This window comes from Somniosus microcephalus, chromosome 12 (assembly GCF_052327205.1).
Source record: "Somniosus microcephalus isolate GS21.2 chromosome 12, FLI_Smic_1.0, whole genome shotgun sequence".
Lineage (NCBI taxonomy): Eukaryota > Metazoa > Chordata > Chondrichthyes > Squaliformes > Somniosidae > Somniosus > Somniosus microcephalus.
Genome location: NC_140998.1, coordinates 202,386,716 through 202,675,073, shown reverse-complemented (window position 1 = coordinate 202,675,073; position 288,358 = coordinate 202,386,716). Strand labels below are relative to the sequence as shown.

The 288,358-nt window shown below is 43.9% G+C and overlaps 3 protein-coding genes and 1 pseudogene across 3 annotated transcripts in view; 1 reads left to right on the top strand and 3 right to left on the bottom strand.

The window, feature by feature from the left end:
* Nucleotides 1-22,033, bottom strand: part of LOC147109906 (uncharacterized) — a 26,427-nt gene extending 4,394 nt beyond the window's left edge. Inside the window, exons 1-2 of the mRNA XM_086002421.1 lie at nucleotides 21,957-22,033; nucleotides 21,456-21,773 (exon numbers count right to left, since the gene is read on the bottom strand). Of these exons, the coding sequence (XP_085858547.1) occupies nucleotides 21,456-21,773; nucleotides 21,957-22,008 (370 nt within the window). The 5' untranslated portion in view covers nucleotides 22,009-22,033. The remainder of the gene's footprint in view (nucleotides 1-21,455; nucleotides 21,774-21,956) is intronic.
* A 37,663-nt stretch (nucleotides 22,034-59,696) lies between these two features.
* Nucleotides 59,697-278,305, bottom strand: LOC147109903 (cell adhesion molecule CEACAM3-like; annotated as a pseudogene).
* Nucleotides 92,067-129,869, top strand: LOC147109905 (cell adhesion molecule CEACAM6-like). Its single transcript, XM_086004147.1, has 8 exons — nucleotides 92,067-92,409; nucleotides 98,403-98,678; nucleotides 125,246-125,503; nucleotides 126,664-126,784; nucleotides 127,448-127,503; nucleotides 129,088-129,152; nucleotides 129,643-129,684; nucleotides 129,822-129,869. The coding sequence occupies exons 1-8, from the start codon at nucleotides 92,067-92,069 to the stop codon at nucleotides 129,867-129,869; spliced, it is 1,209 nt and encodes a 402-aa protein (XP_085860273.1).
* Nucleotides 230,098-262,214, bottom strand: LOC147109904 (cell adhesion molecule CEACAM6-like). Its single transcript, XM_086004146.1, has 8 exons — nucleotides 262,151-262,214; nucleotides 251,039-251,314; nucleotides 246,694-246,873; nucleotides 239,091-239,214; nucleotides 238,381-238,436; nucleotides 236,081-236,145; nucleotides 234,027-235,589; nucleotides 230,098-231,845 (listed from the first exon to the last, which is right to left on the bottom strand). The coding sequence occupies exons 1-7, from the start codon at nucleotides 262,212-262,214 to the stop codon at nucleotides 235,536-235,538; spliced, it is 819 nt and encodes a 272-aa protein (XP_085860272.1). The 3' UTR covers nucleotides 230,098-231,845; nucleotides 234,027-235,535.
* Nucleotides 278,306-288,358: the final 10,053 nt, after the last annotated feature.

Below are 288,358 nucleotides of genomic sequence, written 5' to 3'. Positions count from 1 at the left end.
TTACTCACCATTACTGATTATCCGTTCCAATAATTGAATGGAAAATCGGCGATAAATTGTAGATTCTTAATGAGATTCAGGAACTGAGTGATGTTGGGTTGCAGCTGCGCGATTCTTAAAAGCAGGACTACAACTGGCAACTCCGCAACAAGGACAAACATAATTCTGGCTATTGTGTATATCAGTGTATTGAATAAAATAATCATCTAGGTGATGATGAGTCTGCAAAATACATCCGTCAGGCCATAGGTAGAGTATTGGGTGCAGTTTTGGCTTCCACTAGGATGCCAGCAATGAGAGGATATGAATGAGACGAGGGCTCAAAAACTAAATAGTATTCACTGCAACAGTGAAATTTAAGAGAAGATACCATGGAAGTGCCTAACATTGTGAAAGGAGTGCAACTAGGGAAAGACTGTAGTCACTGGTCTGTAAACCAGTAAAAGGTGCACAAACCTTGGCTTCATGCTAGAAACACGAAAGGGGAGTTGATAACTTAATGTTCATGCAGTACTGTTAGATAGGGGTTTCCAGGATTTTGACCCAGCTACGATGAAGGATCGGTGATATAACTCTAAGTCAGGATGGTGTGTGACTTGGAGGGGAACTTGGAGGTGGTGGTGTTCCCATGTGCCTGCTGCCCTTGTCCTTCCAGGTGGAAGAGGTCACGCGTATGGGAGGTGCTGCTAAAGAAGCCTTGGCGAGTTGCTGCAGAGCATCTTGTAGATGGTACACACTGCAGCCGTGGTGTGCCGGTGGTGGAGCGAGTAAATGTTTAAGTTGTTGGATGTGTTGCCAATCAAGTGGGCTGCTTAAAGATTACCTCTCATTCATCTAAACTTCAATGAGTATAGGCCCAACCTGCTCAACCTTTCCTGATATGTCTACCCCTTCATCTCAGGAACCAACTTAGTAAGCCTTCTCTGGTCTCCCTCAAATACAAGTATATCCTTCCTTAAATAAGGAATCCAAAACTCTATGCAGTACTCCAGGTCTGGTCTCACCAACGCCCTGTACATTTGTAGCAAGACTTCCCTACCTTTATACTCCATCCCCCTTGAAATAAGGATCAACATTCCATTTGCCTTCTTAATTACTTGCTGTACCCGCATGGTAACTTTTTGTGTTTCATGAACGAGGACACCCAGATCCCTCTGTACCGCAGCATTTTACAGTCTCCCTCCATTTACATAATACTTTGCTTTTTCATATTTCCTACCAAAGTGGATAACCTTACAATTTCCCATGTTATATTCCATCTGCCAAATTTTTGCCCCTCACTTAACCTATCTATAACTCTTTACAGACACTTTATGTTCTCCTCACAACTTGCTTTGTATCATCAGCAAATTTCGTACAAATTGTTTATGATATTATTAACCTGACAATATATTTCTCACCATGATTGGATCTTATTCAGTCAATGTTTTAATTGGTCCTATGTTTAACAGACTGGTCACATTCTACCATTCAAATAAACCAGCTGGGACTGTTAGGGCAGAACAATAAAATGTAAGAGCTTTCCCAATTTCTACCCAAACAGGGTAATAAAGAACTTTTCTGTTCCATCTATAAGAAATTCAAGAACATGTGGCTTTTGTATAACTAAAATAATCACTAATATATAATACATGCTAATCCTTTTGGCACCCAGCATACTTACAATTAATTTGCAGGATGGTATATCCAGAATCGCTGCTATAAATGTTGCTGGCAGTACATTTATATGTTCCTGAATCGGCTCTGTTAACTCTGAATATAGTCAGTGTAACTTTGTCCGGAGATGTAATTATCCTGTCATTATCCTGGACAGGTCGGTTAGCCTTAAACCAAATCCGTGACTGTACAAAGCCCGAAGCGTGACAGGTCAGTAAAATGGTATCAATGTTTTCTACTGGGTTTGAATTGTTGGCTGACACAGTGACGTTAGAAACTGGTTCTGTAAATACAATTAAAAGGGAAAGGCGGTTACATGATTTTCTACAAAAGCTGCAACAAAACGCTAATTAAGTAATTTCACATGTAATCAACAAGATGATAAAATTCAAATTGGGTGCAAATGCACAACGGACGGTATCACATCACTCGCCACTTGTACGCCCGTCTGAAATTGAAGTCAATAGAACTGATTATTTGAAGGGACAATTAACAGATGCAAGATGCAATACCGCCCATTTTGCATCCCTTTCCAATTACTTTTTAAAATTCCCAGTGAATCTGCCTTCACCACCCTTTAAGGCAGTGCATTCTAGATCATTAAAGCTCTCTGTGTAAGAATAACTCTCATCTCCACCGGTTCATTCGCCAATTATCTTAAATCTGTGTCCTGTAGTTACAGACCCACCTGCCAGTGGAAGCAGTTTCTCCCCATTAACTCAATCTTAAATCTGTGTCCTGGAGTTACAGACCCACCTGCCAGTGGAAGCAGTTTCTCCCCAGCAACTCGATCAAGGCCCCTCATAATTATGAAATCTCTGTTAAGCTTCCCTTTAACCTTCTCCGCCCGAAGGAGAACAATCTCAACTTCTCTAGTCTCTCCCCATCAGTGAAGCCTCTCATCCCTGATATCATTCTGCTTAATCTCCTCTGCAACTTCTCCAAGGTCTTGACACTCTTATTAACGTGGGGTGCCTTAAATTAGAATATAAATGCAAGTTAAAAGTACTGAACATAGGAAGGCAACTAATGGTTGACATATGCACTGCATGAACGCTGCTGCAAATTGATAATGATGTATTTAAAACAGATCTAGGAATCCTAGTAGACCTGAAGCTCTAATCATTGATGATCAGCAATCACAATGCGAAGAGAATGCTGACCCTTATGCACAAAACAATGTAGTACAAATCATAAAAGCATGCCAACATGGTACAGTGCTCTGGTCAGAGCACTCCTCGAGTATTGTGTGCAGTACTGAAAACTTGAGACAAGGGACGCATTGAACTATGAGAGGCAGAGCAGAGATAAGCAATGAATGTCATGGGGCTGAGCCATGGTCAAAACAATGAAGAAATTTATACTTTCCGCCTTAAACGATGAGATGTAAAAGTGAACTTCTTGGCTATAGAGAATAACAAATTGTATGTAAAAGATATATCAAGAAAGTACTTCAAATTAAGCAGAGAATAGGAAAACAGGGCACGGGTTCGAAGTGTTAAAGGTTAATTGAGAACCAATTTCAGGATTTTCTTAATTCCATGAACTGTGTAGGAGTATATCAGTCAATATCTTCTGCTATTTGAAATTATGCAGTTGTCAGATCGTGTTCTTGATGGATAAGGAGAGACAGAAAGAGAGCGAGAGAGAGGATAATCAGACAATATGTAATATCAAAAAGTGGCTGAGCGCACTGGATACAGCAAAGTCTATGAGACCTGATAACATCCCAGCTGCAGTGCTGAAGACTTGTGCTCCAGTACTGGCCGCGCCTCTAGCCAAACTGTTCATGTACAGCTACAAAACTAGCATCAACCTGACAAAATGGAAAATTGATCAGCTAAGTCCTGTCCACAAAAAGCAGGACAAATCCATTCCGGTCAATTACCGCCCCATCAGTCTACTCTCGATCATCAGTAAAGTGATGGAATGGTTCGTCAACAGTGCTATCAAGCAGCACTTACTCGCCAATAACCTGCTCACCCCTGCACAGCTTGTATTCCGCTAGTGCCACTTGGCTCAAGACCTCTGTACTGCCTTGGTCTAAACACGGACAAAGATTTGAATTGCAGAAGTGAGGTGAGAGTGATTTCTGTTGATATCACGACTCTATTTGACCGAATGTGGCATCAAGGATTCCTCGTAAAATTAAAGTCAATGGTAATCGGGGAAAAAAGCTAAGTTGGCTCGAGTCATACCTAGCACGATGGAAGAAGGTTGAAGGAGGCCAATAATCGTAGGCAGAGGAGATTGCTGCAGCAGATATTGAGGGCAGTATCCTAGGCCCAACCATCTTCAGCTGCTGCATCAGTGATCTTCTCTCCATCATAAGGTCAGAAGTGTGAATGTTCGCTGATGATTGTGCACTGTCCAGTTCCATTCACAATTCCTCAGATAATGTTGCAGTTCATGCTCGCATACAAGAAGAACTGGACTACATTTAGGCCTGGCCTGAGAAGTGGCAATAAATATTCACGCTATATAAGTGCCAGGCAATGACTGTCTCCCAAAACAGAGAATCTAAACACCTCCCCTTAACACTCATCAGCATTACCATCGCCCAATCCTTCACCATTAACATGCTGGGGGTCACCATTGACCAGAAACGTAACTGGACCAGCCACATAAATATTGTGACTACAAGAGCAGGTCGGAGATCCTGGGTATTGAGCAGCCAGTGACTCACCTGCTGCCTGCCCAAAGCCATCCCACCATCATCAATGCACAAGTCAGGAGTGTGATGGAATACTCTCCAATTGCCTGGCTGAGTGCAGCTCCAACAACATTCAAGAAGCTCGACACCATCCAGGAGAAAGCAGCAGCTTGATTGGCTCCCCATCCACCACCTGAAATATTCACTCCCTCCACCACCAGCGCGCCGTGGCTGCAGTTTGTACCATCTAAATGATACACTCCAGCAGCTCGCCAAGACTGCTTCAGCAGCACAACCCAAAGCCACGACCTTTACCAACTAGAAGGACAAGGGCAACAGCCGCAAAACAACCCCACCACCCCTAAGCTCCAATCTAAGTCGAAATCCTGACTTGGAAATATATCACCACTCCTTCAACATCGCTGGGACAAAATGCTGGAACGCCCTTCCTAACAGCACTGTGGGAGTACTTTCAACACATGGACTGTTCAAGAAGATGGCTCATCTCCACCTTCTCAGGAGCAATTGGGGATGGACAATAAATGCTGGCCTTGCAAACGAAGCCCACATCTCGTGAATGGAAAAAAATCAGGTAGATAGTTAGACATGTAGGCATGTTGGCAGATTGATAGATAGGCAGACAGAGAGACAGACAACAGACAGACAGACAGACAGAAACATTCTGGACATAATTTATCATCCATAAATAAACGGTTTGAATAAGTCTCAAAGTATACAAAGTGTATATAAAGAGAGAAAGGCAGTTAGTAATTTAATCTTGGTTTCTTGTGAGCTGGACTGGGAGATTCAAAACCACTCACCCATCTGCAAAACTTGCTTCCCTCACCAACAACAATTAATTTTACGTTAATCTCGGGATCGCCAATCAATAGCAACTAACCTTTGTAGGCTTAAAGGCACAGGCCTAGTTCAACATCGATTCACCCTAGTACAGGTGAAATAAACTTGCATAATATGGTGCAATGCATCTGTTGATCAAAAGAAAGATATTGGCCTGGAATTTTTGGTTAATTATGATGGAGAACTGTCATCGTTTGCCAACGTTAACCCTCTCAATCAGACTGTGAATTCTGGATTTAGCACAGGCGCCTCTAAATGCAGAAACCCTGAAGTTGCAGTCAGTCATTCACTGCCCGACACTGGCTGCACTGTGGACCACCCACCGCCTTATCCGGCAATCAGTGTAATCATTGATATCAGGGCAACTGCCGAAAATTTGTATTTTCAGCGCTAATATCGCTTTTAAGTACTCCATTAACTGTTAAGCTTTGTTGAAAAATGCGCAATTGGGGTTTTAACAGCATAGTGATTGCTAAACAACCTTTCTAGCCCTGATAACTAATTTTTTCATTTGTAGACAGTCAAATTTCTCCATTAGGATAAAAATTGTTTTTTTCTCACACTAGATTTTTAAAAAGTTTGTTCATGATATTTCAGTTTCTACATTATCTCCATGTGAAAGTTGCACTCTTTATTTCGCTCTCTGTCACATATTTTAAATGTGTGGATAAAAGTTGCTTTTCAATTTCTGGATTGTGGTCTGTGAGTATTCGTCAATGCTATTGCCTGTTAGACAGCTTGTTGAAGTCACAGCAGCTCTGCAATGGGGATGCTCATTACACAGAGCTACAATGAATTACATAACAAGAACATAACACATAGGGCAGGAGTAGGCCACTTGGCCCTTCGAGCCTACTCCGCCATTCAGTACGATATAGGTAAAGTATGTGGTGTATCTCGGCTTCCACAAGACGTCAGACAAAGTTCCACGAAAAAGACAACTGGCTAAGCTCAAGAGAATTCAGGAGAATATGAGAATTCAGGTTAAACCTTTAGAAAGACTAAGAAAATGGCTGAAACATTGAACAATGGCAGATGGCATTTAATGGGTGTTACGAATCGTATGATCCATGAAGAAAGACTCATGAAATAACACTGGACGGCCAGCTGGTGGCGCCGTCCAAGGAGTATTAAGAGTCGGGCGTGGGCCCAGCTGCCCCAGGACATTTTGTAAACCGGAACTAGTGAAAGATAACTAGACCTCCATGTTTTGAAACAAGTTGATTAAAGCCTTGCTTTACACTCGAACCAAGTGCGTAGTGAGTTTTATTACTTCAATGGGGATATAAAATAAAGTGCAATTCTGAAAGCAGAAAAGAATGAAATGGGTGATACATATACTGCATGAATGCTGGCAAAATTGCTCTGGATCAAGTTAAAACAGATCGAGGAGTCCTAGTAGATTTGATGCCCCAACCATTGAATATCAGCAGTCACAATGCTAATAGAATGCTGAACTGCACAGTGAAAACAATGGAGGACACGTCAAAGAGGCGGATACTGTAGCATGATGATCATGTTACTGGGTTTGTAATACCAGTGGCCTGTGCTAATGCTCTGAGAGACAGTGAGTTCAAATCTTCGCCTCTCTGCTTTAGTCTGCAAATGCACTTTCTGTCGTACCTGGGATGTAGCTGACGCTGGCAAGGCCAGCATTTATTACCCATCCCTAATTGCGCCTGGGAGGGTAGTGGTGAGCCAGTTACTTAAACCGCTGCAGTCCATGCAGTGAAGTTACTCCCACAGTGCTGTTGCAAGGGTGTTCCAGGATTTTTACTCAGTGACGATGAAGGAATGGGGATATATTTCCAAGACAGGATGGTGTGTGACTTGGAGGGAAACTTGGAGGTGATGGTGTTGCCATGTGCCCGCTGCCCTTGTCTTTCGAGGTCGAGGGTTTGCGACATGCTGTCCAAGTAGCCTTGGCGAGTTGCTGCAGTGCATCTTGAAGATGGTACACACTGCAGCCACGGTGCGCCAGTGGTGGAGGGATTGAATGTTGAAGGTGGTGGTTCATATGCCAATCATGTGCGCTGCTTTGATCTGGATGGTGTCAAACAACTTGAGTGTTGTGGGAACTGCGTTCATCCAGGCAAGTGTATAGTATTCCATCGCACTCCTGACTTTTGCCTTGTAGATGGTGGAAAGGCTCTGGGGAGTCAGGAGGTGAGACACTTGCCCCAGGATAACCAACCTCCGATCTGCTTTTGTAACAACAGTTTTTATGTGGCTGGTCCAGTTTTGTTTTGCCCCCTAGGATATTGATGGTGGGGGATTCAGCATGGTAATGCCGTTGAATTTCAAGGGGTGGTTGTTAGTATTTCTCTTGTTGCAGATATTAATTGCCAGGCACTTGTTTGGCGTGCATGTTGCTTACTAATTTTCAGGCCAAGCCTGAATGTTGTCCAGAACTTGCTGACTGCTTCTTTATCTGAGGAGTTGCAAATGGCACTGAGCACTTGCAATCATCAGCGAACATCCCCACTTCTGATCTTATGTTGGAGGGAAGGCCATTGATGAAGCAACTGAAGATGGTTGGGCCTAGAACACTGCCCTGAGGAACTCCTGCAGCGATGTCCTGGGGCTGAGTTGATTGACCTCCAACAATCACAACCACCTTCCTTTGTGCTCGGTATGACTCCAGCAGTCGAGAGTTTCCCCCCGATCCCCATTGACTTCAACTTTACTCGGGCTCCTTGATGTCACACTATGTCAAATGTAACGCCACTCTAAAGCAGCAAATATGATGCAACAATTCCAAAGTTGAATTTTAAATCCATGTGATCTTAGAGGATTTTCCAAGAGTTATAGAAAAAAGCTACATTTTTTGTGAGGAAAAAAGCTAGACCGCGAAGTTAGGGTGAGCAGAAGATGAAAATGCCTTGAGAGCAAAGGGCTCTGGCATCACACCACCCACATTTGTGGAAGAACTTGGGAGTTGGGGAGTTCCTACATTTACCTTCGCCAGTCTTTTCCTTTTCACATACCTACAGAAGCTTTTACAATCCGTTTTCATATTTTTCACTGGTTTCTGCTCATACTCCATTTTCCCTTTCTTTATCAATTTCTTTGTCACCCTTTGCTGATTTCTAAAAGATCCCAATTCTCACACTGACCGCTTTTTCTGGCAACTTTATAAGCTTCCTCCTTTGACTTAATACTAGCTTTAATATCGTTTGTTAGCCATGGTTGGATCACTTTTCCTTATGGGTTTTTATGCCATATGTTTGTTACAAATTATGCATTATTTCCTTGAATGTTAGACATTGTATGTCCACCTTCATACCTTTTAGTGTAGTCTCTCAATCCACCATGGCCAACTTGTCCCTCATACTCTTGTAGTTTCCTCTGTTTAGATTGAAGACCTTAGTTTCAGATTGGACTACATCACTCTTAAACTTAATGTAATATTCAATCATGTTATGGTCACTTGTCCCTAAAGGCCCCTTTACCACAAGATTATTGATAATCTCACTACTGACATTCCTTATTTTGAGTGGTCTGCCCAGAGCGGGACTAAACTGAATGGATTGATCAGAGTGCTTTGGTGGGGAATTTGTAAAGAGTGGGAATTTCTGGTAATTATTGGGTAAGTAGAAGCTGTAAAAAGTGAAATTTAGTTGAAGATATAGGTTTGAACAGAGAAATGTAATTCTTTAACAACTGTAGTTAGCAGAAGCTGACTGCCAGTGGCAATTACCTGTCAGTCAAGTGTAAGGGCACCCTGGTCCACTCCTCTATCACCCCCAACACATCTTCACCTTCACCTGGCACCTTCCCATGCAAGCACAGGAGATGCAACACCTGCCCGTTTACCTCCTCTCTTCCCACTGTCCAGAGCCCCAAATATACCTTCCAGGTGAAACAGCGATTTATTTGTACATCAACAACAACAACAACTTGTATTTATATAGGGCCTTTAACGTCGTAAAACGTCCCAAGGCGCTTCACAGGATTATGTTAAGACAGACAAGTTGACACTGATCCACATAAGGAGAAATTAGGGATGGTGACCAAAAGCTTGGTCAAAGAGTTAGGCTTTAAGGAACGTCTTAAAGGAGGAAAGAGAGGTAGCAAGGCGGAGAGGTTTAGGCAGGGAATTCCAGAGCTCAGGGCCTGGGCAAGAGAAGGCACGGCCACCAAAGGTTGAGCGATTATAATCAGGGATCCTCAAGGTTCTTACAATTTAGTATACTGTATCCGCTGCACACGATGCGGTCTCCTCCACATTGGGGAGACCAAAACGCAGATTGGGTGACCACTTTGCGGAACACATCATTTCAATCCATAAGGATGACCCCGAGCTTCCGGTCGCCTGTCACTTTAATTCGCCGCTCCACTCCAACCCTTATCTCTCTGTCCTCGGCCTATTACACTGTTCCAACGAAGCTCAACGTAAGCTCGAGGAACAGCACCTTATCTTTCGATTGGGCACTTTACAGCCTTCTGGAATGAACATCGAGTTCAACAATTTCAGACTATAACCACGGCCCCTGTAATTTTTAACATATATATTTTTTCCCCTTGTCTCTAACATGGGAGTTGTTGATGAATCTGCCATCGCCATTCAGACCTCATCTAGGGTCACCTATTGCTTCTTAACTTGTCCCATTACCTCTCTTTATGCCTTGCAACATCATCCCTTTTCTCAGTCAGTCTCTCCGGTCTTCCAGCCTGTCACAAACCTTCCCTTTGTTCTTTCCTCCCCTCCTCCCTGCCCTTGCTTTAAAATCTCTCTTCTCTAACCTTTTCCAGTTCTGACGAAGGGTCCGCAACCCAAAACGTTGCCTCTGTTTCTCTCTCCTCGATGCTGCCTGACCTGCTGATAGTTCCCAGAATTTTCTGTTGTTATTTCAGATTCCCAGCATCCGCAGTAATTTGCTATTGTATGTGCGTGACTTGAATAGGCGCTAATCAACAGGAGCTGAATTCTCACTGGTAAATTGGGTAAGGCTGCAAGTGTGGATTTGAACAGAGTGCTTTGGTTGGGAATTTCTAAATAGTGGGAATTCGGAGAAGAGAGGGAACGATTTTTGCCTACAGTACTTGTAGTGCTTTGTGTTACAGGTAGATATTTAATTTCAGTACCCTTAGCTTAATCTGGATCAAGTTTGTAGTCAGGATACGACACTGTAAACTAAGTTAACGAATTACAAATTTAATTACATTTAATTAAATAAATCAAGATCATTTAGGGATGGCAGTGCAGGCAGTGTGCCACAACTGCAGCATGTGGGAGTTTGTGGAGAGCATTGTGATGCCAGACAACTACGTTTGCAGTAAGTGCCTGCATCTTGAGAAACTTCAGCTCAGAGTTTTTGAGCTGGAGTCTGAGGTGCAGACATTGCGTGGCATCAGGGATGGGGGGAGTTACCTGGACACTTTGATCCAGGAGGCAGTCACACCCCTTAGGTTAGGTAGTTGTACAGGTCTGGTTAGTGGGCAGTGACAGTACGGTGAGAATGCAACTCAGGCAGGTAAGCGGACCACAGGTGCAGTGCTGGAGGAGCCTCAGCCTTTGCCCTTGTCCAATAGGTATGAGGTTCTTGCAGCCTGTGTGGATGAGGGAAAAGCCTGTAGGATGGATGAGCAGGCTGACCATGTCACCATGGTGCAGGAGGCCATTCATGTCGAGGGAGTGAAATGTAGCTGTAGTAGGGGATATTATAGCCAGGGGGATAGATATTGTTCTCTGCAGCCATGACCGAGAGCTCCTAAGGTTGTGTTGCCTGCCTGGTGCCTGGGTTAATGACATCTCCTCGCAGCTGCAGAAGAACTTGGAGTGGGAGGGGGAGGATTGATTTGTCATGGTCCACGTAGTAACCAATGACATATGTAGAACTAGGAATGAGGTGCTGCTGAGGGAGTTTGAGGAGTTAAGATCCCAATTAAAAAGCAGAACCTCAAACGTATTAATCTCTGGATTGTTACCTGAGCCACGTGCAAATTGGCATAGGGACAAACAGATTAGAGATTTACATGTGTGGCTCAAAGAATGGTGTGGGAGGAAGCTGTTTTGATTCATGGGGCACTGGCACCAGTAGTGTGGAAAGAGGGAGCTGTTCCATTGGGATGGGCTTCACTTAAACTGGGCTGGAACCAGTGTCCTGGCAAACTGAATAACTAGGGCAGTAGCCAGGTCTTTAAATGAATGAAGGGGGATGGGAGGATTCACGGAAGCATAAATATAAAAGCAGCAAGAGAAATGTCACGCTGTGGAGCAGAGTAGAGTTTTGGGTCAAACTAAACAGAGTTGGTCAGGAAGGGACAGAGAGTAATTTGCAGTAATAAAGCATCAGTGACTAAGGTGACATCAGGGAAAAAGAGAAACAAGTCAATGCTAAAGGCACTATATCTGAATGCGCAAAGCATTCACAACAACATAAATACATTAATAGCACAGTTAGAAATTAACAGGTATGATCTAATAGCCATAATGGAGACGTGGTTGCAAAGTGGCCAAGTTTGGGAACAAAATATTCGAGGATACATAACTTTTAGAAGGGCTTGGCAAAATGGAAAAGGAAGAGAGGTAGCCCTGATAATAAAGGAAGGAATAAAGACAGTAGAGAGAAAGGATCTTCGCTCTGAAAATCAAGAAGTAGAAAACAGTTTGGGTGGAGCCAAGAAACAGCAAGGAGCAGAAAACATTGGTGGGATTTGTTTCTGGCCCCCAAACAGTAGCTGTAATGTAGGGCAGAATATCATTCAGGAAATTAGAGCCGCATGTAAGAAGGGTATCACAGTAATCATGCGGGACTTTAATCTACATATAGACTGGGAAACCAAATTTGCAGTAATAGTGTAGAGGACGAATTCATGGAATGTATACAAGATAGATTTCTAGATCAGTATGTTGAGGACCTATCTAGGGATCAGGTTATATTAGATCTAGTATTATGCAACGAGAAAGGGTATATAGATATAAAAGACCTCTTCTGTCTGTCTGTCTGTCTGTCTGTCCGTTCTCTATATGTCCGAAAGTTATAGAGCGTACCTACACGCGCATCAAATCAAAAGAAAGCTTACGATTGCGGACTGGTCATACGCATATTTACATTTCAGCTGGACAAAAATTGCACCCACGGTATCCAAAAAACATTCAAAATTCCGCTAATTAGCATCTCATTATCCGCTCATTAGCATTGAGTGACTATGATGTCGAAGAGCTGCTATAATTTCAGAGCAGTTTTTGTGCTGTCTTAAAGAAATCAACGCTTTCACTGTGCCCAGCCTACTCAGCTGGGGTGACTCGGGGCGGGCCTGTTCCTCTCTCTCTCTCCATCTCTTTATCTCTCTCTCTGTCTCCCAGTCTCTCTCTCTCACTCTCTCCCCCAGTTTCTCTCTCTCTCCCCCAGTTTCTCTCTCTCTCCCCGTCTCTCTCTCTCCCCCCTCAGTCTCTCTCTCTCCCTCTATCTCCCAGTCTCTCTCTATCCCTCAGTCTCCCAGTCTCTCTCTCTCCTCCAGACTCTGCCTCGTCCAGTCTCTCTCTCCCAGTCTCTCTCTCACTCCGTCTCTCTCTCTCCTCCAGTCTCTCCCTCCTCCAGTCTCTCTCTCACCCAATCTCTCTCTCGCTCCCAGTCTCTCTCTCTCTCTCTGTCTCCCAGTCTCTCTATCTCTCTCCCTTCCCCAGTCCCTCTCTCCCTTCCCCCTTCTCTCTCCCCAGTCTCTCTCCTTTCTCTCCCCGTCTCACTCTCTCTCCCCCCAGTCTCTCTCCTCTCTCTCCCACCAGTCTCTCTACTCTCCCTCTCTCTCTCTCTCTCTCTCCCGTCTCTCTCTCTCTTCTGTCTCTCTCTCTCTCTCCCCCAGTCTTTCTCTCTCCGCCTGAGTCGCTCTCTCTCTCCCCCCTCAGGTCTCTCTCTCTATCTCCCCAGTCTCTCTCTCCCCGTCTCTCTCTCTCTCCCCTCTCTCTCTCTCTCCCCCCGTCTCTCTCTCTCTCTCCCCGTCCCTCTCTCTCCCCTCAGACGCTCTCTCTCTTCCCGCAGTTTCCCTCTCTCTCTGCACCCCAGTCTCTCTCTCTCCCCCGTCTCTCTCTCTCTCCTCCAGTCTCTCTCCCCCCAGTCTCTCTCTCTATCCATCTCTCTCTCCCCCAGTCTCTCTCTCTCTCTCCCCCACTCTCTCCCTCTCTCCCCAGTCTCTCTCTGTCTCTCCCCCACTCTCTCCCTCTCCTTCCACTCTCTCCCTCTCCCCCAAGTCTCTCTCTCTCTCTCTCTCTCCCCTGAGTCTCTCTCTCTCTCCCCCCGTCTCTCTCTCTCCCCCAGTCTCTCTCTCGCTCTCTCTCTCTCTCCCCAGTCTCTTTCTCTCTCCCCAGTCTCTCTCTCCCTTCCCCCATCTAACCCTCTCTCTCCCAGTCTCTCTCTCTCTCCCTGTCTCTCTCCCCCAGTCTCTCTCTCTCTCCCCCTCAGTCTCTCTCTCTCTCTCTCTCTCTCCCTATCTCCCCATTCTTTCTCTCTCTCCCCAGTCTCACTCCTCTCTCTCCCCCAGTCTCTCTACTCTCTCTCTCTCTCTCTCCGTCTCTCTCTCTCCCCCTCAGTCGCTCTCTCTCCCCCCTCAGTCTCTCTCTATCTATCTCCCCAGTCTCTCTCTCTCCCCAATCTCTCTCTCTCACTCTCCCCGTCTCTCTCTCCCTCTCCCCCCTCAGTCGCTCTCTCTCTCCCCCTCAGTCTATCTCTCTCTCTATCTCCCCATTCTCTCTCTCTCTCCCCAGTCTCTCTCCTCTCTCTCCCCCCAGTCTCTCTACTCTCTCTCTCTCCCCATCTCTCTCTCCCCACCAGTCTCTCTCTCCCCTCAGTCGCTCTCTCTCTCCCACTCAGTCTCTCTCACTCTATCTCCCCAGTCTCTCTCTCTCTCTCCCCCAGTCTCTCCCACTCTCTCTCCCCCATCTCTCTATCTCTCTCTCTCTCTCCCCTCAGTGGCTCTCTCTCTCCCCAGTATCTCTCTCCCCAGTCTCTCTCCTCACTCTCCCTCCAGTCTCTCCACTCTCTCTCTCTCCCTCCCCTGTCTCTCTCTCTCTCTACCCCAGTCTCTCTCTCCCCCTCAGTCGCTCTCTCTCTCCCCCCTCAGTCTCTCTCTCTATCTCCCCAGTCTCTCTCTATCTCCCCGTCTCGCTCTCTCTCCCTCTCTCCCCCCAGTCTCGCTACTCTTTCTCTCTCCCCGTCTCTCTCTCTCTCCCCCCAGTATCTCTCTCGCCTTCCCTCTCTGTCTCTGTCTGTCTCTCACTCCTTCCCTCTCTCTCCTTCCCTCTCTCTCTCTCTCTCCCCGTCTCTCTCTCTCTCTCAACCCTCAGTCTCTCTCTCTCTCTCTCTCTCTATCTACCAGTCTCTCTCTCTCCCCCAGTCTCCCAGTCTCTCTCTCTCCTCCAGACTCTCCCTCCTCCAGTCTCACTCTCTCTCCCCCCAATCTCTCTCTCGCTCCCCTCAGTGGCTCTCTCTCTCCCCAGTATCTCTCTCCCCAGTCTCTCTCCTCACTCTCCCTCCAGTCTCTCCACTCTCTCTCTCTCCCTCCCCTGTCTCTCTCTCTCTCTACCCCAGTCTCTCTCTCCCCCTCAGTCGCTCTCTCTCTCCCCCCTCAGTCTCTCTCTCTATCTCTCCAGTCTCTCTCTATCTCCCCGTCTCGCTCTCTCTCCCTCTCTCCCCCCAGTCTCGCTACTCTTTCTCTCTCCCCGTCTCTCTCTCTCTCCCCCCAGTATCTCTCTCGCCTTCCCTCTCTGTCTCTGTCTGTCTCTCTCTCCTTCCCTCTCTCTCCTTCCCTCTCTCTCTCTCTCTCCCCGTCTCTCTCTCTCTCTCAACCCTCAGTCTCTCTCTCTCTCTCTCTCTCTATCTACCAGTCTCTCTCTCTCCCCCAGTCTCCCAGTCTCTCTCTCTCCTCCAGACTCTCCCTCCTCCAGCCTCACTCTCTCTCCCCCCAATCTCTCTCTCGCTCCCCGTCTCTCTATCTCTCTCTCTCTGTCTCCCTGTCTCTCTATCTCGCTCTCTCCCCAGTCTCTCTCTCTCTCCCCCGTCTCTCTCCCCAGTCTCGCTCTCCCTCTCCCCCAGTCTCTCTCCTCTCTCTCCCCAGTCTCTCTCCTCTCTCTACCCCGTCTCTCTCGCTCTCTCCCCATCTCCCTCTCTCTCTCTCTCTCTCCCCAGTCTCTCTCCTCTCTCTCACCCCAGTCTCTCTCCTCTCTCTCACCCCAGTCTCTCTACTCTCTCTCTCCCCACGCAGTCTCTCTCTCTATCTCCCCAGTCTCTCTCTCTCTCTCTCTATCTCCCCGTCTCTCTCTCTCCATCTCCTCCAGCCTCTCTACTCTTTCTCTCTCCCCATCTCTCTCTCTCCACCCCAGTCTTTCTCTCTCCCCCCAGTCTCTCTCTCTCCTTCCCTCTCTGTCTCTGTCTGTCTCTCCTTCATAGATACATAGAGATAGGAACAGGAGTAGGCCATTCGGCCCTTCGAGCCTGCTCCGCCATTCAATGAGATCATGGCTGATCTTAGTCTGAGATCATAGCTGATCTTACCAGTTCAGTACCCCGTCCCCGCCTTTTCTCCGTAACCCTTAATCCCCTTAGCCTTCAGAAATATATCCAATTCTCTCTTGAAAATATTTATTGAATTAGCCTTCACAGCCCTCTGTGGCAGGGAATTCCACAGGCTCACCACTCTTTGAGTGAAGAAATTCTTCCTCATCTCTGTTTTAAATGATTTGCCCGCTATTTTTAGACTGTGGCCCCTGGTTCTGTCCTCCCCGGCCATTGGAAACATTCTCTCTGAATTCAGCCTGTCCAGGCCTGCCATAATTTTATATGTTTCGATGAGATCCCCTCTCAATCTTCTAAACTCCAGTGAGTACAAGCCCAAACTATTTAATCTCTCTTCGTAGGTCATTCCCGCCATTCCAGGTATCAGCCTGGTGAATCGCCGTTGCACTCTTTCCATGGCAAGAACATCCTTCCGCAGATGGGGCGACCAAAACTGTACACAATACTCCAGATGCGGTCTCACCAGCACCTTGTACAGCTGTAGTAAGGTATCCCTATTCCTATACTCGAACCCCCTTGATATGAAGGCCAACATACCATTTGCCTTCTTAATCGCCTGTTGCACCTGCATGCTCTCCTTCAGTGACTGGTGCACAAGAACACCCAGGTCCCTCTGCACTTCCCCATCTCCCAATCTATTGCCATTTAGATAATAATCTACCCTCCTGTTTTTACCCCCAAAGTGGATAACCTCGCATTTATCCACATTATAGTGCATCTGCCACGTATCCGCCCATTCCCCCAACCTGTCCAAATCGCACTGTAGCCTCCTGACATCCTCATCAGAGCCCACCCCTCCTCCTAGTTTAGTGTCGTCAGCGAATTTGGAAATATTGCATCCAATTCCCTGATCCAGATCATTTATATATATTGTGAACAGCTGGGGTCCCAGGACAGATCCTTGCGGCACCCCGCTGGTCACTGCCTGCCACTCCGAAAACGAGCCGTTTATTCCAACTCTCTGTTTTCTATCCGCCAGCCAGTTCTCTATCCACGTTAATACTTTGCCCCCAATCCCATGAGCCTTAATTTTGCATGATAATCTTTTGTGTGGAACCTTATCGAAGGCTTTCTGGAAGTCAAGGTACACCACATCCACTGGCTCTCCCCCATCTATTCTACCAGTTACCTCCTCAAAAAATTCCAGCAGATTAGTCAAACACGATTTACCCTTTGTAAATCCATGTTGACTCTGTCCGATCCTTTCCCCATTTGTCAAGTGCTCCGCTATTTTATCCTTAATAATGGACTCTAGCATTTTGCCCACAACCGATGTAAGGCTTACTGGTCTATAATTCCCTGCTTTCTCTCTACCCCCCTTTTTAAATATTGGGGTAACATTAGCTACCCTCCAATCCACGGGTACTGTTCCCGAGTCAATGGAGTTCCGGAAGATGATCCTTAGAGCATCTGCTATCTCCAGGGCCACCTCCTTAAGTACCCTAGGATGTAGTTTATCAGGCCCCGGGGATTTGTCGGCCTTCAGTCCCCTCAACTTACCCAACACCATATCCCTAGAGATACTAATTTCTGTCAGCTCCTCCCTCTCATTAGTCCCTATGTTTGCTGATATTCCTGGGAGGTTATTTGTGTCCTCCTTTGTGAATACAGAACCAAAGTATGAGTTTAATTGGTCTGCCATTTCCTTATTCTCCATTATATATTCTCCCGAATCGGACTGCAAGGGACCGACTTGGGATTTTACCAGTCTTTTCCTCCTGATATACCGATAAAAGCTTTTGCAGTCTGTCTTTATGTTTGCTGCAAGTTTACTTTCGTATTCTATTTTCCCCTTCCTGATTAATCCCTTTGTCCTCTTTTGCTGTATCCTGTACTGCCCCCAATCTTCCGGTCTGGTGCTTTTTTTTGCCAGTTGATATGCCCTTTTTTTTGATTTTATGCTGTCCCTAATTTCCCTCGTTATCCACGGTTGAGTCACTCTCTCTCTCTGTCTCTCTGTCCTTCCCTCTCTCTGTCTCTCTCTCCTTCCCTCTCTCTCTCTCTCCTTCCCTCTGTCTCTCCTTCCCTCTCTCTCTCTCTCTCTCTCGTCTCCCCCCAGTCTCTCTCTCTCTCTTGCATCATGGGGGGCGTTTCATTCCATGTGTGGGCGTGCCTAATCCTGCAGCCTCCCGAAACGTCGCTGCCATTTTTTAATACCGACAGCGACAGCACCAGCACAACAAACCCCCACAGTGCTGCTCCGGCAAAGTATCCCGCTCCTGGCCCGCCAGAGCGGGAGGTGAGTTGGGGTCACTCGGGCCGGGCCTCACAACTGCTCGGCCCGAGACACAGAGCTGGGGAGCGGCAGTGGCCAGCCGTAAACCGCGTGGCCCTGTAAACTGCCGTTTTACAAAAAAGCCTTGGCAATGCCGGACTTCCCCCCGTTTCCCCTCCCCCTCCCCCCTCCCGCCCCCTTCCTCCCCCTTCCCCATCCTCCCCCTTCCCCCCGTCGCTCTCTCTCTTCCCCCCAGTCTCTCGCTCTCTCTCTTCCCCCCAGTCTCTCACTCTCTCTCTTCCCCCCAGTCTCTCGCTCTCTCTCTTCCCCCCAGTCTCTTGCTCTCTCTCTTCCCCCCAGTCACTCGCTCTCTCTCTTCCCCGTCACTCTCTCTCTCTTCCCCCCAGTCGCTCTCTTTCTCTTCCCCCCAGTCGCTCTCTCAATCTTCCCCCAGTCGCTCTCTCTCAATTCCCTCCAGTCGCTCGCTCTCTTCCCCCCCAGTCGCTCTCTGTCTTACCCCCCCACTCGCTCTCTCTCTTCCCCCCCAGCCGCTCTCTCTCTTCCCCCCCAGTCGCTCTCTCTCTTCCCCCCCAGTCGCTCTCCCTCTTCCCCCCCAGTCACTCTCTCTCTTCCCCCCCAGTCGCTCTCTCTCTTCCCCCCCCAGTCGCTCTCTCTCTTCCAACAACAAAATGCCCTCGAAAAAGCCTCGGCACTGCCGGGCAACCCCAGCTTATATAATAAAGGGGCCTTTAGGGAAGAGTGACCATAATATATTAGAATTTTATATTGAATTTGAAAGTGACTGAGTTAAATCTGAAACTAGGTTCTTAACTCTAAACAAAGCAAACTACGGAGGTATGAGGGGCGAGTTGACTAAAGTAGATTGGGAAACTACATTAAAAGGTGTGACAGTGGACGTGCAATGGTTAATATTTAAAGAACTAATACGTAATTTACAACAAATATACATTCCTTTAAGGCACAAAAAACCCACAGGAAAAGTGGTCGAACCGTGGCTAACGGGAGAAATTAAAGATAACATTATATCAAAAGAAGAGGCTTATAATGCTGCCAAAAAGACTAGTAAGCCTGAGGACTGGGAGGACTTTAGAATTCAGCGAAGGAGGACCAATAAATTGATGAGGAAAGGGAAAATAGAATATGAGAGTAAACTAGCGATGACATAAAAACAGACTGTAAAAGCTTTGAGAGTAATGTAAAAGGGAAACAATTAGCGAAAGGAAATGTGGGTCCCTTACAGGCTGAGACTGGAGAAATTATATTGGGGAATAAGGAAATGACAGAGAAATTATACAAATACTTTGTGACTGTCTTCAGGGAAGAGGCCACAAAAAACTTCCCAGAAATAGTGGAGAACCAAGGGTCTAGCGGGAATGAGGAACTGAAAGTTATTAGTGAAAAAGTAGTACTGGAGAAATTAATGTGACTGAAAGCCGATAAATCCCGTGGACCTACTGGTCTACAACCTAGGGTTTTGAAAGGAATGGCTATAGAGATAGTGGATGTATTGGTTGTCATTTTCCAAAATTCCGTAGATTCTAGAACAGTTCCCACGGATTGGAAGGTAACACATGTAACACCACTATTTCAGAAAGGAGGAAGAGAGAAAATGAGGAACTACAGGCCAGTTAGCCTGACATCAGTAGTAGGGAAAATGCTTGAATCTATTATTAAGGACATGGTAACAGGGCACTTAGAAAATAATAATAGAATTGGGCAGAGCAACATGGATTTATGAAAGGGACATCGTGTTTCACAAATCTATTAGAGTATTTAAGGTTGTAATTAGCAGCATAGGTAAGGGGGAACCAGTAGATGTGGTGTTTTTGGATTTTCAGAAGGCATTCGACAAGTGTTTTGGAGTGTGTGTGTTTTGGAGTGAGTGTTTTGGAGTGTTTTGGTGTGTGTGTTTTGGAGTGAGTGTTTTGGAGTGAGTGTTTTGGAGTGTTTTGGAGTGTGTGTTTTGGAGTGCCACACAAGAGGTTATTAAACAAAATTATGGCTCATGGGATTGGGGATAATATACTAGCAAGGATTGAGAATTGCTTAATGGAGAGAAAACGGACAGTAAACAGAGAGTAGGAATAAACGAGTCATTTTCAGGTTGGCGGGCTGTAACTAGTGGGGTACCGCAAGGATCAGTGCTTGGACCTCAGCTATGTACAATCTACATCAATGATTTGAATGAGGGGACCAAATGTAATATATCCAAGTTGCTGATGATAAAATGTTGGATGGGAATGTAAGTTCTGAGGAGAATGCAAGGAGTCTTCAAGGGGATATAGACAGGCTAAGTGAATGGGCAAGAACATGGCAAATTGAATGTAATGTGGAGGAATGTGAAGTTATCCACTTTCGTAGGAAAAACAGAAAAGAGAGATTGGAAAACGTGGCTGTTCAGAGGGACCTGGGTGTCCTTATACACAAATCACTGAAAGTTAACATGCAGGTACAGCAAGCAATTAGGAAAGCAAATGATATTTTGGCCATCATAACAAGAGAATCTGAGTATAAGAGTAAAGACGTCTTACTGCAATTATATAGGACCCTGGTGAGACTACACTTGGAGTACTGTGTACAGTTTTGGTCTCCTTACCTAAGGACGGATATTCTTGCCATAGTTAGAGTGAAAGGAAGGTTCACCAGACTAGTTCCTGGGATGGGGGGATTGTCCTATGAGGACAGATTGAGTAGACGAGGCCATTAGTTTAAAAGAGTGAGATGTGATCTCATTGAAACATACAACATTTTTACGCGGCTTGGCAGGATAGATTCAGGGAATATGTTTCCCCTGGCTGGGGAGTCTAGACCAATCTCAGAACAAGGGCTCGGCCATTCAGGACTGAGACGAGGAGAAATTTCTTCACTCAGGGGGTGGTGAGTCTTTGGAATTCTCTATCCCAGAGGGCAGTGGATGCTCATTCGTTGAGTATATTCAAGACAGAGATCGATAGATTGTTGAATATTAAGGGAATCAATGGATATGGGGATAGTGCAGGAAAGTGGAGATGAGGTAGAAGATCAGCCATGATCTGATTGAATGGCGGAGCAGGCTCGAGGAGACCAATGGCCTACTCCTGCTGCTATTTCTTATATTCTTATATTCTTATGTTCTTACATTCAAAATATAGCCCCAGCTGTGCCACATGAAATGTTCCCGCCTGGTTTTCTTTAAGGTGCTGATTGATCCATTGTGCATTTACAGCATCTTGCTGTTGCGTGTAAGAATATATTTTGGTGGGCAATACTGATTGGTGACTGCGATCGAATTTCATTCCAATAACTAATATTGCAGGATAAGAATTTTCGCGACTCGTGTATTTTAATCAGCATTTCGATATCAAACAAATCAATCAATAGCAAACAACTTGTTAGCTAAATTGTGGCACGGCGATAGTGATACAGGTTGTAGAGTTTATTGTATCTTAGTTTTGCTCCGAAACTGCTTATATACCTGGTGACGAATGACTTGTGACATGAAAACAATTAAAATAGATTGTGAACAACCCTGCCCCCACAAAAAGCTTTCACTTACAAAGTACATGCAGAGTGATGGGTGCTTTTGTTTGAGGGGCGCTGTCTGGAAACATGGTAACAGTGTACTCTCCACTGTCCGAAGCTGTCACTGACTTCAGCAGGAGCGATCCGTTCGGGAGGAATAACTCAGCCCGTGTTCTGTATTCATTACTTGGATGAAACTCTGTACCGATCCACACAGCGATATTTGTCGGCCCGAAGTCCCACCTCCCTCCCTTCGTCTCAGCTGATGGACGCACTGAAAAAAATGCGTTGCTTCCGACGGTCACATTTATCCGACTGTTTTCTGTATATATAGTAAAATCCTGGGGCTCAACTGAGGAAAGAAAATCACATTGAGGAGGAAGTAAAGAGAAAGACACAAACTCGACAAAATATATACTTTTCTGAAGTGATACTAACGTCATCTTTTGTACTTAAACTTGATTTTCTATGACAATCGTTTGCTGTTTTTTTTCTGTAATCAGTAAAAGAAATGATAGGAGAAAGTGATCCTCACCCGCTGATATAAATAAGCAAACAGCTACCGCGGTAAGTGGCAGTGTCTTCATCCTGAGAGAACAGCGCCAGTCCCTGTTACACTCGGTGACTGACCCGCTCTTCCTGGTCTACAGAACAGATCAGTTGAGACATTTACTGAAGCGGCGACGCTGATTGGACCGAGTGCTGGTCATATGAGTGGAATCTCTTTCCACTGACTCCTATCTAATTGTTACATATTAATAGAAATTGTTGGCAAGATACAGGAAATGGGCGGAAGGGTCTGGCTAACTTCAAGTGCGCAGACCTTTGCTCAGAAACTAAACATTATTCGCTCTTTTATGATCTGGAATGCACTACCGGAATGGATCGTTGAAGCAGATTCAACCCTAACCTTCCAATGGGAATTAAATCAACACTTGAACAGGAAGAAAAAGTCCGGGGCTATGTTGAAAGATCAGGGAAGTGGGACTAATTGGATAGCTCGTTTAAGGAGTCCGGCCGAAATATCTCCTTCTGTGCTGTATGATTATTTTTCAGACACTGACAGGCCTGCTGTGTATTTATAAACATTTGCTGTTTATATTTCAGATATCCAGTGTTCCTGTCCCCTCAGAGGTATCTAGCACAGCGCAATATTATCAAGTTCATCGCCACAGTGAACATTTAGCAGACAGAGATAATTAAAAAATCCCCAACGTTTAGGAGAGTGGGTAACTCCTGGTAGTTTGGAGAATCTGAAGTAAGAGGTTATCGGGAAAATACAATAGAATCTTTGATCTAAATTTTCACCATTTAACGTGTAACGTGTAATGTGGGCCTCCCACATTCCAGCCTAAGTAAACTTGAAGTCATCCAAAACTCGGCTGCCTGTGTCCTAACTCGCACCATGTCCCATTTGCCCATCACCCCTCTGCTCACTGACCTACATTGGCTCTTGGTTAAGCAGCGCCACGGTTACAAAATTGTCAGCCATGTTTTCAAATCACTCCATGGCCTTGCCCCTTCCAATTTCTGTAATCTCCTTCAGCCCCACAACCCCATACCACCCCCCCTGCTAGATATCAGTGCTCCTCTAATTCTGCTCTCTTGAGAATCCCTGATTATAATCGTTCAACATGTAGTGGCCGTGCCTTCTGTTGTCTAGGCCCTAAGCTCTGGAATTCCCTGCCTGAACGTGTCCTCCTCGCTAACTCTCTTTCCTTCTTTAAGACATTCCTAAAAACCTGCCTCTTTGAACAAACTTTTGGTCACCTGCCCTAAGTTATTCTTATGTGGATCGGTGTCAAATTTTTTGTATTAAAATACTCCTGTGAGCACCTTGGGAAGTTTCAGTGAGCCAGAAATTCGGGTCGGAGGCTTCCCGTAGGTGCAAGCCCCCGATCAGCACTTACCTCGCGCGCCGGCCGTTGTGCTGTGGGCCCGCGTGGCCTGCTCCAACTGCCGGCGCGCAGTGCTTGCGTATCCCAGGGGCGCAGTTAGTTCGTACCGTCCCCTGGGATCACGTGGGCCATGGAGAGCCAATGGTAGCAGGGAATCTCTATTCATAGATTTGACAGGAAGAGCTGTCAAATCTATGAAGAGATCAGCCTCAAAACCTAACTAAAATTTCAAATACATTTTAAAAAAATCACATTTTTAAAGTAACTATAAATTACATAAAATAACTATTTAAAACAATAATTTAAATTTTTGAAAAAATTAATTACACATTTTAACGGGGCTAAAAATAAACTTACCTTTCTTTAAAGTATTTAAAAATAATAAAGCTGTGGAAAAAATGTTTAAATTGTGTTAATTCACCACTTACCTTGTAAAAAGCAGGCCTTGCTACTGATTTAAAAGCGCAGCTGCGGGAGACTTACCCTCCCAGAGAAACCTGGAAAAAAACCGGAAGTCCCAGGTGTATGCGCTGCCTCTCCAGCACACGCATTCGACCTGTGAACCCCTTCCTTTAAGGGAACAGAAGTTTCGGTTTCCCACGCATGCGCATAGCATGCATGAAACCGGCACTTTCGTTGGCTCTACGTGTGAGTACCCAGCGCGTACTCAACCGCGAGGACCCGAAATTCTGGCCCAATCTGTTAAAGGCGCTATATAAATACAAGTTGTTGTTGTTGTTGTAACTAGCCGATCTCTCACAGCGTTGCTGATCAAGACTGCAGTGTTCAGGTGAAGTAAGGCTCGAGGGTAGGGTAGAATTGGACAAGGGTGTAAGCACAATTCAGTCTCTGTTTTAACGTTATAGATTTTGTCTTTCATTTTATATAATAATTTGATATCGGTACCTTATTGGAAAAAAACTCTTACTTTCGCATGTGCTCCCTGTCTACAAACCTTACTTCCTATTGGCACTCGTCCTGTCGCACGTTTGTGTCAATGTTTTTACCATTGTAAATTTCCACGCACAGTTTCATAATGAAAATTGCCCATATAGGTTTGGCTACGTATTACTGGACTATCTGATCAGTCAGATATTATTGCCCACAAATCGCTCAAGATGACTTCTGGAGAAAAGTCTTTTGATTGGCTGCTTTACGTCGCAGCAGTTCCATCAAGGGGATTACTATTAAGTTCCATTGAATTAAATTCAAGATCGGTAAAACCGGAAGTTCCCAACACAAGAATTGTGATATAATTGTGTGAAGCATACTTCGGAGCCAGCAGCGAAAAGCTTCACTTTACAGCTGACAGCAAATTCAGGGCCTCTGCTTTAAGCGAGAGGAACCTCTTCCCAATATTTGTGGTCGAGTCACTCCCCTCTCATCTCATTTATTTACCTAGGCTGTCTGCTATCAGGCTTTGTTTCTTAACTACATTTATACTCTGCTATAAAAGCACCTACCATTTGATATTTTATTATCTGTCAGCGCTTTTTACAGTCTCCCATTTCGACCTTCTAATTTCCCGTTGCAATCATTTACTTGCTGTGCCAAAAGAGAGTCTAACCACCGCCCCTTGATATTCAACGGGATAATCTCGCCGAATCCCCCATCATCAACATCATGGGGGAGTCACCATTGACCAGAACCATAACTAAATCAGCCACATACTTATTGTGGCTACTAAGAGCAGGTCAGAGGCTGGGTATTCTGCACGACTGTCTCAACTCCTGACTCCCCAAATCCTTTCCACCATCTACAAGGCACAAGTCATGAGTGTGATGGAATATCTTCACTTCCCTGGATGAGTGCAGCTCCAACAACAGCGGCTCAAGAAGGCGGTTCGCCAACACCTTCCCAAGGGAAATTAGGGATGGGCAAGAAACGCTGGCCTTGCCAGAGTCACCTGCATCTCAGGAACGAATTACAAAGTTACATCTAACCGTCTCATGCTGCCAAAGCTGTTGCAACAGTAAAATATATTTCGTAGATTTTCGCTTGTTGGAGAATTAACTACACTCCAGTACTTCAACCATGAAAGTGATGAACTGAACTGTCCCACGCATTTCACTGCAAATAGTATTGCTTCACAGAATCACAGAAACCCCACAGTGCAGATAGAGGCCATTTCGGCCCATCGAGCCTGCACCGACACATATCCCACCCTATCCCTGTAACCCCACGTATTTAATCCCCCTAACACTAAAGGTCAATTTATCATAGCCAATCAACCTAACCTGCACATCTTTGGACTGTGGGAGGAAACCGGAGCACCCGGAGTAAACCCATGCAAACACGGGGAGAATGTGCAAACTCCACACAGACAGTCGCCCGAGGCCGGATACGAACCTGGGTTCCTGGCACTGTGAGGCAACAGTGCTAACCACTATGCCACCGTGCTGCCCAAATTCTTGTGTCATTTTTCTCTACATGAGCAGGACAATTTTGACACACTGACCTTTTGATGTACATTTGCAGAATTTTGTTACTCATGTAAACACATTTTTTAAGTTTGTTCTTTGCTAATCTGTCTCTTTCGAAACAATTCCGATCACCCACTGCTCTGCATGGTTGGGTTGTGGTTCCTCTCCTCTGATAGAGGAGGCCGTGAATAAGAACTCGATGCAGAGAGCACTGAAGCGTACGGTGATAAGCATAGGAATGCTGAAGTTCAGTTAAAATTCAATCCTCTACACCAATAACATTTACAGTTTGAAAACCGAACTGTACTTTTAAAAGACCTAAAGAAAGCGTTCAATTTTTACACATATATCAAGTAGATTTTTTAATTGCAAAATAGCTTGCTCATTTGTTGGTTCCTTCTTACAATCAGTCGGAAATTTTAACTTCCCAAAATAAAACGACTTCTGTATTTTTCTGAGTGTGTTAAAATGCAAATTGTTCAATTTTCTCAGGAACTAACATCCAAACAAACTGTTAAACACATATTGGCAGCTGACAATTGCATTTAATCTCAAGCTACATTAAATAGAAACAACATATTAATAGTTTCTAATGCACTACATCGCCGTTGTGTTTCCAACTTCGTCATGCTCCAGTATTTCCCCGAGTCCCATGAATGGATAGTACAGCAAAGTTCAATTTTCTCCCTAATTATGTTAAAATAACATGATGGCCAAATGACTAGTAGACACAACAAAGAAAAATGGCGCCACTATATTTCCAACTTCTCCTTTGTTTTGTAATCCTGGTTGGGAGGTAGGAGACGGAGAGTTGGGATAAAGGTATTCAATTTGCGAGGAAGTGACGAGCACTGTTCCCCAGGCATATGTTCTGGGGCCTCAACAATTAACAATATTTACTAAGGACATCGATGATGGAATAGAGAGGTGAATATCCAAGTTTTCAGATGTTGCTAGGCTGTGTGTGGCAATAAGTATTGTCAATGGGTACAGGAATTTTAAATGGGACAAAGACAGATTAAGCGAGTAGGAAAAAAATGGCAAATGGAGATCAATCTGAGCAAAGGTGAGGTCATCTCCTTTGGACCCACGAATGATAAATCAGAGTATATTCTAAATGGTGAAAAACTTAGGAACAGGATTAGGCCAGTCAGTTCAACGAGCTTGTACATTAATTGGCCTGAAAATTTTAAACAGTCTTTTTGTCAAATTTGCATCAGCCAAATTTTGAATGTCTATGATAAAGGATTAAACATTTAAAAGCATCACACATTTTGAGATCACACAATTGAATTTATCCAATTAGTTTTTTGCACCTTCATTCAAGATTTTACTCAACATTCCTTAACATCTCCGAAAAGCCTAACCTTGGGCTTATATTTTTGTCAAACTCCAAGGATGCATCAGCAGTGTTCAGTCAGCTGTACTAAAGGAATATTTTTCTTTAGCTTCCAGCAGTTACTGCTCAACTAATTTGAAGAAAAACTGGAGGACAAATTGAAAAAGGCTTGTTAAGATAATTTTTATATTGATTGAGGTAAACATAAGCTATCTGTCGGCCTGCCTGTGTCTGAATGACAAAACACGATTACTAATTCCATAACTGTGGTAGATTTTGAATTGTATCATTTCAAATTCAAAAAATATTATACGGAGAATTAATGTGTCTTTTTGAAAGAATCTTCCCTCAAGTAAATATTAAAGATTCAAAAAATATTTCATTTTGAAGCTATCAAGTTATCTCATCTATGTTTCATTGACGGAAAAGCTTGAGTGAAATGCTTAAACCTGTGATACAGAGAGCAGAGACAAATCGAGAGAAAGGCAGATAGAGTGCATCTCCTGATTCAATTTGACCTTTTTAAAAGTTCAGTTTGGAAAGCAAACATGTTTTGTGAGAAAAACAGAGAGGAAGGGACGATAGGGTGAGTAGAAGAGGAAAATGATTTGAGAGTGAAGGGCTTTGGCCCCACACCAACCACCTTTGTGAAAGCTAGTGGGAATTGCGGAGTGAATGGAGATTTAAACGTAATGTAAGTGCAAGTGGAACAAGTGTGGAGAGGATACAGTGTTCAACAAGGAAGAAGTGGAGATAGTGATGGGAGTGAGAGGGTGGTTGAAAGGGGAGAAATGAGAAGGTGAATAGGTTAGCCATGCTTGGGCAGTGAGGGGATGAGTGAAGCTTTAATGATTGTGAATGTTGTCACTGAACGTCACATTTTCCCTGCGACTGCATTCTAAATGCATCACCCTGCCATCTTTCTCAAAGGGAAAGGGTTCCAATCCCTGAATGTGCAGCTTGCTTATGACCACAGGCAGCGCATCATGAAGGGCTCTGCTTTGTTTCTAGGAGCATTCATGATCTATACTTTATCCAGTCCTCAGTTCGGAGTTTATTGCAACCAGGCCATCAGGTCACAGGCTAGTTACTGGGTGACAAGGAGTATCCCCTCTAGGCGTGGCTCAGGACTCCTGGCAAGAATTCTTCAGGGCAGGGTCCAAGCTGATTTCAGCTGCTTTATCAAAGACCCGTTCAGCTCCATGTTACAGAGAGTGAAGCAGTCCGTGCCCGCATGCAGCAAGACCTCGTCAACATCCAGGATTGTGCGGATAAGTGGCAAGTAGAATTCCTTTAAAAAGAGTTTCTGGCAGCATTGTAAATGAAAAAAATGGAAACAGCAAATTGTTGAATAATTACATTCTGTCAGTCTACGCAGTAGAAGAAGCGCATAATGTACTTGCCCCAGCCGTTGCTCAGTTGGTAGCATTCATACCTCTGACTGAGATGATTGTGGGTTCAAGTCCCACCCCAGGGACTTGACCACAAACATCTAGGCTGGCACTCCAGTGCAGTACTGAGAGAGTGAGGCTCTGTCATAGGTGCCATCTTTCAGTTGAGATGTTAAACCAAGGCACCAACCTGTCTCTCAGCTTGTCAGCAAGGATGGCACTATTTAACAGAAGAGCAGGGGAGTTATCACGATATCCTGATCAATATTTATTCCTCAATCACGTTACTAAAAAAGATTATATGGCCATTATAACATTGCTGTCTGTGGGAGCTTTCTGCGTGCAAATTTGCTGCTGCGTTTCCTATATTGCAACAGTGAATACACTTTAAAAGTACTTCATTGGCTGTAAAGCCTCTTTGGGCGTCCAGAGGTAGTGAAAGGCCGTAACTAAATGCAAGTCGTTCTTCTGACTTTTCTGAGAAACTGACAATTGTTTCCATGCTGTAAATTCCATTTTACTTATGGAATCATAGAACGATGCAGCACAGAACGCCATTCGGTGGAACGTTGCTTTGCTGGTTCTTTGAAAGCTCAATCCGAATAGTCCCTTTTCCCTGCGCTTTGCCCATAGCCCTGCAAATCTCCCCCTTCAATATGTATCCATGCATCAGTATAATTCTATGTAAAATGTCCCTCCCCACAAAACATGGTCTGGATTGTAGCCAGCGGGCCTTAGTTAAATTGCGTCTTCTTTTCCACGAACAGCTTATGTCAATGCCCCCAAATCGTGGGTCGCACAGAGTCTTTCTCTAAATGCCTCTGCAGAACAAAACAGCTGCCATTTCCTTTCTACAGTTTAACGGTTGGAAGGCGGTTAGTCAGAAGGAAGTCCAGTCGTCGTGGCCATTGGTGCTGTGGAAGAGGTTGTGTAAACTGGACTTTCTCAACTTCTCATCTCACCATGGCAGGCTTCCCTGAATGACTTTGTGACCTTGATGTATCACAGCATTCTGTTAAGCTTGAACGGTCTGCAGAGATCACAAAAAATACTTTGAAACTTAACTCTTTTAAATGTACACGGAATCGTCACATATTTATTGTACAGCAGAGTTTCTATGGCTCTGAATTTGCGGTTGATAAGAGAGTACGCTTTCATACTGCCTTTGAAACTGACCGCAACTTCAGGACTTGCCGCATGCAGTCTGTCACTGACAGCTCCGAGATTGGCTGTGCTGGGCCCCCACCCCCACACCCAAAGAACCGGCAATCGGTGAAATCTCGTACATCACTGAAACAGATTGTGGTAAACCACTGTTGCCGTTCACAACCGTTCACTATTGTTACACTTTTGTTATCACTATTTACACTGTTGTTATCGCCACACAAGGTTACCTCTTGCCACGCACACTGCTATACCTGGGCTTACCTCAGCTGACTCCGCCCATGGCTCCGCCTGCTTGCCCAGGTATAAAGGCGACTGCTTGGCTAGTATTCTCCCTTGTTGGAACCGATCGCCCACGAGGGTGGGCTCTGTTATTTAGCCAATAAAAACCTATAGTTACTATCTTAACTCGTCGCTTTTCATGGAATGAATTGATAGGTACATCAATTTTATTGGCTAAACTTTGAAATGAGTGGATTGGAGCAGCCAAACGACCAGCCAAACGGCCAGCTACAACAGCCACAGCAGCCGGCCTGGCTGCGATCCCTCCGACCGCCGTACCTGGATCTAAACCCACAGGCAGCGAACTCAGCCCTCGACTTTGAACACTGGCTGAGCTGTTTCGAATCCTACGTGGGAGAATCCGGCGTGCCTCTGGGATCCAAACTAAGAGTTCTGACTGCCCAGGTGAGCCCTAAAGTATTTGCATTCATCCGGGACCTTGCTACATACGAGGACGCCCTCAACCTGCTGAAAGAGCAGTACCAGAGCCCTGTAAATTCTATGTATGCCAGACATCTCCTAAGATCCCACTCGCAACAGCCAGGAGAGTCTGTAGATGAATTTTTACGGGTGCTACAAACACTCGGCAGGGACTGTGACTTTAAAGCTGTAATGGCTGCAGAAAATACTGAAGGGAATATCCGCGATGCCTTCGTGAAAGGCCTTCGGTCCGACTACTCACGGCAGAGACTGCTCGAATCAAAGGACCTCGACTTGAATACAACTGCAGCCCTCGCTCGCTCTCTGGAAGTGGCCCATCGGGACCTCGAGGCGTACTCCAGGTACTGTGCTGCACGACCCTGGGACTCGGGCCCGACTCCGGCCGCAATTCCCCTCGCACCGCCACCCCTGGGACCCACCACGGCGTCGGTGTCCCGGAATCGATCGGGACCACCACCCCCAGGACCCGCTGTGGCAGCGGACCTCCGCGATCGTGCCGCCAGCTGCTTCTTCTGTGGCCAGGCGAGACATCAAAGGGCGCGCTGCCCTGCAAGGAACGCGACCTGCTCCGGCTGTAAAAAGAAAGGCCACTTTGTAAATGCCTGCAGGGGGAAAGCCACAGACGCCAGCATTGCCTCATGTGAGTTGTGGGGGCGGCCATCTTTGATCAAGGCCACAGACGCCAGCATTGCCTCAGGTGGGTCGTGGGGGCAGCCATCTTTGATCAAGGCCACAGACGCCAGCAGTGCCTCATGTGAGTTGTGGGGGCGGCCATCTTCTCTGCCATTTTGTCCAACTTCGTGGGGACCCGCGTCATGGGCGCCGCCATTTTGTTCGCCGCACTCGGCCGCCGTTCTGTCTCCAGACCCGACCACCGCCTCGCCTGCAGACTACAGCAGCTCGCTCAGCCATACACTGGCCTCCGTCACGCTTGACCAAGCTCTCCCGCATCATCTGTCCAAGTCCATGATGGACATCAAAGTAAACGGCCACGCCACGTCCTGCCTGTTCGACAGCGGAAGCACGGAGAGTTTTATCCATCCAGACACGGTGAGCTGCTACTCCCTCACTGTCCGACCAGCGCGCCATAGGATCTCGATGGCGGCGAAGTCCCATTCAACAGACATTAGCGGCTACTGTGTAGTGACCCTGTTGGTTAGGGGCACGGAATATAAAAATTTTAAACTTCTCGTCCTGCCCCAGCTCTGCGCTGCCGTCCTACTAGGGCTGGATTTCCAATGCCACCTTCAAAGTGTCACTTTGGCTTACGGTGGGCCCCTCCCCCCACTCACAGTCTACAACCAGCAAATTTTAAACCGCCCACCGCGTACCACCTGCGGCCTCTCCACCCTCAAAGTCCCGCCCCCCTCCTTGTTCGCTAACTTCACCCACGACTGTAAACCCGTCGCTACCAAGAGCAGGCGGTACAGTGCCGGGGACAGAGCTTTTATTAGCTCTGAGGTGCAGCGACTCCTGAAGGAGGGCATCATCGAGGGGAGCACCAGCCCCTGGCATGCCCAGGTGGTAGTCGTTAAGACCAGCGATAAACACCACCTGGTCATCGACTACAGCCAAACCATAAACCGGTACACCCAGCTGGACGCATACCCCCTTCCCTGCATATCTGATATGGTCAACCAGATTGCACAGTACCGGGTATTCTCCACCATCGCCCTCAAGTCAGCCTATCACCAACTCCCTATCCACCCTGAGGACTGCCAGTATACCGCCTTCGAGGCGAACGGCCACCTCTACCACTTCCTTAGGGTTCCCTTCGGCGTCACCAATGGAGTCTCGGTCTTCCAAAGGGAGATGGACCAGATGGTCGACCAGAACGCGCTTCAGGCCACGTTCCCTTATCTAGATAACATCACCATTTGCGGCCACGACCAGCAGGACCATGATGTTAACCTGGAGAAATTCCTCCGTACGGCCCAACGGCTGAATCTCACTTACAATAAGGATAAATGTGTGTTTAATACCTCGTGCCTGGCCATCCTCGGCTGCGTAGTAGAGAACGGAGTCATCGGCCCCGACCCCGAAAGAATGCACCCCCTTATGGAGCTTCCCCTCCCCCACTGTCCAAAGGCGCTGAAGAGAACCCTGGGGCTCTTCGCTTACTATGCCCAATGGGTGCCGAATTATGCGGACAAAGCCAGACCCCTCATGAAGTCCACCTCCTTCCCCCTGACAGCAGAAGCAGGCGCAGCCTTCTCCCTCATAAAAGGAGACATTGCGAAGGCCACAATGCACGCTGTGGATGAGTCCATCCCTTTCCAAGTGGAGAGCGATGCCTCCGACTTCGCCCTAGCGGCAACCCTTAACCAGGCGGGGAGACCTGTGGCCTTCTTCTCAAGGACCCTCCAGGGCCCTGAGATCTGACACTCATCTGTCGAGAAGGAGGCCCAGGCGATTGTGGAGGCAGTACGACACTGGAGGCATTACCTGGCAGGCAAACGATTTACCCTCCTCACCGACCAGCGTTCGGTTGCTTTTATGTTTACTAACAAGCTGAAGGGCAAAATCAAGAACGACAAGATCTTGAGGTGGAGAATTGAGCTCTCCACCTATGATTACGATATCTTGTACCGGCCTGGTAAACTCAACGACCCCCCGGATGCTCTATCACGAACTACTTGCGCAAACGCACAAGTTGATAGACTACGGACCCTCCACAACGACCTCTGCCACCCCGGGGTCCAACCTGCCCTACTCCATCGAGGAGGTCAGGACCATGACCAGGAACTGCCAAACCTGTGCCGAATGCAAACCGCATTTCTATAGGCCAGACAGAGCAAGCCTGATCAAGGCCACCCGCCCCTTCGAGCGCTTGAGCATCGATTTTATGGGGCCCCTCCCGTCCTCTGACCATAATGTGTACTTCCTCAACATTAGTGACGAGTACTCCCGTTTCCCCTTTGCCATCCCCTGCCCAGACATGACCAGTACCACGGTCATCAAATACCTGAACGACCTGTTCACCTTGTTCGGGTTCCCGAACTATATACATAGCGACCGGGGCGCATCCTTCATGAGCGAGGAACTTCGCCAGTTCCTGCTTGCGAGAGCTATTGCTGTGAGCAGGACCACCAGCTACAACCCCCGGGGGAACGGCCAGGTGGAAAGAGAAAACGCGACAGTTTGGAAGGCCGTCCTCTTAGCCCTAAAGTCTAAGGGCCTCCCAATCTCTCGCTGGCAGGAAGTCCTCCCGGCAGCACTCCATTCCATCCGGTCACTGCTTTGCACTGCCATTAACGCCACCCCCCATGAACGAATGTTTGTTTTCCCCAGGAAGTCGACTACGGGAACCTCGCTACCAACATGGCTGACTTCTCCGGGGCCCGTCTTGCTGTGGAAGCACGTGAGGGCCCATAAAACGGGCCCCCTGGTCGAGAGGGTGGATCTCCTGCACGCCAACCCCCAGTACACCTATGTGGCATACCCAGACGGGCGGGAGGACACTGTTTCCTTGCGAGACCTCGCACCCTCGGGCACCCCCGAGATACCACCGTTACCCCCCACCACTCCCCCAAATCCAGCTCCTGTAGATGGCATGCTGGAACCCCAGGAGCCTTCGTCGACCATGCAGACACCAGCATTACCATCGGATACTGCACCACCGCCGCCGCTGCTGCGCCGATCAGAAAGGCTTACGAGGCCTCCTGAGAGACTGACATACATGAACTGGTAGTACACTTCACCCCGCCGGACTCAATTTTAAACAAGGGGCGAATGTGGTAAACCACTGTTACCGTTCACAACCGTTCACTATTGTTACACTGTTGTTATCACTATTTACACTGTTGTTATCGCCACACAAGGTTACCTCTTGCCACGCACACTGCTATACCTGGGCTTACCTCAGCTGACTCCGCCCATGGCTCCGCCTGCTTGCCCAGGTATAAAGGTGACCACTTGGCTAGTATTCTCCCTTGTTGGAACCAATCACCCACGAGGGTGGGCTCTGTTATTTAGCCAATAAAAATCTATAGTTACTATCTTAACTCGTCACTTTTCATGGAATGAATTGATAGGTATATCACAGATGAAAACTTTAGTTCCTCCGTAGTAAATATGTTGTAAATTTCCCCACTAAAATTTTGTCGCAAAGGGTTTAAGTGTAGCTAGTGTTTTAACTGCGTATTGATCTACTAAACAGAGGTTAAGGGCCTGGACGACTAATTTTAATTGTGTGCAGTGTGAAATTTGGCCATTTTAATAAAACATAACTTTTTAAAGAAACATTTCAACAATTTTATTTTATTATGTCTCTGCATCTTTATTTGAGGTTTGCCTTTTCCCCACGTGAGAGCTTCAATCTTTCTTTTGCTCTCTCCAACCATTTTAAAAGGTTAGAATTTTAAGAGCTTACTCACTTCCTTGTTCACTGTCAGTGAGAATTCTGCCTTTTCCTTGGCTGGTTTACGTCGCAGCAGTTCCCTCAAGGGGATTCCCATTAAGTTCTGTTGAATTGACTTCAAGATCGGAAGACCGGAAGTTCCCGACACAAGGATTGTGAGATCCGTGTGTGGAGCATCCTTCAGGGCCAGCAGCCAAAGCCTTCACTTCACTGCTGACAGCAAATTCAAGGCCTCTGTTTTTAGCGAAAGGTAACTCTTCCCAATATATGTGGTCCAGTCACTCCTCTATGATGCCATTTATTTGCCTAGGCTGTCTTCTATCAGGCTCTGTTTCTTAACTACATTTATACTCTGCTATAAAAACACTTACCATTTGATTTTATATTATCTGCAATCCCTTTTTACAGTCTCAAATTTCGACCTTCTAATTTCACGTTGCAATTAATTTACTTGCTGTGCCAAGACAGAGTCTAACCACTGCACCTTGAAATATAACGGGATAAGCTCGCCGAATCCCCCACCGTCAACATCCTGGGGGGGTCACCAATGACCAGAAACATAACTGAAGCAGGCACATAAATACTGTGGCTAAAAGAGCAGGACAGAGGCTGGGTATTCTGCGGTGACTGTCTCACATCCTGACTCCCCCAACCACTTCCACCATCTGCAAGGCACAAGTCAGGAGTGTGATGGAAGACCCTTCACTTGCCTGGATGAGTGCAGCTCCAACAACACTCAAGTAGCTCGAAACCATCCAGGGGAAAGCAGCCCATGGATTGACTCCTCATCCACCACCTTAAACATTCATTCCCTCCACCACCGGCGCACCATAGCTGCAGTGAGTACCATCTACAAGGTGTCTCTGCATCAACTCGCCAAGGATTCCTCGAAAGCACCTCCCAAACCCGCGACCTCTACCATCTAAAAGGACAAGGGCAGCAGGCACATGGGAACAACACCACCTCCAAGTTCCACCACAAGTTACACACCAGCCTGACTTGAAAGTATATTGCTGTTCTTTTATCATCGCTGGGTCAAAATCCTGGAACTCCCTGCATAAAGCAGTACGGGAGTAGCTTCCTCACATGGACTGCAACGGTTCAAGAAGGCATTTCACCACTATGGTCTGAAGGGCAATTAGGGATGGGCAATAAATGCTGGCCTAGCCAGCGCCGCCTACATCTCAGGAATGAATAACTAAGTTGTACCTGACCATTGCATGTTTTCAAAGCTGTTGCAACAGTAAAATATATGTCGTCCATTTTCGCTTGATGTAGAATTAACTACACCCCAAGTGCTTCATCCATAACAGTCATGAACTGATCTGATCGGCACCTTTCACTCCAAATATTATTGCTTCTTGTTGTGTGTGTTTTCTATACATGAGCTGGGCAATTTTGATGCACTGACCTGTTGCCGTTGCAGATTTTAATTATTCATGTAAAAGACAACACATTTTGTAATTTGTTCTTTGCTTCTCTGTCTCTTTCGAAACGATTCCCATCACCCACTGCTCTGCTTGGTTGGGCTGCTGCTCTTCTAACCTGATAGAGGAGGCCGTGAATAAAAACTCGAAGCCCAGAGCAGTGAAGCGACAGTGATCAGCACAGGAACTTTACATTTTGTTACAATTTAAGCCTCTACACCATTATCGTTTACATATTGAAAACAGAACTGATATTTTAGGACCTCATGAAAGCGTTCAGATTTTACAATATATCAATTATATTTTTTTTAATGCAATGTACATTTTTCATTTGTTGGTTCCTTCTTACACTCAGTCAGAAATGTTAACTCCCCAAAATGAAAGAACTTCTGCATTTATCTGAGCGTGTTAAAATGCAAATTGTTCAATTTCCTCAGCAACTAACACCAAAACAAATTGTTAAACCCTTAGTGACAGCTGACAATTTCATTTAATTTCAAGCTACGTTAAATAGAAGCAAAATATTAATCTTTTTTAATTCACTGCATAGTTATTGTGTTTCCAACTTCGTCATGCTCCAGTTTTACTCCCGAGTCCAATGAATGGATAGTTCAGCAAAGTTCCATTTTCTCTTCAAATATGTCAAAATAATTTTATTTTTAAATGATGAGTACACACAACAAACAAAAAAGCCTCCTGTATATTTTCAACTTCTCCTTTGTTTTGTAATCTCCTGCTTGAGATCTCGGTGACAGAGAATGGGGGATAAAAGTAATCAAATTGAGAATAACTGACGAGGGCTGATGGCCAGGAATAGCTTCTCGGGACTCAAAGTTTAACAATATTTACTAACGACTTGGATGAAGGAACAGCGAGGTGAATACCCAAGTTTGCAGATGCTGCTAGGACAGGCGGGGCAATAAGTAGTGTTGATGGGAATAGGAATTTTAAACGGGACATAGGCAGATTAAGTGAGTGGGAAAAAATATGGCAAATGGAGTTCAATCTGAGCAAAGGTGAGGTCATCTACTTTGGATCCAAGAAGGACAAATAGGCGTATTTTCTAAAAGGTGAAAAACATAGGGACAGGATTAGGCCATTCAGCCCACCGAACTCATTCACTAGAATGATACCAGGAGTTAGAGGGCCGATGAGATCATGGCTGACCTGTATCCTAACGCCAATCAGTCGCCTTTGCTCCATATCCCTTACCACCCTTGGCTAGCAAAAATCTATCGATCTTAGATTTACAATTATTAATTGAGCTGGCAATTACTGCTTTTTGTTGGTGAGAGTTCCACATTTCTACCAAAGATTGTTTGAAGAACTGTTTCCTAATTTGTCTCCTGATTGCGTGATTCGCATTTTAAGGTGAGGTACCTTTGCCCCAGAAACACCCAACAGCAGAAAAATGTTCTCGGTATCTACCCTTTCAATTACTCTCAAAATTATTATTAAGTCAGTCAAATCAGATCTTAACCTCATAAAACATTTTAGGGAAGACAAACTGAGTTTATATAATCTCTCTTCCTAATTTAATCCTTGGTGCATTGGTAACATTTTGGTGAAACGATGCTGTACTACATCCAAGGCCAGTATATCCAATCTATAGTTCAGTACCCATAACTGTACACAATACTCCACATGTTGTCTGTACCAGGAACTGTGGAGTAACAAAGAGATCTGGGAGTCCAAGTACACAAATCATTAAAAGCCAGTAACCAGAGGGTTGTGAATGTTTGGAATTCTCTGCCCCAGAGGGCTGTGAATGCTGAGTCGTTGAATATATTCAAGGCAGAGATAGATAGATGTTTGGACTCTAGGGGAATCAAGGGATATGGAGATCAGGCGGGAAAGTGGAGTTGAGGTCATGATCAACCATGGACTAATTGAATGTCGGAGCAGGCTTTAGGGGCCGCATGGCCTACTTCTGCTATTGCATCTTGTGTTATAAACACTAGTTGTAGACTTCCACCTTGGCAGGTGCAAATGAAGTTATTGTTGTGGATCGGCAACCCACTATATACACCTGGTCCATTTGGAAATATATACTAGACGGGTTTGATAATGAGCAGTCCATGCCCAGCGCCAGTTTAATGCCCGGGTTGAAAATTGCAAATCTACCCCCAACACGTGTTCTTTTCTAACATCAACAAGCCCATAAAATTCAGCTACCCAGATTAAACCTCATACCCCACTTTCTTGAGAAGGCGCAGACACTGCTTTATGTATCTGCTGATTCCTAATTATTGAATTAACTACATAAATAATTGAACTTTACTGCGTTTAATTATTTAAAAAAATATTTCTTGCATTGTGCAGGAGGGGAAAGGGAGGAGTCCATGTTATAGAGGAGCAATAGGAAACGAAGTAAGAGAGTTCCAGGAAGGGAATTTGAGACGCTGGAACCTAGATGACTGAAGCCATCATTACCAATGGTGGGATGAAGGGAGGGAAGAAGACAAAAAGTCGAAAGATTGCTAACCCCTTGGTGGGGGTGAGGAGGGGTGCAGCGTTGGACAACGTTTCAGAGATAGGGAGGGGTGAGGCCATGAATCAATTTAAATACCAAGATGAAAACTTCAAATTGGAGGAATTAGAGACAATATTGGTTAGGTGGTTAGGGGACATTGTTGGTGATATGTACAGATCAGAGATGGCCTAGCCTGAGGTTGAGAAAATGAATGTAGAGATGGCATGTTAGATGGCAAGTATGAGGGTGGAAATGTACATGAGTAAGTGAGTCTATATGGAGGGCGAGGTTTTGTGAGGGCGGAAGTGGAGTGAAATCAGAGGCGAGAGGGCAAGGTGAGTTGAGAAGGATATTGAAATCATGAATATGAGGAATTGCTCAGTAGACAGGTTGAGAGAGGATATTCTCAGGGTGTAAATCGAGATGGGGCTGGGAGAATAATTATTTTAAAGGAAAGGTGAGACAAGTATCTTGCAGCAAACATTTTCTTGAATCAGTTGTCCTTCTGTTGTAGCCAGCCACAAACCAACAGTGCTCTACGATTCACCAATAGAGTTAATGTCTGTGGAAACAAAGTTATGGGAAAACATGACTCTAAGTATGTATGAAAAAATTCATTGAAATATGCTGCAGTTGGGAAATAGCAACAGGTTTCATTGCTGATGTGAAGCGGCAATCTGTGCTCCTTCAAGGGTGCAGTGTGATGTTGGGTGTCAGATATTGCACAAAGCCGCTGGATTCACTGGGAATGAAGATGTGAGAGGTGTTCAAAAAGTAAAATGTGCTTGACTGTTGTAAATTTGAAGTAATTATGGTTTTTATTGTGTGGTGCACACTTGGAATACATGGATATTAAACAATAGATTCAATGTCTTCTTTAAATGTATGTAGAAAATAGGGCTCTCCAGTGGTGTTGTTCAGCAGCGGATTGATTAGAGTAGAGGAGTACAGTCGTGACAGCACGTGGAGAAACAGGAGCTGGTAGGCCCACACACTGCCACATATGGTCTGTAGATGACCAATAGCAGAAACACTGTTTTCCCGCTCTCCGCTTCCAGGACGTTCTATGAATGGTAGCGTCCTCCACCCACAAGCCCACCATCTCATGAGATGTCTGAAAATGCGCAGAACAAACAGGAATCTTACTCGATCAAGATGTTTTGTGCTCCCTACAGCACAGCAAGTTCCCTTTCCATAGGGGAATATCACAATTCGGTCTCACAAGTCCTGCACTACACGGTGGATAGGTAATGTTATTAGGGCACCTAGGGATCAGACATAAACACTGCCTTGACACGTGAAACCCCTATCCTGGGAAGAAATAAAATATATTTATTTCTTTTTTTTCGCAACAAGGTGGAGTAGTTGTAATTTTTTCTACCCACTTCCCTCATCAGATCACTGTAAATAGACTGATCTTGCAGCTGTAATCCCTGTTAAAAGTGAAGAAATCGTTCTTTTTAGCTAACAGATTGGCCGCGATATGGAGCGCATCAAAAGAGAACTGAAATTACATTTTTAAAAACTGAAAGTGAATGTTATGCAGGAAAAAAAATAATAATTTCCTCACCATATAAGTGGAATTTTCATCATGCGGTTTCGGAGCTCTCTCCTGTACAAAATCAATTGGATGAAAATAATTGTAAACATTTGCACGAAGATCCCATGTAGTTGCTTCAGAATTAATGGTTAGCCCAACACCATATATACCGAGATAAAAGTTCGAAGAGCTTGCTTACATTATCTATTCCGCAAACGGAATTGCAGGATTTGAATTTTCAAATTTACCGCCGGTTGGAACAAGTGCTATATTACATCGAACGCCCATTTTACGCTCCACCCGATTTTCGTTTCATTTATAAAAGTGAAACTTCACCCCAATATTCTATCCAGCACCAGAAACATTTTTCGATTGTTGTAAAACCCCAACTGGTCCACTAATGCACTGAGGCGAGATCGCCTGCCACCCCCACCCGATTCTGGTTATATGTGACTCCAGTTTACTGCTGCTGCAGGAACCATGACTTCGAGGGATTTGAACAAGCATAGATTCCCTTTAGTTTACTGAGCTCACCCATATAGTAGCGTATTAATGGAACTTTACCAACCTTTTGATTTCTTGGAATATTTTCATATGTCGCTGCTGAGTTCTCACCAATTGTAGCAGAGATGCCTGTGGCAATATCAAACATTTAATCAGCCTTGAAAATACAAGAATAGAATCATAGACTGATACAGCACAGAGGGAAGCCATTCGGCCCATCGTGCCTATGCCAGCTGTTTGAAAGTGTTATCTAATTTTTCCTATTCCACTGCCCTTTCCCTAGAGCCCGGTAAATTTTCCCCGTCAACTATTTATCCAATTCCCTTTAGAAAGTTACTATTGAATCTGCTTCCACCATCCTTTCAGGCAATGCATTCCAGATCATAACCGCTCACTTTCTAAAAAAAATTTCATCAGGCAGATTTCTCATTCGACAATTAGCCTGAATCTGTGTCCTTTGGTTAATGACCCTTCTACCAATGGAACAGTTTCTCCATATTCACTCTAGCAATATTCTTGATGATTTTGAACGTCCATGTTAAATCTCCCTTTCGCCTTCTCATCTCAAAGAACAACAATCCCAGCTTCTCTAGCATCTCCATGGAACCGAAGTCCCTCATCCCTGGTACCATTCTATTAAACCTCCTCAAGAAACTCTTCAAGCAATTAACATCATTCCTAAATCAATGAACAATTCGAGATTGTGGTGATTATTCTTGTTTTATAAGAAGCATTGTAATTGGTTGCCTGTCTTCCTGCCTTGAGATATATGCTGTAAACCTATTGGTTAGTTGATTCCATGTGACCTGTGGTGGCCATCTTAAATTCAGTTTTCTACAGTTTGGTTGAGACTGGGTGCTCAACATGTACTGCTGGTTTTTTAAGGTTAATAAAGCCTAGCTTTTGAAAGGCAATCTATCCTTTATTTAAATTTATTAAACTTTTGCCATAATGGAACGATATCTTCGACCGGAACGATTTAATGCTGACCCTAATTCTGCAGGAGTGGATGATCAATTGTAACATTGGCATCGTACATTTAAAAGCTTTTTGGGTGTGTTGGATCAGCAATCTCTAAATAAGTTGGATATACTAATCAACTACATTGCTCCGGATGTGTATAAGTATATTTTGGACTGTGAAACTTATGAATTGGCTATTGCTACGTTGAAATTTTTTTTTGTTAAACGCAAAAATGAGGTATTTGCACGTCACCTTTTATCTGCCAGTAGGCAGCAGGCGGGAGACTCCTTGGATGCTTATTTACAAGCACTCCGGCGCCTTGGTGCTAACTGTAATTATAAGGCCGTGTCTGCAGAAGAACATAGGGAAGAGTCGGTACGGGATGCATTTATTAATGGATTACTGTCGAGATCAATTCGTCAGCGGTTATTAGAAAATATGATCTTGGATCTTAAGAGTGCTTTTGAGCAAGCCTGTACATTGGATTTGGCTCAGAGAATTTCAGATTCTTATGCTCTTTTTGATCGGCCTGCGACCGTGGTTTCGGCAGTTCCGGATGAAAGGGAGTTACGTGGATTTAATAGGAGTGGTTTGCCAGATTCCGAAACAGTTTCTACTTCGGCAGCTGTTGCCTCTAAGTTTCAGAAGTGTTATTTTTGCGGGAACGCCCGGCACCCCCGTCTGAAGTGCGCTGCCCGGGAGACTGTGTGTAGTAAATGCGGCAAGGGAGGTCATTACGCACGTGTTTGCAAATCGGTTGCCTCCTCTGCGACCATTCAGCCTTTAGATAGGGCGTTTATTGCATCAGTTTCTGCCGCCTTTTTCCATGGCCTAAACAAAGCTATAGTTATGGCCCAAGTTAATGGGTTAGAAGTGAAGGCCCTTATTGATACGGGCAGTACTGAGAGGTTTATAAGTCTTCAGTTTGTGAGGGAGAAGCGTTTGAAAATTTCGCCTGTTTCCTATCAGGTGTATATGGCTCAGACGACTCTCACCTCACAAGTAGCTGGTTGTTGCCTTGTGAAATTAATTCTCCTAGGTAATACGTATACTGATATACGCCTATCCATTCTGCCTAATCTCTGTGCGGACATTTTGATTGGTCATGATGTGCTTCAATTACATGAGTCCCTCAGTCTTTCTTTCGGAGGAACCAAGCCACCTTTGTCTACTTGTGGATTAACTTCTTTATTCATTTCTCCATTATCACTTTTTTCCAATTTGATGCCGGATTGTAAGCCAATTGCTACCAAGTCAAGAAGGTATAGCAGTCAGGATAAAGAATTTATTAATTCTGAAGTTCAACGCCTTTTATCAGAAGGAGTCATTGAACCTAGTTTCTTGCCCTGGCGGGCACAGGTAGTTGTCACCACTAATGAGAGACATAAGAAGCGAATGGTGATAGACTACTCTCAAACTATTAACAGGTATACTCAATTAGATGCGTACCCCCTGCCTAAGATTGATGAGCTTATCAATAAAGGATCTCAATATAAGGTTTTTTATCACAATTGATCTAAAGAGTGCTTATCATCAGATTCCTATCGCTAAGAGGGACAAACCATATATGGCCTTTGAAGCTGGTGGAAAGCTGTACCAGTTTTGCCGAGTACCATTTGGTGTTACTAACGGTGTCGCCTGTTTTCAACGGGCAATGGATGCTTTTATAAGTGATAATTCTCTCTCTGACACCTTCTCATATTTAGATGACATCACGGTGTGTGGCAAATCAAGGGTGGAGCACAATTTTAATCTAGAAAGATTCCTTCAAGTTGCGGAAAAAGTTGGCTTAACTTTCAATAAAGAGAAGTGTATCTTTTCGACCACCGAGGTAAATTTACTGGGGTATATTATCTCGGGAAACCTTCGACCACCTTCGACAACCAGTTCTTTACCCAAACACACGGAACAGCCATGGGGACCAAATTCGCACCCCAATACGCAAACATCTTCATGTACAAGTTCGAGCAAGACTTCTTCGCTGCACAGGATCTCCAACCAACGCTATACACCAGATACATCGACGACATTTTCTTCCTATGGACCCACGGTGAAGAATCACTGAAAAGACTACACGATAACATCAACAAGTTCCATCCCACCATCAAACTCACCATGGACTACTCCTCAGAATCAGTCTCATTCCTGGACACACGAATCTCCATCAAAGACGGACACCTCAGCACTTCACTCTACCGCAAGCCCACGGACAACCTCACGATGCTTCACTTCTCCAGCTTCCACCCTAACCACGTTAAAGAAGCCATCCCCTATGGACAAGCCCTGCGAATACACAGGATCTGCTCAGACGAGGAGGAACGCGATGGACACCTACAGACACTGAAAGACGCCCTTGTAAGAACGGGATATGATGCTCGACTCGTCGATCGACAGTTCCAACGGGCCACAGTGAAAAATCACATAGACCTCCTCAGAAGACAAACACGGGACACAACCAACAGCGTACCCTTCGTCGTCCAGTACTTCCCCGGAGCAGAGAAACTATGCCATGTTCTTCGCAGCCTTCAACATGTCATCGATGACGATGAATACCTCGCTAAGGCCATCCCCACGCCTCCACTACGTGCTTTCAAACAGCCGCCTAACCTCAAACAGACCATCGTTCGCAGCAAATTACCCAGCTTTCAGGAGAACAGCGACCACGACACCACACAACCCTGCCACAGCAACCTCTGCAAGAAATGCCAGATCATCAACACAGATACCATCATCACACGTGAGGACACCACCCACCAGGTACATGGTACATACTCATGTGACTCGGCCAACGTTGTCTACCTCATACGTTGCAGGAAAGGATGCCCCGGAGCATGGTACATCGGCGAGATCATGCAGACACTGCGACAACGGATGAACGGACACCACGCAACAATCACCAGGCAGGAGTGTTCCCTCCCAGTCAGGGAACACTTCAGCAGTCAAGGACATTCAGCCTCCGATCTTCGGGTAAGCATTCTCCAAGGTGGCCTTCGAGACACACGACAACGCAAAATCGTCGAGCAGAAACTGATAGCCAAGTTCCGCACCCATGAGGACGGCCTCAACCGAGATCTTGGGTTCATGTCACGCTACATGTAACCCCACCTGATGCAGGGTCATCCAGACTCGAGTCGACATTGGCTTGTTCTCTCTACACAGATGCGGCCGGACCTGCTGTGATTTCCAGCCAAAAAAAATGTTTTTTGTCTGTTTTTTTGTTTTTCATACAGACCCCAGCATCTGCAATATTTGACCCCTTGTGACCCCACCTCATTGTTCTTTGATGTAATGTTTCCCTGACTGACCTGTTTGGACACCATTCACACCTTTGACTGCTGTGATTATCTCTCTGCCGAGGTGTGATAAATGGCAGTTGGAAAGGTTACCTGTACTCATCTGACATGATTCTCTGACTATATAAGCTGTGTCTTTATGCATTTCTCCACTTCACCTGAAGAAGGAGCAGCGCTCCGAAAGCTTGTGATTTCAAATAAAGCTGTTGGACTATAACCTGGTGTTGTGTGACTTCTTACACAGATCCAGAACGGCTGCGACCACTGATTGATTTACCTTGCCCTACTAATTCTAAGGCCTTGCAACGAGCTGTTGGACTGTTTCCTTATTATTCTAATTGGATTGCACACTTCTCGCAGAAGATCCAGCCCCTTATTCGTGTTATGACATATCCTCTATCATGGGAGGCCAGGATGTGTTTTGATAATCTTAAAAAGGATATCCTTGGAGCAGTTGTGCATTCTATTGATGAGCAGGTTCCCTTTGTGATTGAGACAGACGTTTCCGATTTTGCAATTGGGGCTACCCTGAACCAAAATGGAAGACCTGTGGCCTTTTTCTCACGTACTCTGAGCAATAGTGAGCAGAGACATTCATCAATAGAGAAATAGGCGTACACAATAGTAGAAGCACTGCGTAAATGGAGACATTATTTATCTGGGCGACATTTTACGTTAGTAACTGACCAAAAATCTGTGTCCTTCATGTTTGATGTCAAACATTTCGGAAAGATTAAGAATGATAAAATAATGAGGTGGAGGATCGAGTTGGCATGCTACCATTTCGATATAGTCTATCGTCCGGGGAAGGATAATGTTGCCGCTGATGCGCTGTCGAGGGCTTATTGTTCTGTGCTTCACGGAGATACGCTTATTAATCTTCATAATGCTTTGTGCCATCCTGGTGTTACGAGGATGATACACTTCGTACGCAGTAAGAATTTGCCCTTTTCAGTTGAAGACGTCAAGCGGATGACTTCGTCATGCTCTGTCTGCGCCCGGTGTAAACCGAATTTCTTTAAGCCTCAACGAGCTCATCTTATAAAGGCTACTTCTCCCTTTGAACGCCTGAGCGTTGATTTTAAGGGGCCTCTTCCTTCAACGACTCAGAATCGATATATATTTACTGTTGTGGATGAGTTTTCAAGGTTCCCTTTTGCTTTTCCTTGGCCGGATGTATCAGCTGCTACAGTTATTAAATGTCTGACTCAACTTTTTGTCATCTTTGGGATGCCTGCGTATATCCATTCGGATCAGGGAAGTTCTTTTATGTCTTCACAGTTGAAGGAATACCTCCAGAGTCAGGGAATTTCTACTAGCAGAACTACCCCGTATAATCCCCAGGGTAATGGACAGTGCGAACGATACAATGGGGTGATCTGGAAGGCAGTTATGTTGGCTTTGACATCCCGGGACCTTAAGAATACACAGTGGGAAATGGTACTGCCTGATGCCCTGCATTCCATTTGATCATTGCTTTCAACGGCTACTAATGTGACCCCCCATGAAAGGCTCTTCAACTATCCACGGAGATCCACTACGGGATATTCGGTACCTTCATGGCTTACTATGCAGGGACCTGTGCTGCTCCGACGCCATGTTAGACTGTCAAAGTATGATCCTTTAGTGGAGAAGGTGGAGCTATTGGAGGCAAATTCCCAATATGCTCACATTCGATTCCAAGATGGGAAAGAAAGTACGGTTTCAGTTAAAGACTTAGCTCCTTGTGGTGGCCAGCCCTCTCTTGAGGACATTAACAATAACCATAATTCAGATAATGTTGATGTCGTCACAGATACTACGAACATTTCCAATCCTATTGCAGACACTTACAATTCTCTTAATCTGCCCCCGATGGATGTTCATGGCCTTCCCAGTCTACCTTCTAATGGGACTTCCAATCCAGAAACCGTTGATAATCGGGATATTGATAGCATCCCTGCAGAAGATATTTCTGTGTCTCCTGGTGTGGGAGGGCAAGGAACTCCACCAAGGCTAAGAAGGTCGACACGAACAAGATATCCGGTTGACCGATTAAAAATGGACTTTTAAAATAATTAATAATTTAATCGTAAAATTTTAAAATTGTTGAAGGCATTATACATATATTGCTCTAGTCATAAATAACATTGTAAACTGTAAAGGCTACCTAGGTTGAAGTATATTTTAAAAGGATGGGTGAATGTGGTAATTATTCTTGTTTTATAAGAAGCATTGTAAATTGGTTGCCTGTTTTCCTGCCTTGAGATATATGCTGTAAACTTATTGGTTAGTTGATTCCATGTGACCTGTGGTGGCCATCTTAAATTCAGTTTTCTATAGTTTGGTTGAGACTGGGTGCTCAACATGTACTGCTGGTTTTTTAAGGTTAATAAAGCCTAGCTTTTGAAAGGCAATCTATCCTTTATTTCACAGATGCAAATGGAATAAAACAGTGTAAGAAGTTGCAACTTTATTTAATATTCTTCTTTTACTGTTTTTACGTGGATCCTGTGGTAATCAAATTAAAGGCTGCTGGGACATAAATTTTATTTTAGGATAAAGTGGTACAGTTGGAGCCCACCAATTATTGTGAGGAATTTTGACTTGGAGCGATGAAGTAAAATGAGTGAATGAAAGTCGGAAGCTCTTTTAACATTTCTCCAAATAAATCCAGATAACACCCCTTACACGCTTAGGCAGAAGGACAAACTTAGCCCCAAAACTTCGTAATTTAGTGTTAGTCGAGCTGACTGGCATTACAAATGGAACACCTAATGTGAAAACAAAATAAATGTTTTAGCTTCATGATAATTTTCATCACTTTGTCCATTGTGTATCTCTATAAAATTCTATGAGCTCCTCAGCTGGAATAAGGAATATACAAGTCTTTGCATGCTGAGACCATCACATGAAAATGGAGCCAGGAACAGAGATTGAAACTTAAAGGATTTTCATTAAGATGTAATTTGAATATAGGTTTGTTTCCTTTCACCATTCCCATCTTAATCATGCGTTGAAAAAGCTACCCTAAACAGAACGTTGTGCTAAACACGTGCCTATGTCTTTTAAGGGGCTGCGACAGAAACATATGAGCGAGAAGGGAATAGTGAGTTATGCTGATAGAGTTAGATGAGGAAGACTGGGAGGAAGCTCGAGTGGAGCATAAACACCAGCAGGGACTTATTGGGCCAAATGGCCGTTTTCTGTCCTGTCTATTCAATGTAATCCTATTTATTTTTTTCCAAACTACCATTAAGCATGCTGTGCAATTACTTCAATTGCAAAGCACGCAGCAGGGGTCGTTGCATTAACTTCTCTTCATTTAGCTTCAAGCATAACGCTTCAAAATCTTTATATGTGTTCAGTTAAATTACTTTTAAATCAAGAAGAACTGTTAAAACCTACATTGGCACAGCAGCTTGGAAATGCTGAAGTATTTCCCTTACCGTTTACGGTTGAATTAATGTTCGCAGCATTTTGCCCCTGCATTCGGTCATTCATCCTAAATAAATGTTGTGCAACAGACCCAAATATGAGCTTTCAGGATGACATTTTATTGCAATCATTCATTAAATATGATCTGCAACAGAAATTCTAATTATTCAGAACCAATTATTAATGAAAACTGTTTTTCTGACTGGAAACAAGAAATTTCATGCATACAGGTCGATCTCCACGTCAGGATTCAAGACTTCACGTCAAGCCCGCTGGAGCAAATAATTTGATCAGGACATGGAGTTATTATTTAAGTTACCAGTACAAAGTCTAACAGATTGTCCTTATTTTAACCTACTGTGTATATTATTGATTATCGTCAAATATTAAAACTTGGGGCTATTTGGGAAGCAGAGTAAAGTCGGTGGAAGCCTAAATATTTCTCTGTACTACAGCTTAAGTGCTTGGGAGACGCAAAACTGAGGCACTGCAACATCAATAGTGGAGAAAGCATGTAATTACAGCATGAGACGTTTGCAGAGACAGGTTCCAATCAATCCAAAAACAAATCAATTAATATTAAACGTGGAAACATGCCTTGTCGCTACATACATTTGAAGTGTGATACAGAAATATTTGGAAACAACTTTTTTCAAACCTACTTTAATTCAATCTACCGGGCTTTGGACAAAATTATTCAAGATGTTGGTTAAAGCTGAATACTATATTTACCCGGCTGCTTTCCTTTTGACCAACCATGCAGTGATCCCGCTGATCAAACACACCACAAGAGCAGCAATCAAAATCCCTGCAATGGTGCCACTGCTTATGTTATTGTCGCCATTGTTTTGATCTGAAAAATGCAAACAGACAAAATAGTGAACGTTATTATCACACACCACGGACAATTGCAATTCGGTAGCAATATGCAATCACAAGAGAAATATATAGTTCAGATTTTACTTGCGTAGTGTTTGACTGGTTTCAAGTGTCAATTGCTGCAAAAAATAAAAGAGGCCAATGGTTGAAACCTACTTTATTAATTTTATCACTTTTAAATAAAACTCTGTGCAACTCCATGGTCGACAAGTTGGTTCAGGTACTATGCCATTGATCCCACCATACATTTATAGTTACCCACTACAGCACCTGCTAATTGTAAAAACTGGCGATTGGGGAGCGACTGCCAGTTACTCACCATTACTGATTATCCGTTCCAATAATTGAATGGAAAATCCGCGATAAATTGTAGATTCTTAATGAGATTCAGGAACTGAGTGATGTTGGGTTGCAGCTGCGCGATTCTTAAAAGCAGGCCTACAACTGGCAACTCCGCAACAAGGACAAACATAATTCTGGCTATTGTGTATATCAGTGTATTGAATACAAAAATCATGGAGGTGATGATGAGTCTGCAAAATACATCCGTCAGGCCATAGGTAGAGTATTGTGTGTAGTTTTGGCCTTCACTAGGATGCCAGCAATGAGAGGATATGAATGAGACGAGGGCTCAAAAACTAAATAGTATTCACTGCAACAGTGAAATTTAAGAGAAGATACCATGGAAGTGCCTAACATTGTGAAAGGAGTGCAACTAGGGAAAGACTGTAGTCACTGGTCTGTAAACCAGTAAAAGGTGCACAAACCTTGGCTTCATGCTAGAAACACGAAAGGGGAGTTGATAACTTAATGTTCATGCAGTACTGTTAGATAGGGGTTTCCAGGATTTTGACCCAGCTACGATGAAGGATCGGTGATATAACTCTAAGTCAGGATGGTGTGTGACTTGGAGGGGAACTTGGAGGTGGTGATGTTCCCATGTGCCTGCTGCCCTTGTCCTTCCAGGTGGAAGAGGTCACGGGTTTGGGAGGTGCTGCTGAAGAAGCCTTGGCGAGTTGCTGCAGAGCATCTTGTAAATGGTATACACTGCAGCCATGGTGTGCCAGTGGTGGAGCGAGTAAATGTTTAAGTTGTTGGATGGGTTGCCAATCAAGTGGGCTGCTTAAAGATCACCTCTCATTCATCTCAACTTCAATGAGTATAGGCCCAACCTGCTCAACCTTTCCTGATATGTCTACCCCTTCATCTCAGGAACCAACTTAGTAAACCTTCTCTGCACTCCCTCAAATACAAGTATATCCTTCCTTAAATAAGGAATCCAAAACTCTATGCAGTACTCCAGGTCTGGTCTCACCAACGCCCTGTACATTTGTAGCAAGACTTCCCTACCTTTTTTACTCCATCCCCCTTGAAATAAGGACCAACATTCCATTTGCCTTCTTAATTACTTGCTGTACCCGCATGGTAACATTTTGTGTTTCATGAACGAGGACACCCAGATCCCTCTGTACCGCAGCATTTTACAGTCTCCCTCCATGTACATAATACTTTGCTTTTTCATATTTCCTACCAAAGTGGATAACCTTACAATTTCCCATGTTATATTCCATCTGCCAAATTTTTGCCCCCTCACTTAACCTATCTATAACTCTTTACAGACAATTTATGTTCTCCTCACAACTTGCTTTGTATCATCAGCAAATTTCGTACAAATTGTTTATGATATTATTAACCTGACAATATATTTCTCACCATGATTGGATCTTATTCAGTCAATGTTTTAATTGGTCCTATGTTTAACAGACTGGTCACATTCTACCATTCAAATAAACCAGCTGGGGCTGTTAGGGCAGAACAATAAAATGTAAGAGCTTTCACAATTTCTACCCAAACAGGGTAATAAAGAACTTTTCTGTTCCATCTACAAGAAATTCAAGAACATGTGGCTTTTGTATAACAAAAATAATCACTAATATATAATACAAGCTAATCCTTTTGGCACCCAGCATACTTACAATAAATTTGCAGGATGGTATATCCAGAATCGCTGCTATAAATGTTGCTGGCATTACATTTATATATTCCTGAATCGGCTCTGTTAACTCTGAATATAGTCAGTGTAACTTTGTTCGGAGATGTAATTATCCTGTCATTATCCTGGACAGGTCGGTTAGCCTTAAACCAAATCCGTGACTGTACAAAGCCCGAAGCGTGACAGGTCAGTAAAATGATATCAATGTTTTCTACTGGGTTTGAATTGTTGGCTGACACAGTGACGTTAGAAACTGGTTCTGTAAATACAATTAAAAGGGAAAGGCGGTTACATCATTTTCTACAAAAGCTGCAACAAAACGCTAATTAAGTAATTTCACATGTAAACATCAGGAGGATAAAATTCAAATTGGGCGCAAATGCACAACGGGCGGTATCTCATCACTCGCCACTGGTACGCCCGTCTGAAATTGAAGTTAAAAGAACTGATTATTTGAAGGGACAAATAACAGATGAAAGATGCACTACCGCCCATTTTGCATCCCTTTCCAATTACTTTTGAAAATTCCCAGTGAATCTGCCTTCACCACCCTTTAAGGCAGTGCATTCCAGATCATTATAGCTCTCTGTGTAAGAATAACTCTCATCGCCGCCAGTTCATTCGCCAATTATCTTAAATCTGTGTCCTGGAGTTACAGACCCACCTGCCAGTGGAAGCAGTTTCTCCCCATCAACTCTATCAAAGCCCCTGATAATTATGAAATCTCTGTTAAGCTTCCCTTTACCTTCTCTGCCCGAAGGAGAACAATCTCAACTTCTCTAGTCTCTCCCCATAAGTGAAGCCTCTCATCCCTGATATCATTCTGCTTAATCTCCTCTGCAACCTCTGCAAGGCCTTGACATTTTTATTACAGTGAGGTGCCTTAAATTAGAATATAAATGCAAGTTAAAAGTACTGAACGTAGGAAGGCAACTAATGGTTGATATATGCACTGCATGAACGCTGCTGCAAATTGATAATGATGTATTTAAAACAGATCTTGGAATCCTAGTAGACCTGAAGCTCTAATCATTGATGATCAGCAATCACAATGCGAGGAGAATGCTGACCCTTATGCACAAAACAATGCAGTACAAATCATAAAAGGCATGCCAACATGGTACAGTGCTCTGGTCAGAGCACTCATCGAGTATTGTGTGCAGTTCTGAAAACTTGAGACAAGGGACGCATTGAACTATGAGAGGCAGAGCAGAGATAAGCAATGAATGTTATGGGGCTGAACCATGGTCAAAACAATGACGAAACTTATACTTTCCGCCTTAAACGATGAGATTTAAAAGTGATCTTCTTGGGTATAGAGAATAACAAATTGTATGTAAAAGATATATCAAGAAAGTACTTCAAATTAAGCAGAGAATAGGAAAACAGGGCACGGGTTCGAAGTGTTAAAGGCTAATTGAGAACCAATTTCACGAATTTCTTAATTCCATGAAATGTGTAGGAGTATATCAGTCAATATCTTCTGCTCTTCTGAAATTATGCAGTTGTCAGATTGTGTTCTTGATGGATAAGGAGAGACAGAAAGAGAGCGAGAGAGAGGATAAACAGACAATATGTAATATCAAAAAGTGGCTGAGCGCACTGGATACAGCAAAGTCTATGAGCCCTGATAACATCCCAGCTGCAGTGCTGAAGACTTGTGCTCCAGTACTGGCCGCGCCTCTAGCCAAACTGTTCCTGTACAGCTACAAAACTAGCATCAACCTGACAAAATGGAAAATTGACCAGGTAAGTCCTGTCCCCAAAAAGCAGGACAAATCCAATCCGGTCAATTACCACCCCATCAGTCTACTCTCAATCATCAGTAAAGTGATGGAATGGTTCGTCAACAGTGCTGTCAAGCAGGACTTACTCGCCAATAACCTGCTCACCACGGCACAGTTTGTATTCCGCTAGTGCCACTTGGCTCAAGACCTCTGTACTGCCTTGGTCTAAACATGGACAAAAGATTTGAATTGCAGAGGTGAGGTGAGAGTGATTTCTGTTGATATCACAACTCTATTTGACCGAGTGTGGCATCAAGGATTCCTCGTAAAATTGAAGTCAAAGGTAATCGGGGGAAAAAGCTAAGTTGGCTTGAGTCATACCTAGCATGATGGAAGAAGTTTGAAGGAGGCCAATAATCTTAGGCAGAGGAGATTGCTGCAGCAGATATTCAGGGCAGTATCCTAGGCCCAACCATCTTCAGCTGCTGCATCAATGATCTTCTCTCCATCATAAGGTCAGAAGTGTGAATGTTCGCTGATGATTGTGCACTGTCCAGTTCCATTCACAATTCCTCAGATAATGTTGCAGTTCATGCTCGCATACAAGAAGAACTGGACTACATTTAGGCCTGGCCTGAGAAGTGGCAATTAATATTCACGCTATATAAGTGCCAGGCAATGACTATCTCCCAAAACAGAGAATCTAAACAACTCCCCTTAACACTCAACGGCATTACCATCGCCCAATCCTTCACCATTAACATGCTGGGGGTCACCATTGACCAGAAACTTAACTGGACCAGCCACATAAATATTGTGGCTACAAGAGCAGGTCGGAGATCCTGGGTATTTGGCAACCAGTGACTCACCTGCTGCCTGCCCAAAGCCATCCCACCATCATCAATGCACAAGTCAGGAGTGTGATGGAATACTCTCCAATTGCCTGGATGAGTGCAGCTCCAACAATATTCAAGAAGCTCGACACCATCCAGCAGAAAGCAGCAGCTTGATTGGCTCCCCATCCACCACATGAAATATTCACTCCCTCCACCACCGGCGCACCGTGGCTGCAGTTTGTACCATCTAAATGATACACTCCAGCAGCTCGCCAAGACTGCTTCAGCAGCACAACCCAAAGCCACGACCTTTACCAGCTAGAAGGACAAGGGCAGCAGCCGTAAAACAACCCCACCACCCCTAAGCTCCAATCTAAGTCGAAATCCTGACTTGGAAATATATCGCCACTCCTTCAACATCGCTGGGACAAAATGCTGGAACGCCCTCCCTAACAGCACTGTGGGAGTACTTCAACACATGGACTGTTCAAGAAGATGGCTCATCTCCACCTTCTCAAGAGCAATTAGGGATGGGCAATAAATGCTGGCCTTGCAAACGAAGCCCACATCCCGTGAATGGAAAAAAATCAGGTAGATGGTTAGACATGTAGGCATGTTGGCAGATTGATAGATAGGCAGACAGACAGACAGACAAACAGAAACATTCTGGACATAATTTATCATCCATAAATAAACGGTTTGAATAAGTCTCAAAGTATACAAAGTGTATATAAAGAGAAAAAGGCAGGTCGTCATTTAACCCTGGTTTCTTGTGAGCTGGACTGGGAGATTCAAAACCACTCACCGATCTGCAAAACTTGCTTCCCTCACCAACAACAATTACTTTTACGTTAATCTCTGGATCGCCAATCAATAGCAACTAACCTTTGTAGGCTTAAAGGCACAGGCCTGGTTCAACATCGATTCACCCTAGTACAGGTGAAATAAACTTGCATTATATGGTGCAATGCATCTGTTGATCAAAAGAAAGATATTGGCCTGGAATTTTTGGTTAATTATGATGGAGAACTGTCATCGTTTGCCAACCTTAACCCCCTGAATCAGACTGTGAATTCTGGATTTAGCACAGGCGCCTCTAAATGCAGAAACCCTGAAGTTGCAGTCAGTCATTCACTGTCCGACACTGGCTGCACTGTGGACCACCCACCCCCCATATCCGGCAATCAGTGTAATCATTGATATCAGGGCAACTGCCGAAAATTTGTATTTTCAGCGCTATTATTGCTTTTAAGTACTCCATTAACTGTTAAGCTTTGTTGAAAAATGCGCAATTGGGGTTTTAACTGCATAGTGATTGCTTAACAACCTTTCTAGCCCTGATAACTAATTTTTTCATTTTTAGACAGCCAAATTTATCCATTAGGATAAAAATTGCTTTTTTTCTCACACTATAGATTTTTTAAAAGTTTGTTCATGATATTTCAGTTTCTACATTATCTCCATGTGAAAGTCGCACTCTCTATTTCACTCTCTGTCACATATTTTAAATGTGTGGATAAAAGTTGCTTTTCATTTTCTGGTTTGTGGTCTGTGAGTATTCTTCAATGCTATTGCCTGTTTAGACAGCTTGCTGAAGTCACAGCAGCTCTGCAATGGGGATGCCCATTACACAGAGCTACAATGAATTACATAACAAGAACATAACACATAGGGCAGGAGGAGGCCACTTGGCCCTTCGAGCCTGCTCCGCCATTCAATACGATCATGGCTGATTTCTACCTCATCTCCACTATCCTGAATTATCCCGAAATCCCTTGATTCCATTATATTCACAATTTTATCGATCTCTGTCTTCAAAACATTCAACGACTGAGCTTCCACCGCCGTCTCAGGTAAAGAATTCCAAAGATTCAGCACCCTCTAAGTGAAGAAATTTCTCCTCATCTCAGTTCTCAAAGGCCAACACCTTATCATCAGATTGTGACCCCTGGTTCTAGACTCCCCAGCCAGGGGAAACATCTTCCCTGCATCTACCCTGTCAAACCCTGTAACAATGTTGTATGTTTCAATGAAATCACCTCTCATTCTTTTAAACTCTAGAGAATATAGGCCTAGCCTATTCAGTCTCTTCTCAAAGGACAATGCCCCAACCGAGCAATGAGCCTAGTGAAGCTTCATTGCCCTCCGTCAATGGCAAGTATATCATTCCTTAGGTAAGGAGACCAAAATTGTACACAATTGCTCGTCGAGAATAGCAGACATCTCAACACAGACATCTCCAGATCTATTTGGGAAGTGTCTTCGGAGCCAGATGCAACCAGCTTTGCTTCGCCTCTGACTGCAAATTGCGGGCTATTGCATATTTTAAACAAAGCAGAAAGTCGAAGGTGCAGCGCCATGCCTGCTCAAAATTCACACATTGTATAATAGGAAAATGTCTTGCAAACATCCTGAACTTTGCGCTAATTATTTATCGAGCATTGGTTACAATATAGCAGGTGCCCAAAATAAAATAGCAATAGATCATAGTTTAAGAACGGTGTAAAATCCGTGTCGGACCAGGTGTCCAAATGCTAAAAGCACCATAGTTATATATTGTGTTTTGTATTTGTCCAATGCCAAGTGGCCCTGCTCACTTCCCCGTTTGTTCCACTGCAGCTGTGAGAAAGAAAGTCAGGCTGGAACTCAATCATGTGGTACAATCAGCCAATCGGAGGCAAACAAAAGAACGTCACATATTACATATATAACTTACATCGAGTGTACAGCACAGAGACAGGCCATTCGGCCCAACTGGTCAATGCCACTGTTTAGGCTCCCCATGAGCCTCCTCCCACTCTTCTTCATCTCACCCCCTCAACATATCCTTCTATCCCTTTCTCCCTCATGTGGCTATCTAGCTTCCTCTTAAATGTAACTATGCTATTCGCCTCAACTACTCCTTGTGGTAGCGACTCCCACATTCCCACGACTCTCTGGTAAGGAAGTTATTGGATGAACTGCTTATTGATGAAAATCGGGTGACTATTATGCTTCCTTGTTGAGACAGCGAGATTGTTGTGGCTGCGATTTAATGCCCAGGAATGTCCCGCGATCCACAGAACAATTAGAGATATTTTCATCAGTCATACACGGGAAGTGACTTACAGCTGAGTGACGTTATGAAAGCTTTACTGTGACTCTCCGTTCAGCTTTTAACTTCATTCGGCATTAAAATATCTGCAGCAAAATGTTGCACAATCCATCTGTTTATTTCCAAATAGGACAAATAACCGTTTATTCGCAAAATACGTCCACAGCTTTGCAACAATGCCAAATGAAAAGTCACTGCCTGGTTTTATTCAAGGTGCTGATTCATCCACTGTACGTTTACGAGCTGAATCTGGATTCTTCGCTCTGGTATCGAATCTCCCAGGATGCAGCAGCATTGTTCAGTCAGTTGTACGCAAGGAATATTTTTCTTTAGCTTCTAGCAGTTAATGCTCAACTAATTTGAAGAAAAACTGGAGGACAAATTTAAAAAGGCTTATTAACATAATTTTTATATAGAGGGACTTAAACATGGAGAGGCTCTCTGTGTGCCTGCCTGTGTGTGAGTGGCAAAAAAATGAGTGCTGATTCCATAACTGTGGTAGCTATTGAATTGTATTCTATCAACTTCACAAATATAATACGGAGAACTAGTTTTGTGTGTGTGTTAGAGAGAGTAAGAATCTTCCCTCAAGTTAATATTAAAGTTTCCAAAAATATGTCATTATGAAGCTAGCAAGTTATCTCATCTATGTTTCGTTGATTGAAAAGTCCGATGCGAATTGCTTAAACGTGTGATACAAAGAGCAGAGACAGATAGAGTGAAAAGCAGACAGAGTGAAACTCCTGGTTCTAATTTGACCATTTTCAAAAGTTCAGTTTGGAGAGTAAATAAAACATTTTGTGATGAAAACAGATAGAAACGTACGGTAGGGTGTGTAGAAGAGGACAATCGTGTGAGAGTGAAGGGCTGTGGCCCCGCTCCAAACACCTTTGTGGAAGCAAGTGGGAGTTGGGGAGTGAATGGAGATTTAAAAGTAAGGTAAATGAAAGTGGAACAACAGCAGTGAGGACACAGCTTTCAAAAAGGAAGAAGCAGAGATAGTGATGGGAGTGAGAGTGGTCGAAAGGGGAGTAATGAGAAGGTGAATAGGTTACCGATGCTAGGGCGGTGACGGGGTGAGTGAAGCATTATTGATTGGGAATGCTGTCACTGAAGGTTACATTTTTGCTGCAACTGGATTCTAAATGCATCACCCTGCCATCTTTCTCAAAAGGAAGGAGTTCCACTCCCTGCATGTGCAGCTTATTTATGACCACAGGCAGCAGATCATGAAGGGCTCTGCCCTGTTTCAAATAGCATTCGTGATCTATTCTTTATCCAGCCCTTGGTTCGGCCGTTTGGTCGGCCTTTATTGCAACCAGGCCATCAGGTCACAGGCTAGTATTCCATTAGTACAGCTGACTGAACAATGCTGATGCATCGTGGGAGATTCGATACCAGAGCGAAGAATCCAGATTCAGCTCGTAAGATCACAGCGTTTGACAAAAATATAAGCACAAGGCTATGCTTTTTGGAGATGTGAAGGAATTTTGAGTAAAATCTTGAATGAAGGTGCCAAAACACTCATTGGATAAATTCAGTCATGTTATCTCAAAATGTGTGATTTAAAAAAAAAAATGTTTAATCCTTTATCTTAGACATTTATTTGCTGTCTGCTATCAGGCTCTGTTGCTTACCTGCATTTATACTGTGCAGTAAAAGTATTAACCATTTGATTTTTTATTATCTTTTAGCCCTTTTTACAGTCACCCATTTCGACCTTCTAATTTCCCGTTGCAATTAATTTACTTGCTGTGCCAAGAAAGAGCCCAGCCACCGCCCCTTGACATTCAATGGGATTACCATCGCCGCTACCCCCACCATCATCCTGGGGTTTTTCCATTAGCCAGAAACATAACTGGTGCAGCCACATATATATTGCAGCTACTGGAGCAGGTCATAGGCTGTGTATTCAGCAGCGACTGCCTCACCTCCTGACTCCCCAAACACTTTCAACCAGCTACAAGGCACAAGAGTGTGATGGAATAACCTTCACTTGTCTGGCTCAGTGCAGCTCCAACAACACTCAAGAAGCGCGAAACCATGCAGAACAAAGCAGCCCACTTGATTGACAGACAATCCACCACCTTAAACATTCACTACCTCCACCACCAGCGTACCGTGGCTGAAGTGAGTACCATCTACAAGGTTTCACTGCATTAACTCGCCAAGGTTTCTTCGACAGCACCTCCCAAACACACTATCAGAGTTCTTTCACCACACGGAGTGCAGCTGTTCAAGAAGGTGGTTCACGACCACCATCCCAAGGCTAAGTAGGGATGGGCAATAAATGATTGCCTTGCCAACGACGCCCACATCTCAGGAACGAATAACAAAGTTATATCTGACCGTCGCATGTTGTCAAAGCTGTTGCAACAGTAACATTTATGTCGTCCATTTTCGCTTGATGGAGAATTAACTACACCCCAGTACTTTATCCATGACAGTGATGAACTGATCTGAACAGCATATTTCACTCCAAATAGTATTGCTCTCGTTGTGTTGGTTTTCCATACATGAGCAGGGTGATTATGACATAATGTTCTTTTGACGTACTGTTGCAGTTATTTCTTATTGAAGTAAAATAAAGCACATTTTTAAGTTTGTTCTTTGCTACTCTGTCTCTTTCGAAACGATTCACATCACCCACTGCTCTGCATAGTTGGGTTGCGGTTCCTCTCCTCTGATAGAGGAAGCTGTGAATAAGAACTCGATGCCAAGAGCAGTGAAGCATACGGTGATCAGCACAGCAAGGCTAAAGTTCTGTTAAAATTCAACCCTGTAAACCACGAACATTTATATTATGTAAACTGCACTGCTTTTTTGAAAGACCTCATGAAAGCGTTCAATTTTTACACATATATCAATTATATTTTTTATTGCAAAATAGCTTGCTCATTTGTTGGTTCCTTCTTACAATCAGGCGGAAATTTTTATTCCCAAAATAAAATGACTTCTGTATTTTTCTGAGGGTGTTAAAATGCAAATTGTTCAATTTCCTCAGGAACTAACACCCAACAAACTGTTAAACACTTATTGGCAGCTGACAATTGCATTTAATTTCAAGCTACATTAAATAGAAACAAAATATTAATAGTTTCTAATGCACTACATCGTCATTGTGTTTCCAACTTCGTCATGCTCCAGTTTTACCCCGAGTCGAATGAATGGATAGTTCAGCAAAGTTCAATTTTCTTCCTAATTAAGTCAAAATAACATGATGGTCAAATGACTAGTACAGACAACAATCAAAAAATGCGCAAGTATATTTTCAACTTCTCCTTTGATTTGTAATCTCCTGGTTGGGAGGTAGGAGACAGAGAGTGGGATAAAGGTCCTCAAATTGGGAGGAGGTGACGAGGACTGTTCCCCAGGCATATGTTCTGGGGCCTCAACAGTTAACAATATACACTAAGGACTTCGAGGAAGGAATATAGAGGTGAATATCCAAGTTTTCAGATGCTGCTATGATTGTCGATGGGTACAGGAATTTTAAATGGGACATAGACAGATTAAGTGAGTGGGCAAAAAAAATGGGAAGTGCAGATCAATCTGAGCAAAGGTGAGGTCATCTACTTTAGACCCAAGAATTACAAATCACAGTATTTTCTAAATGGTTTAAAATATAGGAACAGAATTAGGCCATTCAGTTCAACGAGCTTGTTCAATAGAATGATACCGGAGGTTAGAGGGTCGATGAGATCATGGCTGACCTGTATCCTAACTCCATCCACTCGTCTTCACTCCATATCCCTCAACAGCCTTGGCTAGCAAATATCTATCGATCTTAGATTTACAATTATTCATTGAGCTGGCATCTACTGCTTTCTGTTGGTGAGTCTTGCAGCTTTCTACCACCCTTTGTTTGAAGAAGTGTTTCCTAATTTGTCTCCTGAATGCGCTGCTCTCATTTTAAGGTTATGTCACTTTGTCCTAGACTCCCCCACCAGCGGAATATTTTTCTCGCTCTCTACCCTATCAATTCCTAATAAAATTATAATTCAGTAAGTCAAATTACCCATGAACCTTATAATTTTTAGGGAATACAAACTTTGCTTATCTAATATCTCCTCATAATTTTATCCTTGGAGCCTTAGTAACATTCTGTTGAATCGGCGCTGTACTGTATCCAACGCCAGTATATCCTTTCTATAGTGCAGTGCCCATAACTGTACACAGTACTGCAAATGTAGTCTGAACCAGCAACTGTAGAGGAACAAAGAAATTTGGGACTCCAAGTACACAAGTCATTAAAAGCCAGTAACCAGGTACAAAAAGCAAACGAAATGTTGAATATAATGTTCGCGTTATTGCAAGGGGGATGGAATACAAAGGGGAGAAAGTCATGCGTCATTTGCATTGAGCCTTGGGCAGACATCATTTGGAGTACTGCCTTCAGTTTTAGGAAGAATATATTGGCCTTGGAATTGGTGCAGTGCAGATTCATTAGAATGATATCGGGAGAGAATGTTATATTATGAGGAAAAGTTGAGTAACATTGTCTTCTATTCCCTTGAGTATAGAAGACAGAGGGGTGACCTTATCGAGGTGTTTAAAATGTTAAAAGGATCCGATATGGTAGGTACAGAGAAACTACTTCCTCTGTTGGGGGCAATGAAAAACAAGAGGACATAATCTTAATTTTAAAAAGTAATTCTGGGTGTCTACAAAGACCACCATTTATTGTTCATCCATAGTTGCCCTTGACCAGGTGGTGGTGGTGAGCTGTCTCTTTGAACCGCTGCAGCCAATGTGTTGAAGATTCTCCTAAATGGCCGACACCTTATCCTGAGACCATGATCCATGGTTCTAGAATTTCCAGCCAGTGGAAACATCCTCTCAGCATCTACTCTGTCAAGCCCTCTACGAATATTATACATTTCAATGTGACCATCTCTTATTCTTCTAAACTCCAGAAAATAGAGGCCCATTCTACTCAATCTCTCCTCATAGCTCAACCATCTTATACCAGGAATTAATCTAGTGAACCTTTTGTTGCATCCCCTCTGAGAAAAGTATATCCTTCCTTAGGTAAGGAAATCAAAACTGTATACAATACACAAGGTGTGGTCTCACCAAAGCCTTATATAACTTCAAATAAAAACAGAAAATGCTGGAGATAATCAGCATGTCAGGCAACATCTGTGAAGAGAGAAACAGAGTTAACATTTCAGGTCGATGACCTTTCGTCAGAACTCCATATATAATTTCAGTAAGGCTTATTTACTGTAAAACCCCAACCCACTTGTAATAAAGGCTAACTTAACATCTGCCTTCATAATTGCTTGATGTACCTGCATTTCCACCTTCTGGAATTCCCTCAAAATCCCTCTGAACACCAGTGAAGCAGATTAATATAGTTGTGTATTGAATTAAACTAATATTATTCATTTTCTAATCATAAACATTAATATAATGTGGGAAGCAGGGAAGCAGAGATCTTCGGAACATTGGAGCTTCTTGGCAGTCCAGGCTGAGGAGCTGGGAGATGCCAAACTAAGATGCCATTGGGTAGCTATGGGCGGGAGGGAGTAAATGCACTGTGAATGTTAATGCAGACGATTCGATTATAAATAAAGACTTAGGAATGATGAGTTGAAAAGTTGATGCAAAACGTGACAACATGAAATAAATTGCTACAGCGAAAATGCGCATGTGCGTGCACAAAATGTTTAATATTTTCTAAACGTATTTCTGTTGCTCTGGTGAAATGAAAATGATCAAGAAAGATTTCAATGTGCCCACAGTTTAAACTTTGGAATGTCTATCGCAACAAGGCAGATAACAATCGGGCAGATTCTATACCGGGGAGTCGATCTGTGTCGCTAGATTTGGGCCGAGTAGAATGTTGAAAATCTGTCCTGTTGTCTGCTGTTACTGCTCAGTGTTATAACACTTCACGAATGTCCAGCTGGTATATTATTTCGATTATTTTTTGCAACTGGACATATTTAACTCAGAACTGTTAGTTAACTCACTTGGGTAGGTTTGATTCAGAATAAGATGCAATGTGTAACTTAAGCTCCAATTAAACATTAGTGGAACATTTCCAGCATGGCATGTGCAGCAAGACCTGGACAACGTCCAGGATTGTGCGGATAAGTGGCAAGTAACATTCCATTAAAAAACAGTTTAGGGCAACATTGCTAATGAAAAAAAATGGAAAAAGCAGACATGTTGAATAATTACATTGTGTCAGTCTACACAGTAGAAGAAGCGGATAATGTCTCAGCCGTGGTTCAGTTGCTAGCATTCTTAACTCTGAGTGAGAAGATTGTGGGTCCAAGTCCCACCCCAGAGACTTGAGCACAAACTTCTAAGCTGACACCCCAGTGCAGTACTGAGAGAGTGAGGCACTGTCATAGGTGCCGTCTTTCAGTTGAAATGTTAAACCAAGGCCCCATCTGCTCTCTCAGCTTGTCAGCAATGATGGCACTATTTCACAGAATAGCAGGGGAGATATACCCGACGCCCTGATCAATATTTATCCCACAATCACATCACTAACGCAGATTATATGGCCATCATAACATTGCAGTCTCTGGGATCTTGCTGTTTGCTAATTTGCTGCTGCGGTTCCTATATTACAACAGTGAATACACTTCAAAAGTACTTCCTTGGCTGTAAAGCATTTTTGGAAGTCCAAAAGTATTTCTTCTGAGTTTCCACAGAAACTGGTCATTGTTTCCATGCTGTAAATTCCATTTTACTCATGGAATGATAGAAGGTTGCAGCAGGAAGGATGCCACTCGACCCTACATCCCTGTGACGGCTCAAAATATAACCCCAGCTTTGCAACGAGGCCACGTATAACGTTCGCCCCTGGTTTTCTTTAAGCTGCTGATTAATCCACTGTGCATTTACAGCATCTTCCTGTTGCGTGTAAGAATAGATTTTGGTGGGCAATACTGTTGGGTGAAAGCGGCCGAATTTATTTCCTACTAAAATAATATTGCAGGATAAGAATTTTCGCGACTCGATTACTTAAATCAGAATTTCGATGTCAAACAAATCAATCAATAGCAAACAGCTTGTTAGCTAAATTGTGGCACAGCGATAGTGATAAAGGTTGTAGAGTTTATTGTGTTTTAGTTTTACTCCGAAACTGCTTGTATACCTGGTGACGAATGACTCGTGACATGAAAACAATTAAAGTAGATTGAGAACAACCCTGTCCCCACAAAAAGCTTTCACTTACCAAGAACATGCAGAGTGATGGTTGCTGTTATTTGGATCCCGGTGGTTGGAATCATGGTAACAGTGTACTCTCCAGTGTCCGAAGCTGTTACTGACTTCAGCAGGAGCGATCCGTTCGGCAGGAATAACTCAGCCCGTGTTCTGTAGTCATTACTTGTATCAAACTCTGTACCGAGCCACGCAGCGATATTTGTCGCCCCGGAGTACCAGTTCCCTCTCCTCACCTCAGCTGACGGACGCACTGAAAAAAATGCGTTGCTTCCGACGGCCACATTTATCCGACTGTTTTCTGTATGTATAGTAAAATCCTGGGGCTCAACTGGTGAAAGAAAATCACATTGAGGAGGAAGTAAAGTGAAACACTCAAACTCGACACAAGAGATAATAACGTTATCTCTTCTATCTTAAGCTGATTTTCTATGACAATCGCTTGCTATCATGTTTTTCTAATCAGTAAATGAAATAATAGGAGAAAGTGATCCTCACCCGCAGATATAAATAAGCAAACAGCTACCGCGGTAAGTGGCAGTGTCACCATCCTGAGAGAGCAGCGCCAGTCCCTGTTACACTCGGTGACTGACACGCTCTTCCTGGTCCACAGAACAGATCAGTTGAGTCATTTACTGAAGCGGCAATGCTGGTTGGACGGAGTGATGTTCACGTGACTGGAAACTCTTTCCACTGACTCCAATCTAAATGTTACATATTAATAGAAATTATTGGCAAGATACAGGAAATGGGCGGAAGGGTCTGGTTAACTTCAAGTGCACAGATCTTTGCTCAGAAATTAACCATGATTCGCTCTTTTATGATCTGGAATGCACTGCCGGAATGGTTGGTGGAAACAGATTCAATCCTAACCTTCAAAAGGGAATTAAATCAACACTTGAACAGGAACAAGAAGTCCAGGGCTATGTTGAAAGATCAGGGGAGTGGGACTAATTGGATAGCTCGTTCAAGAAGTCAGGCCGAATAGTTTACTTCTGTCCTGTATGATTCTATGATTATTTTTCAGTCACTGACAGAACTGCTGTGTATTTATAAACATTTGCTGCTAATATTTCAGATATGCAGTTTTCCTGTCCCTTCAGAGGTATCTAGCACAGCGTAATATTAACAAGTTCATCCCAACAATTAGCATTTAGCAGAGAGAGAGAATTAAAAATTGCCAAATTTAGGCGAGTGGGTAACTCCTGGTAGTTTGCAGAATCTGAAGTCATAGGTTATCGGGAAAATACAATAGAATCTTTGATCTAAATTTTCACCATTTAACGTGTAGCTAGACTTGACTATTCCAACGTACGCAGGCAGTGTGAACACTTGTCCCCTCACCATTCATCTAACGTTCCGGAAGTGGAGAGCAGGAAAGTCAGTGTTGCTGCTCTTGATCCACTGCAGATGAAATGCGCCTTTGTTTGGGCCTATCAGCTCCTGTTTCTCCGCGTGCTGCCAGGACTCTACTCTTCTACTCCAATCAATACATTGCTGAGCAACGCCACTGGGGGAGCCGCTATTTTCGACATATATTTTATGAAGACGTTGAATCTATCCTGTATTGTCCATGCATTCCAAATGTACATCAGACAAAAAAATCCCTATATACTAAAAATTTGCAGCATTCAAACAACTTGTACTTTTTGAGCACATCTCACATCTTCATTCCCAGTACGTTTAGCTGCTTTGTGCAATATCTCACACCCAACCACCCTCTGCGCCCTTGAAGGACCATAGATTGCCGCTTTACATCAGCAATTAAATATGTTGGTTATTCCCAAAAGCAGCTTATTTCACGGAATTTGTTCATACAAACTTAGAGACATGTTCTCCCGTAATTTTGTTCCACAGACATTAACTCTATTGGTGACTCGTAGGACATTGTTGGTTTGTGACTGGCTCCAATAGAAGGACAACTAATTCACGAAGATGTTGCTGCAAGAAACTTCTCTCACCTTTCCTTTAAAACACTTGTTCTCTGGTAACCTCAGCCCGATGTCGAGCTTCTCCTTGAGATATGCTCTCTCAACCTGTCTACTGAGTGATTCCTCATATTCATGATTTCAAATTCCATCTCAAGTCACCTTGCCCCCTCGCCTCTGATTTCACTCCACGTCTGTCCTCTCGAAACTTCTCCCTCCATATGAACTCGTTTACATTTCCACCCTCACCATTGCCATCTAACATGATTACTTCCATGGTCTCAATCGCAGGCTTGGACACCTCTGACATATTCCCTGTATCTCTCGCCAACAACATCCACTAACCACCTATCCGATGTTGTCTCTAAGTCCTGTGATGTCAAGTTTTTATCCTTGTTTTTAATTTGCTTCATGGCCTCCCCCCTCACTATCTCTGAAATTTGTCCAACTCTGCACCCCTCCCCACCCCCACCAAGCGGTTGGCATTCATCCGACTTTTGTGTCTCCTTCCCTCCCTTCACTGCACCATTGGTAATGACGCCTTCAGTCTTCTAGTTTCCAGCTTCTCAAATTCCCTTCCTAGAACCCTGTCCTCCATCTCCTATGGCTCCTCTTTGTAATGGCCTCTTCTCTTTTCCATCCTGCACGATGCAAGAAATATCTTTTTATATAATCAAATGCAATAAAGTTCACTTTGTTATGTAGATTATTCAATAACTAGAAATCAATAGTTACGCAAAGAAGTGGCTGCTCCTCCATAGCTGAAAGCGCAGTGAGAGCGTACAACCTGGGTAGTTGAGCTTCTTGCTGTTAAGAAAGAACACCTTGTATGAAAGGGTGATATTTGTAGATATTTATTAGACGAGAATCATATACATATAGATTCAAGTGTAGCCATTGACTAAATAATATTACCCATAATTACTCCTGGGTAACTAAAAAGCTAAAACTTCTTCAAAGCGCAGTTGCAAAGAAAGTTAAAAGCAGTTTTGACTAAGTTTTGATAAAAAGCAGCCATAGGCTGCGAGTTAAAGTTAAGTTGCTAAATAATATATTATGACACTAAGTAGAAATTAGAATTTGCTTAACCTAATTGGAAATATTCTTAAAAAATAATTAGTATAATGACATAAAATGAGAGAGATCATGGAGATAAGGTACTTATCTGGTAGATTAAATCGAGATCGTCTGGATACCTCGGCCTAGAAATTCAGTATAGCCACTTTTGGGGCAGTAAAGTCGGGCGGGCACTAAAGTTTGCGCCCGCCGGAAAGCGGAGGCCACTTCGCTGATATTCAGTAGCTTTGGCCAAGGAGTTTGCTCGAGCGCTAAAACTGGCGTTGCACCCGTATCTTTAGGCGCTAAGCCGGCGGTGCAGACTGATACCGCCGAGGCCGGGCGCAGCACAGGTGCAGTCATGTTTTGATTGACAGCAGACACCCTGACGCCGGCCAGCTCTTAAAGGGGGAAGGGTCGAATTGGTCTGCTGCCACGCCCTGGATACTGCAGCCCTCCAGCTAGGCCTAAACACTGCTGCTGGAGAGAAATAGCACCAGCAAGGATGCAGAGGGCCCGTGAGCGAGCGCAGCGCTTCTCTGCCCATGATTTGAAGGTGATGCTTAGGGCTTTGGAGAAGAGAAGAGATATCTTGTGCCCGGACAGTGGCAAGAAGGCTCCCAAGAGGCTGTACAGGAGAGCCTGGAGGGAAATCGCCCAGAGGGTCACAGCCAACAGCGATGTCCCCAGGACTGGTGACCAATGCCGCAAGAAGTTTAACGGCCTCACTCGGTTGGTCAGGGTGAGTACCCTTTCCAGTGTCCTCCTCATCCTGGCATGTGCACCTCACATTATGGGCAAAGGGACCTCAAAGGCCTAATGGCCAGCCCTCCTCCAGCAGCTATGGCACTAGCATGATCATCAATAGCACTTTCTGCACTTTACACACTGGCCAAGCTATTCGACCATGGGAGGCAGTGCACACACCAACAGGGCACCACACTGGCCAAGCTATTCGACCATGGGAGGCAGTGCACACACCAACAGGGCACCACACTGGCCAAGCTATTCGACCATGGGAGGCAGTGCACACACCAACAGGGCACCACACTGGCCAAGCTATTCGACCATGGGAGGCAGTGCACACAACAACAGGGCACCACACTGTATTTAGAGGCCGTCCTTTCTCTTGCAGGCCAAGCTGGCACAGAATCTGAAGAGCCGGACTGTCACCGGGGGAGGCCGTGCCCAGTTCCAGGAGCTCAGTGAGCTGGAGGAGCGCGTGGCTCGACTCATGCATGTCCGGGTGATTGGCCCCGTTGCTATTGGAGATGCCGACCCAGTGCTGGGCCCCAATGGTGTGGACATGACCGTTTGGACCTCTCTCATTCCCCTTGTGCTTCAGATCTACATCCTTTGCCACTGTCCCACCAATGCGCATAATGCCACCACTCATGCCTCCGTCGCTGACGCCCTGTCCTCACTCTAAAGCTACTCTTGTGCCTTCCTGCTTTCAGCTGGTGAGGAGGAGGTCCCTGAAGCTGCGAGTGTCAGTCCCTCGGAAGAGGAGGACGACGAGGAGCAAGAGGAAGGCGGCACATCGGGGAAACCCTCATCCACGCCAGGGGATGGCAATGGAGGGGACACGTCTTGCTTGGAGGAGAGCCAGGGGGAAGTGTTGCAGGGGGGTGTAGCTCCTGTGCCCAGTGGCGTCCAGCCACGCGGGAAGGCTCGGGCAGCTCGGCGGCCTTCTCCCCAGAGGGAGAGTCCGGCCTCCAGTCCGGAGATGGTCCTCACCCAGGAGGTGCGCCTCCTTGATCAAATGTCCGCAGACTCGGAGCGTCGCCACACCGAGGTCATGGGGGTTGTGGCACAGTTGCCTCAGGCCATTGAGTCCCTGGCTCATAGTGTGGCCGATTTCGGGGACTCACAGGCCAGGGGTGTCGAGCAACTCGCGGCAGCACAGGCCAGGGGTGTGGAACAACTCGCGGCAGCACAGGCCAGGGGTGTGAAACAACTCGCGGCAGCACAGGCCAGCAGTGTGGAACAATTCGGGGCAGCACAGGACGCGAGTCGGCCAGAATTCAAGGCCTCACAGGATGCGAGTCGAGAGTTCATGAGTGGTGCCGTGCAGACACTGGCTGGTCTGATGCGGGCACAGACCAGGGCAGTATGGGCACTCACTTCTGCCACACTCGCTGTGTCACACACGCATCACCAGGGCACCCGCCGCGCTGCTGCAGCACAGTGGCCTGGGCTTCACCAGATTGCTGCGCTTGCTGCAGTGCCAGCCCGGCCGACTGCCAGTGTCTCTGGCGACCAGCGAGCGCCTGGCATCAGCCAGCTTGCCCCCATTGCTGCAGCCGCCACTGCCACTCCCCCAGCAAAGCTGTGACGAGCTGCTGGAGAGACTGATGCTGGCCAGCCACAGCTGCAGCAGTCAGCAGCCGGCCCCTCCAGGGCCGGAGCTCATCTCGGCCGACCCACAAGGGCATCTGCCGTCACGCATTGTGCCCCTCAGGAGCCTTCCCCCAGCCTTGCAACACCCACAGGGCCCAGGTTGAGGTGGATCAGCAGGTCGGCCAGGGGCCGGAAAAGCCTGCACAAGGACTCGCCCTCTCGGCACACCAAGTAGAGTGTGTTGCAAAATGTTTTTTTATATGGGGGTGTTTGTGTTCTGTATGGGGGGGGTTTATTTTGGTAAGGCCGAAGATGAAGGCAATTGTTTTTTTATATGGGGGTGTTTGTGTTCTGTATGGGGGGGTTTATTTTGGTAAGGCCGAAGATGAAGGCAAGTGTTTTTTTATATGGGGGTGTTTGTGTCCTGTATGGGTGGGTTTGTCTTGGTAAGGCCGAGGATGAAGGCCAATTGGATGGACAAGTTTTGTTATTCCTCCCCAGGTTGTGGGAGTGAGATACGTTTTTGACTGCTTTTTGGGGGTCTGGTCTGTTTTTGTGTTTCATGTGGGAAGGGCCCTGAGTTTGCTAAATAAAGCTTTTTATTTATTCAGCTTGTCCATGTGTGATGTTTCAAGTGGTTGTTGCGTTAACCAGCTGAGGGCTTGTGGAGCGGCTGCATTCAGGTGCATTCATTGCCACAAGCCATTCCCTGACAGGGGGCCTAGAAGTGTCGTTCAATAAACCGCCGACGGACGGCCCTTGGACCTTGTGGCTCCCTCCTGGGCTGGTACTCCTCCTCCTCCTCCTCCTCCTCCTCATGGTCCTCCTGCTCGTCCTCCTGAGGTGGTGGTCCAACGTGAGGTGGCAGTGCCTGAGTCCTGCGGATAGCCAGGTTGTGCAGCATGCAGCAAGCGAAGATGAACTGGGAGACTCTATCCGGCGAATACTGTAGAGATCCGCCGGAATGATCCAGGCAGCAGAACCATTGCTTGAGGATGCCAATCGTTTGCTCTATGATGTTCCTTGTGGCTTGATGGCTTTCGTTGTATGCCTCCTCAGCAGGTGTCCTGGGCGCGCGGAGCGGGGTCATGAGCCATGTACACAAAGGATAGCCTTTGTCCCCGATAAGCCATCCTCTTGGGGGAGGCTGTGCCTGGAACATGTCAGCCACAGTAGTCTGGTGCAGGATAAATGCATCGTGGCTGCTTCCTGGAAAGCGGGCATTGACAGCTAGGATGCGCTGCCTGTGGTCACACACCAGCTATACATTGAGGGAATGGTAGCCCTTCTGGTTGCGGTAATCCTCGGCATTGTCGATAGGTGCCCGCATAGCCACATGCGTGCATTCAATGGCGCCCTGCACCATGGGGAAGTCGGCGATCCTGGCAAATCCGACTGCACGCTGCTCCTGCCTCTCTAGGGTCATGGGGAAGGAGATGAATTGTTGTCTCCTTGCGAAAAGGGCATCAGTGACCTGCCGGATGCAGCGATGCATGGCGAACTGGGAGATGTTCGCTATGTCGCCAGCAGCGGCTTGGAAGGAGCCGCTTGCATAAAAGTTCAGAGCCACCGTGACCTTCACTTCCACCGACAGAGACGTCCTGCACATCAGCTGTGGACGCAGATCTCTGTGAAGCAGCCGGCAGATCTCTGCAACCACCTCCCTTCTGAAGCGCAGCCTCTTAACACAATGCGCGGCAGTCATGGTGAGATAGGACACCTGCTGGTGGTATTCCCTGAGTGGGTAAAGCCTACGTTGCCGACGCCTGATGGCCCCTCTGCGTCTAGGCATGGCTGCCCCTCTCACACAGCGTCTGCGAGCCCTTCGCACATAATGCTGGAACTGAGGGTTGGAACCCCATGCAGCCCCAATAATATACTTGCAAACAGTGAAATCACAATGAGTCAAATTTACAAGCTCTGGCCAGAAGCCCAAAATACCTCTCCTATGCTGTCCCAAATCAGTAAGGTCTGTTCCTTGGTCTCTGTCCAGAAATCCAAAGCACTAAAGTCATTGCAGCAAAATGGCTGGCCGTTATAGTTCAGACTAAGTGCCCTTTAATTAGCGCTCCCCGAGGCCCGCAGGGCCTCTGCTGCGTTCCACTTCACAGTTCTTAACAGCGCCACGCCCACATTGGGCGGGCACCACTGAAGTTCCTGTTTGGGGCGCACAAACAGCGTTGCATGACGAAATGACGTCATAAGCTTCGCGCGCAGCTGAGCGAGCGCAAACACTTTGCGCCGGCGCTAAATGTCAACTGAAGTTGGGCGTAGGCGCAGATCGATCTGCGCCCGGGCGCTAAGTGCCTAGCGCTCGAAATCTACCCCTCTTATGGCGCTAATGGCTGGTGAACGCAACTGAATTTCTAGGCCCTCAAATCTAGTGAAACAGCAGTAATATGGGCCCTTGCTATAAAGGTCGTGTGCCAGCAAGGCACGAAATGAAAGAGATATGGTCAATTCGAATTGGGTGAAAAACTATAAACAAGATAACAAAACAGCAGGAAAGGGTTGACGGAAATATACTGGAAAAGGGGGATGCTGCCTTAGTCTGAGTGACAATGGTATTTTGACCATTTGAACCAATTAAAAAAGGTGATTTTGTTAAACACCATATATGGACACTGGCCAAACCAACTTTTGATAAGAAAAGGGTGCAAACTTCGATACTCAAAGAACAACTTTACACAGACTTACTGTGAGAACGAAGGAACAGCGTTAAGGCGACGTCTTCTGTGTCCGAAAGGTTCCAGAGACCAAGTGCTGCAAGCTACTCATTAAAACTATTGCCTTTTGTAAAGTATTGACTACGCTGTAAGCTTAATAAATCTTGATCGATTGCGCAAGCATACTGGCTGCTGCCTAAATGTGTCTTGTCCAAGAACTCTGAGAGATCATTAAGATCTTACAACCTGTTGGGTAGATTTGCAATTTTCCACCTGTGCATTAAACTGGCGTTCGGGCATGTACTTCCCATTATCAAAACAGCATTGTATTTATTTCCAAACGGATCGGGGGTCTAAAATGGGCTGTCGATCCATAACAATAGTTTTATGCGCACATGCCAAGGTGGAAATCTACCACTAATGGTTAATAGGAGCTTAAATTTTACGTCGCATCATATTCAGAATCAAACCTATCCAACTGACTTAACTCCCATTTCTGAGTTAAGTATGTCCAGTTGCAAAAATAATCGGAATAATAGAAGCACCTGGACAGGTGTGAACTGTTATTTCACTGAGCAGTAATAACAGACAACGAGCCAGTTTGTCAACATGCCACCCGGCCCAAATCTCGTGACACAGAACGGTTGCTCAGTATGGAAACTGTCTGATTTTTATCTTGGTTGTTGCGATAGACATTCCAAAGTTTAAGCTGGGGGCAAATTGAAATTATTCTCCATCATTTTCAACTTTACCAAAGCAACTGAACGAACTTTATAAAATATTAGACATTTTGTGCATGCACATGCGCTTCTTGCATGTAGCAATGTATTTCATGTTGTCACGTTTTCCATCAACTTTTCAATTTAGCATTCCTAAGTCTTTGTTTATAATCCAGTCGTCTGCATTAACATTCACAGTGCATTTACGCCCTCCCGCCCGTAGCAATTCAATGGCGCCTTAGTTTGGCATCTCCCAGCTTCTCAGCTTGGACTGCCAAGAAACTCCAATGTTCTGAAAATCTCTGCTTCCCAAATTGCATTGATGTTTGCGATTATAATATAAATGTTATCAGTTCAATTTTATATAATACGGACAGAATGGTGACATTAATATTGGAACTGACTGAGGAACATTAGGAACAGAAGTAAACCATTGAGCCTCTGGGGCCCCCTCCACCACTGAATTATATCATAGCCGCCTTTGCTCATATCCCTTAATAAACTTACGTAACAAAAATCTATCTATCTTCATCTTGAAAGCTCCAGTAATCCCAGCACCAAAGCCTTTTGGCGGAGAAAGTTACAAATTTCTACTACCCTTCCTGTGAGTACGGTTTAGGTCTTAAATGGCCTCGCTCCACTGATATCAAAAAAGGCTGGGTGCACTGGACATGGCAAAAAGGTGTCTCGACAACATCCCAGCTGTAGTGATCAAGGCCTGTGCTCCAGAATTAGCCACGGCTCTAGCCAAGCTGTTTCAGTACAGCTGCAACACTGACACCTCCCTGACCAACCTCGCATACATTGCCAAGGTATGTCCTGTCCACAAAAAGTAGGAAAAATCCAACTCTGTCAATTACCACCCTATCAATGTACGCTGCATCATCAGTGCTATTAAGTAGGAATTACTTACCAATAGCCTTCTCGCCGATGCTTACACTGGGTTGTGCTAGGAACACTTGGCTCCAGAACTCATTACGGTCTTGCTTCAAACATGGAGAAAAGAGCTTAATTCCAGAGGTGAGTTGTGAGTTACTGCCGTTGGCATCAAGGCAGAAAGCGACTGAGTGCAGCACCAAGGAGTCCCTGTAAAACTGAAGTCAATGGGGATCAGGGGGGAAACCCATCGGACGCTGGATTCATACCTAGCACAAACGAAAATGTTTGTAATTTGTGGCGGCCAATCATATCATCCGAACAACAGGCTACAGCGGTTCCTCCGGCATCGTTCTAGGTCCAACTATCTTCTTCAGACTCATTGGTATTCTGAGGGATTTTGTGGTCCTTGTACCCGAGTCACAAAGTTGAGATGCAGGTACATCAAGCAATTAGGAAGACAAATGTTATGTTAACCTTTATTGCAAGTGGGTTGGAGTATAATAGTAAGGAAGTCTTACTGCAAGGCTTTGGTGAGACCACACCTGGAGTACTTTGTACAATTTTGATCTACTTACCAAAGGAAGGCGATACTTGCCATAGAGGGGCTGTAACGAAGGTTCAGTAGCTTGATCCCTGGGAGCAGGGGGCTGTCCTATGAGGAGAGATTGAGTAGAATGGGCCTCTATACTCTGGACTTTAGAATGAGAGGTGATCTCACTGAAACGTATAAAGTTGTAGAGGGCTGTACAGAGTGGATGCTGAGAGGTAGTTTGCACGGGCATAAGAGTCTGTAACTAGGGGTCATGGTCTCAGGACAAGGCTTCGGCCAATTAGGACCCTCCAAGTCACACACCATCCTGACTTGGACAAATATCGCATTTCCTTCATTGTCACTGGGACAAATTCTTAGCATTCTATACCTAACAACCATAGGAATGTCTACACCACATTGACTGCAGCAGTTCAAGAAGTCTCACCAACACTACCATTTCAAGGGCAACTATGGGTGAACAATAGCTGCTGGTCTGTTTCGTAATCCCTGTATCCGCAGTATTAATTTTTAAAATTAAGATGATGTCCTCTTGTTTTGATCCCCCCCACCAGAGGAAGTAGTTTTTCTGTATCTACCATATGGGCTCCTTTTAACATTTAAAAAACCCTCGTTCTCCTGTACTCAAGGGAGTAGAAGCCAATGTTATTCAAATAGTCCTCATAATGTAACCCTCTAACCCCCGGTATCAATCTGATGACTGCAATGCACCAATTCCTAGGCCAATATATTCCACCTGAGGTGTGGTGCCGAAAACAGAAGGCAGTACTCCAAATGATGTCTGCCCAAGGCTCCACAAATTAAGCATAACTTGCTCTCCTTTATATTCCCTCCTCCTTGAGAGAATGCGAACATTCTGTTAGATATTTTGTTTGCTTTTTATACCGGGTTGCTGCCTTTTAATGGTTTGTGTAGTTGGGCTCCCTAATCACTTTTTTCCTCTACAGTTCCTAGTTGAGATAACATTTGGAGTAGCATGTACAGTTATGGGCACCGCAGTATAGAAAGGATGTAATGGTCTTGAATATAGTACAATGCCAATTCACCAGAATGTTACCAGGGCTCAAATGATTACATTTTGAGGAGAGATTACATAAACTAAAATTGTATTCCCTAGAAATGAGAAGGTTAAAGGGTGATTTGACTGACGTATTTATAATGTTGAACAGAATTGATAGGGTAGATAGCAAGAACATGTTTTGCTGGTGGGTGAGTCTAGGACAAAGGGATATAACCTTAAAATCTGAGTCAAGCCATCAAGAGACAAATTAGGGAAAACTTATTCAATCTAAGGGTAGTAGAAATGTGTAAATCTCAACAACAAAAAGCAGTAGATGCCAGCTGAATTAATAATAGTAAACCGATAGATTTTTGCTAGCCAATGGTGTTAATGGAGTCAAGGCGGGTGGATGGAGTTAGGATACAGGTCAGCCATGATTTCATTGATTGGCAGATAAGGCTAGTTAGGCTGAATAGCATAATCCTGTTCCTCTGTTTCTCACCATTTAGAAAATACACCTATATATCCTTCTTAGGTCCAAAGTAGATCACCTCAACTTTTCTCATATTAAACTCCATTTGCCACATTTCTGCCCACTAACTTAATCCGCCTATGTCCCTTTTAAAATTCCCATTCCCGTCGAGACTACTTATTGCCCCGCCAATTGTAGCAGCAACTGAAAACTTGGATATTCAGCTCTCTGTTCCTTCATCCAAGTCGTTAATAAATATTGTTAAACGTTGAGGCCCCAGAACAAAACACTTGTTGAACATCCCTCATCACTTCCTCCCAATTTGAGTACGTTTAGCCCCACGCTCTGTCTCCTAGTTCCCAACCAGGAGATTACAAGACAAATGAGAAGTTAAAAATAAATTGGTGACCTTTTTGTTTGTTGTGTGTGCTAGTCATTTGACCATCATGTTATTTTGAAATATTTGGAGAGAAAGTGGAACATCACTGAACTATCCATTCATTGGACCTCGGGGTAAAAGTGGAGCATGACGAATTTGGAAACACAGTAAATATGTAGCGAATTTAAAACTAACAATATTTTGTTTCTATTTAACGTAGCTTGAGATGAAATGAATCAGTCAGCTGACAATAAGGGCTAGATTTTCAGTATAGACAGTTTTGGGGCGCTAACCTTAGCGCCCGCCCGAAGTTAGCGCCCGCCCCAAAGTAGCGCCCCGTTGCCGGAAATTCAGTGGCTTCGCCCTAAGAGAGTGGTGGAGCGCTAAAAGAGGCGTTCCACTCCTACCTTTAGGCGCTAAGCCGGCGGTCCAGAGGGATAGCGCCCAGGCGGGGCGCAGCACGGGTGCGGTCATTTTTGCACTGACAGCAGACCCCGTGGTGCCGACCAGCTCTTAAAGGGGGAAGGGACGAATTGGTCTGCTGCCACGCCCTGCACACTGCAGCCTTGCAAAGAGGCCTCAACACTGCTGCTCAGCCCCAGGGAGTCATGGCAATGCCAGAGAAGGCCCGTCAGCGTGCCCTGCGCTTCTCAGAGGGTGATCTGGACATAATGGTCACAGCTCTGGAGGTGAGGCGCAAGATCTTGTTTCCAGAGAGTGGGAGGAATCCAACCCACCATGACTACACCAAAGCCTGGAAGCAGATCGCCCAGAGGGTGACGTTCACCGGCGAGGCCCCCAGGACCCACAAACAATGCCGTAAGAAATACAACGATCTGACCAGGATTGTGAAGGTGAGTAGCCTTTCCTGTCTCCTCCTCATTCTTGCATGTACACCTGACATGATGGGCAAAGGGACCTGAAAGTCCTATTGGTCAGCCCTCAGCCAGCAGCATTGGGACAGTCATGAGCATCAAATGGCCATTCGGCACTCTACACTTTGGCCAAGCTATTCCACCATGGGAGGCAGTGCACAGTACATCAGGGCTTCACTCTGTCCAAGCTATTCCACCATGGGAGGCAGTGGACACTACATCAGGGCTTCACTCTGTCCAAGCTATTCCACCATGGGAGGCAGTGCACAGTACATCAGGGCTTCGCTCTGTCCAAGCTATTCCACCATGGGAAGCAGTGCACACTACATCAGGGCTTCACTCTGTCCAAGCTATTGCACCATGGGAGGCAATGCACACTACATCAGGGCTTCACTCTGCCAAGCTATTCCACCATGGGAGGCAGTGCACACTACATGAGGGCTTCACTCTGTCCAAGCTATTCCACCATGGGAGGCAGTGCACACTACATCAGGGCTTCACTGCGCACTTACAGGCCGTCCTTTCTCTTGCAGGCTAAAGTAGCGTTTAATCGCCAGGCCCGTGCCAGGGGTGGCCGCGCCAAGCTGCAGAAGCTCACTCGGCTGGAGGAGCGCGTGTGTGTGCTCATGGGAGCCCGTGTGATTGTCCCCACAGCGTGCGGTGTATCCGACCCTCCACTGCCCGGCAATGGTAAGGACCTCGCCTTTTGGCCCTCTCGCGTCGCACTGGCCCATCCGAGCTACCTCCTTTGCCACTGCCCCACCAATGCGCTGAATCCCACCAGTCCTAACTCCCTCGCTGACGTCGTCTCCTCACTCTGAAGCTACTCTTGTGCATTCCTGCTTTCAGCTGGTGACGACCATGACCCTGAAGCTGCCAGTGACAGCACCTCCGACCAGGAGGAGGAGGAGGAGCAAGCCGGACCTTCGGGGGAACAGTCACGTCCCGCAGGAGAGGAGGAAATGCTTGACACCTCCTCACTGGACGAGTGCCTGGAGGAACTGTCGCAGGGCAATGCAGCTTCTGGGACCAGTGGCGTCCAGCCACCCAGGAGCCGTGCGCGTGGCCCGCGGCCTTCCCCCCAAAGGGGGGAAGGATCAGAGGGGAGTGCTGCTGCTCGGCACACTCGCCGTCACCAACGCGGCAAGGGTCCCCTAGTTCGGCCCCCTCCTCCCCAGCAGGAGAGTCGCGACTCCAGTCCGGACACCTTCACTTCGGAGGAGGTGCGGAAGCTGGATAAGATGGCCAACGACTCGGACCGGCGCCACACGGAGCTCATGAGCGTGGTGGGGCGCATGCCTGAGGCCATCGAGTCGCTGGCGACCAGTGTGCGCGAGTTCGGGGCAGCAACTGCCGCGAGTGGCCGCATGCTGACTGATGCCGTCAAGACCCTGGCGGATGTGATGCGCGCGCACACCAGGACCACAGGGCCACTCACTGCTGCCACACGCGCTGTCTCAGGCAGGCATCGCCAGGGCAGGCGCCGCGCTGGACCATCCCAGCAAGCCGCCCGTCGGCTGATTGCTGCGGATCCTGCAGTGCGGGCCCGGCCGAGTGCCACCGCACCACAGCACCAGCCAGCACATCCCAGACGCCAGCTGGCCCACATTGCGCCATCCGTCGCCGCCACTCCCCCTCTGGGGCGTCAACGGCAAGCGGCTGCAGCTGATGGTGGCCAGGCTCAGGTGCGCCACTCAGCAGACGGCCCCTCGAGGCCCAAACGCCGTGTAGGCCGCCCCCCAGTGGCATCTGGCGGAAGGGCATCTGAGCCTCAGGCGCCTTCCCCCAGCCTCGCAGCAGCCACTGGGCAGAGCTTGCGAAGGAGCAGCAGGCCGGGCAGGGGAGGCAAAATGCTGGCCAAGGTCTCGCCCTCACGGGCCACTCAGTAGAGGGTGTGGGCAGCTTTCCTTTAATATGGCGGTGGCCATCTTTATTTTGCCCATGGTTGTGCTTTTGGAGGGCTTATTTTTTGCGTTAGGCCGACGTTGAGGCCCGGTTTGAATAAAGGTGGAGTGGCTCCTCCCCAGTTTGTGGGAGTGAGTCGTTTGTTGGGCTTTTTGTGGGGCCCGTTTATTGTTTTTGGGGATTCATGTGGGAAGGGCTTTTCATTTTTGTGCAATAAAAAATTATCTTTATTCATGCAGTCTCCATGGTTGTTCTTCTTAGTGTTTGTTGGCTTCGCCGGCTGAGGGCTTGCGGAGCGGTTGCATTCATCTTCCCTCATGGCCCCTGGCCATTCCCTGACAGGGGGCTTAGAAGTACCGTGTAATAAGGTGGCCCTTGGCCCTGGTCGTTCCCTCCTGGGAACGTACTCCTGCTCCTCCTCCTCCTCCTCCTCCTCCTGCTCCTCCTGCTCCTCCTCCTGAGGTGCTGGTCCAACGTCAGGTGGCAGTGCCTGAGTCCTGCGGATAGCCAGGTTGTGTAGCATGCAGCAAACCACCACAAATTGGGAGACCCGGTCCGGCGAATACTGGAGAGCTCCTCCGGAGCGATCAAGGCAGCGGAACCGCTGCTTGAGGACCCCAATAGTTAGCTCGATGATGTTGCGGGTGGTTTGATGGCTCTCGTTGTAGGCCTCTTCAGCAGCGGTCCTGGGCGCGCGGAGCGGGGTCATGAGCCAGGTGCACAAAGGATAGCCTTTGTCCCCGATGAGCCATCCTCTTGGGGGAGGCTGTGCCTGGAACATGTCATGCACAGTACTCTGCCGCAGGATAAAGGCATCGTGGCTGCTGCCTGGGAAGCTGGCATTGACTGCCATGATGCGCTGCTTGTGGTCACATACCAGCTGCACATTCAGAGAATGGTAGCCCTTCCTGTTGCGATACTGCTCGCCATGCTCCAGAGGGGCCCGCAAAGCCACATGCGTACAGTCAATGGCGCCCTGCACCAAGGGGAATTCCCCGAGTCTGGCAAATCCCAATGCGCGCTGATGCTGGCTCTCGAGGGCCATGGGGAAGGAGATGAATTGGCTTCTCCTTCTGAACAGTGCTTCGGTCACGTGGCAGATGCAGCGATGCGTGCCATACTGGGAGATGTTTGCTATGTCCCCAGCAGCGTATTGGAAGGAGCCGGTGGCATAGAAGTTCAATGCCACCGTCACCTTCACTTCCACCGACAGAGACGTCCTGCACCTGAGCTTTGGCCGCAGATCTCGGCGAAGCAGGTGGCAGATCTCTGCAATCACCTCCTTTCGGAATCGGAGCCTTCTAACACATCGCGCGGCACTCATGTTTAGGTAGGAGCGCTGCTGGCGGTATAGCCTGACTGGGTAAGGCCTATGTGGCCGACGCCTGTAGCCCCCTCTGCCTCTAGCCAGGGCTGCCCCTCTCACAATGCGTCTCCGAGCCCTACAGACATGGCGCTGCAGCTGCGCGTTGGCACCCCATGCAGCCCCCATCAAATCCTGGCAAACAGTCTAATTTCCAAATGGCCACTTGCAGCGCTATTGCCTGAATCCAAAAATACCTGGCTCTTGCTGCTTGAAACCAGTTAGCTATCCTCCTTGTTGTGTCTCCAGAAATGCGTTGCACAAGACTGTTTTCTGAAAAAGGGATGGCCTTTATACTGGAGAGGACGTTCCCTTTAATTAGCGCCCCCCGGGGCCCGCGCTGGTTGTGTTGCGTTCCTTTTTCCAAACGCTCCGGCCGCCCGCCGCACAATGGGGCGGTCCGACTGAAGTTTGCAATCGGGGCGGCCAAAGGGCGTTGCACGAGGATGTGACGTCATTTTCTGCGCGCGCATCCGGGCAGGCGCTAAACTTTGCGCCGGCGCTAACGGGCAACTTAATTTGGGGCGGGGCGCAAACTGCGCTGCGCCCGGGCGCTACACGCATAGCGCCCGGAAATCACTTCTCTTAAGGCGCTAACTGCTGGCGCAAGCGACTGAAGATCTAGCCCTAAGGGTTTAACAGTTTGTTTGGCTGTTAGTTGCTGAGGAAATTGAACAATTTGCATTTTAACACGCTCAGAACAATACAGAAGTTCTATCATTTTGGGAAGTTAAAATTTTCGACTGAGTGTAAGAAGGAACCAACAAATGACAACGCTATGTTGCAATAAAAAAAATCTAATTGATGTAGGTATACAAACTAAACGCAGTCATGAGGTCTTTTAAAAAATCAATTGTGTATAGGATTGAATTTTTAATAAATGTAACCTTCCTGTGTTTATCACTGCACGCTTCACTGCTCTCGGCATCGAGCTTTTATTCACAATTTCCTCCATCAAAGGCGAGGAACCGGAACCCAACCATGCACTGCAATGGGTGATAAGAATCGTTTCGAAAGAGACAGAGTAGCAAAGAACAAACTTAAAAACGTTGTTGCCTTTTAGTTGAGTAATAAAAATCTGCCACTGAACGTCAAAAAATCAGTGTGTCAAAATTGCTCTGCTCATGTATAGAAAACACACACAACAAGAAGCAATAATATTGGGAGTGAAATGTGCAGCTCAGATCAGTTCATCACTGTCATGGAAAAATTAATGGGGTGCAGTTAATTCTCCCTCGAGCGAAAATGGACATCATATATTTTACTGTTGCAACAGCTTTGACAACATGTGACGGTCAGATATATCTTTGGTATTCACTCCTGGGATGTGTGCGTCGCTGGCAAGGCCAGCATTTCTTGCCTATCTATAATTGCCCTTGGGAAGGTGGTGCTGAACCGCCTTCTTCAACAGCTGCAGTCCGTGTGGTGAAGGGACTCCCATAGTGCTCTTAGGGAAGGAGTTCCCGGACTTTGACACAGTGACGATGTAGGAACTTTGATAGATTTTGAAGTCAGTATGGTGTTTATCTTGGAGGGGAACTTGCAGGTGATGGAGTTCCCATATGCCTTTGTCTTACTAGACGGTAGAGGTCATGGGTTTGGGAGGTTCTCTCAAAGAAGCCTTGGCATGTTGCTGTAGTGCATCTTGTAGATGGTACACACTGCAGCCATGGTGCACTGGCGGTGGAGGGAGTGAATGTTTAAGGTTGTGGATGGGGTGTCAATTATGTGGGCTGCTTTGTCCTGGATGGTTTTGAGCTTCATGAGTGCTTGTTTGGAGCTGCACTCATCCACACAAGTGGAGAGCATTCCATCACAGTCATGTCTTACCTTTTAGATGGTGGAAAGACTTTGGGGAGTCAGGGGGTGAGACAGTCGGCTCAGAATGCCCAGTCGTCTGACCTGCTCTTGTAGCCACAGTATTTATGTGACTGGTGCAGTTATGTTTCTGGTCAATGTTGTTCCCCCAGGATGTTGATGACAGGGAATTCCGCGATGGTAATCCCGTTGAATGTCAAAGGGCAGTGGTTAGACTCTCTCTTGGCACAGCAAGTAAATTAAGTGGAATTAGAATGCCGAAAAGGGAGGCTGTAAAAAGGGGCGAGCAGAAAATCAAAAATCAAACGGTCAGTGCATTTATAACACAGTATCAATGTAGCTAAGAAATGGAGCCTGATAGCAGAGAGCCCAGGCAAATTAAGGACATCAGAGAGGAGAGACTGGACCACGCATATTGGGAAGAGGGTCCTCTCGATTAAAACACAGGCCCTGAATTTGCGGTCAGCAGTGAAGTGAAGGCTTTTGCTGCTGGCCCTGAAGTATGCTCCGCACAAGGATCTCACAACCCTTGTAATGGGGACTTCGGTTTGACAACATTGAATTCAATTCAACGGAACTTAATGGAATGCTCTTGTTGGAGCTGCTGTGACGTCAACAGGCTGTCGAAGCAGCCAATCAAAAGGCAGAATTCCCACTGACTGCGAGCAAGCAAGTGAGGAAGCTCTTACAATTCTAACTTTTTGAAATGGTTGGAAAGGGCAAAAGTAAGATTGGGGCTCTCATGTGAGGAAAAGGCAAACCTAAAATAAAGAGGCTTTATTTTTTTTGGAAAGGTCATTAAAAATATAAATTTTTACTAAAATGGACAAATTTCACACTACACAAGATTAAAATTAGTTCTCCATGCCCTTAAACTTTGTTTAGCGGTCATAAGGCTGCTAAAACCCCGGTTACACTTAATGCCTTTGTGTCTAACTTTTAGTGGGGAAATTAACAGCGTATTTAATACTGAAGAGCCAAAGTTTTCATCAGTTTCAATGACGTACGAGATTTCCCTGATTCTGTGAGAGTGGGGCAAAGCACAGCCAGTTTCGGAGGTGCCATTGACAGACCCCATGTGGCAAATCCTGAAGCTGCGGTCCGTTTCAAAGGCGGTATGACAGCGTACTCTCGTATCAACTGCAAATTCAGGCCCATAGAAACTCTCCTGTACAATAAGTACATGACGAGTGAAAGCAATGTTGAAAGAGTTAACTTTCAAAGTGGTACTTCTGATCTCTGCAGACCGTGCCAGTTTAACACAATACTCAAACAAATCAATATCATTATGTCATCCAGGGAAGACTGCCATGGTGTGATAAGAAGGGGAGAAAGTCCAGTTTACACAAACTCTTCCACAGCACTGGTGGCCACAATGTCTGGACTTCCTTCTGACTAACCGCGTTCCAACCGTTAAATTGTAGAAAGGAAATAGCAGCTGTTTGCTCCTGCAGAGGAATTTAGAGAAAGAGTCTGTGCGACCCAGGATTTGGTGGTATTGATGTAAGCTGTTCGTGGAAAAGAAGACACAAATTTACTAAGGCCCGTTGTCTTAAATCCATACCATGATTTGTGGAGAGGAACTTTATTACATAGAATTATACTGATGCATGGATACTTACTTGAAGGGGGAAATTTGCAGGGCTATGGGCAAAGTGTAGGGGAAAGGGACTGATCGGATAGATCTTTCATAGAGGTGGCACAGGAGAGTTAGGCTGAACAGCCTCCTCCCTGTATCGTTCTATAATTCCATGAATAATATGGAATTTACAGCATGGAAACAATTAAAAGTTTCTCTGGAAAGTCAGAAGAAGGACTTGCTTTTATATAGGGCCTTTCACTGCCCCAGGACGTTCCAACAGGAATTACAACCAATGAAGTACTTTTGAAGTGTATTCACTGTTGGAATGTGGGAAAAGCGGCAGTCAATTTGCATACAGCAAGGTCCCACAAACAGCAATGTTATAATGGCCATGTAATCTGTTTTAGTGATGTGATTGAACGATAAATATTGATCAGCACATCGGGAATAGCGCCCCTGCTTTTCTTTGAAATAGTGTCATCCTTGCCGACCACCTGAGAGAGAAGTTGGGCCTTGGTTTAACGTCTCAACTGCAAGCCGGCACCTGTGACAGTGCCTCTCTTCCTCAGTGCTGCACTGGAGTGTCAGCCTAGATATTTGCGCTCTCGTCTCTGGAGTGGGACGTGAACCTACAATCATGTCACTCAGAGTTAAGAATGCTACCAACTGAACCACTGCTGAGAAAAGTGCATTATCCGCTTCTTCTAGTGTGTAGACTGGCACAATAAGTCTGCTGTTTCCATTTTTTAAATTTGCAATGTTGCTTGAAACTTGCCCCTTATTAGCAGAAGCCTGGTTGTTGTCCAGGTTTTACATAGAAACATAGAAGATAGGAGCAGGAATAGGCCACTCGGCCCCTCGAGCCTGCTCCGCCATCCAAAGGGACCATGGCCGATCATCCAAATTCAGTACCTTTTCCTTCCTTCTCCCCATATTCCTTGATCCCTTTAGCCTTATGAAATATATCCAACTCCTTCTTGAATATATTTAATGAATTGGCCTCCACTGCCTTCTGTGGTAGAGAATTCCACAGGTTCACCACTCCCTGGGTGAAGAAATTCCTCCTCATCTCTGTCCTAAATGGCTTACCCCTTTGCTGCATGCGGGCTCGGACTGCTTCATTATCCGTAACATGGAAGTGAGTAGGCCTTTGATAAAGCAGCTAAAGTTAGGTCTACGACATTTCCCTGAAGAATTATCGACAGGAGTCAAAAGGCACGTCTAGCGGGGATACTCCTAGTCACCCAGTTTCTAGCCTGTGACCTGATGGCCTGGTTGCAATAAAGGCTGAGCCGAGGACTAGTTAAAGTATAGATCATGAATTCTACCAGAAACAGGGCAGAGACCTTCATGATCCGCTGCCTGTGGTCATACGCAAGTGGCACATTCAGGGAGTGGAACCCTTTCCTTTTGAGAAAGATAGCAGGGTGATACATTTAGAAAGCAGTTGCAGGGAAAATGTGACGTTCAGTGACAACATTCCCAATCATTAAAGCTTCACCCATCCCCTCACTGCCCTAGCATCTGTATTCTATTCACCTTCGCATTACTCCCCATTCTACCACCCTCTCACTCCCATCACTATTTCTACATCTTCCCTTTTGAATACTGCATCCTCCCCACTCTTTTTCCACTTTCATTTACCTTCCTTTTAAATCTCCATTCACTCCACATCTCCCACTTGCTTTCACAAAGGTGGTTGGTGTGGGGACAGAGCCCTTCACTCTCAAAGCATTTTCCTCTTCTACTCACCCTACCGTCCCTTCCTAGCTGTTTTTCTCACAAAACATGTTTGCTTTCCAAACTGAACTTTTAAAAAGGTCAAATTGAATCAGGAGATGCACTCTATCTGCCTTTCTCTCGATTTGTCTCTGCTCTCTGTATCACAGGTTTAAGCATTTCGTGTCAAGCTTTTCCGTCAATGAAACATAGAAGAGATAACTTGATAGCTTCAAAATGAAATCTTTTTTGAAACTTTAATATTAACTGGAGGGAAGATTCTCTCTCTCTCTAACACACACATTAATTCTCCGTATAATATTTTTTAAATTTGAAAGTATACAATTCAAAAGCTACCACAGTTATGGAATAAGTAATCATGTTTTGTCACTCAGACACAGGCAGGCCCACAGATAGCCTATGTTTATCTCACTCAATATAAAAATTATCTTAACAAGCCTTTTTCAATTTGTCCTCCAGTTTTTCTTCAAATTAGTTGAGCAGTAACTGCTGGAAGCTAAAGAAAAATATTCCTTTAGTGCAGCTGACTGAACAATACTGATGCATCCTTGGAGTTTGACAAAAATATAAGCCCATGGCTACGCTTTTCGGAGATGTTAAGGAATATTGAGTAAAATCTTGAATGAAGGTGCAAAAAACTAATTGGATAAATTCAATCATGTGATCTCAAAATGTGTGATGCTTTTAAATGTTTAATCCTTTATCATAGACATTCAAAATTTGACTGATGAAAATTTGAGACAAAGGCTGTTTAAAATTTGCAGGCCATTTAATGAACAAGCTCGTTGAGCTGACTGGCCTAATCCTGTTCCTAAGTTTTTCACCATTTAGAATATACTCTGATTTATCATTCGTGGGCCCAAAGGAGATGACCTCAGCTTTGCTCAGATTGATCTCCATTTGCCATTTTTTTTGCCTACCCACTTAATCTGTCTATGTCCCATTTAAAATTGCTATACCCATTGACAATAATTATTACCACGCCTATCCTTGCAGCATCTGAAAACTTGGATATTCACCTCTCTATTTCATCATCGATGTCCTTAGTAAATATTGTTAATTGTTGAGGCCCCAGAACATATGCCTGGGGAACAGTGCTCGTCACTTCCTCGCAAGTTGAGTATATTTATCCCAACTCTCCGTCTCCTACCTTCCAACCAGAAATACAAACCAAAGGAGAAGCTGAAAATACAGTGGCGCCTTTTTTGTGTGTTGTGTGTACTAGTCATTTGACCATCATGTTATTTTGACATAATTCGGAAGAAAATGGAACTTTACTGTACTATCCATTCATGGGACTCGGGGAAATACTGGAGCAAGACAAACTTGGAAACACGACGACTATGTCATGCATTAGAAACTATTAATATTTTGTTTCTATTTAATGACGCTTGAGATTAATTGCAATTGTCAGCTGCCAATAAGTGTTTAACACTTTGTTTGGGTGTTAGTTCCTGAGAAAATTGAACAATTTGCATTTTACCACCCTCAGAAAAATACAGAAGTCATTTTATTTTGTGAAGTTAAAATTTCCGACTGATTGTAAGAAGGAACCAACAAATGAGCAAGCTATTTTGCAATTAAAAAAATTCTAATTGATATATGTGTAAAAAATGAACGCTTTCATGAGGTCTTTTCAAAAAGCAGTACAGTTATCAAATTGTATATGTTAGTGGTGTACAGGATTGAATTTTAACAAAGCTTTAGCCTTGCTGTGCTGATCACCGTACACTTCATTGCTCTTGGCATCGAGTTCTCATTCAGGGCTTCCTCTATCAGAGGAGAGGAACCACAACCCAACCATGCCGAACAGTGGGTGATGGGAATCGTTTCGAAAGAGACAGAGTAGCAAAGAACAAACTTAAAAATTGTGTTGTCTTTTACATGTGTAATACAAATCTGCAACTGTACGTCAAAAGGTCAGTGTGTCAAAATTGTCCTGCTCATGCATGTAAAAATGACACAAGAAGCAATATTATTTGCAGTGACATGTGTGGAACAGATCAGTTCATCACTTTCATGTAGTTAATTCTCCATCAAGCGAAAATGGAGGACATACATTTTACTGTTGTAACAGCTTTGACAACATGCGACGGTCAGATATAACTTTGTAATTCGTTCCTGGGATGCAGGCGGCGCTGGCAAGGCCAGCGTTTATTACCCATCCCTAATTTCCCTTGGGAAGGTGTTGGCGAATCGCCTTCTTGAACCGCTGTTGTTGGAGCCGCACTCATCCAGGCAAATGAAGGGTATTCCATCACACTCCTGATTTGTGCCTTGTAGATGGTGGAAAGTGTTTGGGGAGTCAGGAGTTGAGACAGTCACCGCAGAGTACCCAGCACTGACCTGCTCTTGCAGCCACAATATGTATGTGGCTGATTCAGTTATGTTTCTGGTCAATGGTGACTCCCCCAGGATGTTGATGGTGGGGGATTCGGCGAGAAAGTCCTGTTGAATGTCAAGGGGCGGTGGTTAGACTCTCGCTTGGCACAGCAAGGACATTGATTGCAACGGGAAATTAGAAGGTCGAAATGGGAGACTGTATAAAGGGCTAACAGATAACATATCAAATGGTAAGTGCTTTTATAGCAGAGTATAAATGTAGTTAAGGAACAGAGCCTGATTGCAGACAGCCTAGGTAAATAAATGACATGTGAGAGGTGTGACTGGACCACATATATTGGGAAGAGGTGCCTCTCGCTTAAAACACAGGCCCTGAATATGCTGTCAGTTGTAAAGTGAAGGTTTTCACTGCTGGCTCCGAAGTATGCTCCACACAACCATCTCACAATCCTTGTGTCAGGAACTTTGGGTTACACCGAACTTGAATTCAAGTCAACGGAACTTAATGGTAATCCCCTTGATGGAACTGCTGCGACGTAAAACAGCCAATCAGAGACTTTTCTCCAGAAGTCATCGTGAGCGATTTGTGGGCAAAAACATCTGACTGATCAGATAGCCCAGTAATACGGTGCCAAACTTACATGGGCAATTTCCATTATGAATCTGAGCGTGGGAATTTACAATGGTAAAAACATTGACACAAAAGTGTGACAGGACGAGTGCCAATAGGAAGTAAGGTTTGTAGACAGGGAGCACATAGGGAAGTAATTTTTTTTTCTAATAAGGTATAATATCAAATTATTATATAAAATGAAGGACAAAATCTGTAACATTAAAACAGAAACTGAATTGTGCTTATGCCCTTGTCCAATTCTACCCTACCCTCGAACTTGCTTCACCTGAACACTGCAGCCTTGATCAGCAACGATGTGGGAGATCGGCTAGTTACAACAACACCAACTTGTATTTATACAGCGTCTTTAACGTATTAAAACGTCCTAAGGTGCTCACAGTAATATTTAAGACAAAAAAGTTGTCACCGATCCACATAAGAATAAAGTAGGGCAGGTGACCAAAAGCTTGTTCAAAGAGGTAGGTTTTAAGGTGTGTCTTAAGGAAGGAAAGAAAGTTAGCTAGGCAGACAGGTTAAGGCAGGAAATTCCAGAGCGTAGGGCCTAGGCAACAGAAGCATGGCCACCAATGTTTGGGCGATTATAAGCAGGGATTCTTAAGAGAGCAGAATTAGAGAAGCACAGATAGCTCGCGCGGAGCTGGGGGGTGGGGGGTTGTGGGGCTGAAGTAGATTACAGAGGTAGGAAGGGGCGAGGCCATGGAGGGATTTGAAAACAAGAATGACAATTTTGAAATCGAGGTGCTGCTTAACCGGGAGCCAATGTAGGTCAGCGAGCACAGGGCTGATGGGCAAACGGGACTTGGTGAGGGTTAGGACACGGGCAGCCGAGTTTTGGATGACCTCAAGTTTACTTATGTGGGAGGCCATCCAGGAGTGCGTTAGAATATTCAAGTCTAGTTACACGTTAAATGGTGAAAATTTAGGTCAAATATTCTATTCTATTTTCCCGATAACCTCTGACTTCAGATTCTGCAAACTACCAGGCATTCCCTATTCTGCTAAACTTTGGGAATCTTTTAATTCTCTCTGCTAAATATTCACTGTTGCGATGAACTTGATAATATTGCGCTGTGCTAGATACCTCTGAGGGGACAGGAAAACTGCATATCTGAAATATAAAGAGCAAATGTTTATAAATACACAGCAGGCCTTTCAGTGTCTCAAAAACAATCAGAGAATCATACAGCAGAGAAGGAGGCCATTCGTCCGGACTCCTTAAGAGAGCTATCGGGCCAGAAATTCCAGATCGGGGCTTGCAGCGCGTGCAAGCCCCGTATTTGCACTTACCCCGCGCTCCTGCCGATCAGCTCCAGGGACGCCTGCACTTCCAGAAACTGAAACAAGAATCCCGGGCAGCGTATGACGTCACGCCGCCCAGGAGTGCAGCCAGCGCGGACCCAGGAGCGTGCAGTGTAAAGTGAGACACGCCCCTTGAGGTCTCAGTTTCACTGGACACGCCCCCAATGTTTCTGTCAAGCTGCTTTGCTTTTTTACATGCAAAACAGCAGTTTAAATAGGTTTTTGGAAGTTTTTTCAAGATTTTGGTAACTTTTATAAAATTTTTAAAATGTTTACATTATTTTGAGTAATCTGAAGTAGTTTTAAAGAGAATTAAAGCAATTTAAAGACTTTTAAAAGCCCTAAAAGAATTTTTTTAATTCCATTTATTTATTTAGCAATGTCGTCGTCATACGTGTCTTCACACTGTTCCCTTTGGGGAACTGTATGAAGTAGTGTCGGTGCAGGCTCGATGGGCCGAAATGGCCTCTATCTGCACTGTGGGGTTTCTGTGATTCTGTGATTCTGTGATTTATGGCCATGATTAACGCTCATTCCGTGACCGTAACCATCTTTGAACCAGCCATTAGGGCGGTTAGTCCTATGGCGGGAGGGTTTTATGGGCTCCCACAAGCTATACAAGGAGGGGGGCCACCCACACCCACGGACGCAAATATCCCACTGGATGTCAACCCAGAATTTAGAGCCGGAGCTCCGACTCCACTTGCTGGGACCGTCTTGGAGCGGGGTTCGAAACCCTACCCTGATCTGGCCCAGCGGTGGGGATCCTACTGCTATGCCAAAGGCCCAATCCGATTAGCAACGTGAAATGGCTGGAATGAGCACAATTCACGGCATTAAAAGAACTCACAATTGAACTGATGATTACCTCAGCAATCTCCTCAAGGAGGTGGAGGCGCAGCGCCTGCTCATCATTGGTAATGAGAAGTCAAAGGCACCGCAAAAAGGTCAGATGATAGCTTGGTCTTTCAAGTGGCAGCATAGGGCTCCAGTCACGGGGAGGGAAAAGGCGCAGGAAACGTATGGGTGTCACGTATTGTGCGGAGTGGGCCTTTTGCGTAGCAGTAAGCATCCCCGCCGCTGGGCCAGAAGGAGTAGGGTTTCGAACCCCACTCCAGACAGTCCCGGCAAGTGGAGTCGGAGCTCCAACTATAAATTCTGGGTGGACATCCAGCGGGATACTTGCGTCCGTGGGTGTGGGTGCCCCCCCCCCCTCAGATGGGTTGTGGGAGCCCGTAAAACCCTCACGCCATAGGACTAACCACCCTAATGGCTGGTTCAAAGATGGTTACGGTCACGGAATGAGTGTTAATCATGGCCATAAATCCTTCCACCACTTCATACAGTCCCCGAAAGGGAACAGTGTGAGGATACGTACGACGATGACCTCTTGCGCAATGCACCTCCTTGGACCCTCAGTCGCAGATGCGAGGGGGCAAATCGTGCAATTGTTAAATTTTTCATTTTATTGACATGTAAAATGTTGGCCCAGTAATTCCCTTCCAAATGCGCGAGTACGATCGGGGTACTTACGCGTCTGGCCAGAGGAAATGCCGGTTTTCAGCATGCACAGTGCATGTGGGGAAAACCGGCATTTCCTGTCCTCTGAATGAAGGGGTTCAGAGGCAGAACGCGTGCGACTGCACAGGCAGCACGTGCGCAGTAAAATTCGCCGCTTTCATTCATGCTTTCAGTGAGGTCAAGTCCTTACAACTTACACATGAAAAAAGCATGGGTACAGTTGCTCCAGAGGCTGCGGAGGAAGATATTTCTTATCGTGGAGCTTCTGAAAGTATGTATGTCTGTATATATTCCCTTGCGTGTTATGCATATATTCCTTTACTTATGTGTATGAATGTATTATTTAATTATGACTTTCAGAGAAAGTAACTTATTGGAAAATCATAATTAAAAACATACATTCATACACATAAGTAAAGGAATATAAAACATACATACATATACGTAAAGGAATATATGCGGACATACATACATAATTACTTATTACTGATGAAAAGTTTCTTTCTTAAAAGTGCTGGAAATGTTACATTACTCATTTTAGAACACTCATTTTCACATTCAATTCACACAGCCACAATTGCTCCTTCTACCTACCGTTCTGAAAACCCGTTTAAAAAAAAAAAATTAAACTTTAAAACTTACTTAAAATTTCTTAAAATAACTTCCCTCCCTTTCCCAAACAAAAATATTGCCTTTCAGAAGCTCCACGATAAAATATATCTTCCTCTGCAGCCTTGGAACAACTTTACACATGCTTTTTTCAAGTGTAACTTGTAAGGACTTACCCTCACTGAATCCATGAATGAAATCTACGAAGTTCACTGCGCAAGCGCTGCCTGTGCAGTCGCACGCGCTGTGCCTATGAACCCCTTCGTTCCGAGGTCTGGAAATGCCGGCGTTCCCCGCATGCGCTGTGCATGCTGAACGCCGGCATTTCCAACGGCCAGATGCGTGAGTACCCAGACCGTACTCACGCATTTGGTCACGAATTTCTGGCCCAAGAAAACAGTCGGATAAATGTGGCCGTCGGAGGCAATGCATTTTTTTCAGTGCGGCCGTCAGCTGAGACAAGGAGAGGGAGCTGGCACTTCGGGTGGACAAATATCGCTGGGTGGACTTATACAGAGGGTGATATAAATAATGAATACAGAACACGGACTGAGTTATTCCTCCCGAACGGATCGCTTCTGCTGAAGTCAGTGACAGCTTCGGACAGTGGAGAGTACACTGTTACCATGATTCCAAACACCGGGACTCAAACATCAGCAACCATGACTCTGCATGTACTTGGTAAGTGAAAGCTTTTTTTGAGAGGACATTTGTTTATAAACCATTTGAATTGTTTTCATGTCACAAGTAATTTATCGCCAGGTATTTCAACAGTTTCAGAACAAAACTAAAATACAATAAAGTCTGCAACCAGTATCACTATAGCCGTGCCACAATCTAGCTAATAAGCTGTTTGCTATCGATTCTGTTGATATCGAAATGCTGATTAATATAGCCGAGTCACGAGCATTCTTATCCTGCAATGTTACTTTCTCGTGAATGAGATGAGTTCGCTGTCACCCCACATTATTGCCCACCAAAATCTATTATTGCATGCAACAAGAAAATGCTGCAAACGCACAGTGGATCAATCATCATCTTAAACAAAATCAGGCGGTAATGTTTCACGTGGCATTGTTGCAAAGCTGGGGACATATTTTACGAATAAATGTTTAATTGATCTATTTCCCTGGAATTAAACAGATGCAAATATGGATTGTGCAACATCTTGCTGCAGATGTTTCAATGCCGAATGATGTTAAAAGCGGTACAGAGAATCAAACTGAAGCTTTCAAAAAGCAACTGAACTGAAAAGCCACTTCGCTTGTATAACGGCTGAACATAACTGTAATTGTTCTGTTGATCGTGCGACATTTGTGGGCAGCGAATCACAGAAATTCCCATGCAACCACAACAATCTCGCTGTCTCAACAAGGAAGCATAATAGCCACCCGATTTTCATCAATAAGCAGTTCGTCCAATAACTTCCTTACCAGAGTGTCGTGAGAATGTGGGAGTGGCTACCAAAAGGAATAGCTGAGGCGAATAGCATAGTTACATTTAAGAGGAAGCTAGATAGCCACATGAGGGAGACAGGGATAGAAGGATATGCTGAGTGGGTGAGATGAAGAAGGATGGGAGTCGGCTCATGTGGAGCCGAAACAGCGGCATTGACCAGTTGGGCCGAATGGCCTGTTTCTGTGCTGTACATTCGATGTTATTTACATATGTATAATGTATCTTTCGTTTGTTTGCCTCTGATTGGCTGATTGTACCGAGTGATTGAATTCCAGCCCGACTTTCTTTCTCACAGCTGTAGTGGAACTAATGGGGACAGGGAGCAGGGCCACTTGGCACGGGACAAATGCAAAACACAATATATAACTATTGTGCTTTTAGCATTGGGCACCTGGTCCGACACGGATATACACCGTTCTTAAAATATGATCTATTGCTATTCTATATTGGTTACCTGCAATATTGTAACCAATGCTCGATAAATAATTAGCACAAAGTTCTGGCTGTTTGCAGGACATGTTCCTATTGTACAATGTGTGAATTTTGAATTGACATGGCGCTGCACCTTCGTCTTTCTGCTTTGTTTGAAATATGCAATAGCCCGCAATTAGCTGTCAGAGGCGATGCAAAGGTGATTGCATCTGGATCCGATGAACCTTACCAAATAGATCTGGAGATGTCTGTGTTGAGCTGTCTGCCATTCTCGACGTGCAATTGTGTACAGTTTTGGTCTCCTTACCTAAGGAAGGATATACTTGCCATTAACGGAGTGCAACGAAGGTTCACCAGACTGATTCCTGGGATGGGGGCATTGTCCTTTGAGGAGAGATTGAGTAGACCAGGCCTACATTCTCCAGAGTTCTGAAGAATGAGAGGTGATCTCATTGAAACATACAACATTCTTACAGGGCTTGACCGGGTAGATGCAGGGAGGATGTTTCCCCTGGCTGGAGTGTGTAGAACCAGGGGGTCACAGTCTCAGAATAAGGGGTCGGCCATTTAGGACTGAGATCAGGAGAAATTTCTTCACTCAGAGGGTGGTGAATCTTTGGAATTCTTTACCTCAGAGGGCTGTGGAAGCTCAGTCGTTGAATGTTTTGAAGACAGAGATCGATATATTTGTGAATATTAACGGAATCAACCGATATGGGGATAGTTCAGGAAAGTTGAGATGAGGTAGCAGAGCAGCCATGATCTTATTGAATGGCAGAGCAGGCTCGAAGGACCAAATGGCCTACTCCTGCTCCTACGTGTTATGTTCTTATGTTATGTAATTCATTGTAGCTCTGTGTAATGGGAATCCCCATTGCAGAACTGCTGTGACTTCAACAAGCTGCCTAAACAGGCAATCGCATTGAAGAATACTCACAGACCACAAAGCATCAAATGAAAAGCAACTTTTATCCACACATTTAAAATATGTGACAGAGAGTGAAATAAAGAGTGCGACTTTCGCATGGCGATAATGTCGAAACTGAAATATGATCAAACTTTAAAAAAATCTATAGTTTGAAAAAAAAGCAATTTTTATCCTAATGGATAAATTTGACTGTCTACAAATGAAAAAAATAGTTATCAGGGCTAGAACGGTTGTTTAGCAATCACTATGCTGTTAAAATCCCAATTGCACATTTTCCAACAACGCTTAACAGTTAGTGGAGTACTTAAAAGCGATTTTAGCGTGGAAAATCCAAATTTTCGGCAGTTGCCCTGATTTCACTGATTACACTGATTGCTGGATAAGTGGGGTGGGCGGTCCATAGTGCAAACAGTATAGGACAGTGAATGACTGACCGCAACTTCAGGATTTCTGCGTTTAGATGCGCATGTGCTAAATCCTGCACTTGCAGTCAGACCAGAGGGTTACTGATGGCGAACGATGACAGTTCTCCGTCTTAACCAACCAAAAATTCCAGGTGAATATCTTTCTTTTGAACAACAGATGCATTACACCATATCATACACAATGTATTTTACCTGTACTAGGGTGAAACGATGTTGAACCAGGCCTGTGCCTTTAAGCTTACAAAGGTTAGTTGTTATTGACTGGCGATCAAGAGATTACTGTAAAATTAATTGTTGTTGGTGAGGGAAGCAAGTTTGCAGATGGGTGAGTGGTTGTGAATCTCCCAGTCCAGCTCACAATAAATCAGCATTAAATGACTACCTTCTCTATTTATATATAATTTGTATACTTTGAGACTTATTCAAACCGTTTAGCTATGGATGACAAATTATGTCGAGACTGTTTCTCGCTGTCTGTCTGTTTGTCTGACTGCCTGTCCGCCTATCTAGCAATCTGCTTACATGCCTACATATATAACTATCTACCTTATTTTTTTCCAATCACGGGATGTGGGCTTCGTTTGCAAGGCCAGCATTTATTGCCCAGCCCTAATTGCTCTTGAAAATTTGGCGGTGAGCCATCTTCTTGAACAGTCCATGTGTTGAAAGTGCTCCCACAGTGCTGTTGGGAGGGCGTTCCAGCATTTTGTCCCAGCGATGGTGAAGGAGCGGCAATACATTTCCAAGTCAGGAGTTCGGCTTCGATTGGAGCTTGGGGGTGGTGGTGTGGTTATGCGACTGTTGCCCTTGTTCTTCTAGCTGGTAAAGGTCGTGGCTTTGGGTTGTGCTGTCGAAGAAGTCTTGGCGAGTTGCTGGAGTGTACCTTTTAGATGGTACAAACTGCAGCCACGGTGGTGGAAAGAGTGAACGTTTCAGGCGGTGGATGGGGTGCCAATCAAGCTGCTGCTTTCTCCTGGATGGTGTCGAGCTTCTTGAATGTTGTTGGAGATAAACTCATCCAGGCAATTGGAGAGTATTCCATCACACTCCTGACTTATGCATTGATGATGGTGGGATGATGGGCAGGCAGCAGGTGAATCACTGGCTGCTGAATACCCAGGATCTCGGACCTGCTCTTATAGCCACAATATTTATGTGGCTGGTCCAGTTAACTTTCTGGTCAATGGTGACCCCCAGGATGTTAATGGTGAGGGATTGGGCGATGGTAATGCCGTTGAGTGTTAAGGGGAGGTGTATAGATTCTGTGTTTTGGGAGATGGTCTTTGCCTGGCACTTATATAGCGTGAATATTAATTGTCACGTATCAGGGCAGGAATAAATGTAGTCCAGTTCTTATTGTATGCGGGCATGAACTGCAACATTATCTGAGGAATTGTGAATGGAACTGAACACTGCACAATCATCAGCGAACATTCACATTTCTGACCTTATGATGGAGAGAAGATCATTGGTGCAGCAGCTGAAGATGGTTGGGCCTAGGAGACTGCCCTGAATATCTGCTGCAGCAATCTCCTGTGGCTAAGATGATTGGCCTCCTTCAAACTTCTTCCATCGTGCTAGGTATGACTCGAGCCAACTTAGCTTTTTCCCCCGATTACCATTGACCTCAATTTTATGAGGGATCCTTGATGCCACACTCGGTCAAATAGAGTCGTGATATCAACAGCAATCACTCTCACTTCACCTTTGCAATTCAAATCTTTTGTCCGTGCTTAGACCAAGGCAGTACAGAGGTCTTGCGCCAAGTGGCACTGGTGGAATACAAACTGTGCATGGGTGAGCAGGTTATTGGCGAGTGAGTGCCGCTTGATAGCACTGTTGACCAACCATTCCATCGCTTTGCTGATCATTGAGAGTAGACTGATGGGGTGGTAATTGACCGGATTGGATTTGTCCTGATTTTTGTGGACAGTACTTACCTAGTTAGTTTTCCATTTTGTCAGGTTGATGCTAGTTTTGTAGCTGTACAGGAACAGCTTGGCTAGAGGCGTGGCCAGTACTGGAGCACAAGTCTTCAGCGCTGCAGCTGGGGTGTTGTCAGGGCACATAGAATTTGCTGTATCCAGTGCACTCAGCCATTTTTTGATATTACATATTGTCTGTTTATCCCCTCTCTTGCTCTCTTTCTGTCCCTCCTTATCCATCAAGAACATGATCTGACAACTACATAATCTCAGAATAGCAGAAGATATTGACTGATATACTCCTACACAGGTCACGGAATTAAGAAATTCCTGAAATTGGTTCTCAATTAGCCTTTAACCCTTCGAACCCGTATCCTTTTGTCCTATTCTCAGTTTAATTTGAAGTGCTTTCTGGATATACCTTTTACATACAATTTGTTATTCCCTATACCCAACAAGATCACTTTTAAATCTCTTCTTTTAAGGCAGAAATTATAAGTTTATTCATTGCTTCGACCATGGATCAGCCCCATAATATTCATTGCTTATCTGTGCTCTGCCTCTCATAGTTCAATGCGTCCCTTGTCTCAAGTTTTCAGATCTGCACACAGTACTCGAGGAGTGCTCTGGCCAGAGAACTGTACCATGTGGGCATGTCTTTTATGATTTGTACTGCATTGTTTTGTGTATAAGGGTCAGCATTCTCTTCGCATTGTGATTGCTGATGATCAATGATTAGAGCTTCAGGTCTACTAAGGTTCCTAGATTTGTTTTAAATACATCATTATCAATTTTCAGCAGCGTTCATGCAGTACATATATCAACCATTAGTTGTCTTCCTACGTTCAGTACTTTTAATTTGCATTTATATTCTAATTTAAAGCACCCCACTTTAATAAGGATGTCAAGGCCTTGCAGAAGTTGCACAGGAGATTAAGCAGAATGATACCATGGATGAGAGACTTCAGTTATGGGGAGAGACTAGAGAAGTTGAGATTGTTCTCCTTCGGGCGGAGAAGGTTAAGGGGAAGCTTAGCAGAGGTTTCATATTTATGAGGGGCCTTGATCGAGTTGATGGGGAGAAACTGCTTCCACTGGCAGGTGGGTCTGTAAATACAGGACACAGATTTAAGATAATTGGCGAATGAACCGGCGGAGATGAGAATTATTCTTACACAGAGAGCTATAATGATCTGGAATGCACTGCCTTAAATTGTGGTAAAGGCAGATTCACTAGGAATTTTCAAAAGTAATTGGAAAGGGATGCAAAATGGGCGGTATTGCATTTTGCGTCTGTTATTTGTCCCTTCCAATAATCAGTCCTATTGACTTCAATTTCAGACAGGCGTACAAGTGGCGAGTGATGTGAAACCGCCCGTTGTGCATTTGCACCCAATTTGAATTTTATCCTCTTGATGTTTACATGTGAAATTACTTAATTAGCGTTTTGTTACAGCTTTTGTCGAAAATGATATAACTGCCTTTCCCTTTTAATTGTATTTACAAAACCAATTTCCAACATCACTGTGTCAGCCAACAATTCAAACCCAGTAGAAAACATCGTTACCATTTTACTGACTTGTCATGCTTCGGGCTTTGTACAGTCACAGATTTGGTTTAAGGCTAACCGACCTGTCCAGGATAATGACAGAATAATAACTTCTCCGGACAATGTTACACTGACTATAATCAGAGTTAACAGAAATGATTCAGGAACATATAAATGTAATGCCAGCAACATTTATAGCAGCGATTCTGGATATACCATCCTGCAAATTAATTGTAATTATGCTGGGTGCCAAAAGTATTAGTTTGTATTATATATTAGTGATTCTTTTAGTTATACGAAAGCCAAATGTTCTTGAATTTCTTGTAGATGGACCAGAAAAGTTCATTATTACCCTGTTAGGGTAGAAATTGGGAAAGCTCTTACATGTTATTGTTCTGGCCTAACAGACCCAGCTGGTGCATATGAATGGTATAATGGGTCCAATCTGTTAAAGATAGGACCAATTAAAACACTGACTGAATAAGATCCAATTATGATGAGAAATATATTGTCAGGTTAATAATATCATAAACAAATTGTAGGAAATTTGCTGATGATACAAAGCAAGTTGTGAGGAGAACACAAAGTGTCTGAAAAGAGATATAGATAGGTTAAGTGAGTGGGCAAAAATTTGGCAGATGGAATATAACATGGGAAATTGTGAAGTTATCCACTTTGGTAGGAAATATGAAAAAGCAAAGTATTATTTAAATGGAAGGAGACTGTAAAGTGCTGCGGTTCAGAGAGATCTGGATGTCCATGTTCATGAAACACAGAAAGTTACTATGCAGGTACAGCAATTAATTAAGAAGGCAAATGGAATATTGGTCCTTATTTCAAGCGGGATGGAGTATAAAAGTAGGGAAGTCTTGCTACAAATGTACAGGGCGTTGGTGAGACCACACCTGGAGCACTGCATAGAGTTTTGGATTCCTTATTTAAGGAAGGATAAACTTGTATTTGAGGGAGTCCAGAGAAGGTTTACTAATTTGATTCCTGAGATGAAGGGGTAGACATATCAGGAAAGGTTGACCAGGTTGGGCCTATACTCATTGAAGTTTAGATGAATGAGAGGTGATCCTTAAGCAACCCGCTTGATTGGCAACCCATCCATCAACTTAAACATTTACTCGCTCCACCATCGGCACACCACGGCTGCAGAGTGTACCATCTACAAGATGTTCTGCAGCAACTCGCCAAGGCTTCTTCAGCAGCACCTCCCATACCCACGACCTCTTCCACCTGGAAGGACAAGGGCAGCAGGCGCATGGGAACACTCCAACCTCCAAGTTCCCTTCGAAGTCACACACCATCCTGACTTAGAATTATATTACCGACACTTCAACGTCGCTGGGTCAAAATCCTGGAACTCCCTAACTAACAGCACTGCATGAACATTAAGTTCTCAACTCCCCTTTTGTGGTTCTAGCATGAAGCCAAGGTTTGTGCAGCTTTTACTGGTTTACAGACCAGTGACAACAGTCTTTCCCTCGTTAAACTCCTTTCACAATTTTAGGCACTTCTATGGTATCTTCTGTTAAACTTCGCTGTTGCAGTGAAAACTATTTAGTATTTTGCCCTCGTCTCATTCATATCCTCTCATCGCTGGCATCCTAGTGAAAGCCACAACTACACACAATACTCTACCTATGGCCTGACGGATGTATTGTGCAGACTCATCATCACCTCCTTGAATTTGTATTCAATACACTTGTATACACAGAAGCCAGAATTCTATTTGTCCTTTATGCAGAGTTGCCAGTTGTAGTCCTGCTTTAAAGGATCGCGCAGCTGCAACCCAACATCACTCAGTTCCTGAATCTCATCAAGAATCTCCCATTTATCACCGATTTTCCATTCAATTATTGGAACAGATAATCAGTAATGGTGTGTAACTGGCGGTCACTCCCCAATCGGCAGTTTTTACAATTAGCAAGTGCTGTAGTGGGTGACTATAAATGTATGGTGTGATCAATGGCAAAATACCTGAACCAGCTTGTGGACCATGGAGTTGCAAAGAGTTTTATTCAAAAGTGATAAAATTAATAACGTAGGTTTCATCCATTGGCCTCTTTTTTTTTTGCAGCAATTGAAACTTGAAACCAGTCAAGCACTATGCAAATAAAATCTGAACAATATATCTTCTCTTGCGATTACATATTACTACCGAATTGCAATTGTCTCTGGCATGTGATAATAACGTTCAGTATTTTGTCTGTTTGCATTTTTCAGATCAAACCAATGGCGACAATAACATAAGCAGTGGCGCCATAGCAGGGATAGTGATTGCTGCTCTTATGGTGTGTTTGATCAGCGGGATCACTGCATGGTTGGTCAAAAGGAAAGCTGCCGGGTAAATATAGTATTCAGCTTTAACCAACATCTTGAATAGTTTTGTCCAAAGCCCGGTAGATTGAATTAAAGTAGGTTTGAAAAAAGTTGTTTCCAAATATTTCTATATCACACTTCAAATGTATGTAGTGATAAGGCATATTTCCACGTTTAATATTAATTTATTTGTTTTCGGATTGATTAGAATCTGTCTCTGCAAACGTCTCATGCTGTAATTTCACCCTTCCTCCACTAGTGATGCTGCATTGCCTCAGTTTTGCGTCTCCCAAGCACTCAAGCTGTAGTACAGAGAAATATTTAGGCTTCCACCAACTTTAATCTGCTTCCCAAATATCCCCAAGTTTTAATACTTGACTATAAACAATAATATGCATGATAGGTTAAAATAAGGACACACTTTTAGACTTTGTACTGGTAACCTGAATAATAACTCCATGTCCTGATCAAATTATTTGCTCTAGCGGGCTTGACGTGAAGTCTTGACTCCTGACGTGGAGATCGACTTTAATGCAGGAAATTTCTTGTTTCCGTTCAAAAAAACAGTTTTCATTAATAATTGGTTCTGAATAATTGGAATTGCTGTTGCAGATCATATTTAATGAATGATTGTAATAAATTGTCATCCTGAAAGTTCACATTTCGGCCTGTTGCACAACATTTATTTAGGATGGATGAACGAATGCAGGGGCAAAATGCTGCGAACATTACTTCAACCGTAAACGGTAAGTGAAATACTTCAACATTTCCAAGCTGCTGTGCCAATGTAGGTTTTAACAGTTCTTCTTGATTTCAATGTAATTTAACTAAACACATATAAATATTTTGAAGCGTTATGCTTGAACCTAAATGAAGAGAAGTTAATGCAACAAATCCTGTTGCGTGCTTTGCAAATGAAGTAATTGCATAGCATGCTTCATGCTAGTTTGGAAAAAATACGTAGGATTACATAGAATATACAGGACAGAAAACGGCCATTTGGCCCAATAAGTCCGTGCTGGCGTTTATGCTCCACTCGGGATTCCACCCAGCCTTCCTCATCTAACTCTTTCAGCATAACTCACTATTCCCTTCTCGCTCATATGTTTATGTAGCATCCCCTTAAAAGACATAAGCACGTGTTTAGCACAACGTTCTGTTTAACATAGCTCTTTCAACACATGACTAAGATGGGAATGGTGAAAGGAACAAACCTATATGCAAAATACATCTTAATGAAAATCCTTTAAGTTCCAATCTCTGTTCCTGGCTCCACTTTCATGTGATGGTCTCAGCATGCAAAGACTTGTATATTCCTTACACCAGCTGAGGAGCTCATAGAATTTTATAGAGAAACACAATGGACAAAGTGATGAAAATTATCGTGAATCTATAACATTTATTTTGTTTTCACATTGGCTGTTCCATTTGTAATGTAAATCAGCTCGACTAACACTAAAATTACCAGGTTTTGGGGCTAAGTTTGTCCTTCTGCCTTAGCGCAAAAGGGGTGATATTTGGATTTATATGGAGAAATGTAAAAAGAGATTCTGACTTTCATTCATGCATTTTACTTCATCGCTGCAAGTTAAAATTACTCCCAATAATTGGCGGGCTCCAACTGCACCCTTTTATCCTAAAATAGAATTTATGTCCCATCCGCCTTTAACTTGATAGACACAGAATCCACGCAAAAAAGAGTAAAAGAAGAATATGAACTAAAGTTGCAACTTCTTACAATATCTTATTCCATTTTCATCTAGAATTGTTCATTGATTTAGAACTGAAGTACTTTCCTTGAAGAGGTTGGTGAGGAGGTTTGATCGAATGGTAACAGGGATGCGGGACTTCAGTTCCGTGGAGATGCTAGAGAAGCTGGGATTGCTGTTCTTAGAGCTGAGAAGGCCAAGGGGAGATTAAATGGGTGTTCAAAATCATCAAGAATGTTGCTAGAGAGAATATAGATAAACTGTTCCAGTGGTAGAAGGTTCAATAACCAGAGGACAAAGATTCAGGCTTCTTGTCAAATGTGAAATCTGCCGGATGAGATTTTTTTATGCAGTGAGTAGTTATGACCTGGAATGCACTGCCTGAAGTGATGATGGAAGCAGATTCAATAGTAACTTTCGAAAGGGAATTGGATAAATAGTTGACGGGGAAAAAAGTGACAGGGCTCTAGGAAAAGGGTGGCAGATTAGATTACATGCTCAAACAGCTGGTAGAGACAGGATGGGCCGAATGGCTTCCTTCTGTGCTGTATCATTCTATGATTCTTTTATTGTATTTTCAAGCTGATTGAATGTTTGATATTGCCACAGACATCTCCGCGACAGTCGGTGAGAACTCAGCAGGGACCTATGAAAATATTCCAAGAAAACAAAAGGCTGGTACATTTCTCTTAATATTCTATGATATTGGTGAGCTCAGTAAACTACAGGGAATCTATTCTTGTCTACAACCAGCGAAGTCAGGGTTCCTGCAGCAGCAGTAAACTTGAGTCACATATAACCAGAACAGGGTGGGGGGTGGTAGGCGATCTCGCCTCAGTGCATTAGTGGACCAGTTGGGGTTTTACAACAGTCCAAAAATGTATCTGGTGCTAGATAGAACATTGGGGTGAACTTTCAATTTCACAACAGAAACGAAAATCGGGCTGAGCGTAAAACGGCTGTTTGATTAACTATTGTCCTTGTTCCAACCGGCGTTAAACGTGAAAATTCACATCCTGCAATTTCATTTGTGGGATGGATAATATAAGCAAACTCTTCTAACTTTTATCTCCGGATATATGGTGTTGGGTTAACCATTAACTACAAGGGATTCTTCATGTAAATCTTTACAATTTTTTTCATCCAATTGATTTTGTACAGGAGAGAGCTCTGAAACGGCTTGATGAAAACTGCACTTACATGGTGAGGAAATTATTATTTTTATTCCTGCATAACATTCACTTTCAGTTTATAAAAATGTAATTTCAGTTCTCTTTGGCTGCGTTCCATATCGCGGCCAATCTGTTAGCTAAAAATAACGATTTCTTCACTTTTAACAGGGATTACAGCTGCAAGATCAATCTGTTTACAGTGATCTGATGAGGTAAGTGGGTAGAAAAAATTACAACCACTCCTCCATGTTGCAAAAAAAATGAAATATAGACATTTTATTTGTTCCCAGGATAGGGCTTTCACGTGTCAAGGCAGTGTTTATGTCTGATCCCCAAGTGCTCTAACAGCATTACCTATCCACCATGTAGAGCAGGACTGGTGAGAGATATAGATTGTATTGGGTGACACGATTCTTTCCCAAAAGGACATTAATCAACCAGTTGGATTGAACAACAAATGCAATTTCACAACATTTCACAACTTCTCACAAATTACCTTTTTTATTGTGTACAATTCCAGAGGCTGCTATGGTGATCTTTGCACTCTAGTCTTCTGGGAGACCAGTCCTCTCGGATAACGTGCCTTATTTGAGAATAAATTATGCAATAATTGACTATATTTTGAGTGCACTAGATATCGATATTTGGCTTATTTCTATATATCTTGTTGCGTGACACCAAAGACTTCAAACAAAATACTATTACAACTGAGAATGCTGATTTCATTTATTTATTGTAAAGCTTCCGACTTGTGATATTCCCCTATAGTAAAGGGAACTTGCTGTGCTGTAAGAAGCATAAAAGATCTTGATCGAGCAAGATTCCTGTTTGTTCTGTGCTTTTTCAGAAATCTCATGAGATGGTTGGCGGGAGGCTTGGGGGACCCTACCATTCATCTAACGTTCTGGAAGTGGAGAGCGGGAAAACAGTGTTTCTGCTATTGGTCAAATACAGATCATGTGTGGCAGTGTGTGGGCCTATCAGCTCCTGTTTCTCCAGGTGCTGTCACGACTCTACTCTTCTACTCTAATCAGTCCACTGCTGAACAGTGCCACTGGAGAGCCGCTATTTTCTACATATATTTAAAGAAGACATTGAATCTACCTTGTAATAGCCAGGTATTCCAAGTGTGCATCACACACACAAATCCTTAATTACTTCAAATTTACAACAGTCAAGCACATTGTACTTTGTGAGCATCTCTGACATCTTCATTCCCAGAGAATTCAGCGGCTTTGTGCAATAGCTGACACCCAACATCCCACTGCACCCTTGAAGGAGCACAGATTGCCGCTTCACATCAGCAATGAAATCTGTTGCTAATTCCCAACTGCAGCATATTTCACTGAAGTTTTTCGTACATACTTAGAGTCATTTTTTCCCGTAATTTTGTTTCAACAGACATTAACTCTATTGGTGAATCATAGAGCATTGTTGGTTTGTGACTGGCTACAACAGCAGGACAACTGATTGAAGAAAATGTTTGCTGCAAGATACTTGTCTCACCTTTCCTTTAAAATAGTTATTCTCTGCTTCTCCCAGCCCCATCTCGATTTTCTCCCTGAGAAAATCCTCTCTCAGCCTGTCTACTAAGCAATTCCTCATATTCATGATTTCAATATCCTTCTCAAGTCACCTTGCCCTCTCGCCCCTGATTTCACTCCACTTCCGTCCTCACAAAACCTCTCCCTCCATATAAACTCACTTCCTCATATACATTTCCACCCTCAACCTTACCATCTAACGTGCCTTCTCTACATCTATTTTCTCAACCTCAGGCTAGGCCATCTCCGATCTGTATAAATCACCAGCAATGTCCCCTAACCACCTAACCAATATTGTCTCTAAGTCCTCCAATTTGAAGTTTTCATCTTGGTATCTAAATCGATTCAGGGCCTCACCCCTCCGTATCTCTGAAACGTTGTCCAACGCTGCACCCCTCCTCACCCCCACTAACGGGTTTGCATTCTTTCGACTTTTTTGTCTTCTTCCTTCCCTTCATCCCACCATTGGTAATGATGGCTTCAGTCATCTAGGTTCCAGCGTCTCAAATTCCCTTCCTGTAAATTGCCTACTTCATTTCCTATTGATCCTCTATATCATGGACTCCTCCCATTCCCCTCCTGCACAATGCCAGAAATATTTTTTTAAATAATTAAATGCAGTAAAGTTCAATTATTTATGCAGCTAATTCAATAATTATGAATCAGCAGTTCTGTAAAGCAGTGTCTGCTCCTTCTCAGCCAACAGGGGAGTGAGAGCTTTCATCCTGGGTAGCTGAATTTTATGGGCTTGTTGATGTTAGAAAAGAACACGTGTTGGGTAGATTTGCAATTTTCCACCCGGGCATTAAACTGGCGCTGGGCATGGACCACTCATTATCAAAACCGTCTAGTATATATTTCCAAATGGACTGGTGGTATGTCATGGGTTGCCGATCCACAACAATAGCTTCATTTGCACCTGCCAAGGTGGAAGTCTACAACTAGTGTTTATAGCACAAGATGTAATAGCAGGAGTAGGCCATGTGGCCCCTATAGCCTGCTCCGACATTCAATTAATTCATGCTTGATCACGACCTCACCTCCACTTTCCCGCCTGATCTCCATATCTCTTGATTCCCCTAGTGCCCAAACATCTATCTATCTCTGCCTTGAATATACTCAACGACTCAGCATTCACAGCCCTCTGGGGCAGAGAATTCCATACATTCACAACGCTCTGGTTACTGGCTTTTAATGATTTTTGTACTTGGACTCCCAAATCTCTTTGTTACTCTACAGTTCCTGGTTCAGACTGCATGTGGAGTACTGTGTACAATTATGGGTACCAAACTATAGAAAGGATACACTGGCCTTGGATAAAGTACAGCACCGTTTCACCAGAATGTTAGCAATGCACCAAGGATTAAATTATGAAGAGAGATTACATAAGAACATAAGAACATAAGAAATAGGAGCAGGAGTAGGCCAATCGGCCCCTCGAGCCTGCTCCGCCATTCAATAAGATCATGGCTGATCTGATTCTAACCGCCAATCTACTATCACAGAACCATCTCCTGAATCTAACAGAATTAGACACACGAAATAGGAGCAGGATCAGGCTACACGGCCCCTGGGCCCGCTCCACTACCCACAGGGCCATGACCGATCCGAACCTAGACTCATGTCCAAATTCCTGCCCGCTCCCCATAACCCTTTACTCCCTTTACTTCTAGGAAACTCTGTTTCTGTTTTAAATTTATGTAATGATGTAGCTTCTACAGCTTTTTGGGGCAGCATATTCCATGGAGTTACCACCCTCTGAGTGAAGTAGTTCCTCCTCATCTCAGTTTTGAAAGAGCAGCCCCTTATTCTAAGACTATGCCCCCTAGTTCTAGTTTCACCCATCATCGGGAACATCCTCCCCGCATCCACCCGATCCAATCCCTTCACAATCTTATATGTTTCAATAAGATCGCCTCTCATTCTTCTGAACTCCAATGAGTAGAGTCCCAATCTACTCAACCTCTCCTCATATGTCCATCCCCTCATCCCCGGGATTAACCGAGTGAACCTTCTTTGTACTGACTCGAGAGCAAGTATGTCTTTTCTTAAGTATGGACACCAAAACTGGATGCAGTATTCCAGGTGCGGTCTCACCAATACCTTGTACAACTGAAGCAATACCTCCCTATTTTTATATTCTATCCCCCTAGCAATCAAAGCCAACATTCCATTGGCTTTCTGAATCACTTGCTGCACCTGCATACTAACCTTTTGAGTTTCGTGCACCAGGACCCCCAGATCCCTTTGTACTTCAGTACTTTCCAGTTTCTTACCATTAAGATAATAACTTGCTCTACGATTTTTCCTGCCAAAGTGCATAACCTCACATTTTCCAGTATTGTATTCCATCTGCCAAATCTCTGCCCACTTACTTAGCCTGTCTATGTCCCCTTGCAGGTTTTTTATGTCCTCCTCACTCACTACTTTCCCTCCCATCTTAGTATCATCTGCAAACTTTGATATGTTACACTTGGTCCCCTCCTCCAAATCGTTAATATAGATTGTAAAGAGTTGGGGACCCAGCACCGACCCCTGTGGAACACCACTAGTTACTGATTGCCAGTCCAAGAATGAACCATTTATCCCAACTCTCTGCCTTCTGTTAGATAGCCAATCCTCTATCCATGCCAGAATATTACACCGAATCCCGTGTTTTTTTATCTTAAGCAATAATCTTTTGTGTGGCACCTTGTCAAGTGCCTTTTGGAAGTCCACTGGTTCCCCTTTATCCACCCTATATGTTACTTCCTCAAAGAACTCCAGCAAATTTGTCAAACATGACTTCCCCTTCATAAAACCATGCTGACTTTGTCCTATTAAATTATGATTATCAAATGTCCTGTTACTGTCTCCTTAATAATGGACTCCAATATTTTACCTACCACAGATGTTAGGCTAACCGGTCTATAGTTTCCAGCCTTCTGTCTACTGCCCTTTTTAAATAAGGGCGTTACATTAGCAGTTTTCCAGTCTGCCAGGACCTTTGCTGAGTCCAGGGAGTTTTGGAAAATTATTACCAATGCATCCAGAATCCCTACCGCCACTTCCCTCAAGACCCTAGGATGTAAGCCATCAGGTCCAGGTGATTTATCCGCCTTGAGTCCCATTATTTTACCGAGTACCACTTCCTTAGTGATTTTGATCGTGTTTAGCTCCTCCCCCTCTATAGCCCCCTGTTTGTCCAGTGTTGGGATATTCTTAGTGTCTTCTACTGTAAAGACTGATATAAAATATTCATTCAGTGTTTTTGCCATGTCCATATTTCCCACCATTAATTTCCCGGTCTCATCCTCTAAGGGACCAACATTTACTTTAGCCACCCTTTTTCTTTTTATATAACTATAAAAACTCTTACTATCTGTTTTTATATGTTTTGCTAATTTACTTTCATAATCTATCATCCCTTTCTTAATCAATCCTTTTGTTATTTTTTGCTGTCTTTTAAAGTTTTCCCAATCCTCTATCCTCCCACTAGATTTGGCTACCTTATATGCCCTTGTTTTTAGTCGAATACTATCCTTAATTTCTTTACTTAGCCACGGATGGCTGTCTTTTCTTTTACACCCTTTTCTTCTCAGTGGAATATATTTTATTGGAAGTTGTAAAATAACTCCTTAAATGTACACCACTGATCATGTATCGTCTTACCCTTTAATCTATTTTCCCAATCCACTCTACTCAATTCCGCTCTCACACCTTCATAGTCTCCTTTATTCAAGCTTAGCACGCTTGTTTGAGATCCAACCTTCTCACCCTCTAATTGAATATGGAATTCAATCATGTTATGGTCACTCATTCCAAGTGTATCCTTTACTCGGACATTTTTAACTAATCCTGTCTCGTTACACAGGACCAGATCTAAGGTTGCTTGCCCGCTGGTCGGTTCAGTTACATACTGAGATTATATAAACTCAGTTTGTATTCCCTAAAAATTATAAGGTTAGGAGGTGATTTGACTGACATAATTATAAATTTGAAAGTAGTTCATAGGGTAGATACTGAGAACACTTTTCCATTGGTGGGGGTTTCTGGGACAAAGGTACATCACCTTAAAATGCGAATCACGCAATCAGGAGACAAATTAGGAAACAGTTCTTCAAACAAACGTTGTTAGAAATGTGGAACTGTCACCAACAAAAAGCAATAGGTGCCAGCTCAATTAACAATTGTAAATCTAAGGTCGATATATATTTGCTAGCCAAGGGTGTTAAGGGATATGGAGCAAAGGTGAGTGAATGGAGTTAGGATAAAGGTCAGCCATGATCTCATCGACCTCTAACTCCCGGTTTCATTCTGGTGAATAAGCATGGTGGGGTGAATGCCTAATTCTGCCACTATGCTTTTCACGATTTCGAAAATACGTCTATTTATCCTTCTGCGATCCAAAGTAGATGACCTCACCTTTGATCAGATTGAACTCCATTTGCCATAATTTAGCCCACTCACTTAATCTGCCTATGCCCCGTTTTAAATCCCTATTCCCATCGAAACTTCTTATTGCCTCGCCTATCCTAGCAGCATCTGCAAACTTGGATATTCAACACACTCTTCCTTCATCCAAGTCGTTAGTAAATATTGTTAAAAGTTGAGGCCCCAGAACCTATTCCTGGCCAGCAGCCCCCATCACTACCTCCCAATTTGATTACTTTTATCCCCATTCTCTATCACTGAGCTCTCAAGCAGGAGATTACAAAACAAAGGATAAGTTGAAAATGTACACGAGGCTCTTTTGTTTGTTGTGTGTACTCTTCATTTAACAATAAATTTATTTTGACATATTTGAAGAGAAAATGGAACATTGCTGAACTATGCATTCATTGGACCCAGGGGTAAAACTGGTGCATGACGAAGTTGGAAACACAAAATGTTTGCAGTGAATTAAAAGCAATTATTATTTTTTTTCTATTTAACGTAGCTTGAAATTAAATGAAACTGTCAGCTGTCAATAAGGGTTTAACAGTTTGTTTTGGTGTTAGTTGCTGAGGAAATTGAACAATTTGCATTTTAACTCGCTCAGATAAATGCAGAAGTTCTTTCATTTTGGGAAGTTAACATTTTCGACTGAGTGTAAGAAGGAACCAACAAATGAAAAAGGTACATTGCAATTAAAAAAATATAATTGATATATTGTAAAATCTGAACGTTTTCATGAGGTCCTAACATATTAGTTCTGTTTTCAATATGTAAATGATAATGCTGTACAGGATTAAATTGTAACAAAAATGTAAAGTTCCTGTGCTGATCACCGTCGCTTCACTGCTCTGGGCTTCGAGTTTTTATTCACGGCCTCCTCTATCAGATTAGAAGAGCAGCAGCCCAACCATGCAGAGCAGTGGGTGATGAGAATCGTTTCGAAAGAGACAGAGAAGCAAAGAACAAATTAAAAAATGCGTTGTCTTTTACATGAGTAATTACAATCTGCAACTGTACGGAAAAGTCGGTACGTCAAAATTGCCCTGCTCATGTATAGAAAGCACACACAACTAGAGGCAATAATATTTGGAGTGAAATGTGCCGATCCGATCAGTTCATGACTGTTATGGATGAAGTACTTGGGCTGTAGTTAATTCGACATCAAGCGAAAATGGACGATATACATGTTACTGTTGCAGCAGCTTTGAAAACATGTGATGGTCAGATATAACGTAGTTATTCATTCCTGAGATGTAGGCGGCGCTGGCTAGGCCAGCATTTATTGCCCATCCCTAATTGCCCTTGAGGCCAGAGTAGTGAACCGCCTTCTTGAGCCGCTGCAGTCCGTAGTGCTTTTAGGGAGGGAGGTCCAGGATTTTGACCCAGTGACGATAAAAGAACAGCAATATACTTGCAAGTCATGATGGTGTGTAACTTGGAGTGGACCTTGGAGATGGTGTTGTTCCCATGTGCCTGCTGCCCTTGTCCCTTTAGACGGTAGAGGTCGCGTGTTTGGGAGGTGCTGTCGAAGAAACCTTGGCGAGGAGATGCAGAGACACCTTGTAAATGGTACTCACTGCAGCTATGGTGCGCCGTTGGTGGAGGGAGTGAATGTTTAAGGTGGTGGATGGGGAGTCAATCAATGGGTAGCTTTCTTCTGCATGGTTTCGAGATTCTTGAGTGTCGTTGGAGCTGCACTCATCCAGGCAAGTGAAAGGTCTTCCATCACACTCCTGACTTGTGCCTTGTAGCTGGTGGATAGGGTCTGGGGAGTCAGAAGGTGAGACAGTCGACGCTGAATACCCAGCCTCTGAACTGCTCTTGTAGCCACTTTATTTACGTGGCTGCTTCAGTTATGTTTCTGGTCATTGGTGACTCCCCCAGGATGTTGATGGTGGGGGATTTGGTAAGCTTATCCTGTTGAATTTCAAGGACGGTGGTTAGACTCTCTCTTTGTACAGCAAGTAAATTAATTGCAATGGGAAACTACAGGGTCGAAATGGGAGACTGTAAAAAGGGATTGCAGATAATATAAAATGAATTGGTAAGTGTTTTATTGCAGAGTATAAATGTAGATAAGTAACAGAGCCTGATAGCAGACAGTCTAGGCAAAGAAATGACATGAGAGAGGAGTGACTGGATCACATATATTGGGAAGAGTTACCTTTCGCTTAAAACAGAGGCCTTGAATGTGCTGTCAGCAGTGAAGTGAAGGCTTTCGCTGCTGGCCCCGAAGGATGCTCCACACACGGATCTCACAATCCTTGTGTCGGGAACTTCCGGTCTTCCGATCTTGAATTCAATTCAACGGAACTTAATGGGAATCCCCTTGAGGGAACTGCTGCGACCTAAAGCAGCCAATGAAAAGGCAGAATTCACACTGACAGCGAACAAGGAAGTGAGTAAGCTCTTAAAATTCTAACCTTTTAAAATGGTTGGAGAGAGCAAAAGAAAGATTGAGGCTCTCACGTGGGGAAAAGGGAACCCTAAATTAAAGAAGCAGAAACTTAATAACATAAACTTGTTGAAATGTTTCTTTAAAAAGTTATGTTTTATTAAAATGGCTAAATTCCACACTGCACACAATTAACATTATTTTTTCATGCCGTTAACCTCTGTTTAGCAGACAATACTCCGTTAAAATCCCAGTTACACTTAAACCCTTTGGCCTAGAAATTCATTAAGGCGCTGCCAGCTTTGCGCCCAGTTAACGCCTAAAGAGTGATTTTGCGCCAGAAATGAGTTTGCGCAGATATTCAGCACAGCGGTATTGGCGGCGGTAGCCGTTAGCGCTGCGCCGGCACCGATGACGTCATCGGTGTGCGCAGTGCCCCGGTTCCGCCCCGGAACCGGCCCAATCCCCATAATTAGTTGCGGCCGCCTCCTCCGAAGCGGCCGCAAACAGCGACCAGAAAACGTGGCCGTCCTGCTGCCTTAGTGGGGCGCTTTAAAGCGGAAGGTGCGGCCGGCCACTTTCTCGCCGGCCGCCTGCCCGCACCTCCTTCCCCGGCCTCCTCCACCCACCCCCCGCGGCATTGCCGGCTGCTTTCCACGAGCCCAGCACTTCTCCGTGGTGCCGGGCTCATTTGCCGGCACTATCCAGCGGCGATCTCCCCGTTGCAGGCAGCTCCCCCTTAAGAGAAGGAGGAGGCCTGCAGTACCGCAGCCTGCCGCTCCGCAGCGGCTGGCGCAGCGGCGCCAAGAGTGCTGATATTCAGTGTCAGTGCCCCAAGCGGAGGCGGGCACACCCTGGTATAGCGCCCGGTTCTGAATTGGGGCGCTAACAATGAACATCTGACGATCGCTATAGGCTTCCCGCCCAGCGCTAACTTTTGGGCGCTAGCCAGCTGTCGGGGCCATAGTGAATTTCTAGGCCTTTGCGTCTAACTTTTGGTTGGGAAATTAACAAACATATTTACTATGGAAGAACCGAAGTTTTCATCAGTTTCAATGATTTACGAGATTTCACTGATTGCCGGCTCTTTGGGTGTGGGGGTGGGGACACAGCACAGCCAGTCTCGGAACTGTCATTGACAGACCGCATGCAGCAAGTCCTGAAGTTGCGGTCAGTTTCAAAGGCAGTATGAAAGCGTACTTTCTTATCAACCGCAAATTCAGGGCCATAGAAACCCTGTTGCACAATAAATATGTGACGATTGCGTGTACATTTGAAAGAGTTAACTTTCAAAGTTTTTCTTGTGATCTCTGCAGAGCATGTTAGATTAACGGAATGCTCTGATACATCAAGATCATAAAGTCATTCAGGGAAGCCTGCCATGGTGAGATAAGAAGTTGAGAAAGTCCAGTTTACACAACCTCTTCCACAGCACCAATGGCCACGACGTCTGGACTTCCTTCTGACTAACCGCCTTCCAACCGTTAAATTGTAGAAAGGAATTGGCAGCTATTATGTTCTGCAGAGGCATTTAGAGAAAGACTCTGTGCGACCTAGGATTTGGGGACATTGACAGAAGCTGTTTTTCGAAAAGAAAACGCAATTTAACTAAGGCCCGCTGGCTGCAATCCAGACCATGCTTTGTGGAGAGGGTCATTTTACATAGAATTATACTGATGCATGGATACATACTTGAAGGGTGAGATTTGCAGGTCTATGGGCAAAGTGCAGGGGAAAGGGACTAATCGGATTGATCTTTCAATGAACCAGCAATGGAACGTTCCACCGAATGGCATTCTGTGCTGCATAGCTCTATGATTCCATAAGTAAAATGGAATTTATAGCATGGAAACAATTAATAGTTTCCCTGGAAAATCAGAAGAAAGACTTGCGTTTATGTAGGGCCTTTCACTACCTCTGAGCGCCCAAAAAGGCTTTACAGCCAATGAAGTACTTTTGAAGTGTATTCACTGTTGGAATATATGAAACGCAGCAGCATATTTGCACACTGAAAGCAATGTTATAATGGCCATATATTCTGTTTTAATAACGTGATTGAGGGATAACTATTGATCAGGACATCGGGGACAACTCCCCTGCACGTCTTTGAAATAGTTTCATCCTTGCTGACAAGCCGAGAGACAGTTTGTTGCCTTGGTTTAACATCTCAACTGAAAGATGGCAACAAAGACAGAGCCTCACTCTCTCAGTACTGCACTGGAGTGCCAGCCTAGAAGTTTGTGCTCAAGTCTCTGGAGTGGGCCTTGAACCCACAATCTTCTCACACAGAGGTATGAATGCTACCAACTGAGCCACGGTTGAGGCAAGTGCGTTATCCGCTTCTTCTACTGTTTAGACTGACACAATGTAATTATTCACCAAGTCTGCTGTTTCCATTTTTTTTCATTTGCAATGTTGCCCGAAACTCTTTTTAAAGGAATGTTACTTGCCACTTATCAGCACAAGCCTGGATGTTGTCCAGGTCTTGCTGCATGCGGGCATGGATTGCTTCACTCTCTGTAACAAGGAACTGAACGGGTCTTTGCTAAAGCAGCTGAAATCGCCCCAGGACCCTGCCCTGAAGAACTATTGCCAGGAGTCCTGAGCGACGTCTAGAGGGGCTACTCCTTGTCACCCAGTAACTTGCCTGTGACCTGATGGCCTGGTTGGAAGAAACGCCGAACTGAGGACTGGATAAAATATAGATCATGAGTGCTACCAGAAACAAAGCAGAGCCCTTCATAACCCGCTGCCTATGGTCATAAGCAAGCTGCTCATTCAGGGAGTGGAACCCTTTCCTTTTGAGAAAGATGGCAGGCTGATGCATTTAGAATGCAGTTGCAGGGAAAATGTGATGTTCAGCGACAGCATTCCCAATCATTAAGGCTTCACTCATCCCCTCACTGCCCAAGCATGGCTAACCTATTCTCCTTTTCATTACTCCCCTTTCTACCACCCTCTCACTCCCATCACTACCTCTACTTCTTCCTTGTTGAATACTGTATCCTCCCCACGCTTGTTCCACTTTCATTTACCTTACTTTTAAATCTCCATTCACTCCGCAACACCCACTAGCTTTCACAAAGTTGGTTGGTGTGGGGCCAGAGCCTTTCACTCTCAAACCATTTTCCTCTTCTCCTCACCCTACTGCCCCTTTCTATCTGTTATTCTCACAAAACGTATTATTTGCTTTCCAAACTGAACTTTTAAAAAGGTCAGATTGAATCAGGAGATGCATTCTATCTGCCTTTCTCTCGATTTGTATCTGCTCTCTCTATCGCATGTTTGAGCATTTCGCATCAGGCTTTTCTGTCAACGAAACATAGATGAGAAAACTTTCTAGCTTCAAAATGAAAAACTTTTGAAACTTTAATATTAATTTGAGGGAAGATTCTCTCTCTCTCTCTAACACACACACAACACTAATTCCCAGTATAATGTTTTTTGATACAATACAATTCAAAAGCTACCACCGGTTATGGAATTAGTAATCATGTTTTGTCACTCCAACACAGGCAGGCTCACTGATAGCCTATGTTTAACTCACTCAATATAAACATTATCTTAATAAGCCTTTTTCAGTTTGTCATCCAGTTTTTCTTCAAATTAGTTGAGCATTAACTGCTGCAAGATAAAGGAAAATATTCCTTTAGTACAGCTGACTGAACTATGCTGATGCATCCTGGGAGATTCGATACCAGAGAGCGAACAATCCGTATTCAACTCGCAAGATCACAACGTTTGACAAAAATGTAAGCCCAAGGCTACGCTTTTTAGAGATGTGAAGGAATTTTGAGTAAAATGTTGAATGAAGGTGCAAAAAGAAAAAATGGATAAATTCACGTTATCTCAAAATGCATGACTTTTTAAAATGTTTAATCCTGTATCTTAGACTTTGAACATTTCACTGACTGAGAAAAATGCTGATTAAAATTTTCAGGCCATTTTTTACCCCAGAAGTCATCTTGAGCGATTTGTGGGCAATTACTGATCAGATAGTTCAGTAATATGGTGCCGAATTTACATAGGCAATTTCCATTATGAATGTGAGGGTGGGAAGTTATAATGGTAAAAACGTTGATACTGAAGTGTGACAGAACGAGTACCAATAGAAAGTAAGGTTTTGTAAAAAGGGAGCACATGAGAAAGTAAGATTTTCTTTTCTAATAAGGTGCCGATATCAAATTATTATATACAATGAAGGACAAAATCTTCAGCATTAAAACAGATACTGAATTGTGCTTATGCCCTTGTCCAATTCTACCCCACCCTCCAACCTTGCTTCACCTGAACTCAGCAATGCCGTGGGAGACCGGCTAGTTTCAACAACAACAACTTGTATTTATATAGCGCCTTTAACGTAATTAAACGTCCCAAGGCGCTTCACAGAAATATTTTGTCAAAAAGATTTGACACAGATCCACATAAGGATAAGTTACGGCAGGTGACCTAAAGCTTGGTCAAAGTGGTAGGTTTTTAGGAGCGTCTTAAACGAGGAAGGAGTGTTAGCGAGGTGGACAGGTTTAGGCAGGGAAGTCCAGAGCTTAGGCCCTTGGCAACAGATGGCATGGCCGCCAACGGTTGAGTGATTATAATCAGGGATTCACAAGACAGCAGAATTTGAGAAGTGCAGATATCACATGGGGCTGTGGGGCTGAAGGAGATTACAGGGATAGGAAGGGGCGAGGCCATGGAGGGATTTGAAAACAAGGATGATCATTTTGAAATCGAGGAGCTGCTTAACCGGGAGCCAATGTAGGTCAGCGAGCACAGAGGTGATGGATGAACTGGACTTGGTGCGAGTTAGGACACTGGCAGCCGAGTTTGGGATTATCTCAAGTTTACGTAGGGTGGAATGTGGGAGGCCAGCCAGGATTGCGTTGGAATAGTCAAGTCTAGTTACACGTTAAATAGTGAAAATTTAGATAAATGAATCTATTGTATTTTCTCGATAGCCTCTCACTTCAGATTCTGCAAACTACCAGGAGTTACCAACTCTCCTAAACTTTGGGGATCTTTTTACTCCATCTCTCTGCTAAATGATCACTGTTGCGAAGAACTTGATACCTCTGAAGGGACAGGAAAACTGCATATCGGAAATAGTAGCATCAAATGTTTATAAATTCGCAGCAGGCCCGTCAGTGTCTGAAAAATAATCAGAGAATCATACAGCAGAGAAGGGGACCATTCGGCCGGTCTCCTTGAAAGATCTATCTAACTAGTCCCACTCCTGATCTTTCAACATAGCCCTGGATTTTGTTCCCTGTTCAGGTATTGCACCAATCCCTTTTGAAGGTTATCATTGAATCTGCTTCAACTTACCATTGCGGCAGTGCATTCCAGATCATAAAAGAACGAATAATTCTTAATTTCTGAGCAAAGGTCTGCACACTTGAAGTTAACCAGGCACTTCCGCCCATTTCCTGTATATTGCCAAAAATTTCCATTAATATGTAACATTTAGATTGGAGTCGGTGGAAAGAGGTTCCAGTGACGTGAACATCACTCCGTCCAATCAGCATTGCCGCTTTAGTAAATGACTCAACTGATCTGTTCTGTACACCAGGAAGAGCGTGTCAGTCACCGAGTGTAACAGGGACTGGCGCTGCTCTCTCAGGATGGTGACACTGCCACTTACCGCGGTAGCTGTTTGCTTATTTATGTCTGCGGGTGAGGATGACTTTCTCGTCTCATTTCTTTTTAATGATTACAGAAACAAGACCGAAAGCGATTGTCATATAAAATCAAATTAAAATACAAGAGATGACGTTATTATCACATTAGAAAAGCATATATTGTGTCGAGTTTGAGTGATTCGCTTTACTTCTTCCTCAATGTGATCTTGTTTCCTCAGCTGAGCTCCAGGCTTTTACTATACATATAGAAAACAGTCGGATAAACGTGACCGTCGGAAGCAACGCATTTTTTTCAGTGCGGCCGTCAGCTGAGGTGAGGAGAGGGAGCTGGGACTTCGGGCCGACAAATATCGCTTTGTGGAGAGATACAGAGGATGATCCAAGTAATGAATACAGAACACGAGCTGAGTTATTCCTCCCGAACGGATCGCTCCTGCTGAAGTCAGTGACAGCTTCGGACAGTGGAGAGTACACTGTTAACATGATTCCAAACACCGGGACTCAAGCAACAGCAACCATCACTCTGCTTGTACTTGGTAAGTGAAAGCTTTATTTGAGAAGAGAATTGTTTCTAAACGATTTTAATTGTTTTCATGTCACAAGTCATTCATCACGAGGTACATAAACAGTTTCGAGGCAAAACTAAAATAGAGTAAACTCTACAACCAGTATCACTATCGCCGTGCCACAATCTAGCTAATAAGCTGTTTGCTGTCCATTTTTTAATATCGAAATGCTGATTAATATAGACGAGTAACGAGCATTCTTATCCTACAATGTTACTTTACCAGAAATGAAGTGAGTTCGCTGTCACCCCACAGTGTTACCCACCAAAATCTGTTCTTACACGCAACTAGAAAGTGCTGCAAACGCACAGTAGATCAATCAGCACCTTAAACAAAAGCAGGCGGTAATGTTTCACTTGGCATTGTTGCAAAGCGAGGGACATATTTTGCGCATAATCGGTTTAATTGGCCGATTTCTCTGGAACTAAACAGTTGCAAATATGGATTGTGCAACATTTTGCTGCAGATGTTTCAATGCCGGATGAAGTTAAAAGCGGAACATAGAATCACATTGGATCTTTCATAAAGCAACTAAGCTGAAAAGCCACTTCGCGCATAAAAACTGATGAAAACATCTGTAAAACCTCTGTGGATCGTGCAACATTTGTGGGCAGCGATTCATGGAAATTCCCATGCAGCCACAATAACCCCGCTGTCTCCACAAGGAAGCTTATTAGTCAGGCGACTTTCATCAATAAGCAGTTTAAGCAATAACTTCCTTACCAGAGAGTCGTGGGAATGTGGGAGTCGTTACCACAAGGAGTAGTTGAGGCCAATAGCATAGTTACATTTAAGAGGAAGCTAGATAGCCACATGAGGGAGAAAGGGATAGAAGGATATGTTGAGGGGGTGAGATGAAGAAGAGTGGGAGGAGGCTCATGTGGAGCGTAAACAGAAACATTGACCAGTTTGGCCGAATGGCCTGTTTCTGTGCTGTACATTCGATGTAAGTTACATATGTAATATGTAACGTTCTTTTGTTTGCCTCCGATTGGCTGATTGTACCGAATTATTTAGTTCCAGCCTGACTTTCTTTCTCACAGCTGCAGTGGAACAAACGGGGGCAGTGAGCAGGACCACTTGGCATTGGACAAATACAAAACACAATATATAAATATTGTGCTTTTAGCATTTGGACACCTGGTCCAACACATAGAAACATAGAAGATAGGAGCAGGAGTAGGCCATTCGGCCCCTCGAGCCCGCTCCGCCATTCAATGAGATCATGGCTGATCATCCAAATTAAGTACCCGGTCCCTGCTTTCTCCCCATACCCTTTGATCCCTTTAGCCATAAGAAATATATCCAACTCCTTCTTGAATATATTTAATGTATTGGCCTCTACTGCCTTCTGTGGTAGAGAATTCCACAGGTTCACATCTCTCTGAGTGAAGAAATTCCTCCTAATTTCTGTCCTAAATGGCCTACCCCTTATCCTTAGACTGTGACCCCTGGTTCTGGACTCCCCGACCATCGGGAACATCCTTCCTGCATCTAGTCTGTCCAGTCCTGTCAGAATTTTATAAGTTTCAATGAGATCCCCGCTCAATCTTCTAAACTCCAGCGAGTACTAGCCCAATCGACCCAATCTCTCCTCATACGTCATTCCTGCCATCCCAGGTATCCGCCTGGTGAATCTTCGCTGAACTCCTTCCATGGCAAGAACATCCTTCCTCAGATAAGATGACAAACACTTCATACAATACTTAAGATGTGGTCTCACCAGGGCCCTGTACAACTGCAGCAAGACATCCTTGTTCCTGTACTCAAACACTCTCGCTACGAAGGCCAACATACCATTTGCCTTCTTAACTGCCTGCTGCACTTGCATGCTTACCTTCAGCGACTGGAGCACAAGGACACCCAGGTCTCGTTGCACTTCCCCTTCTCCCAATCTATTGCCATTCAGATAATAATCTGCCTTCCTGTTTTTGCCACCAAAGTGGATAACCTCACATTTATCCACGTTATCTTGCATCTGCCATGCTTCTGCCAAATCACCCAACCTGTCCAAATCATCCTCTAGTTTCTCGGCATCCTCCTCACAGCACACACGCCCACCCAGCTTTTTGTTGTCTGCAAATTTGGAGATATTACATCAAGTTCCCTTGTCTGGATCATTAATATATATTGTGAATAGCTGGGGTCCAAGGACCGATCCCTGCGGTGCCCCACTATTCACTGCCTGCCATTCGGAAAAAGACCCGTTTATTCCAAATCTTTGCTTTTGGTCTGCCAACCGGTTCTCTATCCAAGCCAATACCTTGCCCCCAATCCCATGTGCCTTAACTATACACGCTAATCTTTATGCACGACCTTATCGAAAGCGTTCTGAAATCCAAATACACCACATCCACTGGTTCTCCCTTACCTATTCTACCAGTTACATCCTCAAAAAATTCCAGTGGATTAGTCAAGCATGATTTACCTTTTGTAAATCCATGTTGACTATGTCCGATCCTGTCACTCTTTTCCAAGTGCTCTGCTATTACATCTTTTATAATGGACATCCTGCATTTTCCCGACTAGCGATGTCAGGCTTACCGGATTATATGCCATTCTATAAATATGATCCATTGCTATTCTATTTTGGGCACCTGCTATATTCTAACCAATGTTCGATAAATAATTAGCGCAATGTTCAGGATGTTTGCAGGACATTTTCCTGTTGTACAATGTGTGAATCTTGAGTTGCACCTTCGTCTTTCTGCTTTGTTTGCAATATGCAATGGCATGCAGTTGATGAAACTTCCCAAATAGATCTGGAGGTGTCTGTGGTGAGGTGTCTGTCATTCTCGATGAGCGGTTGTGTCCAGCTTTGGTCTCCTTACCTAAGGAAGGATATACTTGCCATTGACGGAGTGCAACAAAGTTGCACTAGACTGGTTCCTGTGATGCGGGCATTGTCCTATGAGGAGAGATTGAGTAGACTAGGCCTGTATTCTCCAGAGTTTAGAAGAATCAGAGGTGATCTCATTGAAATATACAACATTCTTACAGGGCTTGACATGGTAGATGCATGGATGATGTTTCCGTTTGCTGCGGAGCCTAGAACCAGGGGTCACAGATTGAGAATAAGGTGTTGGTCATTTAGGACTGAGATGAGGAGAAATGTCTTCACTCAGTGGGTGGTGAATCTTTGGAATTCTCTAACTCAGAGGGCTGTGGAAGATCAGTCGTTGAGTATATTCAAGGCAGTGATTGATACATTTTTGAATATTAAGGGAATAAAGGGATATGGGGATAGTGCAGGAAAGTTGAGATGCAGTAGAAGAGCAGCCATGATCTTATTGAATGGCGGAACAGACACGAAGGTCCAAATGGCCTACTCCTGCTCCTACTTGTTATGTTCTTATGTTATGTAATTCATTGCAGTGCTTTGTAATGGGAATCCCATCGCAGAGCTGCTGTGGCTTCAACAAGCTGTCTAAACAGGCAATCGCTTTGAAGAATACTTACAAGCAGCAAACCTGGAAATGAAAATCAACTTTTAGCTGCACTTTTAATAAATGTTACTGAGAGTGGAAGAACGAGTGGGACTTTCACATGGGGATAAGGTAAATGCTGAAATACCTTGAAGAAATTAAAATATATAAATAGTTTGAAATAAAGTGGAATTTTTATACTAATGGAAAATTTTTGAAAATCTGCTGATGCAAAACTTAGTTTTAAGGGCCATAATGATTGTTTAACCATCAATATACTGCTAAAATATCAATTGCACCTATTCCAACAAAGCAGACGATTTAATGGGGCACACAACAGCGATATGAATGTGGAGAATCCTAATACACTGATTGACAGATATGGTGGGTGGGTGGTGCACAGCGCACCAGTGTCGGACAGTGAATGACTGACCGCAACTTCAGGATTTCTGCGTTTAGATGTGCATGTGCTAAATCCTGAACTTGCAGTCAGATTCAGAGGAGTAATGATGACGAAAGATAAAAGTTCACCATCATAACACACCAAAAATTCCAGATCAATATATTTCTTTTGAATAACAGATGCATTACACCATTTAGTGCACAATGTATTTTACCTGTGCAAGGGTGAAGCTATGTTTAACCATGCCTGTGCCTTTAAGCCTAGAAAGGTTGGTTGTTATTGATTGGCGATCCAGAAATTAACGTATAATTAATTGTTGTTGGTGAGGGAAGCAAGTTTGCTGATTGGTAAGTGGTTGTGAATCTCCCAGTCCAGCTCACAAGAAACCAGGATTAAATAACTACCTGTCTTTCTCTCTTTGCATATATTTTGAGGCTTTGAGACGTTTATTTATGGCTGATAAACATTATGTCGAGAATTTTGTTTATCTGTCTGTCTACCTAACTATCAATCTTCCCATCTGCCTCCATGTCTAACTATTTTCTCCATTGACGGGATGTGGGCGTCGCTTGCAAGGCCAGCATTTATTGCCCATCCCTAATTGCTCTTGAGAAGGTGGTGATGGGCCATCTTCTAATCAGCTGCAGTCCGTGTGTTGAAGGTATTCCCACAGTGCTGTTTGGAGGGAGTTCCACAACTTTGACCAAGCGAAGATGAAGGAACGGCCATATATTTCCAAATCAGGATAATGTGTAACTTCGAGGGGAGCTTGGGGTTGGTAGTGTTCCTATGCACCTGCTGTCCTTGTCTTTCTAGTTGGTAGGAGCTGTCGAAGAAGCCTTGGCAAGTTATATATTTTAGATTGTACACACTGCAGCCACAGTACGCCGGTGGTGGAGGGAGTGAATATTTAAGGTGGTGGACGGGGTGTCAATCCAGCAATTGCTTTTCCTGGATGGTATCGAGCTTCTTGACTGTTGTTTGAGCTGCTCTCATCCGGACACGTGGAGAGTATTCCATCACACTCCTGACTTGTGCATTGTTGATGGTGGGAAGTCTTTGGGCAGGCAGCAGGTGAGTCATTTGCTGCAGAATTCCCAGGCACTGGACTGCTCTTATAGCCACAGCATTTATGTGGCTGATCCAGTTAATCTTAAGTTCAATGCTGACCCCATGGTGGGAAGTGAGTGATGGTAATGCTGTTGAATATTAAGGAGAATATGGTTCGACTCTCTATTGTTTGAGATGGTCATTGTCTGGCACTTATGTGGTATGAATATTAATTGAGACTTATCAGGCCAAGCCTGACTAGTCTAAGTCTTGCGGCATGTGGGCACAGACTGCTTCATTATCTGAGGAGTTGGGAATGGAACTGAACACAGCACAATCATAAGAGAACATCCCAACTTCTGACCTTCTACCATTGATGAAGCAGCTGAAGATGCTTGGGCCGAGGACAATGCCCTGATTAACTGCTGCAGCAATAACCTGGGGCTAAGATTATTGGCCTCCATCAAGCACAACCTTCTTCCATCATGGTAAGTATAACTCGAGCCAATGCAGATTTACACCCGATTACCATTGAATTCAATTTTACTTGGGCTCATTGATGCCACACTCGGACAAATAGTGTCTTTATTTCAAGGGCAGTCAATCTCAGCTCACCTCTGGGAGTCAGCTCTTTTGTCTGTGTTTAGACCAAGACTGTGCAGAGGTCTGGAGTTAAGTGGTACTTGTGGAATACTATCTGAGAATGGGTGAGTAGTTAATTGGTGAATAATTGCCGCTTGATAGCACTGCTGACTGGATTGGATTTGTCCTTCTTATTGTGGACAGGACATACCTGGTTAATGTTCCATTTTATCAGCTTGATGCCAGTGCTGTAGCTGTACAGGAAAAGCTTGGCTAGAGGTGCAACCACTTCTGGATACACAAGTCTTCACCACTGACGCTGGTATGTTGTCGGTGACCATAGCCCATGCTGTATCAATTGCATTCAGCCGTGTCTTGTTATCACTAATTGTCTATCTATCCTCTCTCTCCGTTCGCTGTCTTTTTCTCTCTCCTTATCCATCAAGAACATGATCTGACAACTGATGAACAGTTGTGTGAGAGATATAATTTCAGAATATCGGAAAGCATTGAATTTTCCAGGTTTTGCCCCCTACTACTTTACGCGGGCCTCCTTCACAATTCATGGAATGAAGAAATTCCTGATATTGGTTCTTAATTTGCCTTTAGCTCTTCGAACCCGTGTACTGTTGTCCTACTCTCAATTTCATTAGAAGTACTTTCTGGATTTATCTTTTCCATAGAATTTATTATTTTCTATACCCAATAAGATCACCTTTTAGAATACTTCTTTTAAGGTGGAAAGTACCAGTCCCTTCATTGATTCTACCATGACTGAGCCCCTTCACTCATTGCTAATCCCTGCTCTGCCTCTGATAGTTAAATGCATCCCTTGTCTCAAGTTTCCAGAACTGCACGCATTACTCAAGGTGTGCTCTGACCAGAGCACTGTACTATGTGGGCATGTCTTTTTCTGGATTGTACTGCATTGTAAAGTCTACAGAAAGCATTCACTTCACATTGTGGTTACTGATATTCAATGAGCTTCAACTCTACTATGATTCCTAGAATGTTTTAAATGCATCCGCATCCTTTTTCATCAGCATTCATGCAGCACATATATCAATCATTGGTGCCTTCGTATGTTCAGTACTTTAAACTAACATTGATATTGCTATTAAATGCACCCCACCTTAAGAAATATGTCAAGGCCTTGCAGAAGTTGCAGAGGAGATTAAGCAGAATGATACCAGAGATGAGAGACTTCACTTACTGGGAGAATCTAGTGTAATTTATATTTAACTTCTCCGTGACGGTAACAGACCGCTCCTGGTACAGGTATATTGTGTATAAGTATAACAGATTTATTAAGCACTTTACATCTAGCACAAAGAAGTAATACTTAATAAGATGATAGTCGCAATCCATTCCTTGGAACCCCAGTAGATAGCCCACCGGGTGACTGCGGCGTGCTCTCTTTTCTCAGGCTTGCTGTGTTCTGTTGACTGAAGTTTCACTTCCTCTGATTTCACGCTGCCTCCATTGTTCAATAGCTGCCAATAACATTAGTTGGTATTAGATATTAGTGAGTAAATTAATGATACAAAAAACACAATTTCTTCAATTTCTTGCAGATGGGCCAGAGAACGTCATTATTGCACCCCTAGGGCCAGTTCGGATAGAACTTGGGAAAGCTCTAAAATTTCATTGTTCTGCCCTATCAGTCCCAGCTGGTGCATATGAATGGTATAATGGACAAAATCTGTTAAAGACAGGACAAACTTACAGCGTTGACTCAGTAAGCTCGAATCATGGTGGGAATTATACTTGTCAGGTTAATAACATCATAACCAAAAAAGACATTAACGCTTCCATACAGGTAACTGTATATGGTAAGTACATACATAATCAAATATGACGTCAAATGTACGTAATTCTTAGGTAGTGCAATCAGAATCATGAACATTTATTATGGCTGTTCGGCCTGTATGACTACTCGATTCACAATGGTGCTAACTAGTCGACCCCCGGAACTAGATTGTATGTCATTATCTTAAATCCACAACCTGCCTACTTTTGGGGCTTCAGTGTCTCTTCTATTTCCCCATACATTTTCAACTGTTTCTTGAACTGTTTATTTCGCTCCCTCTTCGGTGTTATGATTGAATTGCATCATTATCCAATTATCTTCTATATTGTAACAATAATTGACATGAACAATAGGTTATCAACTCCCCTTTTGTGTTTCTAGCATGAAGCCAAGATTTATGCACCCATTACTGGTTTACAGACCAGTGACAACAGTCTTTCACTAGTTACACACCTTTCACAATTTTGAGCACTTCTTTTGTACCTTCTCTTAAACTTCGCTGTTGCAGTGAAAACTATTTAGTTTTTGAGCCCTCATCTCATTCATATCTCCTAATCACTCGCATCCTTGTGAAAGCCAAAACTACACGCAATAATCTACCTATGGCCTGACAGATGTATTATTCAGACTCATCATCACCTCCTTGATTTTTGTATTCAATACACGCATATACATAAAAGACAGAATTCTATTTGTCCTTTTTGCAGAGTTTCTAGTTGTTATCCTGCTTTTAAGTATCGCGCAGCTGCAACACAAAGCACTTAGTTCCTGAATCCCATCAAGAATCTACCATTTATCTCCAATTTTCCATTCAGTTATTGGAACAGATAATAGGGAATTGTGTGTAACAGGTGGTCGCTCCCCAATCGCTGGTTTTTACCATTAGCTAGAGCCGTTCAGGCTAACTCAAAATGTATGGTGGGATCAACGGCATAGTACCTGAACCAGCTTGTCGACCATGGAGTTGCACAGAGTATTTAAAAGGGAGAACATTAATTGTGTAGTGATCAACCATTGGCCTATTGTATTTTTGGCAGCAATTGAAACTTGAAACCAGTCAAACACTATACAACTACAATCTGATCTATGCATTTCTCTCCCAAATACATATTTCTACCGAATTGCAATTGTCTCTGGCGTGTGATGAAACTATTCCTTATTTTGTCTGTTTGCATTTTTCAGATCAAACCAATGGTGACAATAACATAACCAGTGGCTCCATAGCAGGGATAGTGATTGCTGCTCTTATAGTGTGTATGATCAGCGGGATCACTGCATGGTTGGTCAAAAGGAAAGCAGCCGGGTAAATATAGCATTCAGCTGTTACCAACATCTTGAATAGTTTTGTCCAAAGCCCGGTAGATTGAATTAAAGTATGTTTGAAAAAAGTTGTTTCCAAATATTTCTATGTCACACTTCAAATGTATGTTGTGATAAGGCATGTTTCCACTTTTAATATTAACTGATGTTTTCGGATTTATTGGAATCTGCCTCTGCAAACGTCTCATGCTGTAATTACACCCTCCCTCCACTATTGATGCTGCAGTGGCTCAGTTTTGCGTCTCCCAAATCCTCATGCTGCAGTACAGAGAAATATTTAGGCTTCCACCAACTTTAATCTGCTTCCCAAATAGCCCCAAGTTTTAATATTTGACTATAAACAATAATATACATGATAGGTTAAAATAAGGACAAACTGTTAGACTTTGTACTGGTAACCAGAATAATAACTCCATGTCCATATCAAATTATTTGCTCTAGTGGGCTTGACATGAAGTCTTGACTCCTGACGTGGAGATCCACTTGTGTGCATGAAATTTCTTGTTTCCGGTCAGAAAAACAGTTTTCATTAATAATTGGTTCTGAATAATTAGAATTGCTGTTGCAGATCATATTTAATGAATGATTGCAATAAAATATCATTCTGAAAGTTCACATTTTGGTCTGTTGCACAACATTTATTTAGGATGGATGACAGAATGCAGGGACAAAATGCTGCGAACATTAATTCAACCGTAAACAGTAAGTGAAATACTTCAGCCTTTCCACGCTGCTGTGCCAATGCAGGTTTTAACAGTTCTTCTTGATATCAAAGTAATTTCACTAAGCACATATAAAGATTTTGAAGCGTTATGCTTGAACCTAAATGAAGAGAAGTTAATGCAACGGCCCCTGTTGCGTGCTTTGCAAATGAAGTAATTGCATAGCATGCTTAATGCTAGTTTGGAAAAAAAATACATAGGATTACATAGACTATACAGGATAGAAAACGGCCATTCGATCCAACCAGTCCGTGCTGGCGTTTACGCTCCACTCGAGCTTCCTCCCTGCCTTCCTTATCTAATTCTATCAGCAAAAAACACTTTTCCCTTCTCGCTCATATGTTTCTCTAGCATCCCCTTTAAAGACATAAGCACATGTTTAGCACAACGTTCTGTTTAACATAACTCTTTCAACACATGACTAAGATGCGAATGGTGAAAGGAAACAAACCTATACGCAAATTACATCTCAATGAAAATCGTTTAAGTTGCAATCTCTGTTTCTGGCTTCATTTTCATGTGATGGTCTCAGCATGCAGAGATTTGTATGTTGCTTATACCAGCTCAGGAGCTCATGGGATTTTATAGAGATACACAATGGACAAAGAGATGAAAATTTTCCTGAAGCTAAAACATCTATTTTGTTTTCACATTGGGTGTTCCCTTTGTAATGTCAGTCAGCTCGACTAACACTAAAATTATGAAGAGTTGGGGCTAAGTTTGTCCTTCTGCCTTAGCGTAAAAGGGTGATATTTGGATTTATATGGAGAAATGTAAAAAGAGTTTCCAAATTGAATTCACTCATTTTACTTCATCGCTCCAAGATAAAATTCCTCCCAATAAATGGTGGGCTCCAACTGCACCATTTCATCCTAAAATAGAATTTATATCCCAGCTGACTTTAATTTGATAAGCACAGAATCCACACAAAAAAAGTAAAAGAAGAATATTAAATAAAGTTGCAACTCCTTACAATATCTTATTCCATTTGCATCTAGAATTGTTCATTGATATGGAATGATGTCAATTGCTTGAAGGGGTTGGTGAGGAGGTTTGATAGAATGGTACCAGGGATATGGGACTTCGGTTCCGTGGAGACGCTAGAAAAGCTGGGATTGTTTTTCTTTGAGCTGAGAAGGCTAAGGGAAGATTTGATATGGGTGTTCAAAATCATCAAGAATTTTTCTAGAGAGAATATGGAGAAACTGTTCCAGTGGTAGAAGGTTCAATAACCAGAGGACAAAGATTCAGGCTTCTTGTCGAATGATAAATCTGCCCAATGAGATTTTTTAATGCAGTGAGTAGTTATGACCTGGAATACACTGCCTGAAGGGATGGTGGAAGCAGATTCAATAGTAACTTTCGAAAGGGAATTGGATAAATAGTTGATGGGGAAAAAAATGACAGTGCTCTAGGAAAAGGGTGGCAGAATTGGAATAATTGGATAACATGCTCAAACAGCTGCTACAGACACGATGGGCCGAATGGCTTCCTTCTGTGCTGTATCATTCTATGATTCTATTATTGTATTTTTAAGCTGATTACATGTTTGATATTGCCACAGACATCTCCGCTACAGTCGGTGAGAACTCAGCAGGGACCTATGAAAATATTCCAAGAAAGCAAAAGGCTGGTACATTTCTATTAATATTCTACTATATGGGTGAGCTCAGTAAACTACAGGGAATCTATTCTTGTTTACAACCATCGAAGTCAGGGTTCCTGCAGCAGCAGTATACTGGAGTCACATATGACCAGAACAGTGTGGGGGGTGGCAGGCGATCTCGCCTCAGTGCATTAGTGGACCAGTTGGGGTTTTACGACAGTCCAAATATGTATCTGGTGTAGATAGAACATTGGGGTGAATTTTCAATTTTACAACAAAAGCAAAAATCGGGCTGAGCATAAAATGGGCATTCGATTAACTTGTTCCAACTGGAGTTAAAATTGAAAAATCACAGCCTGCAATTTCGTTTCTGGGATGGATAATGTAAGCAAACTCTTCTAACTTTTACTTCGGTATATGTGGTGTTGGATTTAACCATTAATTCAGAAGCAACTATAAGGGATTCTTCGTGTAAATGTTTACATTTCTTTTCATCCAATTGCTTTTGTACAGGAGAGTGCTCCGAAACCACTTGATGAAAACTCCACTTACATGGTAAGGCAATTACTTTGTTCATTCCTTCAAAACATTCACTTTCCGTTTTTAAAAATGTAATTTCAATTCTCTTTTGCTGCGCTCCATATCTCGGCCAATCTGTTTGCTAAAAAGAACGATTTCGTCACTTTTAACAGGGATTAAAGCTGCATGAACAGTCTGTTTACAGTGATCTGATGAGGTAAGTGGGTAGAAAAATTACAACCGTTCCACCATGTTGAGAAAAAAAATACATAGATATTTTATTTGTTCCCAGGATAGGGGTTTCACCTGTTTAGGCAGTGTTTATTTCTGATCCCCAGGAGCTCTAACAGCATTAACTATCCACTACAGGACTGGTGAGAGATATAGACTGTATTGGGTGACAGGATTCTTTCCCGGAAGGACATTACTCAACCAGTTGGGTTGAACAACAATTGCAATTTCACAAGATTTTTCTGCTGCTAGCACACAAATTTGCAGTTATATTGAGTACAATTCCAGAGGCTGCTATGGTGAGCTTTGAACTCTAGGCTCCTGGGATGCCAGTCCTCTCGGATAACGTGCCCTATTTGAGATTAAAGTATGTAATAATTGAGTATTTTATTGTAATGACTCCGACTTGTAATATTCCCCTACACTAAAGGGAAATTGCTGTGCTGTAAGGAGCACAGAAGATCTTGATCGAGCAAGCTTCCTGTTTGTTCTGTGCTTTTTCAGACATCTCATGAGATGGTGGGCTGGTGGCTTGGGGGCAGGGGACGCTACAATTCATCTAACCTTCCGGAAATGGAGAGCAGGAAATCAGTGTTTTAACGAAAGGCCATATGTGCCAGTGTTTGGGCCTATCAGCTCCTGTTTCTCCAGGTGATGTTAAGAATTTACTCTTCTAATCTAATCAATCGACTGATGAGCAACGCCACTGGAGAGCTGCTATTTTCTACATATATTTAAAGAAGACATTGAATCTGTCCTGTATTGGCCATGCATTCCAAGTATACATCGCATAAACTAATCCATAGTTACTTCAAATTTACAGCAGTCAAGCAAATTTTACTTTTTGAGCATATCTCGCATCTTCATTCCCAGTGAATTCAGCGGCTTTGTGCAATATCACACACCCAACATCCCACTGCACCCTTGAAGGAGCATATATTGCCACTTCACATCAGCAAATAAATCTGTTATTATTTCCCTAAAGCAGCATATTACACTGAATTTGTTCTTGTTATCCCATAATTTTGTTTCCACAGACCTTAACTCTATTGGTGACACGTAGGGCATTGCTGACTTGTGCCTGGCTACAATAGAAGGACAACTAATTGAAGAAGATGTTGCTGCAAGATACTTATCTCACCATTCCGTTAAAATCCTTGTTCTCTGCTAACCCGCAGCCCAATCTCGAGGTTTCCCCTGAAATATTCTCTCTCAACCGGTCTACTAAGCAATTCCTCATATTCATGATTTCAATTCCTTATCAACACCCCTTGCCCTCTCGCCTCTGATTTCACTCCGATTCTGTCCTCACAAAACCTCTCCCTCCATAGAAACTCCCTTACTCATGTACATTTCCACTCTCAAACTTTGCATCTAAGGTGCCCTCTCTACTTCCATGGTCTCTATCGCAGGCTAGGCCATCTCGGACATGTATCTCTCATCAACAATGTCCCCTAACCACCTAATCGATGTTGTCTCTAAGTCCTTCAATCTCAAGTTTTCATCCTGGTATTTAATTCGATTCATGGCCTCACCCCTCCCTATCTCTGAAACTTTGTCCAACTCTGCACCCCTCTCCACCCCACCAAGCATTTTGCATTCTTCCGACTTTTGTGTCTTCTTCCCTCCCTTCATCGCACCATTGCTAATCATGCCTTCAGCCAACTAATTCCCAGCTTCTCAAATTCCCATCCCTAACACTCTTCCTTCGTCTCCTATGGCTCCTCTATATCACGGAATCCTCCCCTTTCCCTCCTGCACGATGCAAGCAATCATTTTTATATAATTAAATGCAGTAAAGTTCGCTTATTTATGCCGATAATTCAATGATTGGATATCAGCAGTTACGTAAAGCAGTGTCTGCTCCTTCTCTGCCAAAAGGGGAGTGTGAGCTTTCACCCTGGGTAGCTGAATTTTATGGGCTTGTTAATGTTAGGAAAGAACACCTGTTGCGTAGATTTGCAATTTGCCACCCGGGCATTAAACTGGCACTGGGCATGTACCACCCTTTATCAAAACCGCCTGCTATTTATTTCCCGAATGGACCATGGCTATATAATGGGTTGCCAATCCACAACAATAGCTTAATGTGCACAAGGCAACGTGGAAATCTTCCATAATGTTTAATTGGAGCTTGAATTGTACATTGCATCAAAGCCTTGCCACTCCCGGAAGACCAGGTGCTCACTCTGTTGACCGCCGATGTAAGGGGTGTTCTACGTGGAGTGAACACACGAAAGGCTGCTGGACCGGATAGCATCCCTGGATGGTTACTCAAGGAATGTGCTGATCAGCTGGCTGATGTCTTCACCACCATCTTCAATCTGTCATTGGCCCAGGCAATAGTCCCTACATGCTTCAAGACCGCTACCATTATTCCTGTGCCAAAACAAACGGCTGTGACGTGCCTGAACGACTATCGACCTGTCGCACTCACACCCATCGTAATGAAGTGTTTCGAGAGACTGGTCCTGACTCACATCAAAGCCAGTGTTCCCGCCTCTCTTGACCAACACCAGTTTGCCTATCGTGCAAACAGATCAATGGAGGATGCAATCATAACTGCTCTACACTCGGCACTGAATCACTTAGATGGTAAAGAGACCTACATCAGAATGCTGTTCATAGACTACAGCTCAGCATTCAACACTATCGTCCCCAACAAGCTGGCCACCAAACTCCAAACTCTTGGCCTAAACACTTCCCTCTGCAACTGGACCCTGGACTTCCTAACAAACAGACCCCAGCCTGTCAAATATATAACCACACCTCCCCCCACCTGACCCTGAACACGGGAGCCCACAAGGATGTGTGCTGAGCCCCCTCCTCTACTCCCTCTTCACCCACGACTGTGTGGCTGTTCATGGTTCCAACACCATCATCAAGTTTGCGGATGATACCACGGTAGTAGGCCAGATCACCAACAATGATGAGTCAGCCTACAGGGAGGAGGTCCAGCATCTCGTGAAGTGGTGCGCCGATAACAACCTGGCCCTGAACATCAAGAAAACCAAAGAAATCATTGTGGACTTCAGGAAGTCTAAAGGCGGAAGTCACACCCCCATCCACATCAATGGGGCTGTGGTGGAAAGGGTGGACAGCTTTAAGTTCCTCGGAGTCCACATCACGGAAGACCTCTCCTGGTCCCTCAATACCTCCTCTCTGGTGAAGAAGGCCCAGCAGCGCCTATATTTCCTAAGGAAGCTGAAGGGATGTAACCTGTCACCCCTGATCCTCTCTAACTTTTACCGCTGCACAATAGAGAGCATACTGACAAACTGTATCACAGTATGGTATGGCAGCTGTAGCTACTATGACTGGAAAGCCCTGCAGCGGGGTAGTCAAAACTGCCCAATGCATTACCGGCACCCAGCTACCGACCATAGAGCACATATACCAGAAACGCTGTTTACGGAGGTCACGGTCCATCATCAAAGACCCTACCAACCCCAGCCACAGTCTGTTCGCCATCTGGGAGACGCTACAGATGCATTCGCACCCGTACGACCAGATTTAGGAACAGCTTCTTTCCCAGGGCTGTCATCCTACTGAACTCCACAAATAAACTCTAAAGCCTGCACATCTGCCAATGCACTTTATTATGGTTATGCTTATGTTAATGTATTACAAGCCAAATGTATGTTGAATGTTTAAATGTCTTAAACTAAATGTACACTCTCAGGAGCCGCAAGCCTACATTTCGTTGTACTGCACTTGTGCACTAACAATGACAATAAAAGTTGATTTGATTTGATTTGATTTGATTTGATTTGATTCAGAATCAAACCTACCCAACTGAGTTAACTCCCATTTCTGCATTAAGTATGTCCAGTTGCAAAAAAAGAATTGGAATAATATAAGCACCTGTGAACTGTTATATCACTGAGCAGTGAAAACAGACAACCAGCCAGATTTTCAACATATTAGTCGGCCCAATTCTAGTGAGACAGATCGGCTGCCCAGTGTAGAAACTGCCCGATTTTTATTTTTCTTGTTGCGATAGCCATTTCAAGGTTTAAGCTGTGGGCAAGTTGAAACCTTTATCCATCATTTTCAACTTCTCCAAAGCAAATAAACCATGTTTATAAAATATGGCCCAGAAATTCGTGTCGGGGGATTCCCGCGGGTGCAAGCTCCCGGCCTACACTTACCTAGCGCCGGCAGTTGAGGCCTGGGCCTGCATGCATTTCCTGTCTGTGGCCCGGTCCAGCTCCCGGTGCGCTGTGCTTGCGTGATCCAGCGCCGTACTTAGTGCGATGCGTCAGCTGGGATCACGTGAGCACGGGGGAACCAATCGGAGGAGGGAAAAGTTTAAAATTTGAAAAAAACATCACCGTATTTAAATTAACTATAAATAACTTTAAATAACTATTTTAAACAATAATTTACATTTTTGAAAAAAATAATTTTATAAAAAATCGGGGCTAAAAATATACTTACCTTAGTGTAAATTATTTAAAAATAATAAAACAGTGGAAAAAATGTTCTAATTTTAATTAATTGACCACTTACCTTTTAAAATGAAGTCCTTACGTCTGGTTTTTAAATGTGCAAAAAGTAGAGGCCTTCACATACGGGCAAACCTGTAAAAAAAGAGGAACTTCAACGCGCACGCACAGATTTCTGTGCGCACACGTTCGAACTCTAAACCCCTTCGTTCAGAGGATCGGAAATGCTGGTTTCCCGCGCATGCTTAGTGCATGCAAGAAACTGGCACTTCCATCGGGTCCACGCGTGGGTACTCTGTCCGTACTCACGCATTGGGACCCGAATTTCTGGGCCAATGTGTAAAATGTAGAGGGCTTCATGCACAGGCAAACCTATAAAAAAAAGTGGAAGTTCAACGCGCACGCGCAGACTCCTGCGCGCACGCATTCGACCTCTGAACCCCTTGGTTCAGAGGATCGGAAATGCCAGTTTCCCACGCATGCGTAGTGCATGCAAGAAACCGGCACTTCCATCGGGTCCACGCGTGAGTACTCCGTCCGTACTCATGCGTTGGGACCCGAATTTCTGGGCCATTAAACATTTTGTGCACGCACATGCGCTTCTTGCCTGTAGCAATTTATTTCATGTTGTCACGTTTTGCATCAATTTTTCAATTCAGCATTCCTAAGTCTTTCTTTATAATCGAATCATCTGCATTAACATTTACAGTGCATTTACTCCCTTCCACCCATAGCTATCCAATGGCGCCTCAGTTTGGCATCTCCCAGCTCCTCAGCCTGGACTGGCAAGAAACTCTAATTTTCCAAAAATCTCTGCTTCACTGCTTCCCAAATTGCAGTGATGTTTGTGATTTGAATATAAATATCATTTCAATTCAATACAATACGGACAGAATGCTGAATTTAATATCGGAACTGACTTAGGAACATTAGAAGCAGCAGTAAGCCATTGAATCACTGGGGCCCGCTCCACCTTTCAATGACATAATAGCTTATCTGCCTTTGCACCAGATCCCTTAATAACCTTACGTAACAGCCCGTAAAACCCTCCTGCCATAGGACTAACCACCCTAATGGCTGGTATGAAGATGGTTACGGTCACGGAAGGAGCGTTAACGTGGCCAGAAATCCTTCCACCACTTCATACAGTTCCCCAAAGGGAACAGTGTGAAGACACGTACGACGACGACCTTACGTAACAATAATCTATCTAACTTAGTCTTGAAAACTCCAGTTTCCCCAGTATCCACGGCCTTTTGGGGGAGAGAGTTACAATTTTCTACTCTGCGAATACAATTTAGCTCTTAAATGGCCTCTCTGCACTGATATCAATAAGCGGCTGATTGCACTGGGCATAGCAAAGAGAAGTCTCGACCACATCCCGGCTCTAATGATGAAGGCCTGTGCTCCAGAATCAGCCAGCTCTCTAGCCAAGCTGTTTCAGTAGAGTTACAAAACTGACACATCCCTGACAATGTGAAATATTGCCAATGTATTTCCTGTCCAAAGTTGGACAAATCAAACCCCGCCTATTACTGCCCTCATCTTCATCACCAGTGCTACCAAGCAGGAATTACTCACCAATTACCTGCTTACCGATGCTTAGTTTGAGTTTTGCTGGGACCACTCGCCTCCCGAACTCAATACGGTCTTTGTTCAAAGATGGAGAAATTAGCTTAATTCCAGAGGTGAGTTATGAGTTCCTGCCCTTGTCATCAAAGCAGCATGCGTCTGAGCGTGACACCAAGCAAACGTAGTGTTACCGAAGTCAGTAGGGATCAGGGTTAAAATTCCACGTGGCTGGAGTCATACCTAGCACAAATGAAGATGGTTGTGATTTGTGGAGGCAAATTATCTCAGACCAAGTACACGCAGCAGGTGATCCTCAGGGCATCGCCATAGGCAAAACTATATTCAGCTGCTTCACTGATATTCAGTGAGATTTTGAGGGAATCACAGAAAGTGGAGATGCAGGTACATCACGCAATTATGAAGGTCACCCCTCTGTCTTCTATACTCAAGGGAATAGAAGACAATGATATTCAACTTGTCTTCATAATATAACATTCTAACCCCCGATAATGAATTTACGCTGCACCAATTCCAAGGTCAATATATTCTTCCTGAGGTGTGATGTCTAAAACTGAAAGCAGTACTCCAAATGATGTCTGCCCAAGGCTCAACACAAATGAAGCATGACTTTCTCCCCTTTGTATTACATCCTCCTTAAGATATCGCAAACATTCGATTCAACATTTCGTTGGCTTTTCTTACCTGGTTACTGGCTTTTAAGAATTTGTGCACTTGGAGTCCCACATCCCTTTGTTCCTCTACAGTTACTGGTTCAGACTACAACAGGTAAATCGTGCTTGACTAATCTACTGGAATTTTTTGAGGATGTAACTAGTAAATTAGATAAGGGAGAACGAGTGGATGTGGTGTATTTGGACTTTCAGATGGCTTTCGATAAGGTTCCACATAAGAGATTAGTGTGTAAAGTTAAGAAACATGGGATTGGGGGCACGGTATTGACTTGGATAGGGAGCTGCTTGGCAGATAGAAAGCAAAGAGTTGTAATAAACGGGTCTTTTTCCGGGTGGCAGGCAGTGACTAGTGGGGTACCGCAGGAATCGGTCCTTGGACCCCAGCTATTCACAATATATACTAATGATCTAGAAAAGGGAACTTGATGTAATATCTCCAAAGTTGCAGACAACACAAAGCTGGGTGGGCGTGTGCGCTGCGGGGAGGGGGATGCCGAGAAACTACAGGATGATTTGGACAGGTTGGGTGATTGGGCAGAAGCATGGCAGATGCAATATAACGTGGATAAATGTGAGTTTATCCATTTTGGTGTCAAAAACAGGAAGGCAGATTATTATCTGAATGGCAGTAGATTGGGAGAAGGGGAAGTGCAACGAGTCCTGGGTGTCCTTGTGCACCAGTCGCTGACCACAAGCATGCAGTTGCAGCAGGCGGTTGAGAAGGCAAATGGTATGTTAGCCTTCATAGCGAGAGTGTTTGAGTACAGGAACTAAGATGTCTTGCTGCAGTTGTACAGGGCCTTGGTGAGACCACATCTTGAGTATTGTGTGCAGTTTTGGTCGCCTTATCTGAGGAAGGATATTCTTGCATGGAAGGAGTTCAGCGAAGATTCACCAGGCTGATACCTGGGATGGCAGGAATGACGTATGAGGAGAGATTGTTTCGATTGTGTTTATACTCACTGGAGTTTAGAATAATGAGAGGGGATCTCATTGAAACTTATAAAATTCTGGCAGGACTTGACAGACTAGATGCTGGAAGCATGGTCCCGATGGTTGGGTAATCCAGAACCAGAGGTCACAGTCTAACGATAAGGGGTAGGCCTTTTAGGACAGAAATGAGGAGGAATTTCTTCACCCAGAGAGTGGTGAATCTGTGGAATTCTCTACCACAGAAGGCAGTAGAGGCCAATTCTTTAAATATATTCAAGAAGGAGTTGGATATATTTCTTAAAGCTAAAGAAATCAAGGGATATGGGGAGAATGCAGGGACAGGGTACTGAGTTTGGATGATCAGCCATGATTGCACTGAATGACGGAGCAGGCTCGAGGGGCCGAATGGCCTACTCCTGCTCCTATTTTCTATGTTTCTATGTGTCTATGTTTCTACTTGGAGTACTGTGTACAGTTATGGGCACCGAACGATTGAATGGATATACTAGCATTGGATCGAGTGCAGCGCTGATTCACCAGAATGTTACCAATGAACCAAGAACTAAATTATGAGGAGAGGTTACATAGTTTGTATTCCCCAAAATTTTAATGTTAGATGGTGGTTTGATTGACTTACTTATAATTTTGAAAGGAATTGATAGGGTAGATAGCGAGAATCCTTTTGCACTGGTGGGGGTGTCTAGGACAAAGGGATATTATCTTACAGTGAGAGTCACTCCATCAGGAGACAAATTAGGAAACAGTTCTTCAAACAAACGGTGGTAGAAATGTGGAACTCTCACCAACAAAAAGCAGTAGATGGCAGCTCAATTAATAATTCTAAATCTAAGATCGATAGATTTTTGCTAGCCAAGGGTGTTAAGGGATATGGAGTAAAGGCGAGTGAATAGAGTTAGGATACAGGTCAGCCATGATCTCATCTACCCTTTAACCCCAGTATCATTCTAATGAACAAGCTCGGTGGGTGGAATGGCCTAATTCTGTTCCTATATTTTTCACCATTTAGGAAATACTCTGATTTATCATTCTTGGGTCCAAAGTAGATGACCTCACCTTTGCTCAGGTTGAAGTCAATTTGTCAGATTTTTGCCCAATAACTTAAACTGCCTTTGTCTCTTTTAAAATTCCTGTTCCCATCGCCACTACTTATTGCCCGCCTATCCTAGCAGCATCTGAAAACTCGGATATTCACCTCTCTGTTCCTTCATCCAAGTCGTTAGCAAATATTGTTAAACTTTGAGGTCCCAGAACATATGCCTGACCAGCAGCCCTCATCACTTCCTCCCAATTTGATATCTCTATTCCCATTCTCTATCACCGAGCTCCCAAGCAGGGAATTACAAAACAATGGAGAAGTTGAAAATGTACAGAAGGCTTTTTTATTTGTTGTGTGTACTCGTCATTAAACAATACGTTTATTTTAACATATTTGGAGAGAAAATGGAACTTTGCTGAACTATAGATTTATTGGACTCAGGGGTAAAACTGGAGCATGACGAAGTTGGAAATACAATAACTATGCAGTGAATTAAAAAGTATTAATATTTTGTTTCTATTTAATGTAGCTTGAGATTAAATGAAACTCTTAGCAGAAACATAGCAGTGAAGTGAAAGTGTTCGCTGCTGGCCCCGAAGTAGGGTCCACACAAAGTCCTCCCAATCCTTGTGTTGGAAACTTCGGGTTTTCCGACGTTGATTTCATTTGAACGGAACTTGATGGGAGTCCCCTTGTTGGAACTGCTGTGACATCAACAGGCTGTCGAAGCATCCAATCAAAAGGTAGAATTCTCACTGACAGCGAACAAGGAAGTGAGGGAGCTCTTAAAATTCTAACTTTTAAAAATGTTTGGAGGGAGCAAAAATAAAATTGGGGCTCTCACATGGGGAAAAGGCAAACCTAATATAAAGATGCACGAACTTAATTTTGTGGGGGAGAAATTTAATAAAAAGTTATTTATTTTACTAAAATGGCCAAATTTCACATTTCACATTATCAAAAGTAGTTGTCCATACCCTTTACCTTTGTTTAGCGGTCATTACGCTGTTAAAAGCCCAGTTACTTTGTGTCTAATTTTAGTGAGGAAATTAACAGCGTCTTTACTATAGAAGAGCCAAAGTTTTCATCAGTTTCAATGAAGTATGTGATTTCCCTGATTCTGTGGGGGTAGTGGTGGGAGCACAGCGCATCCAGTTTCGGAGCTTTCATTGACAGATCACATGCAGCAAAACCTGAAGTTGCGGCCTGTTTCAAAGGTGGTATGACAGCGTACTCTCGTATCAACTGCAAATTCAGGGCCATAGAAACTCTCCTGTACAATACATGTGTCACGAGTGAGTGCAATGATGAAAGAGTTAACTTACAAGGTGGTATTTCTGATCTCGGCAGACTCTGCCAGTTTAACACAATATTCAGAGAAATCAGTATCAGGGAAGACTGCCATGGGGGGATAAGAAGGTGAAAATGTTCAGTTTACACAACCTCTTCCACAGCACCAGTAGCCACAACGTCTGGATTTCCTTCTGACTAACTGCATTCCAACCGTTAAATTGTAGAAAGGAAATGGCAGCTGTTCAGCCCTGCAGAGGCATTTAGAGAAAGACTTGTGCGACCCAGGATTTGGTGGCAGTTAAATAAGCTGTTTGTGGAAAAGAAAACGCAAATTTACTAAGGCCCGTTGTCTAAAATCTAGACCATGGTTTGTGGAGAGAACTTTATTACATAGAATTATACTGATGCATGGATACATACTTGAAGGGGGAAATTTGCAGGCTATTGGCAAAGTGTAGGGGAAAGGGACTAATCGGATAGCTCTTTCAAAGAGGTGGCACAGGAATGTTGGGCCGAATGGCCTCCTCCTGTGATGTGTCGTTCTATGATTCTATGAATAACATGGAATTTACAGCATGGAAACAATGATTAGTTTCTCTGGAATGTGAGAAGGAGGACTTGCATTTAAATAGGGCCTTTCACTGCCTCAGTACGTCCCAACAGGCATTACAGCCAAAGAAGAACTTTTGGAGTGTATTCACTGTTGGAATGTGGGAAGAGCGGCAGCCAATTTTCACACAGTAAGGTCCCATAAACAGCAATGTTATATTGGTCATATAATCTTTTTAAGTGATGTGACTGAGGGATAAATATTGATCAGCACATCGTGGATAACTCCCCTGCTCTTCTTTGAAATAGTGTCATTCTTGCCTACATCCTGAAAGAACAGATCGGGCCTTGGTTTAACATCTCAACTGAAAGCCGGCACCTATGACAGTGCCTCACTCCCTCAGTGCTGCACCGGAGTGCCAGCCTAGATTTTTGAGCTCAAGTCTTTGGACTGGGACTTGAGCCCACATTCTTCTCACTCAGAGTTAAGAATGCTACGAACTGAGCCACGGCTGAGACAAGTGCATTATTCGCTTCTTCTACTGTGTAAGCTGACACAATGTAATTATTCAACAAGTCTGCTGTTTCCATTTTTGTTCATTTAGAATGTTGTCCGAAAGTCTTTTTAAAGGAATGTTACTTGCCACTTTTAAGCACAAGCCTGGATGTTGTCTGGGACTTGATGCATGTGGGTACGGATTGCTTCATTTTTCTGTAAATTGAAGTGAACTGGTCTTTGATAAAGAAGCTGCAATAGGTCTATGACACTGCCCTGAAGAATTATTGACAGGAGAGAAGAGGCACGTCTAGAGGTGATACTCCTTGTCATCCAGTAGGCAGCCTGTGACCTGATGGCCTGGTTCCGATAAAGGCCGAATCGAGGACTGGTTAAAGAATAGATCAGTAAAGTTACCAGAGACAGGGCAGAGCCCATCATGATGCGCTGCCTGTGGTCATAAAGAAGCTGCATATTCAGGGAGTGGAACCCCTTCCTTTTGAGAATAAAGGCAGGGTGATGCATTTAGAATGCAGCTGCAAGGAAATTGTGATGTCCAGTGACAACATTCCCAAAAATGAATGCTTCACTCATCCCCTCACTGCATCTTTAAACTATTCACCTTTTCATTACTCCCCTTTCTACCACCCTCTCAGTCCCATCACCATCTCTACTTCTTCCTTGTTGAATACTGCATCCTCCCCACTCTTGTTCCACTTTCAGTTACCTTACTTTTAAGTCTCCATTCACTCCGCAATTCCCACTTGCTTCCACAAAGATGGATAGTGAGGGGCCAGAGCCCTTCCCTCTCTAACCATTTTCCTCTTCTACTCACCCTACCGTCCCTTTCGATCTGTTTTCATCACAAAATGTTTTATTTCCTTTCCAAGCTAATCTTTAGAAAATGTAAAATTAGGATCAGGGGATGCACGCTACCTGTTTTTCTCTCTATCTGTCTCTGCTCTTTGTAACACACATTTAAGCATTTCGCATCAGGCTTTTTAATCAACGAAACATAGAAGAGATAACTTGCTAGCTTCATAATGAAATATTTTTGGAAACTTTAATATTAACTTGAGGGAAGATTTTCACTCTCTCTAAAGCACACACACAAAAAACTACTCCTCCGTATTATATTTTTTGAAATTGATAGAATACAATTCAAAAGCTACCACTGTTATGGAATCAGTACTCATTTTTTTACACTCACACACAGTCAGGCACACAGAGTCTAACTTTATCTCCCTCCATCTAAACAATATCTCAATAAGACTTTTATGATCTGGAATGCACTTTTGGGGAACTGTATAAAGTGGTGGAAGGATTACTGTCCGTGTTAACGCTCCTTCCGTGACAGTAACCATCTTCATACCAGCCATTAGGGTGGTTAGTCCTATGGCGGGAGGGTTTTACGGGCTCCCACAACCCATACGAGGGGGGGGCACCCACACCCAAGGACGCAAGTATCCCGCTGGATGTCAACCCAGAATTTAGAGCCGGAGCTCCGACTCCACTTGCCGGGACTGTCTGGAGCGGGGCTTGAAACCCTACACCTTCTGGCCTAGCGGCGGGGATGCTACCACTACGCCAAAGGCCCACTCCACATTAAATGGTGAAAATTTAGGTTAAAAATTATATTGTATTTCCTGTATAACCTCTGACTTCAGATTCTGCCAAGATACCAGGAGTTACCCACTCTCCCAAACATTTGGATTTAGTTATTCTCTCTCTCTGCTAAATGTTCTCTGTTGCGATGAACTTGATAATATTGCACTGTGCTAGATACCTCTGAAGGGACAGGAAAACTGCATATCTGAAAGCTAAACAGCAATTGCTTATAAATGCACAGCAGGCCTGTCAGTGTCTGAAAAATAATCATAGAATCATACAGCACAGAAAGTGACCATTCGGCCGGACACCTTGAAAGAGTTATCCAATTAGCCTCACTCCCCTGATCTTTCAACATAGCCCTGGATTTCTTTGCCTGTTCAAGTTTTAATTCAATTCCCTGTTGAAGGTTAGGATTGAATCTGTTTCCACCACCCATTCCGGCAGTGCATTCCAGATCATAAAAGAGCGAATAATGTTTAATTTCTGAGCAAAACTTTGGGCACTTGAAGTTAACCAGACCCTTCCGCCCATTTCCTGTATCTTGCCAATAATTTCTATTAATATGTCATGTAAACAGCACCCCGTGATCGTCGGAGACAACGCTTTATTTTCAGTGCGGCCGTCGCTGTGTGGACCGGCACAGATGGAGATCCGAGTACTGAATACAAAACACGGGCTGAGTTATTCCTCCCGAATGGTCGCTCCTGCTGAAGTCAGTGACAGCTTCGGACAGTGGAGAGTACACTGTTACCATGGTTCCATTCACCGGGACTCCAGCATCAGCAAACATCACTCTACATGTACTTGGTAAGTGAAAGGTTTTAGTGGGGAAAGGATTGTTCATATAATATTTTAATTATATTCATGTTACAAGTCATTCCTTATTTCCGGGGTCCTGCCAAACATATACTCCTCAATCAATGTAACAAAAGGAACCCCGCATTATCTGGTCATTATCAATTTGCTGCTTGTGGGAAGGTACTGAGCTCAAATAGGCGGATGCTATCCCACATTGACTACACTTGAATAAGTACTTCATTGGCTGTAAAGTGCTTTGGGACGTGAAAGACGCTATATAAATCCAAGAGTTTTTTTGGTTCAATCAGCACCTTAAAGAAAACGAGGCGGTAACGTTTCACCTGGCATTGTTGCACAGCTGGGGGCATACTTTTTGAATAAAGGGTTAAGTGACTTATTTCCTGGAATTAAACAGATGGAAATGGAGTGAGTGCCGCGAAGATTCACTAGGCTGATACCTGGGATGGCAAGAGTGACGTACGAGGAGAGATTGGGTCGATTGGGCTTATACTCGCTGGAGTTTAGAACAATGAGAGGAGATCTCATTGAAACTTGTAAAATTTTAACAGGACTAGACAGACTAGATGCAGGAAGGATGTTCCCGGTGGCTGGGGAGTTCAGAACCAGGGGTCACAGTGGAAGGATAAGGGTTGAGCCATTTAGGACTGAGATGAGGTGGAATTTCTTCACCCAGATAATGGTGAACCTGTGGAATTCCCTACCACAGAAGGCAGTGGAGGCCAATTCATTAAATATATTCAAGAAGGAGTTAGATATATTTCTTAAGGCTAAAGGGATCAAGGGATATGGGGAGAAGGCAGGGACAACGTACTAAATTTGGATGATCAGCCATGATCTCATTGAATGGCGGAACAGGCTCGAGGCGCCGAATGGCCTACTCCTGCTCCTATCTTCTATGTTTCTATGTTTCTATGTAGATATGGATTGTGCAGCATTTTGCTGCGGATGTTTCAATGTCGAAGGAAGTTAAAAGGGGAACGGGGAATCACATTGGATCATTCATAAAGCAACTCAGCTGAAAAGCCACTTTCTCACATAACTGATATAAATATCTCTAGTTCTGCTTTGGAGCGTGCGACCCTGGTGGGCAGCGAATCACGGAAATCCCCATGCAGCCACAATAATCTCGTTGTCTCAACAAGGATGCATACTAGTCACCTGATTTTGCTCAATAAGCAGTTCATCCAATAGCTTCCTTACCGAGAGAATGATTAGAATGTGGGAGTCGCTACCACAAGGAGTAGTTGAGGCAACTTTCTGCCGCATAAACACAAAAGGAAAAGCGGCCCAACTGTGACTAACAAAAGAAATTAAGGATAGTATTAGATTCAAAAAGGAGTCATATAAAGTTGCCAGGAAAAGTAGCAAGCCTGAGGATTGGGAGCAGTTTCTGAATAAACAAAAAAGGACCAAGAGATTGATTAAGAGGGGAAAAGTAGACTATGAGAGTAAACTTGCAAGGAACATGAAAGCAGACTGTAAATGCTTCTACAAGTATGTATAAAGAAAACGATTAGTGAACACAAATGTAGGTCTCTTACAGTCAGGAACGGGAGGATTTATAAAGGGAACAAGGAAATGGTCGAGCAATTAAACAAATACTTTGGTTTTGTCTTCACGGAAGAGGACACAAATAACTTCGCAGAAATGCTAGGGAACCAAGGGTCTAGAGAGAAGGAGGAATTAAAGGAAATTAGTAATAGTAAAAAAAAATGCTGGAGAAATTAATGGGACTGAAAGCGGTATAGACCAATTGGGCCAAATGGACTGAACATAAGAACATAAGAAGTAGGAGCAGCAGTAGACCATACGGTCCCTCGGGCCTGCTCCACCATTCAATAGGATCATGGCTGATCCGAACCTAGACTTACGTCCACTTCCCTGCCCGCTCCCCGTAATCCCTATTTCCCTTATCAGCTAGGACTGTTTAGGAATCACTTAAAAAATGCATGAATACATGAAATAAATAAAAATATATATTGAAAATTTATTAAAGTGCCATTGAATTAAATATTTTAAACAAAAATGTAGCTTAAAAAATAAATAAATTATGATTTAACAGGGCTAAAATTACACTTAACTTATTGGATAGGGTTTTTAATGTATAAATGAGTGATACAATTTTATTTTACTGTTTTTTAACATTCTTATGCTGGCAAAAGGAGGCATTACGCATGCTTTCACCAGGTGTACGAATTTCACAGGCATTCATCGGGTGGAAGTTGGGCAAATAGCGCAGCTCCCCACCCTCAGAGGCCCATCTCCCGGGGATGCGGAGGATCTGTCAAGAAGATTCTTCACAGATCGCAAGTGTCGGGTTTTAGTGCATGTTCTTCGCATACCTGAACCCGGAACTTGTGCTGCCCCTACGGGCATGTACACACCTCTTACGCACCCATTGAGGCTGCAAAATACGTCCCATTGTGCTTTTAGCATTTGGACACCTGACCTACACGTTCTTGAATTATCATCTATTGCTATTGTATTTTGGGCATTTGCTATATTCTAACCAATAAATACTCAGCATGAAGTTCACTTTATTTGCAGGACATTCATGTTCCTATTTTACAGTGTGTGAATATCTTGAGTCGTCAAACTTCTTTGTTTGAAATATTTAATTCCCTTTCATAGTGGAGAGAAGTGTGCAGGGGTGCTGGCTCAGTGTTGGGACCACTGCACTTTTTGTTATATATTTCTTGACCTGGACTTGGGTATAGAATCAATGGTTACAGAACAGAAGGAGGCCATTCGGACTGTCAAGCCTGTGCCGGCGCTCTGCAAAAGCACTTCAGCTAGTCCCACTCCCCTGCTCTTTCCCTGTAGCCCTGCAATCTTTTTCCTTCAAGTATTTACAAATTCCCTTTTGAAAGCCACTACTGAATCTTCCTCCACCACCATTTCAGGCAGTGCATTCCAGATCCTAACCAATCATTGTGTAATTACTACATTACAATAGTACATTGAAAGTACTCCATTGTCTGTTAAATGCTTTGTGGCATCCTGGGGTCGTGAATGGTGCTCAATGTCTTTCTTTTATAAAGAAATAGTTTTTCCTCATGTTGCATCTGCTTCTTTTGCCAGTCAACTTCAATCTCTACCCTCTGTTTATCGACCCTTCAGCCATTGGGCACTGTTTATCTTTACTTCCTCTATCTAAACCGCTCATGATTTCAAACCACTCCATCAAATCTCCTCTTAGCACGGGGCATAGTGGTTAGCACTGTTGCCTCACAGCGCCAGGGACCCGGGTTCGAATCCAGCCTCGGGTGACTGTCTGTGTGGAGTTTGCACATTCTCCCTGTGTTTGCGTGGGTTTTCTCCGGGTGCTCCGGTTTCCTCCCACAGTCCAAAGATGTGCGGGTTAGGTTGATTGGCTGTGATAAATTGACCCTTAGTGTTAGGGGGATTAAATACGCGGGGATAGGGTGGGATATGTGTTGGTGTAGGGGTTATGGGGATCGGGTGGGATATGTGTCGGTGCAGGCTCGATGGGCCGAAATGGCCTCTATCTGCACTGTGGGGTTTCTGTGATTCTGTGATTCTCTGCTCTAAGGAAAACAACCCCAGCTTCTCCAGTCCGTCCAAGTAACGGTAATCCCTCAGCGCTAGAACTATTATGTACATCTCTTCTGTACCCTCTTTACATCCTTCCTAAAGTATGGTGCCCAGAATGGGCGTAATAATCCTATGGAAGGTTAGGATTGAATCTGTTTCCACCACCCATTCCAGCAATGCATTCCAGATCATAAAAAAGCGAATAATGTTTATTTTCTGAGAAAAAAATCTGTGCACTTGAAGTTAACCAGACGCTTCCGCCCATTTCCTGTATCTTGCCAATATTTTCTATTAATATGTAACATTTAGATTGGAGTTAGTGGAAATAATTTCCAGTCAGGTGAACAGCACCCGGTCCAATCAGCATTGCCTCTTAAGTAAATGCCTCAACTGATCTGTTCTGTAGACCATGAACAGCGTGTCAGTCACCGAGTGTAACAGGGACTGGCGCTGCTCTCTCAGGATGGAGACTCTGCCACTTACCGCGGTAGCTGTTTGCTTATTTATATCTGCGGGTGAGGATCACTTTGTCGGATCATTTGTTTTAGCAATTAAAAAACAAGAGATACAAGAGATGACGCTGTTATCTCTGTCTTGTGTCGGGTTTGTGTCTTTCTCTTTACTTCCTCCTCAATGTGATTTTCTTTCCTCAGTTGAGCCCCAGGGTTTTACTATACATACAGAAAACAGTCGGATGAATGTGACCATCGGAGACAACGCTTTTGTTTCAGTGCGGCCGTCAGCTGTGGTGCTGATAGGGACCTGGGACTTCTGGCTGAAAAGTATCGTTGCGTGGACCGCCACAGCTGGAGATCCAAGTATTGAACACAGAACAGGGACTGAGTTATTCCTCCCGAACGGATCGCTCCTGCTGAAGTCAGTGACAGCTTTCGACAGTGGAGAGTACACTGTTACCATGCTTCCATTCACCGGGACTCCAGCATCAGCAAACATCACTCTACATGTACTTGGTAAGTGGAAGGTTTTTGTGGGGAAAGGGTTGTTCATAAACTATTTTAATTATATTCATCTCACAAGTCATTCCTTATTTCCGGGGTCCTGCCATACATATACTCCTCAATGAACGTAACAAAAAAAAAACCGCATTACCTGGTCATTATCAATTTGCTGCTTCTGGGAGGGTACTGAGCTCAAATAGGCGGCTGCTATTCCACATTGACCACACTTGAAAAAGTACTTCATTGGCTGTAAAGTGTTTTGGGACGTGAAAGATGCTTTATAAATGCAAGTCGTTTTTTTGGATCAATCAGCACCTTAAAGAAAACCAGGTGGTCACGTTTCACGTAAATGTTTCACAGCTGGGGGCATATTTTGTGAATAAAGGGTTAATTGGCTTATTTGGCTGGTATTAAACAGATGGAAATGGAGTGAGTGCCGCGAAGATTCAGCAGACTGATACCTGGGATGGCAGGAATGACGTATGAGGAGAGATTGGGTCGATTGGGATTATACTCGCTGTAGTTTAGAAGAATGAGAGGGGATCTCATTGAAACTTATAAAATTCTAACAGGACTAGACAGACTAGATGCAGGAAGGATGTTCCGGATGGCGGGGGAGTCCAGAACCAGGGGTCACAGTCTAAGGATAAGGGCTAAGCCATTTAGGACAGAGATGAGGGGGAATTTCTTCACCCAGAGAATGGTGAACTTGTGTAATTCTCTACCAAAGAAGGCAGTGGAGGCCAATTCATTAAATATATTCAAGAAGGAGTTGGATATATTTCTTAAGGCTAAAGGGGTCAAGGGATATGGAGAGAAGGCAGGAACAGGGTACTGAATTTGGATGGTCAGCCATGATCTCATTGAATGGCAGAGCAGGCTCGAGGGGCCGAATGGCCTACTCCTTCTTCTGCCTTCTATATTTCTATGTTTCTGTGTAAATATGGATTGTGCAACATTTTGCTGCGGATGTTTCAATGTGGAAGGAAGTTAAAAGTGGAACGGGGAATCACATTGGATCATTCATAAAGCAACTCAGCTGAAAAGTCACTTTGATACTTAACTGATGAAAATATCTCTAGTTCTGATGTGGAGTGTGCGACCTTTGTGGGCAGTGAATCACGGAAATTCCCATGCAGCCACAATAATCTCACTGTCTCAACAAGGAAACATACCAGTCACCTGATTTTCCTCAATAAGCAGTTCATCCAATAACTTCCTCGCCCGCAGAATGATTAGAATGTGGGAGTCGCTACCACAAGGAATAGTTGAGGCACATTTCAGGCGCATAAGCACAAAAGGAAAAGCTGGCCAACCATGACTAACAAAAGAATTTAAGGATAGTATTAGATTCAAAGAGGAGTCATATAAAGTTGCCAGGTAAAGTAGCAAGCCTGAGGATTGGGAGCAGTTTCGAAATAAACAAAAAAGGACCAAGAGATTGATTAAAAGGGGAAAAATATAATATGAGAGTAAACTTGCAAGGAACATAAAAGCGAACTGTAAACGCTTCTACAAGTATGTAAAAAGAAAAAGATTAGTGAACACAAATGTGGGTCTCTTACAGTCAGAAACGGGAGAATTTATAATGGGGAACAAGGAAATGGTGGAGCAATTAAACAAATACTTTGGTTTTGTCTTCACGGAAGAGGACACAAATAACTTCGCAGAAATGCTATGGAACCAAGGGTCTCGTGAGAAGCAGGAATTAAAGGAAATTAGTATCAGTAAAAAAATAATGCTGGAGAAATTAATGGGATTGAAAGCGGTATAGACCAATTGGGCCAAAGGGACTGTTTTGGAATCACTTACAAATGCATGAATATAGGAAATAAATAAAAATAAATATGGAAAATTAATTAAAGTGCCATTGAATTAAATATTTTAAACAAAAATGTCGCTTAAAAAATAAATAAATAATGATTTAACAGGGCTAAAATTAAAGTTAACTTATTGGACAGGGTTTTCAATGTATAAATGAGTGATACAATTTAATTTTTCTGTTTTATAAAACTCTTATGCTGGTAAAAGGAGGCCTTACATCTGCTTTTACCAGGTGTAAGTATTTCACAGGCATTCAGCAGGTGGAAGTTGTGCAAATAGCGCAACTCCCCACCCACAGAGGTCCATCTCCCGGGGATGCGGAGGATCTGTCAGGAAGATTCTTCACTAATCGCAAGTGACGGGTTTTAGTGCATGTGCTTCGCATACCAGAACCCGGAACTTGTGCTGCCCCTACGGGCGTGTACACACCTCATATGCACCCATTGAGGTTGCAAAATACGGCCCATTGTGCTTTTCGCATTTGGACACCTGACCTACACGGATTATACGCCGTTCTTGAAATATCATCTATTGCTATTCTACTTCGGGCATTAATTATATTCTAACCAATAAATACTCAGCATGAAGTTCAGTTTATTTGTAGGACATTCATGTTCCTATTATACAGTGTGTGAATATCTTGATTCGTCAATCTTCTTTGTTTGAAATATTTAATTCCCTTTCATAGTGGAGATCAGTGTGCAGGGGTGCCTTGGCTCAGTGTTGGGACCACTGCTCTTTTTGTTATATATTTCTTGACCTGGACTTGGGTATAGAATCAATGGTTACAGCACAGAAGGAGGCCATTCGGACCATCGAGCCTGTGCTGGCTCTCTGCAAGAGCACTTCAGCTAGTCCCACTCCCCCGCTCTTTCCCTGTAGCCCTGCAATTTTTTTCCATCAGGTATTTTCCAATTCCCTTTTGAAAGCCACTATTGAATCTTCCTCCACCACCATTTCAGGCAGTGCATTCCGGATCCTAACCAATCATTGTGTAATTACTACATTACAACAGTACTTTGAAAGTACTTCATTGGCTTCAAAATGCTTTTTGACATCCTGAGGTTATGAATGGTGCTTTATAAATGCAAGTCTTTCTTTTATAAAAATAATAGTTTTCCTCATGTTGCCTCTGCTTCTTTTGCCAGTCAACTTCAATCTCCGCCCTCTGTTTATCGACCCTTCAGCCATTGGGAACTGTTTATCTTTATTTCCTCTATCTAAACCGGTCATGATTTCAAACCCCTCCATCAAATCTCCTCTTAGCCTTCTCTGCTCTAAGGAACTCAACCCCAGCTTCTCCAGTCTGTCCAAGTAACTTTAATCCCTCATCCCTACAACCATTATGTAAATCTCTTCTCTACCCTCTTCAAAGCCCTTACATCCTTCCTAAAGCATGGTGCCCAGAATGGGCGTAATACTCCTGCTGGATTATTCCCTTTTGAAGGTTAGGACTGAATCTGCTTCCACCACCCATTCCAGCAGTGCATTCCAGATCAGATAGGCGTTTCTGTGGCCGTAGACGTGAATCCAGGATGGTTTGTTGCCTCCCTGGTGCCAGGCTCAAGGATATCACTGAGCAGCTGCAGGGCATTCTGGAGGGGGATGGTGAACAGCCAGAGGTCGTGGTCCACATTGGTACCAACGACATAGGTAAAAAGAGGGATGAGGTCCTGCAGCAACAATTTAGGAAGGTAGGTGAAGGATTAAAGAGCAGGACCTCAAAGGTTGTAATCTCTGGATTACTCCCGGTGCCACGTGCTAGTGGGTATAGGAATAGGAAGATAGAACAGATGAATGCGTGGCTAAAGGGATGGTGCAGGGGGGAGGGCTTTAGTTTCCTGGATCACTGGGCCTGCTTCTGGGAAAGGTGGGACTTGTACAAGTCGGACGGTTTACACCTGAACCAGAGGGGAACCAATATCCTTGCGGGGAGGTTTGCTAGCACTGCTGGGGGGGGTTAAAACTAACTTGGCAGGGGGATGGGGTACAGAGTGGAGCTATAGTAGGGGGTGATTTACAACCAAATACAGAGGAAAAAACAAGTCAGCTGGGAAGGCAGAGCAAATATGTGAAGGCAAAAGGGAATATGGCAGGGCTGGAAGGCATTTATTTTAATGCAAGGAGTCTTGCAAATAAGGTGGATGAACTGAAGTTGTTGTTGAGCACATGGGAGTACGATATTGTTGCTATCACGGAGACATGGTTGAGGGAGGGTCAGGACTGGCAGCTCAATATTCCGGGGTATAGAATCTTCAGGCGAGACAGAGGGGGGTGTAAAAGGGGAGGGGGTGTTGCAATATTAATTAAGGAGTCAATTACTGCTGTAAGGAGGGATGATATATTGGCAGGTTCCTCTAATGAGGCCTTATGGGTAGAACTTAAAAACAAAAAGGGGGCAAGCACTTTGCTGGGAGTGTACTATAGGCCCCCAAACAGTCAGGGGGAGATAGAGGAACAGATATGTAGGCAAATCTCAGAGAAGTGTGAAAATAATAGGGTAATAATAGTGGGGGATTTCAACTTCCCCAATATAAATTGGGATAGTCAGTGTGTGAAAGGCTTAGAGGGTGCAGAATTCTTAAAGTGCATCCAGGAGAGCTTTTTGAGCCAACATGTAGAAAGTCCTACAAGAGAGGGGGCGGTACTGGACCTAATTCTGGGGAATGTAGCCGGGCAAGTGGTGGAAGTGTCAGTAGGAGAGCATTTTGGCGACAGTGACCATAATTCGGTGAGATTTAAGGTGGTCATGGAAAAAGACAAAGACGGCCCGGAAATAAGGGTTCTAAATTGGGGGAAGGCCGATTTTAATATCATAAGGCAGGATCTGGCCAAAGTGGACTGGGAGCAGCTACTTATAGGAAAATCCACATCAAAACAGTGGGAGACTTTCAGAAGGGAAATAGAGAGAGTACAATGCCAACATGTTCCTGTAAAGGTCAAGGGTGGGACCAACAAGCAAAGGGAACCTTGGATGACAAGGGATATACAAAAATGCATTAGAAATAAAAGGGGGGCTTTTGGCAGTTACAAAAGACTAAAGACGGAAGAAGCCCTAGAGGAGTATAAAAAGTGCAGGGGCATATTTAAAAAAGAAATTAGGAGGGCGAGGAGGGGCCATGAAATAACACTGGCGAGCAAAATAAAGGAAAATCCTAAGATGTTTTATAAGTATATTAAGGGCAAGAGGATAACCAGGGAAAGGGTAGGGCCCATTAGGGACCAAAGTGGCAATCTGTGTGCAGAGCCAGATGATGTAGGCGGGGTTTTAAATGAATTTTTTGCCTCTGTGTTCACTATGGAGAAAGACGATGCGGACATAGAAATCGGGCAAGGGGACTGTGACATACTTGAACATATTAGCGTCGAGAGGGAGGAGGTGCTACCGGTTTTAGCAGGCCAAAAAGTGGATAAATCCCCAGGCCCGGACGAGATGTATCCCAGACTGCTGTGGGAGGCAAAGGAGGAGATTGCAGGGGCTCTGACACAAATTTTCAGAACCTCTCTGGCCACAGGGGATGTACCAGAGGACTGGAGAACAGCTAATGTAGTACCATTATACAAGAAGGGTAGCAGGGATAAACCAGGGAATTACAGGCCAGTGAGCCTAACATCTGTGGTAGGGAAATTATTGGAAAAAATTCTGAGGGACAAAATTAGCCTCCACTTGGAGAGGCAAGGATTAATCGGGGATAGTCAGCATGGCTTTGTCAAGGGTAAATCATGTCTGACAAATCTGATTGAATTTTTCGAGGGGTTGACTAGGGGGGTGGATGAGGGAAATGCTGTGGATGTGGTTTACATGGACTTCAGTAAAGCTTTGGACAAAGTCCCGCATAGGAGACTGGTCAAGAAGGTAAGAGCCCATGGGATCCAGGGTGCCTTGGTGCGTTGGATCCTAAACTGGCTGAGTGGCAGGAGGCAGAGGGTGATGGTCGAAGGTTGCTTTTGTGACTGGAAGCCTGTGTCCAGTGGGGTACCTCAGGGATCGGTGCTGGGTCCCTTGTTGTTTGTGATATACATAAATGATTTGGATGAGAATGTAAAAGGTATGATCAGTAAGTTCGCAGATGACACGAAAATTGGTGTGGTGGTAAATTGCGAGGAGGAAAGCCTCAGGCTACAGGACGATATAAACGGGTTGGTCAGATGGGCGGAAAAGTGGCAAATGGAATTTAACCCTGAAAAGTGCGAGGTGATGCATTTTGGACGGACAAATAAGGCAAGGGAATACACAATGAGTGGTAGGACCCTAGGAAGTACAGAGGGTCAGAGGGACCTTGGTGTACATGTACATAGATCCCTGAAGGCAGCGGAACAGGTAGATAAGGTGGTTAAAAAGGCATATGGGATACTTGCCTTCATTAGCCGAGGCATAGTATATATGAGCAGGGAGGTTATGATGGAGCTGTACAAAACGCTGGTGAAGCCACAGCTGGAGTACTGTGTGCAGTTCTGGTCACCTCACTATAGGAAGGATGTGATTGCTTTGGAGAGGGTGCAGAGAAGATTCACCAGGATGTTACCTAGGATGGAGCGCCTCAGCTATGAAGAAAGACTAAACAGGCTGGGGTTGTTTTCCTTGGAGCAAAGAAGGCTGAGGGGGGACCTGATTGAGGTGTACAAAATGATGAGGGGCATAGATAGGGTAGACAAAGAGGAACTTTTCCCCTTAGTAGGGGGGTCAATAACAAGGGGGCATAGATTCAGGGTAAGGGGCAGGAGAATTAGAGGGGATTTGAGGAGGAACCTTTTCACCCAGAGGGTGGTTGGAATGTGGAACTCAATGCCTAAAAGGGTGGTAGAGGCAGGAACCCTCACAACATTCAAGAAGCATTTGGATGAGCACTTGAAATGCCATTGCATACAAGGCTATGGACCAAATGCTGGAAAATGGGATTAGACTGGACAGGGATGGATGGGCGGCGCAGACACGATGGGCCGAAGGGCCTCTTTCTGTGCTGTAAAACTCTATGACTCTATAAAAGAGCGAATAATGTTTAATTTCTGAGAAAAAGTCTGTGCACTTGAAATTAATCAGACGCTTCCGCCCATTTCCTGTATCGTGCCAATATTTTCTATTAATATGTAACATTTAGATTGGACTGAGTGGAAATAATTTCCAGGCAGGTGAACAGCACTGGCTCAAATCAGCATTGCCTCTTCAGTAAGTGACTCAACTGATCTGTTCTGTAGACCATGAACAGCGGGTCAGTCACCGAGTGTAACAGGGACTGGCGCTGCTCTCTCAGGATGGAGACTCTGCCACTTACCGTGGTAGCTGTTTGCTTATTTATATCTACGGGTGAGGATCACATTCTCGGATCATTTATTTTAGTAATTACAAAAACGAGAGATACAAGCGATGACGTTATTCTCTCTGTCTTGTGTCGAGTTTGTGTCTTCCTCTTTACTGCCTCCTCAATGTGATTTTCCTTCCTCAGTTGTGCCCTAGGGTTTTACTATTCCTACAGAAAACAGTCGGATGAATGTGACCGTCGGAGACAACGCTTTTGTTTCAGTGCGGCCATCAGCTGAGGTGCTGATAGGGACCTGGGACTTCGGGCTGAAAAGTATCGCTGCGTGGACCGCCACAGCTGGAGATCCAAGTATTGAACACAGAACAGGGGCTGAGTTATTCCTCCCGAACGGATCGCTCCTGCTGGAGTCAGTGACAGCGTCGGACAGTGGAGAGTACACTGTTACCATGCTTCCATTCACCGGGACTCCAGCATCAGCAAACATCACTCTACATGTACTTGGTAAGTGGAAGGTTTTTGTGGGGAAAGGGTTGTTCATATACTGTTTTAATTATATTCATGTCACAAGTTATTTCTTATTTCCGGGGTCCTGCCAAACATATACTCCTCAATCAACATAACAAAATGACCCCCGCATTATCTGGTCATTTTCAAGTTGCTGCTTGTGGTAGGGCCCTGAGCTCAAATAGACGGCCGCTATCCCACATTGACCACACTGGATAAAGTACTTCATTGGCTGTAAAGTGTGTTGGGACGTGAAAGATGCTATATAAATGCAAGTGTTTCTTTGGATAAATCAGCACCTTAACGAAAACCAGGCGGTAACGTTTCACATGGCATTGTTGCACAGCTGGGGGCATATTTTGTGAATAAAGGGTTAATTGGCTTATTTCCCTGGAATTAAACAGATGGAAATGGAGTGAATGCAGCGAAGATTCACGAGATTGATACCTGGGATGGCAGGAATGAAGTATGAGGAGAGATTGGGTCGATTAGGCTTATACTCGCTGGAGTTTAGAACAATGAGAGGAGATCTCATTGAAACTTATAACATTCTAACAGGACTAGACAGACTAGATGCAGGAAGGATGTTCCCGATTTCTGGGGAGTGCAGAAGCAGGGGTCACAGTTGAAGGATAAGGGTAAAGCCATTTTGGACTGAGATGAGGAGGAATTTCTTCGCCCAGAGATTGGTGAACCTGTGCAATTCCCTACCACAGAAGGCAGTGGAGGCCAATTCATTAATTATACTCAAGGAGGAGTTAGATATATTTCTTAAGGCTAATGGGATCAAGGCATATGGGGAGAAGGCAGGGACAGGGTACTGAATTTGAATGATCAGGCATGATCTCATTGAATGGCGGAGAAGGCTCGAGGGGCCGAATGGCCTACTCCTGCTCCTATCTTCCATGTTTCTATGTTTCTATGTAAATATGGACTGTGCAACATTTTGCTGCGGATGTTTCAATGTCGATGGAAGTTAAAAGGGGAACGGGGAATCACATTGGATGATTCATAAAGAAACTCAGCTGAAAAGCCACTATCATACCTAACTGATGAAAATATCTGTAGTTCTGTTGTGGAGTGTGCAGCGAATCACGGATATTCCCATGCAGCCACAATAATCTCGCTGTCTCAACAAGGCAGCTTACTAGTCACCTGATTTTCCTCAATTATCAGTTTATCCAATAATTTCCTTACCGAGTGAATGATTAGAATGTGGGAGTCGCTACCACAAGGGGTATTTGAGGCAACTTTCTGGAGCATAAACACAAAAGGAAAAGTGGCCCAACCATGGCGAACAAAATAAATTAAGAATAGCATTAGATTCAAAGAGGAGTCATATAAAGAGGCCAGAAAAAGTAGCAAGCCTGGGGATTGGGAGCAGTTTTGAAATAAACAAAAAAGGGCCAAGAGATTGATTAAGAGGAGAAACTTAAAATATGAGAGTAAACTTGCAAGGAACATAAAAGCGGACTGTAAAATCTTGTACGTATGGAAAAAGAAAAAGAGTAGTGAAGACAAACGTAGGTCTCTTACAGTCAGAAACGGGAGTATATATAATGGGGAACAAGGAAACGGCTGAGCAATTACACAAATGCTTTGGTTTTGTCTTCACGGAAGGGGACACAAATAACTTTGCAGAAATGCTAAGGAACCAAGGCCTAGAAATTCAGTTTGGGCCCGCCAGCTCACTTGCGCCCAGAAGTTACCGCTGCGCGTGGAGCCACTTGCGCCCGCCGGAAATTCAGTTTCAGCACCCCAAGTCGAAGCCGGCCGCTATTCAAGGGTGTGGCCGCCCCCGCTTGGGGCGCTGCAACTGAATTTCGGCGCGCTAGGTGCCGCAGCACCACCCGCTGCGGAGCGGCAGGCTGCAGTACTGCAGGCCTTCCTCCCTCTCTTAAGGGGGAGGTGCCTGCAACAGCGAGATAACCGCTCGCTAGTGCCGGCAAATGAGCCCGGCACCATGGAGAAGTGCCGGGCTCCCGGAAAACAGCCGGCAATGCCGTGGGGGGGGGTGGAGGAGGCCGGGGAAGGAGGTGTGGGCAGGCGGCCGCCGAAAAAGCGGCCCTCCGCACCTCCGCCTTAACTCGCCCCACTAAGGCTGCAGGACGGCCCCGTTTCCAGATCGCTGTTTGCGGCCGCTGCGGAAGAGGCGGCCGCAACTAAATATGGCGGTCGGGCCGGTAGCGGGGCGGTAGCAGGGCACTGCGCACACCGATGATGTCATTGGTGGTGGCGCAGCGCTACTGGCTAGCGCCGCCATTACCGCAGCGCTGAATATCGGCGCAATCTCAGCAAGTGATGCAAAAGCCCGCTTTGGGCGAAAACTGGGCGCAAAGCCTACTGAATTTCTAGCCCTATTAGACTTCGGCCTAGAAATTCAGTTGCGTGCGCCAGCCGTTAGCACCTTAGGAGGAGTAGATCTCGAGCACTAGGCACTTAGCGGCCGGGCACAGGGCGATCTGCGCCTATGCCCAACTTCAGTAGACATTTAGCGCCGGCGCAAAGTGTTTGCGCGCGCTCAGCTGTGCGCGCAGATTATGACGTCATTTCCTCATGCAACGCCCTTTGTGCGCCCCAATCCGGAACTTCAGTCGTGCCCGCCCAATGTGGGCGTGGCGCTCCTAAGAACTGTGAACTGGAATGCAGCAGAGGCCATGCGGGCCTCGGGGAGTGCTAATTAAAGGGCACTTACGCTGAACTATAAAGGCCAGCCATTTTGCAGCAATCACTCTTGTGCAACGGATTTCTGGACAGAGACCAAGGAAGAGAGGTTACTGCTTTGGCCCAACATAGGAGAGGTATTTTTGGCTTCAGGCCAGAGCTTGGCAATTCGTCTTCATTGTGAGGTCATTGTTTGCCAGTATATTATGGGGGCTGCATGGGGTGCCAACCCTCAGTTTCAGCATTATGTGCGAAGGGCTCGCAGACGCTGTGTGAGAGAGGCAGCCCTGGCTAGGCGCAGAGGGGGCAACAGGCGTCCACAATCTAGGCCTTACCCACTCAGGAAATACCGACAGCAGGTGTCCTATCTCACCATGACTGCCGTGCAGTTTGTTAGGAGGCTGCGCTTCAGAAGGGAGGTGGTTGCAGAGATCTGCCATCTGCTTGACAGAGATCTGTGTCCACAGCTGAGGTGCAGGACGTCTCTGTCAGTGGAAGTGAAGGTCACGGTGGCTCTGAACTTCTATGCAAGCGGCTCCTTCCAAGCCGCTGTTGGGGACATTGCTAACATATCCCAGTTCGCCGTGCATTGCTGCATCCGCCAGGTGACCAATGCCCTTTTCAGAAGGAGACACCAATTCATCTCCTTCCCCATGACCCTGGAGAAGCAGCAGCAGCGTGCAGTGGGATTTGCGAGAACAGCGGGCTTCCCCATGGTGCAGGGCACCATTGACTGCACGCATGTGGCTTTGCGGGCACCTATCCACAATGCCGAGGATTACTGCAGCCGGAAGGGCTACCATTCCCTCAATGTACAGCTGGTGTGTGACCACAGGCAGCGCATCCTAGCTGTCAATGCCCGCTTTCCTGGCAGCAGCCATGATGCATTTATCCTGCGACAGACTACTGTGGCTGACATGTTCCAGGCACAGCCTCCCCCAAGAGGATGGCTTATCGGGGACAAAGGCTATCCTTTGTGTACCTGGCTCATGACCCCGCTCCGCGCGCCCAGTACCCCTGCTGAGGAGGCATACAACGAAAGCCATCAAGCCACTAGGAACATCATAGAACAAACGATTGGCATCCTCAAGCAACGGTTCTGCTGCCTGGATTGTTCCGGAGGATCTCTGCAGTATTCGCCGGAGCGAGTCTCCCAGGTCGTGGTCGTCTGCTGCATGCTGCACAACCTGGCAATCCGCAGGACTCAGGCACTGCCACCTCACGCTGGAGCACCGCCTCAGGAGGAGGAGCAGGAGGAGCATGAGGACGACGAGGACGAGGAGTACCAGCCCAGGAGGGAGGCACAATGTCCAAGGGCCGCCCGTCGGCGGCTTATTGAATGTCACTTCTAGGCCCCCTGTCAGAGAATGGCTTGTGGCAATGAAGGGACCTGAATGCAGCCGCTCCGCAAGCCCTCAGCCGGTTAAGGCAACAACCACTTCAAACATCAAACATGGACAAGCTGAATAAATAAAATGCTTTATTGCACAAACTCAGGGCCCTTCCCAAATGAAACCCAAAAACAGACAACACACCCAAAAAACTGGCAGACACATGACTCACTCCCACAACCTGGGGAGGAAGAAAAAAACATTTCCACAAAAATGGCCTTCATCCTCGGCCTTACAAAAACAACCATGCCCATAAACAAAACAACCATGCCCATAAACAAAACAACCATCCCCATAAACAAAACAACCATCCCCATATAAAAACACATTTGCCCACACCCTCTACTTTGTGGCCCGCGAGGGCGATTCCTTGACCAGCCTTTTGCGGCCCCTGGCCGCCCTGCTGCTCCTCCTCAAAGTGTGCCCAGTGGCTGCTGCAAGGCTGGGGGAAGGCTCCTGAGGGGCACATGGCGTGACAGGAGATGCCCTTGGGTGTCTGCCTAGATGAGCTCTGGCCCTCGAGGGGCCGGCTGGTGACTGCTGCAGCTGTGGCTGGGCAGCAGCAGGCTCTCCAGCAGCTCATCGCAGCTCCACTGGGGGAGTGGCAGTGGCGGCTGCAGGAATGGAGGCAAGCTGGCTGATGGCAGGTGCTCGCTGCTCGCCTGAGACACTGGCACTCGCCCAGGCCATCACTGCAGCATGCGCAGCAATCTGCTGAAGGACAGACCGCTGTGCTGATGCAGCGTGGCGGGTGCCCTGGCGATGCCTGGCTGACACAGCGAGTGTGGCAGCAGTGAGTGCTCGTACTGCCCTGGTCTGTGCCCGCATCAGACCAGCCAGTGACTACACGGCACCACTGATCACCTGTCGACTCGCGGACTGTTCTGCCCCGAAATCGGACCGACTCGCGGACTGCTCTGCCCCGAATTCTGCCCGACTCACGGCATGTGCTGCTTCGAATTGTTCAAAACTCCTGGCCTGTGAGGCGCCGAAATCGGCCACACTATGAGCCAGGGACTCGATGGCCTCAGGCAACCGTGCCACAACCCCCATGAACTCAGTGTGCCGGCGATCCGAGTCCATGGACATTTGATCGAGGAGGCGCACCTCCTTGGCGAGGACCGTCTCCGGACTGGAGGCCGGATTCTCCCTCTGGGGAGAAGGCCGCCGAGCTGGCCGACCCTTCCCACGTCGCTGCACGCCACTGGGCACAGGAGCTACACTTCCCTGCAACATTTCCCCCTGGCTGTTCTCCAGGGAAGACGTGTCCCCTCCATTGGCATCCCCTGGCGCGGCTGAGGGTTCCCCTGATGGGCCACCTTTCTCTTCCTCTTCCTCCTCCTCCTCCTCCTCTTCTGAGGGGCTGTCACGGGCAAGTTCAGCGACCTCCTCCTCACCACCTGAAAGCAGGAAGGCACAAGAGTAGCTTTAGAGTGAGGAGAGGGCGTCAGCGAGGGAGGCATGAGTGGTGGCATTCAGCGCATTGGTCGGACAGTGGCAAAGGATGTAGATCTGAAGTGCAAGTGGGACGAGAGTGGTCGAAAAGGTGATGTCCTTACCATTGGTGCCCAGAACAGGGTCGGCATCTCCAGATGCAATGGGGCCAATCACCCGGGCACCCATGAGGCTCCCCATGCGCTCTTCAAGGTCACTGAGCTGCTGGATCTGGGGACCGCCTCCCCCGGTCACAGTCCGGCTCTTCTGATTGTGTGCCAGCTTGGCCTGCAAGAGAAAGGACGGCCTCTAAGTACAGTGTGGTGCCGTGATCTTGTGTGCACTGCCTCCCATGGTCGAATAGCTTGGCCAGTGTGGTGCCGTGATCTTGTGTGCACTGCCTCCCATGGCCGAATAGCTTGGCCAGTGTGGTGCCGTGATCTTGTGTGCACTGCCTCCCATGGTCGAATAGCTTGGCCAGTGTGGTGCCCTGATCTTGTGTGCACTGCCTCCCATGGTCGAATAGCTTGGCCAGTGTGTAAAGTGCAGAATGTGCAATTGATGTTCATGCTAGTCCCATAGCTGCTTGATGAGGGCTGGCCACTAGGGCTTTTAGGTCCCTTTGCCCATAATGTGAGGTGCACATGCAAGGATGAGGAGGACACTGGAAAGGGCACTCACCCTGACAATCCTTGTGAGGTCATTGAATTTTTTCCGGCATTGGACACCGGTCCTGGGGACCTCGCTGTTGGATGTGACCCTGTGGGCGACCTCCCTCCAGGCTTTCCTGTAGACGCTGGTGGTAGGCTTCTTGCCACTGTCTGGGAACAAGAGTTTGCGTCTCCTCTCCAAAGCCTTAACCAGCACCCTCAAATCATGGCCAGTGAAGCACTGCGTTCATTCACGGGCCTTCTGCATCTTTCCTGGTGCTATTTCTGTTCAGCAGCAGTGTTTAGGCCTAGCTGGAGGGCTGCAGTGTCCAGGGCGTTGCAGCAGACGAACTCGACCCTTCCCCCTTTAAGAGCTGGCCGGCGCCAGGGTGTCTGCTGTCAATCAAGAAATGACCGCACCTGCGCTGCGCCCAGCCTCGCCGGTTTAGCTCAGTACCGCCGGCTTTGCACCTGAAGATAGTTGTGTAACGCCAGTTTTAGCGCTCGAGTAAACTCTTAGTACGAAGCTACTGAATATCGGCGAAGTGGCCTCGACTTTGCGCCGGGCGCAAACTTTACCGGCCGCCCGACATTTCCGCCCCAAAACTGGCTATACTGAATTTCTAGGCCTTCGTATCTTGTCTTATGCTGAAAGAGCTATGTTCAACAGAACCTTGTGCTAAACATGTGGGCCTAGAAATTCATTATAGCCACTTTTGGGGCGGTAAAGTCGGGCGGCCGCTAAAGTTTGCGCCCGGCACAAATTCGAGGCCACGGCCTAGAAATTCACTTGGGCACGGGCAGCTCGCTCGCGCCCAAAATTTAGCGCTGGGCGGGGAGGCATTAGCGCACGCCGTATATTCGTCTTCTGCGCCCCAATTCAGAAGCGGACGCTATACCAGGGTGTGCCCGCCTCCGTTTGGGGCGCTGCAACTGAATATCGGCGCGCTAGTTGCCGCAGCGCCACCCGATGCGGTGCGGCAGGCTGCGGTACTGCAGGCCTCCTCCTTCTCTTAAGGGGGAGGTGCCTGCAACGGCCGGAGCCCCGATCGCGAGTGCCGGCAAAAGAGCCCGGCACAACGGAGAAGTGCCGGGCTCCACGGAAACCAGCCGGCAATGCCGCGGGGGGGGGGTAGAGGAGGCCGGGGAAGGAGGCGCGGGCAGGCGGCCGCAGAAAAAGCGGCCGGCCGCACCTTCCGCTTTAAAGCGCCCCACTATGGCAGCAGGACGGCCCCGTTTTCTGGTCGCTGTTTGCGCCCGCTTCGGAGGAGGCGGCCGCAAATAAATATGGGGATCGGCGTGGTTTTGGGGCAGTACGGGCCACCGCGCACACCGATGACATCATCGGCCCGGCGCAGCGCTAACGGCTACCGCCGCCAATACCGCTGCACTCAATTTCCGCGCTACCACCCCGCCGGCGCAAAAGACCTCTTTAGGCGCTAAGTGGGTGCAAGGCCCACTGAATTTCTAGGCCCACTTCTCCGATATTCATTAGCTTCGCCCTAAGAGTTTGCTCGAGCGCTAAAACTGGCGATGCACGCCTCTCTTTAGGCGCTAAGCTGGAGGTGCTGAGCGAGAGCGCCGAGGCCGGGCGCAGCGCAGGTGCGGCCATTTCTTGATTGACAGCAGACACCCTGGCGCCGGCCAGCTCTTAAGGGGGAAGGGTCGACTTGGTCTGCTGCCACGCCCTGGATACTGGAGCCCTGCAGCTAGGCCTGAACACTGCTGCTGGACCCAAATAGCGCCTGAAACCATGGAGAAGGCCCGTGAACGAGCGCAGCGCTTCTCAGAGCTTGATCTGAGGGTGCTGGTTGGGGCTGTGGAGAAGAGACGCCATATTTTGTTTCCGGACAATGGCAGGAAGCCGCCGGCCCGTATCTACCGGAGAGCCTGGAGGCATGTCGCCACCAAGGTGTCATCCAACAGTGAGGTCCCCAGGAGCGGTGCCCAATGCCGCAAAAAGCTGACTGACCTCACCAGGATTGTCAGGGTGAGTACCCTTTCCAGTGTCCTCCTCATCCTTGCATGTGCACCTCACATTATGGGCAAAGGGACCTGAAAGCCCTAATGGCCAGCCCTCATGCAGCAGCTATGGGACACTCATGAACATCAATTGCACATTGTGCACTTAACACACTGGCCAGGCTATTCGACCATAGGAGGCAGTGCACACAAGATCAGGGCTACACACTGACCAGGCTATTCGACCATGGGAGGCAGTGCACACAAGATCAGGGCTACAAACTGTACTTAGAGGCCGTCCTTTCTCTTGCAGGCCAAGCTGGCCAATAATAAGAGGAGCCGGAATGCAACCGGGGGAGGCGGACCCCAGATCCAGCCGCTCACCGAGCTGCAACATCGTGTGGAGCGCATCATGGGTGCCCGGGTGACTCGCCCCATTGCATCTGGAGATGCCGACACTGTTCTGGGCACCAATGGTAAGGACATCACCTTTTGGACCTCTCTCGTCCCACTTGCGCATCAGATCTACATCCTTTGCCACTGTCCGACCAATGCGCTGAATGCCACCACTCATGCATCCCTCGCTGATGCCCTCTCCTCACTCTAAAGCTACTCTTGTGCCTTCCTGCTTTCAGATGGTGAGGAGGAGGTCCCTGAAGTTGCCAGTGATGGCCCCTCAGAAGAGGAGGAGGAGGAGGAGCAAGAGGAAGGCGGCCCATCAGGGGAACCCTCAGCCGCGGCAACCCATGCCAATGTAGGGGACACGTCTTCCCTGGAGGGGAGCGTGGGGGAAGTGTCGGAGGGGAGGGTAGCTCCTGGGACCAGTGGGCTGCAGAAACGTGGGAGGGGGGTGGAAGCTCAGCGGCCTTCTCCCCAGAGGGGGGAAGGGTCGGAGGGGAGTCCAATTGCTGGGCCCAGCGGCGTCCAGCAACGCAGGAAGGGTCGGCCAGCTCGGCGGCCTTCTCCCCAGAGGGAGAGTCCGGCCTCCAGTCCGGAGACGGCCAATGCCGAGGAGATGCGCCGCCTCGAGGACTTGTCCGCGGACTCGGAGCGCCGGCACATGGAGCTCATGGGGGTAGTGGCACGGTTGCCTGAGGCCATGGAGTCCCTGTCTCAGAGTGTGACCGAGTTCGGGGCCTCACAGGCCACCAGTCGGGCGGAATTCGGGGCAGCTCAGGCAGCGAGTAGCCAGGTGATCAGTGGTGCCGTGCAGTCACTGGGTGCTCTGATGCGGTCACTGAACAGGTCAACACGGGCACTCACTGCTGCCACACTCGCTGTGTCAGCCAGGCATTGCCAGGGCACCCAGCGCGCTGCAGCAGCACAGCGGTCTGTCCCTCGGCAGTTTGGTGCGCATGCTGCAGTGCTGGCCCGGCCGAGTGCCAGTGTCTCAGGCGACCAGCGAGCGCCTGCCATCCGCCAGCTTGCCCCCATTCCTCCAGCCGCCACTGCCACTCCCCCAGTGGAGCTGCCAGGAGCTGCTGCAGCGACTGATGCTGGCCAGCCACAGCTGCAGCATTCACCAGCCGGCCCCTCGACGGCCAGACCTCGTCTAGGCCGACCCCCAAGGGCATCTGCCGTCACGACATGTGCCCCTCAGGAGCCTGACCCCAGCCTTGCAGCAGCCAATGGCCTCAATTTGAGGAGTGGCAGCAGGGCGTGCAGGGGCCGCCAAAGTTGGCAGAAGGCATCGCCCTCGTGGGCCACTAAGTAGAGGGTGTGTCCAAATGCTGTGTTTTCTGGAATGTGTGTTTTGTGAAGGCCGAGGATGAAGGCCATTTTTGTTTACATCTTTTGTTAATGCTCCCCAGGTTGTGGGAGTGAATCATGTGTGTGAGGGTTTTTTGGGGGTTTCGTCTGTTTTTGGTTTTCATGTGGGAAGGGCCCTGAGTTTGTACAATAAACCATTTTATTTATTCACATTGTCCATGTTTGATCTTTGAAGTGTTTGTTGCCTTAACCGGCTGACGGCTTGCAGAGCGGCTGCAATCATGTTGTTTCATTGGCACAAGCCATTCCCTGACAGGGGGCCTAGAAGTGACGGTCAATAAGCCGCCGACGGGTGGCCCTTGGACCTTCTGCCTCCCTCCTGGGCTGGTACTCCTCGTCCTCCTCCTCCTCCTCCTCCTCCTCCTGAGGTGGTGGTCCAATATGAGGTGGCAGTGCCTGAGTCCTGCGGATAGCCAGGTTGTGCAGCATGCAACAAACGACAACGAATTGGGAGACTCGTTCCTGCGAATACTGGAGGGCTCCCCCGGAGCGATCCAGACAGCAGAACCGTTGCTTGAGGACGCCGATTGTTTGTTCTAAGATGTTCCTAGTCGCTTGATGGCTCTCGTTGTATGCCTCTTCAGCAGGGGTCATGGGCGCGCGGAGCGGGGCCATGAGCCAGGTACACAAAGGATAGCCTTTGTCCCCGATAAGCCATCCTCTTGGGTGAGGCTGTGCCTGGAACATGTCAGTCACAGTTGTCTGTCGCAGGATAAAGGCATCGTGGCTGCTGCCTGGAAAGCGGGCATTGACAGCTAGGATGCGCTGCCTGTGGTCACACACCAGCTGTACATTGAGGGAATGGTAGCCCTTCCGGTTGCGGTAATCCTCGGCATGCTCCAGAGGTGCCCGCAAAGCCACATGTGTGCAGTCAATGGCGCCCTGCACCATGGGGAAGCCTGCTATTCTTGCAAATCCCACTGCACGCTGCTGCTGCTTGTCCAGGGTCATGGGGAAGGAGATGAATTGACGTCTCCTTCTGAAAAGGGCATTGGTCACCTGGCAGATGCAGCAATGCATGGTGAACTCGGAGATGTTAGCGATGTCCCCAGCAGCGGATTGGAAGGAGCCGGTGGCATAGAAGTTCAGAGCCATCGTCACCTTCACTGCCACCGACAGAGGCGTCCTGCGCATCAGCTGTGGATGCAGATCTCTGTGCAGCAGCTGGCAGATGTCTGCAACCACCTCCCTTCTGAATCGCAGCCTCCTAACACACTGCGCGGCAGACATGGTCAGATAGGAGGACTGCTGGCGGTATACCCTGGGTGGGTAAGGCCTCACTTGGCGACGCTTGTTGCCCCCTCTGCATCTAGCCAGGGCTGCCACTCTCTCACAGCGTCTGTAAGCCCTTCCGGCATAAGGCTGAAACTCAGCGTTGGCACCCAATGCAGCCCCCATTATATGCTGGCAAACACTGAGATCTCAATGAAGGCAAAGATAATTGCTAAGCTCTGGCCTGAGCCAAAAATATCTGTCCTAGTGTTGGGCCAAAGTAGTAAGCTCTCTTCCTTGGTCTCTCTCCAAAAAACCGTTGCACAAGAGTGAATGCTGCAAAATGGCTGGCCTTTATAGTGCAGGGTAAGTGCCCTTTAATTTGCGCTCCCCACGGCCCACCTCGGCTGTGTACCGTTCCACTTCACAGTCGTTAGGGCCGCCCGGCGCACAATGGGGTGGCGCGAGTGAAGTTCCGGTTCCGGGCGCACAAAGAGCGTTGCACGACGAAATGACGTCATGATCTGCGCGTGCAGCAGGGCTCGCGCTAAGACTTTGCGCCAGCGCTGAATGTCTACTGAAGTTGGGGCGAGGTGCAGATCGCGCTGCGCCCGGGTGCTAAACGCCTAGCGCTCGAGATCTACTCCTCCTAAGGCGCCAACGGCTGGCGCGCCCAACTAAATTTCTAGGCCGTGATGTCTTTTAATTAGGTGCTGGAGAAGCACATGAGCGAGAAGGGAATAGAGATTTATGCTGATAGAGTTAGATGAGGAAGACTGGGAGGAAGGGCGACTGGAGCTTAAATGCCAGCACGGACTGGTTGGGACGAATGATCAGTTTCTGTCCTGTATATTCTATGTAGTACTATATAATTTTTTTTCCAAATTCGCTTGGACCATGCTATGCAATATTTGCAAAACACACTTTAGGGATTGTTGCCTTAGCTCCACCTCATTTAGGTGCAAACATAAAGCTTCAAAATATGTTTAGTTAAATTACTTTGAAATTAAGAAACACTAATAAAACCTGCATTGGCAGAGCAGCATGGAAAAGCTGAAGTATTTCACTTGCTGTTTACTGTTGAATTAATGTTTCCGTCATTTTGCCCCTGCGATCGACCATTCATCATAAATAAATGTTGTGCAACAGACCAAAATGTGAACTTTCAGAAGGCTATTTTATTGCAATGATTCATTAAATATGATCTGCAACACAAATTCTAATTATTCATCACCAATTAATAATGAAAACTGTTGTTCTGAACGGAAGCAAAAAATTTCATGCATACAAGTCGATCTCCATGTCAGGAGTCAAGACTTCAGGTTAAGCGGGGTAGAGCAAATAATTTGATCAGGACATGGAGATATTATTCAGGTTACCAGTATAAAGACTAACAGTGTGTCCTTATTTTTAACCTATCATGTATATTATTCTTTATAGTCAAATTTTAAAAATTGGGGCTATTTGGGAAGCAGATTAAAGTTGGCAGAAGCCTAAATGTTTCTCTGCTCTGCAGCTTGAGTATTTGGGAGACGTAAAACTGAGGCACTGGAGCATCAACAGTGGAGGGAGGGTGTAATTGCAGCATGAGACGTTTCCAGAGGCAGATTCCAATCAATGCGAAAACAACATCAATTAATATTAAATATGGAAACATGCCTTATCACTACCTACATTTGAAGTGTGATCTAGAAATATTTGGAAAGAACTATTTACAAACCTACTTAAATTGAATCAACTGGGCTTTGGACAAAACTATTAAAGATGCAGGTGAAAGCTAAATGGTATATTTACTGGCCTGCTTCCCTTTTGACCAACCATGCAGTGATCCCGCTGATCAAACACACACTAGCAAGAGCAACAATCACTATCCCTGCTATGGCGTCACTGCTTATGTTATTGTCACCATTGGTTTGATCTGAAAAATGCAAACAGACAAGATAATGAACGCTATTATCACACGCCAGAGACAATTGCAATTCGGTAGCAATATGTATTTGGGAGAGAAATACGTAGTTCAGATTTTTTTGGCATAGTGTTTGACTGGTTTCAGGTTTCAATTGCAGCAAAAAATAAAAAGGGCCAATAGTTGAACACTACACAATTAATGTTCTCCCTTTTAAATACAGCTCTGTGCAACTCCATGGTCGACAAGCTGGTTCAGTTACCATGCGGTTGATCCCACCATACATTTTAGTTACCCTGTACAGCTCTAGCTAATATTTGAAATCGGCAATTGGGGAGCGACCACCAGTTCCACGCCATTCCCTATTATCTGTTCCAATAACTGAAGGAAAATCGGAGATAAATGGCAGATTCTTGATGGGATTCAGGAATGGGGTGCTTTGGGTTGCACCTGCGCGATACTTAAAAGCAGGATAACAACTAGAAACTCTGCAAAAAGGACAAATAGAATTCTGGCGTTTGTGTATATGAGTGTATTGAATACAAAAATCAAGGAGCTGATGATGAGTCTGCACAATACATCCGTCAGTCAATAGGTGGATTATTTTGTGTAGTTTTGGCTTTCACTAGAATGCCAGCGATGAGCGGATATAAATGTGATGTGGGTTCAGAAATTAATAGTTTTCACTGCAACAGCGAAGTTTAAGAGAAGATACCATGAAGTGCCTAAAATTGTGGAAGGAGGGTAACTAGGGAAAGACTGTTGTCACTGGTCTGTAAACCAGTAAAAGTTGCATAAACATTGGCTTCATGCTACAAACACAAAAGGGGAGTTGATAACCTATTGTTCATGCCAAGGATTGTTACAATATAGAAGATAATTGGATAACGATTGCAAATCAATCATAACACCGAAGAGGGAGCTTAATAAACAGTTAAAGAAACAGTTGAAAGTATATGGGGGAAATAGAAGAGACACTGAAGCCCCAAAAGGAGGCAGGTTGTGGATTTAAGATAATGATGTGCAAGCTTTTCCGGGGATCGACTAGTTAGCACCATTGTGAAGCGAGCAGTCATACAGGCCAAACAGACATAATGAATGTTCATGATTCTGATTACACTATCTAAGAATTATGTACATTAGACGTCATGTTACATTATGTATGTACTTACACTATACAGTTACCTCTATGGAAGCTTTACTGTTTTTTTTGGTTATGATGTTATTAACCTGACAAGTATAAGTCCCACCATGATTCGAGCTTATTGAGTCCATGCTGTAAGTTTGTCCTGTCTTTAACAGATTGCCCCCATTATACCATTCATATGCACCAGCTGGGACTGATAGGGCAGAACAATGAATTGTAAGAGCTTTCCCCGGTTCTACCAAACTGGTCCTGGGGGTTCAATAATGACGTTCTCTGGCCCATCTGCAAGAAATTCAAGAAAATTTGTTTTTTGTATCACTAAATTACTCACTAATATTTAATACAAACTAATGCTATTGGCACCCTGCATACTTACAATTAATTTGCAGGACCATGTCTCCAGAATCGCTGCTAAAATCACTGCTTGCATTACATTTATATGTTCCTGAATCCTTTCTGTTTACACTGATTATAGTCAGTGTAACATTCTCCGGAGATGTTATTATTCTGCCATTACCCTGTACAGCTCGGTTATTCTTAAACCAAGTCCGTGAAAGTACAAAGCCCGAAGCGTGACAAGTCAGAAAAATGGTATCGATGTTTTCTACTGGTTTTGAATTGTTGGCCGACACAATGACGTTAGAAACTGTTTCTGTAAATAAAATTAAACAGGAAACGTGGTTACACCATTTTCTACAAAAGCTGGAACAAAACGCTAATTCGTAATTTCAAGTGTAAACATCAAGAGGGTGAAATTCAAATTGGGTGAGGATGCACAACGGGTGGTGTCACATCTGTCGCCACCACCCTGTCCGAAGTTGAAGACAATAGAACTTATTATTCGAGCGGACAAATAACAGATGCCAGATGCAATACCGCCCATTTTGCTTCCCTGTCCAAATACTTTTGAAAACTCCTACTGTATCTGCTTTCAGCACCCTTTAAGGCAGTGCATTCCAGATCATAAAAACTCTCTGTGTAAGAATAATTCTCATCTCTGCTGGTTCATTCGCCAATTATCTTACTGGTTGCAGACCCACCTGCCAGTGGAGGCAGTTTCTCACCAACTACTCTATAAAAGCCGCATATAATTTTGAAACCTCTGTTAAATTTCCCCTTAACCTTCTCTGCTCTAAGAAGAACAATCCCCACTTCTCTAGTGTAAAATAGAAGGTAGCTGTATGATTTGATAATGTTTTAAATGTAATGTTTTTCTTAAAATTACTATGATATATAACAATGTATTTTAGAAGCATAAAACCTCTGTTGCAATATGTTTAACCTTAGTTAAAAAGACACAATGGTGAGAAGTAAAGTGTGATGGTAAAATTAAGCCAAAATTATGTTAACTGCGAGAATAGTGCTAAAGTAGATAGATTTTCTGTTATGATAAAAGCAAGAAGCCAGTGAAGGACAAACATTTCAAAGTAAGATAGAGGGGTTTCAACATCTAACATCCCTTATCGCTGAAGTTACAGACCAGGCTAGATAATGCGGTAGGTGGAAGGCAAAAGACATCTGTCGTAATTCGTGGGAAATTTATTTGTGTAAAAAGTTCTCAGAGAAAACCTCATTCAGAAAAAGGAAGGGAATCATAGACCGTAGACGTGTGGGTCAGGTATTAGCAACAAACATGGTGAGATAGCCAAAGCAGCTACAGGTTGCCAAGTATGTTGAGGGGATAAAAAGGTATTCATGAACAGTTATTGAACAATAGAGGCAGCACAAAATCACAGGAAGAGAAACTTCAGTCAAAAGAACACAGCATGCCTGAGAAAAGAGAGCGCGCCGCAGTCACCCAGTGGGCTATCTACTGGGGTTCCAAGGAATGGATTGCGACTATCACCTTATTAAATATTACTTCTTTGTGCTGGATGTAAAGTGCTTAATACATCTGTTATACTTATACCTGTACCAGGAGTGGTCTGTTAGTCAGGTTCAAGTTAAATATAAATTACGGACCTTAGAGATCTCACGATCTTACACTAGTCTCTCCCCATAAGTGAAGTCTCTCATCCCTGGTATCATTCTGCTTAATCTCCTCTGCAACTTCTGCAAGGCCTTGACATTCTTATAAAAGTGGGGTGCATTTAATAGCGATATAAATGCAAGTTCAAAGTATTGACCGTAGGATGGCAACAAATGTTTGATATATGTACTGCATGAATGCTGATAATAATGGATAAAGATGTATATAAATCAGATCTAGGAATCCTAGTAGACTTGCAGCTCTAATCATTGAAGATCCGCAACAACAATGCGAAGATAATGCTGATTCTTATTGTCAGAACAATGCAGTAGAATTCAGAAAAAGACATGCTCACATGGTACAGTGCTCTGGTCAGAGCACACCTTGAGTACAGTGTGCAGTTCTGGAAATTTGAGACAAGGAACGCATTAAACAAGGAGGGGCTGAGCAGGGATAAGCAATGAGTGTTAAGGGGCTCATTCGTGGTAGAAACAATGAAGAAATGTGTACATTCCACCTTAAAAGAAGTAATCTAAAAGGTGATCTTATTGGGTATAGAGAATAATAAATTGTATGGAAAAGATAAATCCAGAAAGTACTTCAAATTAAATTGAGAGTAGGACAACAGGACACAGGTTCGAAGAGTTAAAGGCAAATGAAGAACCAATATCAGGAATTTCTTAATTCCATGAATTGTGAAGGAGTGCCGCATAAAGTAGTAGAGGACAAAACCTGGGTCAGTCAATGCCTTCTAATATTCTGAAATTATATCTCTCACACAACTGTTCATCAGTTGTCAGATCATGTACTTGATGGATAAGTAGAGAGAGAAAGAGAGTGAGAGGGAGAGGGAGGATAGATGGAGAATTAGTGATAACAAGACACGGCTGAATGCACTTGATACAGCATGGGCTATGGTCATCTACAACATATCGGCTGCAGTGGTGAAGAATTGCGCTCCAGAACTAGTTGCACCTCTAGCCAAGATTTTCCTGTACAGCTAGAGCACTGGCATCAAGCTGACACAATGGAACATTAACCAGGTATGTCCTGTCCACAATAAGAAGGACAAATCCAATCCAGTCAGCAGTGCTATCAAGCAAAAAAAAAACTCAAATCAAATCAAATCAACTTTTATTGTCATTGTTAGTGCACAAGTGCAGTACAACGAAATGTAGGTTTGCGGCTCCTGAGAGTGTACAATTTGGATTAGGACACTTAAACATTTCAACATACATTTGTACATATATATTAGCATAAATATGACCATAATAAAGTGCATCGGCAGATGTGCAGGCTTTAGTGTTTATTTGTGGAGTTCAGTAGAATGACAGCCCTGGGAAAGAAGCTGTTCCTAAATCTAGTCGTACGGGTGCAAATGCATCTGTAGCGTCTTCCAGATGGTAGGAGGGTGAACAGACTGTGGCTGGGGTGGGTAGGGTCTTTGATGATGGTCCGTGCCCTCCGTAGGCAGCGTTTCTGATATATATGTTCTATGGTCGGTAGCCGGGTGCCGGTAATGCATTGGGCAGTTTTGACTACCCGCTGCAGGGCTTTCCGGTCATGGGAGCTACAGCCGCCGTACCATACCGTGATACAGTTTGTCAGGATGCTCTCTATAGTGCAGCGGTAGAAGTTAGAGAGGATCGAGGGTGACAGATTACATCCCTTCAGCCTCCTCAAGAAATATAGGCGCTGCTGGCAATTATTCACCAATTACCTGCTCATCCATTATCAGATTGTATTCCACAAGTACCACTTAACTCCAGACCTCTGCAAAGTCTTGGTCTAAACACAGACAAAAGAGTTGACTCCCAGAGGTGAGCTGAGACTGACTGCCCTTGACATAAAGACACTATTTGTCCAAGTGTGGCATCAATGAGCCCAAGTAAAATTGAATTCAATGGTAATCGGGGGTAAATCTGCATTGGCTCGAGTTATACCTACCACGATGGAAGAAGGTTGTGGTTGTTGGAGGCCAATAATCTTAGCCACAGGTTATTGCTGCAGCAGTTACTCAGGGCATTGTCCTCGGCCCAAGCATCTTCAGCTGCTTCATCAATGGTAGAAGGTCAGAAGTGTGGATGTTCTCTTATGATTGTGCTGTGTTCAGTTCCATTCCCAACTCCTCACATAATGAAGCAGTCCGTGCCCACATGCAGCAAGACTTGGACAAGTCAGCCTTGGCCTGATAAGTCTCAATTAATATTCACGCCACATAAGTGCCAGACAATGGCCAACTCAAACAATAGAGAGTCTAACCATATTCTCCTCAATATTCAACAGCATTACCATCGCTCACTTCCCACCATCCATATGCTGGGGTCAGCATTGAACATGAACATAAGATTAACTGGATCAGCCACATAAATACTGCGGCTATAAGAGCAGTCCAGAGCCTGGGTATTCTGCAGCAAGTGACTCACCTGCTCCCTGCCCAAAGACTTCCCACCATCAACAATGCACAAGTCAGGAGTGTGATAGAATAATCTCCACGTGTCTGGATGAGAGCAGCTCCAACAACAGTCAAGAAGCTCGATACCATCCAGGAAAAAGCAGTTGCTGGACCGGCACCCCATCCACCACCTTAAATATTCACTCCCTCCACCACCGGCGTACTGTGGCTGCAGTGTGTACAATCTAAAATATACAACTTGCCAAGGCTTCTTCGACAGCTCCTACCAACTAGAAAGACAAGTACAGCAGGCGCATAGGAACACTACCAACCCCAAGCTCCCCTCGAAGTTACACACCATCCTGATTTGGAAATATATCATCATTCCTTCATCTTCGCAATGGTCAAAGTGCTGGAACTCCCTCCATAACAGCACTGTGGGAGTACCTTCAACACACGGACTGCAGCTGATAAAGAAGATGGCCCATCACCGCCTTCTCCAGAGCTATTAGAGATGGGCAATAAATGCTGGCCTTGCAAGCGACGCCCACATCCCGTCAATTGAGAAAATAGTTAGACATGGAGGCAGATGGGAAGATTGATAGTTAGGCAGACAGACAGACAAACAAAATTCTCGACATAATGTTTATCAGCTATAAATACACATCTCAAAGCCTCAAAGTATATACAAAGAGAAAAAGACAGGTAGTTATTTAATCCTGGTTTCTTGTGAGCTGGACTGGGAGATTCACAACCACTTACCAATCTGCAAACTTGCTTCCCTCACCAACAACAATTAATTTTACATTAATTTCTAGATCGCCAATCAATAGCAACTAACCTTTCTAGGCTTAAAGGCACAGGCATGGTTAAACATAGCTTCACCCTAGCACAGGTAAAATACATTGTGCACTAAATGGTGTAATGCATCTGTTATTCAAATGAAAGATATTGATCTGGAATTTTTGGTGGGTTATGATGGTGAACTTTTATCTTTCGTCATCATTACCCCTCTGAATCTGACTGCAAGTTCAGGATTTAGCACATGCACATCTAAACACAGAAATCCTGAAGTTGCGGTCAGTCATTCACTGTCTGACGCTGGTGCGCTGTGCACCACCCACCCACCATATCCGTCAATCAGTGTATTAGGATTCTCCTCACTCATATGGCTGTTCAGTGCCCCATTAAACCTTCAGCTTTGTTGGAACAGGTGCAATTGATATTTTAGCAATATATTGATGGCTAAACAATCATTATGGCCATGAAAACTAATTTTGCATCAGTAGATTTTCAAAATTTTCCATTAGTATAAAAATTACACTTTATTTCAAACTAGTTATATATTTTAATTTCTTCAAGATATTTCAGCATCTACCTTATCCCCATGTGAAAGTCCCACTCTTTCTTTCGCTCTCAGTAACACTTATTAAACGTGCAGCTAAAAGTTGATTTTCATTTCCTGCTTTGCTGCCTGTGAGTATTCTTCAAAGCGATTGCCTGGTTAGACAGCTTGCTGAAGCCACAGCAGCTCTGCGATGGGATTCCCATTACAAAGCGCTGCAATTAATTACATAACATAAGAACATAACAAGTAGGAGCAGGAGTAGGCCATTTGGCCCTTCGAGTCTGCTCCACCATTCAATAAGATCATGGCTGCTCTTCTACCGCATCTCCACTTTCCTGCACGATCCCCATATCCCTTTATTCCCTTAATATTCAAAAATGTATCGATCACTGTCTTGAATATACTCAACGACTGATTTCCACAGCCCTCTGAGTTAGAGAATTCCAAAGATTCACCACCCTCTGAGTGAAGAAATTTCACCTCATCTCAGTGGTAAATGGCCAACACCTTATTCTCAATCTGTGACCCCTGGTTCTAGACTCCTCAGCCAGGGGAAACATCAACCCTGCATCTACCATGTCAAGCCCTGTATGAATGTTGTATATTTCAATTAGATCACCTCTCATTCTTCTCTACTCTGGATAATATAGGCCTAGTCTACTCAATCTCTCCTCATAGGACAATGCCCCCATCCCAGGAACCAGTCTAGTGCACCTTTGTTGCACTCCGTCAATGACAAGTATATCCTTCCTTAGGTAAGGAGACCAAAGCTGTTCCAAACTGCTCGTCGAGAATGACAGACACCTCACCACAGACATCTCCAGATCCATTTGGGAAGTTTCATCAGAGACAGCTGCAAACACCTTTGCTGTGCCTCTGACCGCAAATTGCGTGCCGTTGCATATTGCAAACAAAGCAGAAAGACAAAGGTGCAGCACCATGTCAACTCAAGATTCACACATTGTACAACAGGAAAATATCCTGCAAACATCCTGAACTTTGTGCTAATTATTATCAAACATTGGTTACAATATAGCAGGCGCCCAAAATAGAATAGTAATAGATCATATTTACAGAACGGCATATATTCCGGTAAGCCTGACATTGGTAGTGGGGAGAATGCTGGAGTCCATTATAAAAGATGTAATAGCAGAGCACTTGGAAAGCAGTGACAGGATCGGACAAAGTCAACATGGATTTACAAAAGGTAAATCATGCTTGATTATTCCACTGGAATTTTTTGAGTAACTGGAAGAATAGATAAGGGAAAACCAGTGGATGTGGTGTATTTGGACGTTCAGAAGGCTTTCGATAAAGTCCCGCATAAACATTAGCGTGTAAAGTTAAGGCACATGGGATTGAGGGCAAGGTATTGACTTGGATAGAGAACTGGTTGGCAGACAGAAAGCAAATATTTGGAATAAATGGGTCTTTTTCTGAATGGCAGGCAGTGAATAGTGGGGCACCGCAGGGATCGGTCCTTGGACCCCAGCTATTCACTATATATATTAATGATCTAGACAAGGGAACTTGATGTAATATCTCCAAATTTGCAGACGAAACAAAGCTGGGAGGCTGTGTGTGCTGTGAGGAGGATGCCGAGAAACTGCAGGATGATTTGGACAGGTTGGGTGATTTGGCAGAAGCATGGCAGATGCAATATAACGTGGATAATTGTGAGGTTATCCACTTTGGTGGCAAAAACAGGAAGGCAGATAATTATCTGAATGCCAATAGATTGGGAGAAGGGGAAGTGCAACGAGACCTGGGTGTCCTTGTGCACCAGTCGCTGAAGGTAAGCATGCAGGTGCAGCAGGCGGTTAAGAAGGCAAATGGTATGTTGGCCTTCGTAGCGAGAGTGTTTGAGTACAGGAACAAGGATGTCTTGCTGCAGTTGTACAGGGCCATGGTGAGACCACATCTTAAGTATTGTATGAAGTGTTGGTCATCTTATCTGAGGAAGGATATTCTTGCCATGGGAGGAGTTCAGCGAAGATTCACCAGGCTGATACCTGGGATGGCAGGAATGAAGTATGAGGAGAGATTTGGTCGATTGGGCTTGTACTCGCTGGAGTTTAGAAGAATGAGAGGGGATCTCATTGAAACTTATAAAATTCTGACAGGACTGGACAGACTAGATGCAGGAAGGATGTCCCCGATGGTCGGGGAGTCCAGAACCAGGAGTCACAGTCTAAGGATAAGGGGTAGGCCATTTAGGACAGAAATGAGGAGGAATTTCTTCACTCAGAGAGTTGTGAACCTGTGGAATTCTCTACCACAGAAGGCAGTAGAGGCCAATACATTAAATATTTTCAAGAAGGAGTTGGATATATTTCTTATGGCTAAAGGGATCAAGGGGTATGGGGAGAAAGCAGGGACCGGGTACTGAATTTGGATGATCAGCCATGATCTCATTGAATGGCGTAGCAGGCTCGAGGGGCCGAATGGCCTACTCCTGCTCCTATCTTCTATGCTTCTTTGTGTTGGACCAGGTGTCCAAATGCTAAAAGCACAATATTTATATATTGTGTTTTGCATTTCTCCAATGCCAAGTGGTCCTGCTCACTGTCCCCGTTTGTTCCACTGCAGCTGTGAGAAAGAAAGTCAGGCTGGAACTAAATAATTCGGTAGAACCAGCCAATCGGAGGCAAACAAAAGAACGTTACATATTACATATGTAACTTACATCGAATGTACAGCACAGAAACAGGCCATTCGGCCAAACTGGTCAATGCCTCTGTTTACGCTCCACATGAGCCTCCTCCCACTGTTCTTCATCTCACCCCCTCAACATATCCTTCTATCCCTTTCTCCCTCATGTGGCTATCTAGCTTCCTCTTAAATGTAACTATGCTATTGGCCTCAACTACTCCTTGTGGTAACGACTCCCACATTCTCACGACTCTCTGGTAAGGAAGTTATTGCTTAAACTGCTTATTGATGAAAATCGCCTGACTATTAAGCTTCCTTGTGGAGACAGCGAGATTATTGTGGCTGCATGGGAATTTCCGTGAATCGCTGCCCACAAATTTTGAACGATCCACAGAAGTTATACAGATGTTTTCATCAGTTTTATGCGCGAAGTGGCTTTTCAGCTTAGTTGCTTTATGAAAGATCCAATGTGATTCTCTGTTCCGCTTTTAACTTCATCCAGCATTGAAACATCTGCAGCAAAATGTTGCACAATCCATATTTGCGTCTGTTTAGTTCCAGAGAAATAGGCCAATTAAACCGATTATGCGCAAAATATGTCCCTCGCTTTGCAACAATGCCAAGTGAAACATTACCGTCTGATTTTGTTTAAGGTGCTGATTGATCTGCTGTGCGTTTGCAGCACTTTCTAGTTACGTGTAAGAACAGATTTTGGTGGGCAATACTGTGGGGTGAGAGCGAACTCATTTAATTCCTGGTGAAGTAACATTGTAGGATAAGAATGCTCGTGACTCGTCCATATTAATCAGCATTTCGATATTAAAAAACCGACAGCAAACAGCTTATTAGCTAGATTGTGGCACGGCGATAGTGATACTGGTTGTAAAGTTTATTCTATTTTAGTTTTGCGTCGAAACTGTTTATGTACCTCGTGATGAATAACTTGTGACATGAAAACAAATAAAATCGATTAGAAACAATTCTTTTCTCAAAAAAGGCTTTCTCTTACCAAGTACATGCAGAGTGATGGTTGCTGTTGCTTGAGTCCCGGTGTTTGGAATCATCTTAACAGTGTACTCTCCACTGTCCGAAGCTGTCACTGACTTCAGCAGGAGCGATCCGTTCGGGAGGAATAACTCAGTCCGTGTTCTGTATTCATTACTTGGATCACCTTCTGTACCGATCCACACGGCGATATTTGTCGGCCCAAAGTCCCAGCTCCCTCTCCTCACCTCAGCTGACGGCCGCACTGAAAAAAATGCGCTGCCTCCGACGGTCACGTTTATCCGACTGTTTTCTGTATGTATAGTAAAAGCCTGGGGCTCAGCTGAGGAAACAAGATCACATTGAGGAAGAAGTAAAGCGAAACACTGAAACTCGACAGAATATATACTTTTTTAATGTGATAATAACGTCATCTCTTGTATTTTAATTTGATTTTATATTTCAATCGCTTTCGGTCTTGTTTCTGTAATCACTAAAAAGAAATGAGACGAGAAAGTTATCCTCACCCGCAGATAGAAATAAGCAAGCAGCTACCGCGGTAAGTGGCAGTGTCACCATCCTGAGAGAGCAGCGCCAGTCCCTGTTACACTCGGTGACTGACACGCTCTTCCTGGTGTACAGAACAGATCAGTTGAGTCATTTACTAAAGCGGCAATGCTGATTGGACGGAGTGATGTTCACATGACTGGAACCTCTTTCCACCGACTCCCACCTAACTGTTACATATTAATAGAAATTTTTGGCAATATACAGGAAATGGGCGGAAGAGCCTGGTTAACTTCAAGTGCGCAGACCTTTGCTCAGAAATTAAAAATTATTCGCTCTTTTATGATCTGGAATGCACTGCCAGAATGGTAAGTTGAAGCAGATTCAATCATAACCTTCAAAAGGGATTGGATCAATACCTGAACAGGGAACAAAATCCAGGGCTATGTTGAAAGATCAGGAGAGTGGGACTAATTAGATAGATCTTTCAAGGACTCCGGTTGAATGGTCTCCTTCTCTGCTGTGTGATTCTCTGATTATTTTTCAGACACTGACGGGCCTGCTGCGAATTTATAAACATTTGATGCTAATATTTCCGATATGTAGTTTTCCTGTCCCTTCAGACGTATGAAGTTCATCCCAACAGTGATCCTTTAGCAGAGAGATGGAATAAAAAGATCCCCAAAGTTTAGGAGAGTTGGTAACTCCTGGTAGTTTGCAGAATCTGAAGTCAGAGGTTATCGAGAAAATACAATAGATTCATTTATCTAAATTTTCACCATTTAACGTGTAACTAGACTTGGCTATTCCAATGCACTCCTGGCTGGCGTCCCACATTCCACCCTACGTAAACTTGAGGTCATCCAAAACTCGGCTGCCAGTGTCCTAGCTCGCAGAGAGTACCGTTCCCCCATCACCCCTGTGCTCGCTGACCTACATTGGCTCCCGGTTAAGCAGCGCCTCGATTTCAAAATGATCATCCTTGTTTTCAAATCCCTCCATGACCTCGCCCCTTCCTATCTCTGTAATCTGCTTCAGCCCCACAGCCCCCGAGATATCTGCACTCCTCCAATTCTGCTGTCTTGAGAATCCCTGATTATAATTGCTCAACCGTTGGTGGCCATGCCATCTGTTGCCTAGGCCCTAAGCTCTGGAATTCCCTGCCTAAACCTGTCTGCCTCGATAACTCTCCTTCCTCTTTTAAGATGCTCCTTAAAATCTACCTCTTTGACCAAGCATTTGGTCACCTGCCGTAAATTATCCTTATGTGGATCTGTGTAATTTTTTTTTTACTTAAAATTCTCCTGTGAGGCGCCTTGGGACGTTTAACAACGTTAAAGTCGCTATATAAATACAAGTTGTTGTTGTTGTTGTTGTAACTAGACGATCTCCCACAGCGTTGCTGATCAAGACTACACTGTTGAGGTGAAGCAACGTTAGAGGGTGGGGTAGAATTGGACAAGTGCATAAGCACAATTCAGTTTCTGTTTTAACGTTGTAGATTTTGTCCTTCATTTTTATATAATATTTTGATATTGGCACCTTATTAGAAAAAAAACCTTACTTTCCACTGTGCTCCCTTTCTACAAAACCTTACTATCTATTGGTACTCATGATGTCATACTTCTGTGTCAATGTTTTTACCATTATAAATTCCCACGCTCACGTTCATTATGGAAATTGCCTATGTAAACTTGGCACCGTATTACTGAACTATCTGATCAGGCAGTGGATTTTGCCTGCAAATCGCTCAAGATGACTTCTGGGGTAAAAAATGGCCTGAAAATTTCAATTAGCAGTTTTCTCAGTCAGTGAAGTGTTCAATGTCTAAGATACAGGATTAAACATTTTAAAAAATCACACATTTTGTGATAACATGATTGAATTTATCCAATGTGTTTTTCTGCACCTTCATTCAACATTTTACTCAAAATTCCTTCACATCTCGAAAAAGCGTAGCCTTGGGATTATATTTTTGTCAAACGCTGTGATCTTGCGAGTTGAATATGGATTGTTCGCTCTCTGGTATCGAATCTCCCAGGATGCATCAGCATTGTTCAGTCAGCTGTCCTAAAGGAATATTTTTCTTGATCTTCCAGCAGTTAATGCTCAACTAATTTGAAGGAAAACTGGAGGACAAATTGAAAAAGGCTTATTAAGATAATGGTTATATTACACAAAAGCTATCTGTGGGCCTGCCTGTGTGTGAGCAACAAAAAATGAGTACTAATTCCATAACTGTGGTTGCTTTTGAATTGTATTCTATCAAATTCAAAAAACAGTATACGGAGAATTAGTGTTGTGTGTGTTAGAGAGAGAGAGAGAGAATCTTCCCTCAAGTTAATATTAAAGTTTCAAAAATTTATCATTTTGAAGATAGAAAGTTATCTCATCTATGTTTCATTGACAGAAAAGCCTGATGCGAAATGCTTAAACCTGCGATAGAGAGAGCAGAGACAAGTCGAGAGAAAGGCAGATAGAGTGCATCTCCTGATTTAATCTGACCTTTTTAAACGTTCAGTTTGGAAAGCAAACAACATGTTTTGTGAGAAAAACAGATAGAAAGGGACAGTAGGGTGAATAGAAGAGGAAAATGGTTTGAGAGTGAAGGGCTCTGGCCCCACACCAACCACCTTTGTGAAAGCAAGTGGGAGTTGCGGAGTGAATGGAGATTTAAAAGTAATGTAAGTGAAAGTGGTTCAAGAGTGGGGAGGATACAGTATTCAACAAGAAAGAAGTAGAGATAGTAATGGGAGTGAGAGGGTGGTAGAAAGGGGAGTAATGAGAAGGTGAATATGTTAGCCGTAATTGGGCAGTGAGTGGATGAGTGAAGCATTAATGATTGGGAATGCTGTCGCTGAACGTCACATTTTCCCTGCAACAGCATTCTAAATGCATCTCCCTGCCATCTTTCTCAAAAGGAAGGGGTTCCACTCCCTGAATGTGCAGCTTGTTTATGACCACAGGCAGCGGATCATGAAGGGCTCTGCTTTGTTTCTGGTAGAATTCATGATCTATTCTTTATCCAGTCCTCGTTTCGGCCTTTATTGCAACCAGGCCATCAGGTTACAGGCTAGTTACTGGGTGACAAGGAGTATCCCCTCTAGACGTGGCTCAGGACTCCTGGCAATAGTTCTTCAGGGCAGGGTCCTAGGCCGATTTCAGCTGCTTTAGCAAAGACCCGTTCAGTTCCTTGTTACAAAGAGTGAAGCAGTCCGTGCCCGCATGCAGCAAGACCTGGACAACATCCAGGCTTGTGCAGATAAGTGGCAAGTAACATTCATTTAAAAAGAGTTTCGGGCAACATTGCAAATGAAAAAAAATGGGAACAGCAGGCCTGTTTAATAATTACATTGTGTCACTCTGCACAGTAGAAGAAGTGGATAATGCACTTGTCTCAGCCGTAGCTCAGTTGGTAGCATTCATACCTCTGAGTGAGAAGATTGTGGGTTCAAGTCCCACTCCAGAGACTTGACCACAAACATCTAGGCTGGCACTCCAGTGCAGCACTGAGAGAGTGAGGCTCTGTCATAGGTGCCATCTTTCAGTTGAGATGTTAAACCAAGGCACCAACCTGTCTCTCCGCTTGTCAGCAAGGATGAAACTGTGTCAAAGAAGTGCAGGGGAGTTGTCCCCGATGTCCTGATCAATAGTTATCCCTCAATCACCTTATTAAAACAGAATATATGGCCATTATAACATTGCTTTCTGTGTGCAAATATGCTGCTGCGTTTCGTATATTCCAACAGTGAATACACTTCAAAAGTACTTCATTGACTGTAAAGCCTTTTTGGGCGCCCAGAGGTAGTGAAAGGCCCTACATAAATGCAAGTCTTTCTTCTGACTTTCCAGAGAAATTATTAATTGTTTCCATGCGATAAATTCCATTTTACTTATGGAATCATAGAACGATGCAGCACAGAACGCCATTCGGTGGAACGTTCATTTAATGGCTCTTTGAAAGATCAATCCGATTAGTCCCTTTCCCCTGCACTTTGCCCATAGCCCTGCAAATCTCCCCCTTCAAGTATGTATCCATGCATCAGTATAATTCTATGTAAAATGTCCCTCTCCACAAAACATGGTCTGGATTGTAGCCAGCGGGCCTTAGTTAAATTGCATTTTCTTTTCGACAGACAGCTTCTGTCAAGGTCCCCAAATCCTGGGTCGCACAGAATCTTTCTCTAAGTGGCTCTGCAGAACAAAACAGCTGCCATTTCCTTTCTACAGTTTAACGGTTGGAAGGCGGTTAGTCAGACGCGATGGCCATTGGTGCTGTGGAAGAGGTTATGTAAACTGGACTTTATCAACTTCTTATCTCACCATGGCAGGCTTCCCTGAATGTATGATCTTGATGTATCAGAGCATTCCGTTAAGCTAACATGCTCTGCAGAGATCACAAGAAAAAATTTGAAAGTTAACTCTTTCAAATGTTCACGCAATCCTCACATATTCATTGTACAGCAGAGTTTCTATGGCACTGAATTTGCGGTTGATAAGAAAGTACGCTTTCATACTGCCTTTGAAACTGAGCGCAACTTCAGGACTTGCTAATGCGGTCTGTCAATGACAGCTCCGAGACTGGCTGTGCTGTGTCCCCAACCTCACACCCAAAGAGCCGACAATCAGTGAAATCTCGTACATCATTGAAACTGATGAAAAGTTCGGTTCTTCCATAGTAAATATGCTTGTTAATTTCCCAACTAAAAGTTAGACACAAAGGGTTAAGTGTAACTGGGGTTTTAACTGTGTATTGTCTGCTAAATAGAGGTTAAGGGCATGAACAAATAATTTTAATTGTGTGCAGTGTGTAATTTGGCCATTTTAATAAAACATAACTTTTTAATGAAACATTTCAACAGTTTTATTTTATTAAGTTTCTGCATTTTTAATTTAGGTTTGCCTTTTCCCCACGTGAGAGCCTCAATCTTACTTTTGCTCTCTACAACCATTTTAAAAAGTTTGAGTTTTAACAGCTTACTCACTTCCTTGTTCGCTGTCAGTGAGAATTCTGCCTTTGCATTGGCTGCTTTACGTCGCAGCAGTTCCATCACGGGGATTCCCATTAAGTTCAGTTGAATTGAATTCAAGATTGGAAAACTGGAAGTTCCCGACACAAGGATTGTAAGATCCATGTGTGGAGCATACTTCGGGGCCAGCAGCGAAAGCCTTCACTTTACTGCTGACAGCAAATACAAGGCCTCTGTTTTAAGCGACAGGTACCTCTTCCCAATATTTGTGGTCCAGTCACTGCTCTCTCATGTCCTTTATTTGCCTAGGCTGTCTGCTATCAGGCTCTGTTTCTTAACTACATTTATACACTGCTATAAAAACACTTACAATTTGATTTGTATTATCTGCAATCCCTTTATACAGTCTCCCATTTAGACCTTCTAATTTCCCGTTGCAATTTATTTACTTGCTGTACCAAGAGAGAGGCTAACCACCGGCCCTTGAAATAAAATGGGATAAGCTCGCCGAATCCCCCAACGTCACCATCCTGGGGGAGTCACCAATGACCAGAAACAGAACTGAAGCAGCCACATAAATATTGTGGCTGCAAGAGCAGGTCAGAGGATGGGTATTCTGCAGGGACTGTCTCACCTCCTGACTCCCCAAACCCTTTCCAACATCTACAAGTCACAAGTCAGGAGTGTGATGGAATACCCTTCAATTGCCTGGATGAGTGCAACTCCAACAACACTCAAGAATTTCGAAACGATCCAGAATAAAGCTTCCCATTGATTGACTCCCCAACCACCACCTTAAACATTCACTCCCTCCACCAATGGCGAACCATAGCTGCAGTGAGTATGTGGGAGAAAATGTATTAAACATTAAGGCATGCTGGGATACTTGACCACTTTACTAACGGAACAAAGGACACTAAACTAGTTAAAACTAAAAGAACTGCTGACTGCCATAATGAAGTCAAGCTGACCTTTTGGCTTAGGACATCTGGTGATAAAATGTGAACATGTTAATCTGTTTCTTGAGAACAATGGAACCTATGAAACCTTATGTTGAAATGTAATGTAAGCTAATCACCTGAAGTTGTTTACTTTGCTGTATAACTATGAGCACTGTACATTAGTAATTTAGAGTGCTGGTGGGCAGTAGGGACTGCTGCAGATTCTCCATGATGTCACGTAATAAATTCCTAAAGCGAACCTCGAAGGCTCCGTCTGATAATTAATTTCCTCGACAGAATTTGGCGTAGTCAGGCAGGATCCCTAACAACGGGATCTAAAAGAACTAAGAAGGTCTAAGTTGGGTATAGCATCGACCTTGTATATCACTTGGCCCGCTTAGGCTCCAATTAGACAAAGGAAATTTGAAAGGGACTCTCCTAAAAATAAAAGGAAAGTGCCCAGTGCCTCCCAGCTGAAAGGGGGAGAGCACCTAGCGCGTCCCAGCTGAAAGGGGGACGGCGCGCGGTTGCCTAGTTATCCGGCCGGTGACTCATGCTGAGCCAAGAAGCCCGTCAGGCTGAGGCAAGACTGCTGAGAAGAGAGAAAAGACTATGGCACCGAATTAAGTAGCTACAAAGAAAAGAAAGGGTTGACTTCGAGACTCACGGACGGAAAAACCGGTGAGCGCTCATTGTATTTTGTGTATATAAAATAACCCGCGGTTGTATAACCAGTAAGTTTAAAACTAAGTTACAGGAGTAAGGAGAAGATGGGAAATAACGGCAGTCGAGCGGATTCGTCCGAGCCTGCCAAGAAAGGAGCCCGAGGCAAGGTGGAACAGGAGGCTGCAAATGGTAAAATCAAGATATGTAAAAGAACGAATGACAGAATAAAAAAGCTCGTGCAACATCGAAAAAAGGTCGGAGATCCCATCGTTCCACCGGGATCGCCAGCCGATACTGTAATAAAAGAAACAGGAGACGATCGGTATGCGGTAACCTTTAGTAGTGATCTGTATGGATGGTCGGGTGGAGATTGGCCTTATGGGGGAAGTTTTAAAATACCTTTAATAAAAGAACGGGAAGAAATTACTAGAAGTGAAGGAGTGGATCCTGAGTGGGACTAATGATAGCGGCTGCTCTAAGACAGCAAACAGCACGATTTCCGGCACTGCCTCCATACAATCCAGCAGGTCTAGCGGCACCACAGCCAGTTGTACCCCTGCCAGGGGCACAGCCTGGAGCTCCACCCCCACCTGCAGATGAACCCGTAATTGAACCTCCTCCTCCAGCAGAGGCACTCGGAGCAGGAGCTGCTGCAATGCATGGTAGTAAAGTACAGGACCTACCCTCACATAACGGATCTACAACTAGGTCACAAACAAAAGAAACAGCCCCTAGTAACAGAGGCGCGCTCGAACCTGACACTACTACCCATCAACTTCCTCGAGTCATGATAGGAGAGGTGGCAGTGTTAAAACCATGGTCCCCAGCGGAAGCTAGAGCTATGATAGCCGAGGCACCAGACCCCTTAAAGAAGCCCACTGCCTTTCATAATTGGCTAGAACAAATGTGTACCATTTACAGCCCTCTTCCTGGGGATGTGCTAATGCTGCTAAAATGTGCGTATGGGTCCTCATGGTCGAACCTAAGGGACGGATTTGCTGTTCGCCCGGGAGAAAATGGAGATTGGCGACAAGATGATGTACAACTGGACCAGGGAAATGAGTCTTTTGCTCACTGGTTAGAACATAGAGGTAAAGAGGCTATAATGAGAGGAGCCAAGAAGCATAGTGACATAGGATAAGTCACCCGATGTCTGCAAAGAAAGGAGGAGACAATTCCTGATTTTGTAGCTCAATTTAAAAGCAAGTGGGAGGAACATGCGGGAGTTCCATTAGCAGACAATGGACCTTTGGCAGTACAAACACTGCTAAACTGCATGTTACCCTTTCAAGCTCAAGCCTTTAAAATGATTCATCTAAATTGGCAGACTCAGCCCTGGGCGGACGTAGTTACTGCTCTGGTAAATATGGATAGGGAAGGACTCTTTACTCAGTCGAAAGAGCAAAAGCCAAAAACAGCGGGACAATATATCCAACAGAATAGAAGAGGATTTGCAGGAAGAGGAGGTTATGGTAGAGGCAGAGGAAGGGGAAGAGGACAATGGCCAATGAGAGATAGATCACAGGATGAATGTAGGAACTGTGGGAAAGGAGGACATTGGGCTAGAGATTGCCGATGCCCCCCAAGGCCATAGCAGGGATACACCCAACAAGGAGGGTATCCAGCTCCAGGGGCAGAAGGAACTTTGTTTTCTTTCAGTAACCCTAATCCATCCGCATAGGGGTGCCACGGAGAAGCGGTGGTACAGGCGGCTGTGGTCAGATTGTCCAAATCCATCAGAGAACAGCCTATGGCTACACTTAAAATAGGAAATAGCCATTTGGACCTTCTGGTCGATACCGGTGCAACAATGTCCTCTGTACCCCCCTCCGTGGGTATACCCGCCAGTCAATTTAACGTTGTAAGCATGGGAGTAGCCGGTATCCCTATGTTAGTAACCGCTCTCCAAACCTACCGAAATTCAAGTGCATGGGCAATCCGTCACAGACACCCTCATAATTTCTCAGACCGCCCCTCTCCCTATGTTGGGAAGACAGGCTTTATGTAAATTGGCAGCAGTTATATACTGCACTCGACACGGCATGTTCATGGAACTGCCTCAAATACAAACTCATCAGCTAATGAATTTAATGATGGAGGAAAAGCAAGTAGAAGGAGCCCCCATTTTGTACTGCTGGCAGCTGAATAGCAATCCTTATGGCCAATTGGTAAAAAATGTATACCACGCCTTGCAGGAATTGGAAAATCCTCAGGGGCAGTATTTACAATATCTAATTGAAACCAGTAGAGAAAAGAAACAGACCCATTGTACGGCATGGTACACGCATAAAGAAACACCCAATTATCAAGAATTGGTTTGCTCATACCTAAACCAGCCAGAATTGCTGCAGACTTCACCTTATTTATTCTTTGGAGATAAAGGCCTGGGAATGTTGGTTCACCTTACACACGAACAAAAAGAAAGATTTAGGATGCATCACACATCCGAACCACACCTGACTATAGCAGTCAGAGCCCCGGCTAAGGCAAAGGAAGTGGGGGAGATGATAAAAAGAATACAACACCACAAGCCAGTCTATTCCATCACGTTGCCAATTCAAGCTGGAAAGGTGGAGATAGAATTCTTTAATGAAACAGAGGGAAAAATTCGCTGGTTAAGAAAAGAATGGGATACTATTTTTGAAAGACAGCAGCCCCCTAAGGAAAATCCGCAATTGTTACCATGGGCATTGACTAAAGTACCTTTTGAACTTTGGGCAAAGCACAACAATCATGTGGGAAAGGTGCATTCGGCACCTGAACATAGGGTCCAGCTACAGAAGAATGCTGTTTTGCCCTGTCTAAAGCAGTACCGCCTGGCCCCAGAGGCCGAGGAAGGAATAGCAGCAGTAATACATTCTTCACTGCAGCAAGGGGTTTTAGTCAAAACACAGAGCCCCTGCAATACTCCTATTTTGCCCATCCCGAACGTAGGAAGACCAAATGACTGGCGTTTTGTGCAAGATCTCCGGGCGATCAATAAAATAGTCATTCCCATTGCTCCCTTGGTGCCAGATACCAACATCATCCTCTCCTCTATACCAGCTGATGGAACTACCTCTTCGGTTATCGATTTGTGTTCTGCTTTCTTCTCCATACCACTGCATAAGGACAGTCAATATCTGTTTGCCTATACTTATAAAAATCAGCAATATACCTGGTCCAGGTTGCCCCAGGGGTATACTGAAAGTCCTGCGGTGTATGCGGCAGTGGTTAAAAATGACTTGGAGGAATGTCAGTTATCGGATCAGTCCACCTTAATCCAGTACGCAGATGACCTTTTGGTTGCCTCCCGAATGGGGCCAGACTGCCAAGAAGATACTATAAAATTGCTCCAGCATCTGGCTAGCAGGGGACACAGGGTGTCCTCCGAGAAGTTGCAGTTTTGCCAAACATCCGTCCAGGATTTGGGTTTTCAGTTGGAGTATGGACAGCGAAGATTGGGACTGGAAAGAATAAGAGCATTGGGGAGTTGATGCAGAGACACCTTTAAACCCTTATTGACAGCTGACAGTTTCATTTAATTTCAAGCTACGTTAAATAGAAACAAAATATTAATCGCTTTTAATTCACTGCAAAGTTATTGTGTTTCCAACATCGAAATGCTCCAGTTTTACCCCTGAGACCAATGAATGGATAGTTCAGCAAAGTTGCATTTTCTCATCAACTATGTCAAAATAAATTTATTGTTAAATGACGAGTAAACACAACAAACAAAAAAGCCTCCTGTACATTTTCAACTTCTCCTTTGTTTTGTAATCTCCTGCTTGGGAGCTCGGTGATAAAGAATGGGGATAAAGGTATCCAAATTGGGAGGAAGTGACGAGGGCTGTTGGCCAGGAATAGGTTCTCGGGCCTCAACGTTTAACAATATTTACTAACGACTTGGATGAAGGAGCAGAGAGGTGAATATCCAAGTTTGCAGATGCTGCTAGGATAGGCGGGGCAATATGTAGTGTCGATGGGAATAGAAATTTTAAACGGGACATAGGGAGATTAAGTCAGTTGTCAAAAATATGGCAAATGGAGTTCAATCTGAGCAAAGGTGAGGTCATCTACTTTGGATCCAAGAAGGATAAATAGGCGTATTTTCTAAATGGTGAAAAACATAGGGACAGGATTAGGCCATTCACCCCACCATGCATATTCACCAGAATGATGCCGGGAGTTCGAGGTTCGATGAGATCATGGCTGACCTGTATCTTAACTCCATTCACTCGCCTTCACTCCATATCCCTTAACACCCTTGGCTAGCAAAAATCTATCAATCTTAGACATACATTTATTAATTGAGCTGGCATCTACTGCTTTTTGTTCCACATTTCTACCAACGTTTGTTTGAAGAACTGTTTCCTAATTTGTCTCCTGATTGCATGATTCGCATTTTAAGGTGATGTAACTTTGTCCCAGAAACCATACCAGCAGAAAAATGTTCTCTGTATCTAACCTATCAATTACTTTCAAAATTATAATTAAATCAGTCATATCAACTCTTAACCTTATAATTTTTAGTGAATACAAAGTGAGTTTATATAATCTCTCCTCATAATTTAATCCTCAGTGCATTGGTAACATTCTGGTGAAACGGTGCCATACTATATTCAAGGCCAGTACATCCTTTCTATAGTTTGGTACCCATAACTGTACATAGTACTCCACATGTAGTCTGAACCAGGAACTGTAGAGTAACAAAGAGATTTGGGACTCCAAGTAAACAAATCATTAAAAGCCAGTAACCAGAGGGTTGTGAATGTTTGGAATTCTCTGCCCCAGACGGCTGTGAATGCTGAGTCGTTGAGTATATTCAAGGCAGAGATCGATAGATTTTTGGACTCTAGGGGAATCAAGGGATATGGAGGTCAGGCGGGAAAGTGGAGTTGAGGTCGTGATCAGCCATGATCTATGTATGAAAAAATTCAGTGAAATATGCTGCAGTTGGGAAAGAGCAACATATTTCATTGCTGATGTGAATCCACAATCTGTGCTCCTTCAAGGGTGCAGTGGGATGTTGGGTGTGAGCTATTGCACAAAGCCGCTGAATTCACTGGGAATGAAGATGTGAGAGGTGCTCAAAAAATACAATGTGCTTGACTGTTGTAAATTTGAAGTAATTAAGGATTTTTTTGTGTGATACACACTTGCAATACATGGCTATTACAGGATAGATTCAATGTCTTCTTTAAATATATGTAGAAAATAGCGGCTCTCCAGTGGCGTTGTTCAACAGTGGATTGATTAGAGTAAAGGAGTACAGTCGTGACAGCACCTGGAGAAACAGGATCTGATAGGCCCACACACTGCCACATATGGTATGTAGTTGATCAGTAGCAGAAACACGGTTTTCCCGCTCTCCACTTCCAGACGTTAGATGAATGGTAGCGTCCCCCACCCCCAAGCCCACCATCTCATGAGATTCCTGAAAAAGCACAGAACAAACAGGAATCTTGCTCGATCAAGATCTTTTGTGCTTCTTACAACAGAGCAAGTTGCCTTTACCACAGGGGAATATCACAAGTCGGAAGCTTTACAATAAATAAATGAAATTAGCATTCTCAGTTGTAATAGTATTTTGTTTGATGTCTTTGGTGCCACGCAAGTAGATATATAGAAATATGCCAAATATCGATATTTAGTGCACTCAAAATATAGTCAATTATTATATATTTTATTCTCAAATAGGGCACGTTATCCGAGAGGACTGGTCTCCCAGAAGGCTAGAGTGCAAAGCTCACCAATGCTCACCACCTCTGCAATTGTACTCAATATAATGACTAATTTGTGAGCTAGCACCAGAAAAAGGTTGTGAAATTGCATTTGTTGTTCAACCCAACTAGTTGAGTCATGTCCTTTCGGGAAAGAATCGTGTCACCCAATATTATCTATATCTCTCACCGGTCCTGCCCTACATAGTGGATAGGTAATGCTGTTAGGGCTCCTGCGGATCAGACATAAACACTGCCTTGACACGTGAAACCCCTATCCTGGGAACATATAAAATGTCTATATTTCTTTTTTTTCGCAACATGGTGCAGCCGTTGTAATTTTTTCTACCCACTTACCTCATCAGATCACTGTAAACTGATTGGTCTTGCAGCTGTAATCCCTGTTAAAAGTGAAGAAATCGTTCTTTTTATCTAACAGATTGGCCGAGATATGGAGCACAGCAAAAGGGAACTGAAATTACATTTTTTTAAACTGAAAGTGAATGTTTTGCAGGATTAAAAATAATAATTTCCCACCATGTAAGTGGAGTTTTCATCAAGTGGTTTCGGAGCTCTCTCCTGTACAAAATCAATTGGATGAAAAAAATTGTAAACATTTACACAAAGAATCCCTTGTAGTTGCTTCAGAATTAATGGTTAGCCCAACACCATATATATCGAAATAAAAGTTAGAAGAGCTTGCTTACATTATCCATCCCACAAACAAAATTGCAGGATGTGAGTTTTCACTTTCAACGCCAGTTAATCGAACACTCATTTGAAGCTCAGCCCGATTTTCGTTTCTGTTGTAAAATGGAAAATTCACCCCAATGTCTATCTAGCACCAGAGACATTTTTGGACTGTTGTATGACCCCAACTGTTCCGATAATGCACTGAGGCACGATCGCCTGCCACCCCTACCTTGTTCTGGTTAAATGTGACTCCAGTTTACTGCTACTACAGGAACACTGACTTCGATGGTTTTAAACAGGCATAGATTCCCTGTAGTTAACTGAGCTCACCAATATCGTAGAATATTAATAGAAATGTACCAGACTTTTGCTTTCTTGGAATATTTTCATAAGTCCCTGCTGAGTTCTCACCAACTGTAGCGGAGATGTCTGTTGCAATATCAAACATTTAATCAGCTTGAAAATACAATAATAGAATCATAGAATGATGCAGCACAGAAGGAAGCCATTCGGCCCATCGTGTCTGTACCAGCTGTTTGAGCATGTTATCCAATTATTCCCATTCCACCACCCTTTTCCTGGAGCCCTGTCATTTTGCCCGTCAACTATTTATCCAATTCCCTTTCCAAAGTTACTATTGAATCTGCTTCCACCATCCATTCAGGCATTGCGTTCCAGATCATTACAAATCACTGCAGAAAAAAATCTCATCAGGCAGATTTCTCATTTGACAAGAAGCCTGAACCTTTGCCCTCTGGTTATTGACATTCTACCACTGGAACAGTTTATCCATATTCTCTCTAGCAAAATTCTTGATGATTTTGAACACCCATTTTTAATCTCAAGTTAGCCTTCTCAGCTTTAAGAACAACAATCCCAGCTTTTCTAGCGTCTCCACGGAACCAAAGTCCCGCATCCCTGCTACCATTCTATCAAACCTCCTCACCAACCTCTTCAAGCAATTGACATCATTCCTAAATCAATGAACAATTTTAGATGCAAATGGAATAAGACATTGTAAGAAGTTGCAACTTTATTTAATATCCTGCTTTATCTGTTTTTACGTGGATTCTTTGCTTATCAAACTAAAGGCTGCTGGGACATAAATTCTATTTTAGGATAAAATGGTACAGTTGGAGCCCACCAATTGTGGGGAGGAATTTTGACTTGGAGCGATGAAGTAAAATGAGTGAATGAAAGTCGGAAGCTCTTTTTACATTTCTCCATATAAATCCAGATATCACCTCTTATACGCTAAGGCAGAAGTACAAACTTAGCCTCAAAACTTCGTAATTTTAGTGGTAGTCGAGCTGACTGGCATTACAAATGGAACACCTAATGTGAAAACAAAATAAATGTTTTAGCTTCACGATCATTTTCATCACTTTGTCCATTGTGTATCTCAATACAATTCTATGAGCTCCTCAGCTGGTATAAGGAATATACAGGTCTTTGCATGCTGAGACCATCACATGGAAATGGAGTCAGGAACAGAGATGGGAACTTCAAGGATTTTCATTAAGATGTAATTTGCATATAGGTTTGTTTCCTTTCACCATTCCCATCTTAGTCATGCGTTGAAAGAGCTATACTGAACAAAACATTGTGCTAAACACGTGCTTATGTCTTTTAAGGGGATGCTACATAAACATATGAGCGAGAAGGGAATAGTGAGTTATGCTGATAGAGTTAGATGAGGAAGGCTGGGAGGAAGCTCGAGTGGAGCACAAATGCCTGCACGGACATTTTTCGTCAAATGGCCTTTTCTGTCCTGTATATTCTTTGTAATCCTATGCATTTTTTTCCAAAGTAGCATTAAGCATGTTATGCAATTACTTAATTTGGAAACCACGCAACAGGGGTCGTTGCATTAACTTATCTTCATTTAGGTTCAAGCATAACGCTTCAAAATCTTTATATGTGTTTAATTAAATTACTTTTAAATCAAGAAGAACTGTTAAAACCTTAATTGGCACAGCAGCTTGGAAATGCTGAAGTATTTCACTTACTTTTTGCGGTTGAATTAATGTTCGCAGCATTTGCCCCTGCATTCGCTCATTCATCCTAAATAAATTTTGTGCAACAGACCAAAATGTGAACTTTTAGGATGACATTTTATTTCAATCATTCATTAAATATGATCTGCAACAGAAATTCTAATTTCTCAGAACCAGTTATTAATGAAAACTGTTTTTCTGACCGGAAACAAGAAATGTCATGCATACAGGTCGATCTCCACGTCAGGATTCAAGACTTCACGTCAAGCCCGCTAGAGCAAGTAATTTGATCAGGACATGGAGTTATTATTCAGCTTACCAGTACAAAGTCTAACAGATTGTCATTATTTTAACCTATCATGTATATTATTGTTTATACTCAAATATTAAAACTTGGGGCTATTTGGGAAGCAGATTAAAGTTGGTGGAAGCCTAAATATTTCTCTGTACTACAGTTTGAGTGCTTGGGAGACGCAAAACTGAGGCACTGCAAAATCAATAACGGAGGAAGCGTGTAATTACAGCTTGAGACATTTGCATAGACATGTTTCAATCAATCCGAAAACAAATCAATTAATATTAAACATGGAAACATGCCTTATCACTACATACATTTGAAGTGTGATATAGAAATATTTGGAAACAACTTTTTTCTAAACCTACTTTAATTCAATCTACTGGGCTTTGGACAAATCTATTCAAGATGTTGGTAAAAGCTGAATACTATATTTACCCAGCTGCTTTCCTTTTGACCAACCATGCAGTGATCCCGCTGATCAAACACACCATAAGAGCACCAATCACTATCCCTGCTATGGCGCCACTGCTTTTGTTATTGTCGCCATTGGCTTGATCTGAAAAATGCAAACAGACAAAATAATGAACGTTATTATCACACGCGAGAGACAATTGCAATTTGGTAGCAATATGTAATTGCAAGAGAAATATATAGTTCAGATTTTATTTGCATAGTGTTTGAATGGTTTGAAGTTTCAATTGCTGCAAAAAATAAAAGAGGCCAATGGTTGCAACTTACTTTATTAATTTTATCACTTTTAAATAAAACTCTGTGCAACTCCATGGTCGACAAGCTGGTTCAGGTACTATGCCATTGGTCCCACCATACATTTATAGTTACCCACAAGAGCACACTTGTTAATTGTAAAAACTGGTGATTGGGGAGCGACTGCCAGTTACACAACATTACTGATTATCCGTTCCAATAATTGAATGGAAAATCGGTGATAAATGGTAGATTCTTGATGAGATTCAGGAACTGAGTGATGTTGGGTTGCAGCTGCATGATTCATAAAAGCAGGACTACAACTGGCAACTCCGCAACAAGGACAAGTGGAATTCTGGCTTTTGTGTATACGAGTGTATTGAATACAAAAATGAAGGAGGTGATGATGAGTCTGCACAATACATCCGTCGAGCCATAGATAGAGTATTGTGTGCAGTTTTGGCTTTCAGTAGGATGCCAGCGATGAGAGGATATGAATGAGACGAGGGCTCAAAAACGAAATAGTTTTCACTGCAACAGCGAAGTTTAAGAGAAGATACCATAGAAATGCTTAACATTGTGAAATCCAAATCAAATCAAATCAAATCAACATTTATTGTCATTGTTAGTGCACAAGTGCAGTACAACGAAATGTAGGCTTGCGGCTCCCGAGAGTGTACATTTAGATTAAGACATTTAACCATTCAACATACATTTGGCTTGTAGCATATTAACATAAACATAACCATAATAAAGTGCATTGGCAGATGTGCAGGCTTTAGCGTTTATTTGTGGAGTTCAGTAGGATGACAGCCCTGGGAAAGAAGCTGTTCCTAAATCTGGTCATACGGGTGTGAATGCATCTGTAGCATCTCCCAGATGGCAGGAGGGTGAACAGACTGTGGCTGGGCTGGGTAGGGTCTTTGATGATGGACCGTGACCTCCGTAGACAGCGTTTCTGGTATATGTGCTCTATGGTCGGTAGCCAGGTGCCAGTAATGCGTCGGGCAGTTTTGACTACCCGCTGCAGGGCTTTCTGGTCATAGTAGCTACAGCTGCCATACCATACTGTGATACAGTTTGTCAGGATGCTCTCTATAGTGCAGCGGTAGAAGTTAGAGAGGATCAGGGGTGACAGGTTACATCCCTTCAGCCTCCTTAGGAAATATAGGCGCTGCTGGGCCTTCTTCACCAGAGAGGAGGTGTTGAGGGACCAGGAGAGGTCTTCCGTGATGTGCAACTAGGGAAAGACTGTTGTCACTGGTCTGTAAACCAGTAAAAGGTGCACAAATCTTGGCTTCATGCTAGAAACACAAAAGGGGAGTTGATAACTTAATGTTCATGCAGTGCTGTTAGGTAGGGAGTTCCAGGATTTTGACCCAGCTATGATGAAGTATCGGTGATATAATTCTAAGTCAGGGTAGTGTGTGACTTGGAGGGGAACCTGGAGGTGATAGTTTTCCCATGCGCCTGCTGCCCTTGTCCTTCCAGGTGGAAGAGGTCACGGGTTTGGGAGGTGCTGCTGAAGAAGCCTTGGCGAGTTGCTGCAGAGCATCTTGTAGATGGTACACACTGCAGCCGTGATGTGCCGGTGGTGGAGTGAGTAAATGTTTAAGTTGTTGGATTGGTTGCCAATCAAGTGGGCAGCTTGAAGATCACCTCTCATTCATCTAAACTTCACTGAGTATAGGCCCAACCTGCTCAACCTTTCCTGATATGTCTACCCCTTCATCTCAGGAATCAAATTAGTAATCCTTCTCTGGACTCCCTCAAATACAAGTATATCCTTCCTTAAATAAGGAATCAAAAACTCTATGAAGTACTCCAGGTGTGGTCTCACCAACGCCCTGTACAATTGTAGCAAGGCTTCCCTACTTTTATACTCCATCCCCCTTGAAATAAGGACCAACATTCCATTTGCCTTCTTAATTACTTGCTGTACCTGTATGGTAACTTTTTGTGTTTCATGAACGAGGACATCCAGATCCCTCTGTACCAAAGCACTTTACAGTCTCCCTCCATTTAAATAATACTTTGCTTTTTCATATTTCCTACCAAATTGGATAACCTCACAATTTCCCATGTTATCTTGCATCTGCCAAATTTTTGCCCACTCATTTAACCTATATATATATCTCTTTTCTGACAGTTTGTGTTCTCCTCGCAACTTGCTTTATATCATCAGCAAATTTGCCTACAATTTGTTTATGATATTATTAACCTGACAATATATTTCTCACCATGATTGGATCTTATTCAGTCAATATTGTAAATTGGTCCTATCTTTAACAGACTGGTCACATTCTGCCATTCGAATAGGCCAGCTGGGACTGATACGGTTGAACAACAAAATGTAAGAGCTTTCCCAATTTCTACCCACAGAGGGTAATAATGAACATTTCTGGTCCATCTGCAAGGAATTCAAGAACATTTCGCTTTTGTATAACTAAAATAATCACTAATATGTAAAACAAACTAATCCTTTTGGCACCAAGCCTACTTACAATTAATTTGCAGGATGGTATATCCAGAATCGCTGCTATAATTATTGCTGGCATAACATTTATATGTTCCTGAATCATTTCTGTTAACTCTGATTATAGTCAGTGTTACATTGTCTGGTGAAGTTATTATTCTGTCATTATCCTGGACAGCTCGGTTAGCCTTAAACCAAATCCGTGACTGTACAAAGCCCGAAGCGTGACAAGTCATTAAAATGGTATCAATGTTTTCTACTGGATTTGAATTGTTGGTGTTAGAAACTGGTTCTGTAAATTCAATTAAAAGGGAAAGGCAGTTACATCATTTTCGACAAAAGCTGTAACAAAACGCTAATTAAGTAATTTCACATGTAAACATCAAGAGGGTAAAATTCAAATTGGGTGTAGGTGCACAAGTGGCGGTATCACATCTGTCTCCACTTATACGCCCCGTCCGAAATTGAAGTCAATAGAGCGGATTATTGGAAGGGACAAATAACACATGGCAGATGCAATACTATCCATTTTGTGTCCATATCCAATTACTTTTGAAAATTCCTACTGAATCTGCTTTCACCACCCTTTAAGGCAGTGCATTCCAGATCATTAAAACTCTCTGTGTAAGAATAATTATCATCTCCGCCAGTTCATTTGCCAATTATCGTAATCTGTGCCCTGTGGTTACAGTCCCACCTGCCAGTGGGGGCAGTTTCTCCCCATCAACTCTATCAAAGCCCCTCATAATTATGAAGCCTCTGTAAAGCTTCCCCTTAACCTACTCCGCCTGAAGGAGAACAATCTCAACTTCTCTCGTCTCTCCCCATAAGTGAAGCATCTCATCCCTGGTATCATTCTGCTTAATCACCTCTGCAACTTCTGCAAGGCCTTGACATTCTTATTAAAGTGGGGTGCCTTAAATTAGAATATAAATGCAAGTTAAAAGTACTGAACGTAGGAAGGCCACTAATGGTTGATTTATGTACTGCATGAAAGCTGCTGAAAATTGATAATGATGTACTTAAAACAGATCTAGGAATCCTAGTCGACCTGAAGCTCTAATCATTGAAGATCAGCAATCACAATGCGAAGAGAATGCTGACACGTATACACAGAACAATGCAGTACAAATCAGAAAAAGACATGCCCTCATGGTACAGTGCTCTGATCAGAGCACTCCTCGAGAAACTGTGTGCAGTTCTGTAAACTTGAGACAAGGGGCGCATTCAACTATGAGAGGCAGAGCAGAGATAATCAATGCATGTTATGGGGCTGAGCCATGGTCGAAGCAATGACGAAACTTATACTTTCCACCTTAAAAGAAGGGATTTAAAAGTGATCTTAATGGGCATAGAAAATAACAAATTGTATGTAAAAGATATATCCAGAAAGTACTTCAAATTAAACTGAGTAGGAAAACTGGACACGGGTCCGAAGGGTTAAAGGCTAATTGAGAACCAATATCAGGAATTTCTTAATTCTATGATCTGTGTAGGAGTATATCAGTCAATATCCTCTGATGTTCTGAAATTATGCATCTTACACAACTGCTCATCAGTTGTCAGATCATTTTCTTGATGGATAAGGAGAGAGAGAGAAAGAGAGCGAGAGAGAGGATAAACAGACAATATGTAATATCAAAAAACGGCTGAGTGCACAGGATACAGCAAAGTCTATGAGCCCTGACAACATCCCAGCTGCAGTGCTGAAGACTTGTACTCCAAAAATAGCTGCGCCTGTAGCCAAGCTGTTCCTGTACAGCTGCAAAACTGGCATCAACCTGACAAAATGAAAAATTGACCAGGTATGTCCTGTCCACAAAAAGCAGGACAAATCCAATCCGGTAAATTACCGCCCCATCAGTTTACTCTCAATTATCAGCAAAGTGATGGAATGGTTCGTCAACAGTGCTATCAAGCAGCACTTATTCACCAATAACCTGCTCACCCATGCACAGTTTGTATTCCGCCCGTACCACTTGGCTCAAGGCCTCTGTACTGCCTTGGTCTAAACACGGACAAAAGATTTGAATTGCAGAGGTGAGGTGAGAGTGATTGCTCTTGATATTTCAACTCTATTTGATCAACTGTGGCATCAAGGATCCCTCGTAAAATTGAAGTCAATGCTAATCGGGGGAAAAAGCTAAGTTGTCTCGAGTCATACCTAGCATGATGGAAAAAGATTGAAGGAGGCCAATAATCTTAGCCACAGCAGATTGCAGCAGGAGATATTCAGAGCAGTATCCTAGGGCCAAGCATTTTCAGTTGCTGCATCAATGATCTTCTCTCCATCATAAGGTCAGAAGTGTGAATGTTCGCTGATGATTGTGCAGTGTTCAGTTCCATTCACAATTCCTCAGATAATGTAACAGTTCATGCCCACATGCAGCAAGAATTGGACAACATTTATGCACGGCCTGATAAGTGGCAATTAATACTCACGCTACATAAGTGCCAGGCAATGGCCATCTCCCAAAACAGATAATCTAACCACCTCCCCTTAACACCCAACGGCATTACCATCGCCCAATCCCTAACCATTAACATCCTGGGGGTCACCATTGACCAGAAACTTAACTGGAACAGCCACATAAATATTGTGGCTACAAGAGAAGGTCAGAGACCCTGGGTATTCGGCAGCCAGTGACTCACCTGCTGCCTGCCCAAAGCCATCCCACCAACATCAATGCACTAGTCAGGAGTTTGATGGAATACTCTCCACTTGCCTGGATGAGTGCAGCTCCAACAACATTCAAGAAGCTCGAAACCATCCAGGAGAAAGCAGCAGCTTGATTGGCACCCCATTCGCCGCCTGAAACATTCACCCTTTCCACCACCGTGGCTGCAGTTTGTACCATCTAAAAGATACACTCCAGCAACTCGCCAAGACCTCTTCGATTGCACAACCCAAAGCCACCACCTTTACGAGCTGGAAGGATAAGGGCAACAGCCGCATAACCACACCACCATCCCCAAGCTCCAATCGAAGTCGAACTCCTGACTTGGAAATGTATTGCCGCTCCTTCACCATCGCTGGGACAAAATGCTGGAGCCCTCCCTAACAGCACTGTGGGAGTACTTTCAACACATGGACTGTTCAAGAAGATGGCTCATCTCCACCTTCTTAAGAGCAATTAGGGATGGGCAATAAATGCTGGCCTTGCAAACAAAGCACACATCCCGTGAATGGAAAAAAATAAGTTAGATAGTTATATATGTAGGCATGTGGGCAGATTGATAGATAGGCGGACAGGCAGTGAGACAAACGGACAGACAGACAGAAGCAGTCTCGACATAATTTATCATCCATAACTAAACGGTTTGAATAAGTCTCAAAGTATACAAAGTATATAAAAAGAGAGAAGGTAGTCATTTAATGCTGATTTCTTGTGAGCTGGACTGGGAGATTCACAACCACTCTCCCATCTGCAAACTTGCTTCCCTCACCAACAACAATTAATTTTACATTAATCTCTGGATCGCCAGTCAATAGCAATTAACCTTTGTAGGCTTAAAGGCACAGGCCTGGTTCAACATAGTTTCACCCTAGCAGAGGTGATATACATTGTGCATTATATGGTGTAATGCATCTGCTGTTCAAAAGAAAGATATTCACCTGGAATTTTTGATTGGTTATGATGGAGAACTGTCATCGTTCACCATTATAACCACTGTGAATCAGGCTGCGAATTCTGGATTTAGCACATGCGCATCTAAATGCAGAAATCCTGAAGTTGCAGTCAGTCATTCACTGCCCGACACTGGCTGCGCTGTGGAACGCCCACCCCCCATATCCTGCAATCAGTGTAATCATTGAAATCAGGGCAACTGCCGAAAATTTGTATTTTCCACGCTAATATCGCTTTTAAGTACTCCATTAAATGTTTAGCGTTGTTGGAAAATGTACAATTGGGGTTTTAACAGCATAGTGATTGCTAAATAACCGTCCTAGCCCTGATAACTATTTTTTTCATTTGTAGACAGGCAAATTTCTCCATTAGGATAAAAATTGTTTTTTTTACAAACTATAGATTTTTTTAAAGTTTGTTCATGATATTTCAGTTTCTACATTATCTCCATGTGAAAGTCGCACTCTTTATTTCACTCTCTGTCACATATTTTAAAGTGTGGATAAAAGTTGCTTTTCATTTTCTGGTTTGTGGTCTGTGAGTATTCTTCAATGCGACTGCCTGTTTAGACAGCTTGTTGAAGTCACAGCAGCTCTGCAATGGGGATTCCCATTACACAGAGCTACAATTAATTACCTAACATAAGAACATAACACATAAGAGCAGGAATAGGCCATTTGGCATTTCGAGCCTGCTCCGAACTATTCCCATATCCCTTGATGCCGTTTATATTCAAAAATGTATCGATTTCTGTCTTCAAAACATTCAACGACTGAGCCTTCACAGCCCTCTGAGGTAAAGGATTCCAAAAATTCACCACCCACCGAGTGATGAAATTGCTCCTGATCTCAGCCCTAAATGGCCGACCCCTTATTCTGAGACTGTGACCCCTGGTTCTCGACTCCCCAGCCAGGGGGAACATCCTCCCTGCCTCTACCCTGTCAAGCCCTGTAAGAATGTTGTATGATTCAATGAGACCACCTCTCATTCTTCTAATCTCTAGAGAATATAGGCCTATTCTACACAATCTCTCCTCATAAGACAATGCCCCCATCCCAGGAATCAGTCTAGTAAACCTTCGTTGCACTCCGTCAATGGCAAGTATATCCTTCCTTAGGTAAGGAGACCAAAACTGTCCACAATTGCACGCCGAGAATGGCAGACACCTCACCAAAGATATCTCCAGATTTATTTGGAACGTTTCATCGGAGCCAGCTGCAATCATCTTTGCTTCGCCTCTGACTGCAAGTTGCGGGCTATTGCATATTTCTAACAAAGCATAAAGACGAAGGTGCAGCGCAATGTCCTGCAAACATCCTGAACTTTGCGCTAAGTATTTATTGAACATTGGTTACAATATAGCAGGCGCGCAAAATAGAATAGCAATAGATCATATTTTATGAACTGTGAATAATCCTTGTCGGACCAGGTGTCCAAATGCTAAAAGCACCATATTTATAAATTGGCCCAGAAATTCGGGTCAGATGCTTCCCTCAGGTGCAAGCCTTCGACCAGCACTTACCTTGCGTGCCGGCTGTTAAGCTGTGGGCCCGCGTGGTATTCCAATCCTGGGCCTCCGCCAACTGCCGGCACGCAGTGCTTGCATCTCCCAGGGGCACAGGTAGTTCGAAGTGTCCCCTGCGATCACGAGGGCCATGGAGCTCCATTGGTAGCAGGGAATGCTTCATTCATAAGTTTGACAGGAATAGCTGTCAAACCTATAATTGCTATAAGCCCCAAAAGATCATTAAAACCTCAAATATTTTTTTTTAAAAACATCAAATTTTTAAAATAAACTATAAATTACATGAAATAACTATTTTAAACGATAATTTAATTTTATTAAAAAATTAATTACATTTTCTGATGGGGCTAACAATAAGCTTACCTTTCTTTAAAGTATTTGAAAATAATAAACCTGTGGAAAAAATGTTTTAATTTTAATTAATTCACCACTTACCTTGTTAAAAGCAGGCCTTGCAGCTGCTTTTTAAAAGTGTAACTGCTGGAGACTTAACCTCCTGGAAATATCTGGAGAAAAACGTAAGTTCAATGCGCACGCACTGCCAATCTGGCGCACGCATTCGACCTCTGAACCCCTTCTTTCAGGGAAATGGAAGTGCTGGTTTCTCGTGATTGTGCGGTGCATGCGCGAAACCAGCACTTTCATTGGGCCTACGCGTGTGTACCCCATACGTACTCACCCGTGGAGACCCGAATTTCTGGGCCATTGTGTTTTGCATTTGTCCAATGCCAAGTGGCCCTGCTCCCTGTCCCTGTTAGTTCCACTGCAGCTCTGAGAAAGAAAGTCAGGCTGGAACTCAATAATTCGGTACAATCAGCCAATCGGAGGCAAACAAAAGAAAGTTGCATATTCGGGTCTCCACGGGTGAGTCAGCATGGGGTACTGACCCATAGACCCAATGGAAGTGCTGTTTTCCTGCATGCACTGCACTTACGCGGGAAACCGACACTTCCAGTCCCCTGAAAGCAGGGGTTCAGATGTCAAATGCGTACGTGGGGGATGCTGCGCGTGCGCATCGAACTTCGTTTTTTTTCTCAGGTTTTCCCGGGATGGTGAGTCTGCACGAGTTAGCAACGTAAGGTAAGTGGTGTATTAATTAATATTAAAACATTTTTTCCAGAGGTTTATTATTTTTAAATAATTTAAAGCAAGGTAAGTTTATTTTTAGCCCTGTTAGAAATTAAAATTATTTTTTTCAAAAATTTAAATTATTGTTTAAAATAGTTATTTCATTTAATTTATAGTTTATTATTTTAAAAAAGTGATTTAAAAAATAAATTAATTGAAGAATTAGTGATGTTTTGTAAGAAGAAGGGGTTTGTAGTATTTCTAAGTTTGACAGCACTTCTTGTCAGACTTAAGAATGGAGCATTCCCTGCTCCGATTGGCTGCCCATGGCCCACGTGATCCCAGGGGCCACATCGAACTAACTGCGCCCCTGGGATATGCAAGCAATGCGCGCCGGCAGTTGGAGGAGGCCCAGGATTGGAATCCCACGCGGGCCCACAGCTCAACGGCCGGCGCGCTAGGTAAGTGCAGGTCGGAGGCTTGGAACCGCGGGAAGCCCCCGACCCGAATTTCTGGGCCAATACATATGTAACTTACATCGAGTGTACAGCACAGAAACAGGCCATTCGGCCCAACTGGTCAATGTTGCTGTTTAGGTTCCACATGAGCCTCCTCCCACCCTTCTTCATCTCACCCCCTCAACATAACCTTCTATCCCTTTCTCCCTCGTGTGGCTATCCAGCTTCCTCTTAAATGTAACTACGCTATTGGTCTCAACTGCTCCTTGTGGTAGCGACTTCCACATTCTTACGGCTCTCTGGTAAGGAAGTTATTGTTTAAACTGCTTATTGATGAAAATCGCCTGACTAATATGCTTCCTTGTTGAGACAGCGAGATTATTGTGGCTGCAAGGGAATTTCTGTGATTCGCTGCCCACGAATGCTGCACGATCTACAGAAGTTTTACAGGTATTTTCATCAGTTTTATGCGCAAAGTGGCTTTTCAGCTTAGTTGCTTTATGAAAGCTTCAATGTGAATCTCTGTTCCGCTTTTAACTTCATTCGGCTTTGAAATATCTGCAGCAAAATGTTGCACAATCCATATTTGCATATGTTTAATTGCATTGAATTATGTCAATTAACCATTTATTTGAAAATATATCTTCAGCTTTGCAACAATGCCACGTGAAACATTACCTCCTGCTTTTGTTTAGGGTGCTGATTGATCCACTGTGCATTTGCAGCACTTTCTTGTTGCGTGTAAGAACAGATTTTGGTGAGCAATACTGTGGGGTGACAGCGAACACATTTTATTCCTGGTAAAGTAACATTGTAGGATAAGAATGCTCATGACTCGTCTATATAAATCAACATTTCGATATTAAAAAATCGACAGCAAACAGCTTATTAGCTACATTGTGGCACGGCGATAGTGATGCTGGTTGCAGAGTTTATTCTATTTCAGTTTTGCCCCGAAACTGTCTATGTACCTCGTGATGAATGACTTGTGACATGAGAACAATGAAATCGTTTAGAAACAATTCTCTTCTCCAGAAAACCTTTCACTTACCAAGTACAAGCAGAATGATGGTTGCTGATGCTTGCAAGGTCCCGGTGATTGGATTCAAGGTAACAGTGCACTGTCCACTGTCCGCAGCTGTCACTGACTTCAGCAGGAGCGATCCGTTCGGGAGGAATAACTCAGCCCGTGGTCTGTATTCATTACTTATATCACCCTCTGTACCGAGCCACCCAGCGATATTTGACACCCCGAAGTCCCAGTTCCCTCTCCTCAGCTCATCTGGCTGCCGCACTGAAAAAAATACGTTGCCTACGACGGTCTCATTTATCCGACTGTTTTCTTTATGTACAGTAAAACCCTAGGGCTCAACTGGGGAAAGAAAATCAAATTGAGGAGGAAGTAAAGTGAAACACACAAACTTGACACAATGTATACGTTTCTTAAGTGAGACTAACGTCATCTCTTGTATTTTAATCTGATTTTCTATGACAATCGCTTGCTGTCATGTTTTTCTAATCACTAAAAGAAAGGATCCGAGAAACTGATCCTCACACGCAGATATAAATAAGCAAACAGCTACAGTGGTAAATGGCAGTGGCTCCATCCTGAGAGAGCAGCGCCAGTCCCTGTTACACTCGGTGACTGACCCACTGTACATGGTCTACAGAACAGATCAGTTGACGCATTTACTGAAGTGGCAATGCTGATTGGACCGAGTGGTGTTCACATGACTGGAAACTCTTTCCACTGACTCCAATCTAAATGATACATATTAATAGAAATTATTGGCAATGTACAGGAAATGGGCGGAAGAGTCGGGTTAACTTCAAGTGCACAGATCTTTGCTCAGAAATTAAACATTATTCGCTCTTTTATTATATGGAATGCACTCCTGGAATGGGTGGTGGAAGCAAATTCAATCGTAACCTTCCAAAGGGAATTGGATCAACACTTGAACAGGCAAAGAAACAGGGCTATGTTCAAAGATCAGGGGAGTGAGACTAATTGGATAGCTCTTTCAAGGAGTACGGCCGAATTGCCTCCTTCTGTGCTGTATGATCCTCTGATTATTTTTGAGACACTGAAAGGCCTGCTGTGTATTTATAAACATTTGCTGTTTATATTTCAGATATTCAGTTTTCCTGTCCCTTCAGAGGTATCTAACACAGCTCAATATTATCTAGCAGAGAGAGAATAAAAATATCCCCAAATTATGGAGAGTGGGTAATTCCTGGTAGTTTGCAAAATCTGAAGTCAGGGGTTATCAGAAAAATACAATAGATTCTTTGATCTAAATTTTCGCCATTTAACGTGTAACTAGACTCGACTATTCCAATGTACTCCTGGCTGGCCTCCCACATTCCACTCTAAGTAAACTTGAGGTCATCCAAAATTCGGCTGCCCATGTCCTAATTCGCACCAAGTCCCGTTTGCCCATCACCCCTGTGCTCACGGACCAACTTTGGCTCCCGGTTAAGCAGCGCCACGATTTCAAAATTGTCATCCTTGTTTTCAAATCTCTCCATGGCCTCGCCCATTCCTATTTCTGTAATCCCCTTCAGCCCCACAACCCCCCACACCCCAGCAAGATATCTGTGCTCCTCTAAATCTGCTCTCTTGAGGATCACTGATTATAATCGCTCGACAATTGGTGGTCAGGCCTTCTGTTGCCTAAGCCCTAAGCCCTGGAATTTGCTACCTATACCTGTCCTCCTCGAAAACTCTCTTTCCTTCTTTAAGACGCTCCAAAAATCCTACCTCATTGAACAAGCTTTTGGTCGTCTGCCCTAATTTAATCTTATGTGGATCGGTGTCCAATTTTTTGTCTTAAAACATTGCTGTGAGCGCATTGAGCCAGAAATTCGTTTCGGAGGCTTCCCGCGGGTGCAAGCCCCCGACCTGCACTTACCTCGTGTGCCAGCCTTTGTGCTGTGGGCCCGCGTGGGATTCCAATCCTGGGCCTGCTCCAACTGCTGGCGAGCAGTGCTTCCGTATCTCAGGGGTGCATTTAGTTCAAAGCGTCCCCTGGGATCACGTGGGCCATGGAGAGCCCATCGGAGCTGTGAATCTCTATTCATATATTTGACATGAATAGAGATCGGTCCCAAAACCTAACTAAAACTTCAAATACATTTTTAAAAAAATAACATTTTTAAAATAACTATAAATTACATAAAAAAACTATTTTAAACAAATACTTACATTTTTGAAAAAATTAATTACAGTTTTTAACGGGGATAAAAATAAACTTACCTTTCTTTAAAGTATTTAAAAATAATAAACCTGTGGAAAAAAATGTGTTAATTTTTATTTAATTCACCACTTAACTTGTTAAAAGCAGGCCTTGCAACTGCTTTTTAAAAGCGTAGTTGCTGGAGACTTACCCTCCCGGAGAAACCTGCAAAAAAAAAAGTAAGTTCCAGGCATACGCGCTGCCTCTCCCGTGCATGCGTTTGACCTGTGAACCCCTTCCTGTAAGGGAACGGGAGTTCCGGTTTCCCGCGCATGTGCAGTGCAAGCACGAACCCAGCACTTTTGTTGGCCCTACGCGTGAGTACTCAGCGCGTACTCAGCCGTGGGGAACCAAAATTCTGGCCCAATATGTTAAAGGCACTATATAAATACAAGTTGATGTTGTTGTTGTTGCTGTAACTAGCCGACCTCCCACAGCGTTGCTGATCAAGACTGCAGTCTTCAAGTGAAGCAAGGTTCGAGGGTAGCATAGAATTCGACATGGGCATAAGCACAATTCAGTTTCTGTTTGAACGTTATAGATTTTGTCCTTCATTTTATGTAATAATTTGATATCGGCATCATTTTAGAAAAAAAATCTTACTTTCCCATGTGCTCCCTGTCTACAAAACCTTACTTCCTATTGGCACTCGTCCTGTCACACTTTTGTGTCAATGTTTTTACCATTATAAATTTCCATGCTCAGATTCATAATGGAAATTGCCCATGTAAATTTGGCACCGTATTACTGGACTATCTGATCAGTCAGATGGTTTTGCCCATAAATCGCTCAAGATGAATTCTGAAGAAAAGTATTTTGATCGGCTGCTTTATGTCGCAGCAGTTCCATCAAGGGGATTACCACTAAGTTCCGTTGTATTGAATTCAATGTCGGAAAACCGGAAGTTCCCGACACAAGGATTATGAGATGGTTGTGTGGAGCATACTTTGGAGCGAGCAGCGAAAACTTTCACTTTTAGGGCCTCTGTTTTAAGCGAGAGGTACCTCTTCCCAATATATTTGTCCAGTCACTCCTCTCTCATGTCATTTATTTGCCTAGGTTGTCTGCTATCAGGCTCTGTTCCTTAACTATATTTATATTCTTGTTGTGTCCGTGTGTTGATAGAGACACTGAAGACAGGAGTTGGTTTCACAGGTGTTTACTAAACAAAGCCTGGAGGGGAACTAACTGATACAACACAATATACAGGCTTATATAGCCCGAGTGGCCATTACCGGCATTACAGTACACATGGGGTGCTTAAAGGCACATACACTACAATTCCTCCCCTTTTAGCCAAACAGTACATAATATTTTAAGTAATTATTAATTACATGTTACAAGAAAAGTAATCTACACATTGTTGCAGTTAATTAATTATAAGTCAGTCCCTCTGGAGGCTTCCTGGCTCAGTCTGGATAACGCCTCGGTGGTGTAGTAGTTTCTGGTGGTGTAGTAGTTTCTTATGGCAAGGCTGATTCGGCTTGAATGCCAGTGTCGGGTTCATCGGGTTCCAGTATCACCGGATCGGAGGTAAATATGGGTATCTCTACTTCATCGTTAGGCGTATAGAGTTGTGGTGTAGGTTGTCCCTTTTCAGATGACACTATGATTTGGTCAGCATGGCGTCTTATTATGCTTTCTCCGATGTCCACGGTATACATCAGCGGTCCTAGTCGTGTGCAGATAGTTCCAGGCTGCCATTTCTCGGTACAGTAGTCCCGGGCCAAAACTTGTTGACCAATCTGGAAGGTTCTAGTTGGCCTTTCATTCATGCCTTGAAATTGCCGGTTCTCCACGTCCCCATCTTAGGCTTCTATTGAAGAACATCATGGCAGGAGTTTGGTTTGTAACCATATGTGTTGCATTCCTGTATGCGAACAAGAAGTTATCCACGTTGTGCTGAAGTTTTATGTCTTCATTACCCATGGCTTTTACGGCCTTCTTGAAGGTCTGGACAAACCTTTAAGCCAATCCATTGGTGGCGGGATGGTATGGTGCGGACGTGTAGTGCTTAACCCCATTGTTTTTTAAGAAGTTCCTGAATTCTTCGGACACAAATTGCGGCCCATTATCAGAACAGATCTGTTCCGGCAGCCCATTCCTGGCAAATATGGTCCTTAATACTGTGATGGTTTTTTCCGTGGTGGTGAAGGACATCTTTATTACCTCTGGCCACTTGGAGTGTGCATCAACTGTGATTAAGAACATTGAGTCCATAAATGGACCAGCAAAGTCGATGTGTACCCTTTGCCAGGGAGATGAGGGCCACTCCCATGGATGTAGAGGGGCTTGTGGTGGAGCGTTTTGGACCTTCTGGCATCCTAGGCAGCTCTTGGTCATTTCTTCGATGTCCCCATCGATACCTGGCCACCATACAAACGCCCTGGCTAGGTTCTTCATTTTCACTCCACCCAGATGCCCCTCGTGAAGCTCCTTTAGAACTTTATCCTGGAGTTTGGGTGGAATCACCACTGGATCCACACATCAAGGTTCCTTGGCACACTGACAGCTGTTCTCTTCTTTGCGAGAATGCTGGCAACAGTGGTTCGCCATGTGCTGGCCATCCCTTCACTGTTAAATTGCAGACTCGTGAGAGAGTCGGGTCATTTCTAGTTTCCCTTTCAATGGCAGAATTTGTTACTGGTAGACATTCGACTATGGTAGAGTGGAAAATCTCCACTGGGTCTACGGTAGGTACTTCTTCTACCGTTGGCAATGGTAGGCACGATAACCTGTCAGCATTCCCATGCTGTTTTGATCCTTTGTATTCTATGTTGTATTGGTGTGCCCCTAGAAAAAGGGACCACCTCTGTAGCCTTTGCGCTGTCATAATGGGAACACCCTTTTTAGGGTTGAATATGGAGATGAGGGGTTGATGGTCAGTCAACAAGGTAAATTTTTGTCCATGTAGGTAATGGTTGAATTTCTTCACTCCCCATACCAGGCTGAGTGCTTCCCTGTCGATTTGGGCATAGTTACGCTCAGCTGAGTTCAATGAGCGTGATGCAAAAGCTATCGGCCGTTCCGAGCCATCAGGGAATTTATGCGATAATACTGCTCCTACGCCGTAAGGGGATGCATCGCACGCCAGTCTGATTGGCAGTGATGGGTTGTAATGAGCCAAAACTTCTTTGGACGTGATTAAGTCTTTGCATTTATGGAAGGCACGTTTACAGTCTTCGCTCCATTTCCAAATTACTCCTGTTTGTAGCAGCTCTTTAAGAGGGTGTAGAAGAGTTGATAAGTTTGGTAAAAATTTATGATAGCAATTTATTAATCCCAGGAACGACCTTAATTGTGAAACATTTTCAGGTGCTGGGGCTTTTATGACCGCTTCAATTTTTTCAGGTGACTTATGCAACCCTTCCTTATTAATTATGTGGCCACAATATGACATTTGATTTTGGAAAAATTCGCACTTGGGGCGATTTGCTCGCAGGCCCCGTTCTCTCAGCCTAGTGAGCACCTGCTCCAAATTGGCAAGGTGCTCGTTGTCGTTTCCTCCTGTTACAAGCATGTCGTCTAGGTAGCATTGAGTCCCCGGAATCCCTTGGAGGACTTGCTCCATAGCTCTTTGCCAGATAGCTGGAGCGGATGCTACTCCGATAACCAGTCGATTGTACTGGTACAGACCTTTGTGTGTATTTATCGTGAGATATTTTTTAGAGGCCTCTTCAACCTCCACCTGTAGATATGCCTGTGCCAAGTCAATTTTGGTGAAACATTTCCCTCCGGATAGTGAGGCGAAAATATCTTCTATCCTCAGAAGAGGATACTGTACTGTGTCAAGGACCGGGTTTACAGTCACCTTGAAGTCTCCACAGATGCGAATTTTTCTCTGTTCTTCAGATTTATCATTATTCAATGCTTTCTTCATGACTGGGACGATGGGTGTTGCCCACTCGCTCCAATCTATTTTGGATAATACGCCTGCCTTTTCCAAATTTTCCAGCTCTGCCTCGACTGATGGACGAATTGCGTATGGCACCGGTCTTGCCTTAAAAAACTTGGGAATTGCTGCATCTTCCACTTTTATTGAGGCAGTGATGCCTTTCAAGGTTCCTAGTTTCTCTTGAAACACTTCTTTGGCGTTGGCCAAGATGTCTTTTAATCGCTCAGGTATGACGTCATCGTCGTTTTTTTTCTTACTGGTCACTGTCAGTGCCTGAATGGAGTGCCAGTCTAAACGTATTTTCCTGATCCATTCACGTCCCAACAGCAGTGGACCACCATCTTGTAGAATGTATAAATACAACTTTTGTATTTCCTTGAGTTTGTATACAACAGGCACTCTTATTTTTCCTTTGGGGTATACTTTCTGCCCCGTATATGTTTTCAAGATAATGGATGTGTCTTTTAAAGGTTTATGCGGAAATAGCCGCTCGTAATCCCGTCGATTTATGACGGTCAGAGCTGATCCTGTATCTAGCTCCATTTTAACTGGGGACCCTGCTATCGTGAGGGCAACCCAAATGGTCTGGTAATCATCTTTGGCAATTACATTATGTAATTTGAGACAGCTTAGTCTCTTGTTTTCGGAGTCGCTATCACTCTTCTGGTCTTCGGAGCTACTGTCCGCCATCATTTGTACCTTTCTGTACTTTTCTTTGTTGATGTTTTTTTTCCTGTCTGTGGATTTTTTTTGTCCAGCTCGGCATACCCGTGCAATGTGTCCAATCTTTCTGCATTGCCTGCATGCTTTGTCCTTGAACCAGCAGTCCCTCTGGTCATGGGTGGATCTGTCGCAGCGATAACATCTCTCAAAACCCTGTGTCATTTCATGGGTGCCGAAGTCCTGTGTCTTTTGTTGTATCTCTGCAGCTCCTCTTGTGGCTGCTTCGTATGGTACAGCCATACTGAAAGCCTTGTCCAGTGTTAAATCTTTTCCAGAAAGCAGCCTTTTCTGTGTTCCTTCACTTAGGAGACCGCAGACGAATTTGTCTCGAAGATAATCTGCTAGTCCTGCCCCGAATTGGCAGTGTTTTGATAGCTTTCTTAATTCGGTGAGGTAATCAGCATTACTTTCATTCTTCTGTTGATTTCTCTTAAAGAATTAGAATCGTTCCGCTATCAGCAGCGGTGTTGGGTTTAAGTGCTCTTGTAGGGTATCAACAATTTCTTTAAAATTCTTGTCCTTTGGTTTGGCTGGAGTGATTAAATTTTGTAACAGCCCGTATGTCTTTGCGCCCATTAGATTTAGCAGTACTGAAGCTTTTTTTTCATCTTCTGTTCCATTTGCGGTGCAATATACCTCCACTCTTTCCATATATGTGGCCCAATCCTCTATCTCGTTATCAAAAGCATCAATATTGCCAGACTTAGGCATCCTAGAAAAAAAATGGCGCTTCCCGCGCTTTTCTTTCTTTTCTGCAGAAACGATATGGCGCTTCCCGTGCTTCCCCACCACTGCTGCCGATGACAACACTGCTTCCCGTGGTTTCCGTTCTTTTTATTTATTTATTTACAGTTGGAGACTCGTTCCTGCCGACTCTCTCTCTAGGTCTGAACGCCGACCTGCTTGCAGCGCCGGCCATTTCCAGAGTGCTCCCTCCCTGTCTGTTACTGCTTGCCTCCACTTTCACTGCTTGGCCTAGCTGTAGAGGCAGCCGCTGGAGCCCCAGCCCGATGCCTAGGAAGGATTATTGCAGTACCTGCCACCAGCTTGGCTAGCTGATGAAACCACAGCTTTTTCTTTTTCTTGATTTTTCTTCAACTTTGGACGCCAGAGGAATCGATGTCCTTGAGGTGCTGTCGAATTGCAGGTAAGTCCGTTTCCAATTCGTCGCCACTGTTGTGTCTGTGTGTTGATAGAGACACTGAAGACAGGAGTTGGTTTCACAGGTGTTTACTAAACAAAGTCTGGAGGGGAACTAACTGATACAACACAATATACAGGCTTATATAGCCCGAGTGGCCATTACCGGCATTACAGTACACATGGGGCTCTTAAAGGCACATACACTACAACTCTGCTATAAACGCACTCACCATTTGATATTTTATTATCTGTTAGCCCTTTTTACAGTCTCCCATTTCGATCTTCTAATTTACCGTTGCAATCAATTTACTTGCTGAGACAAGAGAGAGTCTAACCATCGCCCCATGACATTCAACGGGATAATCTTGCCGAATCCCCCACCATCAATATCCTGGGAGAATCATCAATGACCAGAAACATAACTGAATCAGCCACATAAATATTGTGGCAACAAGAGCAGGCCAGAGGCTGGGTATTCTGCAGGGACTGTCTCGCCTCTTGATTCCCCAAATCCTTTCCACCATCTACAAGGCACAAGTCAGGAGTGTGACGGAATACCCTTCACTTGCCTGTATGAGTGCAGCTCCAACAACACTCAAGAAGCTAAAAAACTACCAGAACAAAGCAGCCCTCTTGATTAACACCCCATGCACCACATTAAACATTCACTCCCTCCACCACCGGGATAATGTTGCTGCAATGTATACCATCTACAAGGTGTCACAGCAGCAACTCACCAAGGTTTCTTCAACGGCACCTCCCACCCCGTGACCTCTACCATTTAAAAGTAAAGGGGCAGCAGGCATATGGGAAAACCACCATCTCCAAGGTCCACTCCAAGTTAAACACCATCCTGAGTTGGAAGTATATCGTTGTTCCTTCATCGTCACTGGGTCAAAATCTTGGAACTCCTTCTCAAAGGGCAATGTGGGAGCACCTTCACCACACGGACTGCAGTGGTTAAAGAAGGCGGTTCGCCAACAGCTTCCCAAGGGAAATTAGGTATGGGCAATAAACGCTGGCATTGCCAGCGCCGCCCACATCCCAGGAATGAATAACAAAGTTACATCTGACCGCCATATGTTGTCAAAGCTGTTGCAACAGTAAAATATATGTCGTCCATTTTCGCTTGATGGAGAATTAACTTCACCCCAGTACTTCATCCATGACACTGATGAATTGATCTGTTCCGTGCATTGCACTGCAAATAGTATTGCTTCTTGTATCATTTTTCTATGCATGAGCAGGACAAATTTGACACTCTGACCTTTTCACAGGAAATCACAGGAACCCCACAGTGCAGATAGAGGCCATTTCGGCCCATCGAGCCTGCACCGACACATATCCCACCCTATCCCCGTAACCCCACGTATTTAATCCCCCTAACACTAAGGGTCAATTTATCATAGCCAATCAACCTAACCCGCACATCTTTGGACTTGATGTACAGTTGCAGATTTTTATTACTCATGTAAAAGAGAACACAATTTTTAAGTTTGTACTTTGCTACTCTGTCCCTTTCGAAATGATTCCCATCACCTACTGCTCTGCATGGTTGGGCTGTGGTTCCTCTCCTCTGATAGTGGAAGCCGTGAAAGAGAACTCGATGCCAAGAGCAGTGAAGCATATGGTGATCAGCACAGCAAGGCTAAAGCTTTGTTAAAATTCAATCCTGTAAACCACTAACATAAAATTTGAAAACTGCACTGCTTTTTGAAAAGACATCATGAAACATTCAATTTTTACACAGATATCAATTAGATTTTTTTATTGCAAAACAGCTTACTCCTTTGTTGGTTCCTTCTTACACTCAGTCGGAAATTTTAACTTCCCAAAATAAAACGACTTCTGTAATTTTCAGAGGGTGTTAAAATGCAAATTATTAAATTTCCTCAGCAACTAACACGCAAACAAACTGTTAAACACTTATTGGCAGCTGGCAATTGCATTTAATCTCAAGCTACATTAAATAGAAACAAAATATTAATGGTTTCTAATGCACTACATAGTCATCGTGTTTCCAACTTCGTCATGCTCAAGTACTTCCCCGAGTCCCATGAATGGATAGTACAGCAATGTTCCATTTTCTCCCTGATGTAGTCAAAATAACATGATGGCCAAATGACCAGTACACACAACAAACAAAAAAGGCGCCACTATACTTTCAACTTCTCCTTTGTTTTGTAATCCTGGTTGGAAGGTAGGAGACGGAGAGTTGGGATAAAGGTACTCAATTTGCGAGGAAGTGACGCGCACTGTTCCCCAGGGATATGTTCTGGGGCCTCAACAATTAACAATATTTACTAAGGGCATCGATGATGGAATAGAGAGGTGAATATCCAAGTTTTCAGATACTGCTAGGCTGTGTGTGGCAATAAGTATTGCCAATGGGTACAGGGATTATAAATGGGACATAGACAGATTAAGTGAGTCGGCAAAAAAATGGCAAATGGAGATCAATCTGAGCAAAGGTGAGGTCATCTCCTTTGGACCCACGAATGATAAATCAGTGTATATTCTAAATGGTGAAAAGCTTAGGAACAGGATTAGGCCATTCAGCACAGCGAGCTTGTTCATTAAATGGCCTGAAAATTTTAAACAGCATTTTTCTCAAATTTTCGTAAGTCAAATTTTGAATGTCTACGAAAAAGGATTAAACATTTAAAAGCATCACACATTTTGAGATCACGTGATTGAATTTATCCAATTAGTTTTTTGCACCTTCATTCAAGATTTTACTCAACATTCCTTAACATACCGAAGTGTGCAGCCTTGAGCGTATATTTTTGTCAAACTTCCAGGATGCAACAGCATTGTTCAGTCAGCTGTACTAAAGGAATATTTTTCTTTACCGTCTAGCAGTTACTGCTTAACTAATTTGAAGAAAAACTGGAGGACAAATTGTAAAAGGCTTATTAAGATAATTTTTACATTGAGTGAGTTAAACATAGGCTATCTGTGGGCCTGCCTGTGACTGAGTGACAAAAAATGATTATTATTTCCATAACTGTGGTAGCTTCTGAATTGTATTCTATCAAATTCAAAAAAAATTATATGGAGAATTAATGTTGTGTGTGTGTTAGTGAGAGAGAGAGAGAGAGAATCTTCCCTCAAGTTAATATTAAAGTTACAAAAAATATTTCATTTTGAACCTATCAAGTTATCTCATCTATGTGTCGTTGACAGAAAAGCTTGATGCAAAATGCTTAAACCTGTGATACAAAGAGCAGAGACAAATCGAGAGAAAGCAGATGGAGTACATCTCCTGATTCAATTTGACCATTATAAAAGTTCAGTTTGGAAAGCAAATAACATTTTTTCTGATGAAAACATATAGAAAGGGGCGGTAGGGTGAGTAGAAGAAGAAAATGGTTGGAGAGTGAAGGGCTCTGGCCCCACACCAACCACCTTTGTGAAAGCTAGTGGGAGGTGGGGAGTGAATGGAGATTTTAAAGTAAGGCAAATGAAAGTGGAACAATAGTGGGGAGGATGCAGTATTCAAAAAGGAAGATGCAGAGACAGTGATGGGAGTGAGAGGGTTGTAGAAAGGGGAGTAATGAGAAGGTGAATAGGATACAGATGCTAGGGCAGTGAGGGGATGAGTGAAGCTTTAATGATTGGGAATGTTGTCACTTAACATCATATTTCCGCTGCAACTGCATTCTAAATGCATCACCCTGCCATCTTTCTCAATAGGAAAGGGTTCCACTCCCTGAATGTGTAGCTTGCTTATGACCACAGGCAGCACATCATGAAGGGTTCTGCTTTGTTTCTGGTAGCATTCATGATCTATACTTTATCCAGTCCTCGGTTCAGCATTTATTGCAACCAGGCCATCAGGTCACAGGCTAGTTATAGGGTGACAAGGAGTATCCCCGCTAGACGTGTCTAATGACTCCTGTCCATAATTCTTCACGGAAGTGTCCTAGACCTATCATTAGCTGCTTTACTAAAGGCCTATTCACTTCCATGTTACGGATAATGAAGCAGTCCGTGCCCGCATGCAGCAATAACTGGACAACAAACAGGCTTGTGCTGCTAATGCAGTAACATTGCTTTAAAAAGAGTTTCAGGCAACATTGCAAATGAAAAAATGGAAACAGCAGTCTTATTGTGTCAGTCTACACACTAGAAGAAGCGGATAATGCACTTTTCTCAGCAGTGGTTCAGTTGGTAGCATGCTTAACGCTGAGTGAGAAGATTATAGGTTCAAGTGCCACTCCGGATACCACAGCGCAAATATCTAGGCTGACACTCCAGTGCAGTACTGAGAGACCGAGCCAGTGTCATAGGTGCCGGCTTCCAGTTGAGACATTACACCAAGGCCCCATCTGCTCCATCAGGTTGTCGGCAAGGATGACACTGTTTCAAAGAAGAGCAGCGGAGTTATCCCCGATGTGCTGATCAATATTTATCCCTCAATTGCATCACTAAAACAGATTACATGACCATTATAACATTGCTGTTTCTGGGACCTTGCTTTGTACAAATTGGCTGCCGCTTTTCCTACATTCCAACAGTGAATACAGTTCAAAATTATTTCATTGGCTGTAATGCCTGTTGGAACGTCCTGGGGCAGTGAAAGGCCCTATATAAATGCAAGTCCTTCTTCTGGCTTTCCAGAGAAACTTTTAATTGTTTCCATGCTGTACATTCCATATTATTCATGGAATCATAGAACAATACAGGGAGGAGGCCGTTCGGCCCAACTTTCCTGTGCCATCTCTTTGAAAGAGCTATCCGATCAGTCCCTTTACCCTGCACTTTGCCCATAGCCCTGCAAATTTACCCCTTCAAGTATGTACCCATCCATCAGTATAATTCTATGTAATAATGACCCTCTCCACAAAATATGGCTGTGTAGCGGTTAATGTAGATCGCCACTAAATAAGAGAGTTTGACTTTGACGAACTATTAACAAGTTGTTTATTTACAGGAACAGACTAATTACATCAGGTAAGATGGCAGGTAAGATGGCTGACTGTAGGAGCACCGTGGTATAGGTCTTGTCCCAGCGGGGACTCCACGAGGAATGAGTTCGCAGTCCTGTGGAGAGCGTGATGATGTCATCACGCTCTGCTGTGTGTTCCCGCGCTTTGGGCATCACGTGACCGCGTCGTGATGTCAGCACATTCGCGTGCGCTCAGGCGGTCCAGTGACCTGCGCCATTGCTTCGGTGCATCTCCCCGGTACGGAGGCTGGCCGTTGAGGCCGAGGTCGCGAAGCCAGGCTGTGCCGATGCTTGCCGCGGGAGCGGGAGATCGCGTCGCTCCCGTTGGCTGGCCGATGCGGCCGAAGTTGCGGTAGGTCGGGCTGTGCCGGGGGCCGTCTTGGAAGACCGAGTCGGCCCGGCGGCCGGCGCGCATGTGTCACGTGATGCATGACGTCAGCACGTTAGGTCGCCTCTTAAAGGGGCAACGGCCCAACAGGGAAGTTAAAGGGGTAACAGCCCTAACTGGTAAGTAATACAATTAAGTAAATTAAATACATACAGTTAGGTAAGTTATACATGCATAAATAAGTTAAACTAAAGAAAGGTAAGTTATACATGCATAAGTTAAGTTAAAGAGAATTATGTATCTCAATGTAAAGGACAACCCGTGGGTCCGCTACACAGGCCCCCCCAGAATTCACTTTAACAAAAGTCCAAGGATGAGATGGTCTGATGAGCTGGTGATGCTGTCTCGACTTGGCAGGCGAGGTATAAAAATACTGCTCGTTAACGGATCCTTACGCGCGTCATGGCGAATAAAACGTATCCGTCAGGCGAAGGACCATAGTAACGTGCAAAACAGCAGGCCTTGTCAGAGTGACAGGCAGGTTGGGCGGACGCGGGCGATGTCTCCGTTGGCTGGTGAGCGAAACCTTCGGGAGGCTGGAACGCACGGAACGGTGCGTGCCATAGTGCTACGACGTGAACACAACGGAGGGTGAAGAGTTGCTGCGTTGATCAGTGATCGGTGAGGCTAGCAACTTTCACATGGCTGATCACGGCCGCAGGATGCCCGTTGAACCCGTCCTCGATGTGTGCAGCTTCAGTCGACATTTGCGTTTGTTAAAGGGAAAACTGGAGAAAGGGCGGCAATGGTCCAGGTTGTTGTTGCTTTCAGGAGGGGTTAACTCTGCCTGGAGGGCAGCAACACTTGTAACTGTTGTAAATTTAGGAGAAAACAGCCGGGAGGGCGGCACGCTTTTTGTTCACGCCGAATCGTGTAGTAGGTAACACAACCAGCAGGCTGAAGGGCTGGTGCGTCATCGGCGTAGAAGGAGTCGTCGGTGTTCACGAGTGATGGGTGCTCGTGGTTCACGAGGGATGGGTCCTCGTGCGCGAGGAGTGCGTCCTCGTGTTTTGTGGGGGTGAGTCCTCGTGGTATCCCCGCGGGGCGAGCTCCGATCTTGTGGGCCCGAACATGCTGTACCCCGCGCTTGGAGAGATGTATACTTGCTGTTGCTTTGGATGTAGAGGTGGACGATCCGTGTGGCGGTAGAAGAGTCGAATACGGAGACCGTGAGCACGTGCGTGGTCTGTGCCGCATCGATGTTCTCGGCGAACAGGGCTTCTACCTGCATAAAGCACGAGGGAGACCGTGGCTCCCTGGATTGCGGTAGCGACAGCAGAATGGCTGATGCTTCCATAGCATGCCTCGTTTGTGAAAGACGTTCACAAACCCACCAATTGTAGCGCTGGTGGATGAAGGTTGCCGTTGGTCGTGCTCTGCCTTTGTGAAATCGTTCGTGAAAAACGGGCTCACCTCCAAGCTGCGCTTCCGTCGCGAAGACATTCGCAAGGACGGGGTCACTTTTGGTGGAATCGGTGTTAGGCGGTTGCTGTTCCGTGGTTGTTCGTCGGTTGTGCGTTGGTCGTCTTGTGGGAAGATGAGGGTCAGGCTGCGCGTTTCTACCGTGACAATCGTTCACAGATACGGGTTCACCAATTATAGCGTTGGAATTGATGAGCTCCCGTACTCACGTCGTGGGGTCACCAATGTAGCAGTTTATGTAGATCACCACTAAATAAGAGAGTTTGACTTCGACAAACTATTAACAAGTTGTTTATTTACAGGAACAGACTAATTACATCAGGTAAGATGGCAGGTAAGATGGCTGACTGTAGGAGCACCGTGGTATAGGTCTTGTCCCAGCGGGGACTCCACGAGGAATGAGTTCGCAGTCCTGTGGAGAGCGTGATGATGTCATCACGCTCTGCTGTGTGTTCCCGTGCTTTGGGCATCACGTGACCGCGTCGTGATGTCAGCACGTTCGCGTGCGCTTAGGCGGTCCAGTGACCTGCACCGTTGCTTCGGTGCATCTCCCCGGTACGGAGGCTGGCCGTTGAGGCCGAGGTCGCGAAGCCAGGCTGTGCCGGTGCTTGCCGCGGGAGCGGGAGATCGCGTCGCTCCCGTCGGCTGGCCAATGCGGCCGAAGTTGCGGTAGGCCGGGCTGTGCCGGCGGCCGTCTTGGAAGACCGAGTCGGGCCGGCGTCCGGCGCGCATGCGTCACGTGATGCATGACGTCAGCGCGTTAGGTCGCCTCTTAAAGGGGCAACGGCCCAACAGGTAAGTTAAAGGGGTAACAGCCCTAACTGGTAAGTAATACAAATAAGTAAATTAAATACATACACTTAGGTAAGTTATACATGCATAAATAAGTTAAACTAAAGAAAGGTAAGTTATACATGCATAAGTTAAGTTAAAGAGAATTATGTATTTCAATGTAAAGGACAACCCGTGGGACCGCTACCCCTGAATTTTAGACAACGGGCTTTAGTAAATTTGCGTCTTCTTTTCCACAAACAGCTTATGTCAATACCACCAAACCCTGGGTCGCACAGAGTCTTTCTCTAAATGCCTCTGCAGTACTGAACAGCTGCCATTTCCTGTCTACAGTTTAACGGTTGGAATGCGGTTACTCAGAAGAACGTCCAAACGTTGTGCCCACTGGTGCTGCGGAAGAGGTTGTGTAAACTGGACTTTCTCCCCTTCTTATCACAGCATGGCAGTCTTCCCTGGATGACATAATGATATTGATTTGTTTGAGTATTGTGTTAAACTGGCATGCTCTGCAGAGAACAGAAATACCACTTTGTAAGTTAACTCTTTCAACATTGCACTCACTCGTCATGTATGTATTGTACATGAGAGTTTCTATGGGCCTGAATGTGCAGTTGATATGAGAGTACGCTTTCATACCACCTTTGAAACAGACCGCAGCTTCAGGATTTGCCACATGGGTCTGTCAATGACAGCTCCGAAACTGGCTGGGCTCTGCCCCCACCCCCACAGAATCAGTGAAATCTCACACATCATTGAAAATGATGAAAACTTTGGCTCTTCAGTAGTAAATACGCTATTAATTTCCCCACTAAAATTTATACACAAAGGCACTAAGTTTCACTGGGGTTTTAACAGCGTATTTACCGCTAAACAAAGTTTACGGGCATGGACAACTAATTTTGAACTTGTGCAGTGTGAAATTTGGCCATTTTAGCAAAAAATACCATTTTTAATGAACTTTCCAAAAAAAAATTAAGTTTATGCCTCTTTATTTTAGGTTTGCCTTTTCCCCATGTGACAGCCCCAATCTTACTTTTGCCCTCTCCAACCATTTTAAAAAGTTAGAATTGCAAGAGCTTCCCCACTTCCTTGCTCGCTGTCAGTGGGAATTCTGCCTTTTGATTGGCTATTTCGACAGCCTGTTGACTTCACAGGAGCTCCAACAAGAGCATTCCATTATGTTCCGTTGAATTGATTTCAATGTTGTAAAACCGAAGTTCCCAATACAAGGATTGTGAGATCCTTGTGCGGAGCATACTTCAGGGCCAACAGCAAAAGCCTTCACTTCACTGCTGACTGCAAATTCAGATCCTGTGTTTCAATCGAGAGGAACTTCTTCCCAATATTTTTGGTCCAGTCTTTCCTCTCTGATGTCTGTAATTTGCCTAGGCTCTCTGCTATCCAGCTCCATTTCTTAGCTACATTGATACTGTGTTATAAATGCATGTACCATTTGATTTTTTATTTTCTGTTCGCCTTTTTTACAGCCTCACTTTTCGCCATTCTAATTCCACTTAATTTACTTGCTGTGCCAAGAGAGAGTCTAACCACTGCCCTTTGACATTCAACGGGATGACCATCGCAGAATTCCCCATCATCAACATCCTGGGAGGACACCATTGACCAGAAACATTACTGCACTGATGCGCCATCAATTACTCAAAAGACTGAGGTTGAGCAAGTAACAATCAGGCTTGTATAAACTAAAGAATGAAGGTCTTGTCTCGAGTGGTCGACCCGTCCAGAATACTAAGGGACTGGGAGGTTGTCACTTATATACCTGGAATAGTGGGAGGAGTCAGCCGAGGCATGTCCAGACCTGTACCTAGTGGAATACACATACAGACACAGACAGGTATGACAGTTGTTTACCACATTCACCCCTTGTTTAAAAATGAGTCCGGCGGGGTGAAGTGCATTTAAAAGTTCGTGTATTGGAGTCTCTCCGGAGGTCTTGTCTGCCGCTGTGATCGACGTGGCGACGGCAGGGGTGGTGGAGCTTCCGGTGTCGCGTCCCGTGTAGGCTGGGGCCCTGGAGTGTAGTCCTCGTGGGTGACGGTCCAAGGCAAGCCGGCTGCTGGGGTTGGATATCGGGTCGTGGGGGGGGGGTGGTAATGGGCAGTGGGTTACAGCGGTCCCCGAGGGTGCGAGGTCTCGTATGGAGACTGTGTCCTCCCGCCCGTCCGGGTACGCAATGTAAGCGTACTGGGGGTTGGCGTGGAGGAGGTTGACCCTCTCGACCAGGGGGTCCGTTTTATTGGCCCTCACGTGTCTTCTCAGTAGTACCGGCCCTGGGGACGTCAGCCATGGCAGTAACGATGTCCCCGATGTGGACTTCCTTGGGAAGACAAACATTTTCTCGTGAGGGGTGGCATTGGTGGCAGTGCAGAGCAGTGACCGAATCGAGTGGAGCGCATCGGGGAGCACCTCCTGCCAGCGGGAGGTCGGAAGGCCCCTAGGCTTTAAGGCTAGTAGGGCGGCCTTCCAAACTGTTGCATTCTCTCTTTCCACCTGTCTGTTCCCCCGGGGGTTGTAACTGGTGGTCCTGCTTGTGGCTATACCCCTAGCGAGCAGGTACTGGCGGAGATCGTTGCTCATAAACGATGAGCTCCAGCCGCTATGGATATAGCTGGGGAAACCGAACAGGGTGAAGAGGCTGTTCAGAGACTTAATGACTGTGGCACTGGTCATGTCCGGGCAGGGGATAGCGAATGGGAACCGGGAGTACTCGTCAATGATGTTGAGGAAGTACACATTGCGGTCGGAGGAGGGGAGAGGCCCTTTGAAATCGACGCTCAGGCGTTCGAAAGGGCGAGTGGCTTTTATCAGGTGGGCTCTGTCTGGTCTATAAAAGTGCGGTTTGCACTCAGCGCAGACTTGGCAGTTCTTGGTCATGGTCCTGACCTCCTCGATGGAGTAAGGCAGGTTGCGGGCCTTGATGAAGTGGAAGAACCTGGTGACCCCCGGGTGGCGGAGGTCATTGTGGAGGGCCCTCAGCCTATCGATCTGCGCGCTGGCACAGGTGCCACGCGATTGGGCATCTGGGGGTTCATTGAGCTTCCCAGGCCGGTACAAGATCTCGTAATTGTAGGTGGAAAGTTCGATTCTCCACCTCAAGATCTTGTCATTTTTGATTTTGCCCCTCTGCTTGTTGTTGAACATAAAAGCAACTGAACGCTGGTCAGTGAGCAGGGTAAATCGTTTTCCAGCCAGGTAGTGCCTCCAATGACGCACAGCCTCCACGATAGCCTGGGCCTCCTTCTCGACCGCGGAGTGTCTGGTCTCCGGGCCCTGGAGGGTTCGTGAGAAGAATGCCACAGGTCTCCCCGCCTGATTAAGGGTGGCGGTCAGAGCGAAGTCGGACGCATTGCTTTCCACCTGGAAGGGGATGGATTCGTCCACTGCGTGCATGGTGGCTTTGGCAATGTCTTCCTTGATATGGTGGAAGGCTAAGCGGGCCTCTGCCGTCACGGGAAAAGAGGTGGACTTGATCAGCGGACGGGCTTTGTCTGCATAGTATGCGTAGGGGTCGGTGTGTCACTGTGAGTATCAGATGGGGGGGGGTTGGCGGTCTGCTGCGTCCTGGCTGGTGTCCAAGATGGCGGCGTCCATGATTCCCATGTGGCTGGAGTCGTCCAAGATGGCTGCTGCTGCGGTGGTTCGCACATGGCTGGAGAGGCCCAAGATGGCGGCCCGCACGGCCCACACACGGCGCTGTTGGGGGCCCAAGATGGCGGCTCGCACGGCCCACACGCGGCGCTGCTGGCGCTCGGGGTGGCTTTGGCCTTGCAGACGCTGGCGTAGTGTCCCTTTTTCCCGCAGCCCGAGCAGGTCGCATTCTTCGCCGGGCAGCATGCTCTGGGGTGTTTGGCCTGGCCACAGAAGTAGCATTTCTGGCCTTGGGATACTGCTGTCTGGCTTTGGGACACTGCTGCAGTAGTTGGGCCATTGTTGGGCTGTGGCTGGGGTGGCACGGTGCTATGGGGCTGTCCTACCGTGTCCCAGGTTGTCGTTCCCCATGGCATCCACGGTGCAGAGGAGTAGGCATCCATGCCCCGGAAGGCTGTGTCCAGCGTTAGTGCGATGTCGGAGGCTTTGTCGAGGGTGAGGTCACTCTGCTCCAGCAGTCGCTGTCGGGTGTAGTTGGACCTGTGGCCCACTACGAAGTCATCCCGGATCAGTTCCTCCGTGTACTTAGTGGGCGTTACCGCCTTACACCCACAGGCCCGGCCAAGCACGGACAGTACTTGGAGGTATTCCTCAGTCGATTCCCCAGGTTGTTGTTTGCGACTCCCCAGAAGGTGCCTAGCGTATACTTCGTTCACAGGGCGCGTGTACTGGGTCTTGAGGAGCTGGAGGGCGGCTGTGTACGAGGTCGCGTCCCGGATGACTGAGTACACTCGGTGGTTCACCTTGGAGAACAGGACAGACAGTTTGTCCGCATCCGTTTCGACCGCAGTGGAGGCAGTCAGGAATGTCTCGAAGCACGTGAGCCAGTGAGCAAACTTGGTGGAAGCGTCCGCTTCCCGACTGTCCAGGTCCAGGCATGCTGGTGTGAGGATCTTCTCCATTATAAAAATTTAGTTAATAAAATTGATGCGCCATCAATTACTCAAAAGACTGAGGTTGAGCGAGTAACAATCAGGCTTTTATTAACTAAAGAATGAAGGTCTTGTCTCGCGTGGTCGACCCGTCCAGAATACTAAGGGACTGGGAGGTAGTCACTTATATACCTGGAATAGTGGGAGGAGTCAGCCGAGGCATGTCCAGACCTGTACCTAGTGGAATACACATACAGACACAGACAGGTATGACAGTGGTTTACCACATGCACCAGCCACATAAATACTGTGGCTACAAGAGCTGGTGAGAGGACTGGGCATTCTGAGCCGACTGTCTCACCAAAGTATTTCCACCATCTAAAAGGCAAGACATGGCTGTGATGGAATGCTCTCCACTTGTGTGGATGAGTGCAGCTCCAACCAAGCATTCATGAAGCTCGAAACCATCCCGGACAAAGCAGCCCACATAATTGAAACACCATCCACAACATTAAACATTCACCCCCTCCACCGCCGGCGCACCATGGCTGCAGTGTGTACCATCTACAAGATGCACTACAGCAACATGCCAAGGCTTCTTTGAGAGAACCTCCCAAACCCATGACCACTACCGCCTAGTAGGACAAAGGCTGCAGGCATATGGGAACTCCATCACCTGCAAGTTCCCCTCCAAGATAAACACCAAACTGACGTCGAAATCTATCAACGTTCCTACATCATCGCTGGGTCAAAGTCCAGGAACTCCCACCCAAAGAGCACTATGGGAGTACCTTCACCACACGGACTGCAGCTGTTGAAGAACACGGTTCAGCACAACCTTCCCAAGGGCAAGTAGGGATGGAGAATAAATGTTGGTCTTGCCAGCGACGCCCACATCCCAGGAACCAATACAAAAGATATATCTGACCATCACATGTTGTCAAAGCTGTTGCTACATTAAAATGTATGACGTCCATTTTCGCTTGATGGAGAATTAACTACACCCCAGTGTTTTATCCATGACAGTGATGAACTGACCTGAGCTGCACATTTCACTCCCAATAGTATTGCTTCTTGTTGTTTGTGTTTTCTATACATGCGCAGGGCAATTTTGACAGACTGACTTTTTGACGTTCAGTTGCAGATTTTTATTACTCAAGTAAAAGGCAACAAAGTTTTTAAGTTTGTTCTTTGCTACTCTGTCTCTTTCGAAACGATTCTTATCCCCCATTGCAGTGCATGGTTGGGTTGCAGTTCCTCGCCTTTGATAGAGGAAGTTGTGAATAAAAGCTCGATGCTGAGAGCAGTGAAGCATACAGTGAGAAGCACAGTGAGGTTACATTTTTGTTAAAATTCAATCCTGTGCACAACTGATTTTTAAAAAGACCTCATGAAAGCGTTCAGTTTTTATACATCAATTAGATTATTTTAATTGCAAAATAGGTTTCTCATATGATGGTCCCTTCTTACACTCAGTCGGAAATTTTAACTTCCCAAAATGAAAGAATTCTGTATATATCTGAGCGTGATAAAAGGCAAGTTGTTCACTTTCCTCAGCAACTAACAGCCAAACAAACTGTTAATCCCTTATTGGCAGTTGACAGGTTCATTTCATCTCAAGCTACGTTAAATAGAAACAAAATATTAATAGTTTTTAATTCGTTACATAGTTATTGTGTTTCTGAATTCGTCCTGCTCCAATTTTACTCCTCAGTCCAATGAATTGATAGTTCAGTGATGTTCCATTTTCTCTCCAAATATTGAAAATAACATGATGGTCAAATGACTAGTACACACAACAAACAAAAAAGTCACCACTGTATTTTCAACTTCTCATTTGTCGTGTAATCTTCTGGTTGGGAACCAGGAGACAGAGAGTGGGGATAAATGTACACAGATTGGGAGGAAGTGATGAGGGATGTTCAGCACGTGTTATGTTCTGGGGCCTCAACGTTTAACAATATTTACCAACGAATTGGATGAACAAACAGAGAGCTGAATATCCAAGTTTTCAGATGCTGATAGAATAGGCGGGGCAATAAGTAGTGTCGACGGGAATGGCGATTTTAAAAGGGACATAGGCAGATTAAGTTAGTGGGCAGAAATATGGCAAATGGAGTTTAAAATGTGCAAAGTTGAGGTGATCTACTTTGGACCTAAGAAGGATAAATAGGTGTATTTTCGAAATTGTGAGAAACATAGGAACAGGATTAGGCCATTCAGCCCAACTAGGCATACCTGCCATTCAATGAAATCATGGCTGACCTGTATCCTAACTCCATCCACCCGCCTTGACTCTGTATCCCTTAACACCCTTGTCTAGCAAAAATCTATCGGTTTAATATTATTAATTCAGCTGGCATCTACTGCTTTTTGTTGTTGAGAGTTCCACATTTCTACCACCATTAGTTTGAAGAAGTTTTTCCTAATTTGTCTCCTGATGGCTTGACTCTGATTTTAAGGTTATATCCCTTTGTCCTAGACCCACCCACCAGCAAAAAATGTCCTCTATCTACACAATCAATTCTTTTCAAAATTATATATACGTCAGTCAAATCACCCTTTAACCTTCTCATTTCTAGGGAATACAAATTTAGTTTATGTAATCTCTCCTCAAAATTTAATCCTTTGAGCCCTGGTAACATTCTGGTGAATTGGCACTGTACTCTATTCAAGGCCATTACATCATTTCTATAGTGCCGTGCCCATAACTATACCTGCTACTCCAAATGTCGTCTCAACTAGGAACTGTAGAGGAACAAAGTGATTTGGGAGCCCAACTACACAAAACATTAAAAGGCAGCAACCCAGTATGAAGTCGCTTTCTGCCTTGATGCCAACGGCAATAACTCACAACTCACCTCTAGAATTAAGCTCTTTTCTCCATGTTTGAAGCAAGACCGTAATGCGTTCTGGAGCCAAATGTTCCTAGCACAACCCAGAGTAAGCATCGGCGAGGAGGCTGTTGGTAAGTAATTCCTTCTTGATAGCACTGATGATGCAGCGTACATTGATAGGATGACAATTGGCAGAGTTTGATTTGTCGTACTTTTTGTGGACAGGACATACCTTGGCAATGTATGCGAGGTTGGTCAGGGAGGTGTCAGTTTTGCAGCTGTATTGAATCAGCTTGGCTAGAGACGTGGCTAATTCTGGAGCACATGCATTCATCACTACAGCCGGGATGTTTTCGAGACACCTTTTTGCCATGTCCAGTGCACTCAGCCGTTTCTTGATATCAGTGGAGCAAGGCCATTTAAGAGCTAAATCGTACTCACAGGAAGGGTAGTAGAAATTTGTAACTCTCTCCCCCAAAAGGCTTTGGTGCTGGGACTATTGGAGCTTTCAAGACGAAGGTAGATAGATTTTTGTTACGTAAGGTTATTAAGGGATATGAGCAAAGGCAGGTAAATGCAAATCAGCTATGATATAATTCAGTGGTGGAGGGGGCCCCAGTGGCTCAATGGCTTAATTCTCTTCCTAATGCTTCTCAATCAGCTCCAATATTAATGTCACCATTATGTCCGTATAGTATTGAATTGAACTGATAACATTTATATTATAATCGCAAACATCAATGCAATGTGGGAAGCAGAGATTTTCAGAAAATTGGAGTTTCTTGGCAGTCCAGACTGAGAAGCTGGGAGATGCCAAACTAAGGCGCCATTCGATTGCTATGGGTGTGAGGGCGTAAGTGCACCGTGATTGATAATGCAGATGATTGGATTATAAATAAAGACATAGGAATGCTAAATTGAAAAGTTGATGCAAAACGTGACAACATGAAATAAATTGTTACATGCAAGATGCACATGTGCGTACACAAAATGTCTAATATTTTATAAAGGTAGTTCAGTTTCTTTGGTGAAGTTGAAAATTATGGAGAATAATTTCAAATAGCCCCCAGCTTAAACTTGGAATGTCTATCGTAACAACGAAGATAAAAAATCCGGCTGTTTCTATACTGAGCATATTTCTGTGTCACGAGATTTGGGCTGGGTGGCATGTTGATAATCTGGCCCGTTGTCTGTTGTTATTGCTCAGTGAAATAACAGTTCACACCTGTCCACTCGCTTATATTATTCCTATTTTTTTTTAGCAACTGCACATACTTAACTCTGAAATGGGAATTAACTCAGTTGGATAGGTTTGATTCTGAATAAGATGCAATGTAAAATGTAAGCTCCAATTAACCATTAGTGGTAGATTTGCACCTTGGCATGCGCACATAAAACTATTGTTATGGATCGACAGCCCATTATAGACCCCTGATCCATTTGGAAATAAATACAATGCAGTTTTGATAATGGGCGGTACATGCCCAGCGCCAGTTTAATGCCCAGGTGGAAAATTGCAATTCTACCCAACAGGTTGTAAGTTCTTAAGGATCTCTCAGAGTTCCTGGACAAGACACATTTAGGCAGCAGCCAGTATGTTTGAGCAATAGATCAAGATTTATTAAGCTTACAGCATAGTCAATACTTTACAAACATCGATAATTTTAATGAGTAGCTCGCAGCACTTGGTCTCTGGAACCTTTCAGACACAGTTAACGTCGCCTTAAGTCTGTTCCTTTGTTCTCACAGTAAGTCTGTGTAAAGTTGTTCTTCGAGTATCGAGGTTTTAACAATTTTCTTATCAAAAGTTGGCTTGGTCAGTGTCCATATATAGTCTTTAATAAAATCACCTTTTTTAATTAGTTCAAATGGTCAAAATACCATTGTCACTCAGACTAAGGTAGCATCCCTCTTTTCCAGTATTTTTCCATCATCCCTATCCTGCTGTTTTGTTATCTTCTTTATAGTTTTCACCCAATTCGAATTGACCATATCTCTTTCATTTCGTGCCTTGCTGGTACAAGACCTTTATATCAAGGGCCATTTTAGCATTCTTTCACTAGTCTTGAGGTATCCAGACGACCTTGATTTAATCTATCAGATAAGTCCCTTATCTCCATGTTCTCTCTAATTTTATGTCGTTATACAAATTATTTTTAAAATATATTTGCAATTAGGTTGAGCAAATTCTAATTTCTACTTAGCGTCATAATATATTATTTAGCAACTTAACTTTCACTCGCAGCCTGTGGCTGCCTGTTATCAAAACTTCATCAAAACTTGTTTTGACTGTCTTTGCAGCTTCACTTTGCAGAAGTTTTAGCTTTTTAGTTAACCAGGAGTAATTATGGGTAATATTAGTTACTCAATGGCTACACTTGAATCTATATGTATATCATTCTCGTCTACTAAATATCTACAAATATCACCCTTTCATACAAGGTTTTCTTTCTTAACAGCAACAAGCCCATAAAATGCAACTACCCATGTTGTACGCTCTCACTGCCCTTTCAGCTATGGAGGAGCAGCCACTTCTTTGCATAACTATTGATTTTTGTTATTGAATTATCGACATAACAAAGTGAACTTTATTGCATTTGATTGTATAAAAAATATTTATTGCATCGTGCAGGATGGAAAAGAGAAGAGGTCATTGCAAAGAGGAGCCATAGGAGATGGAGGAAGAGAGTTACAGGGAGGGAATTTGAGAAGCTGGGAACTAGATGACTGAAGGCATCATTACCAATTGTGCAGTGAAGGGAGGGAAGGAGACACAAAAGTCGGATGAATGCCAACCCCTTGGTGGGGGTGGGGAGGGGTGCAGAGTTGGACAAAGTTTCAGAGATAGTGAGGGCGGAGTCCATGAAGCGAATTAAAAACCAGGATGAAGACATGAAATTAGAGGACTTAGAGACAATATCGGATAGGCGGTTAGGGGATGTTGTTGGCGAGAGATACAGGGAATATGTCAGAGGTGTCCAAGCCTGCGATTGAGACCATGGAAGTAATCATGTTAGATGGCAATGGTGAGGGTGGAAATGTAAACGAATTCATATGGAGGGAGAAGTTTCGTGAGGACAGACGTGGAGTGAAATCAAAGGCGAGGGGGCAAGGTGACTTGAGATGGAATTTGAAATCATGAATATGAGGAATCACTCCGTAGACAGGTTGAGAGAGGACATCTCAAGGAGAAGCTCGACATCGGGCTGAGGTTATCAGAGAACAAGTGTTTTAAAGGAAAGGTGAGAGAAGTATCTTGCAGCAACATCTTCGTGAATTAGTTCTCCGTCTATTGCAGCCAGTCACAAACCAACAATGCCCTATGAGTCACCAATAGAGTTAATGTCTGTGGAAACAAAATTACGGGAGGAAATGTCTCTAAGTTTGTATGAACAAATTCAGTGAATTAAGCTACTTTTGGGAAGCACCAACATATTTAATTGCTGATGTGAAGCGGCTATCTATGGTCCTTCAAGGGTGCAGAGTGTGCTTGTGTGTGAGATATTGCACAAAGCTGCTGAATTTACTGGGAATGAAGACGTGAGATGTGCTGAAAAAGTACAATTTGTTTGACTGTTACAAATTTTAAGTAATTAGGGATTTTTTTGTCTGATGCACATTTGGAATGCATGGACAATACAGGATAGTTTCAATTGTCTTCATAAAATATATGTAGAACATAGCGGCTCCCCCAGTGGCGTTGCTCAGCAGTGCATTTATTGGAGCAGAGGAGTAGAGTCGTGACCGCACGTGGAGAAACAGGAGCTGGTGGGCCCAAACAAAGGCCCATTTCATCTGCAGTGGATCAAGAGCAGAAACACTGACTTTCCTGCTCTCCACTTCCGGAACTTTAGATGAATGGTGAGGGGACAAGGGTTCACACTGCCTGCCTACCTCGCTGTTCTTTCTGGGGTGTCTGTGAGGCCAGCACACAATGAGTTCAAAGTTAAAACAGCTTTCTGCTGAGCATGGGCTGTAAATTGTGTAAGGGGAGTTTAAAGCAGGTATATCCATACAGGAAAGTAAATTGAGGAAAGGGAAGTTTATGGCAGCTTGGTCACTTGTGTTTAGGGGATGGGAAGAGCTTTATGATGGCAATAAAATGCCTGGTTGTTTAATTTATCTTGTTATTCTGTTGACATGTGTATGTATCTTTGATGTACTATGATTAGTTGGTAGTTTGCATGGAATGCAGTGATTAAAGCTGAATATTGGTATAAGAAATGTAAGGGGAAGGCTGTTTAGCAGCTCACACTGGAATAGTGATAGTATGGTGTCTCAGCAGCTCGTTCACATACGGGGATGGTGTAGTATTGACAGACGTGAGCTCTCATCCTGGAACCGTGTTGTATGGAAAGAACTGAGCTCTCATAATGGAATGGTTTCATATGGAAAGACTTGAGCTCTCATACTGGAATGGTGTCATATGGAAAATCCTGTGCTCTCATACTTGTCTTGTGTAGGTTGAAAAGACCTGTGCACTCATACTGGTGCTGTGAAGTAGGAAAACACCTTTACACTGATACTGGTTGTGGAGAGTGTCATGAATTTTATCATGACTCATGAAGTAACACTGGGCGGCCAGCTGGTGGCAGCATCCAAGGAGTATAAATACTCGGGCATGGGCCCAGCTTGCTCAGGATGTTTCTGTAACCAGGAACTAGAAATCTCATGGTTTTGAAACAGTTGATTAAAGCCTTGTTTTATACTCAAACCAAGTGCTCAGTAGTCTTTTTACATCAGACAGTATGAGTTTTCAATGAAGACCTGGTACTGCTTTGCTACAACTAAGCGTGTGTGTAATCTGGCCTTTAAAGTAATGAAATGAAAAAGAACAAGACAGCAGTCCAACAAACAGGAGTGTTACCAACCCCAAAGGCCACACCCACCATCTCATGCGATCTCTGACAAAGCACAGAACAAACAATAATCTTGCTCAGTCAGGATCTTTAGTGCTCGGTACAGCAAAAGTTGTCTTTGGTATAGGAGAATATCACAAGTCTAAAGCTTTACAATAAAAACATGAAATCAGAATTCTCAGTTGTAATGGTATTTTGCTTGAAGTCTTTGGTCCCACAGAACAACATTGAGAAACAAGCTAAAGATCCATATTCAGTGCATTTTAAATATACTCAAAGTACATACTTTATTCTCAAAAAGGGCATGGTGTCTGAGAGGTCTGGTCACCCAGACATCTAGAGTTCAAAGCTCACCATGGCAAGTTTTGAAATTTAACTCAATATATCTGGTCATTTGTGAGCTAGCGCCAGAAAAGAATTATAAAATTGCATTTGTTGTAAAACCCAATTGGTTCTATAATGTCTTTCTGAGAAAGAATCGAGTCACCCTATCCAGTTTCCAAATGTCTTAAACTACATGGTGACATTGAATGCCCTTAAGGCAACAGGGGTTCAGACATAAACACTGTATGCCCCTGATGCCCATATCCTGAGATCAAATGAAAAAGTCGATATTTCATTTTTTTCTCGGCATGGTGGATGGATTGAAAAATGTTCTACCCACTCACCTGTCAGCTCACTGTAAATTGGCAGATCTTGCACATCTAATGTCTGTTAAAAGAGAAGAAATCGTTCTTTTTAGCCAACAGATTGGCCAAGAAATAGAGTGCAGCAAAAGAGAATCGAAATATTTTCTTAAATCTTGAGTCTATTATAAAGGATGTGATAACAGGAGACTTAGAACATATCAACGGAATTAGACAAAGTCAGCAAGGATTTATGAAAGGGAAATCGTGTTTGACAAACCTACTGGAGTTTTTTGAGGATGTAAATGTTAGAATAGATAAGGGAGAACTAGTGGATGTGGTTTATTTGGATTTTCTGAAGGCCTTTGATAAAGTCCCACCTAAGAGGTTAGTGTGCAATATTAAAGCACATGGGATTGAGGGTAATATTCTGGCATGGATGGAAAATTGGTTAACAGACAGGGAACAGAGATTAGGAATAAATGGGTCTTTACTGGGGCAGCAGGCGGTGATTAGTGGGGTACCGCAGGGATCAGTGCTTGGGCCCCAGCTATTCACAACATCTATCAATGATTTGGATGAGGGAACCAAATGTAATATTTCCAAGTTTGCTGGCGACACGAAACTAGGTGCAATTGTGAATTGTGAGGGGTATGCAAAGAGGGTTGAATGCGATTTAGACAAGTTGAGTGAGTGGGCAAAGACATGGCAGATGAACTATAACGTCGATAAATGTGAAGTTATCCACTTCGGTAGGAAAAACAGAAAGGCTGAGTATTAGTTAAATGGTGATAGATTGGGAAATGTTAATGTACAATATGACCTGAGTGTCGTTGTACACCAGTCACTGAAAGCAAACATGCAGGTGCAGCAGGAAGTTAGGAAGGCAAATGGTAAGTTGGCCTTCATTGCAAGAGGATTTGAGTACAGGAGCAAGGATGTCTTACTACAGTTATACAGGGCCTTGGTGAGGCCACACCTGGAGTACTGTTTGCAGTTTAGGTCTCCTTACCTAAGAAAGGATATACTTGCCATAGAGGGATTGCAGCGAAGGTTCACCAGACTGATTCCTGGGATGGCAGGACTGTCGTATGAGGAGAGATTGGGTCAACTAGGCTTGTATTCACTAGAGTTTAGAAGAATTAGAGGGGATCTCATTGAGAAGTATAAAATTCTGACAGAGTTAGACAGACTGGATGCAGGGAAGATGTTTCCCCTGGCTGGGGGGTCTAGAATGAATGGTCACTGCCTCAGGATAAGGGGTAGAACATTGAGGACTGAGATTAGGAGAATTTATTTACTCAGAGGGTGGTGAACCTGTGCAATTCTCTACCACAGAAGGCTGTGGAGGACAAAACACTGAATATATTTCTGAAGGCGATAGATAGATTTTTAGATACAGAAGGCATCAAGGGGTAAGGGTGGGAATATGGTATTGAAATAGAGGATCGTGTTGAATGGCGAGGCAGGCTCAAAGGACCGAATGGGCAACTCCTGCTCCTATTTTTCTATGTCTCTATGAAAGTGAATACTTTAAAAGAATAAACAAAATCATTTCCTTGCCATGTAAGTGGAGTCTTCATCAAGTGGATTCGTAGCTCTCTCCTGTACAAAAGACATTTAAATATTGTAAGCAGTTACACAAAGAATCCCATTTTGTTGCTTCAGAATTAAATATTGTTAGCCTAATATCATATCCCGCGATAATAGTTAGAATAAATGACCTTAATTATCTCTCCTCCAATCTAAATTGCAGGAAGTGAATGTCCACTTTTACTACCGAATGCGACAAGTGCAATAATGCATAGAACACCCATTTTACGCACCACCTGATATTCGTTTCGGTTGCAAATGTGAAAATTCACTCCAGTATTTTATCTAGCACCAGAAACATTTTTGGATTGTTGTAAAACCCAACCAGTTCACTAATGCACTGCGGTGAGAGCTCCTGCCACCCACACCCTGGCCTGGTTATATGTGACTCCAGTTTACTGCTACTACAGGAACCATGACTTGGACGTTTGTAAACAAGCATAGATTCCCTTTTCTTTACTGAGCTCACCAATATAATAGTGTAGTAATAGAACTGTACCAACCTGTTGCAGTCCTGGGATCTCTTCATAGATCGCTGATGAGTTCTCGCCGATTGCAGCAGAGGTGTCTGTGGGAATGTGAAACAATTTATCAGCCGTGAATATACAACCAAGGAACCACTGTAGAGGCAAATGGAAACAGACAGAATAATCGAATTACAGTATAAGAATTGCGGCTTTGATTTGTTTTTCTTTGTTATTGGTGTTTCAGTGGATTCTGTGCTCATCAAATTAAAGGCTACAGAGATCATAACTTCTCATGATAACTTCTACTTTATGATCATCGGGTACAGCTGGAACAGACTTAATCAAGGAATGAAAAATGCATTAACCTACCAAACAATGGGGCTAATTTTGACTCTGTACGATAATGTAAAAAGGGTGATAGTGAGTTGCAAGCCCATTTTACATTTCTCCAGTCAAAATACCCTCAATACTTCATAATGTGGGTGTTATTAGATAAGACTGGCATTACAAATGGAGCACCAAATTAGTAAAGAATATTGGCCCTGAATTTGTGGTCAGCAATGAAGTGAAGGCATTCGCTGCTGGCCCCGAATTACACTTCGCGAAAGGATCGAGCGATTCCATGTGTCGAGAACTTCGGGTTTTTCCGACCTTCAATTCAAATCAAATCAATGGAAGTTAGTGGGGATCCACTTTTGCGAACTGCTGGGACGTCAACAGGCTGTCTAAGCAGCCAATAACCGCACAGAATTCACACAGACAGCAAACAAAAAGTGAGTAAACTCTCAAAATTCTAACATTTTAAAAATGTTAGAGAGAGCAAAACAAATTTTCGGGCTCTCACATGGGAAAAAGGCAAACCTGAAATAAAGATGGACAGACTTATAAAAAAGTGAAAACTTTTTTTGAAAAGGCTCTTAGAAACATAGAAGATAAGAGCAGCAGTAGGCCATTCGGCCCCTCGAGCCTGTTCTCCCATTTAATTAGATCATGGCTGATCATCTAAATTCAGTACCCTGTCCCTGCTTTCTCCCCATATCCCTTGAACCGTTTAGTCTCAAGAAATATATCTAACTCCTTCTTGAATATAGTTAATCAATTGGCCTCAACGACCTTGTGTGGTAGAGAATTCCACAGGTTCACCACTCTCTGGGTGAAGAAATTCCTCCTCATCTCAGTCCTAAATGGCTTACCCCTTATCCTTAGACTGTGACCCCTGGTTCTGGACTCCCCCTCCATCGGGAGCAACCTTCCTGCATCTAGTCTGTCTAGCCCTGTTAGAATTTTATAAGTTTCAATGAGATCCCCTCTCATTCTTCTAAACACCAGCGAATATAAGCGCAATCGACCCAATCTCTCCTCATACATCATTCCTGCCATCCCAGGTATCAGCCTGGTGAATCTTCGCTGCACTCCCTCCATGGCAAGAAAATCCTTCCTCAGATAAGGTGACCAAAACTGCACACAATACTCAAGATGTGGTCTCACCAAGGCCCTGTACAACTGCAGCAAGACATCCTTGTTCCTGTACACGAACCCCAAAGTTCACACTGCACAAAATTAAAATTAGTTTTCTAGGTCCTTAACTTTGTTTAGCAGTAATAACGCTATCAATCCCCTACTTACACCTAATCCCTTTGGATCTAACTTTTTTTTGTCCTTTCAATAATTTGGCTGATTACACAGATTGCCGGACCTGTGCAGGGGGGAGGGGGCACAGCACAGCCAGCTTCGGAGCTGTCTGTGACAGGCCGCAACATCTAGATTCCCACATGTGCCAAATCGTGAAGTTGCGGTCGTTTCAAAGGCGAATGATGGCGAACGCTCTCAGCTCACCATCATCCCAACTGCAAATTCCAATTCAGCACAATGTCCACCTCCATTCAGTATCTCGTAAAGATCGATGAGCTCCTGAGCTGGTATAAGAAACACACAAGTCTGTGCATGATGAGACCATCACATGAAAATGGATACAGAAACAAAGATTGGTTATTAGCAAAACAAAGGAATTTTCGTTCAGATGTACCTTGCATACAGGTTCCTTTCCTTTCACTATTCGCATCTTAGTCTTGTGTTGAAAAGGTATGTTCAACAGTATGTTGACTTAACACGTGCTATGCCATTATTGACAAACTAGCATTAAGCATGCTTATTCAATTACCTCATTTGCACAGGCGAAAACAAGGGTTGTTGCTTTAGATTATTTTCATTTAGGTGCAAACATAAAATATATAAATCTGTATGATATATGGTTAGTTGAAGTAATTTCAAATCAACAAGAATTGTTAAAACATGCACTGGCACAGCAGTGTGGAATTCTAAAGTATTTCACTTACTGTTTACTGCGGAATTAATGTTCGTATCATTTTGCCCCCACTTTTGAACTTTCATCCTAAATAAATGTTGTGCAACAGACCAAAATGTGAACTTTTCAGAAGGACATTTTATAATAATAATTCATTAAATATGATCTACTACAGAAATTATATTTATTAATGATTAATTATTAATGACAACTGTATTGCTAACTGGAAGCAAGAGGCTTCATACATGCTGGTCGATCTGTGCATTGGGAGTCAAGACCAAATATCATCAGGTGAAGCACGGCATGGCTAATAATTTGATCAGGACATGAGTTTTAATTCAGGTTCCCACTATAAAGCTGCACATTGCGCTTTAAATAAACCTTATCGGTTATATTATTTATAGTCAGATATCAATACGTGGGGCTATTTGGGAAGCAGATTAAAGTTGGTGGAAGCCAAGAAGTTTCTCTGCATTTCAGGTTGAGGATTTGGGAAATACAAAACTGAGGCACTGCAGCATCAACAGTGGAGGGAGTGTGTAATTACAACATGAGGAGTTTAGAGAGGCAGATTCCTATCAATCCGAAAACAATTAATATTAACTGTGGCTACATGCCTTGCAACTGCAAGCAATTGGTCTTTGATATAGAAATATTTGGAGACAACTTCTTATAAACCTATCCACCGGGGATTCGCCAAAAATAGTACATGTGCAGGTAAAATTTGAATACTATATTTACCCGCCTGCTTTCCTTTTGACCAACCATGCACTAATCCCGCTGATCAAACCCACACTAACAAGAACAGCAATCACTATTCCTGCTATGGCGCCACTGCTTATGTTATTGTCACCAATGGATTGATCTGAAAAATGCAATCAGATAAAATAATGAACACGTTTTTAATGGAACCTTCATAAGCATGAATGGGGATGACATTAATAAGATTTAACATAACAAAAAAATACATAATCAAAATTAATTGAATTACAATATAATGAAAAATTTGAAAAAAAAAAAAATTTTTGATAAAATAAATTTACATCTTTTAAATGGTCTAAAAATAAACTTACGCTGTTGTGCATGTTTTTAAATGTTTAAGTGAATGAACATTTTTTAATGTTTTTTAAAACTCATACACTGGTAAAAGCAGTCCTTACACCTGCTTTTACCAGGCGTAAGAATTTCATGGGCATTCGCTGGGCAGAATTTGGGCAAATAGCCCAACTCTCCGCTCGCGGAGGCCCTTCTCCCGGGGATGCCTGCGATCTGTTCTTGATACATCGCAAGTGCCAGGTTTTCGCGTATCCACTTTGCATGCCTAAACCCAAACTTGTGCGGCCATTGCGGGCGAGTCCGCACCTAATAGCCACCCGTAGGGGGCGCGAATTACAGCCCATTGCATTTGACTGTTTCCAAATCACAAGGGATAAGAAACATAAACATTGCCATAAATCCTACTAATGATCACCTCATTTAAACACAGCTCTGTGCAAATCCATGAGCGAAAGATTGTTTCATTCCCTATGCCGTCGATCCCACTGTACATTTCTACTTACTCTTTCCAGAACTTGCTGCTCCTTAGCCCAACTCAGCACTGGGGCAGTGTTGACAGTCAACTTCCTTCCTTCTATGGCTCACAGCAACACGTTTCGAGTAAGCACAAGACATTTCATAGTGAAGTATACAGAACGGACTTTATTAATGATCACCTCATTTAAACACAGCTCGGTGCAACTCAATGAGTGACAAGTTCGTTCAGTCCCTATGCCATCGATCCCACCATACATTTCTAGCTACTTTATTAAAGCCTTAGATGAGGGATCAACTCAACCTGGATCAAAGAGAGCATATCTTTTTTTTTTTATCTCTGGAGCCGTTTGAATTACTGTTGAAAACCATACTTTGTCTACATAAAAGTACATGTCATAGATAGGACCACATGACATATATATTCCCAAATCCTTTGAAGACAGTCTATTCATGTAAACAGTTCTAGTTTTTTACTTCCAGGCTACTCCCCTTAGATATAACTTCCTGATTTAACTGTCCCCTTTGAAAAGCTAGCTTCATCGACCATTATCTTTCCATACAATGGGAAACATCTTTATTACCCTAGCCCCTAAAGTTACATTGTAATCACTCATGGCTAACCTCGTTACTCTCATGTATTTCTTTGCACAAACACTTTACAATTCAGAAGACAAGCTATGCTATCATGTCCTGTTCTCGTCTGCCTAAACTGTTCACTATTCCAGGATCATTCTGGAATGCAAAGAGAACACCCGGCTTATTTTCTCTACTGCAAACCGTCTTCTCAAACGCCTCTCCCCTGTCTCCTCCACCCTCACCTCCAACAACAAGTGTGAGGAGTTCATGGACTTCTTTGTACCTAAGATTGAGGCCATCCATTCAGCATACTCTGCCAATTCCATTCTGCCCCCTAGCCCACCGAGTCAAACTTCCTCAAAGGTTACCTCTGCCCTAGGCCTGCACTTTCAGCTTTCTCCAGTTTCTCTCTGCTCTCCCCTCATGCCAGATCTGAGCTCATCTTGTCCATGAGACCCACTTCCAGCTCCCTCGACCCTATTCCCACTAAACTGCTGACCACCCAACTACCCTTTCTGGCTCCCATTTCAGCTGATATTGTTAACGGTTCTCTCTCCTCAGGTACTGTCCCCCTCTCCTTCAAACCTGCCGTCATCACCCATCGCCTCAAAAAACAACCCTTGCCCCCTCCATCCTGGTAAACGACAGCCCCATTACCAAATTCTTTGATCGTTTTGTTGCCCCTCAAATCCGTGCCCATCATTCCCAGAACTCCATGTTTGAATCCCTTCAATCAGGTTTCGCCCCCTTCCACAAGGCCGAAATTGCTATTATCAAAATGTCACAAATTACATGCTATGTGACTGTGACAAAGGTAAGCTATCCTTCCTCATCCTTATCGAACTGTCTGCAGCCTTTGAAATGGATTATCACACCATCCTGCACCAAGGTCTCTCCACCATTGTCCATCTGGCTGTGGAAGCATTCATAGGATTACAGAGGATTACATGGGCGATATGGAACAGAAACAGGCCATTCGACACAACAAGTCCATGCCTGTGTTTATACACTACTCGTGCTTCCTCCCGTCTTTCCTCAACTAAATCTATCAGCATAACCCTCTATTCCCTTCTCCCTCCTATGCTCGTCTAGCCTCCCCTTAAATGCATCTATAGTTTTCACTTCAACCACTCCCTGTGATAGCGAGTTCCACATTCTCACCACTCTTTGTGTAAAGAAGATTCTCCTGAATTCCCTATTGGATTTCTTGGTGATTTTTATATTGATGACCTCTAGTTACGCTCTTCCCCACAACTGGAAATATTCTCTCTGTATCCAATCTATCAAAATCTTTCATAATTTTAAAGACCTCTATTAGGTCACCCCTCAGCCTTCTTTTTTCCAAGAGAAGAGGCCCTGCCTATTCATCCTTTCCTGATATATATACCTTCACATTTCTGGTATCATCCTTGTAAATCTTCTCTGCACCCTCTCCAGTGCCTTTCTATCCTGTTTATAATATGGCAACCAGAGCAGTACACAGTAATGTAAGTGTGGTATAACCAAAGTTCAATACAATCCAGTATAACTTCCCTACTTTTCAATTCTCTACCTCTAAAAATAAACCCTAGTGTCTGGCTTCCTTGTTTATAGCCTTGCTGACCTATGGCTCAACTTTTAGTGATTTGTTTATGTGTACTCAGAGATCCCTTTGTTCCTCTATCCCTCACACCCTCCAAGTAAAAAGTGACCTCCCTATTCTTCCTACCAAAATGTAATAACTCACATTTATCTATGTTGAAGATCATTTGCCAATTATATGCCCATTCTGCAAGTTTATTAGTGTCTTCCTGCAATTAGTTACAGTCCTCCTCAGTATTGACTATCTCACCCCCTCCCCCACCACCCCCCACTCCCCACAATGTTGGTGTCCTCTGCAAAATTAGAAATTGTGTTTTTGATTCCAAATTCTAAATTGTTCATAGAAATTGCGAACACCAGTGGTCTCAGCACAGATCCTTGTGGATCACCCACTTTTTCGACTGTGAAAAGCTACCTTTTACCAAACTCTGCTTTCTTTCTTAAAGCCAGCTAGCTATCCATTCTGCTACTGAATCCACATTCTCTGACAATGTTCATCAGTCTATTATGGTGTACCTTATCGAAGGCCTTTTGAAAAGCTAGATAAATTACCTCCACTGCATTACCATTTTCTGTTACCTCTTCAAAAAGTCAATGAGGTTGGTCAAACAAGACTTTCCCATTTGAAATCAATGCTGACTATTCATTACTGGGTTTTTGGTTTCTAGACGTTCTTCTATGTTCTCCTTTAGTAGGGATTCCATTATTTTTCCTACAACCGATGTTATGCAGCCTGGTCTATAATTCCCTGGAGATATTCTATTACACTTCATAAATATAGAGTCCGATATCACTACCGCATTTCTATTGTGATCTTCCCCCACCTTGGACTGCCTTCTGAGCCACGGTTACTTGGTATGCATTGTGGCTGACCTCCCTGCAGTCTTACTCCTTGTCCTCACATCTGCCTGCATCCATTCTTATCTATCTAATCATAGCTAGAGAATCACCTACAATGGCTTCTCTTCCCGCTCCCACATTGTTACCTCTGGTATTCTCCAAGGATCTATCCTTGGCCCCCCTCCTATTCTTTACCTACATGCTTCCCCTCAGCGACATCATCTGAAAACACAGCATCAGTTTCCACATTTACGCTGTTGACACCCAGTTCTAGCTCAGCACCATTTCTCTCGACCGCACCTCCCCAACCCCGCCCCCCACCGCCACTCTCTCTAAATTGGAAGACTGCTTGTCGGACATGCAGTACTGGATGAGCAGAAATTTCCTCCAACTTTATATTGGGAAGACAGAAGCCATTATCTTCAGTTCCTGCCACAAACTCCATTCACTAGCTATCGAAATCATCCCCCTCCTTAGCATCTGTCTGAGGCTGAACCAGAATCTTCGCACCATTGTCATATTTGGCCTTGAAATGAGCTTCTGCTCACATATCCCCACATCACTAAGACCACATATTTCCACCTCCATATCATCGCCTGACTCCACCCCGCCTCACATCTTCTGCTGCTGAAACCCTCGTCTGTGCCTTTGTTACCGCTAGACTTGATCATTCCAATGCACTCCTGGCTGGTGTCTCATATTCCAACCTCTGTAAACATGAGGTCATCCAAAACTCTGCTGCCATTGTCCCCATTTCCTAACTGGCACCTAGTCCCTTTCACCCATCACCCCTGTGTTCACTAACCTGCATTGGCTCTGGGTTCAGCAATGCCTCGATTTTAAAATTCCTCTATGGCATCGCCACTCCCTGTCTCTTTAATCTCCTCCAAACCCCACAACCCACTGAGATATCTGCACTCCTCTAATTCTGGCCTCTTGAACATCGTGATTTTAATCATTCAATCATTGGGTGGCTTGGCATTCAGCTGCCAAGGCCCAAAGCTCTGGAGGTCCTTCCCTAAACCTCTCTGTCTCTCTTTCCTCCTTTAAGACATTCCTTAAAATCTACCTCTTTGACCAAGCTTTTGATCAATCGCCGTAATATCTCCTTATGTGGCTCGGTGTGAAATTTTATTTGCTAACACTCCTGTGAAGTGCCTTGGGATGTTTTACTTCTTTAAAGGTGCGATATAAATACAAGCTGTTGTTGATTTATGTTGTGTTGAATATGTTGCAGGTTTATGGGGAAAGAGCAGGGTAGTGGAATTAACCCGATTGCTCTTCGAAGGAGTTGGCCCAGGCTCGATGGGCCAAATCATAACACACAGTGCATAAAAAACTCATCTCCACCGGTTCTTGTGCCAATTACCTTATATCTGTGTCCTTTGCTAACTAATCCTGCTGCCAGTAGAAACAGTTTCTCCCTGTCCACACTATCAAAGCCCATCATAATTTTGAAATCTCCCCTTAACTTTCTCTGCCCAAAGGAGAACAATCCAAACATCTATAGTCTCTCCACATAACTGAAGTCCCTCATCGCTGGTATCATTCTGGTAAATCTCTTTAGCACCCTCTCCAAGGCCTTGAAATCCTTCCTAAAATGTGGTGCATTTAATGGGGATATAAAAGGAAAATGTAAAGTAGAGAACGTAGGAAGGACTTTTTTATTCATTCACAGGATTGGGCGTCGCTGGCAAGGAATTTAATGCATATCTCAATTGCCCTACAGAAGGTGTTGGTGAGCAATCAGGCACATAGGAACAGGAGTACGCCATTTAACCCATCGAGCTTGTTCCACCATTCAGTGAGATCCTGACTGATCTGCGACCTAATTCCATATACCCACCTTTGGCCCATAGCCCTTACTACCTTTGATAAACAAAAAATTATCAATCTCAGACTTAAAATTAATTGGCTTTGCATCAATTGTCATTTACGGATGAGAGCTCCAAACTGCTCCTACCCTTTGCATGTAGAAATGATTCCTGTCTTCACTCCTGAAAGGCCTGCCTCTAATGTTTAGACTCTGCCCCCAGTCCTAGACTGCGCAACCAGCAGAAATAATTTCTCTACATCCTCCCAATCAGTTCTCCTTAAAATATTGAAAACAGCGATCAAATCACCACTTTACCTTCTAAATACCAGTGAATACAACCCCAGCTTGTGTAATCTCTCCTTGCAATTTAACCCTTGGCGTCCAAGTATCATTCTGGTAAATCTATGCTGCACTCCCTCCAAGGCCAATATATCATTCCTGAGGTGTGGTTTCCTGAACTGCTCACAGTACTCCAGGCGTGGTCTAACCAGAGATTTGTATAGCGGTCGTATATCCACTACCCCCTTGTATTCTAATCCCCCAGATATAAAGAGCAGCATTCCATTAAACTTTTTGATATTTTTCTGTACTTCTCCAAAAATGTTTAATGATCTATGTACATGGACCCCCAAGTCTCTTTGGACCTCCAATGCTTCTAGCTTTTCAACATTTATAAAGTACTCTGTTCTACCTTTGTAAGGTCCAAAGTGGATGAATTCACATTTGCCAGATTGAAATCCGTTTGCCACAATTTTGCCCATTTACTGAATCTGTTAATGGCCCAGAAATTCGGGTCGGAGGCTTCCCGTGGGTGCCAGCCTCCGACCTGCACTTATCTAGTGCACCGGCCATTGAGCGGTGGGCCCGCATGGGATTCCGATCCTGGGCCTCCTCCAACTGCCAGCGCGCAGTGCTTTTGTATCCCAGGGGTGCATTTAGTTTGATGCATCCCATGGGATCACGTGGGCCATCGACAGCCAATGGTAGCAGGGAATGCTTCATTCATAAGTTTGACAGGAAGAGCTGTCAAACCTATAAATACTATAAGCCCCAAAACATCACTAAAACATCAAATACATTTTTAAGAAATCACACATTTAAAATAACTATAAATTACATGATATAACAATTTTAAACAATAATTTAAATTTTTGAAAGATTAATTACATTTTCTAACATACCTTTCTTTAAAGTATTTAAAAATAATAAACCTGTGGAAAAAATGTTTTAATTTTAATTAATTCACCACTTACCTTGTTAAAAGCAAGCCATGTGCCTGCTTTTTACAAGTGTAATGCCTGGAGACTTACCCTCCTGAAGAAACATGCAAAAAAACCGTAAGTTCAATGCGCATGCGCTGCCTCTCTGGCACACACTTTCCACCTCTGAACCTCTTCTTTCAGGGGAACGGAAGTGATGGTTTCCCGCGCATGTGCAGTGCATGCGCGAAACCGGCAATTTCTTTGGGCCTACGCGTGAGTACACAGCACGTACTCACCCGTGGGGACCCGAATTTCTGGGCCATTATCTTTTAATGTTATGCTTCAAAATACACTGCTTACAATGCCGTCTAACTTTGTGTCATCACCAAACTTGGATATGTGACTTTCTATCCCCTCATCTAATTTGTTAATAAATACGGTGATGCTATAAGAAACAAAATACCAAATAGCTTTCACTCGTGCTAGGTCTTCCTCTCGCGTGTATTCAGTGTTGAAGTCTCCATTTGGAAAAGTGTTTGCAAGAGGGTTAAAACTATTTAATACTTTCATTCTTATAGCATCAATATGAAGATCATTTGAAAATGGTAGTTCACTTAACTTATACAATGTTATCCACAAGTTAAATCAACAAAACTAACAGGTCCAAGTAACTGCATTTTCTTAATCAAGCACTATTCAAATTCATCCTATTAATAGAATGAACTACTAGACTTCTTCACCATTCCACTAATGGACTACAAACTAAAAAAATACAATTGAGAAATTTGTTACCTACCTATTACAACTATTTGTACAGTTGAGGCACTGTACCTTTTTGTTAAGTTGTTAAAGGCCTGACAGGTATATTTTCCAGTGACATTCAAAGTGATGCTAGCAATGATAAATCGTTGTCCTTTTTGTGGCAGGGGGGTGTAGTTGAGATACAATTCCAATTCAGCGGGTGGGCTTGAGTCCACTGAACATGAAAAATTAACAGTTCGTCCAGAAATGTAAACGGGTAGATCAGGGTTAATGGATATTTTGAGGATATCCGGTCCATCTAAAATAAATCCACAAGTGAATTGTAATAAAGTTATGCTAAAATGAAAAGCAGTAGTCGACCATACAATTATGGAGGAGACCACCACCACTACAGAAATTGCACACCCATGTCTTTTCTGCACATCATCAATCCCACTGTTATATAAACTGAAGCCAATAAGTTGAAGAACCAACATTTACTGTCACATCATTCACATGCATGTATCCTGCCATTTAATGTCCTACCATTTTGCTAGAACAGTTAATCCCCCTATCCCCGGCCTTGATGAGTAATTACATGGTGAGCTACTGAATCAAACAGATTAAGTCCGTTCCAAATTAGCTACCTGGGCTTTTAAATTGAATTTCTGAGTTGGGAGCCTGGTATCAAAGTGTAGTTTGTGTCGGAACATGTTTCCGACAGGTCTCCTTTCATTTCAGCAAATTCTACTGTGACATCCTTCAGAGGCAGGGCTGGTGGGATGATATCCTCTGAAAGAAATCCTGCCAGTTCTGTCTTTGTGGACGCCAATTTGAAGAATATCTACATGAAGCAGGTGTCATTACTGCTCCAATGTAGTGGTGTGGGTCCAATGCCAGTTTCCCAGTGTGTATGGGTGGGGGTCCAATGTCAGTTTCCCAGTGTGTAGGGGTGAGGATTGAATGCCAGTTTCCCCAGTGTGTAGGGGTGGAGTCGAATTCCAATTTCCCAGTGTGTAGGGGAGGGAGTCCAATGCCAGTTCTCCCAGTGTGTAGGATTGGGGGTCAAATGCCAGTTGCCCAGTGTGTAGGGATGAGAGTCCAATGGCAGTTTCCCCAGTGTGTAGGGGTGAGGGTCCAATGTCAGTTTTCTCAGTGTGTATGGGTGGGGATCAGTGCCAGTTTCCCAGTGAGCAGGGGTAAGGGTCCAATGCCAGTTTCCCAGTGTGTAGGGGTGAGGGTCCAATGTCAGTTTTCTCAGTGTGTATGGGTGGGGATCAGTGCCAGTTTCCCAGTGTACAGGGGTGAGGGTCCAATGCCAGTTTCCCCAGTGTGTAGGGGTGAGGGTCCAGTGCCAGTTTCCCAGTGTGTACGGCTGAGGGTCCAATGACAGTTTCCCAGTGTGTATGGGTGAGGGTCCAATGCCAGTTTCCCAGTTGGAGTTCAGTAATGGACAGAATTTGCTTCCTCTAGCGAGAGGTTAACTGCCAATTCTCTCTTAAAATGAATGATCTGTAAAAACCAGTTTTACACTTATTGCAGCAACGGTGAAACACAATTAATTGTGCTGAAACAAAATTCACAACATTATATTTTCATTTGCTCAATTCAATTCCATGATGAGTCTTTTTTTCCATACAAGCAAATTTTTAACTGTTGGTATCTAAGTATTGCCTATTTAACGTCATCTCAAATATCAAACTGCCATTACATTTCAAACTGCCACTGAAGTAGCGCAAAAATGTTCTGATACTACTTCATTTAGATCCTATAGATTGCATCACCTGGTATCAGTATTTGTAGGGAAACGGTGTTAGGGAAATTGACGGGATTGAAGGGGCCTGATAATCTACATCCTAGGGTACTTAAGGAAGTGGCCCTACAAATAGTAGATGCACTGCTGGTCATCTTCCAACATTCGATAGACTCTGGAACAGTTCCCATGGATTGGAGGATAGCTAATGTTACCCCACTATTCAATAAAGAAGGGAGAGAGAAAACGGGGTATTATACACCGGTAAGACTGACATCGGTAGTGGGGGAAATAATAGAGTCCATTATAAAAGATGTAATAGCAGAGCACCTGGAAAACAGTGACAGGATCGGAAAAAGTCAACATGGATTTACAAAATCTAAATTATGTTTGACTAATCTACTGGAATTTTTTGAGGATGTAACTGATAAAATAGATAAGGGAGAAACAGTGGATGTGGTGAATTTGGACTTTCAGAAGGCTTTTGATAAGATACCACATAAGAGATTAACGTGTAAACTTAAGGCACCTGGGATTCAGGGCAAGGTATTCACTTAGATAGAGAACTGGTTGGCAGACAGAAAGCAAAGAGATGGAATAAACGGGACTTTTTCTGAGAGGCAGGCAGTGAATAGTGGGCTACCGCAGGGATCTGTCCTTGGACCCCAGCTATTCACAATATATATTAATGATCTAGACGAGGGAACTAGATGTAACATCTTCAGGTTTGCAGATGACACAAAGCTGGGTGGGCATGTGTGTCGTGAGGATGATGCCAAGAAATTCCAGTTTGATTTGGACAGGTTGGGTGAGTGGGCAGAATCATGGTAGATGCAATATAACGTGTATAATTGCGAGGTTATACACTTTGGTGTCAAAAATATGAAGGCAGATTATTATCTGAATGGCAATAGATTGGGAGAAGGGGAAGTGCAACGAGACCTGTGTGTCCTTGTGCACCAGTCGCTGAAGGTAACCATGCAGGTGCAGCAGGCGGTTAAGAAGGCAAATGGTATATTGGCCTTCATAGTGAGTGGGTTCTAGTACAGGTACAAGGATGTCTTGCTGCAGTTGTACAGGGCCTTGGTGAGACCACATCTTAAGTATTGTGTGTAGTTTTGGTCGCCTTATCTGAGGAAGGATGTTCTTGCTATGGAGGGAGTGCAGCGAAGATTCACCAGGCTGATACCTGGGATGGCAGGAATGACATTTGAGGAGAGATTGGGTCGATTGGGCTTATACTCGCTGGAGTTTAGAAAAGTGAGAGGGGATCTCATTGAAACTTATAACATTCTAACAGGACTAGACATACTAAATGCAGGAAGGATGTTCCCGATGGCCGGCAAGTCCAGAACCAGGGGTCACTGTCTAAGGATAAGGGGTAAGCCATTTAGGACAGAGATGAGGAGGAATTTCTTCACCCAGAGAGTGGTGAACCTGTGGAATTCTCTACCACAGAATGCAGTTGAGGCCAATTCATTAAATATATTCAAGAAGGAGTTCGATATATTTCTTAAGGCTAAATGGATCAAGAGATATGGAGAGAAGGAAGGCACAGTGTACTAAATTTGGATGATCAGCCATGATCGCATTGAATGGCGGAGCAGGCTCGACGGGCCGAATGGCCTACTCCTGCTCCTATCCTCTATGTATCTATGGTATCAGCATTAGCACTATTAAACCTGAATAGTGATGGGCAGTGTTATTTGGGATTCATAACGCCAGTGTGCACCAACAGCAAAAACAACTTGTATTTATTTAGCACCTTTAAAATGTTAAAATGTCCCAAGATGCTTCACAGGATTATTATAAGAGTAGACATTTGATACCGAGCCACTTAAGAAAAATTAGGGCAGATGACAAAAAGCTTGGTCAAAGAAATAGGTTTTAAGGAGCGTCTTAAAGGATGAAAAAGAGATTATTGACGCGGAAAGGTTATGGAAGGGACTTGCAGAAGTTAGGGCCTAGGCAACAGGAGGCACGGCCAGCAATGGTTGAGCGATTATAATCAGGGGTGCTCAAGAGGGCAGAATTAGAGGAGCGCTGGTTGCGGGGCTGGAGGAGATTACAGAGCTTGGAAGGGTTGAGTCCTTGGCGGGATTTGAAAACAAGGATGAGAATTTTGAAATTGAGCCGTTGCTTAACCGGGAGCCAATGTAGGACAGCGAGAACAGTGGTGATGAATCAATGGGACTTGGTGCGAGATAGGACAAGGACAGCCGAGTTTTGAATGGCCTCAAGTTTACATAGTGTAGAATGTGGGAGGCCAGCCAGGAGTGTATTGAAATAGTCATGTCTAGAGGTAACAAATGTATGGACTGCCAAAAAAGTTATTTCATTTTTGATTCCTTTGTAAATAAATAGATGGATATGCAACACAAACTGAACAACGTCACTGCCCATAAGTGAATATTTATTTATTACAAGTCCTTTCTCTAAAAAGACAAATTAATTCAAGTATACTTCTTGAAGTAAATAAACTTACAGCAAATTATCATTGTTATTGTAGAAGTGGTAAGTTATCTGCATACACGATTCAATAAATACACCTTATTGCACCAAGAGATCAAACCAGTCTCTTTCACAATCACAACTTCAGTAAGATTGGTAATAATCGATTAATATAATGATCGGTTGGGACACTTACAGCTAACGTTGAGATGATATAGGTCACTTGTCATTCCGTTAATAAAGTTGAATGCATAGCACGTGAATCCTCCATCAGACCGTAACACTCCAGTTATAGTGAGGGTGTTATTATCATAACTTAGACCAATCCTGTTATCAGGAATAATAGCGATATTGTCCTCAAGCCACAGATATGAAACCGCTGTGCCTGATGCGAAACACGTCAGAGCCACGGTGTCATTGTGTTCTACTGGGTTGGTGGCATTGGCTGTAACATTAGGCTTGGAAACAGGCTCTGTCAAAACACAGGAGATTAGTTAGCGCACTTGAAAGGTAAACTTGGAGGATGGTGGATTTAGTTCAGGATACTACAGTCAGCATTTGTGCACTGAACTGTTATCTGTGGGTTCTTATGGAAAAATAATGATACTTTCAGCTTAAAGTGCGCAAGTTGCATATGTTGATATCTGCGATTCAGGCACTGTGCAGCAGGGAAATAGAATTTGTACTCCATCAACTTGGCCCTCTGTTATTACTATCATTCTCAAAATGAAACAGATTTATATTGTGACGCTTCACTTTTAGCTGCAGTGTGGATGTATGCTTAATTATTACAGCATATATTTCTTAGTTCTCATGTGCGAATCAAATTACAAAAAAGTATAAAAATAAACGAAGAGGATGAAATGTACAATGCTGGAATCTGACCAGCTATTAGTCCTTACCTTGTGGAGCAATGATGTCATGTAGTAATGTGGATGAAACAAAACAAACTGGATATTCAAACAAAGAGGCAACAGTACATTTGGGTCGAGATTTTTCCACGTTGTGTAAAGGCAAATGTACAAATTATTAATTAACAGCTGAATACATTTTATTGATGCCAGCAGCCGGAACCTACTCCAAGCCTGAGCGCAATCCACTCTACAACAGCCCTCAGTGGTACCCTCCATAACAGTCCTCAGCTGAATCCTAGATGTCAGCAATCTGTCAACTTCTAATGGTAACCCACACACCGCAATGTATGAAGTCGGGTTGATATGCAAATTGTTTCGTTTCACCATTTATTCATTACTTTCATTCATATGTCCCTGTGACTTGTATTTCTCTCCCATTTAAGGCCGACCTTTGCTTTTAAAAATAGAAAGAATGTTTTTACATTATATAAAGAGCCTTTGATGACTTCAGGACATCCCAACGTGCTTAACAGCCAGTTAAGTAGTTTTAAATTGTACATAAGAAATAGGAGCAGGAGTAGGACATTCGGCCCCTCGAGCCTGCCCCGCCAGCCAATAAGATCATGTCTGATCTGATCTTGGCCTTAACTCCACTTTCCCACCCGAGGAACAACACCTCATCTTTCGTTTAGGCACTTTAAAGCATTCTGGATTCAACATCGACTTCAACAATTTCAGACTATAACCTCTGCCCCTGTAATTTTTTTTCTCTTTCTCACATGGCAGCTGTCAATCATTCTGCCACTGCGATTTACACTTCATCTAGAGTCATATCTTTTTCTTAACTTGTCCCATTAATATCTCCATTTGCCTTGCACTATCATCCCTCTTGTCTCTTAATCTCTGCTGCCTTCCAGCCTATCACAGACCTTCCCTTTTGTTCTCTTAACTCCAACCTCTCCCTGCCCCTGCACTTGCTTAAAAACCGGTGACATCTCCAACTTTTTCCAGTTCTGACGAAAGGTCATCGACCTGAAACATTAACACTGCTTCTCTCTCTACAGATGCTGCCTGGCCAGCTGAGTATTTCCATCATTTTCTGTTTTTACTACAACAATAAGCATTGGTCTCCGACCATCATATAATAATTTCTAGGCTATAATATCTAATCAAATGTGGTTTCAATACTACAGTTAAGGCAGCAGTTGGTGATAGTAAAAATTGAAAGCTCAATTTATTAAGATATTCCTCTGACAATTTTTGCAGCAGCACTATTAATCAACTAAAATAAACAGATCACCACTTGTGTGAAAATAGCAGACAGCAATGCTAAGAGGGTTCTTAAGGTAGTTTTGTAATCAGTAATTTGAAGCCTACATTTAAAATGGGTGCACATCTTTGATCTGTAGAATTTATTGTTGGGATTCCTTTGGCATTAACTCACATTACGTTGCCCTTTTTGTTTGCTCTGAGCCAATGGAACAAATCCAAGTTACTTCTCCCCCAGCAATAGGGTGCCACTAATACAGAATAACATGCCCCACAAAATCAAAATGTGGGTCAGTAAAGTGGGATCAATGTTATCAGAATTCAGTGCCAACAACGATATATTTACAATAGCAAAATACTGCGGATGCTGGAAATCTGAAATAACAATAGAAAACTGTGTAAAAACTCAGTAGGCCAGGCAGCATCCGTGGAGAGAGATACAGAGTTAACGTTTCAGGTCTGGGACCGACTTCTTGATTCAATGATTAGCAAAGCGCATGCGCAGCCACCTTGTTCTGGAAAGATATATTTATTTAAGTTACGATTGATTCTTCCTGTTTAATGCGTTGGAAAGAGACAGGCCATTCATGGGAAGGACTTAATTTCTTATCTGTTCTACATTTCAGATGCTGTAATCTCGTAAATATCACATCAAGCATATGATGTTTGGTGCTATGAAGCTGCTCCGATCTCCACAAAACAAAACAGGGGAATACATTCTAGTAATAATTAAACATAAAATCAGTTTTAATACTTAAGCAGCCAAAATCCAGTCATAGAAAATATTGTATAAATTAAAATATCAGTTAAATAGCTCAAATTGTTACAGTTTTGTGTTACTGATTGAGCACAGAGTTGAATATTTGTCCAAACATGTGAATAATGTTAAAGTAATAGCTCTTGCCCATAAAAGACATGCAAATTCACCGAATCAAAGTAGTAGATATTTTATTTACATTAGTGCATTTGGAATTAAACTGAGCCAATTACTGTGTAAATATTATCAAATGATGCTTTCTGCCAAGTACAGTAACACATTGATAATCACCAAACTGCAACATGAACATTCCGCCTGATTACTGAGCACGTGCTCATTCTAACAAGGTTTACAGGTTAATCGATTAGAAAAATGAATATCCAAGATAATATTAATGATGCCACATGATTAACATGGATAACACATTTCAGTTAGGAGAAGTTTCATTGTTCTGTCGGTGCGGCTGTAACAAAAGGCCAACTTGTCTTTTCTCTCTGCAGATGCTGAGGCACCTATTGTGAATTTCCACCATTTTCTGTGCCTTTTAGTTCTTTGTATTAAAAATTCAACTTTCACCCTTATCTATATACATACACAATATTAAAACGTAACCTGTATGCGCTAAACACTTTTAAAGCACTAATGCATTAAATTATTAGGCCATTGTTAAAATTAATTGATTTCAAACAGACATACTTTGTTTACTTGTCACAGGCACCAATTGACTCTAAATTTGAAAATATTTACTGTACAGAACATCACTTTTTATAAGAAATAATTTAAAAGTGTTGAAAGTGGCTGATACCTGCTGAGCTGACAATTTTCAGGCTATTGAGGAATAGAAATTCAATACATGTGATAACTTTTTTTGGACCGGATTAGGATTTATGTACGGACATTTCATATCTAATTTTACATGTGTTATTGGGCGATAGAGTGAGAAACGATTGTACTGATTACTGTTTCATAGAATTATAATGCATGGGAGACGTTTGTGTGTTGGAATTGCATACGTTGGAGATGAAATGAGCTTGTCTGGTGAAGGTAATGGGTGTCAATGGGTTGAGCTTCCATTACACTGCATGCATGGCAGTGGATGTGAAGCAATTTGGTGCACTTACATTCCTTGCTTGGAATAGAGTTAGGCCGAGTTTAGAAATATAGTTATCTTAGTCAACTATACTTACAGACTTGATCCACTATTCCAGTAAAATGACAACAGAAAATGTGCAAAGGACCTATTGTAACCGAAAAAACAATAAACACATAAAAGGAGTACTGTAATCAGGATATTCACCTCAATTCTAATGTTTCTCCCCATTACACCATTGCGTTGGTGTATGAATATTTAATGCATCCCTATGCAATTGCTTTGTGCACTGTTTCCATTAAGACACCAAACTACATTTTAAATGGGTTAAATTACAGTTCTAGTAATTTCACAGGTAAATAGTGTCTGGAAAATAATATTTCAGTATTATTTGAAGGCTTAAATGTGTTATTTTTTTAATCTCTATGGTTGTGGAGTATTTGAGTTGTATTTCAATATCTTTATCACTCGTGCTTGAGTTTCAAATTTCATGCATGAATACAGCACATCCATTCTCAAATCAGTGGGTGGCCGAGGCAAGTCACAGATAATTAACAGTCTCTCATCTGCACAAGATGCAAAACATTGAATTATCAGAAATACATTTGATTATATGTAAATAATTACCTACTAAACAACAGTCAACATGGATTCAGAAAGCATAAAGTCCGGCCTGGCCAAAGTCCTCAACCTTATTGAGGAAGTGGCAGGTGATGTAAACTGGGAAAAGGCAAAGTATGTGGTGTACCTCGGCTTGCAAATAATTTCAGACAAATTTCCACACAAAAGACAATGGGCTAAGCTCAAGGCTATAAAAATCCATTTTAAACCTTTGGAAAGACTAATAAACTGGCTGAAACATTGAACAATGGCAGACGGAATTTAATGGAGATGTAAAAATAAGGTACTGAACACAGAAAATAAAGTGGGTGATATATGTACTGCATGAATGTAGTTGAAATTAGCGAAGAAGTCAAAACAGATCTAGAATTCCGAGTAGACTAGATGCACAAAACATTGAAGATCAACAATCACAATGCTAGTAGAATGCTGAGCCATATAGTCACAACAATGGAGTACAAGTCAGAGAAAGACGTGGCCAATGGTATATTGCACCGATCAGACCACACTTTGAGTATGGTGTGTAGTTCTGAACACTTGAGACACTGGGGACATATTCAGCAGCGAGACAGAGCAGAGATACGCAATTGAGTCATAGAGTCATAGTTATACAGCACACAAAGAGGCCCTTTGGCCCATCAGGTCCATGCCGGCCATCAATCCCTGTCTAATCTAATCCAAATTTCCAGCATTTGGTCCGTAGCCATGTATGTTATGGCATTTCAAGTGCTCATCCAAATGCTTCTTAAATGTTGTGAGGATTCCTGCCTCTACGACCCTTTCAGGCAGTGAGTTCTAGATTCCAACCGCCCTCTGGCTGAAAAAGTTTTTCCTCAAATCCCCTCTAAACCTTCTGCCCCTTACCTTGAATCTATGCCCCCTTGTTATTAACCCCTCTACTAATGGGGCTGAGTCTCGGTAGCAAAAATGAAGAAACGTGTGCATTTCAGCCTTAAGAGGATTGATCTGAATGGGTGTAGCAAATAATAAATTGTATAGAAAAGAGATAGCCAAAAATGACTTCAAATTAAAATGATAGTCGAACGACAGGACACAGATTCAAAGGGTGAAAGGCAAATTGAGAAACAGCACCAGCTATTTCTGCTTCAACAACAAAAACATATATATATATAGCGCCTTTAACGTGGTAAAACGTCCCAAGGAGCTGCACATGATTATTTTAAGACAAAAAATGACACTGATCCACATAAGGATGAATTAGGGCAGGTGAGCAAAAGCTTGGTCAAAGAGGTAGGTTTTAAGGAGCATCTTAAAGGAGGAAAGAGAGGTAGCGAGGTGGACAGGTTTAGGCAGGGAATTCCAGAGATTGGGCCTAGGCAACAAAAGGCACGGCCTCCAAAGGTTGAGTGATTATAATCAGGGATGCTCAAGAGGGCAGAATATTCCATGAATTGATCACTGGGAGAGAGAGAGTGTGTGTGTATAGATGATTAGGTAGGAAGATAGATAGAGGTTCTCGGCATAATTTATCTATGTGTAAATAAACATTTTTAATTAGACTCAAAGTATACAATGGATATATAAAGAGAGAAAGAGAGGTCGTCATTTAACATTGGTTTCTTGTGACTGGAAGCAGTTTTTGACCAGCAATTTATGGTTCCAAGAGATCATTTTCAATATGGCGCCCTCTGCCCTCTGCCCTCCGCGGGGAGCGGTGGCGATTGTGAACAGGACAACCAACAGCGTGTCTCTTCAATCAATCAGACTAAAGAATCACTGATACACGCAGAGTCTAAACCAGGAAGTATGAATTTGAATCTTTAATTCATAGAAAAATCATGCACAGAAAGGGAAATAAAATATTAGTTCGGCCCAGCAGCAGTTCTGCACCCATTACGGGCACCATGCCTTAGGGAGGGTGTAAAGGCTTTGAAGAGGGTACAGAAGAGATTTACATAATGGTTCTAGGGATGAGGGATTACAGTTACGCGGAAAGACTGGAGAAGCTGGGGTTGTTTTCCTTGGAGCAGAGAAGGCTAAGAGGAGATTTGATGGAGGGGTTTGAAATCATGAACGGTTTAGATAGAGGAAATAAAGATAAACAGTTCCCAATGGCTGAAGGGTCGATAAACAGAGGGCGCAGATTGAAGTTGACTGGCAAAAGAAGCAGAGGCAACATGAGGAAAAACTATCTCTTTATAAAATAAAGACTTGCATTTATAGAGCACCATTCATGACCTCAGGATGTCCCAAAACATTTTACAGCCAATGAAGTGCTTTCAAAATACTATTGTAATGTAGCAATTACACAATAATTGGTTAGGATCTGGAATGGACTGCCTGAAATGGTGGTGGAGGAAGATTCAATAATGGCTTTCAAAAGGGAATTGGTAAATACCTGAAGGAAAAAATGGCAGGGCTACAGGGAAAGTGCGGGGGAGTGGGACTAGCTGAAGTGCTCTTGCAGAGAGCCGGCACAGGTTTGATGGTCCGAATGGCCTCCTTCTGTGCTGTAACCATTGATTCTATACCCAAGTCCAGGACAAGAAATATATAACAAAAAGAGCAGTGGTCCCAACACTGAGCCAAGGCACCCCTGCACACTGGTCTCCACTATGAAAGGGTTTTAAATATTTCAAACAAAGATGAATGACGACTCAAGATATTCACACACTGTATAATAGGCTCATGAATGTCCTGCAAATAAACTGAACTTCATGCTGAGTATTTATTCGTTACAATATAGCAAATGCCCGAAATAGACTAGCAATAGATGATACTTCAAGAACGGAGCATAGTCCATGTAGGTCAGGTGCCCAAATGATAAAAGCACAATGGGCCGAATTTTGAGACCTCGATGGGTACGTATGACGTGTGTACGTGCCCGTAGGGGCAGCCAAGATCCGGGTTCAGGTATGCAAAGTGCATGCACTAAAACCCGGAATTTACGATCTGTGATTAATCTTCTTAACAGATCCTCCACAGCCCCGGCAGATGGGCTTCTGTGGGTGGAGAGTTGCGCTATTTGCCCACCTTTCACCCGCTGAATGGCTGTGAAATTCTTACAACTGGTAAAAGCAGCCATTATGCCTCGTTTTCCCAGCATAAGAGTTTTAAAAACAGATAAATTATATGTTATCACTCATTTATACAATAAAAACCCTGTCAAATAAGTTAAGTTTAATTTTAGCCCTGGTAAAACATTTTTTCCTGAACGATATTTTTGTTTCAAATATTTAATTCAATGGCACTTTAATTAATTTTAAAGATGTATTTTTATTCATTTCATGTATTCATGCATTTTTAATTGATTCCAAAACAGTCCATTTGTCCCAATTGGTCTATGCTGGTGTTTATGCTCCACAGGAGTCTTCTCCCATCCTACTTCATCTAATCCTATCTACATATTCTATCAACATATGCTTCTGTCCCGTTCTCCCTCATGTGTTAATCTTAAATGTGTTTGTCTTCCTCTTAAATGTAATTATGCTAGTTAAAATCATAGAAACATAGAACAATAGGAGCAGTAGATCATTCGGCCTTTCGAGCCTGCTCCGACATTCAATATCATCATGGCTGATGCTCTTTCTCAATAGCATATTCCCGCTCACTCCCCATACCCCTTGATGCCTTTTGTGTCTAGAAATCTATCTACCTCCTTCTGAAATATATTCAATGATTTGCCCTCCACAGCCTTCTGTGGTAGAGAATTCCACAGGTTCAACACCCTCTGAGTGAAGACATTTCTCCTCATCTCAGTCTGAAAGGCCCTTCCCCGTATCCTGAGACTCTGGCCCGTCGTTCTCGATCCCCAGCCAAGGGAAACATCCTCCCTGCATCTAATCTGTCTAGCCCTGTCAGAATGTTATACGTTTCAATGAGATCCCTTCTCATTCTTCTAAAATCCAGTGAATACAGGCCTAGTCGACCCAATCTCTCCTCATACGACAGTCCTGCCATCCCAGGATTCAGTCTGGTGAATCTTCGCTGCACTTCCTCTATGGCAAGTATACCTTTCTTAGGTAAGGTGAACAAAACAGCACACAGTACTCCAGGTGTAGTCTCACCAAGGCCCTGTATAACTGTAGTAAGACATCGTAGCTCCTGTACTCAAATCCCCTTGCAATGAAGGCCAACATAACTGCCTTCGTAACTGCTTGCTGCACCTGCATGTTTGCTTCCAGTGACTGGTGTACAAGGAGAACCAGGTCCCTTTGTACAACAACATTTCCCAATCTATCACCATTTAAATAATAATGTACCTTTCTATTTTTTTTCTACCGACATGGATAACTTCACATTTATCCACGTTAAACTGAATCTGTCATTTATTTGCCCACTCACTCAACTTGTCTAAATCGCCTTGAAGCCTCTTAGCATCCTCCTCACAACTCACAATCCCACGTAGTTTCGTGTCGTCAGCAAACTGGGAAATATTGCATTTGGTTCCCCCTTCCAAATCATTGATATATATTGTGAATAGCTGGGGCCCAAGCACTGATCCCTGCCCCATTAGTCACCACCTACAACCCCAAAAAAGACATATTTATTCCTGCTCTCTGTTTCCTGTCTGTTAACCAATTTTCAATTCATGCCAGTATATTACCACCATCCCATGTGCTTTAATTTTGCACACTAACGTCTTATGTGGGACTTTATCGCAGGCCTTCTGAAAATCCAAACACACCACATCCACTGGTTCTCCCTTATCTATTCTACCAGTTGCATCCTCAAAAAACTCGTCAAACACGATTTCCCTTTCATAAATCCATATTGATTCTGCCTAATCCCATTGATATGTTCTAAGTGCCCTGTTATCACATCCTTTATAAGAGACTCTAGCATTTTTCCTGCTACTGATTTTAGGCTAACCGGTCTGTAGTTCTCTGTTTTCTCTCTCCCTCCTTTTTTTAAATAGCGCAGTTACGTTTGCCACCCCCCAAACTGCAGGAACTGTTCCATAATCTATAGAATTTTGGAAGATGACAACCAATGCATCTTGTATTTCCATGGCTATCACTTTTAGTTCTCTGGGATGCAGATTATCAGGCCCTGGGAATTTATCGGCTTTCAGTCCCATTAATTTCTCCAGCAATATTTTTTTACTAATACTAATTTCCTTTAATTCCTCCTTCCCACTAGACCCTTGATTCCCTAGCATTTCTGCAAAGCTATTGGTATCCTCTTCCATGAAGACAGAACAAAAGTATTTGTTCAATTGCTCGACCATTTCCTTATTCCCCATTATACATCCTTCCGTTTCTGACTGTAAGAGACCTACGTTTGTCTTCACTAATCTTTTTCTTTTTACATGCTTGTACCAACTTTTACAGTCCGCTTTTATGTTTCTTGCACGTTTACTCTCTTATTCTATGTTTCCCCTCTTAATCAATCTCTTGGCCCTTTTTTGTTTATTTCGAAACTGCTCCCAATCCCCAGGCTTGCTATTTTTACTAGTCACTTTATATGACTCCTCTTTGAATATAATGCTATCCTTAATTTATTTTGTTAGCCATGGTTGGGCCGCTTTTCCTTTTATGTAAGAACATAAGAACATAACATGTAGGAGCAGGAGTAGGCCATACAGCACCTCGGACCTGCTCCACCATTCATTAGGATCATGGCTGCTCTGAAATCGGACTCACGTCCACTTCCCTGCCCGCTCCCCATAACCCTTAATACGCCTATCAGCTAGGAAACTATCTCCATTTTAAATTTATTTACTGTCGCAGCTTCTACAGCTCTCTGAGGTAGCAAATTCCATAGATTTACTACCCTTTGAGTGAAGAAGTTTATCCTCATCTCAGCTCTGAAACGGCAGCCCCTTATTCTAAGATTATGCCCCCTAGTTCCAATCTCACCCATCAGTGGAAACATCCTCCCCGCATCCACCCGATCATGCCCCCTCACAATCTTATAAGTTTCGATAAGGTTGCCTCTCATTCTTCTGAATTCCAATGAGTAGAGGCCCAACCTACACAACCTTTCCTCATAAGTCAACCCCCTCATCACAGAATCACAGAATCACAGAAACCCCACAGTGCAGATAGAGGCCATTTCGGCCCATCGAGCCTGCACCGACACATATCCCACCTGATCCCCGTAACCCCTACACCAACACATATCCCACCCTATCCTCGTAATCCCATGTATTTAATCCCCCTAACACTAAGGGTCAATTTTATCATAGCCAATCAACCTAACCCGCACAGCTTTGGACTGTGGGAGGAAACCGGAGCACCCGGAGGAAACCCACGCAAACACGGGGAGAATGTGCAAACTCCACACAGACAGTCACCCGAGGCCGGATTCGAACCCGGGTCTCTGGCGCTGTGAGGCAACAGTGCTAACCACTATGCCACCGTGCTATCTCCGGAATCAACCGAGTGAACCTTCTCTGAACTGCCTCGAGAGCAAGTATATCTGTTCTTAAATATGGAAACCAAAACTGTACGCAATATTCCAGGTGTGGCCTCACCAGTACCCTGTATAACTGAAGCAAGACTTCCCGGCTTTTATACTCCATCCCCCTTGCAATAAAAGCCAAGATTCCATTGGCCTTCCTGATCAACTGCTGTACCTGCATACTAACCTTCTGTGTTTCATGCACCAGGACCCCCAGATCCCTTTGTACTGTAGCACTTTGCAGTTTCTTTCCATTTAGATAATAACTTGCTCTTTGATTTCTTCTGCCAAAGTGCATAACCTCACACTTTCCAACATTATGTTCCATCTGCCAAATTTCTGCCCACTCACTTAGCCTGTCTATGTCCTTTTGGACGCTTTTGATGTCCGATTCACTCATTGCTTTCCCTCCCATCTTTGTATCATCGGCAAACTTGGATACATTGAACTTGGTCCCCTCCTCCAAATCGTTAATAAAGGTTGTAAAGAGTTGGGTTCCCAGCACTGACCCCTGCGGAACACCACTAGTTACTGATTGCCAACCCGAGAATGAACCATTTATCCCAACTCTCTGTTTTCTGTTAGATAGCCAATCTTCCACCCATGCCAGTGTATTACCCCCAATCCCGTGATTTTTTATCTGGTGCAGTAATCTTTTGTGTGGCACCTTGTCAAATGCCTTTTGGAAGTCCAAATACTCCACATCCACTGGTTCCCCTTTATCGACCCTGTTTGTTACGTCCTCAAAGAATTCGAGCAAATTTGTCAAACATGACTTCCCCTTCATAAAACCATGCTGACTCTGTCCGTTTAAATTATGCTTATCCAAATGTCCTGTTACTGCTTCCTTAATAATGGACACCAACATTTTACCAACCACAAATATTATGCAAACTGGTCTATAGTTTCCAGCCTTTTGTCTACCTCCCTTTTTAAATAAGGGCGTTACATTAGCAGTTTTCCAATCTGCTGGGACCTTTCCTGAATCGAAGGAATTTTGGAAATTTACCACCAATGCATCCGCAATCCCTACCGCTACTTCTCCCAAGACCCTAGGATGTAAGCCATCAGGTCCAGGGGATTTATGCACCTTCAGTCCCATTATCTTACCGAGTACCATCTCCTTTGTGATTTAAATCGTGTTTAGCTCCTCCCCCCTATAGCCCCCTGTTTGTCCAGTGTTGGGATATATTTAGTGTCCTGTACATTAAAGACTGATACAAAATATTTGTTCAGCGTATTTGCCATCTCCATGTTCCCCACTACTAATTTCCCGGTCTCATCCTCTAAGGGACCAACATTCACTTTAGCCACCCTTTTTCTTTTTAAATAACTGTAGAAACTCTTGCTATCTGTTGTTATGTTTTTTGCTAGTTTACTTTCATAATCTATCTTCCCCTTCTTAATTAGTATTTTAGTTATTCTTTGCTGGCTTTTAAATGCTTCTCAATCTTCTATCCTCCCACTAGATTTGGCTACTTTATATGCCCTTGTTTTTCAGTCGGATACTATCATTTATTACTTTACTTAGCCACGGATTGCTGTCTTTTCTTTTACGCCCCTTTTTCCTCAGTTAAATATATTTTTCTTGAAAGTTGTGAAATATCTCCTTGAATGTACACCACTGCTCCTGTACTGTCTTACACCTTAATCTATTATCCCAGTCCACTTTAGTCAACTCTGCTCTCATACCTTCATAGTCTCCTTTATTTAAGCTTAGTACGCTGGTTTGAGATCCAACTCTCTCACCCTCCAACTGAATTTGGAATTCAACCATGTTATGGTCACTCATATCAAGGGGATCCTTTACTAGGACATTTTTTGTTAATCCTGTCTCCTTACACAGGACCAGATCTAAGATTGCCTGCCCCCGGTTGGTTCAATAACATACTGCTCAAGGAACCCGTCCCTAATGCACTCTATGAACTCTTCCTCACGGCTGTCTTGCCCAATTTGATCTGCCCAGGCAATATGAAAGTTAAAATCTCCCATGATTATAGCTGTTCCCTTATTACAATCCCCAATTATTTCCTGATTTATACTCCGACCAATAGAGTTGCAACTGTTAGGAGGCCTATAGAATACACACACTAGTGATTTTTCCCCCTTATTACTCCTTATCTCCACCCAAACTGTTTCCCTATCCTGATCCTTTGACCCAATATCATTTCTCACTATTGCAGTGATTCCATCCTTTATTAACGTAGCCACCCCACCTCCCTTTCCTTCCTATCTGTCATTCATAATAGTCAAATACCCCTGGATGTTTAGTTCCCAGTCATGGTCACCTCGCAGCCATGTTTCTGCAATGGCCACCAGATCATACCCATGTGTAGTCATTTGTACCGTCAACTCGTCTATTTTGTTAAGAATGCTGCGCGCATTCAGATAAAGAACTTTTATATATGTTTTGTGACAATTTATTCCTGCTGTTACCCCCTTTACTATTTTACCTTTATCTTTATATATTCTGTCCCTTCCTGACATGCTCTGATTTTTAATTTCCCCACTGCTACTTTGCTGTATTGCCTGCTCCGCTGACATTGTTATGTTTTTCTCTCTTTAAACCTCCCCCCCACTAAATAGTTTAAAGACCTCTCTACAGCCCTAGTTATTCGATTCGCCAGGATTCTAGTCCCAGCACTGGCCAAGTGAAGTCCGTCCCAACGGAACAGGTCTCTCCTGTCCCAGTACTGGTGCCAGTGTCCCAAGACACTGTGTTTATGCGCCAGAAACTTGCCTCAACTATTCCTTTTGGTAGCGACTCTGACATTCTAATCATTTTCTCGGCAAGGAAGTTATTGGATGAATTGCTTATTGACGAAAATCAGGTCACTAGTAAGCTTCCTTGTTGAGACAGCGAGATTATTGTGGCTGCATTGGAAATTCCGTGATGCGCTGAACACAAGGGTCGCGCACTCCACATCAGAACTACAGATATTTTCACCAGTTAGGTATGAAAGTGGCTTTTCAGCTGGGTTGCTTTATGAATGATCCAATGTGATTCCCCGTTCCCCTTTTCACTTCCTTCGACATTGAAAGATCCGCAGCAAAATGTTGCACTATCCATAGTTACATAGATACATAGAAACATAGAAGATAGGAGCAGGAGTAGGCCATTCGGCCCCTCGAGCCTGCTCCGCTATTTAATGTGATCATGGCTGGTCATCCAAACTCAGTACCCTGTCCCTGTCTTTTCCCCATATCCCTTGATCCCTTTAGCCTTAAGAAATATATCTAACTCCTTCTTGAATATATTTAATGAATTGGCCTCCACTGTCTTCTGTGGTAGGGAATCCCACAGGTTCACCACTATCTGGGTGAATAAATTCCTCCTCATCTCTGTCCTATATGGCTTAACCCTTATCCTTCGACTTTGACCCCTGGCTCTGGACTACCCCGCCATCGGGAACATCCTTCCTACGTCTAGTCTGTCTAGTCCTGTTAGAATTTTATAAGTTTCAATGAGTTCCCCGCTCATTCTGCTAAGCTCCAGCGAGTATAAGCCCAATCGACAGAATCTCTCCTCATACGTCATTCCTGCCATCCCAGGTATCAGTCTGGTGAATCTTCGCGGCACTCACTCCATTTCTATCTGTTTAAATTCAAGCAAATAAGTCAATTAACCCTTTACCCACAAAATATGCCCCCAGCTGTGCAACAGTGCCATGTGAAACGTTACCGCCAGGCTTTCTTCAAGCTGATGCTTGATCCAACAAAAGACTTGCATTTATATAGCTTCTTTCACTTCCCAAAGCACTTTACAGCCAAGAAAGTTCTTTTTCAAGTGTAGTCCATGTGGTAAACGCAGCCGCCTATTTGAGCTCAGTACCCCCCCACAAGCATAACTTGATAATGGTCAGCTAATCCGGGTTTTTTCTGTTATGTTGATTGAGGAGTATATGTTTGGCAGGACCCCGGAAAAAAGGAATGACTTGTGACATGAATATAATTAAAATAGTATATGAACAACCCTTTCCCCACAAAAAACTTTCACTTACCAAGTACATGTAGAGTGATGTTTGCTGATGCTGGAGTCCCGGTGAATGGAAGCATGGTAACAGTGTACTCTCCACTGTCCGAAGCTGTCACTGACTTCAGCAGGAGCGATCCGTTCGGGAGGAATAACTCAGCCCGTGTGATGTGTTCAAGACTTAGATTCCCAGCTGTGCTATTCCACACAGCGATACTTTTCAGCCCGAAGTCCCAGGTCCCTATCACCACCTCAGCTGACGGCTGCACTGAAAAAAAAGCGTTGTCTCCGACGGTCACATTCATCCGACTGTTTTCTGTATGTATAGTAAAACCCATGGGCTTAACTGAGGAAAGAAAATCACATTCAGGAGGAAGTAAAGAGAGAGACACAAACCCGACACAAGACAGAGATAATAACGTCATCTCTTGTATCACTTGTTTTTCTAATTAATAAAACAAATGATCCCAGAAAGTGATCGTCACCCGCAGATATAAATAGCAAACAGCTACCGCGGTAAGTGGCAGAGTCTCCATCCTGAGAGAGCAGCGCCAGTCCCTGTTACACTCGGTGACTGACCCGCTGTTCATGGTCAACAGAACAGATCAGTTGAGTCACTTACTGAAGAGGCAATGCTGATTGGACCGGGTGCTGTTTACCTGATTGGAAATTATTTCCACTCACTTCAATCTAAATATTACATATTAATAGAAAATATTGGCAAGATACAGGAAATGGTCTGGTTAATTTCAAGTGCACAGATTTTTTCTCAGAAATTAAACATTATTCGCTCTTTTATGATCTGGAATGCACTGCTGGAATGGGTGGCGGAAGCAGATTCAGTCCTAACCTTCAAAAGGGAATACACCAGCAGGAGTATTACGCCCATTCTGGGCACCATGCTTTAGGAAGGATGTAAAGGCTTTGAAGAGGGTACAGAAGAGATTTACATAATGGTTCTAGGGATGAGGGATTACCGTTACTTGGACAGACTGGAGAAGCTGGGGTTGTTTTCCTTAGAGCAGAGAAGGCTAAGAGGAGATTTGATGGAGGGGTTTGAAATCATGAACGGTTTAGATGGAGGAAATAAAGATAAACAGTTCCCAATGGCTGAAGGGTCGATAAACAGAGGGTGCAGATTGAAGTTGACTGGCAAAAGAAGCAGAGGCAACATGAAGAAAATCTATTTTTTTTTATAAAAGGAAGACTTGCATTTATAGAGCACTATTCATGACCTCAGGGTGTCACAAAGCATTTTACAGCCAATGAAGTACTTTCAAAGTACTATTGTAATGTAGCATTTACGCAATGATTGGTTAGGATCTGGAATGCACTGCCTGAAATGGTGGTGGAGGAAGATTCAATAGTGGCTTTCAAAAGGGAATTGGTAAATACCTGATGGAAAAAAATTGCAGGGCTACAGGGAAAGAGCGGGGGAGTGGGACTAGCTGAAGTGCTCTTGCAGAGAGCCGGCACAGGCTCGATTGTCCGAATGGCCTCTTTCTGTGCTGTAACCATTGATTCTATGCCCAAGTCCAGGTCAAGAAATATATAACAAAAAGAGCAGTGGTCTCAACACTGAGCCAAGGCACCGCTGCACACTTCTGTCCACTATGAAAGGGAATTAAATATTTCAAACAAAGAAGATTGGCGACTCAAGATATTCACACACTGTATAATAGGAACATGAATGTCCTGCAAATAAACTGAACCTCATACTGAGTATTTATTGGTTAGAATATAGCAAATGCCCGAAACAGAATAGCAATAGATGATATTTCAAGAACGGCATTTAGTCTGTGTAGGTCAGTTGCCCAAATGCTAAAAGCCGTATTTTGCAACCTCAATGGGTGTGTATGAGGTGTGTACGTGCCCGTAGGGGCAGCACAAGTTCCGGGTTCATGTATGCGAAGCACATGCACTAAAACCCGGCACTTGCGATCTGTGAAGAATCTTCTTGACAGATCCTCCGCATCCCCGGGAGATGGGCCTCTGTGGGTGGGGAGTTGCGCTATTTGCACAACTTCCACCCGCTGAATGCCTGTGAAATACTTACACCTGGCAGACGTAAGGCCTCCCTTTACCAGCAAAAGAGTTTTAAAGAACAGAAAAATTAAATTGTATCACTCATTTATACATTAAAAACCCTGTCCAATGAGTTAAGTTTAATTTTAACCCTGTTAAATCATAATTTATTTATTTTTTAAGCTACGTTTTTGTTTAAAATATTTAATTCAATGGCACTTTAATTAATTTTCAATATTTATTTTTACTTATTTCATGTGTTCATGCATTTTTAAGTGTTTCAAAAACAGTCCCTTTGGCCCAAATGGTCTAAACCGCTTTCAATCCTATTAATTTCTCCAGCATTATTTTTTTACTAATAGTAATTTGCTTTAATTCCTCCATCTCTCTAAACTCTTGGTTCCATAGCATTTCTGCGAAGTTATTTGTGTCCTCTTCCATGAAGACAAAACCAAAGTATTTGTTTAATTGCCCTACCATTTCCTTGTTCCCCATTATAAATTCTCCCGTTCCTGACTGTAAGAGACCTACATTTGGCTTCACTAACCGTTTCCTTTTTACATACTGTAGAAGCTTTTACAGTCCGCTTTTGTGTTCCTAGCAAGTTTACTCTCATATTCTATTTTTCCCCTCTTAATCAATCTCTTGTTCCTTTTTTGTTTATTTTGAAACTGATCCCAATCCTCAGGCTTGCTACTTTTCCTGGCAACTTTATATGACTGCTCTTTGAATCTAATGCTATCCTTATATTCTTTTGTTAGTCATGGTTGTGCCGCTTTTCCTTTTGTGCTTATGCGCCAGAAATTTGCCTCAACTACTCCTTGTGGTAGCGACTCCCACATTCTAATCATTCTGTGGGCGAGGAAGTTATTGGATGAACTGCTCATTGAGGAAAATCAGGTGACTATAGTATGCTTCCTTGTTGAGACAGTGAGATTATTGTGGCTGCATGGGAATTGCCGTGAATCACTGCCCACAAGGGTCGCACACTAAACAGTAGAACTACAGATATACTCATCAGTTAGGTAAGAAAGGGGGTTTTCAGCTGAGTTGCTTTATGAATGATCCAATGTGATTCTCCGCTCTCCTTTTAACTTCCTTCGATATTGAAACATCCGCAGCAAAATGTTGCACAATCCATATTTATATAGAAACATTGAAACATATAAGATAGGAGCAGGAATAGATCGTTTGGCCCCTCGAGCCCGCTCCGCCATTCAGTGAGATCATGGCTGATCTTCCAAATTCAGTACCCTGTCCCTGCCTTCTCCCCATATCCCTTGATCCCTTTAGCCTTAAGAAATATATCTAACTCCTTCTTGAATATATTTAATGAATTGGCCTCCACTGCCTTCTGTGGTAGGGAATTCCACAGGTTCACCACTCTCTGGGTGAAGAAATTCCTCCTCATCTCTGTCCTAAATATCTTAACCCTTATCCTTCGACTGTGACCCCTGGTTCTGGAATCCCCGGCCATCGGGAACATCCTTCCTGCATCTAGTCTGTCTAGTCCTGTTAGAATTTTATAAGTTTCAATGAGATCCCCTCTCATTCTTCTAAACTCCAGCGAGTGTAAGCCCAATCGACCAAGCTCTCCTCATACGTCATTCCTCCCATCCCATGTATCAGCCTGGTGAATCTTCGCGGCACTCACTCCATTTCCATCTGTTTAATTCCAGGCAAATAAGCCAATTAACCCTTTATTCACAAAATATGCCGCTAGCTCTGCAACAATGCCACGTGAATCCTTACCGCCTGGTTTTATTTAAGGTGCTGATTGATCCAAAAAAAGACTTGCATTTATATAGCATCTTTTACGTCCCAAAACACTTTACTGCCAATGAAGTACTTCTCAATTGTAGTCAATGTCGGATAGCAGCCGCCTATTTGAGCTCAGTACCCTCCCTCAAGCAGCAACTTGATAATGAGCAGATAATGCGGGTTTTTTTGGTTATGATTGAGGAGTATATGTTTGGCAGGACCCCGGAAATAAGGAATGACTTGTGACATGAATATAATTATAATAGTATATGAACAACCCTTTTCCCACAAAAACCTTCCACTTACCAAGTACATGTAGAGTGATGTTTGCTGATGCTGGAGTCCCGGTGAATGGAAGCATGGTAACAGTGTACTCTCCACTGTCCGAAGCTGTCACTGACTTCAGCAGGAGCGATCCGTTCGGGAGGAATAACTCAGCCCGTGTGATGTGTTCAAGAATTAGATTCCCAGCTGTGCTATTCCACACAGCGATACTTTTCAGCCCGAAGTCCCAGGTCCCTATCACCACCTCAGCTGACGGCTGCACTGAAAAAAAAGCGTTGTCTCCGACGGTCACATTCATCCGACTGTTTTCTGTATGTATAGTAAAACCCATGGGCTTAACTGAGGAAAGAAAATCACATTCAGGAGGAAGTAAAGAGAGAGACACAAACCCGACACAAGACAGAGATAATAACGTCATCTCTTGTATCACTTGTTTTTCTAATTAATAAAACAAATGATCCCAGAAAGTGATCGTCACCCGCAGATATAAATAGCAAACAGCTACCGCGGTAAGTGGCAGAGTCTCCATCCTGAGAGAGCAGCGCCAGTCCCTGTTACACTCGGTGACTGACCCGCTGTTCATGGTCAACAGAACAGATCAGTTGAGTCACTTACTGAAGAGGCAATGCTGATTGGACCGGGTGCTGTTTACCTGATTGGAAATTATTTCCACTCACTTCAATCTAAATATTACATATTAATAGAAAATATTGGCAAGATACAGGAAATGGTCTGGTTAATTTCAAGTGCACAGATTTTTTCTCAGAAATTAAACATTATTCGCTCTTTTATGATCTGGAATGCACTGCTGGAATGGGTGGCGGAAGCAGATTCAGTCCTAACCTTCAAAAGGGAATACACCAGCAGGAGTATTACGCCCATTCTGGGCACCATGCTTTAGGAAGGATGTAAAGGCTTTGAAGAGGGTACAGAAGAGATTTACATAATGGTTCTAGGGATGAGGGATTACCGTTACTTGGACAGACTGGAGAAGCTGGGGTTGTTTTCCTTAGAGCAGAGAAGGCTAAGAGGAGATTTGATGGAGGGGTTTGAAATCATGAACGGTTTAGATGGAGGAAATAAAGATAAACAGTTCCCAATGGCTGAAGGGTCGATAAACAGAGGGTGCAGATTGAAGTTGACTGGCAAAAGAAGCAGAGGCAACATGAAGAAAATCTATTTTTTTTTATAAAAGGAAGACTTGCATTTATAGAGCACTATTCATGACCTCAGGGTGTCACAAAGCATTTTACAGCCAATGAAGTACTTTCAAAGTACTATTGTAATGTAGCATTTACGCAATGATTGGTTAGGATCTGGAATGCACTGCCTGAAATGGTGGTGGAGGAAGATTCAATAGTGGCTTTCAAAAGGGAATTGGTAAATACCTGATGGAAAAAAATTGCAGGGCTACAGGGAAAGAGCGGGGGAGTGGGACTAGCTGAAGTGCTCTTGCAGAGAGCCGGCACAGGCTCGATTGTCCGAATGGCCTCTTTCTGTGCTGTAACCATTGATTCTATGCCCAAGTCCAGGTCAAGAAATATATAACAAAAAGAGCAGTGGTCTCAACACTGAGCCAAGGCACCGCTGCACACTTCTGTCCACTATGAAAGGGAATTAAATATTTCAAACAAAGAAGATTGGCGACTCAAGATATTCACACACTGTATAATAGGAACATGAATGTCCTGCAAATAAACTGAACTTCATACTGAGTATTTATTGGTTAGAATATAGCAAATGCCCGAAACAGAATAGCAATAGATGATATTTCAAGAACGGCATTTAGTCTGTGTAGGTCAGTTGCCCAAATGCTAAAAGCCGTATTTTGCAACCTCAATGGGTGTGTATGAGGTGTGTACGTGCCCGTAGGGGCAGCACAAGTTCCGGGTTCATGTATGCGAAGCACATGCACTAAAACCCGGCACTTGCGATCTGTGAAGAATCTTCTTGACAGATCCTCCGCATCCCCGGGAGATGGGCCTCTGTGGGTGGGGAGTTGCGCTATTTGCACAACTTCCACCCGCTGAATGCCTGTGAAATACTTACACCTGGCAGACGTAAGGCCTCCCTTTACCAGCAAAAGAGTTTTAAAGAACAGAAAAATTAAATTGTATCACTCATTTATACATTAAAAACCCTGTCCAATGAGTTAAGTTTAATTTTAACCCTGTTAAATCATAATTTATTTATTTTTTAAGCTACGTTTTTGTTTAAAATATTTAATTCAATGGCACTTTAATTAATTTTCAATATTTATTTTTACTTATTTCATGTGTTCATGCATTTTTAAGTGTTTCAAAAACAGTCCCTTTGGCCCAAATGGTCTAAACCGCTTTCAATCCTATTAATTTCTCCAGCATTATTTTTTTACTAATAGTAATTTGCTTTAATTCCTCCATCTCTCTAAACTCTTGGTTCCATAGCATTTCTGCGAAGTTATTTGTGTCCTCTTCCATGAAGACAAAACCAAAGTATTTGTTTAATTGCCCTACCATTTCCTTGTTCCCCATTATAAATTCTCCCGTTCCTGACTGTAAGAGACCTACATTTGGCTTCACTAACCGTTTCCTTTTTACATACTGTAGAAGCTTTTACAGTCCGCTTTTGTGTTCCTAGCAAGTTTACTCTCATATTCTATTTTTCCCCTCTTAATCAATCTCTTGTTCCTTTTTTGTTTATTTTGAAACTGATCCCAATCCTCAGGCTTGCTACTTTTCCTGGCAACTTTATATGACTGCTCTTTGAATCTAATGCTATCCTTATATTCTTTTGTTAGTCATGGTTGTGCCGCTTTTCCTTTTGTGCTTATGCGCCAGAAATTTGCCTCAACTACTCCTTGTGGTAGCGACTCCCACATTCTAATCATTCTGTGGGCGAGGAAGTTATTGGATGAACTGCTCATTGAGGAAAATCAGGTGACTATAGTATGCTTCCTTGTTGAGACAGTGAGATTATTGTGGCTGCATGGGAATTGCCGTGAATCACTGCCCACAAGGGTCGCACACTAAACAGTAGAACTACAGATATACTCATCAGTTAGGTAAGAAAGGGGGTTTTCAGCTGAGTTGCTTTATGAATGATCCAATGTGATTCTCCGCTCTCCTTTTAACTTCCTTCGATATTGAAACATCCGCAGCAAAATGTTGCACAATCCATATTTATATAGAAACATTGAAACATATAAGATAGGAGCAGGAATAGATCGTTTGGCCCCTCGAGCCCGCTCCGCCATTCAGTGAGATCATGGCTGATCTTCCAAATTCAGTACCCTGTCCCTGCCTTCTCCCCATATCCCTTGATCCCTTTAGCCTTAAGAAATATATCTAACTCCTTCTTGAATATATTTAATGAATTGGCCTCCACTGCCTTCTGTGGTAGGGAATTCCACAGGTTCACCACTCTCTGGGTGAAGAAATTCCTCCTCATCTCTGTCCTAAATATCTTAACCCTTATCCTTCGACTGTGACCCCTGGTTCTGGAATCCCCGGCCATCGGGAACATCCTTCCTGCATCTAGTCTGTCTAGTCCTGTTAGAATTTTATAAGTTTCAATGAGATCCCCTCTCATTCTTCTAAACTCCAGCGAGTGTAAGCCCAATCGACCAAGCTCTCCTCATACGTCATTCCTCCCATCCCATGTATCAGCCTGGTGAATCTTCGCGGCACTCACTCCATTTCCATCTGTTTAATTCCAGGCAAATAAGCCAATTAACCCTTTATTCACAAAATATGCCGCTAGCTCTGCAACAATGCCACGTGAATCCTTACCGCCTGGTTTTATTTAAGGTGCTGATTGATCCAAAAAAAGACTTGCATTTATATAGCATCTTTTACGTCCCAAAACACTTTACTGCCAATGAAGTACTTCTCAATTGTAGTCAATGTCGGATAGCAGCCGCCTATTTGAGCTCAGTACCCTCCCTCAAGCAGCAACTTGATAATGAGCAGATAATGCGGGTTTTTTTGGTTATGATTGAGGAGTATATGTTTGGCAGGACCCCGGAAATAAGGAATGACTTGTGACATGAATATAATTATAATAGTATATGAACAACCCTTTTCCCACAAAAACCTTCCACTTACCAAGTACATGTAGAGTGATGTTTGCTGATGCTGGAGTCCCGGTGAATGGAAGCATGGTAACAGTGTACTCTCCACTGTCCGAAGCTGTCACTGACTTCAGCAGGAGCGATCCGTTCGGGAGGAATAACTCAGCCCGTGTGATGTGTTCAAGAATTAGATTCCCAGCTGTGCTATTCCACACAGCGATACTTTTCAGCCCGAAGTCCCAGGTCCCTATCACCACCTCAGCTGACGGCTGCACTGAAAAAAAAGCGTTGTCTCCGACGGTCACATTCATCCGACTGTTTTCTGTATGTATAGTAAAACCCATGGGCTTAACTGAGGAAAGAAAATCACATTCAGGAGGAAGTAAAGAGAGAGACACAAACCCGACACAAGACAGAGATAATAACGTCATCTCTTGTATCACTTGTTTTTCTAATTAATAAAACAAATGATCCCAGAAAGTGATCGTCACCCGCAGATATAAATAGCAAACAGCTACCGCGGTAAGTGGCAGAGTCTCCATCCTGAGAGAGCAGCGCCAGTCCCTGTTACACTCGGTGACTGACCCGCTGTTCATGGTCAACAGAACAGATCAGTTGAGTCACTTACTGAAGAGGCAATGCTGATTGGACCGGGTGCTGTTTACCTGATTGGAAATTATTTCCACTCACTTCAATCTAAATATTACATATTAATAGAAAATATTGGCAAGATACAGGAAATGGTCTGGTTAATTTCAAGTGCACAGATTTTTTCTCAGAAATTAAACATTATTCGCTCTTTTATGATCTGGAATGCACTGCTGGAATGGGTGGCGGAAGCAGATTCAGTCCTAACCTTCAAAAGGGAATACACCAGCAGGAGTATTACGCCCATTCTGGGCACCATGCTTTAGGAAGGATGTAAAGGCTTTGAAGAGGGTACAGAAGAGATTTACATAATGGTTCTAGGGATGAGGGATTACCGTTACTTGGACAGACTGGAGAAGCTGGGGTTGTTTTCCTTAGAGCAGAGAAGGCTAAGAGGAGATTTGATGGAGGGGTTTGAAATCATGAACGGTTTAGATGGAGGAAATAAAGATAAACAGTTCCCAATGGCTGAAGGGTCGATAAACAGAGGGTGCAGATTGAAGTTGACTGGCAAAAGAAGCAGAGGCAACATGAAGAAAATCTATTTTTTTTTATAAAAGGAAGACTTGCATTTATAGAGCACTATTCATGACCTCAGGGTGTCACAAAGCATTTTACAGCCAATGAAGTACTTTCAAAGTACTATTGTAATGTAGCATTTACGCAATGATTGGTTAGGATCTGGAATGCACTGCCTGAAATGGTGGTGGAGGAAGATTCAATAGTGGCTTTCAAAAGGGAATTGGTAAATACCTGATGGAAAAAAATTGCAGGGCTACAGGGAAAGAGCGGGGGAGTGGGACTAGCTGAAGTGCTCTTGCAGAGAGCCGGCACAGGCTCGATTGTCCGAATGGCCTCTTTCTGTGCTGTAACCATTGATTCTATGCCCAAGTCCAGGTCAAGAAATATATAACAAAAAGAGCAGTGGTCTCAACACTGAGCCAAGGCACCGCTGCACACTTCTGTCCACTATGAAAGGGAATTAAATATTTCAAACAAAGAAGATTGGCGACTCAAGATATTCACACACTGTATAATAGGAACATGAATGTCCTGCAAATAAACTGAACTTCATACTGAGTATTTATTGGTTAGAATATAGCAAATGCCCGAAACAGAATAGCAATAGATGATATTTCAAGAACGGCATTTAGTCTGTGTAGGTCAGTTGCCCAAATGCTAAAAGCCGTATTTTGCAACCTCAATGGGTGTGTATGAGGTGTGTACGTGCCCGTAGGGGCAGCACAAGTTCCGGGTTCATGTATGCGAAGCACATGCACTAAAACCCGGCACTTGCGATCTGTGAAGAATCTTCTTGACAGATCCTCCGCATCCCCGGGAGATGGGCCTCTGTGGGTGGGGAGTTGCGCTATTTGCACAACTTCCACCCGCTGAATGCCTGTGAAATACTTACACCTGGCAGACGTAAGGCCTCCCTTTACCAGCAAAAGAGTTTTAAAGAACAGAAAAATTAAATTGTATCACTCATTTATACATTAAAAACCCTGTCCAATGAGTTAAGTTTAATTTTAACCCTGTTAAATCATAATTTATTTATTTTTTAAGCTACGTTTTTGTTTAAAATATTTAATTCAATGGCACTTTAATTAATTTTCAATATTTATTTTTACTTATTTCATGTGTTCATGCATTTTTAAGTGTTTCAAAAACAGTCCCTTTGGCCCAAATGGTCTAAACCGCTTTCAATCCTATTAATTTCTCCAGCATTATTTTTTTACTAATAGTAATTTGCTTTAATTCCTCCATCTCTCTAAACTCTTGGTTCCATAGCATTTCTGCGAAGTTATTTGTGTCCTCTTCCATGAAGACAAAACCAAAGTATTTGTTTAATTGCCCTACCATTTCCTTGTTCCCCATTATAAATTCTCCCGTTCCTGACTGTAAGAGACCTACATTTGGCTTCACTAACCGTTTCCTTTTTACATACTGTAGAAGCTTTTACAGTCCGCTTTTGTGTTCCTAGCAAGTTTACTCTCATATTCTATTTTTCCCCTCTTAATCAATCTCTTGTTCCTTTTTTGTTTATTTTGAAACTGATCCCAATCCTCAGGCTTGCTACTTTTCCTGGCAACTTTATATGACTGCTCTTTGAATCTAATGCTATCCTTATATTCTTTTGTTAGTCATGGTTGTGCCGCTTTTCCTTTTGTGCTTATGCGCCAGAAATTTGCCTCAACTACTCCTTGTGGTAGCGACTCCCACATTCTAATCATTCTGTGGGCGAGGAAGTTATTGGATGAACTGCTCATTGAGGAAAATCAGGTGACTATAGTATGCTTCCTTGTTGAGACAGTGAGATTATTGTGGCTGCATGGGAATTGCCGTGAATCACTGCCCACAAGGGTCGCACACTAAACAGTAGAACTACAGATATACTCATCAGTTAGGTAAGAAAGGGGGTTTTCAGCTGAGTTGCTTTATGAATGATCCAATGTGATTCTCCGCTCTCCTTTTAACTTCCTTCGATATTGAAACATCCGCAGCAAAATGTTGCACAATCCATATTTATATAGAAACATTGAAACATATAAGATAGGAGCAGGAATAGATCGTTTGGCCCCTCGAGCCCGCTCCGCCATTCAGTGAGATCATGGCTGATCTTCCAAATTCAGTACCCTGTCCCTGCCTTCTCCCCATATCCCTTGATCCCTTTAGCCTTAAGAAATATATCTAACTCCTTCTTGAATATATTTAATGAATTGGCCTCCACTGCCTTCTGTGGTAGGGAATTCCACAGGTTCACCACTCTCTGGGTGAAGAAATTCCTCCTCATCTCTGTCCTAAATATCTTAACCCTTATCCTTCGACTGTGACCCCTGGTTCTGGAATCCCCGGCCATCGGGAACATCCTTCCTGCATCTAGTCTGTCTAGTCCTGTTAGAATTTTATAAGTTTCAATGAGATCCCCTCTCATTCTTCTAAACTCCAGCGAGTGTAAGCCCAATCGACCAAGCTCTCCTCATACGTCATTCCTCCCATCCCATGTATCAGCCTGGTGAATCTTCGCGGCACTCACTCCATTTCCATCTGTTTAATTCCAGGCAAATAAGCCAATTAACCCTTTATTCACAAAATATGCCGCTAGCTCTGCAACAATGCCACGTGAATCCTTACCGCCTGGTTTTATTTAAGGTGCTGATTGATCCAAAAAAAGACTTGCATTTATATAGCATCTTTTACGTCCCAAAACACTTTACTGCCAATGAAGTACTTCTCAATTGTAGTCAATGTCGGATAGCAGCCGCCTATTTGAGCTCAGTACCCTCCCTCAAGCAGCAACTTGATAATGAGCAGATAATGCGGGTTTTTTTGGTTATGATTGAGGAGTATATGTTTGGCAGGACCCCGGAAATAAGGAATGACTTGTGACATGAATATAATTATAATAGTATATGAACAACCCTTTTCCCACAAAAACCTTTCACTTACCAAGTACATGTAGAGTGATGTTTGCTGATGCTGGAGTCCCGGTGAATGGAAGCATGGTAACAGTGTACTCTCCACTGTCCGAAGCTGTCACTGACTTCAGCAGGAGCGATCCGTTCGGGAGGAATAACTCAGCCCGTGTGATGTGTTCAAGAATTAGATTCCCAGCTGTGCTATTCCACACAGCGATACTTTTCAGCCCGAAGTCCCAGGTCCCTATCACCACCTCAGCTGACGGCTGCACTGAAAAAAAAGCGTTGTCTCCGACGGTCACATTCATCCGACTGTTTTCTGTATGTATAGTAAAACCCATGGGCTTAACTGAGGAAAGAAAATCACATTCAGGAGGAAGTAAAGAGAGAGACACAAACCCGACACAAGACAGAGATAATAACGTCATCTCTTGTATCACTTGTTTTTCTAATTAATAAAACAAATGATCCCAGAAAGTGATCGTCACCCGCAGATATAAATAGCAAACAGCTACCGCGGTAAGTGGCAGAGTCTCCATCCTGAGAGAGCAGCGCCAGTCCCTGTTACACTCGGTGACTGACCCGCTGTTCATGGTCAACAGAACAGATCAGTTGAGTCACTTACTGAAGAGGCAATGCTGATTGGACCGGGTGCTGTTTACCTGATTGGAAATTATTTCCACTCACTTCAATCTAAATATTACATATTAATAGAAAATATTGGCAAGATACAGGAAATGGTCTGGTTAATTTCAAGTGCACAGATTTTTTCTCAGAAATTAAACATTATTCGCTCTTTTATGATCTGGAATGCACTGCTGGAATGGGTGGCGGAAGCAGATTCAGTCCTAACCTTCAAAAGGGAATACACCAGCAGGAGTATTACGCCCATTCTGGGCACCATGCTTTAGGAAGGATGTAAAGGCTTTGAAGAGGGTACAGAAGAGATTTACATAATGGTTCTAGGGATGAGGGATTACCGTTACTTGGACAGACTGGAGAAGCTGGGGTTGTTTTCCTTAGAGCAGAGAAGGCTAAGAGGAGATTTGATGGAGGGGTTTGAAATCATGAACGGTTTAGATGGAGGAAATAAAGATAAACAGTTCCCAATGGCTGAAGGGTCGATAAACAGAGGGTGCAGATTGAAGTTGACTGGCAAAAGAAGCAGAGGCAACATGAAGAAAATCTATTTTTTTTTATAAAAGGAAGACTTGGCAGAAGGCAGAGGGTGATGGTCGAAGGTTGTTTTTGTGACTGGAAGCCTGTGGCCAGTGGGGTACCACAGGGATCGGTGCTGGGTCCCTTGCTGTTTGTGGTCTACATTAATGACTTGGATATGAATGTAAAGGGTATGATCAGTAAGTTCGCGGATGATACAAAAATTGGTAGGGTGGTAAATAGCGAGGAGGGTAGCCTCAGTCTGCAGGACGATATAGATGGGTTGGTCAGATGGGCAGAACAGTGGCAAATGGAATTTAACCCGGAAAAGTGCGAGGTGGTGCACTTTGGGGGGACTAACAAGGCAAAGGAATACACAATGAATGGAAAGACCCTAGGCAAGCCGGAGGGTCAGAGGGATCTGGGTGTGCAAGTACACAGATCCCTGAAGGCGGCGGAACAGGTGGATAAGGTGGTAAAAAAGGCATATGGGATACTTGCCTTCATTAGCCGAGGCATTGAATATAAGAGCAAGGAGGTTATGATGGAGCTGTATAAAACACTGGTTAGGCCACAGCTGGAATATTGTGTGCAGTTCTGGTCGCCACACTACAGGAAGGATGTGATCACGTTAGAGAGGGTGCAGAGGAGGTTCACCAGGATGTTACCAGGGCTGGAGCGCTTCAGCTATGAAGAGAGACTGGGCAGGTTGGGTTTGTTTTCCTTGGAGCTGAGGAGGCTGAGGGGGGACATGATTGAGGTGTACAAAATTATGAGGGGCATAGATAGGATGGATGCTGAGGAGCTTTTTCCCTTAGTAGAGGGGTCGATAACTAGGGGGCATAGATTCAAGGTAAAGGGCGGGAGGTTTAGAGGGGATTTGAGAAAGAACTTTTTCACCCAGAGGGTGGTTGGAGTCTGGAACTCACTGCCTGAAAGGGTTGTGGAGGCAGAAACCCTCACAACATTTAAGAAGCATTTGGATGTGCACTTGAAATGCCATAGCATACAAGGCTACGGGCCAAATGCTGGAATATGGGATTAGATTAGACAGGGCTTGATGGCCGGCGCGGACACGATGGGCCGAAGGGCCTCTATCCGTGCTGTATTACTCTATGACTCTATGACTTGCATTTATAGAGCACTATTCATGACCTCAGGGTGTCACAAAGCATTTTACAGCCAATGAAGTACTTTCAAAGTACTATTGTAATGTAGCATTTACGCAATGATTGGTTAGGATCTGGAATGCACTGCCTGAAATGGTGGTGGAGGAAGATTCAATAGTGGCTTTCAAAAGGGAATTGGTAAATACCTGATGGAAAAAAATTGCAGGGCTACAGGGAAAGAGCGGGGGAGTGGGACTAGCTGAAGTGCTCTTGCAGAGAGCCGGCACAGGCTCGATTGTCCGAATGGCCTCTTTCTGTGCTGTAACCATTGATTCTATGCCCAAGTCCAGGTCAAGAAATATATAACAAAAAGAGCAGTGGTCTCAACACTGAGCCAAGGCACCGCTGCACACTTCTGTCCACTATGAAAGGGAATTAAATATTTCAAACAAAGAAGATTGGCGACTCAAGATATTCACACACTGTATAATAGGAACATGAATGTCCTGCAAATAAACTGAACTTCATACTGAGTATTTATTGGTTAGAATATAGCAAATGCCCGAAACAGAATAGCAATAGATGATATTTCAAGAACGGCATTTAGTCTGTGTAGGTCAGTTGCCCAAATGCTAAAAGCCGTATTTTGCAACCTCAATGGGTGTGTATGAGGTGTGTACGTGCCCGTAGGGGCAGCACAAGTTCCGGGTTCATGTATGCGAAGCACATGCACTAAAACCCGGCACTTGCGATCTGTGAAGAATCTTCTTGACAGATCCTCCGCATCCCCGGGAGATGGGCCTCTGTGGGTGGGGAGTTGCGCTATTTGCACAACTTCCACCCGCTGAATGCCTGTGAAATACTTACACCTGGCAGACGTAAGGCCTCCCTTTACCAGCAAAAGAGTTTTAAAGAACAGAAAAATTAAATTGTATCACTCATTTATACATTAAAAACCCTGTCCAATGAGTTAAGTTTAATTTTAACCCTGTTAAATCATAATTTATTTATTTTTTAAGCTACGTTTTTGTTTAAAATATTTAATTCAATGGCACTTTAATTAATTTTCAATATTTATTTTTACTTATTTCATGTGTTCATGCATTTTTAAGTGTTTCAAAAACAGTCCCTTTGGCCCAAATGGTCTAAACCGCTTTCAATCCTATTAATTTCTCCAGCATTATTTTTTTACTAATACTAATTTGCTTTAATTCCTCCATCTCTCTAAACTCTTGGTTCCATAGCATTTCTGCGAAGTTATTTGTGTCCTCTTCCATGAAGACAAAACCAAAGTATTTGTTTAATTGCCCTACCATTTCCTTGTTCCCCATTATAAATTCTCCCGTTCCTGACTGTAAGAGACCTACATTTGGCTTCACTAACCGTTTCCTTTTTACATACTGTAGAAGCTTTTACAGTCCGCTTTTGTGTTCCTAGCAAGTTTACTCTCATATTCTATTTTTCCCCTCTTAATCAATCTCTTGTTCCTTTTTTGTTTATTTTGAAACTGATCCCAATCCTCAGGCTTGCTACTTTTCCTGGCAACTTTATATGACTGCTCTTTGAATCTAATGCTATCCTTATATTCTTTTGTTAGTCATGGTTGTGCCGCTTTTCCTTTTGTGCTTATGCGCCAGAAATTTGCCTCAACTACTCCTTGTGGTAGCGACTCCCACATTCTAATCATTCTGTGGGCGAGGAAGTTATTGGATGAACTGCTCATTGAGGAAAATCAGGTGACTATAGTATGCTTCCTTGTTGAGACAGTGAGATTATTGTGGCTGCATGGGAATTGCCGTGAATCACTGCCCACAAGGGTCGCACACTAAACAGTAGAACTACAGATATACTCATCAGTTAGGTAAGAAAGGGGGTTTTCAGCTGAGTTGCTTTATGAATGATCCAATGTGATTCTCCGCTCTCCTTTTAACTTCCTTCGATATTGAAACATCCGCAGCAAAATGTTGCACAATCCATATTTATATAGAAACATTGAAACATATAAGATAGGAGCAGGAATAGATCGTTTGGCCCCTCGAGCCCGCTCCGCCATTCAGTGAGATCATGGCTGATCTTCCAAATTCAGTACCCTGTCCCTGCCTTCTCCCCATATCCCTTGATCCCTTTAGCCTTAAGAAATATATCTAACTCCTTCTTGAATATATTTAATGAATTGGCCTCCACTGCCTTCTGTGGTAGGGAATTCCACAGGTTCACCACTCTCTGGGTGAAGAAATTCCTCCTCATCTCTGTCCTAAATATCTTAACCCTTATCCTTCGACTGTGACCCCTGGTTCTGGAATCCCCGGCCATCGGGAACATCCTTCCTGCATCTAGTCTGTCTAGTCCTGTTAGAATTTTATAAGTTTCAATGAGATCCCCTCTCATTCTTCTAAACTCCAGCGAGTGTAAGCCCAATCGACCAAGCTCTCCTCATACGTCATTCCTCCCATCCCATGTATCAGCCTGGTGAATCTTCGCGGCACTCACTCCATTTCCATCTGTTTAATTCCAGGCAAATAAGCCAATTAACCCTTTATTCACAAAATATGCCGCTAGCTCTGCAACAATGCCACGTGAATCCTTACCGCCTGGTTTTATTTAAGGTGCTGATTGATCCAAAAAAAGACTTGCATTTATATAGCATCTTTTACGTCCCAAAACACTTTACTGCCAATGAAGTACTTCTCAATTGTAGTCAATGTCGGATAGCAGCCGCCTATTTGAGCTCAGTACCCTCCCTCAAGCAGCAACTTGATAATGAGCAGATAATGCGGGTTTTTTTGGTTATGATTGAGGAGTATATGTTTGGCAGGACCCCGGAAATAAGGAATGACTTGTGACATGAATATAATTATAATAGTATATGAACAACCCTTTTCCCACAAAAAACTTTCACTTACCAAGTACATGTAGAGTGATGTTTGCTGATGCTGGAGTCCCGGTGAATGGAAGCATGGTAACAGTGTACTCTCCACTGTCCGAAGCTGTCACTGACTTCAGCAGGAGCGATCCGTTCGGGAGGAATAACTCAGCCCGTGTGATGTGTTCAAGACTTAGATTCCCAGCTGTGCTATTCCACACAGCGATACTTTTCAGCCCGAAGTCCCAGGTCCCTATCACCACCTCAGCTGACGGCTGCACTGAAAAAAAAGCGTTGTCTCCGACGGTCACATTCATCCGACTGTTTTCTGTATGTATAGTAAAACCCATGGGCTTAACTGAGGAAAGAAAATCACATTCAGGAGGAAGTAAAGAGAGAGACACAAACCCGACACAAGACAGAGATAATAACGTCATCTCTTGTATCACTTGTTTTTCTAATTAATAAAACAAATGATCCCAGAAAGTGATCGTCACCCGCAGATATAAATAGCAAACAGCTACCGCGGTAAGTGGCAGAGTCTCCATCCTGAGAGAGCAGCGCCAGTCCCTGTTACACTCGGTGACTGACCCGCTGTTCATGGTCAACAGAACAGATCAGTTGAGTCACTTACTGAAGAGGCAATGCTGATTGGACCGGGTGCTGTTTACCTGATTGGAAATTATTTCCACTCACTTCAATCTAAATATTACATATTAATAGAAAATATTGGCAAGATACAGGAAATGGTCTGGTTAATTTCAAGTGCACAGATTTTTTCTCAGAAATTAAACATTATTCGCTCTTTTATGATCTGGAATGCACTGCTGGAATGGGTGGCGGAAGCAGATTCAGTCCTAACCTTCAAAAGGGAATACACCAGCAGGAGTATTACGCCCATTCTGGGCACCATGCTTTAGGAAGGATGTAAAGGCTTTGAAGAGGGTACAGAAGAGATTTACATAATGGTTCTAGGGATGAGGGATTACCGTTACTTGGACAGACTGGAGAAGCTGGGGTTGTTTTCCTTAGAGCAGAGAAGGCTAAGAGGAGATTTGATGGAGGGGTTTGAAATCATGAACGGTTTAGATGGAGGAAATAAAGATAAACAGTTCCCAATGGCTGAAGGGTCGATAAACAGAGGGTGCAGATTGAAGTTGACTGGCAAAAGAAGCAGAGGCAACATGAAGAAAATCTATTTTTTTTTATAAAAGGAAGACTTGCATTTATAGAGCACTATTCATGACCTCAGGGTGTCACAAAGCATTTTACAGCCAATGAAGTACTTTCAAAGTACTATTGTAATGTAGCATTTACGCAATGATTGGTTAGGATCTGGAATGCACTGCCTGAAATGGTGGTGGAGGAAGATTCAATAGTGGCTTTCAAAAGGGAATTGGTAAATACCTGATGGAAAAAATTGCAGGGCTACAGGGAAAGAGCGGGGGAGTGGGACTAGCTGAAGTGCTCTTGCAGAGAGCCGGCACAGGCTCGATTGTCCGAATGGCCTCTTTCTGTGCTGTAACCATTGATTCTATGCCCAAGTCCAGGTCAAGAAATATATAACAAAAAGAGCAGTGGTCTCAACACTGAGCCAAGGCACCGCTGCACACTTCTGTCCACTATGAAAGGGAATTAAATATTTCAAACAAAGAAGATTGGCGACTCAAGATATTCACACACTGTATAATAGGAACATGAATGTCCTGCAAATAAACTGAACCTCATACTGAGTATTTATTGGTTAGAATATAGCAAATGCCCGAAACAGAATAGCAATAGATGATATTTCAAGAACGGCATTTAGTCTGTGTAGGTCAGTTGCCCAAATGCTAAAAGCCGTATTTTGCAACCTCAATGGGTGTGTATGAGGTGTGTACGTGCCCGTAGGGGCAGCACAAGTTCCGGGTTCATGTATGCGAAGCACATGCACTAAAACCCGGCACTTGCGATCTGTGAAGAATCTTCTTGACAGATCCTCCGCATCCCCGGGAGATGGGCCTCTGTGGGTGGGGAGTTGCGCTATTTGCACAACTTCCACCCGCTGAATGCCTGTGAAATACTTACACCTGGCAGACGTAAGGCCTCCCTTTACCAGCAAAAGAGTTTTAAAGAACAGAAAAATTAAATTGTATCACTCATTTATACATTAAAAACCCTGTCCAATGAGTTAAGTTTAATTTTAACCCTGTTAAATCATAATTTATTTATTTTTTAAGCTACGTTTTTGTTTAAAATATTTAATTCAATGGCACTTTAATTAATTTTCAATATTTATTTTTACTTATTTCATGTGTTCATGCATTTTTAAGTGTTTCAAAAACAGTCCCTTTGGCCCAAATGGTCTAAACCGCTTTCAATCCTATTAATTTCTCCAGCATTATTTTTTTACTAATACTAATTTCCTTTAATTCCTCCATCTCTCTAAACTCTTGGTTCCATAGCATTTCTGCGAAGTTATTTGTGTCCTCTTCCATGAAGACAAAACCAAAGTATTTGTTTAATTGCCCTACCATTTCCTTGTTCCCCATTATAAATTCTCCCGTTCCTGACTGTAAGAGACCTACATTTGGCTTCACTAACCGTTTCCTTTTTACATACTGTAGAAGCTTTTACAGTCCGCTTTTGTGTTCCTAGCAAGTTTACTCTCATATTCTATTTTTCCCCTCTTAATCAATCTCTTGTTCCTTTTTTGTTTATTTTGAAACTGATCCCAATCCTCAGGCTTGCTACTTTTCCTGGCAACTTTATATGACTGCTCTTTGAATCTAATGCTATCCTTATATTCTTTTGTTAGTCATGGTTGTGCCGCTTTTCCTTTTGTGCTTATGCGCCAGAAATTTGCCTCAACTACTCCTTGTGGTAGCGACTCCCACATTCTAATCATTCTGTGGGCGAGGAAGTTATTGGATGAACTGCTCATTGAGGAAAATCAGGTGACTATAGTATGCTTCCTTGTTGAGACAGTGAGATTATTGTGGCTGCATGGGAATTGCCGTGAATCACTGCCCACAAGGGTCGCACACTAAACAGTAGAACTACAGATATACTCATCAGTTAGGTAAGAAAGGGGGTTTTCAGCTGAGTTGCTTTATGAATGATCCAATGTGATTCTCCGCTCTCCTTTTAACTTCCTTCGATATTGAAACATCCGCAGCAAAATGTTGCACAATCCATATTTATATAGAAACATTGAAACATATAAGATAGGAGCAGGAATAGATCGTTTGGCCCCTCGAGCCCGCTCCGCCATTCAGTGAGATCATGGCTGATCTTCCAAATTCAGTACCCTGTCCCTGCCTTCTCCCCATATCCCTTGATCCCTTTAGCCTTAAGAAATATATCTAACTCCTTCTTGAATATATTTAATGAATTGGCCTCCACTGCCTTCTGTGGTAGGGAATTCCACAGGTTCACCACTCTCTGGGTGAAGAAATTCCTCCTCATCTCTGTCCTAAATATCTTAACCCTTATCCTTCGACTGTGACCCCTGGTTCTGGAATCCCCGGCCATCGGGAACATCCTTCCTGCATCTAGTCTGTCTAGTCCTGTTAGAATTTTATAAGTTTCAATGAGATCCCCTCTCATTCTTCTAAACTCCAGCGAGTGTAAGCCCAATCGACCAAGCTCTCCTCATACGTCATTCCTCCCATCCCATGTATCAGCCTGGTGAATCTTCGCGGCACTCACTCCATTTCCATCTGTTTAATTCCAGGCAAATAAGCCAATTAACCCTTTATTCACAAAATATGCCGCTAGCTCTGCAACAATGCCACGTGAATCCTTACCGCCTGGTTTTATTTAAGGTGCTGATTGATCCAAAAAAAGACTTGCATTTATATAGCATCTTTTACGTCCCAAAACACTTTACTGCCAATGAAGTACTTCTCAATTGTAGTCAATGTCGGATAGCAGCCGCCTATTTGAGCTCAGTACCCTCCCTCAAGCAGCAACTTGATAATGAGCAGATAATGCGGGTTTTTTTGGTTATGATTGAGGAGTATATGTTTGGCAGGACCCCGGAAATAAGGAATGACTTGTGACATGAATATAATTATAATAGTATATGAACAACCCTTTTCCCACAAAAACCTTTCACTTACCAAGTACATGTAGAGTGATGTTTGCTGATGCTGGAGTCCCGGTGAATGGAAGCATGGTAACAGTGTACTCTCCACTGTCCGAAGCTGTCACTGACTTCAGCAGGAGCGATCCGTTCGGGAGGAATAACTCAGCCCGTGTGATGTGTTCAAGACTTAGATTCCCAGCTGTGCTATTCCACACAGCGATACTTTTCAGCCCGAAGTCCCAGGTCCCTATCACCACCTCAGCTGACGGCTGCACTGAAAAAAAAGCGTTGTCTCCGACGGTCACATTCATCCGACTGTTTTCTGTATGTATAGTAAAACCCATGGGCTTAACTGAGGAAAGAAAATCACATTCAGGAGGAAGTAAAGAGAGAGACACAAACCCGACACAAGACAGAGATAATAACGTCATCTCTTGTATCACTTGTTTTTCTAATTAATAAAACAAATGATCCCAGAAAGTGATCGTCACCCGCAGATATAAATAGCAAACAGCTACCGCGGTAAGTGGCAGAGTCTCCATCCTGAGAGAGCAGCGCCAGTCCCTGTTACACTCGGTGACTGACCCGCTGTTCATGGTCAACAGAACAGATCAGTTGAGTCACTTACTGAAGAGGCAATGCTGATTGGACCGGGTGCTGTTTACCTGATTGGAAATTATTTCCACTCACTTCAATCTAAATATTACATATTAATAGAAAATATTGGCAAGATACAGGAAATGGTCTGGTTAATTTCAAGTGCACAGATTTTTTCTCAGAAATTAAACATTATTCGCTCTTTTATGATCTGGAATGCACTGCTGGAATGGGTGGCGGAAGCAGATTCAGTCCTAACCTTCAAAAGGGAATACACCAGCAGGAGTATTACGCCCATTCTGGGCACCATGCTTTAGGAAGGATGTAAAGGCTTTGAAGAGGGTACAGAAGAGATTTACATAATGGTTCTAGGGATGAGGGATTACCGTTACTTGGACAGACTGGAGAAGCTGGGGTTGTTTTCCTTAGAGCAGAGAAGGCTAAGAGGAGATTTGATGGAGGGGTTTGAAATCATGAACGGTTTAGATGGAGGAAATAAAGATAAACAGTTCCCAATGGCTGAAGGGTCGATAAACAGAGGGTGCAGATTGAAGTTGACTGGCAAAAGAAGCAGAGGCAACATGAAGAAAATCTATTTTTT

What these genes read in the sequence shown, in the direction of transcription:
- LOC147109905 (XM_086004147.1), top strand. Translation starts at nt 92,067, where the DNA reads ATGCGTGAGTACCCAGACCGTACTCACGCATTTGGTCACGAATTTCTG. An exon ending in CATACAGGTAACTGTATATG is followed by an intron (nt 125,504 to 126,663) that starts GTAAGTACATAC and finishes TGCATTTTTCAG; the next exon opens with ATCAAACCAATGGTGACAAT. An exon ending in ATATTCCAAGAAAGCAAAAG is followed by an intron (nt 129,153 to 129,642) that starts GCTGGTACATTT and finishes GCTTTTGTACAG; the next exon opens with GAGAGTGCTCCGAAACCACT.
- LOC147109904 (XM_086004146.1), bottom strand. Translation starts at nt 262,214, where the DNA reads ATGGGAGGGAAAGCAATGAGTGAATCGGACATCAAAAGCGTCCAAAAG. An exon ending in AAAGGACATAGACAGGCTAA is followed by an intron (nt 251,315 to 262,150) that starts GTGAGTGGGCAG and finishes GTGTTTTGACAG; the next exon opens with AGCCTGTTTCCAAGCCTAAT. An exon ending in GTCAAAAGGAAAGCAGGCGG is followed by an intron (nt 238,437 to 239,090) that starts GTAAATATAGTA and finishes ACATTTATTTAG; the next exon opens with GATGAAAGTTCAAAAGTGGG.